The sequence below is a fragment of the Bos indicus genome, chromosome 2 (assembly GCF_029378745.1).
Source record: "Bos indicus isolate NIAB-ARS_2022 breed Sahiwal x Tharparkar chromosome 2, NIAB-ARS_B.indTharparkar_mat_pri_1.0, whole genome shotgun sequence".
Lineage (NCBI taxonomy): Eukaryota > Metazoa > Chordata > Mammalia > Artiodactyla > Bovidae > Bos > Bos indicus.
Genome location: NC_091761.1, coordinates 4,699,345 through 4,987,702, shown reverse-complemented (window position 1 = coordinate 4,987,702; position 288,358 = coordinate 4,699,345). Strand labels below are relative to the sequence as shown.

Genomic DNA, 288,358 nt, shown 5'->3' with positions numbered 1-288,358 from the left:
TGCCATCCAGCCATCTCATCCTCTGTTGTCCCCTTCTCCTCTTGCCCCCAATCCCTCCCAGCATCAGAGTCTTTTCCAATGAGTCAACTCTTCCCATCAGGTGGCCAAAGTACTGGAGTTTCAGCTTTAGCATCATTCCTTCCAAAGAAATCCCAGGGCTGATCTCCTTCAGAATGGACTGGTTGGATTTCCTTGCAGTCCAAGGGACTCTCAAGAGTCTTCTTCAACACCACAGTTCAAAAGCATCAGTTCTTCGGCGCTCAGCCTTCTTCACAGTCCAACTCTCACATCCATACATGACCACAGGAAAAACCATAGCCTTGACTAGACGAACCTTTGTTGGCAAAGTACTGTCTCTGCTTTTGAATGTGCTATCTAGGTTGGTCATAACTTTCCTTCCAAGGAGTAAGCGTCTTTTAATTTCATGGCTGCAGTCACCATCTGCAGTGATTTTGGAGCCCAGAAAAATAAAGTCTGACACTGTTCCCACTGTTTCCCCATCTATTTCCCATGAAGTGATGGGACCAGATGCCATGATCTTCGTTTTCTGAATGTTGAGCTTTAAGCCAACTTTTTCACTCTCCTCTTTCACTTTCATCAAGAGGCTTTTGAGTTCCTCTTCACTTTCTGCCATAAGGGTGGTGTCATCTGCATATCTGAGGTTATTGATATTTCTCCCGGCAATCTTGATTCCAGCTTATGTTTCTTCCAGTCCAGCGTTTCTCATGATGTACTCTGCATAGAAGTTAAATAAACAGGGTGACCATATACAGCCTTGACGTGCTCCTTTTCCTATTTGGAACCAGTCTGTTGTTCCATGTCCAGTTCTAACTGTTGCTTCCTGACGTGCATACAGATTTCTCAAGAGGCAGATCAGGTGGTCTGGTATTCCCATCTCTTTCAGAATTTTCCACAGTTTATTGTGATCCACACAGTCAAAGGCTTTGGCATAGTCAATAAAGCAGAAATAGATGTTTTTCTGGAACTCTCTTGCTTTTTCGATGATCCAGCGGATGTTGGCAATTTGATCTCTGGTTCCTCTGCCTTTTCCAAAACCAGCTTGAACATCAGGAAGTTCATGGTTCACATACTGGTGAAGCCTGGCTTGGAGAATTTTGAGCATTACTTTACTAGCGTGTGAGATGAGTGCAATTGTGCGGTAGTTTGAGCATTCTTTGGCATTGTCTTTCTTTGGGATTGGAATGAAAACTGACCTTTTCCAGTCCGGTGGCCACTGCTGAGTTTTCCAAATTTGCTGGCATATTGAGTGCAGCACTTTCACAGGATAGTGGTTAGCTCTTCTCTAAATTTTTGGTAGAACTCAACTGTGAAGCCATCTGGCCCTCAGCTTTTGTTTATTGGAAGATTTTTTATTACAGTTTCGATTTTTGTGCTTTGATGGGTTTGTTAAGATTTTCTATTTTTCCTGGTTCAGTTTTGGAAGGTTATACTGTTCTAAGAATTTGCCCGTTTCTTCCAAGTTGTCCATTTTATTGTCATATCGTTGCTGATCATAGTCTCTTATGAACCTTTGTATTTCTGTGTTGTCTGTTGTGATTTCTCCATTTTCATTTCTAACTTTGTTGATTTGATTTTTCTCCCTTTTTTTCTTGATGAGTCTGGCTAATGGTTTGTCTATTCATTTATCTTCTCAAAGAACCGTAAAAGCTGGTTTTTTAAAAAATAATTTGACAGACTGTTAAGTAGACTGCCCAAGAAGAGAGAGGACACAAATAAATAAAATTAGAAATTAAAGAAAAGATGTTACAACTGCTACTATAAAAATACAAAGGGACATAACACACTACTGTGAACAGTTATTCAATAAGAAATAGGACAACTCATAGAAGTCAATTAATTCCTAGAAACATATAAACTACTAAGACTGACTGATGAAGAAATATTAATAGAAAATATGAACAGGCTAATTACTAGTAAGGAGATTGAATCGTAATCAACACTCACCCAACAAAGAAAAGTCCAAGACTAGATGACTTTTAAGTTATCTCTATCAAACACTCAAAGACAAGTGAATAACAATCCGTCTGAAATTCATCTGAAAGACTGAAGAGAACACTTCCAAACTCATTGCATGAGGTCAGCATTATCCTAATACCAAAACCAGTCAATGACACCACAGGAGAAGACAATTACAGACAAATACCCTTGATGAACACAGATCCAAAACCTTCAACAAAATATTAGCAAACTGAATTCAGTAATACATTAAAAGGAGCATACACCATTATCAAGTGGGATTTAATACTAGGTTGTAAGAATGGTTTAACATCTACAAACCAATGTTTTAACAAAATGAAGGATAAATGATTATCTTAATAGATGCAGAGAAAGCATTTGACAAAATTTGATATCTAGTTATTATAAAAACTCTCAACAAAGTGGATATAGGAGAAGTGTGCTTCAACATAATAAAGGTCACATGTAACAAGTCTGCAGCTAATGTCATACTTGGGTGAAAATATGAAAGCTTTTTGTTCAGACTTGGAGCAACACAAGGATGCCCACTCTCATCACTTCTATTCAACATAGTATTGGAAGTCCTAGTCAGAGCAATTAGACAAGAGAAAGAAACAAAGTGTATCTAAATTGGAAAGGAAAAATTAAAACCATTACTATTTGCAGATGACATGATATTGTACATAGAAAACTTTAAAGACGTTACCAAATAAAATTTTTAGAACTAATCAACAAATTCAATAAAGTTGCAGACTAGAAAATTAACATAGTTGCCTGTTGCAATTATATACACTATGTTAAACTATCAGAAAGAGAAATTAAGAAAACCATCCTATTCACAGTATATCAAAAGAGTATTTCTTAGGAATAAATTTAACCCAGAAGGCTTCCCTGGTGGCTCAGACAGTAAAGAATCTGCCTGCAATGCAGGAGACCTGGGTTTGATCCCTGGGTTGGGAAGATCCCCTGGAGGAGGGCATGGCAACCCACTCCAGTATTCCTGCCTGGAGAATCCCCATTGACAGAGGTTCCTGACAGGCTACTGTCCATGGGGTCTCAAAGAGTCAGACACAACTGAGCGACTAAGCACAGCACAGGAGGCGAAAGACCTATACACTGAAAACTATAAGACATTGATGAAAGAAATTAAAGAAGACACAAGTAAATGAAAAGATACTCTGAGCTAGCTCATGGATTAGAAGAATTAATATTGTTAAAATGTTCATACTACTCAAAGCAATCTACAGATTCCTATCACAGTGAAACTCCTATCAAAATTCCAATAGGAATTTCACAGAAATCTTTCACAGATGTTTTTCACAGAAATAGAAAAGAAAAACCTCCTAAAATTCATATGGAACAACAAAAGAACCCCCCAAAATCAAAGCAATCTTGAGAAAGAAAAACAAAGCTGGAGGCATCATACTTCCTAATTTTTAACTATACAGTTTTGGCATGAAAACAGACACAGAGATCAATGAAAGCAGAAAAGTTCAATTTTCCAGTGGAAGCTGGCCATGCAGAGAGCCCCATGCTGGGGCTGCTGGGGTGAGGGGTTGGGGCACTGCCTCCTGAGGAGCCCTCTTCCCAGACTCACTTGGAAGGACAGATGGGAAACTGCTAACTAAACTGAGCCAAGAGGACCAGAATGACCTGGGAGGAGGTGGTGAGTGGTGGCAGGAACTGGTAGGCAAAGGTCCAGGAACAGGCAGGCCAAGTCTCAGAGGAGGCCAAGGGAGGCTGGGCAGTGAGATGGGCTCCAGGGCTGTCCTGGAATAGACTATAGGTCAGGGTGACAATGGCCGGTCTGAACACCTTCACTACAGCTGACTGTGTGATGGAAATCTCACAGAAACCAGAGGGGCGAATTGCTGACTCTCCCCATTTTGATGAGGTGGAAAGAGGCTTGAGGGGGATGCCTAAGTTGTCCCTACTGGGGGAGTCCAGCTGGGGATGTGCCTGGCTCCAAAGTCCCCGCTCCCTCCAAGTGACATGGAGCCAGGTCGCAGGTGAAAGAGGAGTCATTTATGGTTGGGCAGTGGCAGGACCTGGGCTCTGTCAATATTTGGGATGGTTCAATCATTAACCAACTCAGCCTTCTTTTTTGGCAGGCTCTCCTCAGGCAGGTGCTGGGCCAGACCTAGCCCACCCTTGGGGACTGGAGCCCCGAGTCCCATCCTGCCTGCCTGCCTGCTGGGGGCTCCATGGGGCATCAACAGGATTGGACATGGAGGAGCAGGCAGGTGGCAGCACCCTCTGATCAGGAAATTTCTCCCATGATAGGTGGTTCCCCACCTTGTCCCCACCCACAGGGCTACAGTCTTGATATAGGGGCTAAATAAACATGTGATTAGGGTGCTAAATCAGTTGGGGAAATGAGTTTGAAAAGACCCTATCAAGTGAAAAAAAAAGGCTTTGAAAGTAGTTGTCATAGGAGTCAGAATTTTGACGGATTTTACTACACTTATTTTGTGGTTTAGTATTATTTTATTTTAAATTACAAATGTGGGGAAAGAAAGCACAGCAGGATCTTTCTAGTGCTGTGCTCACCTTGACCTGTGCTAAGGGCCAAGGACTATTCTGTGTGTGTGTTCAGTCATGTCCAACTTTGCAACCCTATGGACTGTAGCCCGCCAGCCTCCTCTGTTCCTGGGATTGCCCAGGCAAGAATACTGGGGGGTTACCATCTCCTTCTCCAGGGACCCAGGGATCAAAACCGCGTCTCTTACATCTCCTGCACTGGCAGGTGGATTCTTTACCACTAGCGCCACCTGGGAAGCTCAAGGACTATTCTAGGCCCTTCATATGCACTGTTTGATTTAACCCCTATTAGCCATTCTAAAAGATATATGCACTCCCATTTTACCCATCTTAGGAAACTGAGGCTCAGAGAAGTGAAATTACTTTCGAAATGCACAGTGAGTATGGAGAGAATGAGGATATGCCCCCAAGTTTTCTGACTTCAAGCGAGGACCTTTCAGGACCTGTCAGTCCTGGAGAGACCTCAGCAGAGTAAGGAACTGGGAAAGGGTGCAGAGGGCAGGTGGAACTCTACATACAAAGGCTAGAGATAAATGGGACCAGCCCTGGGAGGGCAGGGTCCTGATGGCTGACACATCCCTGCTGTGTGGTCTCCATAGATGGAGTTCTGATTCTATCACAAAGTGAGGTGTGGGAGACAGGGACAACAGACCTCCTGAGATAAGGCACGTGAGCTGGAACTAGATAGTAGTAACTGGGTTGTAACAAGCCTAACGGCTCCTGTGTTGTTTGGGGGCCAGTCACTTCACCCCATTGGGCCACTGCAGTCATCAGTTGTCCCTCACTTGAAAGGCAAGAAAACACAGATCACACTGCAAGTTGGTGGTAGAGCTCAGCCTGAAATCCAGGACCCCTGGTTTGTAGCCCGTGTTCTTTCCCCTGCACCTGCTCAGTTTGTTATTGTTTAGTCATTAAGCCATGTCCAACTCTTTGCAACCCCAAAGACTGCAGCATGCTAGGCTTCCTTGTTCTTCACCATATCCTGGAATTTGCTCAGACTCACGTTCATCGAGTCGGTGATGCCATCCAACCATCTCATCCTCTGTCGTCCCCTTCTCCTCCTGCCCTCAATCCTTCCCAGCATCAGGGTCTTTTCCAGTGAGTTGGCTCTTCGCATCAGGTGACCAAAGTATTGGAGCTTCAGCGTCAGCATCAGTCCTTCCAATGAATAATCAGGGTTGATTTCCTTTAGAATTGACTGGTTGGATCTCCTTGCAGTCCAAGGGACTCTCAAGAGTCTTCTTCAGCACCACAACTTGAAAGCATCGTTCAGCACTCAGTCTTCTTTATGGTCCAACTCTCACATTCATACATGACTACTGGAAAAACCATAGCTTTGCTATATGGACCTTTGTCGGCAAAGTGATGCCTCTGCTTTTTAATATGCTGTCTAGGTTTGTCATAGTGTTTTTTCCAAGGAGCAAACGTCTTTTAATTTCATGGCTGCAGTCACTGTCTTCAGTGATTTTGAGCCCAAGAAAATGAAATCTGCCACTGTTTCCACTTTTTCCCCATCTATTTGCCATGAAGTGATGGGACCGGATGCCATGATCTTAGTTTTCTGAATGCTGAGTTTTAAGTCAACTTTTTCACTCTCCTCTCACCCTCATCAAGAGGCTCTTTAGTTCCTCTTCACTTTCTGTCAATAGAAGTGGTACCATCTGCATATCTGAGGTTGTTGATATTTCTCCAGGCAATCTTGATTCCAGCATGTGATTCACCCAGTCCAGTGTTTCTCATGATGTACTCTGCATGTAAGTTAAATAAATAAGCAGGGTGACAATATACAGCCTTGATGTACTCCTTTCCCAATTTTGAACCGATCTGTTGTTCTATGTCTGGTTCGAACTGTTGTCTCTTGACCTGCATACAGGTTTCTCAGGAGACACGTGAGGAGGTCTGGTATTCTAATCTCTTTAAGAACTTTCCAATTTGTTGTGATCCACACAAAGGTTTTAGTGTAGTCAATGAGGCAGAAGTAGATGTTTTTCTGGAATTCCCTTGCTTTTTCTATGATCCAACAGATGTTCGCAATTTGATCTCTGTTCCTCTGCCTTTTCTAAATCCAGCTCAGTTTGTACTATGAATGTAAGGGCCAGAGTGAGGGCACTGAGGTCCCATAGGATCTTTCCTCAAGCAGAAGCATGTTACACATGCTGTCACACATGCTAAAAAAAAAGCCCAAAATTATACATGCACATGATTAAACAACCAACTAGTACAATAGACTTAGTATGAGCAGTCATTATCTGCCATCCCATTCCTCATCTACTCCCTTTTCCCCCTCTGTGCTGATTTGAGTACATTTTATTATTCTTTCTTCATGCTCATTAATTCTGTCTTCTCCTGTGTCCATTGTGAAAGCTATCCAATGAGCTATTAATGTCAGATATCAACGTTTTCCATTCTAGAACATCTGTATAATTTTCTTTGCATATTACATCTCTCTGAAAAAATTTTCATTAATTCTTTTCTATCTTAGGTTGTTATAATCACGTTAAAACATTGTCATCTATTCCAACATCTGGATCATTGATAAGTCTATATATATTGGCTTTTTCCCTCTTGATCATTGGTTACAATTTCCTGTTTCTTTGCCTGTCTCATAATTTTTAAAATTATGCTGAAAACTGTTTGTAAAGGAACCAGCAACTGAAGAATTTGTTTTTTCCTATCAAAAAATCTTTTCCCTTTCTAGTTCAATCAATAACTAAGCTGAAGATGCAAACTATTATTATAGGATGGGTAAACAGCAAGGTCCTACTTGTTGTATTGCCCAGGGAACTATATTCAATATCCTGTGATAAACCATAATGGAAAAGAATATGAAAAAGAATGTATCTATCTAACTGGATCACTTTGCTAAAAAGCAAAAATGAACACATTGTAAATCAATATACTTCAATAAAATAAAGAAAAGGAGGAGGAGGAACTAAGCTGTGATGAAGCTGGATGGCAGCTTTAGTTAAAATCAGAGCCCACCAGATTGCAAGTACTTCCTAGGGAGACATTCTCAGCTTTGGACTGACAGCCTGACAGGTCTGTCTTGTCCACCCCAAAGATGCAGGAGGTTATTTTTCCCTTTGGCAATTTTAAACTTCTCTTCAGTCTTCTCCCCACTGCTACGCCCACCAATGCTCCTTCCAAATTTAGCAAGTATCTTAAGGAGACTGGAAGGTTAAGAGTCAGGCCCTTTTTCTGGTTAGAAGTTTGTCTCCTAGATACCTAAGAGTAAGGGAAACTATGCTCCACCATTTAGAACCCCACTAGTCTCTTTAATCTTTAAAAAGCAGAGACAGGGGAGGCGGCGGCCTGGCCTGGCCTGGCCTGGCCTGTCAGGGAGCGGGCGGCGGCGGCTCCAGCACCATGTCCCTGCAGTACGGGGCGGAGGAGACGCCCCTCGCCGGCAGTTACGGCGCGCGGCGGATTCGTTCCCAAAGGATTTCGGCTACGGCGTGGAGGAGGAGGAAGAGGAGGCGGCAGCCGCGGGCGGCGGGGTTGGGGCGGGGGCCGGAGGAGGCTGTGGCCCGGGGGGCGCTGACAGCTCCAAGCCGAGGATTCTGCTCATGGGCCTCCGGCGCAGCGGCAAGTCCTCCATCCAGAAGGTGGTGTTTCATAAAATGTCACCCAATGAGATTCTCTTTTTGGAAAGTACCAACAAGATTTACAAAGATGACATTTCTAATAGCTCCTTTGTGAATTTCCAAATATGGGATTTTCCTGGGCAAATGGACTTTTTTGACCCAACTTTTGACTACGAGATGATCTTCAGGGGAACAGGAGCGTTGATATATGTCATTGATGCACAGGATGACTACATGGAGGCTTTAACAAGACTTCACATTACTGTTTCTAAAGCCTACAAAGTTAACCCAGACATGAATTTTGAGGTTTTTATTCACAAAGTTGATGGTCTGTCTGATGATCACAAAATAGAAACACAGAGGGACATTCATCAAAGGGCCAATGATGACCTTGCAGATGCTGGGCTAGAAAAACTCCACCTTAGCTTTTATTTGACTAGTATCTATGACCATTCAATATTTGAAGCCTTTAGTAAGGTGGTGCAGAAACTTATCCCACAGCTACCGACCTTGGAAAACCTATTAAATATCTTTATATCAAATTCAGGCATTGAAAAAGCTTTTCTCTTCGATGTTGTCAGCAAAATCTACATTGCAACAGACAGTTCTCCTGTGGATATGCAGTCATATGAACTTTGCTGTGACATGATTGATGTTGTAATTGATGTGTCTTGTATATATGGGCTAAAGGAAGATGGAAGTGGAAGTGCTTATGACAAAGAGTCCATGGCCATCATCAAGCTGAATAACACAACTGTCCTGTATTTAAAGGAGGTGACTAAATTTTTGGCACTGGTTTGCATCCTTAGGGAAGAAAGTTTTGAAAGAAGAGGTTTAATAGACTATAATTTCCATTGTTTCCGAAAAGCTATTCATGAGGTTTTTGAGGTGGGTGTGACTTCTCACAGGAGCTGTAGTCACCAGACCAGTGCCCCCAGCCTGAAAGCGTTGACACACAACGGCACGCCACGAAATGCCATCTAGCCTGGACACCAGCAATCGGGGCTCTGTGCCAGCTTATTCTTCACTCCAGGGTCAGGTGCCATGTGCTACAGGACATAGGAGTTGCCACTTGTGGGAACCTGGTGCCTGTCCCACTAGAGACAAGGGGTAGTTTCTCATTTGGATGCAAACACCTTCAGCCAGTGGTGTGCAACTGAAGCTACTATTTCTTTAAAAAAAAAAAAAAAGGCAAAAAAGAATTCCAGAGACCACAGAAGTGTGTGTCTTTCTCCTCTTGGGGGCCCTACTTTAAGTAGTTGGGACATCTTGGACCTGGAGATAACAGCCCTTAACCCGTCCTTACCAGGGGATGTCTCCATCAAATACCAGTTGAAAATAATAGAAAGAACTGAATTTTTATATGCTTCACTTAGATTTTCATTTGAGTAGTTTCTAAAAATCCTGCCTCGCTTAAGTTCTAACACCGCCTCTCAGATTTCAGTTTTGGACCTTGCACACCTCAGACCTTCTAAACGCATTTGCTTGCTAACTCGGAAGACACATGGTCTGACTGCAGCAAGAAAGGACATTCCTGTATTTGTTTCTGAAGAAATGAGAAAATTTTATGCTGCATTAAGTCGAGAGCAAGTCTCCAGCAGTGGCTGCTGCGTTCGTTCCCTCAGAAGTGTTGAGGAACAAACTTTGAGACAGAAGAAGATTTTTGCACCTGTGTTTTGGATACCAGATACCTGGGTTCCTTCCCTCACATTTGAGAAATGATTCTGATCACTGTTTTTTTTAAAAAAAGGGGGGGAATTAAAAAAGTTGTTTTCCCCACAATCTCTTCCTCCTCTTAGGAGAAAAACTCATCATGTCATTGAAATATTTAGCTCATTTTTCTTTAAACTTGATACCAGTCTCCACATACCTTTTTTCTCAGCTGGTGAGAGTCTTTTAAGAAGTGCTGTGTTGTTGACTCTGAATGACCCGGAGGCACTGGTGGACTGCCCTGGGGCTTGAAGAGCGTACGGCACCACAACGTGTCGGTGAGCATGCTTCGTCTCCAGTGTCCCGACACCAGGTGTCAACTGTGGTACTTTCTTCACCTAGGATATTGATTTATAATTGGTTGTTGTTTGTTGAAAGTTGATACCCTTTCCATTGACTTAAACTTATACGTTACTTTTACTCCACACACCCAGTTGTCATATATTCCAAAGCCACTGGACCACTTGAGTGCATAAGTGCCACTGTCCCATGAAGTGTGTGTATTCAGGTCTGTAAATCCAACTGTGTGACTTGAGTGCTTCCTGCAGGTGATTCTGACTGTTGAGTATTTACATGGACCATGGTGATATCCAAAAGAAAAATGCCTTTATATTTATAGGTTATTTCATTGAACTATATAAAATGGGTATTAATAAATGTATTTACTCCAAAAAAAACAAAAAACAAAAAAAAAGCAGAGACACTATTTTGCCAACAAAGATCCATATAGTCAAAGCTATGGTTTTTCCGGTAGTCATGTATGGATGTGAAAGTTGGACTATAAAGAAAGTTGAACGCCAAAGAATCAATGCTTTTGAACTATGTTGTTAGAGAAGACTCTTGACAGTCCCTTGGATTGCAAGGAGATCAAACCTATCAATCCTAAAGGAAATCAGTCCTGAATATTCATTGGAAGGACTGATGCTGAAGCTCCAATACTTTGGCCACCTGATCAAAGAACTGACTCATTGGAAAAGACCCTGATGCTGGGACAGATTGAAGGTGGGAGGAGAAGGGGACAACAGAGGATGAGATGGTTGGAAGGCATCACTGACTCGACGGACATAAGTTTGAGCAGGCTCTGGGAGTTGGTGATGGACAGGGAAGCTTGGCATCTGCAGTCCATGGGGTCACAAAGAGTCAGACACGACTGAGCAATAGAACTGAACTGATCTAGTTTCTTTAATCAGCAAATTCATTGGGGTGGGAGTTGGGGTAGGGGCAGAATGGCTGCTACACTTAAAATTTTAATAGACTTCTTAAGGAACAGTTTTAGTTTTGCAGAAAAATTGAATGGAAGGTACAGAGTTCCCACGAATCCCCCCCACCCCCTCACCACCACCAGTTTCCCCTATTATTAACAACTTGCTTTGGTGTGATATGTTCGTTATAACTAATGAGTCAGTATTGACAAATTATTATTAATTAACCCAGGTCTCCCACATTGCAGGCAGATTCTTTACCATCTGAGCCACCAGGGAAGCCCATTATTAACTGAAGTCTATAATTCACATTAGGGCTCAATCTTTGTGTTTTACTTTGTATGGGTTCTGACAAATGTATAATGAAATGTATCCATTACAATATCATACAAAATATTTTCACTGTTTTAAAAATCCCATGTTTCACATACTCATCTTTCTCTTCCTTCCTCCAAGCTCCTAGCAACCACTGGTCTTTTTACTATCTCCATAGTTTTGCCTTTCCCCCCAGAATGTCATACAGTATGGAGCCTTTTGTGATTGTCTTCTTTCACTAGACAATATGCATTTAAGTTTCCTTCATGTCTTTTCATGTCTTGAGAGCTCATTTCTTTTTCTTGCTGAATAATATTTCATTGTCTGCATGTTCCATGGTTTATCTATTTCTGTATTGAATGACCTCTTGATTGCTTGTAGGTTTTGGCAATTATGAATAAAGCTGCTGTAAACATCTGTGTGCAGGTTTTTGTATGAATGTAAGTTTTCAAATTATGGTAACATACATTAACATTTGGAAAAATACCAAAGAACATGACTGCTGGATTGTATGGTATGATTATGTTTAGTTTTTTTCCTTTTTTAAATTTTACAATATTGTATTGGTTTTGCCAAATATTGAAATGAATCCGCCACAGGTACACATGTGTTCCCCATCCTGAACCCTCCTCCCTCCTCCCTCCCCATACCATCCCTCTGGGTCGTCCCAGTGCACCAGCCCCAAGCATCCAGTATCGTGCATCGAACCTGGACTGGCGACTTGTTTCATACATGGTATTATACACGTTTCAATGTCATTCTCCCAAATCTTCCCACCCTCTCCCTCTCCCACAGAGTCCATAAGACTGTTCTATACATCAGTGTCTCTTTTGCTGTCTCGTATACAGGGTTATTGTTACCATCTTTCTAAATTCCATATATATGCATTAGTATACTGTATTGATGTTTTTCTTTCTGGTTTACTTCACTCTGTATAATAGGCTCCAGTTTCATCCACCTCATTAGAACTGATTCAAATGTATGTTTAGTTTGTAAGAAACTGCCAAGCTGTCTTCCCAAAGCAGCTGTACTAGTTTTCATTCACAATAAGCATGATATTTTTTCTTGGTCTGAAGTCTGTTTTGTCTGAATTTCATATAACTATTCCAACTTTCTTTTGACTAGTGTTAGCATGGTATATTTTTCTCCATTCCTTTACTTTTAATCTATCTGTATCTTAATGTTTTATGTAGACTCCTGTTTTCTATTCATTGTCCCTGTTATTTTCTTCCAACATTTTCTTCCTTCTCTGGTCTTAACTGAGCATATTATATTGTATTCTTCTTCTTCTCCCCACTTAGCATATCAACTATACTTTTGAAAAAAATTAGAATTTTTGTTTCCCTTGAGTTTGCAATATACATTTACATTCAATCTAAGTTTTCTTTCAAGTTAACACTATACCAGTTCATGGATAGTGCAAGTAAATATCTTATAATACAGTGTTCCCGATTGCTCTCTCCATCTTTTATAACATTGCAGTCATTCACTTCACTTATCCATAATCTATAATCACTATTACTATTTGGAACAAAATGTTAGATCAATTAAAAATAAGAAAACTCAAATATTTTAATTTACCTTTATTTCTTCTCTTCCTTTCTTTTTGCAGATCTAAGTTTTTAAAATATTTATATTTATTTATTTATTTGGCTGTGCCAGGTCTTAGTTGCAGCATTGAACTCAGTTGAACTCTTAGTTATGGCATCTGGGTTCTAGTTCCCTGACCAGGGATCGAACCTGGCCTCCTGCATTAGGAGCATGGAGTCTTAGCCACTGGACCTCCAGGGAAATCCCAGATATGAGTTTTTGACCTGTATACATTTGCTTCTCTTTGAAAAATTTGTTTTTCACATTTCCTGCAAGGCAGATCTCCTGGCAACAGTTTCCCACAATTTTATTAATTACTTTTGGCTGTGCTGGGTCTTCATTGCTGCGGCTTCTCTTGTTGTGGAGCACAGGCTTCAGCAGTTGTAGCACATGGGCTCAGTAGTTGCTGCTCCCAGGCTTTAGAGCACAGGCTCAATATTGTGGTGCACCTGGTTAGTTGCTCCACAGCATATGGGATTTTCCCAACCAGGGATCGAAGCTGTGTCTCCTGCATTGGCAGGCAGATTCTTTACCACTGAGCCTCCAGGGAAGCCCTCTCTCTTTTTTTCCTGAGAAAGTCTTTTTTTCCCCTTCACTTTTCAATGATAATTTTCTGGATACAGAATTCTAGGTTGGTGGTTTTTCTAGGTTAATTCTTTCAATACTTTAAATATTTTACATCACTCTCTTCTTGCCCACATGGTATCTGAAGAGAATTTTGATGTAATTTTTTATCCTGGTTCCTCTATTGGTAATGTGTTTTCCCCCTTTGGATTTTCAACTTTTCTCTTTGCCTTTGATTTCTGTAGTTTGAATATACTATACATTGACGTAAGTTTTTTTAGTTTTTTTTTAAAGTATTTATCATACTTGGTGTTTTCTAGGCTTCCTATATCTGTGATTTGTTGTCTGAAATTAATTCTGAAAATTCTCAGTCATTGTTACTTCCAATATTTCTTCTTTCTTCTTCTGGTATTCCAATTACACATGCTACACCTTTTGAAACTGCTTCATCATTCTCGGATATTCTGTTCCATTACTTTTTCTCCTTGCTTTTCAGTTTTGGAAATTTCTACTAACATATCTTTAAGCTCTGGATTCTTTCCTGGGCTAGTACAGTTTATTGATAAGTTCAAAAGCATTCTTCGCTTCTGTCACAGATTTTTTGATTCCAAGCATTTCCACTTGATTCTTTCTTAGTTTCTACTTTTCTGCTTATATTGCATATCTGTTCTTGCATGTTGTACCCTTTTTTCCATTGGAATCCTTAGCATATGAATCAAATTAAAAAATTTTTTTTCAACCTAGTAATTTCAACCTCTCTCATATCCAAGTTTTATTCTGATGCTTGCTCTGTCTCTTCAAAATGTGTTTCTTGTCTTTGAGTATGATTTGTAATTTTTTGTTGAAGGTCAGTGTAAGGTACTGGGTAAAAATGAATTGAAGTAAATAGGCTTTTATGTGAGGCTTTATGTTTATCTAGCTATGGGTTAGGCTGTATGGCGCAGTGGTAAAAAATCTGCCTGCTAATGCAGGAGAAGCAAAAGACTCATGTTTGATCCCTGGGTGGGGAAGAGCGCCTGGAGAAGGAAATGGCAACCCACTTCAGTATTCTTGCCTGGGAAATCCCATGGACAGAGGAGCCTGGCGGGCTACAGTCCATGGGGTCACAAAGAGTCAGACACAACTGAGCACACACACACACACACAGACGTAGATGTCAGAGGATAAAATTCCCTCTGGAGTCTTGGCTTTGGCTCCCCTGTTGCCTTTGGGTTTCCTTAGAGCCTTCTTACATTACCTCTGAGACCCACTTCTTTTAGTTGTATCCCCCATCATTAAACAGGATTTCTATTGACGTGGTTGTACAGTGTGGAAAGAGGGGAATGTTCTATAGTACTGTGATTAAGTGTCATCCTCTTAATGAGCTTGTGATCCTGGATTGTGATCTTCACAAGTGCTTTTCAGTTGCTTTTTTCTCTGTTAGGAGAGACAAAGGCCAGAGGGCGGTGGTTTGGGTATTTTTCTTCACCCAGATAGTAGCTTAGAGGAGGCTGTAGTTAGGTATTTCCCCTCCCCCAAGTCAGTCGAGCTCTGGTAAACCACTTTCTCTGGAGGGCACGCCTTCTTAAGACAAACAGAGTGCTCTCAGCATACTTCAAAATGGCCATTTTCATTGCTTCTCGTCTTTTCGACCAGTATCAAGTGCAAAATGGTCATTTTCCCTCTGCCTGCCAGAAGCACGAGGGGATTTTTTTTTTCTCTGAGGACTTGGTAAGGTTTCTGGAGATAAACCTCAGAAAACTGGTGGGGTAGCGTTGAAGGGGCAGGTGGGTGGTAATTCTCAAACTGTTTTTACTTAGCCTCTAGCAAATCAATTACAGTTTAGCTTTTCCTGCCCTGGTGTTAATTCCTTAGAGATACTGCTCCTATACATTATGATTCTCTGTATCTGCCTGTCACTTTAATTTTGTGGGCAGAGGTTGTGATCTCGAAACTCTGCTGGATCTGAGAATAGTTGTTGATTTTCAGTTTGTTCACATTTTTTTTCTTGAGGTCAGCAACGATGACTTTCAAACTCCTTACGTGCCAAGTTGAAAACTAATGATGTTTTTTGAAGATTGAAAGTTGTTTTGAAAAAGTCCAATTTATTAATTTTTTTCCTTTACAGTGTGTGTTTTTTTGTGTGTGTGTTATGTTTAAGAATCTCTGCCAAACTCAAGGTCACTAAAATTTTCTCCAAGAAATTTTGTAGTTTTAGCGATTATCTATGGGCTTCCCTGGTGGCTCAGATAATAAAGAATCCTGCCTGCATTGCCAGGGGATCCTGGCTCGACCCCTGGTTGGGAAGATCTCCTGAAGAAGTTCTGCACTCCATTTTGGGTTATTTTTTGTAAGTGGTAGTGAGGTAAAGCAAGAGATTTAATTTTTTGCATATCCAATTGTTGAAAATATTTCTTGCAAAGATTTATTTCTTGTAAAGATTACTCTTCTTCATTGAATTGCCTTGCCAAAAATCCTATGTGTGAATCTATTTTGCTCCATTGATCTAATTGTCCCTCTTTATGCCAATACCACAGTTTTGATTACTATGGCTTTACAATAAGCCTTTAAATGATGTAATTACTGTAAAGCAAAATTAATTAAACATTATTTTTCAAAGTATTTTGGCTTTTCATTTCCATATAGGTTTTAGAATTGGCTTGTCATATTTTATGAAAAAGCCTGCTAGTATTTTTATTGGTATTGCAATAAATTTATAGATCAATTTTGGAGAGAACTGATATCTAATTTCTCCATAATACATTTATTAAATTTCTATAATATCAACAGGCACTGTGCTAAGCGTTTTACACTTATTCTTTTTTAAACTGCAGTATAATTGCTTTACAATGTTGTGTTAATTTCTGCTGTACAATGAAGTTAATAAGCTATATATATGTATACATATATCCTCTCCCTCTTAGACCTCCCTCCCACCCTCATATCCCACCTATCTAGGTCATCACAGAACACCGAGTGAGCTCCCTGTACTATACAGCAGGCTCCCACTAGTCATCTATTTTATATGTGGTAGTGTTTATATGTCAATCCTAATCTCCAATTCATCCCACCCTCCCCTCCCACCCGTGTCCACATGTCCCTTCTCTATGTCTGCATCTCTATTCTTGCCTTGCAAACAGGTTCATTTGTACCATTTTTCTAGATACCACTGCTGCTGATGTTGCTAAGTTGCTTCAGTTGTGCCCAACTCTGTGCGACCCCATAGACAGCAGCCCAACAGGCTCCCCCGTCCCTAGGATTTTCCAGGCAAAAGTACTGGAGTGGGGTGCCATCGCCTTCTCCGTCTAAATACCACATATATATGTTAATATACAATATATGTTTTTCTCTTTATGACTTACTTCACTCTATATAACACATTCTAGGTCCATCTGCTGCTGCTGCTGCTGCTGCTGAGTCACTTCAGTCGTGTCCAACTCTGTGCGACTCCATAGACGGCAGCCCACCAGGATGCCCTGTCCCTGGGATTCTCCAGGCAAGAACACTGGAGTGGGTTGCCATTTCCTTCTCCAATGCATGAAAGTGAAAAGTGAAAATGGAGTCGCTCAGTCATGTCCGGCCCTCAGCGACCACATGGACTGCAGCCTTCCAGGCTCCTCCATCCATGGGATTTTCCAGGCAAGAGTACTGGAGTGGGGTGCCATTGCCTTCTCCGCTAGGTCCATCTACATCTCTACAAATGATGCAATTTCATTCCTCTATATGGCTGAGTAATATTCAATTACACACATATATATGTGTGCATATATGTATACATATATATACGTATCTATCACATTTTCTTTATCTATTCATCTGTTGACGGACATTTAGGTTGTTTTCATGTCCTGGCTATTGTAAATAGTGCTGCGATGAGAATTACGGTATCTGCGTCTTTTTAAATTGGAGGATAATTGCTTTACAATGTTGTGTTGGTTTCTGTTGTATAACAGCATAAATCAGTCGTGTGTGTGCATGTGTGCTAAGTCACTTCAGTTGTGTGCAACTCTGTGGGACCCTACGGACTGCAGCCTGCCAGGCTTCTCTGTCCTTGGGATTCTCCAGGCAAGAATATTGGAGTGGGCTGCCATACCCTCCTCCAGGGGATCTTCCTGACCTAGGGATCAAACCTGCATTTCTTATGTCTCCTACATTGGCAGGTGGATTCTTCACCACTAGCACCACCTGGGAAGCCCATGAATCAGCCATGAGTATACATATATCCCCTCCCTTTTGAGCCCCCCTTCCAAGCCTACCCCCACCCCACCCTTCTAGGTCATCACAGGCTGGTCTCCTTGTTATACAGGAACTGCCCACTAGCTAGCTATTTTACATATGGTTATGTATGTATTTCAATGATACTCTCTTAATTGTGTCACCCTCTTCTTCCCCTGCTATGTCTACAAGTCCGTTCTGTGTCTCTATTCCTGCCCTGAAAATAGATTCATCAGTACCATTTTTCTAAAACCCATATATGAGTTAATATATGATATTTGTTTTTCTCTTTCTGACTTGCTTCACTCTGTATAATAGGCTCTAGGTTCACCTACCTCAGTTCAACTAACTCAAATTCATACCTTTTTACAGTTGAGCAATATTCCATTGTGTATATGCACCACAACTCCTTTATCCATTCATCTGTTGATGGACATCTAGGTTGCTCTCATGTCCTGGCTACTGTAAATAGTGCTGCAGTGAGTATTGTGGTACATGTGTCTTTTTGTAATTTATTTATTTTCGGCAGTGCTGGGTCTTTGTTAATTTGTGCAGGTTTTCTCTAGTTGAGGCAAATGGGGGCTGCTGTGTTGTGGTTCATGGGCTTCTCACTGTGGTGGCTTTTCTTGTTGTGGAACACAGATTCTAGGCATGCAGGCTTCAGTAGTTGCAGCACGTGAGCTCAGCAGTTGTCACCTGTGGGTTCTGGTGCATGGGCTCAGTTGTTCCACAGCATGTGGAATCGTCCCCGACCAGTGACTGAGCCCATGTGCCCTGCATTGGCAGGTGAATTCTTATCCACTATGCCACCAGGGAAGTCCCATGGGATACATGAGTCCTTTTTGTATTATGGTTTTCTCAGGGTATATGCCCAGTAATGGGATTTCCATGTCAAAGGTAATTTTATTCCTTGTTTTTAATGGAGTCTCCATACTGTTCTCCATGGTGGTTGTATCATTTACATTCCCACTAACAGTGCAAGAGGGTTCCCTTTTCTCCACATCTTCTCCAGTCTTTACTGTTTGTAGATTTTTAAAATATTTATTTATTCTTGATTGGTTTGTAGATTTTTTGATGATGGCCATTTTGATCTGTGTGATGTAATACCTCATTGTAGTTTTGATTTGTATTTCTCTAATAATGAGTGATATTGAACATCTTTTCATGTCTTTGTTGGCCATCTGTGTGTCTTCTTTGGAGAAACGTCTGTTAGCTCCTCCACCCATTTTTTGATTTGGTTGTTTTTCTGATATTGAGCTTCATGAGCTGCTCATATATTTTAGAGATAATCCTTTGTCACTTGCTTCATTTGCAATTCTTTTCTCCCATTCTGAGAGTTGTTTTCTCATCTTGCTTATAGTTTCCTTTGCTGTGCAAACTTTTCAAGTTTAATTAGGTCCCATTTGTTTGTTTTTATTTCCATTACTCTAGGAGGTAGGTCAAAGAGGATCTAACTATGATTTACATCAAGAGTGTTCTGCCTATGTTTTGTTGTAAGAGTTTTATAGTTTCTGGCCTTAAATTTAGGTATTTAATCTATTTTATGTTTGTGTATGATGTTAGGAAGTGTTCTATTTTTATTCTTTTACATGAGCTGGCCAGTTTTTCTAGCACCACTTATTGAAGAGGCTGTCTTTTCTCTACTCTCTTCTCTGTCAAAGATAAAGTGCCCATAGACGTGTAGGTTTTTCTCTGGGCTTTCTATCTTGTCCCATGGAACTATATTTCTGTTTTAGTGCCAGTACCATGCTGTCTTGGTGACTACAGCTTTGTACTGTAGTCTGAGGTCAGAACTGTAGATTCCTCCAGCTCCATTTTTCTTTCTCAAGATTGCTTTGGCTATTTGGGATCTTTCTGATTCCATACAAATTGTAAAATTTTTTGTTCTAGTTCTGTGGAAAATACCATTGGTAATTTGATAGGGATTTCATTGATACTGTAGATTACTTTGGGTAGTATAGTAATTCTCACAATACTGATTCTTACAATCCAAGAACATGATATATTCTTTCCGTTTACATCCTCTTTGATTTCTTTCATCAGTGTCTTAGTTTTCTGCATATAGGTCTTTTGTCTCCTTAGATACATTTATTCCTAGGTATTTTATTCTTTTTCTTGCAATAGTGAGTGGGATTGACTTTTAAACTTCTTTCTGATTTTTCATTGTTAGTGTTTAGGATTGCAAGGGATTTCCGTGTATTAATTTTCTATACTGCAACTTCACTAAATTCATTGATTAGGTCTAGTAATTTTTCTGATGGTATCTTAAGGTAGTATCATGTTCGCAAACAAAGAGTTTTTCTTCTTCTTTTCCAATCTGAATTTTTATTTCTTTTTCTTCTCTGATTGCCATGGCTAGGACTTCCAAAGCTAGGTTGAATTACAGTTTCAAGAGTGATCATCCTTGTCTTGTTCCTGATCTTAGAGGAAATGCTTTCAGTTTTTCACCATGAGAATAATGTTTACTATGGGTTTGTCACATATGGCCTTTATTATGTTGAAGTAGTTTCCTTCTACACCCGTTTTCTAGTTTACCATAAATGTGTGCTGAATTTTGTTGAAAGCTTTTTCTGTATGTTGAGACTATAATATAGTTTTATCTTTCAATTTGTTAATATGGTGTTACACATTATTGTGTATATTGAAGAATCTTTGCATCCATGGGATAAACCCCTCTTGATCATGGCATACAATTCTTTTAATGTGTTGTTGGATTCTATTTGCTAGTATTTTGTTGAAAATTTTTGCATTTATATTCATCAGTGATATTGGCCTGTAATTGCCTTTTTTTTCCCCCTGGTCTTTGGCCTCATAGAATGAGTTTGGGAGTGTTCCTCCCTTTGCAATTTTTTGGAAGAGTTTGAGAAGGATCAGTTCAGTTCAGTTCAGTCGCTCAGTCGTGTCTGACTCTTTGCCACCCCATGAATTGCAGCACGCCAGGCCTCCCTGTCCATCACCAACTCCCAGAGTTCACTCAGACTCATGTCCATTTGTTGTAAGGCTGATTTGGTGGTGCTGAATTCTCTTAGGTTTGCTTGTCTGTAAAGCTTTTCTTGATCCAATCTGAATGAGATCCTTGCTGGGTAAAGTAACCTTGGTTGTAGGTTTTCCCCTTTTATCACTTTAAATATATCCTGCCACTCCCTTCTGGTCTGGAGATTTTCTGCTGAAAAAGCAGCTGACAGTCTTATGGAGATTCCTTTTTATGTTATTTTTTTGCTTTTCTCTTGTTGCTTTTAATATTTTTTCTTTGTATTTAGCTTTTGTTAGTTTGATTAAATGTGTCTTGGTGTGTTTCTCCTAGGGTTTATCCTGGTTGGGACTCTAACAAACCTACCAAATACACAGAGATAAAAATGCAAATTAGACAAAATGAGACAACAGAGGAATATATTCCAAATGAAGGCACAGGATAAAATACAAGAACTAAGCGAAGTGGAGATAGGGAACTTACCTGGGAAAGGAAAGCAACATCCAGGTCCAGGAAGCAGAGTCCCAAACCAGATCAACCCAAAGAAGACTACACAGAAACACATTGCCATTAAAATGGGAAAAGTTAAAGACAAAGAGAGAATAGTAAAAGCAGCAAGGGAAAAAGCAGTTAAATTACAAGGGAGCTCCCAAAGGCTGTCAGCAGAAACCCTGCAGGCCAGAAGGAAGTGGCATGATATGGTTAAAGTGATGAAGGGAAAAAATACAACTAATACTGGCAAGGCTTTTATTCAGATCTGGTGGAGACATCAAAAGCTTTACAGACAAGCAAAAGCTAAGACAGTTCATCACCACCAGACCAACTTTACAAAAAGTGTTAAAGGTACTTCTCTAAGTGAAAAAGAAAAGGCTTGTCTTTCATGATTTCACAATTCATGAAAATTATGAAAAGAAAAAGCTCATTGGTAAATGCAAATATATGTAAATGGAGCAAATTAACCTAATTGTATTGCTGATCCTGCTCACAGTGCCAACTGTCTCACTGTTCACACTGCGCACACTGTTCATTAAACCCAGGGTAGGCAAGGTGTGAACTAAGAGGCTGGAAGAAGACATAAAGAGCCATAGGAACTACAAACACGTTTATTCTCTCCTGGCTGGCACAGAAGGCATACCGGGATTCTGTCCTCTCGTGGGTGACCCCGTGGACACAGCTGTAATGTAGGAGTAAATGACACCACTTTCCAGGTGGAGCTCCTGTCCCTACAGCACAAAGCAGCTTATGACCAGGCGAGCACCTCATAGCATGCGTGTGCAGTGTTGTAAGTCATCTCAGCTGCTACACAGTCATTATTTACAAAACATGGGGCGACAGAGCCTGAACATGCCATCTTGGCATTTGCTCTCTCCCTCAACACACGTAGAGCTAAAAGGTTAAAGACAAAAGGAGTAAAAGCATCTATATCCATAAGTAGGGAATCACAAACAAAACATGATGCAAAAACAGTAAACATGGTAAGGAGTAAAAATGCAGGGTTGTTAAAAATGCATGTGAACTTAAAAGATCAGCAACTTAAAACAACCACATACGGTGTAGAGATTGCTATATAGAAACCTCACAGTAATCATAAAGCAAAAATTTGTAATAGACAAAGATACAGGAAGAAAGGAATTTGAACATAATACTAAAGATAGACATCAAATCACAAAGGAAGAGAACAAAAGAACAAAAAAGAAAAAAAAAAAAAAGCCCAAACCTCAAAACAATTTACAGAATGCTACATGTACATCAGTGCAGTTCAGTTCAGTTGCTCAGTCGTGTCCGACTCTTTGCAACCCCATGAATCGCAGCATGTCTGGCCTCCCTGTCCATCACCAACTCCTGGAGTTCACTCAGACTCACGTCCATCGAGTCAGTGATGCCATCCAGCCATCTCATCCTCTGTCGTCCCCTTCTCCTCTTGCCCCCAATCCCTCCCAGCATCAGAGTCTTTTCCAATGAGTCAACTCTTCACATGAGGTGGCCAAAGTACTAGAGTTTCAGCTTCAGCATCATTCCCTCCAAAGAAATCCCAGGGCTGATCTCCTTCAGAATGGACTGGTTGGATCTCCTTGCAGTCCAAGGGACTCTCAAGAGTCTTCTCCAACACCACAGTTCAAAAGCATCAATTCTTTGGCGCTCAGCCTTCTTCACAGTCCAACTCTCACATCCATACATGACCACAGGAAAAACCATAGCCTTGATTAGACGAACCTTTGTTGGCAAAGTAATGTCTCTGCTTTTTAATATGCTGTCTAGGTTGGTCATAACTTTCCTTCCAAGGAGTAAGCATCTTTTAATTTCATGGCTGCAGTCACCATCTGCAGTGATTTTGGATCCCCCCCAAAAATAAAGTCTGACACTGTTTCCACTGTTTCCCCATCTATTTCCCATGAAGTGATGGGATCAGATACCATGATCTTCGTTTTCTGAATGTTGAGCTCTAAGCCAACTTTTTCACTCTCCTCTTTCATCAAGAGGCTTTTGAGTTCCTTTTCACTTTCTGCCATAAGGGTGGTGTCATCTGCATATCTGAGGTTATTGACATTTCTCTTGGCAATCTTGATTCCAACCTGTGCTTCTCCAGCCCACCGTTTCTCATGATGTGCTCTGCATATAAGTTAAATAAGCAGGGTGACAATATACAGCCTTGATGTACTCTTTTTCCTATTTGGAACCAGTCTGTTGTTCCATGTCCAGTTCTAACTGTTGCTTCCTGAACTGCATACAAATTTCTCAAGAGGCAGATCAGGTGGTCTGGTATTCCCATCTCTTTAGAATTTTCCACAGTTTATTGTGATCCACACAGTCAAAGGCTTTGGCATAGTCAATAAAGCAGAAATAGATGTTTTTCTGGAACTCTTTTGCTTTTTCCATGATCCAGTGGATGTTGGCAATTTGATCTCTGGTTCCTCTGCCTTTTCTAAAACCAGCTTGAACATCAGGAAGTTCATGGTTCACATATTGCTGAAGCCTGGCTTGGAGAATGTTGAGCATTACTTTACTAGCATGTGAGATGAGTGCAATTGTGAGGTAGTTTGAGCATTCTTTGGTATTGCCTTTCTTTGGGATTGGAATGAAAACTGACCTTTTCCAGTCCTGTGGCCACTGCTGCGTTTTCCAAATTTGCTGGCATATTGAGTACAGCACTTTCACAGGATCATGTTTCAGGATTTGAAATAGCTCCACTGGAATTCCATCACCTCCACTAGCTTTGTTCATAGTGATGCTTTCTAAGGCCCACTTGAAAGGCCCATTCACACTCCAGGATGTCTGGCTCTAGGTCAGTGATCACACCATCGTGATTATCTGGGTCGTGAAGATCTTTTTTGTACAGTTCTTCTGTGTATTCTTGCCATCTCTTCTTAATATCTTCTGCTTCATACCTACCAATAATTACTTTAAATGTAAATAGACTAAATGGACCAATAAAAAGATACAGAGTAGCTGGATGAATAAAAAAACCCAAAAGGTATATGTATATTGTCTAGAAGAGATAATATTTGTGTCTTTAAAGCTAAAGACACAAACTGACTGAAAGCAGGGGGATGGAAAAAGGTATTCCTTGTAAATAGAAACAAAAAGAAAGCTGGGATTGCAATACCTGTATCAGACAAAATAGACTTTACGACAAAAACTGTATCTAGAGAAAAGGTAGAACATTACATAATACTCTAGGGGTCAATCCAAGAAGATATAACAATTGCAAATATACATGCACCCAAAATAGAAGCATCTGAATACACAGAGCAAATATTAACACACATAAAGGGAGAAACTGACAGTAACACAATAATAGAAGGGAACTTTAAAACCCCACTTACTCAATGGGCAGATCATCTACATAGAAAATCAATTAAGGGAACACTGGCCTTAAATAACAGATTATCCCAGATAGATTCACACGTTACATATACACACACTCCATTCCATCCAAATGCAGCAGAATACATTCCGGTACACACAGAACATTCTCCAGGACAGATCACATGCCAGGTCACAAAACAATTCTCAGTAAATTTAAGAAAACTGAAACCATACAAAGCATCACTTTCAACCACAGTGCTATGGGACTAGCAATCAACTTCAAGAATAAAACTGGAAAAATCACATTCACATAGGATAAACAATCTGCTACTAAACAACTGATGAAGCACAACAGAAATCAAAGAGGGAATCAAAAAACACCTGGGAACAAATGAAAAGAAATAAAATTGCCCAAAATTTATGGGATGCAATGAAAGTGGTTCTAAGGGGGAAGTTTATAGCAGTATAAGTCCTGACCTCAAGAAACAAGAAAAATTTCAAATAAACAACTTTACACCTAAAGAAACTAGAAAAAGAAAACAAACAAAGCCCAATATTACCAGAAAGAAAGAAATGATGAAGATCAGAGCAGAAAAGAATGAAAAAGAGATTAAAAAAATACTAGAAAAGATATATGAAACTAAGAGTGGTTCTTTGAAAAATTTGCAGGAGACATAGGTTTGATTCCTGGGTCAGGAAGATCCCCTGGAGGAGGGCATGGCAATCAACTCCAGTATTCTTGCCTGGAGAATCCCATGGACAGAGGAGCCAGGTGAGCTATAGTCCATAGGGTCACAAAAAGTTGGGACACGACTGAAGTGACTTAGCACACACACATGCAGTATCTATTTAAGATACAGTCTCCAAAAGGTGGGCACAGCAGGAATACACCTCAACAAAATAAAGGCCATATGATGAGGTCACAGCTTAACAGCATACACAACAATGATTAGCTGAAATAATTTCCTCTAAGATCAGGAACAAGACAAGGATGCCTGGTCTTGGCACTTTTATTCAATTTAGTATTGGCAGCTGTAGCCACAACAATTAGATAAGAAAAAGAAATAAAAATCCAAATTGGAAAGGAAGAAGCAAAATTGTCACTGTTTTCAGATGACATGATACTTACATAGAAAACCCTCAAGACACCACCAAAAATTACTAAAGCTCATAAGTGAATTCAGTTGTAGGATACAAAGTTAATATAGAAAAATCTGTTCAAATTCTATACACTAACAACAAACTGTCAGAAAGAGAAATTAAGAAAACAATTCCATTTACAACCACATGAAAAAGAATAAAATATCTAGGAATAAATTTAACCAAAAAAACAAACAAAAAAAATCCCAATGTGATTAAAAAACAGGCAGAAGACCTGAATAGACACTTATGCAAACAAAACACCATGCTGGCCAACAGGCACACAAAAAGATCCTCAATGTCACTAATCATCAGGTACATGCAAATCAAAACCACAATGAGATATCACCACCTCACACCTGTCAGAAAAGCTATTATCAAAAACACAACAAATAACAAGTGTTGGTAAGGATACAGAGAAAAGGGAACCTTCACACACTTCATACACAAAGTAGACTTTTAAGTCAAAATCTGTCATGAGAGACAAAGAAGGACATTATATAATGATAAAAGGTTAATTTACCATGAAGATAAAACATTTATAAACATATATGTACCAAACATCAGAGCTCCTAATATGTGAAGCAATAATTTCTTATTGGCAAAATTAAAGGGAGATATAGATTTATAAAGATAGAAGAAAACTTCAAAACCCTCTTTCCATAATGGATAGAACAGCAAGACAGAAGATCAATAAGGAAATGGAGGCCTTGAATAACACTAGAGCCCAGTTAGACCTAGCAGACATATACAGAAGTGTGTTACTGGACAGTAGGTCTCAGGTGCATATGGAATATTCTCTCGGGCAGATGATATGTAAGACTGCCACAAATAAGTCCTAATAAATTTTAAAGACTGAAACCATACAAAGCATCTATTCTAATCATAATCGATAAAACTAAAGAAATCAATAGCAAGAAGAAAACTGGAAGCTCCACAAGTATGTGGAATTTACACAGTGCATCTTTAAACAACCAATGGGTCAAAGAAATCACATGCAAAGTTAGAAAATACCTTTGAGATAAATGAAAATGAAAACACAACATATGAAAACTTACAAGATGCAGCAAAAGTAATGCTAAGAGATAAATTTATAGTTATAAATTCCTAATTAAAAAACATTAAGTCAGTAACCTAACTTTACACCTTAAAAAACTAGAAAAAGAATAACAAACTAAACGCAGAGCAAAAGCAGTAATGAAGATTAGAGCCGAGATAAAATTTAGAATAGAAAAAAAAAGAAAAAAACAGTAAAACAAAAGAGTTGGTTCATTGAAAAGATCAACAAAATGAACTTTAGCTAGACTGACTAAAAAGACTCTAAATAACTAAAATCAGATATCAAAGAAGGGATATTACTATCAACTTTACAGAAATAAAAAGAATTATGAGGGAGTACTATGAACTGTATATCAAAACAGGATAACCTAGATAAAAATGGACAAATTCCTAGAAACACAATGGGCCAAAATAAAAACATGAAAAAAGAGAAATATGAATAGACCTGTAATTAGTAAAGAGACTGAAATGGTAATTAAAAGAAACCACCCAACAAAGAAAAGCTCATGACAAGATGGCTTCACTGGTGAATTCTATCAAACATGAAAACAATTAACATGAATCCCCTTCAAATGATTCCAAAATCAACTGAAGAGGAGGGAACACTTCCAAACTCCAAATTCTGAGGCCAGCATTATCTTGATGCCAAAAACAGAGAAAGATTGTACAGGACAAGAAAAACTACAGACCAATATCCTTGAAATATACAGATTCAAAAATTCTCAACAAAGGCGGGGGGAATGGGTGAAGGGCATCAAAAGGTACAAATTTCCAGGATAATTCAATCATAGGGATGTAATGTACAGCAAGCACACCAACTGTAGTTAATAATACTGTATTGCATATTTTAAAGTCGCTAAGGGAGTAAATTTTATAAGTTCTCATCACAAGAAAAAAATCTGAACTATGTATGGTGATGGATATTAACTAGACTTATTGCAGTGGCTTTTCAATATAAAGACTGAATCATGTTGTACATGTGAAACTAGTAGAATGCTGCATGTCAATTATATCTCAATGAAAACAAACAAACAAAAAAAAACACTGCTTCAGACTGTGATATAAAACCTATTTGAAAATAACCTTTAATTGCAGTAATTCACCCCTCCGTATCCCACCCCCCCCCACCATTGTCACAATTCAGCTTAAGGAAGTATACCAATTCTTTAAAAGTGTCAGATGTTTAAAAGAACTGTTACAAGAAAAATTAAATGGGGATATTGAACAAGATAGGTGGAAACATCCTCTACACAGGAGAATCATATAACAAAGTAAATAAAGCTAATAAGCCTACATTAATCATACGTAACCCAGTGAAGGCCCTCTTCAGAATGACTTTTTGAATATTGGTATGACAAAGATGATTATGTATCAGGTGACTGTGAGGTTGTTTAAGTTAAAAATCTCTAACTGATGCTATTAGTATCATTAGAGTGATAATTATTATTATCATTAGAGTGAAATTATCATTTCTAATAATTTCCAAGGTTATAAACTTCTTGAAATTGGGTTCATACTTTCCACACTTTAAGATTCCCTATATTATTAAGTATCATGGTCTAAACATAAATGTTTGTTAAGTCGAATTTCTGCATAAGTTGATAGCCTTTTATTTTCTCTAGGAAAATAAAATTTATTAAGCTAAAAAGACAGTGTCTTTGAATTATTTTCAAAAACGTATTATGACTAAGAAAAAAAGCTCTTAGCAATAAAAAAGTGATATAGATACTAAACAATTATCTCAACTTTCACTTTAGTTAAGAGAGAACTTTATATATGGATAAACTGTATATATTACCATATTTTCAAAAATAACCTGTGTCAAATTGAATGTTAAAACATTCAATTACAGACTGCCCTTAAAATTCTGAATTGTCTCCATTACAGGTATTTGGCTAATTAACCCATTATTCTACAAGAGGCGGGTAACAGTCACCATACTATGATAATTCTCTTGCCACATATAATACCATTGTGTATTACACCAATTTAAGCAGTTGAATTAGGCCACACTGCCAGCATAGCCAGAAAAATAAAGTTAACTTTAAAGTTAAAACACCAGTTGCTTTTTGTTAGGTAAGAACTTTCAATGAGCAGTAAGAGCAAGACCATCGTCTAGGAATCATATGACTACAGCATACAATATAAACAACAGTGTACGATCATTGGGTATCACAGGTGTTCAATGCTTTCAACAGTTAAAACAAGAGAGTATTTGATTAATATAGAGGTAAACACAAATTTTAATCACCTTGTGACTAATGTTAATGACAGCAACAAAATCATGGTGTTTTCCCTAGTAAATGTTTTTAAAAAAAATCCTCAACAAAATCTTAGCCAACAAAATTCAATAGTACATAAAAGAATTATGTACTTTATGGTTCAAAACACAAATATCAATTAGTGTGATACATCACATTAATGGAACAAAAGGTAAAAACCACATGACCATCTTAATTGATGCAGAAAAAGTGTTTGACAAAATTCAACATCTTTTCATGATAAAAAAACATTCAACAAACTGAACAGAAGGAAACTGTAACAAGGTAATAAAGGCCATACATGACAAGCCCACAGATAACATCATACTCTGTGGTGAAAAACTGAAAGCTCTTCCTCTAAGATCAGGAAAAATTAAGGATGCCCATTTAAAAAATATTTATTGGATTGACTGAGTGGCTGCTTCCGGTCTTAGCGGCAGCATGCAGGATCTTTCGTTGCAGCACACAGGCTACTTGTGGTGCGCAGGCTTCCTTGCTCTGTGGCATGTGAGGTCTTAGCTCCCTGACCATCGGTTAAACCCACATCCCCTGCATTGCAGGCGGATTCTCAACCACTGGACCACCAGGGAAGTCCCAGGATGCCTGTTTTTGAGACTTCTAATCAAAGAGTACCAGAAGTCGTAGCCAGAGCAATTACCTAAGTAAAAAAAAGTTAACCAAATTGGAAATAAAATCTATTGGTAGACAGAATCTTATATGTAGATGTGCCAAAAGATTCTATATCCCATACCCACACACGTTAGAATTAACAAATTCAGCAAAGTTGAATGATATAAAATTAATATGTAAAAATCTGTTGTATTTCTATATGTTAACAATGAAAAATCCTAAAAGGGAATTAAGAAAACAATTCCCTTTACAACTGCATCAAAAAGAATACAATACTTAGGACCAAAGTTAACCAAGGAGGTGAAAGAAAGACTTGTGCACTGGAAACTACACAAAGTTGATGAAAGACGTCACCGAGGACAACACACAGAAAGACGTTGTGTGTCCATAAACTGGAAGACTCTGCAGACGTCAATACTACCCAAAGTGATCTACCAAACCAATTCAATCCCTATCAAAATCCCAATGATGTTTATTACAGAAAAATATAGTTCATTCTAAGATTCAAACAAAATTTCAAATGACCCCCAAATAGCCAAAACAGTCTCAAAAAATAATTAAGTATAAGGACCCACACTTTCTGATTTAAAATTTTAATACAAAGCTACAGTAGTCAAAGCAGTATACTGGCACAAAGACAGGCGTACTGACAAGAGTCCAGAAAAAGACACAATAGACATACATGGTCAAACAATTGTTGACAAGGCTGCCAAGATCATTCAGTGGGAAAGGACAGTATTTCCAACAAACGTGTTTTAAAAACTAGATATTCACACGTCAAAAAAAAAGGTATATGCTTACCTTAAATCAAATGCAAGTTAACTCAAAATGGATCAAAGACCTAAATATAAGAGATAAAACGCTTATAAAAAAATGTTAAGAAAAGCTTCATGACAGGATCCGACAATTATTTCTTGGACACCACAGAAGAACAGGCAATTAAAGAGGAAACAAATAAACTGAACTACATCAAAATTAAAACCAATTATGTGTCAGAGGGTACAACAGTGAAAATGCAACCCGAGAAATGGGGAAAAAAATTACAAATCTAATAAACTTATCCAGAATACATAAAGAACTCTGGCAACTCAACAAGGAAAAACTTACTTTTAAAATGGGCAAAGGATCTGAACAGACCTTTCTTCAAAGAAGATATCCAAAGCCCCCGAAAGAATACAAATGTTCAGTATCACTAATTATTAGGGAAATACAAATCAAAACTACAGTATAATACAATCTCACATCTATTAGGATGGCTACTATCAAAAAGATAGAAAATAAGTGTTGGTGAGGACGTGGACAAACTGGTCCTGTTGGTGAGAATGTAAAATGGTATAGCCATTATGGAAAACAGCATGGCAGTGCTTCACAGAATTACCATATGATCCACCATTTCCACTTCTGGGATATACTTGAAAAAATTGACAGTAGGGTCTCAAAAGAAGTATCTGTATACCCATGTTCATGGCAGTATTAGTCACAACGGCCAAAAGGTGGAAGTAACCCAAGTGTCTGTCAACAAAATGGATTGACGAAAGGTGGTATCTACAGACAACAGATTATTATTCAGCCTTAAAATGAATGGTACAACATGGATGAACCTTGAGAACAGCATGCTAAGTGATAAGTCAAAAAAGCTAATGCATGACTCCACTTACGTGAGATACCTAGAGCAGCCAAAATGGGAGACAAAGCACAAGGGTGCTTGCCAGGCTAAGGGGAGAGGAGAAAGGAGTTACTGTCCAAAGGGGAGTTTCAGCTTTGCAGGCTGAGGTTTGTGGAGATGGAAAGTAGTGACTGCTGCACAGCAAAGTGAACGCTGTATTGCCACTAACTGCATACTTAAAAACTGTCCTTTTTGATGGCAAATTTTATGGGTATTTTACACATTCACACACAATTTCCCAAAGTTAATCAACAATTAAAACTTGTTAACTGAAAAAATTAAATGTGATTCTGCATCACTGCATCCATGTGGTCAAAGTTGCCAGTACCAACACTGGGACAAACTAAAGGTCCTTGTTTTAGGAAGAAATATGCTTAAGTATTTGGGGATCAAGAGGCAAGCGTAAGCAAGTTACACTTCTGTGACAAAGCAAACGTGGCACAACGTTCACACTCGCTGTACATATGTGAAATGTATATGGGGTTTATTTTACCATTCTTGCAACATTACTGTAAATTGGAACTATTTCCAATTTGAAAAACAAGGCTATTCTTGGCCAGTTTTGAGACTAAAATAAACCATGCAGCAATGGCCATTTATACAGAAAATAGTACTTTGACATTTAAAATTTCTCAGGTATGATTATCACATTAACACTTGGCACCATCACGAATTTTAACCCTATATAGGTGAGAAGTTTTAGGTGACTGGGACTTACTACTTTAAATGCTAGAATGGTGCATGAATAGCTTTCAAGTCTTTTTTTTTTTTTTTTTTAAATAACTTATTTTTATTTCTTCTTCAGTTTATAGTTAGGTATACAATGATTTTTAAAAACTGGATGAAGTCATGGTGTGAAGTGCTACTTTACTTTTCTTGTTTAGAATTTTTAATGATCAAGGTCATCAACATCTGCTTCAGTAGATGGCTGTGCTGGTTCTCCAAGTGTTTCTGAGAATATGATACAAAAATGACGCTGCAGATAACAGCTGTTCTTCCATCTCCACCTAGTGGTTAGTTATTACCTCTATCTTTACCTACCTGCTTTTTACAACGATCACATTTGTACTTTTAAATTTATTGAAAGTAAGGGTAAAGAGATCCTCAGAGATTCCAAGTGCACAAACTTCATATTTTGGTTGTTCAAAGACTTTTACCAACAATCTCATGTATTTCTGAATATCAACAGTCAGATAACACTTCCCCAATTTGTAACATAAGATTTCTATAATTAAAATCAATGACTTATTCTTGGATTTAATCTTGCTTAATGAGATTTCTCACAAATAAGTCTGCAGAGACTATAAAAATGACTTTAAAGTATCACAAAAATAGAACTATACAGCTGTAAGTTATACTATTCTCTGTCTCAATTGCCTGGCTGCTCATCAGCAATTATAGCGATTTTCAACTATGCCCATGTTTCCTCTTAGATAGTACTTCTTAATCTTTTTTCAAATTGTAGGACCCTCCTCCCCCAAGGAGAAAACGAATTTGAAGGTGAAGGTGAAGTTGCTCAGTCGTGTCCGACTCTTTGCGACCCCATGGACTGTAGCCCACCAGGCTCCTCCGTCCATGGGATTTTCCAGGCTAGAGAACTGGAGTGGGGTGCCATTTCCTTCTCCAGAGATCTTCCCGACCCAGGGATGGAACCCCAGGTCTCCCGCATTGTAGGCAGACGCTTTTACCATCTGAGCCACCAGGGAAGCCCTTATAATTAATTATAAAGGATTCAAATGAGGATCAACGAAATGAAGACACATGGAAGATGAGGTACGGTCTGGGAGGAAACGCAGAGCTTCTGCACTCTTTGTGGAATCAAGGCACATAGCCATAGCAGCACATCAGTGTGTTCACGGAGGAACACAGGAAGCTCCACTGACCCTCAGTGTCCCGAGTTTTTAACTGAGGCTTCATTATTTGGGCACGACTGATTACAACATGGGGCATTACAACTAGGTCAGGTCAATCTCCAGGGTCCCCACCCACCCACCACGGGACCTGCCCCAAATTCCAACCCTCTGTGTGGTAGGTCCTTTCTGGTGACCAGCCCCCAATCCTAGTTATCCAGGGGTCTACCAGGACTCGCCTCATTAGCAACATAAAGACATTCCTAGTACCCAGGAAATCCCAAGGGCCTTAAGAAGTACACAGTGAGGAACCAAGGATGGAGGCCAGACAAACCATACCAGAGTTGGAAGGCTGAACTTTTAAGGGTCAAACCACTGTAACAGCTACAGTTTTTCTTCACTCACCAAGAACCAATTTTCACCCTGGTAGCGAATGCACCCTTGAAGACAATGAAGACACAGCCCCCCAAAACCAGAATGGAATTTTATTGTGTAAAGTTTATAGAAGTATGACTAGTATTCTTCTGTACAAAGTGCACAACAAATGGTTTTAAATATAACTGAGAGAACTGCGAATCCTATGACATTTGATACAAGCTGAATCATTTACAGGTACACTAAAAAAGTTTTTAAAATATCATCTTTCTCCAAAGAGTCCATCGCGCATTTCTGAAGAGTAGCGACGGGGAACCTCCCAGGCAGTCACAAGGGCATCTTATTGCCCTCGATGCTGATTTTTACTGCGTGTGCAGATCTGCTTTTTTTCCTGATGTCTGTGAACTTTCTCATCTGTTTATCCAGTCGACTGATACCCTTCTTGGAGGTCCCCTGAAACTAAGAGTGGGGTAGAAATTAAAGAGCAAATTACTGAAACACATATATTTAGTTTTGTCTTTCACCTTCTTTTATCTGAAAGTCAGCAGACTGAAGAGCTCCCAGCTCTGGAATAACCAAAATAAGCTTTGGTGACCTCAGGAACAACAGAGCAAGTATACACAGCAGTGTCAGAAATGTATATTAAGCTCTCTCAGAGAAGAATAATTTTGTTGTTATCTGCGCCGTATTTTAAAATTTTGCCTCAAGTCCACAGAAATTTGCTAGGAGAGAGAAACGGGGGAGGACTGAAACTACATTCCCCCTGATTCATCAGATTACATTTTGACTGTATGCTTTTTCCTTTCAAAGACCAAATATGGAGGTGACCACTTGACATACACAAGTTCAAACAGTGCTGGCATAAAAAATTATCTTCTAAGGCAAGGAAAGTCATCGAGAAAAAACCCTAAGCGTAACGAATGAGATCAGAACTGCTAAGTGCTTGCTGGAGCTCTAGTTTCAGATTAGAAATAGTCAGGATTCTATAAACCTGTGCAAATGATGCCCCTTGTCTGAAAGACTTCCAGGACTGCTGGGAGAAGTGATCAGGTAATAATAACAAATACAAGCACACAATCATGGCTCAAAATAAACATCAGCTACTACTACTATTACTACTACTTTGCAATCAGTTTGACACAAAAAGAAAAGTAAGTTAAGTCTCTTGATCCAAGAGGCTTACTACTTCTTGCATTCTCTTTCTACTTGCCCTTTTATGGTTAAAGATTTGTTGTTAGGTAATTTCTTCTATATTTTGAAAAGATTGTTATGTCTTGAAAAAGCGTGGTCTCCAAGAAGTTCACACCTTTAAGAAATGCTGAAAAGGTCTGCCATTTATGTTGGATCAGGGCAAACTCTTCTTGTTTGGTACAGTAATGCCAGCAATCCCAATCTTCATGAATGTTGAGTAGTTAAAAAGAGATGAGTTTTTTCAGTTCTTTTCCCCAGATATTTACTACTGAATCGCCTGTGAAGCTTAATTCAAAGAATGCTAAAATAAGGTAGAGACTGGAGATACTTTAGGGCTGGTACTAGTGTGGTGAAGTTCTTTTGAGTTGGGGAACCCCTCCTAGGCTTAGCTCACCTTTAGATTCAGCTTCTACCTCAGATATAAGCAAGGGTCTCTAATAAAATCATTCTTGAATAAGAGCTACATTGATATCCATCCTAGATTTTCTATGTACATCCCAATTACAAATATTATATTAACATCAATTTTAGTATTTGGCACTAGTCCTGTGAGGGGGTGTAAAAATTCATTATCAGATGAGAAAGCACTATCACCCTACGCAATACCCCAGATTTCTGGAGTCCCTTCCTTTCAGACAGTGTGCCCCGATTTTAGGATGTGCAGAGTCAGTGCACACTGGAAGCCTTGCCTGCTCAAATCTCTGCCGACTGCCCAGCTCCCAGCAGCTCTCCACATCAGCCTGCACTTCTTGTCCACTCCCAGCCCCTTCTGTAACAATTTGAGCCCTCTAATCTCAGCAACTGGGACACGCCCAGGCTGCGCTGATCTACCCCTTGTTATAGATCATAAGTCCCGTAGCTGGCAAATGCCTGGTTACCCCAAGTCTGAAAACACACAAAACTGAACACCTAGCATGTCACATTGAATAACTTCTCTCTTGATTTCTTAACCCTACACCACCTAGGACAGTAAAACTGTATACTACACTTTATCAGTGAACAATCAAAAGCAGCCTAAAAGATTAGCAAGATGGGTTTGCTTTAAAAAATACGGTCAATCATATTATAATACAATATTTAGTCACTGAAGAATGTTCACTCAAATGAATTTTTACCATGTTAAGTAAAACACAAACCTAACAAGGTATAAAAGAATATGATCACAATTTTGCTTAAAAGTTCAAACACTACTACCACAACAAAAGAAACCCCAAACCAGTAATAATATGTTTATGCACACATATATAAAGGATTAAAGAAATAACCCAGAATGTTAATATAAGGTGTGGTGGGATTACAAGTGACACTAAGTTTATTTGTGCGTTTTGTATTTAAAGATTTATATAAAAACATGCACTGCTTTGTCATTTTAATGTTATTTTAAAAGCATTACATGGAATAAATTAGCATATAAACATACAATGTAGTGCAAGTTACTGAATTATTTAGAAGTGAAAAATCAGAAACCATAGAAGAATGAACAAATTATTAATATGTTTTTACATGATAGACTTATGCAGCCATTACAAATGATGAATATATAAGGTGGTTTAATGAGAGAAAGTGATCAAGATTATATAAATATAATTTTAATTATATTAAAATATCAATAGGAAACAAGGCAAAATTTTTGTCACATTGCTTTTGAGTGGTGAGTGATTTTTCTTTTTATAATCTCAAAATTTTCTACAATTATAAGCAGGAAAAACTAAGTTTAAAACATTACTGAAAATACATTTAATACATCAAAATTGTTAACAGTGGTGCTTTACATGGAGGAAGAATAGAACTTTGGGGAATGGGGTTTATTCTACAGTATATTTACTCATGTAATTTCAAAAATAAGAATTACACTTAAAATAAAAAGAGTTTCATGTGAAAGCCATTAATTCAGTTCAGTTTTCTCTTAGGAAGCGTGTTTTCCAGTAACACTCATAGTGTCTGTACAGTGTGAGAGCCTGAGGGGACATGTGAGGAGTCTTAATAGGGAGACAGTGCAGGACAGTTCACTGCAGTGTAACACAGGATGTGCTGGTTTGTAGTTTAGTTGCTCAGTTGTGTCTGACTCTTTGCGACCCCATGGACTGTAGCCTGCCAGGCTCCTCTGTCCATGGGATTCTCCAGGCAAGAACACTGGAGTGGGTTGCCATTTCCTTCTCCAGGGGATCTTCCCAAAGCAGGAATCGAACCTGGGCTGCTTGCATTGCAGGCAGACACTTTACCAACTTAGCTACGAGGCCAGCTCCCAAAACATGCCTTATTATTATTTTTTGGACAGAGCTCTATAAGCCAGACAGGCCAATAACAGTCCATTTGGATTTGGGAATGTTGGACAAAGGAGAACTCTGAACTTCCCTCTCGTCATGCTGGTCATGTCTCAGTCTAGCAGGAGGCTGGGCCACCTGTTCCCCCCTCCCCAACACCTACAGGGAGGGTGGGATCCAGACTATCAACACCAGCAGACAGGCACATGCCCTTCCAAAAGAGACTGGCCATTACCACTTTTTACTACATTTTTCTCTGCCCTATTGTAGATCCTGATTTTCTGAAATAAGTGTACTGGGGAAGAAAATATATTATGAAAGAGAAGAATAAAAGAAAGGAAGAGACAGTGAGAATAGTAAAGGTAAAGAAAAACAGGGGTGGTGGGGAGGGGAAGGAGGGATATCAAGGGAAACAGAAATAGAAGAGAAAAGGGAAGGAGGGGACTTCCTTGGTGGTCTTATGGTTAGGACTTCAGGTTTTCACTGCCCGGGTTCAATTCCTGGTCAGAGAACTGAGATCCCACAAGCCACAAGGTGTGACCAAAAAGAGGGGTAGTGGGGAGAAAAAAGTGAAGGAAGTAGAGATGAAGGAGTTCTTAGCACTGAACCAGTGCTCTTCTACCCTTTATTTATTCTCAATAAAGTAAGACTGTGTGCTTGGACTTCCAAATGTATATTAATTAAATTTATCTCCTAAATATTCAGTGTTAGGATTTATGCAATGAGCCCTCAAAGGCAGGTTACTGAGCCACTGATAACACAAAGCTACGTCCCTTCCACCAAGATGTTACTAACCAGCTTATATGCCTGTAAGGCAGACCAACCACTATGATTCTGGGCCCTGACAAAAACCTTTTTAATAAAAAGGGTACCAGGCAGAAAGACCAAAATATCTATCAGTGAGGTAATTATATACTGGGGTACTGATAAAGGAAGGGAACCTCATATCAATTTCTAAATATTCAAGATGACCAGAATGTCACTAGGTGCCTGTCACAGTCATTATTTCAGAACTAAAAGTGGTTCTGGCCTTTTCTGGTTAGGAAAGCACACACACACGCTTGTTTCCCCTCTAGCTGCTCAAGCCCATGCACAGAGCATGCTTCCTTGGGGATACCTCCCAGATAAGGCTCGGGCAGGGCCAGGCCTACAGGGGCATCCTGTTGCCTTCAATGCTGAACTTGACAGCACGGTGCACTTTGCTGAGTCGTTTCTGTTCTGCAAATCTCCTCTTATGCTTTTCCAATCGGCTTAGGCCCTTTTTAAGAATACCAGGCTAGAAAGAGTAGTTTGAATGGAGAATAAAAAAAGATTACTGAGCAGCAATGAGGATCAGCGAGTAGTATTTACAGTGATGGAGACACAGTGTCTACCCTAAACACCTCATAACAACTGACTTAAAACAGCTCAACAGTAGGGTGCAAAAGGTGAGTTCTGTTCCTCAGGGTTCTAAAAAAAATAAAACACCAAAACACTCTAGCCTTCAAGCTTCAGTTGAAATAAAAGGAGTTAATATGAAGAAACTTCCCAACTGATAATGTTTCTTTAAGTCAGAAGTAATGCTCACCAGTAATAATGGTCAGAAATATAACCAAACCAGTAATAATAATAACCAGATAAACTGGCTAGATAAAGAGAAAAATAGCTCTCTTCAAATCAGATAAACCCTAAGAGCTGCTTAAGGGTTCTCAAACATGAAGTACAAGACAGACAGTAATCTGCGTTTCAGATCCACCTTGTTGTCCCTGGACTGATTACTTACCCTGGATGATTCCATTTCCACATTCCACTTGGGCCTGACAACATAGTCCTTGTTCGAGGGCATGGGGACCCTTGCCCGGGCGCAGAATCCAGGATCTCCAGGTCTAAGAGCCCTGAGAACGGGAAGAAGAGCACGCTGCTTATGTAGCCAGCCTTAGCCGGGCCCATGCACTCATCCGCACATCTGTGTCAGATCTCCTCTGCCCTCCCGATGTCACCCACCCATGCCCCGCTGTCTTAGACGGCTGCATCATCACTCATGCTGCTCTATTAACTGCTCAACTTTCCCCACAAAGCCAGCTTCCTCTGCAGGATTCCTTATCCCCTCTTCTCAGCTTCAGATATAATCGTGTCTCTCTCCTTTCTAAGGCTGGTTCCTCCATGAGGACTCTGAATCTCAATTTCTCTGGTCTAATGGAGTCACTTGTGTTCACTTGTGACATGGAAAGTCAGGCAGTCAAATGACCTCCCAAACTGAGTATGACCATAAAGTGGTTTACATGGTTGTGCATATGCAACTCATACAGTAATCTTTTGGTCTGTTTCCTGTTTTGTAAAAAAAAAACTTGAGATACAGATTCACATGCAGTTTTAAGAATTAATACAGAGAGATCCAGTGTCTCTCTCAAAAAACAACATGCAAACCACTACAGCACACTATGGCAAGCAGGATATTGATGTTGCTGTAACTCATCAATTTTTATTTACATTTTCCCGTTTGGCTTGCACTCATGAATCTCTGTGCATGTGTTTCTACATAAGAAACCACCACACTATTTTCCAGAGTGGCTGTACCATTTTACCTGCAGCAGTGGATGAGTGATCTAGTTTTTCTGCATCCTTGCCAGCATTTAATGGTGTCACATACAGTAACTTTCACATACAAATTTAAGAACTACCATGCTCAAGTAAGACTGCCATCCTTCAAAAGTAAAGTCTATTCAGTGTCTGGGAATTCGAATCACTCAACTTTTAGGTAACTATCTCCACTGGTAAAATGGAGATTGGATATGTGTGTATGTTGGGGTGGGGGGTGGAAGAGAAGGCTAAAAGATTCTAAACTCGCTTCTATTCCCTTGTATGGTTTGCTCTGTTCTTAAATATCAAGCTTCTATAACTTTCATATATGTGAATAGATCAACGGACTAGAAAATTTCCCACAACTCTTATTTCCCCCTGAAGCCACTATCAGCAAACCTATCCACAAGTAAATGACATGTGCTCCCTCCAACTGATTTCCTGTTTGCCTTTTGTGATGTGGGTGCTGCATAATTGCCAGCATTCACTGCAAAGCCCCTCTGAAGTCTACTCTCCACCATAGCCCCCTCCAGGGCAGCCTTGTCCTTCTCTAGGTTCTCGTCCAATGTGTAGGATCACAGCTCCTCACTGGCCTTCGGTGGCTACACCCCTTTTCAAAGCATTCAGTTTATTTTTTGATGCATTTAGTGGGTTTTTTTGTTTTGTTGTACTGTGCAGCTTGCGAGATCCTAGTTCCCCAACCAGGGACTGAACCTGGGCCACTGCGGTGAAAGCACCGAGTCCTAACCACTGGACCACCAGGGAATTCCCCGTTGAGATTATTTTTCACTCTGTTAATCTCATGGTTCAACAGTCTTTGCTAGGGAGATAACTATCAGTGTCTCAGCTCAAACTCCAGCACCAGACCCAGGATATTTACAGGACTCTCTCATTCACCTTCTATTTAATATGTTCAAGAAAAAACTCACCTATGACTTCACATCAACTTCTCTCCACTCTAGTGAAGGGTAACACCATCATCTCAGTTAGTTAAGTTTAAAATTCTGGTTGGTATCTTCAACTCTAGCCAGCTCTTCGCCCACCAAGTCACCAACTCCTGGCAGTTTTGCACCTGTGAATTCTCAACTTTCTGCTTCTCCATTACAGTTTCAGTTGACCTGTATCACCACCTTCAGTTCTTCTGCCCTGCAACCCATCCCACAGCATGCCACCAGCAGTGCATTCCAAATCAAATTTAATTTCACATCCATGCTCAAAAACTTTCTAGGAAACCAGAGAAGTAAACATCCCTCATCTTGATTTAAAGCACTTCAGAGTTTGGTCAATATTTGCATTTCCAACCTTATCTTCCACCACTTCAGGCACCACAGTTACTGCCCGATCACTTCGGCCTACTCAGTTCAGTTCAGTTGCTCAGTCATATCTGACTCTTTGTGACCCCATGGACTGCAGCACACCAGGCTTCCCTGTTCATCACCAACTCCTGGAGCTTACTCAAACTCATGCCCATCAAGTTGGTGACACCATCCAACCATCTCATCCTCTGTCGTCCCCTTCTCTTCCCACCCTCGATCTCTCCCAGCATCAGGGTCTTTTCAAATGAGTCAGCTCTTCGCATCAGGTGGCCAAAGGATTGGAATTTCAGCTTCAACATCAGTCCTTCCAATGAATATTCAGGACTGATTTCCTTTAGGATTGACTGGTTGGATCTCCCTGCAATCCAAAGGACTCTAAAGACTCTTCTCCAACACCACAGTTCAAAAGCATCAATTCTTTGGTGTTCAGCTTTCTTTATAGTCCAACTCTCACATCTATTCATGACTACTGGAAAAACTATGGATTTGACTAGATGGATCTTTGTGGGCAAAGTAATGTCTCTGTTTTTTAATATGCTGTCTAGGTTGGTCATAGCTTTTCTTCCAAGGAGGAAGTGTCTTTTAATTTCATGGTTGCAGTCACCATCTGCAATGATTTTGGAGCCCAAGAAAATAGAGTCTCTCCCTGTTTCCATGGTGTCCCCATCTGTTTGCCCTGAAGTGATGGGACCAGATGCCATGATCTTCATTTTCTGAATGTTGAGCTTTAAACCAACTTTTTCACTCTCCTCTTTCACTTTCATCAAGAGGCTCTTTAGTTCTTTGCTTTCTGCCATAAGGGTGGTGTCATCTGCATATCTGAGGTTAATGATACTTCTCCCAGTGATCTGGATTCCAGCTTGTGCTTCATCCAGCCCAGCATTTCACATGATGTACTCTGCATATAAGTTAAATGAGCAGGGTGACAATATATAGCCCTGAGGTACTTCTTTCCCTATTTGGAACCAGTCTGTTGTTCCATGTCCAATTCTAACTGTTGTTTCCTGACCTGCATACAGGTTTCTCAGAAGGCAGATCAGGTGGTCTGGTATTCCCATCTCTTGAAGAATTTTCCACAGTTTGGTGTAATCCACACAATCAAAGGCTTTGGCATAGTCAATGAAGCAGAAGTAGATGTTTTTCTGGGACTCTCTTGCTTTTTCGATGATCCAACGGATGTTGGCAATTTGATCTTTGGTTCCTCTGTCTTTTCTAAATCCAGCTTGAACATCTGGAAGTTCATAGTTCATGTACTGTTGAAGCCTGGCTTGGAAAATTTTGAGCATCACTTTGCTAGTATGTGAGATGAGTGCAATTGTGCAGTAGTATGAACACTCTTTAGCATTGTCTTTCTTTGGGACTGGAATGAAAACTGACCTTTTCCAGTCCTGTGGCCACTGCTGAGTTTTCCAAACTTGCTGGCGTATTGAGTGTAGCACTTGCACAGCACCATCTTTTAGGATTTGAAATAGCTCAACTGGAAGTCCATCACCTCCACTAGCTTTGTTCGTAGCGATGCTTCCTAAGGCCCACTTGACTTCACATTCCAGGATGTCTGGCTCTAGATGAGTGATCACACCACTGTGGTTATCTGGGTCATGAAGATCTTTTTTGTATAGTTCTTCTGTGTATTCTTGCCACTTCTTCTTAATATCTTCTGCTTCTGTTAGGTCCATACCATTTCTGACTTTTATTGTGCCCATCTTTGTATGAAATGTTCCCTTGATATCTCTAATTTTCTCTAGTCTTTCCCATTCTATTATTTTCCTCTATTTCACTCAGGAAAAGTTTCTTATCTCTCCTTGCTATTCTTTGGAACTCTGCATTCAAATGGGTGTATCTTTCCTTTTTTCCTTTGCCTTTAGCTTCTCTTCTTTGATCAGCTATTTGTAAGGCCTCCTCAGACAACCATTTTGCCTTTATTTTTCTTGGGATGGTCTTGATCACTGCGTCCTGTACAATGTCACGAACCTCCGTCCATAGTTCTGCAGGCACTCTATCAGATCTAATCCCTTGAATCTATCTGTCACTTCCACTGTATCATCATAAGGGATTTGATTTAGGTCACACCTGAATGATCTAGTGGTTTTCCCTACTTTCTTCAATTTAAGTCTGAATTTGGCAATAAGGATTTCATGATCTGAGCCACAGTCAGTCCCATCTTGTTTCTGCTGACTGTACAGAGCTTCTCCATCTTTGGCTGCAAAGAATACAATCAATCTGATTTCGGCTACTAGCAATCCTAAAATAGGCCTTGAGTGTTTATCCTACATCTTTGCTTAAGCTCTCCCCTTTGCCTCTGATCCCTCTAAAGACTTTGAGAGAATGGACTACTTTTAATATGATTCTGTATTTCTGGAGCCTAACACAGGTGAGTGAAACCTGATGTGCAAATGATGAGTGAAATAAATAGCACTTTTATAAGATGAGGAATTATTTTCTCTGATCCAATATAAAAGACCTAATTATGATCTGAGTTTGATATTTCACTTTGCTCTTTTCCCCTTAATTGTAAAGTTCTATTATATATTATATAGCAAGTGGCAACAAAATCTTTACTTGAACTATTTTTCAATTTTCTTGTAGCCTCCAGAGCACCAATACAGTGTGGATATTCAATAAATGCTACACTAGAAATCATCCCCCACTACTCTGAACCATCATTTCATTCGCTATTTTTCTTAAGGCAGCAAGAAGAACATTCACAATATCGTGTAAGAAGAAAATCAATACAAAAAAATCTTACTTTTCCTCCCCTGTCAGCACCTTTTCCAGATCTCTTCGGGGTGTCTGACCACCAGTGCTGGGAGAAAAGCAATTGATGAGATATTAGGAATGTTAGAACTTTACAATTAAGGGGAAAAGAGCAAAGTGAAATATCAAACTCAGATCATAATTAGGTCTTTTATATTGGATCAGAGAAAATAATTCCTCATCTTATAAAAGTGCTATTTATTTCACTCATCATTTGCACATCAGGTTTCACTCACCTGTAATGATCCTGCTAGATGCAACTGTATCCAGTTTATGGATACAAATTTAACCAGTAATATCCCCCCTACCCCCACCCCCCCGCCCCGCCACTAAGAATCTGGAAATGGGACTAAGAAAGTCGTTCCTGTAAGTGGTTGCAACAACAGAAGCAACCTCCAAAACGGCAGAAGAGGCCAGATGCAACCAGGAAATTCTGGGAGGGGAGCAGGTAACAAGCTTCACTAGACACTGCTGCTGCTAAGTCGCTTCAGTCGTGTCCGACTCTGTGTGACCCCATAGACGGCAGCCCACCAGGCTCCCCCGTCCCTGAGATTCTCCAGGCAAGAACACTGGAGTGGGTTGCCATTTCCTTCTCCAATGCATGAAAGTGAAAATGAAAGTGAAGTCGCTCAGTCGTGTCCGACTCTTAGCAACCCCATGGACTGCAGCCTACCAGGCTCCTCCATCCATGGGATTTTCCAGGCAAGAGTACTGGAGTGGGGTGCCATTGCCTTCTCCAACTAATTCACTAGTTTAGTATGCAATAAAATAACAGAGGCTTTGAATAAGACTAGACTAGTGTCTAGTCACTAGACACTACCCACATTTAAACTTAAACGGTATTATGAACTACAAGAGACAGCAAGCGGAAAGACAAACTCCTATCATCTTATGGGTTTCTTAATCATCTTTATTTAAAAAAAAACACAACAACAACAAAAACCCTGAGTTATCAGAGCAATAGTATTTACTTCACTTACTCATACCTGTTCCCTCATACCTGTTCATTCTTCGCCTTTGGGGCATCTGTTCTAGGTCTCTCTGCTCCCTTTCTTCTCTTGTCATTCCTTTGTAGTTTGAGGTAAGACCAAATATAGGCCGAGACCATTCATCTACAACAAAGGGAAATTAACTATTTAGTCAACAGAGTGGCATTCTTGAAATAATCACACCCTATGGGAATGTCATATCAGAATATTCTCTCCTTAAAGACACCATTATTTCAGAACCATTTATAGGATAAATGTCTATTTAAGTCTTCTGCCCATTTTCTGATTTTTTTTTTTTTTTTTAATACTGAGTAGTATGAACTGTTTGTATATTCTGGATATTAAGCCTTGTTGATCACATTGTTTACAAATACTGAAAACAGAAAATCTTGAAATTCTCTATGCTCTTATTCTAACCAAAAACAAGCTCCTTTATTACTTAGTTGTCAAATTGGTTTAAATCTTTAAAAATTACCTTTTGATAGTGCAGACGTTGGGCCTGTATTCATCAAGTCTAAGAAAGCTGTTAACAAAAGTGCACACACAAAAATGTTCTACATGCACACTGTTTAGCCAGCAAAAGGCCAGAGGTGCCATTTGATGTTTTTGTTCTTACTGCTGCATTATATGGACATCCCTGGTGGCTCAGACAGTAAAAAATCTGCCTGCAATGCAGGAGACCTGGGTTCCATCCCTGCGTCAGGAAGATCCCATGGAGGAGGGAATGGCTATCCACTCCATATGCTAGCAGTCCCCAATCTTTCTGGCACCAGGGGATCAGTTTTGTGGAAGACAATTTTTCCATGGACATGTATGTGAGTGTGATGGCTTTGGGACGATTTAAAGTGCATTACATTTATTATGCCACTGCTGATCTGACAGGAGGTAGAGCTCAGGTGGTAATGCAAGTGATAGGGAGCAGCTGTCAATACAAATGAAGTTTTGTTTGGTCGCCAGCTGCTCACCTCCTGCTGTCTGATCTGGTTCCCCTGGTACAATAAAGGACCTTTACAGACAGAACACAGGTGTCATCAAACTAAGAAGGAAGCAAGGAGTCTTGGGGGTCTATATCTCTTTAAAAACTGACATGCCTTCCCCATCTCTGGATTCAGAATTACTTGTAGTACATCATGGGTATCAGTAGGAACAGCCTGCTTCCCTCTGCCTAGGGCAAAAAGAAGGTTGAAAACCACTGCATCAAAGCATCAAAAGCTCATTATTTAATAGGCAGTAAACTGCAGGTTAGTAAGATGTAATACTCCTCTAGTTTATTTAAAAAATTAAATTTCTTCTAAAAGTTTTTGATAATCTTAAAATAGCAATAGGCAAGTAACTACTGTATTCAGATATAAAGTCAAAGTGAAAGTGAAGTCTCTCAGTCCTGTCCGACTCTTTGTGACCCCATGGACTGTAGCCCACCAGGCTCCTCCGTCCATGGAATTTTTCAGGCAAGAGTACTGGAGTGGGTTGCCATTTCCTTCTCCAATTCAGATATAAAAGTAGTTACCATTTCAATCTAGCCTTAAAGTTTAAAAATCTTTCCAACACAAAGCACAGGAAGAATTAAGGAGGGGGATGAAGACACACATGGTGTTCAATATAGCAACTGATTAGATGAATTTCAGTTAAGACTTCTCAGGATTTCTCTGGTATCATTAAGTAATAACACACAAAAGGCTTTGGAGATCATTATAAAAGTAACAACAATAGCAGCAGCAGCTAACATTTCTTGAGGATTTACTGTATTCTAGGCACCATGCTTTATATATATCTTGTTTAATCTTTACGACAACCTAAGTTAAACACACAGTTCTCTGTTTTACAGAGGAGGAAACCTGATTTAGAGTTTAAATCACTAGCCCAAGGATATGCAGTAAGGCAGGTGGTAAACGGGAACTCTAGGGCCTATATTCTAATCTCCCTCTCTCTACATGTTCTTGATCCATAATTAGAAAACACATCATTTTATTTGTTATACACTGGGATAGCATCCTTAAATATACTGAGAAGCATTTTAAGCCTAAGGACAAAAAGCTTGGTATCTATAAGAAGGTATCAAAAATTTTTCTACTTCGTTTCATAGACTCATTTTAAAAGAATACTGGTAGAAATATAGTTAGTTTATATATATATATATATATATAAAAACATATATACATATATACATATACGTATATACAAATATATATACATATATGTATATACAAATATATATACACATATATATACATGTCTCTCTATAAACATAAACACAAGAAACAAAAAGCAAAATGTACATACTGATTAATTTCCCTGCCATGTCCTTGTTGGACCTTGATTCCTTGGGGTGTTTATAGAGATACATCACTGCTCGTCCAATCCCACTATGCTTCAGGGTCTCCTGGCTCACACTAGGTAGCTGGGGAACATAAACACATACACACACATTAATCATTAAGAAGCTGGGAGTCCTGCCAATCTACTCTAGCGGGCCTGCAACACCTGGTTCATTCACAACAGAACAAACGACAAAAAAGTTCTATTTTCAGTATCTATAGTCATTGAACACAAAGATACTCTGTGAGGAGTTCAGAGTTCAGTACTACCACTGAGTTGAAGTAAAACTTAACAGTGTGAGAAAGTGTAAACTAAGCACCCTCGGAGGTTGCCAGTTTAACAAATCAAGGGCCCTCTCAGGTCTCTGAACCAAACAGACCTACATCTGAACCCACAGCCACTTGCTAGTTTTGTGACCTTGGACAAGTCATTTAACTTCTCTGAGTCTTAATTTCCTCATCTGTAAAATGGAGATAATACACCTATGCTGCAGGTTTGCTGTGAGGAATAAATGAACCTATACATTTAAAAAACACCTAGCACATAGCAGGTTCCTCGGGATTCCTTCAGAAGTTAAGCAGCTTGCCCAAGGTGTAAGAGCCACATAAGGTGGCCCAGACCAAGATTTAAAGGCACATCTGAGGCTGAAGTCGGTGCTCTTTCTACATCAAGTGCCTCCCTATAAACACACCCACCACCATACTACTCTTCTCAGATAAACCAGAGCTACTGCAAGATCTTTCTTCTTCAATACCATAGTCACAAGAAGTTTTAAAAGGCCTTCCTTTTAAGTTCATTTTACTTGGTATGCTCCTAATAAACATACCTAATACAACTCTTCTGACAGGCTATGGCAGACAGAATACAAAAATACACAGTAAAATGCAGAGGTTATGATAATACAAGCCATGTCAAATAATTAATGCAAACAAGTCAGATTATCTGCCTCTCACCTCTTGCAGAATCCTCAGCAGTTCTTCTCGAATCTTCAGTGCTGGTAAACTCCTATCTGGTAGAGGAGAGAGCCATTCTTTGATGGCGGACATCACACCACTGTCAATAAATGTTTCTTTAAGGTCCTGCCTAAAACAATAACAATAAAGGAAAAGAAGGTCAAGTCAATGAACGCTGGTTCTACTGTAGCTTCCTTTGATTTTCTTATATATTTAGTGATGTTTCAAAAAACTGCTTAAAAAAAATTACGCATTTATTTACTGAGCCCCTATTCATAGATTTCAACAGCTCTATGAAATTTAGTTCCTGTTTTCAAGAAACAGACATGATACGCAAAGAAAGATGGTTTGTTAACAGTAACCTGCTCCCCCCCGCCCCTGAAAACACATCAACTTACACGAGGGTAGGCTAATGCTGGTATGAGTGGTGCAGACATAATGAGCTTCAACTATCACATCTAAAAAACTTATGTTGAACCTAGGAGAACAGTGATCCTTAAACTGTTTCAAGTAATAGAGAACCCAGAATTATGCTATTCTTTGCAGGCAGGAATACCACCACTCTCCCAGCAGAAAAAAATCAAAACGAAATACTGATTATTATTAAAATTCCATTTTATGTACCAGATCAATTATGTTAACAGGGAATATGATATTATATATATGAAGTCTGGCACAGATAATTTTCTCTGTTGGCATAGAGGTAGCAATTTTCTAGTATAAAGTCCTAGACCATGTGTTTGGCTCATTGGTGTACTAATTCAAAGATAAAATTCATGATATAACAGGTCGCAGGAGTCTTGTTCAATACATCCTCCAAGCAGTCTTCCAGGATTTGCTCTGCTCTCAATCATACTGGGAAAACAGACCCAATTTATAGTGTATAAAGAACAAAATTAGTAGTTTCCAAATTTTCTTTCATTACCATCAGCTTGCTATCTGTTCTGTTTTTATCAGGCATAAAAGTTTAAGAAAAATCTCTGAGAAAGTAATAATTTAGGAAATTCTATTCATTACTATTTTTCTGTAAATTGATAGAAGTTGATCATTCTTTAACATCTCTAGAACACCAGTACATAGCTTGAATATCATTCCATTAAAAGGAAAGCACTTTTTTAAGAAAACAGAACACTTACTTCTTAAGGTGCATGACCACAGTAGGTAATAATGTTAATTTTTTCAGTGCTGGTTTTTTTTGATTATTCAACTGTCTGTCTTCCTATAGGAAGAAAAAGATTTTTCTAAAAAAAAAAGTAAAAAGAAAGCAATGGCTTTTTGTTTTTAACTTTTTAAAATAATTTATTTTTAATTGGAGGAAAACTACTTCACAACACTGTGTTGGTTTCTGCCATATATGAACATCAATCAGCCATAGATATACATATGTCCCCTCCCTCCTCCCACCCTATCCTGTCTCTCCAGGTTGTCATAGAACACTGGATTTGAGCTCCCTGAGTAATACAGCAGATTTCCACTGGCTATCTAATTTTGCACATGGTAATGTATATGTTTTAATGCTAGTCTCTCAATTTGTCCCACCCTCTCCTTCCCTCCATGCCCACGAGCCTGCTCTCTGTCTCAGCTGCTGCCCTGCAGATAGATTCATCAGTACCATCTTTCTAGATTTCATATATATGTGTTAATATACCATATTCATCAGAGAACAATTGCTAATAGCAAATTATTAACACTATAATTCTAAGCTTTAAATATAACAAAGTGGCAACTTCTCTGAGACACTAGAGGTTCTCCTACAAGAAAGAACTACATACAGTATAGGCATTTAGTAGTGCCAAAACCCACAAAATTGTTAGAATAATTAGTTTTAACATCTACAAATTGAGAGTAACAATTTTAATTTAAAATACTGGCACAAATGTCAGGTTTTCAGAGTTCATTCAATGTACAAATTATACATGGAAAAATTTAGTTTATCATCAAGAATAATATTCTACCTATGCAGTTTGTAACAAAAAGAATATGTTATTAAAAACTTTTAGTCTTTGATATTTGGGTATTTTTTTTCCTACTTTTTTTTTTTGGTTGCACTGCAAGGCTCACAGGAATCATTAAGTTTCCGAAACAGGGATTGAAACCCAGGCCCTTGGCAACAAAATCTTGGTGTCCTATCCACTGGACCACCAAGGAATTTCCTCTGCTTTTTTAACTGTAGAAAATTTAAATTCTACAAACACAGAAAACAAAATGACACACTCCTGACACACACATTTCAATGATTAAACACACATGGCCAATCTTGCTTACTGATCTCTCTAGCTGCTTTCCCCTTCACCCTTGAAGGGGAACAAATCTGGAACAAATCCTATACACATAGCAAAATACCTCAGCAAGTGCCTCTAAAAGAGCAGGACTTGTTTTTAATCATTGTATTTGGCCAATTTTTACAATTTGAGCACAATTTTAAAATGTAATCTTTTAATCACAGGCAAAAGCATGACGCATGAGTTTAAAACCTATTAGACATAAGTTTATAATTTTTTTGTATGTGAAGAAACGTCACTTTGTGGTAAACTAGCCAAACCTGAGAGCAAAATCATTCCTCCATAAAAACAGCAAACCAGGGACTTCCCTGGCAGTCCAGATGTTAACATGCCATACTTTCAATGCAGAGGGTACAGGTTTGAACCTTGGTTGAGGAATTACATACTGTGTAGCCAAATAAATAAAATAGCAAAATATTATGAAAAAGGCAAACCAATTCAGCTAAAAAGGCTCATTTTACTAAATAATCAAGTCTTCATTTTTTTCCCCTAAAACATACTACTAAAAATTTCCATGTTTAACATTTGGAACATTAAACGCTTATCATAAAAAAAAAAATTAAGTATCTTTAATGTAAATTAAGCAAGAATTAAGTTTTTTTTTTAAAGGCAGGAATTCCCTGGTGCTCAAGTGGCTTGGACTTGGTGCTTTCACTGCCAAGGACATGAGTCCAATCCCTGGTTGGGGAACTCAGATCCTGCAAGCCACAAGGTGTGGCCAAAAAACAAAATAGGCTATATAACCAATTATGTGAGAGAAAGAAGGATGAAGCCGGAAGTGACCCACCTCAGCAGCTTCATTCATCTTGACAATCATGGCACTCACAACATCGTCAGCATCACTAATAAAAGTGCCACCATCGCGGTTGCGTCTGCGCTTGCCACTCATGCTCTTTTTCCGTTGTAACATCATCTCAAAGTCTGACAGAAAGTCCATGCTAAGCAGTAACACAAAAGCAAGTAGAATATAAATTCTCTTTTAAATACACATCTTCTTTTAAGAGTTAAGAACCACCATTTTAAAAATTCTAACTCAATGAAGTACTACTTTTTTTTTTTAAAGTACAAGTACTTTTAAAATTGTTTTTAACAGAACACAATACTGCTGCTGCTGCTGCTGCTGCTAAGTCGCTTCAGTCGTGTCTGACTCTGTGACCCCACAGATGGGGGCCCACCAGGCTCCCCCGTCCCTGGGATTCTCCAGGCAAGAACACTGGAGTGGGTTGCCATTTCCTTCTCCAATGCATGAAAGTGAAAAGTGAAAGTGAAGTCGCTCAGTCATGTCTGACCCCATGGACTGCAGCCCACCAGGCTCCTCTGTCCATGGGATTTTCCAGGCAAGAGTACTGGAGTGGGGTGCCACTGCCTTCTCCGACAAATCTGCTAAGAGCCTCAAAAAGCCATCTTAAGTGTTCACCTGAATCTTTACACTTAACAAGGAAGCTAATATGCTCTCTGCCAAGTAAGATGATACGGTTTATATAATTTAATTTCCAAAGGTATTGGAAACTCTCAGCTTAAATCTTGCATGTCACTAGGAATTAAGAAGGAAACTATTATTTACAGTATCATCTTTATAACCCTAACAGTAACTAATAAATCTTTCTATGTTTGGCACCTTTCAAGACACCAGATTTTTCTGCACAGATTCCTATCATCTCAACAAAAGTATGTGAAATACAATCAAGCAGTATTCTGTACCTAAAACTTTCCCCTCCGGGACTCCTAAATCAACTTTCTCTTTCTCAACAAACTTTTACTGGGCTACTTTTCAGACTGAAAAGTAAGCTGAGATATGAATTAAAAAAGCCTGACAACCAAATAGCTCCACAAAGATAGCTAAGCACAGGGCAAATGAAAGAAAAATAGCAAGTACAAATAATTTTAAGATAGCAACTGTATATAGAGAAGTAGACAGGAGAACAAAAATGGAAGATTCTTTCCTACACTTAATCAGGAACCAAAATAAGAAAAACAAAGTTTGTTAGTCTTCATCTCATTTTAAAAGTTCTCTTTAACAAAGTCCTTAAAACAAACTTACTGTTTTCCTCTCTTTATGTTATCATCAGAATCTGAATCTTCTGCTTCTTTTACCTGTGTTTCACTTTTTTCTTCTTCCAAATCTTCTTGGTTAAAACCCTAAATGCAGGGTAAGTTAGTCAGTTATCACAACCTCATTACAGACTCTTCCGTGTAACTGCCTGCTCTTGGATACCAAAAGATATATAGCAAAAAAGCTCCTTCCCCTCCAGCCATTAGCATTACTGGTTTTCTTGTTTCCTTCCAGAAACACTTATGCTTACAGAAGCACTTCTACTTACTACATTCTTTTATTATACACACTGAGTGTGGTATACTGTTGTGCACATTTCACATCTAACAAAAGAATCTGGAGTCAAACTGATATTGGTATAAACTACCTTTGTTTTTAAGGCTTTGATTTCATCAAACAATTGCAGCCATAATTTAAATATTTCCCTATTGACATTTAGATATGTGTAGTTGAAATCTTGAGAAATATCTGCAAATTGTCTGCAAATTGGTTATACCATTAACTCTCCTTCCAGCAAAGCACAAGTGAACCTGTTTCCTCACCTTCTCATGACTACAGCAGGTTATCAAGCATTGACATTAGCAATCTCTGCACTGAGAAAAACAAAAGACATCTCTGTAGTTTTCTCTGCATCCACTTATTATGAGTAAGGCTGGGCATTTTTCAGGTTTCAAAGCTATCTGTTATTATTTCTCTGTGAACTCTCAATATCCAGTGGCCATTTTCCCACTGGATCTTTGTCTTACTGGTATAGAAAATCTCTTTAAAAATGAGAGAAATCAGCCCTTGTTATGTGACAGGAACAGCACAATCCTCACACCTGTACAGTTTTGCAAACACAGTTTGATTTTGTTTATGGTAATGTTTTCCAGGCACAATTTTTTAACTTAAATGGCCAGTCTTCTCTTCATAGCTTGTAACTTTCACATTATACTTAGAAAAGCCTTCCCAATGCCTTCCCTAGTATGCTGTTTTTCTCACTGGACTGAACCTATCAGCTGATGTCCATTCTCCACACTAGAAAAATATATCTTGTCCTTGTAAATGTGGCTTAATGTTGAGTATAAGCCCCATGAGGGCAATGTTCAACAATCTCTGGCATTCATTGAGTGAATTCTTTTCTATTTTCTTTGGATTTGCTATTTTTCTACCACCTTGACCTATACTCTAAATTCATCTACTTTCATTCTCTCTTGCTTTAGTAATGAAAGTACTGACGTCTTTTTCAACATAAGAACTGTTTAACAAGTTTTAATTTTCTCTGGATGGCAAGGCTGTTTTATTTGCCAATTTTGTTTCAGACTTTTAATTACATTGCATTCAGAAAATGCTGTCTATAGTTTCTATGTTTGGCAAAAGTTTAAATTTTATTTGGAAATGCAAAGAACCAAGAAAAGTCAAGGCAACCTTTGAGAAAAACAAACTTAAAGGACATAAAAAACCAAATATCCAGAGTTATGCATTAACAGTACAAGGATAGACCAATGGAACAGAAAAGATAATTCAGAAAAAGACTAGAAGATACACACTTGATTTATGACAAAGATGTCACTACAGAGTAGTGAAAAGAATAATCTGGGTCAACTAGGGGGTGGGGGGCAGAAATCTTAGACTATCTCATACATATTGAACTTGTTTGTTTTTTATTCACTGAGTCGCGTCTGACTCTTGCAACTCCATGAACTGCAGCCCACAAGGCTCCTCTGCCCATGGGATTTTTCCAGGCAAAAACACTGGAGTGGGTTGCCAGTTCCTTCTTCAGGGGATCTTCCCAAACCAGGGATCTAACTTGTGTCTCCTGCATTGGCAGGCAGATTCTTTACCACTGAGCCACCAGGAAAGCCCACACACTGCACATAAAAACTCATTCTAGACAGACTATATAAGTTAAATGAAAAGATAAGCAAGATTCTAAAGAATTACTCACAAGAATGTTTTTATAACCCTGGGAATAGGTAAAATTTTCCGACAATTCAAAAAACCTTCAACATAAAGCAAAAGATTGGTAAAGCAGATTTACAATAAAAAACTTTTGCTCATTAAAGACTCCATTAAGAAAGTGAAAAGGCAAGCCACTGAATAGAAGATATTTTTATCTTTTATAATCTCCAAAGGGTTTCTATGTCTGGATTATATAAAAAGAGAAACTTCTCGGACTTCCCTGGTGGTATAGCAGATAGGAATCCGCCTGCCAATGCAGGGCACGTGGGTTCAGTCCCTGGTCTGGGAAGATTCCACATGCCACAGAGCAACTGAGCCCATGCGCCATAACTACTGAGCCTGAATGCTGCAATTACTGAAACCTATGTGCCTAGAGCCTGTGCTCCCCAACAAGAGAACCCAAGGCAGTGAGAAGCCCACAAACCACAACTGGAGTAGCCCCTGCTCTCTGCACCAGAGAAAGCCCTCACACAATAACGAAGGTCCAGTTCAAACAAAAATTTTAAATTAAAAAAAAAAAAAAAAGAGACTCTTTCCTATCTTTGGTGGTATTTTTTGGTCTGATGGTTCTATTGTTTATATTTCACTTACAGAATTGTGCATTCTCTTTGCAGTTCTGTCAATTTTTGCTTTGCATATGTTATATGTATTTAAAGCCATGTTACTAAGTACATGGCTAGGTACAATTTAAAACCTTTTTCCAATATAAAGTGACCCTCTTTATCTCAAACAATGGGTTTTGCCTTAAAGTCTAACTCTTTGATATTCATATAGCTACATCAGCTTTCTTGTGGTTAGTGTTCAGAGAGAGTATCCTTTTCCATTCTTTTATTTTCAATGTTTCTTTATCTTCTGTTTTGGATAAATTTTGAAATGAGTATAAATATACTCATTTTAAAAATCTAGTCTTTTTAAATTTGTTCTTTAACTGGAGCACTCAATACATTTCAGTGTGATATTATCAAAGTTTGTTATCTGCTATCTTACCGTGTACTACTTTCTAACTGTCCCCCTGTTCTGTATTTCCTTTATTTTTCTCTTTTTTGCCTTCTTTTGGATTGACTAGCTTTTACTATTTCATTTTTCCTTTCTATTAGGTTGGAAGTTACACACTCCAATAGTATTTTTAGAGATTACAATGTGTATCCTGACTTACCAAAGACTACTAATGTATTTTTACATACCTTTGCAAAGACCTGTGAACATTTCAATTTCACGTAAATGCCCAATTTGCTACTGCCATCATGTTTTAATTTTAAACATATTTTAAACCATACCAAACGTGACTCTGGCTTGCATGACCACTACCCATTTAGACTGAGCCACATGCTTTTGTTTCTCTTTTTTCCTTCCTGCATCCCTGACTTTCTGCCTGAGATATTCTTTCTGCTTTTACAATTTCTTTCAGTTGGCATTTTGATAAGATGAAATAAGAAGGGAATCTTCATTTTTGTAGAATACAAAAAACTCTTAAGTTTTAGTTACTGGATTCTCTTACTTCTGCTGACAAGTCAGCTATTAAAATAACTTGCTCTCTGAGGGCTTCCCTGGTGGCTCAGACAGTAAAGAATCTGCTTGAAATGCAGAAAGCCTGGGTTCAATCCCTGGGTTGGGAAGATCCCCTGGACCCGAAGGGCATGGCAACCCACTCCTCTCTGAATGTGCTTGTTTATTACCCTTTGGCTGCTTTCAAGTCTTTCCTGCAATTTTATTGTGATGTATTTAGGGGCAGATTGGTTTGTATTTATCCTACCTGTAATCTGTAGAATTTCTAGACTCTACGATTTATGAATTGTTTCTTTAAATACTGCTTCTGATATACGTATATTTTTCCTTTCTCCTTCGAGGATTCCAATTCACCCTGTTAAACCTTCTCATTATGTTTTTTACATTTTCTACACTAATATCTCAGTATTTCATTCTACATAGTTCCTTCTAACTTACCTTCCAATTCACTCATTTTCTTGTCAAATATGTCTAATCTGTTGTTAAACTCATCCACCAAGTTTTAAATTTCAGTTACTGTATTTTCACAGTTTCAGAGTTTATAAAAAAAATAATTAATGTATTTAACCACCCTGGTTGTGGTGGTTTAACCATCACTGGTATTTAACCATCCCAGTGTGGTTCACAGGATCCGTGCTGCATCACGCGGGATCTCTCCTTTCAGCCAATGACTCTCCAGTAGCGGCGTACGGCCTCCAGAGTGCGCAGGCTTGGGAGTTGCAGCACACAGGCTTTAGCTGCTCTGCGGCACGTGGGATCCCAGTTCCCTGGAAAAGGATCAAACCCTCCTCCCCTGCACTGAAAGGTGAACACTTAACCAGTGGACCACCAGGAAAGTCCCCAGAATCTCAACTTGGTTCTGTTCCAAATATTTAAACACACACACACACACAACTATTTGCTCTAAGAAACTTTTTAATCTTTTATCTTGCTGAACACAGATACTATCTAAAATTTCTATATCTAGAGCCCTTAGGTCTATTTCTACCATCTGTTGTTACTACTGTTTTCTTTTAAATTGTGAAGTGCATATTATGTATTTGAAAAACTACAGAAATAATTTGAGGTCTATGATTATGTTAACTTTGTCCTGAAAGGTTGTTTTTTTTTTTTAACGTTTTGGCACATGGGATCTTAGTTCCCTGATCAGGGATAAAATCCAAGCTTTTTGTGGTGGAAGCACAATCTTAATCAATAGACTGCCAGGGAAGTCCCTGTCCTGAAAGGATTTCTGTTTGAATATATCAGGTTCCTGAGAGCCAGCCAACAGGCTAATCACGGTAATCAAACTTCTGAGACTGAGACTGAGCAAACCATGTTGCTAGATGACTCAAAGGTAGCCTAAAATCTGAGCAAAGGCTATTTTAACTTCCAGTTCACCCTTAATCTTAGGAGTCTCAATTCAGAGCATTGGGTTTTCAGGGTCACCTAACCTCAACAGGCCCTGACCTCAAAGTTTTGTCTCTTGAGCCTTGAGGCAACTGAAAATAAACTTATCCTCTCAGCCTGACTAGATGAATAGCCCAGAGAAAGCAATTCTAAATGCTAAGCTTACCTCTTTAGGTTCCTACCTTCTGCTGGGTTTTATCTCATTTTTATGATGATGAGCAACTTTTTGAAACATTTTGTCTAGCTTTTGTAGATGTCCTTAGCAGAAGGACAAATTACATTGCCTGCCATTGCTATAATCAGAAGCTCCATAACTATTGTGAGTCTCTAGCATTATAAAGTGCCTTTTCATTGTACTTTAATGTGTTCCTTCCTGTCCTTAATACAATTTGCCTGTTATATTCCTTTTATGCCTTTGTAGACCATTTCATTTCACTTTCTGAATACCTTTTTTCTAGATTATTCTGCTGGATACATCATAGTTGTTTATTTTTACTTACTGAAATCTCTTAATAGAGAACCACTGCCATAAAAACAAACAAAAAAAACATAAAGAGGAAATATTTCCATCTTATACTTACTGTAAATTCTTCCTCCTCCTCATCACCAGATTCTCCAAATATGTCTGCAATAAGATTTCTAGAAAAAAAATATAAACAATTTTCATTTGTTTTCTTCTCATTTGCATAGGAATCATGAAACCTTTTTCTACTAGGGTATAATTTACATATAGTAAGACATGTAGGTCTCATGTGTCTACTTTAATGGGTTTTGACAAAAGCACACATTTATGTAACCATTACCTTAATAGAACAATTGCATCTCCCAGAAAGTTCCTTTGTGACCCTTTCTAGTGAGCCCAATATATAAATGTCCCAGAGGGAGCCACCTTTCTACCTACCATCAGATTAGTTTTGCCTGTTCTGCACTTCATATAAGTGGAATTAGATAACATGTCCCCTGTACTTCACTTGTAAGAGAGTGTTTTTGAGATTCATCCATGCTGTACTACACAGCAGTAGCTGAAGAATTAAAATCCTTCATCTCCCACAGCCATGTAATTAGGCAGGGTATACTGTATTACGCTTCAACACAGAATTTTAATGTAAGTTTAAATAACTTGAAAGACAAACTCCTCTCTACCACCTTATATGAACCCTGGGAAGTTCGGGTTACACGGTCACTTACTCTTCTTCATTCCCTGACTCACTATCACTCCCAAACAGATCCTTCTCTTCATTTTTCTTATCAGACAGTTCTTTCCCCGCTTCCTCGTCACTGTCAGATGCTATCGTCTTCTCTCTTTTGCCTGATTTGTCCGATATAACATCACTGTCAGAGTCATCTGCATCAGAGACAACACGACTCTTCTTTGCTGCTGCTGAAAAAGAAAACCATCATTAATCTTATTCACCATGGTCACTGTGTTAGAACGTACAACAGATGCTCTAAAATGGCAGTATGTGGCAAAAATGAAAGGTCTTATAACACAGTTTAGAATAAAAAAAACTTAAAGATTCACTCAAGAGTCATCTTACAATTAAGAAGATGTTAGGAAAAAGAGGCCAAAAGATGAAGTTTTTCACCAAAATAAAGTGGGCATCAATAGCTACCTTTCCTTTGGGGGAACGAAGAAAATAAGACTAGAATCTCTTTCATGCTGCCTAGTATTAGCAGAACTCTTAAGGCTTGGATATTCTTTTGTGGAATCCCCATTTCTCAATTATCCATCACTGCTCAATCCGGAATTTCAAACTGCACATATGTTGCTCTTTTCCCTTCTCCTTTAATAACTGTCAGGTATTGGGGAATGTCTCTTCCAAAGAAGATATTTCATCAAAAAGTAATCAAGTAGTAAAGATTGGAATACTCTGTGGAGACACTGAGTCTCTAAATAAGAGTACTTCACAAACTTCCCGGCATTCAATGATGTTTAACAAATGAAGACAGGTACCCGTGGGAGCTCAGTCACTGTATGGATGGGATGCAGTGCATTAGCTGTCAAAGAGACCCACCGCTAACTCTGGATACAGCTGAGTTTTCATGTAATCATATTTCCTTGAACATTACCCTTTCTAGTAAAAAACAAACAAAAAATTTTCATGTAAATCTTTCATATTGCCATTATCATGCAATCTATCTTATCAGCCTGAAGCAGTCAGAACTTAACAAATACTGCTCAAAGAATTCAAAGGAAATTTAATATTAAGACTTGCCAATGAGGGAATTTCCTGGTGTCCAGTGGTTAAGACGCTGCACTTTCATTGCCAAGGGCCTGAGTTCAATCCCTAGTTGGGGAACTAAGATCGCATAAGCCAGAACTATGCTTCATATTATAAGTTTAGACAATAAGTAAAACTACTGATAAACAGCCCAAAATAATTCCTTACATGCTTTCTCTTCATCATCACTATCAGAAAGCACAGCAGCTTTTCGCTTTGCTACCTTCTCCTCCTCCCCTTCTTTTTCTTCATCCTCATCACTGTCAATTTTGGCCCTTTTAGGTTCTTCCTCCTCGCTGTCAGAACTGTTGAACCGCTTTCTGTCTACATGGGCATCTGCAGGAAGGGAGTCATTCTGCACTTCCGTATCCTCTCCCTTATTCTCCCCATCACTGTCCTCCTCAGACTCTGGTTTCTGTTTGTGTCTGGAGGCATCCTCAGTTTCTGAATCACTGGCAGGTCCCTTCTGAGGCTCCTCACTCTCAGAGTCACTGACTCGGGGTTTGGGAAGCTCCTCATTTTCAGAATCACTGGCCTGGTTCCTTGGGGGGTCCTCACTTTCCGAATCACTTATTCGGGGTTTGGGAAGCTCCTCATTTTCCGAGTCACTGGCCTGGTGCCGTGGGGGATCCTCACTTTCTGAGTCACTGATACGGGGTTTGGGAAGCTCTTCATTTTCCGAGTCGCTGGCTTGTTGTCTTGGCGGGTCCTCACTTTCTGAGTCACTGATTCGGGGTTTGGGAAGCTCCTCATTTTCAGAGTCACTGGCCTGAGTCCTCTGAGGCTCCTCACTTTCTGAGTCACTGATCCGAGGCTTGGGAAGCTCCTCACTTTCAGAATCACTAATTCGAGGTTTAGGGAGCTCTTCATTTTCAGAGTCACTGGCTTGGTTCCTCGGAGGTTCCTCACTCTCTGAGTCACTGGCTTGAGGTTTTGGAGCACCTTCTGTTTCCGAGTCACTGGCAGGACTTTTGGGGAGCTCTTCAACTTCTGAATCACTGGCAGGAGGCTTCCTAACATCTTCATTTTCTGAGTCACTTGCATGTCCATTAAGCAGTTCCTCATTTTCAGAGTCACTCGCAGGTAATTTCCTGGTCTCCTCACTTTCAGAGTCACTCCCATGGTGATTGACGTCTTCATTTTCAGAATCACTGGCAGGAGGCTCTGCGTGCTCTTCAGATTCAGAGTCACTGTCCTTTTGTCTCTGGAGTTCCTCACTTTCAGAGTCACTGGCATTAAGATTGGAGGGGTCATCATTGTCAGAGTCTGTCACCTGATGTCTTTTGTTGAGGCTATCTTCTCGATCACTAGGTTCATTCTGAAAAATTAAGGGAGAAAAAATTAGAAAAGTAAAAAAAAAGTTTGGTAGTAAAAATGTTAAACTTTTCAGCTATTTTTTTTTTTAAAAAAAACTGAGGTTTAGAGCAGTCTTGGTCATACATCCAAGTAACCCTGGCACACAAAAAAAAAAAGTTTTAGGGAAAACACTGACTAACCTAACAATACTAACATATAACATCACATGAAGTAATCTGAAAACTCTAGGGTACAAAGGTGATACAAGTATATTATAGCTGTGCTTTTGTAAATGCAGAGAAAAACATGTAAAATTAAACATGTCAAAATACTAACAACTAAAATGTGGGGAATTTTTTCCCTTCTAGTATCTGAACTCTCCGTAATACGGTAATTAATATTCTGGCTTAAAAAGTAAAGTACTTCTGTGTTTGAGTTTCCCTCCTTAAAAATATGTTGAGCCGGTATTTTTCTTTATAATATATGACGAACATTACCTGGACTTACTTTAGCACAAACCAATTCTCAAGCAGCAAAGAAACAAAGTATAAGCCCACCATATCATGGGATGAAATAATTAAGTAGTAAGACAATTCAGTGACAAGATGAAAGGCTTATAAAATAAGCTTATAATATAAAAAATTGAGGGCTTTTTCCCCTCTGTATTTCACTGCCATCTTGACAGCAAAGTTTCAAAGACATAGTAACTGCTATAAATATATTCATTCAAATATAACATATTCAAGAAATTTTTTAAAATCATAAATTTTTCAAATTTCCCAAAGGTATTTTTCTTTTATTATCATGGGTCACTCACAGCATAGCACTGTACTCCTTGTCAGTCATACACCCTGTTACCCCAATAAAACTGGCATTTATCTATTAAATTAGGACAGGAGAAATTACAGAATTTTTTCATACTGTACAAGATATAGTACTCCATATATGGATAGAAGCTTACTTTTGGCTGTATTTCATAATTTAATTTTTTATGTTTTAAAAGAATATAGATGAAAAAATTAACTATCTAGAGTGTGACGCCTAAACAGGCAGGCATTTTTTGGCCTGTTGTCGTCACTGAGAAGGCACACTCTGTGCTTCAGAGCGCAGAAGGGTGTCTGGTATACACAAAATCATAGGAAGAATTCATTGAATGAATAATAAGAATTAAATGTTAATAATTTAAAGTGAGGAATAATTAACTCAACAAGTATCTGCTTCAAGTCTACCATGTACAAGGTGCTAAGAATCAAGGCTGAACATGTCTCAGTGCCTGACCTTAAGGAAGTTTTATCTAGTGAGCTGGCCACATATACAGTAACAATAGTATAATATACACTATTACAAAGGTGATATTCTGAAAGCCAGGAAGTGATTTATACGAAACTAAGCCATAAAAGGTGTGCAGACAACAGGTATTTAATTATTGGTGATGACAAAGTTAAGAAGTTAACTACATTATTGAGGGTGGAAGGCAAAAGATACAGGTACCAGCAGAGGTAACTAAAGCAGGAGGCAAAAGGGAAAATTGTTAACTGCCTTTTGGAATGCTTTCAATAACATACTCATGACATGTTCTTATGACTCAATTTATTTCAGCTGCAAACAACACAAATCATTTCAGGCTAACTCCAGAACAATCTTTCCAGAATCACAGCGGGATGAATGGTTAAAGGCTCTAGAAGGGTAGGAACCAGGGCAGTTCAGAGAGCTCAGAAAGGGAACTCAAGGACCTTTCACTAGAGACTTAGCTCTCACCACTGATAAATTTTGGTGCCTTGGACCTCAATTTTAAGTGCCCAGAAGAGATGATCTAACAGGTCATGGCAATAGAGGATGTCCAACAGGTTATAGCCAAAGCAGAGGCGCAGCGCTGGGAGAAAGGAAGAAGACAGAAAGACTCCCAAAGATAGAAGAGAGGCCATGAACTGAGCAGTCATTCCAAAACGCATCTATTACACTTTACCTTGGACTTCCCGACCAAGGACACGACATGTGATAACGACTGTGAAACTTGTGAATTCTCATCAATTTTTGAGGAGATTTGTAAGAATCTGAGTATCTACCCATCAGGTGTGGCACAATGGAGGGAAAGTGGGAAGTCACCATGGTAAGAAAGTACTGATGGATAGAATCAAGGTAGACAATGTACTTCGGCGAATACATTGTAAGACTTAGGAAAAGAGTACATTAGAAATTATATGGTAAAACTTAGAAGTTATCAAAATGATATTAAAAAAAACTTTAGACTGGTTTCAGCAATTAAGTTGTAAACTTAAAAAAATATTTTAAAAAATGCTTTTTAAAAGTCATATTTGATATCAACAAATAAACAGTGGGATTCCCAGGTGGCCCAGTGGTAAAGAATCCGCCTGCCAATGCAGGAGATAGAGAGATGTAGCTTCAATCCCTGGGTCTGGAAGATCCCCTGGAATAGGAAATGGCAACCTACTACAGTATTCTTGCCTGGAGAATCCCACTGACAGAGAAGCCTGACGGGCTACAGTCCATAGAGTCGCAAAGAGTCGATACAACTGAGCAACTCAGTGCAAACACGTGCCATTTAAACACTATTTCTTAATATAAAAGGATCCCCAATTTTAACTCTCAGAGAAACTGAGCTCTCTAACAGTCCTTAGAGGCTTTAGACATGTCTATAACGCCTCATATCCCGCTCTTAAAATCATTTACACTATAGTGGTTACCCATAGTGAATGAATTGGTTGATGAATTGGTTGTTCGTCTCAGCAAATGGTAACAGATTCCTTACGACCAGTGCCACAATATGAAGAGATAATTAACACCCTAAATTAAAAATAATTAATCAAAATGATATAAAGCAAGTATCAGTTTGTAAATTTCAAAGAAGTATAAGAATGTCAAATAGAATTCCTTGTAAAGAACCAAAAAACTGAGGACAACTGTTTCCTCCTTATTAATTAAAAGAATTAAACTCAAAAGAGTTGAACTTGCAGACCAACCCTTCATCATAAATTGGTAAAACATTCAACACCAAGTCACATAGTAAATTCCATGAGGAAGTATTTACAGGAACATTTTCCAAAACATATTTCACTGGATCTTAGTTCAAGAAGATAAATTTTAAATCCTCATTGTGGAGCTTTGACAATACATATCACTGTAAGAGCATAAGGAAGGATCTGAGAAATCCAGTTTTTATTACACAATGCTGTTAATCCAGTGTAGCTCCTGAAGGGCTGCAAGGCTTTTGACTTTGTGAAACTCCAGCTTTACAGCAATCATACACATAATAAAAAAAAGATATATACCTGAGTGTCTTTTGTCAAAAGCTGGTTGATCTTAGAATCAGTCAAAAACAAAAACACTTCTGCTGGGTACTAGAAAAAGAAAATGTCTACACAAAGTTTAGGAGTTTATAATGATGGGACTTCCCTGGTGACTCAGTGGTAAAGAATCTGCCTGCCAATGCAGGAGACACAGGTTTGATCCCTGGTCTGGGAGGATTCCACATGCCTCAGAGCAACTAAGCCCATGTACAACTACTGAGTCTCTGCTCTAAAGCCTGGGAGCCACAATTACTGAAGCCCGCGCCCCCTAGAGCCCATGCTCCACAAGAGCAGTCAGTGCAGTAAGAAGCCCGCACACCAGAAAGTAGCCCCTGCTGGCCGCCACTAGATAAAAGTCCACGTAGCAATGAAGACCCAGCACAGCCAAAAACAAATAAGTAACTAAAAATAAAAAGTTTATAATGATGAAGCAAACTCCCGTCTACCTCTCCAGACTCGCTTCTGCCCTTTCACCAGCATCAACTCTATGCACTGCACCAGCAGTTCCCAAACTCTTGCATTAAGAATCACCTGGGAAGCTTTGGTGAAAACACAGATTTTGTGCTTCTCCTCTCCAGGTATTTAGATAGTAAATCTGGGGAAGGGGGTCAAAGAATCTGCATTTTGACATCTAATCCAAGTGACTCTAACTGCACATTAAAATTTTACTGCAGACACATGGAACTACAGATTCACTACATTACTCCATGTTTTCACCTCAGCTTGTCCTTTTCATATCTCAACATGAGGCAAAAATACCCCCTTCCTGAAGCCTCTTTCATCCTTCTCTCTAGGTAGAATGGATTCTGAGCAATATGAGTTCACAATGTGGACTTAAGAGTCTATAAGATCTAGGCCATCTAGGTTCATGGCTCATCTTCTTCTGTAAAATTTAGGGAAATTACCTTAACTTCCCAAAGTCCTCAATCTGACAGTCAGAAATAGTATTTATAACTTAGAGGTCGGTATATTGAGAGGACCAAATGCATGTGCCTGTGAGCACTCACTGTATGTTGCTAATCATCTACAACCAATTATTAATTATAAGACATTCACCCTTGAAGACAGAGCTCAGATGCATCATCTCTGCAGGCTGAGCTGGTCAGTCACTCCTCCTTTCATGTCACCAGAGCGTCTTGTGCATCTACCTCACTAAAAGGTGATGTTTTTACATTTATCTTCATAATATGAATGAACAAATGACCTTAAGATAAGAGACCATTTAAGAAAAGTAACCCAAAACCTATCTTTTACCTTCAGTATACAAATAAAACAAACCCCACAAGATAATGCTTAACAAAAAAGAACCAAAGCAAAATGTTTTTCTCATAAATTTGGTAGACTCAAAGACAAAGGCTGAAACCTAACACAAAGAAAGGACATAAATGGAATTGAAAGAAGTGCTATCAAATAGGGTAAACAAGGAGAGCAATGTCTGAAAAGAATCTTCTACGGGCTTCAGTGTACTCCTCATAGGAACGCTTTCCTTATATTAGCACAACCTTTCTGTGCAAAGACCCAAATGATTGCAGACTGCTATCTCTTCTCAATTCAAAGTAAAGCTGGGGCTAATGGGGCTGTCACCAACTTCAACCAAAGATGGATACTTGTGCCCATTAGCCTCTGCCTACAGTCAGCAAAAAAGGAGAAGCCAGGCACTATTTCCAAACAACCTCTTTCTCAATAGCCCCATACACTATTTTTTCCTGTGAGACCCTCAAGAGGGGACCATTACTTTTCTATGTAGATAAAACCTATAAAGTGGATTCTTTTTTTTTTTTTTTTTTTAAAGTGGATTCTAAAATGCACATTACTTTCCATATATTTTCTGTGGAACAAAAAACAGCTGATCACAATCCACAACTAATTTCATGCTGCTCAAGAGAATATTCAAATAAAACAACAAAAATTAGAACTGGCAACTAGTTATAACTAGGTTGCATTCATGCTCAAATTGCTTTATTTAAAAAATTGTGTTTCCAAAGAAGTTAAACTGTCACTGTTTGCAGATGACATGAAGATTCTAAAGATGTTACCAGAAAACTACGAGAACTCATCAGTGAATGTGGTAAATTTGCAGGTTACAAAATTAATACTCAGAAAATCTGTTGCCTTTCTATACACAAGAACGAAAGATCAGAAAGAGAAACGTCAAACAGTGATTCTATTTACCACTGCATCAAAAAGAATACAACACCTAGGAGTAAACCTACTTTCCAGCCATAATACTCCTGAAACACAAGTGCTTCTCAGTTCTAGGCCTTTAAACCTGTGGTTCTCTCCAGCTAGAATTATCACCACCACCTCTAACTGGCTTCTCTATCTGGTAATGTCAGTCACTCCTCAGAGTCTACTTAGCCCACCCTCCCATCCTCCTACAGTCCTTTGTATGTGCCCTTTATGTAATTTTTAAATATAGTTATTTGATGCATGCTAATAAAAATAGGTAACTATATAAAATGATGGGACAGTTATTCTAGTTATTTTCCTATGATTTCAAATATTAATGTGCAAACACAGAAAAGTATATTAAAATCACCTTCAACAACACAACCCAAAGATCACCATTATTTACATTTTTTACGAGAAATTTCCTCTCAATCTCTTCTCTGTGTGAATTTACTTTAAAACAGTAAATAAGGATCTAGAATCACAATTTAATGGCTGGTATCTTTCAAGTAACACACTGAATTCTCCCATTTCACAAAATATTTTTTTGGAAACAACTGTAATGGCTGCATTGCCATTCTTAGAAATGTTCTCTTTATATTTTAATTACTAATTTTCATTTTGTTGGACACGTACTGCTTCCTTTCTTATTTTTCTTTGCCTCATTTGTCCATTTCAGTGTTCTCAACCTGAGGGTGGTTCTGAGTCCTCCCCTAAGGGGGCGTTTGTGAATGCAAAGGCCCTTTGGTTAGCAATGACTGGAGAGGGTATGTTACTACCATTTTATTTAATGCTTTGGAACCAAGATACTAAATGTCCTGCAATATAAAGGACTGCCTCTAAATGCCAACAGCTGGCTTACTCAGAATCATCTGTTTAGCTGGGCGGCTCTCCGTGGAGGGGAGGCCACATCCACACACAGCAGGAGAACCAATGAGATGAAAGAGCCAAAGGTCCCAGCAGAGACTGTGTTACCAGAGTAACAAGTAAAGCAGCCTGGCTTCTTCTGGAATGTGAACTGGGAAACACAGCTTCAACCAACTAGTAAAGAGAGATAAAAATGAGGCTAAGTGAAAACTTCTGGTATGCTCTGCTGACACACTAACAGTGTGTCCATCTAACAGTGAAATCTGTTACAAGTATTTAAAAACAACCATTCAGGGACTTCCCTGGGGGTCCAGTGGTTAAGACTTAGCACTTCCACTGCAGTAGGTGAGGGTTTGATCCCTGGGGAGGGAACTAATATCCTGTATGCCATGGGGTGTGGCCAAAAAAAGAAAACTTGAGAGGAAATAAAAAGACACACCTTTAAGTATAAATTAAAAAAAAATTATTACAACCATTCAAAGCCTCTGGAAATGGTACTAAAGACAAAGAGCAAATAAAGAAGCATCTATCCAAGAAGGTCTACAAAAATTTGGTAAGAAAGGCAAAAATAGCTGGTATTTGAACCAATACTACTCCTTACTTCCACCCTCAGAGATGAACAAGAAAATGATTCTACTCCAGGCTGCTGCAGTCAAAACCAGGGTACTCTCTTCCTCTAGCTCCCGAGGGTGGGGTTTCTTCCCAGGAAAAGCATGATGTCAGTGTTTCTCATTCTGCCTCCAGCTACCTGTTGCTGTAGGTAAGTTCCCAGCAAGTGCAGCTGAAACTGGTGGCTCCCAATCATAGTAAGAAGGCTCTACTGGGGGCAGAGCACACTGAGAGTGCTGGAGGCCTTATCGCCTTTGCCCGAATTTGTGCACAGTGGTTCCATGCCAAGAGAGGCAAGCCAGGAGCACTTCAGGTTGCTATCCAATCCCCACCCCACACTGCGAGCTCAGCTTCTGGAACTGGGATGTCACTCAGAGAGAAATGTGCCATCACCCTTTCCCGCCCCAAACTCCAGATCCCTGGCTCAGAGATTTTGCTTGGGGAAAAAGCAGGCAGTAGGACTTCTCTGGTGGTCCAGGGGTTAAGAATCAGCCCACCAATGCTGGGGACACAGGTTTGATTCCTGGTCTGGGAAGATTCCACATGCTGTGGGGCAACTAAGCCCGTACACAACTACTGAGCCTGTGTGCCTAGAGCCCGTGCTCTGCAACGAGATGAAAGCCACCACAACGAGAAGTCCATCCACTGCAACTAGAGAAAGCCTGCACGCAGAGACGAAGACCCAGCACAGCCAAATATATACATAAATAATAAAAAGCAGGCAGTAAACCAGATAGCTTCTAATTTTTCCCAAAAGAAACCAACTTCATCTGTAACCAAGCTTGGGGAAGTTCAGGCTAAGGCACTTTCACAGGAAGTTGTGGTGAAATGCACTTAGGAGGAGATTCAAAATATAGATAAACTGTAGGCCAGCTAGTTTGCAGGAGATAAGCAGGTAATAATATAGCTGGAAGGAGCCAGACTAACTTGTTGAGCAATTTATGCCATAGGGCAATGCTGAAAAAAACAGAGCTATTTGTGGAGTTTTAACAGCTGATGACGGTCACAGAAAGAGGAAAAAAAGAGCCCTATTAATACTATTATCATCTCAGGTGACAGTCAGCATGTCCCAAATTGCACATCTGAGGATGCAACATTAGAGATTTAAAGCTGTGGGTGAGGAAACAGAATTCACTAAAATAATCCAGCCAGTCATTAAACAATTCAAAACATCCAGTTTCCAACAATAAATGAAAAGGTATGCCAAGAAACTGGAAAGTTGACCCATAACCAGGAAAAAAGCAGACAACAGAAACTGCCTGTGATAGCAACCAGATACCAGATTTATCAAAAAAGACTTTAAAGCAGCCATTTATAAACATGCTTAAAAAAATAAAGGTATGATGACAATATCATATCAAATACACAATATATACAGAAACAGAAATTTGATCACATAAAATAACAACACAGTAAGATTAACAACTGACTCCTCAACGGAGACAGTGGAGGCCAGAAAGCAGTGGGATAACATATTCAAAGAGCTCAAAGAAAAACTGAATAAAGGAAATGGCAACGCACTCCAGTATTCTCGCCTGGAGAATCCCATGGACGGAGGAGCCTGGTAGGCTACAGTCCACGGAGTTGCAAACAGTCAGACACGACTGAGCAACTTCACTTTCTCTCTTTCTTTCTTCAAAAAGTTAACAAAAAAAAGAAAACTTTTCCAGATGACCAAAAGAGGAAAGAATTTGTCTAGCACACCTACCATACAAGAACTGCTAAATGAAGTTCTTCAGGCTGAAAGCAAGTGACCTCAGTGAATCTACATGAAAAAAACAATAACCACCAGTAAAGGTAACTGTGTGATTATAAAATCTGTATTTTTTCCTTTCTTGATGTAATTGATTAAAACAACAGTGCACAAATACGTATATATTGTATTGCTGAACCTGCAATATATAAGAATATAATGTGCATTTCCCAATGACAACCAAATGGCAACCCACTCCAGTATCCTTGCCTGGAAATCTCATGGACACAGGAGCCTGGTGGGCTGCAGTCCATGGGGTCGCAAAGAGTCGGGCACGATTGAGCGACTAAGATTTAACGCTTCCCAATGACAGTATAAAGAAGGTGGATGGGAATAAAGTTGTATTACATTAAGGAATAACTTTAGCATGTACTTGAAGTTATCAGCCTAAAAGAGACTGGTAAAAGATAATTTTACATATGCCTCATGGTAAGCCACAAAGCAAAAAGGTGTAAGTAATCTTAGCATACTGCTACAGAAAATCATCAAATCACAAAGGAAGAGAGCAGGAGAAAGAAAAAAGGAATGGCAAAACAGTAAGAAAACAATGAACAAAATTGCAATGATAAGCCCCGAACTATCAATATTTACTTTAAAGGTAAATCGACTCAATTCTCCAACCAAAAGACAGAGTGGCTGAATGGCTGGGGAAAAAACAAACTGAGCTATGTGCTGTCTCACTTCAGCTTTTAGAACACATGCAGGCTGAGGAAAAAAGGGATGGAAAAGATATTCCAGGCAAATGGAAACCAAATGAAAGCAAAGGTAGCTATGGTATTAGCTATATTTATAATAAGAGAAAATAGACTTTTAGCAAAAACTATAAGATACAAAGGAAATCATTATATAATGACAAAAGAGTTACTCCAACGAGAGAATTTAACATTTGTAAATATTTACGCACCCAAATCAGAGCACCTCAATATTAACAGACCTGAAAGAAAAAATAAGATACCAATGCAATAATTGTAGGGGACTTCAACCTCTCACTTTCAACAATGGACAGAACAGACAGAAAATCAATAAGGAAGTACTGGGCTTAAACCATGTTAGACCAAATGGACTGAAGAGACATTTACAGAATGTTTCACTCAGCAGAAGCAAAGTACACATTTTTCTCAAGTGTACATAAAACAAACTTCAGTATAGATCGATGTTAGGCCACAAAATAAGTCCTAATAAATTCAAGAAGACTGAAATCATACCAAACGTCTTTTCCAACCACAATGGTATGAAAATAGAAATCAATTATGAGAAGAAAACAGAAAATTTCACAAATATGTGGAGATCAAACATCATGTTACTGAATGACCAATGAGTCAAAGTAGAACTCAAAAAATATCTTTGAGACAAATGAAAATGGAAATACAATATGCCAAAACTTATGGAAAACAGTACAGTAGTTCTAAGAAGGAAGGTTACAATAGATGCCTACATTAAGAAAAAAGAAACATCTTAAACAACAACTTTATACCTCAAGGAACTGGAAAAAAAGAATAAACTAAGCCCAAAGTTATTAGAAGAAGTAATAAAGATTAGAGCAAAAATAAATGAAAGAGACTAAAAAGACAACAGAAAGATCAATAAAATTAAGAATTGTTTTTTAAAAAGATAAACAAATAGGCAAACTTTTAGCCAGACTTACCAAGGGGGGAAAAAAAGAGGATGGAAAGAAGTTAAACTATAAAGGAAAGAAAAGGTGTCAACATTACAATTGACACCACACAAATACAAAGGATCATAAAAACTAAAAAGCTGTATGCCAAGAAACCGGACAATCTATAAGAAACAAATTCCTAAAACATTCAAACTAAGACCAAATCAAGAAGAAACAGAAAATCTGAACAGATGGATCACCATGAAGAGACTGAGTCAGTACTGAAACACTTCCCAGCATTAGGAAGCTCAGGACCAGACGGCTCCACTGGCGAATTCTACCAAACGTTTAGAGGAACTAATACCAGTCCTTCTCAAATGGTGCCAACCAAAGAGGAGGGAACATTTCCAAAATCATCTTATGAAACCGGCATTACCCTGATACCAAAACCAGACAAGGACACAAGAAAAGAACATTACAGACCGATAGCCCTGATGAACATAGATGTAAAAATTCTCAAAAAATTATTAGCAAACTAAATTCAGCAAGACATACACTATGATCAAATGGGATTTATTCCATGGATGCAAGGATGGCTCAATATCCACAAATTAATGTGACACACCATATTAACAAAATGAAAGCTAAAAATCACATGATCGTCTCAATGGCTGCAAAAAAAAAAAAAAGCAGACGAAATTTTACATCAATTAATGACAAAAACTCTCAACCAACTGGGTAAAGAGAGAATGTATCTCAACATAATAAAGACCATGGGACAAGCCCACAGCCAATATCACTTTGCACTCAATGGTGCAAAGCTGTAAGCATTTCCTCTAAGATCAGGAAAAGACACAAATGCCATCCCTCAACATTTTTACACAACACTGCATTGGAAGTCAGTAAAAAAGAAATAAAAGGCATCCAAAACAGAAAGAAGCAACAGTGTCATTATTTGCAGATGACGTAATATATAAAGAAAACCCTAACGACTCACCAGAAAACTGCTAGAACTAATCAGTGAATTTGGTAAAGTTGCAGGGTATAAATCAACAAACAAAAAATCTGTTGCATTTCTTTACACTAAAAATGAACTATAAAACAGAAAAAATTAAGAAAGCAATCCCATTTATAACTGCATCAAGAAGAATGAAAAATCTAGGAATAAATTCAACCAACAAGGAGAGTACACTGAAAACTAGGACACTGATGAAAGAAACCAAAGACACAAATAAAAAGAAAGCTAATCCATGCTCATGGACTGGAAAAATTGATATTGTTAAAATGACCATATTATTCAAAGCAAGCTACAGGTTCAATGCAATCCCTTTCAAAACTGCAATGGCATTTTTAACACAACTAGGAAAAAATAATCCTAAAATAAACCACAAAAGAACCTGAATAGCCAAAACCGTGAGAAAGAACAAAGCTGGAGATATCATATGCCCTGATCTCAAACTATATTATAATGCTACAGTAGTCAAAACAGTATGGTACTGGCATAAAAAACAGACACACAGATCGACACAACAGAATAGAGAGCCCAGAAACTAACAGAAGCACCTGTGGTCAAGTGATCTACAACAAAGGGGTCAAGAATATACAATGGGAAAGAACAGTCTCTTCAATGAATGGTGTTGAGAAAACTGAACAGCTACATGCAAAGACTCCAACTAGATTACTTTCACACCATATATAGTAATATACTAAAAATGGATTAAAAACTTAAAGAAAACATATGTAGTGCACTCCTGATGCCAGTCTTAGCAAAATTTTTTTGGACACATCTCTTCAGGGAAGGGAAACAAAAACTAAAATAAACAAATGGAACTATATCAAACTAAAAAGCTTTTGCACAGCAAAAGAAACTATCAACAAAACAAAAAAGTTGCCTACTTAATGGGATAAAATTATTTGCAAAAAACATACCTGTTAAGGGGTTAATATCCAACATACACAAAGAATTCACACAACACAACATTAAGAAAACAAATAACCCAAAAACAAAATGTGCAGAGGATCTAAATAGCTATTTGTCCAAAGAAGACATACAGATGGCCAACAGACACATGAAAAGATCACGCATCATCAGGGAAATGCACATCAAAACCACAGTATCAGTAGTACCACCTCACACCTGTCAGAACGGCTCTTATCAAAAAGACAAGAAATAAAAAGTGTTGGCAAAGATGTGGAGGAAAGGGAACACCTCTGCACTGTTGGTAGGAATGTCAACTGATGCAGCAACTGTGAAAATAACAGCGGAAACAATTTAAATGCCCATTAACTGACAAATGGATAAACAAATGTGATTTATCCAAAGAATGGAATACTACTGATCACAAAATGGAAAGAAATACTAACACATGCTACAACTTGGATAAATATGAAAGCATTAAGTGAAAAGAAGCCGGTCATAAAAGACCATATGTTATATAATCCTATTCATATGAAATGTCCAAAATAAGGAGGGGCTCAAGGGCGGGAGCACAAGCTGGAATCAAGATTGCTGGGGGAAATACCCATAACCTCAGATATGCAGATGACACCACCCTTATGGCAGAAAGTGAAGAACTAAAGAGCCTTTTGATGAAAGTGAGAGAGTGAAAAAGTTGGTTTAAAGCTCAACATTCAGAAAACTAAGATCATGACATCCGGTTCCATCACTTCATGGCAAATAGGTGGAGAAAGTGGAAACAGTGGCAGACTTTATTTTCTTGGGCTCCAAAATCACTGCAGACGGTGACTGCAGCCATGAAATTAAAAGACGCTTACTCCTTGGAAGGAAAGTTATGACCAACCTAGATAGCATATTAAAAAGCAGAGACATTAATTTGCCAACAAAGGTCCCTCCAGTCAAGGCTATGGTTTTTCCAGTAGGCATGTATGGATGTGAGAGTTGGACAGTGAAGAAAGCTGGGCACCGAAGAATTGATGCTTTTGAACTGTGGTGTTGGAGAAGACTCTTGAGAGTCCCTTGGACTGCAAGGAGATCCAACCAGTCCATCCTAAAGGAAATCAGTCCTGAACGTTCATTGGAAGGAATGATGTTGAAGGTGAAACTCAAATACTCTGGCCACCTGATACAAAGAACTGACTCACTGGAAAAGACTCTGATGCTAGGAAAGATTGAGGCAGGAGGAGAAGGGGACGACAGAGGATGAAATGGCTGGATGGCATCACCGACTCAACGGACATGGGTTTGGGTGAACTCCAGGAGTCGGTGATGGACAGGGAGGCCTGGCATGCTGTGATTCATGGGGTCTCGAAGAGTCAGACACGAATGAGCGACTGAACTGAATGACTAACTGGGGGGTGGGAGTGGTAAAGAGGTAACAGCTAAAGGGTTTCCTTCTGATGTGATTAAAATATTCTAAAAAGGACTATGTTGATGGTTGTACTGCTGTGAATATACTAAAGATCACTAAATTGCACACTTTAAATGGGTGAATTGTATGGTATATAAGTTTATCTTAATAAAGCTGTGTAAAAAAAAAGGTGTTATTTTTAAAGGTCAAATTTGACATATAAAAAAAATCCATGAACATAGTATCAAAATTTAAACACTGGGATATGTATTACTTATTTTTTCTTTGCTTCAGGCTCCAATATGGACCACTAAAGCACTGTTACTAATCTTGACTTTAAGATTTTGCTATTTTTTTCATCATATTGATTGTATTAACTTTAAGTTTTAAAATATTATCTTGATCTTCTTCAACACTTTCCTTAGAGATCTAAAGAAATACATGCAGAGTGAGTATTACAGGTAAAATGAACTAAAAAACAAACAAAACCTGGCCTGTAGAACTCCAAAATCCAAATGGGAAAAACATTATTTGGAAAATCAAGTTGTGAGTACCATCTTGCACCAGGCAAAATGATGCCCCACAAAAGATGACCACAGAACTTGTAAATATGCAAAAGTAATGTATAGATATAAATAAGGATAGGGAGATTATCCTGGATTACCTGAGTAGGCCCAATATAGTAATAATTATAGGGATCCTTGCACCCCACTCCAGTACTCTTGCCTAGAAGATCCCATGGGCGGAGGAGCCTGGTGGGCTGCAGTCCCTGGGGTCACAAAGAGTTGGACACGACTGAGCAACTTCACTTTCACTTTTCACTTTCATGCATTGGAGAAGGCAATGGCACCCCACTCCAGTACTCTTGCCTGGAAAATCCCATGGATGGAGGAGCCTGGTAGGCTGCAGTCCATGGGGTCGCTAAGAGTTGGACACAACTGAATGACTTCACTTTCACTTTCACTTTATGCAGGGGAGGGAGGAAAGTCAGAGAAACTGACATATGAGGAACTAAGCAAAGGTCTGAGAGATCTGAAGATGCTACAGCTCTAGCTTTAAAGATGGAAGAAGCCACATGCCAACCAGTGCAAGTGTCCTGTAGAGCTGAAGAAGGCAAGGAAGCAGGTTCTCCCTTAGAGAAAGAACACAGCCCCAGTGACACCCTATTTTAACCCAGTGAGATCCTCTTTGGACTTCCGACCTCTGGAATTTTAAGAAACAAATCTCTGGGGTTATTTTTAGCTACTAAATTTGTATCTGGTTGTTATGGCAGCAATAGGAAACTAATACACATCTTTCAAATTATGGGGCTATAATCTGCACTGCTCCATATAATGTACTGTACTTTTTCAAGGGTACAACTGCTACTCAAAACTACTAGTAATTAGAATAACCTTTCTGGAGGGGAAAATCTATGAAAAGCACAAAAGTATGTTCATGGCAGACTTCACTGACAATAGCTAGACAGTCTAAATATTAACAATTAGGAAACTGCTGAATAAGTAATAGTTCATCCATGTTATGAAATATTAAGCAGCCATTAAAAATTACACTTAGCGAGAATCTTTAATAACATGGGGCAGTATTTAAAATCTTAAGTGAAGAGATAAAACTGTTATACAGACATATATATATATATTTCAAGTAACTTAAAACATATACATACATTCTATATAAGAATAAAAATGCAGGAGAAATATATTTTTTATATAATAATATAAAAAGTTAATATTTCTGTGACAGGAGTATGCTGAATTTCTTTTTTAAACTTTCATATAATCTCTAAATTTACAACATGCACATTTATTTATTTAGAACCCATCTCATTAAAAAAATAAAAGTAGTTGAAAAAAAGAAAGTCAACACTACATTTATAACACACTTATAACTGAAGCATGAAGCCATGAGTCAATCTCCTGATGCGGTTTTCCAAAATGGGAAATTAAGACGTCACACACTAAATATACTAAAACAATGTTTACATTATCAAGTAATTTCTACCTATCATTTAGAATTTAGTCTAAATGCTTAATAGTATACAAAAAACCAAAATGACACCAAAATAACTAAAAGATAAGCCCTCTTCCCACTTCTGATCTCGTCTGCCCCATATTCATTCTACTGTAGCCACAATGGCTCCCACCTTAGATCTTTGTTGGGAATGTTCATTCACTACATAGCCATGTAGCTATTCCTTCACCTCCTTTCACATCTTGATTCAAATGTCACTTTCTTAATAAGGCCTACATGCACCTCCCTATTCAACATTCAAGTCTGCCCTCCATCTTGGCACCCTCCATTCCATTCTTTCTTCTTTCTTCACAGCAGCTACCATCTTCTAACAAACTATACAATTTTCTTTTTTTTAAAGTATACTGTTTAATGTCTTTCTTCTGCTACTGGAAAACAAGTCTAAAAGGAGGAGTTTCGTGGCAGTGGAACCTCATTAAGTCATTGATATGTCAAAAGAGCCTGACACATAGCAGCTGCTCAATAAATATTTGTTGGATATATGGCTAAACTAGAGACATATCAAAGGACAAAGTCAATAATACAATCTCTAACAACTGCATCTATTATTGCATGTAATAACCTAAAATTGGGCAATTTTCTGTGCAAAATATATGGCATATTGGCCATCTTTATCATTCCTACACTTCAGTTTGTTTTACTGCAAACTTACAGCTGAATTTTTTTAAAAGCCTCAATTTTATTTTGTTAACATTGTGTAGTACAGGACTGTATAACCAGGCAAGCAAATTAAAATGACACAAAGGTAGCAGGTGATAATCCCCATAACTTTCTGTTTCAACTGGTATTTCTTCAGACTTCAAATCCTCACCATCGGATTAGGACATCATTCTGGGAATGAGGAAGTCCAGTCAAATATCAAATACCTGACCTGTTTTCTGAATCAATAAGCACAGTTGAGACTGCCTACTATCCAAAATGAGACTCAATCAGTCCTTACTCCCTATGATTTCATACGTAACCAGACTATCCCTATTTATTTTTAAAGCAGTTCTCTATTATTTTTGAAGGGTTTGCAGCCTAGACCCCGTGACAGGGTCTCTACATCTCCTAAATAAAACAAGTCTCACAGAATAAGCAAGGGAAAAGCCTCCCCAAAGATGTTGTTTAGCCAATACCTCTGAATGACGTTCTACACTTCCAGTGTCTGATCCAGAGTGCTGCTCATTTACATCATCCTCAACGTCTGACCCTGAATCCCGTTCATCCTGCACTGGGGTAGCGCCACCATCATCTGCTTAAAAATAAAACAAAAACCCACTTAAGGAGTAAGATGGATGACATCCTCAACTGAAATGAACACAATGAATCAAGAATAATGTAAGAGCAAAGGTTACCACTGATGAAGCATAACTAATACTACTAATTTGGGAACAAGTACAATACATACATAAATACTCACAGTCATACCCTGTACTGTTGGCACATTTGGCAGTGAAAATATATCATTAAAGGAATGTGAAGCTTAAGAAATGCCACTAAGAACCAAGTCAACAAATTCTAAATAACAGTGTGTACTTTCAACTTTGTTAAAATAACAAAGTCTATTTTCTCCACAGCACTTACTTACCACCTACTAAAGGACTACATGAGTTTCCAAGTTAATTTTGTTCAACGTGATTCTTTCCTCACTTGAATAAAAGTGCCAAAAGAGCAGAGATTCTAGTTCAGTGATGAATCCCTGGAGTGGAGAACACTACCTGGTATAGTATTTGTTTATGAATGAAGAGCATACAGAATTCCATTCCAGAAACAGTGTAAACTCCTTGAAGTAAAAGCATATACTACTATACTATTATAAAACAAAGCTACCTATTTTTAACCAATACTTTAAAAATACAAAGTAAAATTGTACTGAGAGGAATTCAGAGCTGTTGGAGGATACAGGAAGCCTTGGTTAAAAGTTTAATAAAAATAAAATTTAAAATATGAACCAGCCAACTACAGGAAGAGTTTAAGAATGAAATCACTATCCTACTAATGAACTATTCTACTCAGCTAAGGAGTACTGAATATACATATATTTAACCTTTTTCTTATATAGTCATAATTTAAAAAATTTGAAGTGTAATGAAAAGTTATGCTTCAACGGTCAGAATCGGGGTGGGGAGGGGCAGAAGAGGTTAAAACTCTGTCCTAGCATAATAGGAAATAATTACAGAATGCCTAAAAATGATGCAACAAGATAGCATAAGTTAGGAATACAGGGATAAACATCAAAAACGGCTAAAAAAAAAGTCAGGGAACTGCTAACTTTTCATGTCTTTCAGCATGTTAAATTTAAAAACACAAACAAACTGACAACTATTTTGAAAACATCAGGAAAACGTTTAAAGCCAAACAGCAGAATATGTTTGGAAACGTGTTTGCAGTCACTACTGTTCGTCGTCTTATACTAGAATCGATGTGAACGCAAAACAGAAAAGAAGGTAGTTCATGCTTAGAAATTTATTTAAGCACTTCTGACAGAGAATACTCACTGGAACTAGAACACAATAGGAAAGCAAAAGTAATGTTTTTATTCCCCATGAGGTTCTGCCTTATTCGTCTTTGGTTCCCAAGTGCCCAGCACTGTGTTAACAAAGTGGGGTCCCGTGTTTATAAACAGGAAAAGAAAGAACTTGAGGGAGGAGAAAGGGGAAAGATCTCAAGGTGAAGGAAAGGCACAAAAAACACTAGTAAGCCCCAGAGGTACACATCTTATTCTAAAATACGTATACAACTCAACTCCGATGTTATCTTTAATGGGAGAAACTAGTTTGCAGGCATAGTCAAACCAGTTTCAACTCCAAGTGAAAAGTCTAGGTAAGATCCTGCACCCCCACCGAACAGCTAGCTCCCCGGGATTCTCGAAAATCACTCTCAACTCCTCAAAGACATGCCCTATCAGGAGAGGCCATTCCTAGTACTTTGCACACAGTAAGCATTTGATATACGGAAGTGGCTCCCATTTCAGCAACATCCTTCGCCAATCTGGAAGACGGCTTTCCGTCCAGAATTCCCTCTCCAAGGTTCTAACTTCTGGGTCCGCAGACGGGCTGCCAGCTCTTCCCGCTACGCCTCAGTCAACATCAGACCCAGTCCCGGGAGAGAACGTCTCTAGGGCCTCCTTCTCTTCCCCGCGGGAGTGCGTGGCCAAGCCCGGTCGAGTAACCGCACCGCCCCCCAGCCCTGTCCCCTACGTCCCTGCCTCACCTGACTGGTCGCCGCTGTAATACTCCGAGTCCATGGCAGGCGGCTCTCGGCGGGGAGTGTCTGGGCCCCGCGCCGCCCCCGTCACTTCCTTGCCGGCGCTTGCCTGCGCCTCAGAGGCTCCAGAAGGTACTCAAACAAACCTCAGAGGCTCCCGCCCAACTGGAGGTTTGGGAGACTGCGGAGAGTAAGGTAGCAACGGCGGCAGACGCCCACACTTGGACCTACAAACGCCGGCAGAAAAGGCCGTACCCTGCTCGCGACCAAGGCGCGCGGGTCGGTAATCTACTTCCCAGAAGCACCTCTGGACCAAAATGGCGTCTGCCCACGACCCTCAAAAGAATGCAGTGCGCAGGCGCTAGCTCATGTCATCTGGCCAATGAGAAGACACAACGCTAATGACGCACGGCATGGCCGGAAAGGAGACTAGTGGGAAAATTGAGCGGGAGCCGCGACTGCAATTACAATCTTCTCCTTGGAGGAACCTGGTCTGTTCCCCATGGAGATGATAGTGTTACTTTATGGGTTCTCCGCCCGCGCTTTGTTTGAATACTTTCTGGACTATTGTTCCGAAAAATGAAGACTCGCTAAAATTAAATTTTCCATCATACGGAAATTAACTATCGTCCCCATCATGCAGCGAGGCTCTTGATTCCCGCCCTTAGTACGGGAAGTGGCGCATTTCCCTCTGGGACTTGTAGTTCGAAGCCTAGCGAGCTATGATGTGTTACTAAGTGGCCTGATCAAAAGAGCCTCTTTTCAAGGCATTTTTCTTCCTTTCTTTTTAAAAATTACGACTTAATTTCCATCTTAAGAAACCATTTGGTTTACACTGGGAAGTACAGGTTTTTGCTTCCAGAAGGGTTCCCGGATGAAATCTTGCTAAAGTGACATTGTTAAACTTGAGCACTACATGCTTGTGAGAATCAACAATGGTTGAGAAACTACCTGACTTGTCAGAAAGCTGACTGTAAAGAACCGTCCTTCTTCCTATCTCTCAAGTAAAAGTTATTCTCCACTCTTTTATGAAACCTGTAAGACTTTACCGTCTGCTGCTGCTGCTGCTAATTCGCTTCAGTAGTGTCCGACTCTGTGCAAAGAGTCGGACACGACTGAGAAACTGAACTGAACTGAAGTGAACTGAACTGTAAGACTTAGAGATGACCCCCTAGTTTACCCATGACAAGGCAGAAGACCTTTCCCCTTTCTTCTGAACCTGCTCAGATCTTGCAACTTTCTGTTTGTGTCTTTGCCCCTCTAAAACTAACTAGTGCTGTGCTGTGCTTAGTTGTGCACGTGTCTGACTCTTTGAGACTCCTTGGACTGTAGCCCGCCAGGCTCCTCTGTCCATGGGAATTCTCCAGACAAGAATACTGGAATGGGTTGCCATGCCCTCCTCTAGGGGATCTTCCCAGCCCAGGCACGGAACCCAGTTCTGCTAGTGGATTCTTTACCATCTGAGCCACCAGGGAAACCCAAGAATACTGAAATGGATAGCCTGTCCCTTCTCCAAGGGAACTTCGTGACCCAGGAATTGAACAGAGGTCTCCTGCATTGCATGCAGATACTTTTCCAGCTGAGCTACCAGGGAAGCCCCAAAATAACTAGATGCAGGAATAAGCATTTTTCTGTTCTCATTACCAGTTGAAACTTCTGATTGCAGATCAATCACAACTATAAGTCATCACACATTCCTTTCTAGGAAAGTCTGAGACAACCCCATCTCCCCTGAACTAGATACTCTGATCTTCATATCTGGTGTATTCTCCCTATTGCAATACCCTGAATAAAGTCTATTTTCTTGCTTATTTTTGTCTTAAACAGAGAGGACAATATTACTGTCTTTAGATTGGAGGAAGTATAGGAAATATTCTGCAGGAGGTGTTCAGTTCAGTTCAGTTCAGTCGCTCAGTCGTGTCTGATTGTTTGCGATCCCATGAATCGCAGCACACCAGGCCTCCCTGTCCATCACCAACTCCCAGAGTTCACTCAGACTCACGTCCATCGAGTCAGTGATGCCATCCAGCCATCTTATCCTCTGTCGTCCCCTTCTCCTCCTGCCCCAATCCCGCCCAGCATCAGAGTCTTTTCCAATGAGTCAACTCTTCGCATGAGGTGGCCAAAGTACTGGAGTTTCAGCTTTAGCATCATTCCCTCCAAAGAAATCCCAGGGCTGATCTCCTTCAGAATGGACTGGTTGGATCTCCTTGCAGTCCAAGGGACTCTCAAGAGTCTTCTCCAACTCCACAGTCCAAAAGCATCAATTCTTTGGCACTCAGCCTTCTTCACAGTCCAACTCTCACATCCATACATGACCACAGGAAAAACCATAGCCTTGACTAGACGAACCTTTGTTGGCAAAGTAATGTCTCTGCTTTTGAACATGCTATCTAGGTTGGTCATAACTTTTCTTCCAAGGAGTAAACATCTTTTAATTTCATGGCTGCAGTCACCATCTGCAGTGATATTGGAGCCCCAAAAAATAAAGTCTGACACTGTTTCCACTGTTTCCCCATCTATTTCCCATGAAGTGATGGGATCAGATGCCATGATCTTCGTTTTCTGAATGTTGAGCTTTAAGCCAACTTTTTCACTCTCCACTTTCACTTTCATCAAGAGGCTTTTTAGTTCCTCTTCCCTTTCTGCCATAAGAGTGGTGTCATCTGCATATCTGAGGTTACTGATATTTCTCCCGGCAATCTTGATTTCAGCTTGTGTTTCTTCCAGCCCAGCATTTCTCATGATATACTCTGCATATAAGTTAAATAAGCAGGGTGACAATATACAGCCTTGACGTACTCCTTTTCCTATTTGGAACCAGTCTGTTGTTCCATGTCCAGTTCTAGCTGCTGCTTCCTGACCTGCATACAGATGTCTTAAGAGGCAGGTCAGGTGGTCTGGTATTCCCATCTCTTGAAGAATTTTCCACAGTTTATTGTGATCCACACAATCAAAGGCTTTTCACAGTCAATAAAGCAGAAATAGATGTTTTTCTGAAAGACTTGCAGAAATAGGGCATTTCGTTCGTTAGTTGGTAAAGCATACATCTTGGACTGGATTTCAAGGCATATCTCGCCTGCTGTAAGGACCCATGTGGTGCCCTGAAAAGTCCACATTCTACCTTGGAGTTCAGATTTATGAATTTTATGATGTTAGCTATGCTGTGAATTCTCAGAATGTCATTAGTGAAGCCACATCCCAGCTTTGATAATCCTGGAACCATTGTTAGGCAGTCAGAATACTCTGGCAGAACCCAGTTCTAGGCTCCAGAAAAGGACATGGAAAGGAAGAGAGAGGGATGGTTTCTCTAGAAATTACCATTTTCTTGCAAGAGAGTTCATAGGCAGTCTTTCCCCTGTACATACAGTGGAAAACAACTTTGAAATCCCAGTCTACCCCTTCAGCTGTAGGAATGACATCTTATTAAGCTATTGTGAGAATCATAAGAGCAAGGAATTAACAGTGCCTAGAACTAAAGGTAGAAAATTTTAAAATTCATTCCCTTCCATTTAGTAGAAAAGGGCTCAGGATTCACCTCTCTTCCAAAGAGATCAACCTCTCTTCTAAGAGGTTGTACCTGTGTAATAAGGTGAGTGAATAGGGCAGAAATCCAGAAGAGAACACACTGAAAATCCTGTCAATAAAGATCTTGTAGTTTCACCAAACATACATAACCAACAGCTATGAAAGTAATTGGCCTAAGCAATGCAATTACAAAAAGATAATGACTGAATTTTAACATAAAAATTCTAACTGTCCTGATGGTTTAGAGAATGGAGAAATAGAAGCAGACCAAATACACCATAATGTGCAGAGAGCCAGAGGGGTCTAAGGAAGTGTCAGATCTATGTTTTGTACTCAAGAAGCCATTAACTTAGTGAGATAGGACAGGCTTTTTGAAATAAGTGTATGTCTTAGTTAAAGCATTGTGGTTGCAAATGCAAACACAGCTCCGGGAGAGTTTTCCAGAGCCCCTTTCCACCAGGTGGCTGTCTTTCAGAGCCTCCAAAGGATAGATCTTGGAGCAGAACAGATACACTTTCTGAGTCTTGGCTGCCTTGCATTTTGAAGACCACCATCTCTCTCCACTCCTTGTTCTAGTCCCAGCACAGCTGGTGGTAGAGAGGCCACTCAGAAGGGAGGCTGTTTTTTCCCCCTAAGGATACTAAAGACAGAGAAGAGACATGGGAGAAATGAGCTTGTGGCAGTCCTGAACACTGTTTCCCTTGACTGATAACCATGCAAGAATTATCCTCCCAGTCTTTTGAGACACTGCAACTTGCTGAATATTTCTGGGAGTGAAAAGTCATACGATATCAAGAGCAGCCTGGCACTGGCAGAACTTCAGACTCGGGGGTCAGAAATCTGGGTTCTGTGTCAAGCTCTGAGTTTATTGTGTTAGATGAGGCAGTTGAATCAGAAGATTTCAAGACCCTTGTTGTTGTTATTCAGTTGCTAAGTCATGTCTGACTCTTTGCAACCCCATGGACTGTAGCATGCCAGCTTTCCCTGTCCTTCACTATCTCCCGGAGTTTGCTCCAACTCATCTCCATTAAGTTGGTGATGCTATCCAACCATCTCATTTTCTGTTGCCCCCTTTTCCTCCTGCCCTCAGTCTTTCCCAGCATCAGGGTCCTTTCCAATGAGTCCGCTCTTCCCATCAGGTGGCCAAAGTATTGGAGATTCAACAGCAGTCCTTCCAATGAATATTCAGGGTTGATTTCCTTTAAGGTTGACTGGTTTGAGCTCCTTGCTGTCCAAGAGACTCTCAAGAGTCTTCTCCAGTGCCACAATTTGAAAGCATCAACTCTTTGACACTCAGCCCTCTTTATGGTCCAACTCTCACATCTACATTTAACTACTGGAAAAACTATAGCTTTGACTATACAGACATTTGCTGGCAAAGTGCTTTTTAGTACACTGTCTAGGTTTGTCATAGCTCTCCTTCCAAGGAGCAAGTGTCTTTTAATTTCATGGCTGCAGTCACTGTCCACAGTGATTTTGGAGCCCAAGAAAATAAGATCTGTCACTGTTTTCACTTTTCCCCCTTTTATTTGCCATGAAGTGATGGGACTGGATGCCATGATCTTAGTTTTTTGAGTATTGAGTTTTTAAGCCAGCTTTTTCATTCTCCTCTTTTACCCTCATCAAGAGGCTCTAGCTTCTCTTCACTTTCTGCCATTAGAGTGGTATCATCTGCATATCTGAGGTTGTTGATATTTCTCCTGGCAATCTTGATTCCAGCTGTGATTCATCCAACTTGGTATTTTAACGGCATATTCTGCACAGAAGTTAAATGAACCAGGTGACAATATACAGCCTTGACGTACTCCATTTTGAACCAGTCCATTGCTCTATGTTCGGTTCTAACTATTGCTTCTTGACCTGCATACAGATTTCTCAGGAAACAGATAAGGTGGTTCAGTATGTCCATCTCTTTAAGAATTTTCCACAGTTTGTTGTGATCCACACAGTCAAAGGCTTAAGCATAGTCAGTAAGGAGATCTTTTTTTGAATTTCCTTACTTTCTCTATTATCCAACGAATGTAGGCAATTTGATCACTGATTCTTCCACCTTTTCTAAATCCAGCTTCTACATCTGGAAATTCTTAGTTCACATTCTGCTAAAGCCTAGCTGAAAGGATTTTAAATGACATTACTTTGCTAGGACGTGGAATGAGCACAATTGTGCGGTAGTTTGAGCATTCTTTGGCACTGCCTTTCTTTGAGATTGGAATGAAAACTAACCTTTTCCAGTCCTGTGGCCCCTGCTGAGTTTTCCAAATTTGCTGACATACTGTATTTTAACAGCATCATCTTTTAGGATTTGAAATAGCTCAGCTGGAATTCCATCACCTCCACTAGCTTTGTTCGTAGTAATGCTTCCTAAGGCTCACCTGACTTCACACTCCAGAATGTCTGGCTCTAGGTGAGTGACCACTATTCTCTGTGAGAGAAGCTGTCTCCAAGTCTGACCTGCCTTCTTGTGCTTGAGCCGCTAGGGGTCCCTGCAGGTGAAGAAACAAAAGAAACAAGTGCGTTCTAAGCCTGCTTTCCAGCTCTGTGCAGCGTTCGCACATCCCAGACTCACCACTCACTAAGACACATGCGAGATTTGTCCTTGCCACATCGTTCAGAATACTGAAAAGTTGGACCCACTTGAAAGCCCATGAGTAGAGGATAATGAATCATTAAACATCAATACCATGGCACACCACACCGCCACTAATACTAGCTAATCAAATCTTTAGCCCTCACATGGAAGGATGGCCAGAATATATGAAATTAACAAAATAGTCATAGAACACTATAAATGGCAAAACTGTGTGTGAACAACCAAAACCCCACCTAAGAATTCCCTAACAAAAATAGAGGGAAAAAACTTTCAGACAAAGATTGAAAAGCCAAAAGCCATAAAAGTCTGAAAATTTTGACTACACACAAAAAATTAAACACAATAGTAAAACAATTGTAAAAACATATGCATGGCAGAAACAACACACCATTAACAAAACCAAAAGATAAATGACTAGGAATTTAAAAAATGTGTATTCAACTATCATAGAGCCTTCTCTATGTGGTTAAGAGAAATGATTAAAACTTCACCTTCTAGGTAAAGTTCCATCCCTGGTCATGCGGCTAAGATCCCACATGCCTCCTGGCCAAAAAACCAAAACATGAAATAAAAGCAACATTGTAACAAATTAAATAAGGACTTTTAAAATGGTCCACATGACCCTGGAGAAGACAATGGCAACCCACTCCAATATTCTTACCTGGGAAATCCCATGGACAGAGAGGAGCCTGGTGGGCTATGTTTTAAATATGAATTTATTTTCCATTTTGTTACCTGGAACTTTTAAACCAGAGGGTGGACTTTGTGTCATTTGATAAAAGGGAATTTCCTGGCTCAGGTCTTCAGTACTGTTCTGCTCTATTACTAACAGAACAGTATGGTACAATTCACTCAGTTATAAACATCAACAGATCTATTACTAAGGATGATGTTTAACATTTCCACTTGTGCTGAGCAAGGACTGGGGAAAAGTCAAGCCTCAGGCTGTTGAATTTAAATGTCTTGTGATAAATAAGGCCCTACAGTGTAGCACCGGGAACTATATTCAGGATCTTGTGATAAATCATAATGGAAAAAAATATTAAAAAAAGAATGTCTATATGTATATAACTGAGTCACTTTGCTCTACAGCAGAGATTGGTACAACATTGTAAATCAGCTATACTTCAATAAAAAAATAAAATTAAGGGGAAAATGGTCCACATTAAAAAAAAATCTTAAAAAAATTTATAGAACGAAAGGTTAATCTCCTTAATGAATACAGAGACCCTAGAAATCAATAACTCAATAGAAAAAGACCAATAAACCAGTAGAAAAATGGACAAAAGATATGACAATTCACAAAAGAGAAAATATTAAGGGCTCTAAAATTCATAAAAGATATCTTAAAACAAGATCAAAGCAAATTAAAATTATATTGAGATATTATTTTTCACTTCTCAGATTGCAAAAATCTGAGAGCATTCCACTGGTGAGGCCATGGAGGAAGAGGCCCTCTCCCAGGGTACTAATGGGAGTATATTACAGAAGCCTTTACTTTCTTACTACTTGCCAGAAAGTAAGCTGGCAATATTTATAAAAATTACAAATGCATATACTCTTTAGCTTAGTAATTGAACTTCAGAAAATGTATCCTACAAATACACTTGACCATGAACTCCTTATTGACAAATTCAGACTTAAATTGAAGAAAGTAGGGAAAACCACTAGACCATTCAGGTATGACCTAAATCAAATCCCTTATGATTATACAGTGGAAGTGAGAAATAGATTTAAGGGCCTAGATGTGATAAATAGAGTGCCTGATGAACTATGGAATGAGGTTCGTGACATTGTACAGGAGACAGGGATCAAGACCATTCCCATAGAAAAGAAATGCAAAAAAGCAAAATGACTGTCTGGGGAGGCCTTACAAATAGCTGTGAAAAGAAGAGAAGTGAAAAGCAAAGGAGAAAAGGAAAGATATAAACATCTGAATGCAGAGTTCCAAAGAATAGCAAGAAGAGATAAGAAAGCCTTCTTCAGCGATCAATGAAAAGAAATAGAGGAAAACAACAGAATGGGAAAGACTAGGGATCTCTTCAAGAAAATCAGAGATAACAAAGGAACATTTCATGCAAAGATGAGCTCGATAAAGGACAGAAATGGTATGGACCTAACAGAAGCAGAAGATATTAAGAAGAGATGGCAAGAATACACAGAAGAACTGTACAAAGAAGATCTTCACAACCCAGATAATCACGATGGTGTGATCACTCACCTAGAGCCAGACATCCTGGAATGTGAAGTCAAGTGGGCCTTAGAAAGCATCACTAGGAACAAAGCTAGTGGAGGTGATGGAATTCCAGTTGAGCTATTCCAAATCCTGAAAGATGATGCTGTGAAAGTGCTGCACTCAATATGCCAGCAAATTTGGAAAACTCAGCAGTGGCCACAGGACTGGAAAAAGTCAGTTTTCATTCCAATCTCAAAAAAAGGCAATGCCAAAGAATGCTCAAACTACCACACAATTGCACTCATCTCACACGCTAGTAAAGTAACGCTCAAAATTCTCCAAGCCAGGCTTCAGCAATATGTGAATCGTGAACTTCCTGATGTTCAAGCTGGTTTTAGAAAAGGCAGAGGAACCTGAGATCAAATTGCCAACATCTGTTGGATCATAGAAAAAGCAAGAGAGTTCCAGAAAAACATCTATTTCTGCTTTATTGACTATGCCAAAGCCTTTGACTGTGTGGATCACAATAAACTGTGGAAAATTCTTCAAGAGATGGGAATACCAGACCACCTGACCTGCCTCTTGAGAAATCTGTATGCAGTTCAGGAAGCAACAGTTAGAACTGGACATGGAACAACAGACTGGTTCCAAATAGGAAAAGGAGTACGTCAAGGCTGTATATTGTCACCCTGTTTATTTAATTTATATGTAGAGTACATCATGAGAAACGCTGGACTGGAAGAAACACACGCTGGAATCAAGATTGCCGGGAGAAATATCAGTAACCTCAGATATGCAGATGACACCACCCTTATGGCAGAAAGTGCAGAGGAACTAAAATGGCTCTTGATGAAAGTGAAAGTGGAGAGTGAAAAAGTTGGCTTAAAGCTCAACATTCAGAAAACGAAGATCATGGCATCCGGTCCCATCACTTCATGGGAAATTGATGGGGAAACAGTGAAAACAGTGTCAGACTTTATTTTTCTGGGCTCCAAAATCACTACAGATGGTGACTGCAGCCATGAAATTAAAAGATGCTTGCTCCTTGGAAGGAAAGTTATGACCAACCTAGATAGCATATTGAAAAGCAGAGACATTACTTTGCCAACAAAGGTTCGTCTACTCAAGGCTATGGTTTTTCCTGTGGTCATGTATGGATGTGAGAGTTGGACTGTGAAGAAGGCTGAGTGCCAAAGAATTGATGCTTTTGGACTGTGGTGTTGGAGAAGACTCTTGAGAGTCCCTTGGACTGCAAGGAGATCCAACCAGTCCATTCTGAAGGAGATCAGCCCTGGGATTTCTTTGGAAGGAATGATGCTAAAGCTGAAACTCCAGTACTTTGGCCACCTCATGCGAAGAGTTGACTCATTGGAAAAGACTCTGATGCTGGGAGGGATTCGGGGCAGGAGGAGAAGGGGACGACAGAGGATGAGATGGCTGGATGGCATCACTGACTCGATGGACGTGAGTCTGGGTGAACTCTGGGAGTTGGTGAGGGACAGGGAGGCCTGGCGTCCTGCGATTCATGGGGTCGCAAAGAGTCGGACACTACTGAGCGACTGATCTGATCTGATGTACAAATGATGTATCTACAAAATTAACTATTGCAGCACTAATTGAAAAATGCTGGAAATAACCTAAATATCTAATCAGGAATGATCACAATATTATGATACATCTGTACAATGGAATGTTATATAGCTATAGTGAAAAGCAAAGAAACTCTATTATGTATTGATACATAAAAAGATTTCTAAACTGTGAAAAAAAGCAAAGCACAGAACAGAATATGCTATTGCTTGTGAAAAGGGGAAGAGTACATATATTTGTTGTTGCTTTTAACTATGTTTTTTTAATCTGAGATTGTATAAGAAACAAAACATTGGTTTTTTGTTGGGGAAAGGGAGGACAAGGGAAAATGGTGCAAATAAGCTTCTAAGGTTGTTAATAGCATGAAACACTTACTCTTGTTCCACATGATAACTTCTACTCAGCTCTGATTTTGTCATATTATACCTGTGAAATGGATAAGCAGAAGCCTCAATGGAGTCAGTAGGCCAGAAAGGGGAGCTCTAATGCTCTACCGCTTCACATCAGTTACAGACCCAACAGAGAGAGAAGTAACTTAACATCTCCAACAGGAAGAAGATTACTGCTCTACTACCCAGCAGGAGCTAGGAAGAATTTTTCCTGGGCTGGCAATCATCAGCCAATGAGAAGCCATCACAACTTAGCCAGTGAAAAGCTGCTACACTTCAAATTAGAAGTTTCATTCAGTGGACTCTGTTTAACAGCCTCTCCCAATACCCCTTCCTCTATAAAGAAAATGGTCCTCTCTTTGGTTCTCTGGATATACCTGCAGTTCACCATAGATTGCTTGTCGTGAACTGCAATTCTTTGCTGTTCCTGAATAAACCTATTTTGCTGGTAAAATAACTGATTGTTTTAGGTCAGCATATCAAATTAACTTCACACCCCACTAATGGGCTGACTATTCATAACCTGAAAACCAGAAGTACCAGTCTCCAGTTGATCATGATGTGGAAGCTAACCAGACCAATTTGCTATGCTTGGGGATCAGGCAGAGGTATCTTCACGGATTCTGGTCTTGCTTTGTATAGAAACCATCTTTGTATAGATGTGTGCCCTGTCCTGAGCACAGCCTCTTCAACATGCAGTTATGTATGTGGCTGAATAATTATCCAAGTTACAAAAGGAAGGACGTCCCTGATGGTCCAATGGTTAAGACTGTGCTCTCCCAGTGTAGAAGCCGTGGGTTGGAGTTCTGGTCGGGAAATTCCACATGCCATGCCATCAAAATAAATAAATAAAGACTTAATCAACTTAAAAGAATTTTTTTTTTAAGTTACAAAATGACTCTTTATTTTGTTTTGTTTTTGTTGGCTTTGGTTTTGGTTTGTGATGAGCACTGCCTCCTCGGAAGTGTGGGAGCTGAGACCGTCAGTATGTCATAAAGGGGGTCAGCTGTGAAATCATGGTTGGACCAACTGAACTTCACAGTCTTTTTTAAAATTTTTGTAATATTGGTAAAATATATATAACATAATAAAATTTGCCATTTTAAGTGTATAATTCATTATATGTATAATGTTACCTAGCGGTCACTACTATTTCAAAAAATTTTCATCATCCCAAACAGAAACTCTGCACCCATTAAGCAGTAACTCCTCATTTTGCCTTACTCACAGCCCCTGATAACTTCTAATCTGTTTTCTCAATGAATTTGCCTATTCTTTATATTGCATACAATGTCTGCCCTTTTGTAACTGGTTTATTTCATTTAGCGTATTTTCAGGGTTCACCCATGTTGTAGAACGTGTCCGAACTTCATTTTTAACAGTTAAATAATATTCAACTGTACATATATGTGGATATCCATATTTATCCATATATACAAAGCACAGATATACTTTGTTTATCCATTCTTCTGTTGATGAATACTTGCATATTTCCCACCTTTTGGCTACGGTGAATAATACTTCTATGCAGACCAAAATTGCCATACAAAATCAGCACACAAAGATTAGTTTTTTTCTATACACTAGTAATGAACAATCTGAAAAGAAATTAAGAAAGCAATTCTATTTATCAGAGCATCAAAAAGAATTAAATACTTAGGAATAAAGTTAGCCAAAGAAGTGAAAGACTTGTGCACTGAAAATACAAAACATTTCTAAAAACAAAGAATATACAAATAAAAAGATATCTCATGTACATGGATTGGAAGACTTATAGTGGTAATACTACCCCAAAATGATCTTCAGATTCAATGCAATCCCTATCATAACCCCAACAGTATTTTTTTTTCAGAAATGGAAAAACCAGTCCTAAAATTCATATGCAATCACAAGGAAATCTTGAAGAGTCAAAACAACTTTGAATAAGAACAAAGTTGGGAGACTTTCACTTTCTGATTTCAAATTTTACTAAAAACCTTCATAAATCAAAGCAGTGTGGTATTGGCATAAGGACAGACATATAGACCAGTCGAATGGAAATGAGAATCCAGAAATAAATCCTCACATCTGCAGTCAACTGATTTTGACTAGGATGCCAAGACCATTCAGTGGAGAAAGAACAGTCCCTTCAACAAATGGTGACAGAAAACTGGACATCAACATACCAAAAAAACTAGACCCTTATCTTAACACCGTATACAAGAATTAATTCAAAATGGATCACAGATCTGGATGTAACAGCTAAAGCTATAAAACTTTTAGAAGTAAACATACAAGCAAATCTACGTGACCTTAGATTTAGTGATAGTTTCTTAAATATGACACCAAAGGCATAGGTAACAACAGTAATAAAGTGAACTTCATAAAATGAAAAACATCTGTAAAGGAGCACTACCAAGAGAGTGAAAAGATAATCCATGGAAGAGAACATTTTTGCAAATCATGTAGCTGATAATTGCTTAATATTTAGGACATATGAAGAACTCCTACAGTTCAGTAACAAGAGGACAAACAGCCCAATTTAAAAACAGGCAAAGGACTTGAATAGACATTACTCCAAAGATATACAAGTAGCCGATAAGCACATGAAAAGATGCTCAGCATCACTGGTCATTAGAAAAATGCAAATCAAAACCACAGTGGGACACCATGTCACACCAACTAAGATGGCTGTAATCAAAATAACGGAAACTAACACGTGTTGGTGAGGATACAGTGAAATTGAAATCTTGGTACAGTTGCTGGTGGGACTTGTGCACCCACTGTGGAAAATCCTGGCCATTCCTCAAAAAGTTAAACATAGGATTACCATGCTGCTGCTGCTGCTAAGTCGCTTCAGTCGTGTCCGACTCTGTGTGACCCCATAGACAGCAGCCCACCTGCCTCCCCCATCCCTGGGATTCTCCAGGCAAGAACACAGGAATGGGTTGCCATTTCCTTCTCCAATGCATGAAAGTGAAAAGTCAAAGTGAAGTCATTCCGTCGTGTCTGACTCTTAGCGACCCCATGGACTGCAGCCCACCAGGCTCCTCTATACATGGGATTTTCCAGGCAAGAGTACTGGAGTGGGGTGCCATTGCCTTCTCCTAGGATTACCATATGACCCAACAAATCTACTCCTAGGTATGGATACCAAAGAACTGAAAGCAGAAACTCAAATGGACTCTTTGTCTTTTAATACATTTTAGGTTTTGGAATAATTTTAGATTTACAGAAAATTTGCAAAGAAGTTTAATTTCCATATATCCCTCATCCAGTTTTCCCTAATATTAACAACCTACATTACCATTTGTCATCACTTTTCTCAAAAGCCAGAAACCAACACTGATACATATTCTTAACCAAACTCTAGTGAGAAATTTCATGGACAGAGGAGCCTGGCAGGCTACAGTCCACGGGGTTGCAAAAGAGTTGGACATGACTTAGCGACTAAACAACAACACAAGAAGACCTTATTTAGATTTCAACAGTTTTTCTGCTAGTGTCCTCCCTTTGTCCTAGGACCCCAACCAGGATATAGTATTGTATGTTTGTCTTAGTCTCCAGTGGTCTATGACAGCTTCTCAAACTTCTCTTGTTTTTCATGATCTTGACAGTTTTGAGGCATCCTGGAAAAATGTTTTGTCGAATGTCCTTCAGTTTGGTTTGTCTGATGTTTTTCTCATGATTAGACTGGGATTGTGGGTTTGGGGGAAGAATACCACAGAGATGAAATACTGTTCTCATCACAGCCTGTGAATATGATGTATCTCAGGAAATGATAAACTTGATCACTTGGTATATTAGTCTGATAGTGATGCTGCACAAATACCACAGATTGGGCAGTTTAAACAACAGGGATTTATTCTATCAGTTTTGGAAGTGGGAAGTTCAAGATCAATGTGCCAGCAGTGCTGGTCTCTCCTAAGGATTCTCTCCCTGGCTTGTAGGCAGCTGCCTTTCCCCTGTCACTGCCTTGTCCCTCCTCATCTCTATGTCTCAGTCTGCTAAGGACATCAGTCAGATGGGACCAAGTAAGGCTCTACCCTAATGATCTTGTTTAACCTTAATTACTAGTATTCTTGTCTGGAAAATTCCATAGACAGAGGAACCTGGCAGTTACAGTCCACGGGGCTGAAAAAGGTTGGACACAACTGAGTGTGCGTGCACACACACACAACCTTAATTATTACTTCTTTAAAGGTCCTATCTCAAATGCAGTTCCATAATGGGCTACCTCGAGACCCTAGACTTCCATTTGGCTCTAATAGTCAGGGTTTAACAGGAGATACAAAGCTGGAAAGTTAACCATATTTAAAAAAGATTTAGGAGAAGTTGCTAAAACTTATAATCTCTGCTTTCGGGACTATGCAGGAAAAAAGGTTAGTTGTTTTTTTCCAAAACTAGTTTAAAGCAGCAGTGAGTTTTCCTGAATTATTTGACACCTTTTCCAGGGCTCTCGGTGGTAAATACAGACAGCATAAGAGCAAATCCTGCCCTGCCCACACAGCTGGCTTCCGGCTGGCCTGCAGTGGTGAGGGGATGACAGTTCCTCTGCACCTGGCCAGCTTCAGATATAAGAACAAGTGAGATCAGTACCAATGTTCCCTGTCCAACCAGGGTGCAATTTAACTGGACATACAAGCTAACAGTCCTTTAACAATTATGGTTAAGATGGTATAATTATTGGACACTCATTCAGTACTCAGGTTTCTAGGTGTGAATCCTAGCTCTGTCCCCTTCTAACTTATGATGACCTTGGACAGACTGCTTAACCTCTCTGTGCTTAAACATCATCTATAAGCTGGGGATAATAGTAATATTCATCTCATAGTGTTGTTATGAAATGAAATGTGTTTATATATAAATAATGATTCCTGGGACATAATATATATATTAATTATTATTAGGAATTGTTATTGTTAGGAATTGTGAAGATACAAAAAACTGTACCATATGATTCTTGCCTTGAGAAACTTACCATCCATCAGGAAGTCCTACTCTGAAAAAAAATACATGCTAACAGATGAGTTATGTGATGTGTGTAATGAGTGCCTTAGAAATTAAAAGGGGGGCAAGACTAGAGTGGCAGTCAGGGCCAAGTTCCTGGGAGGAGTGCTTGTGCTGGTGTTTGGAAGACAAAGGCAGATTTGGATGGCAGAAGGATCATGTTTTAAAGATGGTAGATTAACTGTTACAACAACAACAAATTTAAGTGACTTGAAATAAAAAAATTATTTCTTGTCCTTGTAAATGGGTACTGGGGTCAGTGGTGGAACTCTGCATCCCAGAGTCATTCAGAAACCCAAGGTTTTTCCATATTGTGGCTCCACCACCCCCTAGGGCCTCAGAATCCACTCTTGGAAGCTCCGCATGCCACCAACAGAGAGGAGAAGAGAGACTGTGCAGGCTAGTGCAGGTTTAAATGGGGCAGGCAGGGAAGTGAAGCATATTACTTACCCTCATTCCATGGTTGATCCTAATCATGAGTGAGGCTGAAAAGAGTATTCCAGCTGTGGAACCAGGAGGAAAAGAAACTAACCTTGGTGTACACAAAGCATTCCAGTCAGTGGTAAGAAATCTATCCTAATGCTTCTTCTTCTTCTTTTCTTTAGAAATAAAGCTTTTAACAAAGGACCTTTCACCCTTAACCTTTTCCAAGACCTGGACAAAGTATGATCATCATTATCACAATCACCATCATCAGCATCATTTAGCTGGTTTATTGAGTTGCCACGTAATCAGGTTTTGCTGTTCCTTCCACTACTTCAACTCCCCAGGGCAATCATATTAGTCATTGAGATGCTATTGACTCTGGTCATGGGGCACAGGTCCCCCTGTTTATGACCAGTAACTGGACTTTAAGTGCCAGGGCCCAAGACCGAGATTTATTCACTGGACTGCCACGGTTTTCCAGAGAGTGACATATTTTGTGCCCTTGTGGTCAGGTTACTCAAGACGACTGTTTTCTTATTCTCTGTACATCCCCTGCTGGACCAGGGCCTCCTTCACCTATATCCTACTCACAGGACTGACCTTCCTACATATTTGCCACAGTCCCTGGCTAGTGATCGCTCTTATCAAAGAGGCAATGAGGGGCGTGTCCCTCTGCTGGTTTCCCTGGTAACTAATAAGTCAAACTGATGTCAATTTCACCGTATAACTGGCTGTCATGTCCTGCCTGCTGTTAGCCACATCCAGTGGGGGTGTCACTCAAGGACCTCGCTCTGACTCTGTCATCCATTAAACCATTGATATCACTGTCGCTGACTCCGAGCTCTTTCTTTGGTCTTAAAGCCGGGCAAGTGTGGGCCTTAGAGCAGGTTATAACACAATTGTGCCCCTCCTGTTGCCTAACTCTAACCCCAACCTTTGGACAAACCTCTGGGTGGGTCCTTCAGATGGGTTATGATAAAGCCCAATCAGAATGAGTCATTTCTCCTGGATAGGGGTAGTGGACGCCCCCCACCCACCCCCAACCCATCAGGACTTGGGTTCCAGGCTTTGCCCAGTCTAGTGATGGTACTGATCCAGGGAGGAGGCCGCACTAAGACTTCTCTGTCGATACAGGCATTTTCTTGGTGTGTCAGAACAAAGATCCTCTAGGGAGCACCAGCCCCTTCCCTCTATCTCCCGTATCTTCTGAGCTGGATCTTTTTGCCACTCAAGGAGGCCAATTTTGGCATCACTTCTTCCAAGAAGCCGTTCCATCTAGCCCTTGCTGGCCTCCTCTTTGTTCCAGCCTTAATTGTACTCGAACCTATGAGCCATGTATTGGTTCTCAATGGGAGCTGATTTTCCCCTCTAGGAGACATTTGGAAATACTTGGAAGCAATTAATTGCACCACTTGGGGAGTGCACATAGTGAGTAGAGGCCAGGGATGCTGCTAAAAAAATACTACAGTGCCCAGGACAGCTCCTCCCAACACACCCATAAGGAATAGTATAGTTCGAAGTGTCAATAATGCCAAAGTCAAGAAAGTCTGACCCACAAGATAGAATGTCTTCCATACTACGCACAACTGTTTCCAGGGAAGCATTTAGGCCTGGTTTCTTCCCGGATAATTTTGTCCTAGGACGTTGGTGATCACAGAAATTAAAGGAGAAATTCTCTTTGGATCCTATGCTGCTGCTGCTACTGCTGCTAAGTCGCTCAGTCGTGTCCAACTCTTTGCGACCCTATGGACTGCAGCCCACCAGGCTCCTCCGTCCATGGGATTTTCCAGGCAAGAGTACTGGAGTGGGGTGCCATTGCCTTCTCCGGGATCCTATGCTAGGATGAGCAAATTGGAGAAGCACCTTCCCCGAAAATCTCTAAAAATGGATGTCTTATTCAAACTTGAGGGAGTCCAGGTTTGTTTGAAGATTGGTGTGGTGTAATATAGTGCGGTAAGCCCTGGCCCTGGAGTCAGGCAGACCTCCATTCAAATCTTGCCTCCACCACTTTTAGCCACGTGACTTAAGCAAGTTTTTTAACTTCTTTGGTTTTAATTTCCTTACTGTGAAAAGAGTTAGATAAGCACCTCTAATTTGTAGGGTTTTGATGAAAGTTGAATGAGTGGCATATGCAATGAACCCATTACATAGAAGTTCAGTTCAGTTCAGTTCAGTTGCTCAGTCGTGTCCGACTCTTTTCGACCCCATGAATCGCAGCACGCCAGGCCTCCCTGTCCATCACCAACTCCCGGAGTTCACCCAGACTCACGTCCATTGAGTCAGTGATGCCATCCAGCCATCTCATCCTCTGTCGTCCCCTTCTCCTCCTGCCCCCAATCCCGCCCAGCATCAGAGTCTTTTCCAATGAGTCAACTCTTCACATGAGGTGGCCAAAGTACTGGAGTTTCAGATTTAGCATCATTCTTTCCAAAGAACACCCAGGACTGATCTGCTTTAGAATGGACTGGTTGGATCTCCTTGCAGTCCAAGGGACTCTCAAGAGTCTTCTCCAACACCACAGAAAGCAGTTATTAAATGCTCATTTTCTTTGAGATGGAGAATTGTAAAACTCTGTAAACAGTAACTCAGTCCTGGAGGCCTGTGCTTACAGCTGTGCCATTTTATAGTGTTAATGGGTAACTCTGGCTTCGGTAGGCTGGATGGGAAGGTCAGGGCCACTAGGAGACAAGCTGCTTCCGGTTTCTCTATGATGGGTTTGGCAGAGCTGAAATTAAATACTCTCTGTACATGGAACTCTCATATCTGCTCAGAGTTACATGACAGATGGAGGGTAGGGGAATTTGGGGGAGAATGGATACATGTATACATATGGCTGAATCTCTTCACTGTTCACCTAAAACTATTACAACATTGTCAATCGGCTGTGCCCCAATACAAAATAAAGAGTTTATTTAAAAAAAAAAAAGCAATGCTCACTGCGCTCTCTTTTAGCTGCTATGCAGATACTACAGTGGGCTTGACCTTTGGATAGAATGGAATGGAACATAGGTTGTCTCATGGAGGCCTTTTGGTTCAAGTCAGAAACATATTTTTAAAGGTTAGCGGACTCTGCATCTTGAGGAGAATTGTGGAAGTAACATTAGCCTGTGGGACAGTCAAGTCTGGCCACATGTGTGACAGATAAGAGTTCTTAGGCTGCGGCAGGCTGAGTTCCCAGACTCTTTCCTTGATTCCCAGAACTTGGGGTACCCTCAGCAACAGAAAACCCGAGGCTCTCAGAGGACTGCCCCTCAGGAGTTCCCTTTGAGCTCTACCAACTGATGTGGCAGTCAGGCCAGGTCCTTCAGGTTTCCTGGACACTGTCTGCTGGGAGGGACAACTTGATGTGCTGCTTGAGAAAGGTTAGTGACAAAGCATTCAGGCCCCTTGTTTCAGTAAGTTCCCAGTAAGTTCCCTTCTGGAATTTCCCTGTAATGACATATTGCAAACAGAGCTGTGAGCACAGGTCTGTACACTGCAGTGTTGTGGGTGGTAGCGATGGATTGACTGCCACCCCGTGTCCGTCCAAGGATGATGGTTACATAAATGATGGACCACTTGTAGCATGGACCATGCTGCCTTTTTTAAAAATTAATTTTTATTGGAGTATAGTTAATTTACAATGTTGTAATTGTTTCTTCTATACGGCAAAGTGGGGCTTCCCAGGTGGCTCAGCGGTAAAGAATCCACCTGCCAATGCAGAAGATGTGAGTTTGATCCCTGGGTGGGGAAGTTCCCCTGGAGACAAAAATGGCCACCTACTCTGGTATTTTTCCCTGGGAAATCCCATGGACAGAGGAGCCTGGCATGCTACAGACCATAGGGTCAAAAAGAGTTGAACATGACTGAAGCAACTTAGCACCCATGGAATGTGTCAGTTCCAATCTTCCAACTTAACCCCCCCTCTCTTCGCCTGGGGGCTCAGGCAGTAAACAATCTGCCTGAAATGCCGGAGACCTGGGTTGGGAAGATCCTTTGGAGAAGGGAATGACAACCCACTCCAGTATTCTTGCCTGGAGAATCCCATGGACAGAGGAGCCTGGCGGGCTACAGTCTGTGGGGTCACAAAGAGTGACTATTGAGCGACTAACACTTTGACTTTCATTTGTCCCTTAATAACTGTATGTTTGCTTTCCACATCTGTGACTCTACTTCTGTTTTGTAAATAAGTTCATTTGTACCATTTTTTTAGATTCCACATATAAGAAGTATCATACGATATTTGTCTTTGACCATGCTGACTTGAAGACTCATGGTTAATATCTGCTATAGTGTAAGAAAATATTTATGATTTAATGTCAAACTAGTAAAAAAAAAAAAAAAAAAGCAGGAGACAAGTCTGTAAGTATCCAAAATGTGTTTCTATCAAATTTTAAGACAGGCTCTGGAATAAAAAAGTCTTATGAATCATTTTGTTCTACACAAATATTCTGTTCCACTATTTTTTTTTGGAAGAGGACAGTGGAATGAGAGCCACAAAGGACCCAGTCTGGTCTCAGGAGTCCCAAAGTAGGGGGCTTATCATTTCCAGGAGCTGCCAGAATTAGCAGCACCCATTCTGTGGGAGTGAAATGTTTCCTTTCTAAACCAGAACAGCCAACTGCCATGTGAAACCCTCCCAAAGCAAGTGTTGACCCAGAAACTGGATGAGGTTTTAGGGGCCAGGAAGCTATTTGGAGCCGGACAGAACCTGAGCACAGCACTTTTGGGGAGTGGGTGGGAAGTTGACTGGATGCCTCAGAGCACATGCCTCCTCCTAATGGCCCTTTCTAAGTCACCTCCCAATTCACGTTCCTACCTCTGGCATCACCAACTCAATGGACATGAGTTTGAACAAGCTCTAGAAGATGCTGGAGAACAGGGAAGCCTGGCAGGCCTCAGCCTATGGGGCTGCAAAGAGTCAGACACGACTGAGAGACTGAACCTTTGTCCTGGGCTGCTTGATTGCAAGAACAGAAATGCCTTCAAGCTGTCTCAACAATGGAGTGTGTAGCAGCAGGAAGCTGGGCTTCTGCAGAGCCCACAGCAGGACCCACAGAAAGCTCAGACAGCAGTGGCCACTGTCTCTCTCCAGGGCCACATGATTGCTCCCCCATGGCTCTTCAACTTTATCTTTTTCCCTTCCACCAGCATTTGGTTCCCATCTCTCAAAGAGGCTCAAGGTCAGGGTTGTCACCCTGCTGTGGCCTCAGTCCTATTTAGAAGATGATAGGGACTTCCTCAGAGAAGGCAATGGCACCCCACTCTGGTACTCTTGCCTGGAAAATTCCATGGATGGAGGAGCTTGGTGGGCGGCAGTCCATGGGGTCGCTAAGAGTCGGACACGACTGAGCGACTTCACTTTCACTTTTCACTTTCATGCATTGGAGAAGGAAATGGCAACCCACTCCAGTGTTCTTGCCTGGAGAATCCCAGGGACGGGGGAGCCTGGTGGGCTGCCGTCTATGGGGTCACAGAGTTGGACACGACTGAAGTGACTTAGCAGCAGCAGCAGCAGCAGCAGCAGGGACTTGCTTGGTGGTCCAGTTGCTAAGACTCTGCGCTCCCAATGCAGGGGTTCCGGATTCCATCCCTGGTCAGGGAACTAGATCCCACATGCCACAACTGAGAGTTAGCATGCCACAGTGAAAAATCCCACATGCCGTAACTAAGGATCCCACATGCCACAATTAAGATTGAGTGCAGCCAAATAAACCAATAAATATGACAGCTAGTTCCCACACCTCTGCCTGCCAAGTCCTGGGAAAGAGAGGGAACCCGATGAGCTCCTGCTGGGTCACTGAGTAGTACCCCTGAGGCCTCTCCTTGCCCAGGGATAGTGTTGCAGTCAGCAGGCATCTCCTGTGGACTCATTTTTAATCCACCTTCAAAGACCTCACCATCGCTTCCAGGGACTGCCTGTCCCCTCCAACCTGGCCTCTCCCAGGGTGCACTGCTGCATGCTCTTTACTTCTGAAAGATCTGTATTTGCCTCATCGGAAAAATCCCCCTTTATTCAAGTCCCAGCCCAAGTCAGCCCCCTCTGCTCCCAGAGACTGTATTGGGAATCTAGGTGCCCCAGTGGCCTTCAGCTCTGGTGCAAGGCTCCTTGGCCTCTCCTGTGGGTGCTCTCAACTAGGACAGGGGGTTTGGGAGTAGAACTCCTGCATAGGCAGTCTTGGAGTTCCCGTGATCCCTGGAAAGATGCTCAGCTCCCTGGATGGATGGGCACCAGGGGATTTGGCTGGTTGTAAGTGCCCACTCCAGTACTGTTGCCTGGAAAATCCCATGGATGGAGGAGCCTGGTAGGCTGCAGTCCATGGGGTCGCTAGGAGTCAGACACGACTGAACGACTTCACTTTCACTTTTCACTTTCATGCGTTGGAGAAGGAAATGGCAACCCACTCCAGTGTTCTTGCCTGGAGAATCCCATGGACGGAGAAGCCTGGTAGGCTGCAGTCCTTGGGGTCGCACAGAGTCGGACAAAACTGAAGCGACTTAGCAGTAGCAGCAGCAACAGGTGCACAGAATCAAGCTCTCACGGCCCACGGAGACTCTCTGACGAAGAGGCCAGGGTTAAAGATTGGACCGCTCTGAGGCTCTGCTAGCTGGGGCCGCAGGAGCCCTGTGGGAGTGGGTGTGCCTGGAGCTCAAGGACAAAGTCCTGTCATAAATTACGTGGGCCCAGAGGACTCGGCCATTTCCTCTTGGGGCCCTTCCTCCTCTTCCTACTCTTTCGTGCGCTCCAACACACCCAGAGTCCTGGCACTGTCTTCTGCCCAGCTCATTTCAGAGAACCTGGGTGGAGGGGAAGGCAAGCAACAAGACCCCTACCCTGACAAGGTAAGGGCACTTCTGGGGCCTTCTCTGTGGGCTGGTTGCCCCGAACCTGTGTTCTGCCAGCTGGGAGGGTGGAAGGAGGGTCTTCGGGCAGGGGTGGGTTGGGAGTCACAGCCTTGGGAAAGCACTGCAGGGAACAAGGTGATGAGGAGGGAGCGTGAGAGCCCTTTCAGGAGCCTGGAACTCCAGCCCAGAGAGCCATCCCAGCAGCCGCAGGGCTGGTGGGGCCCAAGCAGGAGGAGGGGGTGTGCTGGGCCTCTGCTCCAGGAAGGCAGGTGCAAGAGTAGAGGGGGTGGCAGTGTGGGGTTGCCTTCCCCCAGAAGGGGGGCCTCCGGGTGGCCTCAGGAGGTGTGAAGCCTCGGCCCCGAGGCCCGGGTACTGGGCAATGTCAGCCGTGTCATATGTGCCGTTTCCCCGCACTTGGGGTGTTATTGCCTCTGTTTCATGGACGAGGACACTGAGGTCCATGAAAGATGAAGTGCCCACAGGAAGAAGCAAAGGGGGGACATGATGCCCTGGTCTGGGCTGACCTGAGTTACCACCTACCTTCTTGGACAGTTGTGGACAAGTGTGTTCATCATCTCTGAACAGCTTGGGCCCCAGAGTGAGGCAGGACCCTGCCTGCCAGGCCTCAAAGCCTCCCCTGGGTGGGGTGCTGGGCTGTGGCGGGACGGCGTTCTGAGAGGAGGAACACTCCCCGGCTCTCCCTCGAGCTGTCAGGGTGCTGGGCACCGTCCTCACTTCTCACAGGAGGGAATCTGACACAGACACAGGCTGGAGTGGGGCCCATCCTGAACCTCCTAACCCCACAGCCAGGCCTTCCCCTCAGTCTCCACTCTCTAACTCTGGACTTAAACGTTGTCCCAACCTGAACTCCATTCAGGGTTTTATTTTGAAGAAAACCAAAACTCTGTGTGCAGCTATCGGCCTGGAGCACAAGCCCCCAAGGAACTTTTGTTTAGAGCCACTCAGTTCAGTGGCACCCCCGTCTCTCTGAACCCACTGGGAGCTGAACGCTGGCCCCACTGCCTTCTCCCAGGGGAGCTGTCCGTGTGGGTCTTGGGCCCTGCTGCACCCCCACTTCAAAACGGCTTACAGTGGGGGTGGGAGTTACAGCTCGATGTAAGGGTGACACAGCGGGGTTGAACATTTCCCAATTTCCCAGCTACATTCTTATAACTGAGTGCTTTTCATGTCATATGAAGGCCCTGGCTTCTGCATTCTCAGTCCCTGTGACAAGCCCTCCAGGGAAGAACAGCAGGAATTACAGGACATTTTTCACAATACAGGAAATTTTTCATAGGACATTGGGATGAAGGAGGGTAAAATCCTTCACCCAAAGCCACTGGAGATGAGCTCCGTGAGGGCACAGGTTGGAACTGCTCACAGTTTCTCAGGCCCCTGCACCCACCCACGGCCTGGAGGAGAAGAGGCCCTGGACAGAGAGCTGTATTGGGGAGTGGAGTCATGAGTGGCAGAAATAGAGGTTGGGACAAAGTCATGTTTTCTAGTCGATTTTCATGTTACACTCTCTTGTCTTCCCCCTCAATTAATCAAGCAGCGTGTATCTCTTTTCTGCACTGTTGGGTGAGTGAGGTGAGGCTGTGCCAAAGAAAAGTCACCCACCTTGGGGCACAGACCTCAGGCATCAGGAAGTCAGAGGTGGAGATGTCTGGGGCCGAGGACGGGTGGGGAAGGGGAGGGATTGAAGCAGGCTGCAAAGGCAAGGATGGCTTGATGACGATGCTGGAGGGCTAGGATGCCCAGGCTAAGAAAACAACATCCTAAAGATGCAGAGGAAAGAAAGTACAAGTCCAGCCTGGGCACTGCTGGCTCCTGGCAGGACCCTAGTGCAGGTGTAAGGAGGCTGCAGGAAATGCTCTTTCCGTGCTGAGAATGGCACTCTTTTCTGTACTAATACAGTAGCCACTGGCCACACAGGGCTACAGAGCCCTGAAAGTGCAGCCAGCAGGCCTGAAGAATTTTTAATTTTAACTAAGACTAATTTAAATTTCCATGGCCATATGTGGCTGTGTGCTGTGCTGTGCTCAAAGTGTCTGACTCTTTGCAACCCCATGCACTGTGTCCGCCAGGCTTCTCTGTCCATGCAATTCTCCAGGCAAGAAGACTGGAGTGGGTTGCCATTTCCTATGCTAGGGGATCTTCTCAACCTAGGGATAGAACCCGTGTCTCTTGCATCTCCTGCACTGGCAGACAGGTTCTTTACCACTGCACCACATGTGGCTGGTGGCTACCATATTGGGCCTCACAGGTCTAGAGAGCAGAGCATGTCAGACTTGGCAGAGAGGTGAAGTATAATAAACAAACAGAGCCCAACAGGCGTGGGTTCAAATCCTGACTCAGCCACTTACCAAGGGTGGTACCTGAAGCCTCAGTTTCTTCAACTGTCAGATGGAACCACATCACTTACCTTGCAGCATTACTGTACAGATTAAACTAATGAACTACTATTTCAAAACTCTAAGTAAGTATATTATGCACCCCTACTCTGTTTTGGGGGCCAGGGATGGAGTGTTGAGGGGGTACAGAGAGGTGCCATGGCACAGTGGGGTACTGGCATGTACATGTGGATGTATCTGTCAACTTCTCTCTCATCCATCTCCTGCCTTATTCTAAAGGTAAACAAGAGCCTTTTGAGATAGCTTACAGAGATACCTGTAAGGCAGAGGAATCAAAATTGAAATGAGAAACTAAGATGAAGGAAAATTAAGGTAAACGTGATGCAGCTGGAAAAAGTTTCATACAAAGTTCCCATCTATTTGCTAGACAAAGCTACCAAATGTATTCTGGGCTTTCTGGCAGATGATCAAAAATAAAATACAAGCAGTGACAAGAATAATAACATCCTCAAGTTAAGAACAAGACCATTTCTGAGAAGAAGCACTGATGGGATACCAGGAAGGGGATATCAAATAAGGACATGCTATTGACAAAAAAAAAGTAAATTCAGGAGGGCTTCTCAAGAGCCATCCCTGCTAAGATCTCTCCAGGCAGGCTGACAGCACCTTGCCAAAGTGAATCTCAAGAAAAGAAATGTTCTCTGGACAGGTATAAACGATGGGTTTCAATTCAGGGTGGTGAATGCCCTTCCTGAGGGCTGGCCAGGGTCTTCCGGGACCAGAGAGCGACAGATAATAGGTAGGGTGGCTGAGAACAGCATCAGGGAGGCTGCAAGGGGGCTCTTTTTTTTTAAAAAAAAAATATTATTTTTATTTTAACACCAAAAATATTTTGTATTTGGGTATAGTTGATTAACAATAGTGTGATAGTTTCAGGCGAACAGTGAAGGGACTCAGTCATACATATACGTGTATCCGTTCACCCCCAAACCTCCCTACCATCCAGACTGGCACATAACTGGCACATGGAGCAGAGTTCCTTGTGCTATACAATAGGTTTTTGTTGGTTATCCATTTTAAATATAGCAGTATGTACATGACCTTCTGAAAGCCCTTAACTATCTGCAAGGGGACTCTTAAGCCAGATCTGGAATAGTGGGCTGGAGATGAGGCTGGAGAGGCAGGGACTTCACCTATACCTGCAGGGAACCAGAAAGCACCTGAACCCAGGTGTGAGAAGGGATGGGATAAACGTGGTTTAATTCACTTACTCATGACTTTGCAGAGGACTGGCAGGCTTGTCAAGTTCCCCACAAGTGCGTTGGCCCTCAAGAGTGGGAGCAGAGCCCTGCTGGGAAGAGAGATTCCCCTGGGAGCGACTCTTCACCAGAGTCAGCCTGCCATCTCTGACTTCCTGGGAGGGAACAGGACCCAGGCTCTGGGGGAGCCAGTTCTTGCATGGTCTCACACTTCAGGGGCTTTGGCCGTGGGGGTGGCCAGCCCCTGTGCCCACTAGAGGAAGATGGGAAGGAGGACTGAAACTTTGTATCCTCACCCTGGGCCACCTGAGCAGAAGAGAAAGGACCCAGGAGTATCGTGTCTCCAGGTCGGGGCACCTCCGTACACCTCCTGGGTGGCCAGTCACAGGTATTCCTGGCATCCTGCCATCAGCTCCTCCATGCCCCTCTGTCACTGAGCTTGGTGGCTGATCTTTGCAGGGAGTCATCACTGTGGGAAAGGGGTGGAGCTGATTTCAGGCCCGTGGACAATCCTGTGAACAGTGAAATAAATAATGGAAAGCGATCTCTGGATATGGAAAAGCCCATCTCTCTCTGCTCCCTATCCCGATTCCCCTTCCAGGAAAAACCACTGTCAACGGCTTACCGTAATTACCTTTAAAAAGGATGTATCTCCCCCAAATATATCTTATATTTTAAAACAAAAATGGCAGTCTTGTGCTTATGCTCAGCCGTGTCTGACTCTTTGCTACCCCATGGCCTGTAGCCCACCAGTCCCCTCTGTCCATGGGATCCTCCAGGCAAGAATACTGGAGTGGGGTGCCATTTCCTCCTCCAGGGGATCTTCCCAACCTGGGGGCTGAACCCAAGCTGCCTGCATCTCTGGCATTGCCAGATGGACTCTACTACTGAGCTACCTGGGAAGTCCACGGCAAAAATGGCATAATTGTATAAAATATAGCTTGTTTCTATTACATAGTCATATATCAATATGTATGTAGATGGAACCATATGAAACTGCCAATATTTGACTTTCCTGACGTCTTGACTGGGTGGTCCAGCACAGATTCCTTATCGCCTGCTGGATGGTTCTGACTTCCAGAGCAGTGGCCCTTTCTGCCTTCACCAGCCCATGCAGGCTCTGTTTTCCTTGGAGTGATGGATTCCAGGCTAGGGACCTTAGGCTCAGGGTTGGGGGGGAGGAGTGGAGAATAGGCAGTTAGCTGGTGGCATAGCATACCTTCCAAGGTTCTCATTCTGTGACCCAATCCTTTCTGCCCCAAAATGCTCACATCCCTGCCTTGGGAAATGCTTTTTAGTCTTCCAGGAGAGGGCTCCTTCTGGACTGGCAGCTCATAGACCAGAGTCTCCATTTGGGTTTTGCCTTTTAGACCCTGATCTCCTGAAATATGCCGCCCACACCACCTAGCACACAGCCCTTTGTCCTTTTTGGTCCCTGCAGCACTTTGATTTTCTCCCCAGATCTACCTTCCCACACACCTTTTAGCGTTGCTTACCACTCCCGCTACACACAATCCACTTCAATGATGCCCCAGAAATGCATGTGAGTCCTGTGGCTTTAGACTTCCAAAAGCTCTGAGGAGGTCTTTGGGAACCAGCAGCTTGTCCTTCTACCCTCAAGTTATAGTCAATGCCATTCTGATTCTTAAGATTAGGCAAACTCTGGGTCCAGTGCAGGACACTGATCCCCACATTCTCATACTGACCAGCCTCAGAGCTGGACAAGGGGGCCTGAGCTAAGAAGAAACATCTCACTTCAAAAGGGCAGGGACTTGCAAATACTCCTGGGCTTCACCTCATAGGCAACCCCTTACCTGCCTTCCTGGGATGGGTACCAGGCTGCTTCCATCCTCCTGGTAGCTATTCATCCACCCACCCACTCATCTATCCATCCATGCACCCACCCACTCACACATCTATCCATACATCCATTCACCCATCCATCCATCTCTTCATCCATCCATCCACTCACCCACACATTTATCCATACATTTACCCATCCATCCATCCATCATTCAGCAAACATTTTGTGAATTCTTTATGGAATGAGTAAGGCAAGGTTTTGCTCCTAAGTATCTCACAAATGTGGGAGAAACACATACAATGACACAAAAAGCAGAAGTAAGTGATGATACAGAAAGAGCTGCTGCATGTGAGATGTGTGTGCCTGTGTGTGAGTACATGTCTGCATGTATATGTGTTCCTAACTCATTTCCGATCAAGTACAGAGACACAGTACTTGACTCAGTCTCTCCCATCAGGAAGCTTCCATAAGCCTCTTACCCTTCTCCATCAGAGGGCAGATAGACTGAAAACCACAATCACAGGAAACTAACCAATCTGATCACATGGACCACAACCTTGTCTAACTCAGTGAAACTATGAACCATGCCATGTAGGGTCACCCAAGTTGGACGGGTCATGGTGGAGAGGTCTGACAAAATGTGGTCCACTGGAGAAGGGAATGGCAAACCACTTCAGTGTTCTTGTCTTGAGAACTCCATGAACAGTATGAAAAGGCAAAAAGATAGGACACTGAAAGATGAACTCCCCAGGTTGGTAGGTGCCCAATATACTACTGGAGATGAATGGAGAAATAACTCCAGAAAGAATGAAAAGACAGAGCCAAAGCAAAACAACACCCAGCTGTGGATGTGACTGGAGATAGAAGTAAAGTCCGACGCTGCAAAGAGCAATAGGAACCTGGAATGTTAGGTCCGTGAATCAAGGCAAATTGGATGTGGTCAAACAGGAGATGGCAAGAGTGAACATCGACATTTTAGGAATCAGTGAACTAAAATGGACTGGAATCGGTGAATTTAACTCAGATGACCATTATATCTACTACTGTGGGCAAGAATCCCTTAGAATAAACGGAATAGCCATCATAGTCAACAAAAGAGTCTGAAATGCAGTACTTGGATGCAATCTCAAAAATTACAGAATGATCTCTGTTCATTTCCAAGGCAAACCATTCAGTATCACAGTAATTCAAGTCTATGCCCTGACCAGTAATACTGAAGAAGCTGAAGTTGAACAGTTCTATGAGTACCTACAAGACCTTCTAGAACTAACACCCCCAAAAGCTGTCCTTTTCATTATAGGGGACTGGAATGCAAAAGTAGGGAGTCAAGAAATACCTGGCGTAACAGGCAAATTTGGCCTTGGAATACAGAATGAATCAGGGCAAAGGCTAACAGAATTTTGCCAAGAGAACGCACTAGTCATAGCAAACACCCTCTTCCAACAACACAAGAGAAGACTCTACACATGGACATCACCAGATGGTCAATACCAAAATCAGACTGATTATATTCTTTGCAGCCAAAGATGTAGAAGTTCTATACAGTCAGAAAAAATAAGACCAGGAGCTGACTGTGGCTCAGATCATGAACTCCTTATTGCCAAATTCAGACTCAAATTGAAGAAAGTAGGGAAAACCACCAGACCATTCAGGTATGACCTAAATCAAATCCCTTATGATTATACAGTGAAAGTGACAAATAGATTCAAGGGATAAAATCTGATGGACAGAGTGCCTGAAGAACTATGGACAGAAGTTTGTGACATTTTACAAGAGGCAGGGATCAAGCCCATTCCCAAGGAAAAGAAATGCAGAAAGGCAAAATTCCCTTCTCCAAAATGCAGAAAGGCCTTACAAATAGCTACGAATAGAAGAGAAGCAAAAGGCAGAGGAGAAAAGGAAAGATATACTCATTTGAATGCAGAGTTCCAAACAATAGCAAGGAGAGATAAGAAAGCCTTCCTCAGCAATCAATGCAAAGAAATAGAAGAAAACAATAGAATGGGAAAGACCAGGGATCTATTCAAGAAAATTAGAGATACCAAGGGAACATTTCATGCAAAGATGGGCACAATAAAGAGCAGAAATGGTAGGGACCTAACAGAAGCAGAAGATATTAAAGAAGAGGTGGCAAGAATACACAGAAGAGCTGTACAAAAAAGATCTTCATGACCCAGATAATAGTGATGATTTGATTACTAACCTAGAGCCAGACCCTGATGCTGGGTAAGATTGAAGGCAGGAGGAGAAGGGGATGACAGAGAATGAGGTGGTTTGATGGCATCACCAACTCAATGGACGTGAGTTTAAGGAAGCTCTGGGAGATTGTGAAGGACAGGGAAGCCTGGCATGCTGCAGTCCATGGGGTTGCAAAGAGTCGGACATTACTGAGTGATTGAACAACAACAACCATTATTGTATCGTTGTCAATTTCTCTTTTTATGTCTGTTAATATTTGCTTTACATTTCTAAGTGCTTCTGTATTGGGTACATGCATGTTAATGGATGTAATATCCTCTCCTTATATTTATCCCTTTACCGTTATATAATGATCTTCTTTGTCATTTGTTACAGACATTTTTTTAAAGTCTCCTTCTTCTTAGATGAGTATTGCTAGTCCCACTGTCTTTTATTTACATTTACACAAATGTCTTTTCCCCTACCCTCACTTTCAGTCTCTGTATGTGTTTATCTCTGAAGTGATCCTCTTGCAGATATCATATAGATGAGTCTGGTTTATAACCCAATCACCCACCATATGCCTTTTGATTGGAGCATTGCCATTTTATTGTTTATTTTCCAGTTGATTTTGTAGTCTTTCCCTAATCTTCTTCCTTTTTTTCCCCTTTAGTTTCTTCCTTTGTAGTTTGACGATGTTATTTAGTAGTATGCTTCTGTTCTTTCTTTCTTGCCTCTGAGTATCTATGATAGGCTTTTGATTTGTGGTTACCATAGGGTTCATGCATGTTGACCTATAACTGTATCTGTTTTAAACAGGTAGCCCTTTGATTTCAAACACATTCTAAAAGATCTACTCTTTTTTTTTTTAAACGATTACCACAGGTTTAATTAACATCAATCACTCACATAGTTACAAAAGATTTTTCTTGTGATAAGAACGTTTAAGATCTACTCTCTAAGAGGTTTTCAAATATACAATATAGGGTTGTTGACTGTAGTTACCATGCTGTACAGAGTTATTTATCTTATAACTGGAAGTTTTTACATTTTGACTGCTGCTGCTAAGTCACTTCAGTCGTGTCCGACTCTGTGAGACCCCATAGACGGCAGCCCATCAGGCCTCCCCGTCCCTGGGATTCTCCAGGCAAGAACACTGGAGTGGGTTGCATTGCCTTCTCCAATGCATGAAAGTGAAAAGTGAAAGTGAAGTGGCTCAGTTGTATCCAACTCTTAGCGACCCCATGGACTGCAGCCTACCAGCCTCCTCTGTCCATGGGATTTTCCAGGCAAGAGTACCATTGCCTTCTCCAACATTTTGACTGCCTTACGGTAAAAGATCTATGCTTAAAAATTCCCCCCCCCAACCCATTTTGTGTTTTTGGTGTCATATTTCACATCTTCATGTTTATACCTTCACTGATTATTGTAGTTATACTTAGTTTTATCCTTTTTTTGTCTTTTAATCTTCATAATAACTTATTTAAATGGTTGATACTCAACCTCTACTATATATCTGTCTTTACTAGTGGGATTTTTTCCTTTCTTATAGGTACTTACTTTTTCTTATAACTTTTTCCGTTTCTTTGAAAAGACTCTTTAACATTTCTTTTCGGGTTAGTTTAGTATTGATGAACTTGTTTTAGTTTTTTCTTATCTGAAAGGTTCTTTACCTCTCCTTCAATTTTAAATCATAAATTATAATCTTGGTGGATACAGTATCTTGATTTCATGGTTTTTTCCCCTTTCAACATTTTAAATATATCATGTCATTTCTTTTTGGCCTGTAAAGCTTCTGCAGAAAAATCAGTTGATAGTTTTATGGGGTTTCCCTTGTACATAACTCTTTGTTTTTTCTCCTGTGTCTCTAGAATTCTCTCTTTTTCTTTAACTTTTGCCATTTCAGTTATGCTAAATCTTGGTGTGGGTTTGTTCTGTTTATCTTGTTTGGGACTCTATGCTTCCTGTACCTGGATATCTGTTTACTGCTTCAGGCTTGGGAAGTTTTCAGTCATAATTTTATTAAATGCTTTTTTTTTTTTTTTTAACTTTCTTCTCTATCTTGTCTTCTGGGACCCCTATGATGTTGATATTGGTATGCTTGATGTTATCCCAAAGATCGCTTACTCTGTTTCAATTTTTTCAATTCGTTTTTCTTTTCACTGTTTTTATGGGTGATTTTCATCATTCTACCTTCCACATCACTTACGCATTTTCTATATCTAGTCTGTTGTTCATTCCTTCCTGTGTGCTCTTCATTTGAGTTATTGTATTCTTCAGCTCTGACTGGTTCCTTTTTATATTTCCTAGTTCTTTGTTAAAATTCTCCCTGTGTTCATCTATTCTTTTCCCTAATTCACTTAGGAGTCTTATTACCAATGCTTTGAGTTCTTTATCTAGTAAATTATTTATTTCTCTTTCATTAGTTGTATTTTTTTAGGGGTTTCCTTTTGCCCTTGCAATAAAGACAAATTCCTCTCTCTTCTCATTTTAATTATCTTTCTCTGTCTCTATGAATTTAGGTGAAATTGTTACACATGGTGGTCTTGAAGTGGTGTTCTTATGGGAGAGTGTCCCTGCACACTTTGCCTACGCCCAGTGGCTTTGCTGTGAGATTTGGATTTGATATGAGCACAAGTGGCATTTTTCCTCAGGGTGTGCTGGCAGCTATCACCGTGGTGCTAGGCGGGACTGGAGAAAGATCAGATAGGGCTAGAGCCAGGTGCGAAGTGGGTCTTCCCCTTTGCTCAGTGGCTAATACTGCCTTATTGAGGGTGAGGTTAGGTAACGAGTTGCTGGAACAGAAGCCCCGTGTGGCAGGTGTGATCTGGCTGAGTCCCCTTTCAGCGTGTGTGTTTTCCCTTTCCCAGCACCAGCACCTTCAGCCCCAGAAGGGAACAGCCCTGGAGCAAGAGCAGGTGTGGGCATTCAACAAAGGTTGGGCAGAGAGTATGGTGATACGGCCGCAGTCAGAGCCCTGGACCGGCTCTCACGTAACACCTGTGCAATCACCAGTGAGGACGGCCCCCTCCCTGCTAGGAAGCTGCTTAGCATTGGAGCTGCCAGAGTCTCACGGCCAAGCCTTTGCCCTGGTTATGGCAGCCCTTCCTCCTGTGTGGAGCTGTGACAGGAGGGGAGCAGGGCTGGAGCATTCACTCTGCTCAGGCCAGGGCGTGCTCTGGAGTGGTGCTGGGAAACACGTCAGCTGACTGCGTGATCTCAGTCTGCCCTCTCCCGTCCGCTTTGGGAGCAGGCAAATGTTAATGTGCTCTTCACAAGCAGAGTCCACTCTTCCCACAGCCCTCCTGTTAGTCCCGCTGAGCCGCCAGCAAGCCAAGGGGGCTCATCTTCCCTGTGTCATACCCAGGGCTGGGGAACCCAATGAGTGGCTCAAACTGCTTCCTTTCCAGGGAGGGTCTCTGCCTATGCAACCTCTCTTCCTCTGAGTCCCCTCCTAGGGGCACAGATTCCAACCTGATCACTTCTCTTATCTTCCTACCCAATTCTGTGTATATCTTTTTTAGAGTCTTGGTCATACAGGAGTCTTCCTGTTAGTCTCCAGTTAGTTTTCTGTGAGAATTTTTCCACACATAGAAGTATTTTTGGTGTGTTCGTGGGGGGAGGTGAGTTTACTCTGCCATCTTGGTTTGGATGCTCATCTTTTTTAATATAGTCTTTCAGCAGTATAAGTTTCCTTCTAAGCAAGTTCTCACTGCATTCCACAACTTTTAATAAGTTGTATCTTCATTTTCATTTAATTGAAAACACTTTAAGAATTTTTCTTGAGACTTTGACTTGTATTATTTATGTTTCTTAATCTCAAAATATTGGGGGATTTTCCAGCTATTTTGATTTATAGTTTATTTTCTTTGTGGTCTAAGAGCAGACATTGTATGGGTTTTATTTTAAAATTTTGCTCAGGAGTGTTTATGACCCAGAAGGTGTTCTATCTTGGTGAATGGTCCATGTGAACTTGAGAAGAAGGTATATTCTGTTTTCATTAGATGAAGTATTCTATAAATGTCAATTAGATCCAGTTGACTAACAATCGTATTCATTTCAACTATGTCCTTGCTGATTTTATGCCTGCCAAATACATTAATAACTGATAAAAGCATGTTGAAGTCTCCAACTATGATATTGGATTTACCTTTTTCTCCTTGTAGGTTTACCAGTTTTTTGCCACATGTATTATGATTCCCTGTTAGGCACATACATGTTAAGTAATGTTATATCTTCTTTGGGAGTTGGCCACTTTATTATTAGGTTGTTCCTGTTTATATTCCTCATAATTGTCCTTGCCCTGAAGTCCACACTGTCTTAATTAAGTATAGCTACTCCAACTTTCTTTTGATTAGTTTTAACATGGTATATTTTTCTCTATTTATCTTCAGTCTATCTGGGTCTTTATATTTATAGTGAGTTTCTTGTAGACAACATATGGTTGGAAGCCTCACGCTTTTAAAAGATGAAATCTTTGGATCTTAGCGATCATTCGGATATGAGGATTAAAGGATGACTCAAATGTTTTCTTCAACAATTGATAGTTTCGTTCACTGAGATGAAAAATGAAGAGGCAGGAGCAGATAGAAGACAGAGGAGATGTGTATTCATGTTGAGTGTGCTGTGCCCATGGCCTATCTGCTGGAGATGTCCAGGGGTTCGAGTCTTGGTGGATCTAAAGTTCAGGACAGAGATGAGAGTTAGAGATGTGGAATACAGTCGAGAGCTTTGATCCTGTCAGTGGCCCTGGGAAAGGATGGGCATGCACAAGGGGAGTGGGCAGACTGAGAGAGAACAGAATAAGGACCACTAGGTTGATAGAATTCTTTGATTTCAATGACAGAGTCCAGATGGCTTCACTCAAGCAACAAACTGCAAAGACAACATTTTGTCTTTGTCTCATTCCCTCTTGGCCTGCCAACTTTATTCTCTCCTATCAGCTATTTTTGGGACACTAGAACCATAGCCCCTGGCAGTTCTGGAATCATATTTCAAAACTTTGCGACTAGAGAGGAACATCAATCCCCAGTTCCAATTCAGAACATTCAAGGGAAAGCCTGTGATTGGCCCTTCCTTGCATCACACCCCGTCTCTCAGAAGCATTTTGGGCAAAGGGAGGAGAATTTCCCTGAAAGAAAATAGAGGAAAGCATATCAGGCAGACTGAAAGCATCAGCATCTCCTTCAGACATCAAGAGATCAAAGTGAGGGGAAAGAGCCCTGGGAGGAGATTGAGGGCAACCCCAGAATACAAGGAAAGACAGGGAAGTGCAGTCCTGCAGAAGTCACAGGGGCGAGCTCAGGGGACAGGGCATGGCTGAGAGAGTCCTGGCACTAACGTGGGCAGTGGTGTCCCTGGAGGGATCAGTGCAGTGTTGGTGGGTATGCACATGCAACCCAAGGCTTGGGAAGGTGTGAAGGGCGAGAGGGTGGAGACAGGGCAACTGTTTCAGGCAGTTCAGCTGTGGAGTAGGAACAAGAGGAAGGCAGTATCTGGAGGGGTCAGGAGGCCAAGAAAATTCATTTTAAGATAATCAAAACTTCAGCTTGAAAATGTTACTGACAAGGGGGTATTGGAGTTATTTTCTGGTGGAATTATCATGTCACTAAAGCAGGCTTTTTGATACATTAAAAAATTTTAAAGCAAAACAGAAGTTTAGATTTTAATCATATTTATAGGATTCCCAAGTTTTGCTTTACAGAATTGCTTGTTTGCTTCAGCTGTCTCCTTCCCATCTCTACTCTTGGAGGAGAGGGGAACAGGTCTGGAGTCCAAACACTTGTAATTTTGTATTCTGGTATCTATTCTCTGAGTACAAAATATTCCCTTCCTTGGTTAAGATTCCCGAGTTTTTTTCTTTTATAATAAAAACAAACTCCACCTTAGTCCCTAAAAAAAAAAGATAGACAAAATTTGCATTTTTATGTAAGAAGGAGGTCAGAAGAGAAATAACGAATGAAGATGTGAGAGAGAGGGGTGATTGTATTAGTTGTCTACTGCTGCATAACAAATTACTCCAAAATTTTGCAGCTTAAAATGACAAATATTTATTTTCCCACCAATTTCTGAAATCCAAGAGTGGCTTAGATGGGTGGTTCTGAGCCAGCATGTAAGCCAGCATATTTGCAGCATGTAAGATCTTTTTTTTTTTTGAGTTGCCACATGTGGGATCTAGCTCCCTGACCGGGGACAAACCCAGGCCCACTGCACTGACAGCTCAGAGCCTTAGCTGTCGGGCCTCCAGGGCAGCCCCTCATGAGATTTGTATTCATTTTCTAGGGTCGCCATAACAAAATGCCACCGACTAGGCAGCTCAAGCAACAGACATTTCTGTCCTCACAATTTTGGAACTAGAAGTCCCAGACCAAAGATGCTGGCAGGGTTGGTTTTTCCTGATGCCCCTCTCCTTGGTTGCAGACAGTTACCCTCTTCATACTCTGTCCTCATATGATCATCCCTTTGCACACACAGCTCTGGTATCTCTTTTTCTTCTTACAAAGATACCAGTCAGATTGGATTACGCCCCCCCTAACAACTTCAGTTTAATTTCACCACCTCTTTAAAGGCCTTATCTTCAAATACAGTCCCACTGTGAGATGCTGGGGTTAAGACTTCAACTTATGAACTTGAGAGGGGGAGTGAACACAATTCAATACTCAACAAGGTTACAGTCAGGACACTGGCTGGAGCTCTGGTCATCTGAAGCCTTGATCAGGGCTGAAAGATCTGCTTCCAAGATCACTGGCTGTTAACTAGAGACCTCCGTGGGGCTGCTTGAGTGTCCTCATGACATGGCAGCAAGTTTCACCAGGCCGAGCAATCTTAGAGAGAACAAGGAGGAAGCCCCAAGTCTTGGAAGCTATACTCTATCACTCCCATCTTATTCTATTTGTTAAAAGGCAGTCCCTACGTCCACACCCATGGTAGGGAGAACGAATGAATCCATCTTTGGAAGGGGGCGGAGTCAAAGAATATGTGGGCATATTTTCATCACCACAATAATCGATAAAGCAAAAGCCCTGATGGAGGAGGCCAGAGAGGGCAGGGCTGGAAGGGTTAGCGTGGAGCTGTCAGCGGCCCCTCCCCAGGGCATCCCTTACGTGCCCACAGGTATAGGAGAAGGCAGGGATTGAACAGAGCTGGAAGCTGAGGGTGACTTCTTTCTTTTTTCAGTGATGCAGATCAAGTTCTGCAGGGTGATTAGTGGGAAGGAGCCTTGAAATTGGAGGGATTTTTTTTTTTTTTTTTTTTTCAGAAAGAGCTGACTAGAGCCCACTCAAGGATCCCCAAGCATTTCTAGAGTCTTAGGGGAGGTACAGGTCATGAAATTTCCCTGGCCCCTGTTGTCAAGATGGTGTGACCCATTCTTGGAATGCTCAGCTCAGTGCTCGGACTTTGCAAGGTGAGAGCAGGACTCAACAACATTCACAGGACAGGAGTGAAGGTGGACAGAGGGGTCCACAGAGTGTGCAGCTCATTGTACTGCTTGTATTCCATTTATGGGTACTTACAAAACTACTCTGTTCCAAAACAGATTTAAGTTCCGTTTCCAGGCTGGTTGAGATAGAAATGAAGCTAGGATAGTTGACAGACTGGGGAGAAAAGCAAAAGCTGAGGAGTTGTGATGAAATGAGGGAACAGTTGCCATGGGCAGAGGGCCCAGTGCTGGTCTGGGGTGTGGCAAGAGAGTGGCAGTTGGAGGATGTGGCCTCTGCACTGCAAGCATGGAGTCCTAACCAGGAGACTGCCAGGGAACCCCTCAGAGGATGTGGCTTTTGGAGTGGAGAAGTTCTGGGACACGGGAAGACCAGGGGAAGTTGTGGGAAGTGGAGGCAGTGGAGTCTGGGAGTCCAGGACACACGGCTGGCTCAACCCCCAGGGATGGCAGGACTGGTGGGGAACGCCTGTGGGGCAGATCCTGGAGGCTGGAGAGGGAAGATGTCCACGGAGGCCAGTGCCATGGGTGAGGGCACTGAAGAACACAGGTAGGCCTCAAATTCCTAGCTGGGGGGAGAAGTGAGGAGCCTGGGCCAGGCCACAGTGGGTAGTCAGAGGTAGAAAATGCCCCCTGCCTCTTCCCCACTTGCCACCTCACTGGGGTATGTGAGGTTACCCCAAAGATGGACCAGCCTCTCTTTGAAAGAGCTGTAGCCTCTTTCAAGGAATCTCAGTCTGATTATCGCCTTTTACTTTTTAGGTGCTCAGCAAAGGCTGGGAGGTATAGATTGCCATAAACATATTAATGCCCATGCACTAAGTAAAAATGGAATGAGAAAATTCTTTATTCAGCAGAACAGAGAGGCAAAGACTCTCTGTCACATTTGCCCGCTGCCTACAACGAGACACTTCTTTCACCTCCCCACAGTCCACTCAACCCAAACATGCTGACCGCGCATCCTCTGTACTTTTCCCTCTGCCTTTGCTAAAGTTACAGCATCCCTAGAGAATGCCCCTTTCTTTCCACTGTGAATTCTTGCTCATCTGACAAAGCCAACGTCAGAGGACACCCTCTCCAAGGGCTTCCTTCTCTGTTTCACTGAACAGATATTTCCTAAGTTCCTCCCAGGGGCAGGTCTGCGTTACAAGCAGGGAGTATGTGACCAGCAAAAAAGCCAGCCTCTGTGTCAGGATGCTCGATGCAGAGAGGGCGGGGCTGGTGGTGGGCGGGGCTCCCCCTGAGATCAGGGCCCCGCCTTCCCTCCCTGACTAGGGGGCAGCTACTCAGGCCTGCCTGATGCTCCCAGGGTACCGGAAGTAGCCAGGCGCTGAGACAGGTTTGAAAGGACGCAGGTCCAGACTGAATTTCCAGCTGTGCTACTGATAATGGGTCACCTTTCCTTTGTTGAGTCCCATGAATGAAATGGGGGTATCAGTGTTTTGTGGGTGCATGAGGTTTAGATCAAGTATGTTGCATCTCAAGTTCTGCTGGCTGGTTCCCTCAGCACTCCGTGTGGCGTGTGGTAATGCCTGATGTTCACAGATGTCTGACCAGACACAGTCTGCGTTTCTGGGTGGCAGAGATGCTGTTCTGAGGCTGTTCAGAACCACCCCACTCCCTATGTTGAGCCGAGTGCTGAGTGCAAAATAGGCGTTCAGTAAAGATGAGATAGGGCTTCCCTTGTGGCTCAGCTGGTAAAGAATCCGCCTGCAATGCAGGAGACCTAGGTTGGATCCCTGGGTTGGGAAGATCCCCTGGAGAAGGGAAAGGCTACCCGCTGCAGTATTCTGGCCTGGAGAATTCCATGGACTGTATAGTCCATGGGGTCGCAAAGAGTCGGGCACGACTGAGTGACTTTCACTTCACTTCAAAGATGAGATAGGACTGAAGAAACTGAGAGAGTCTCCTCCAACACTTGCCATGGGGCTATGACACACCCATCCATTCTTTCAAGAGTCCTTTCTTGGCCCCATGCCAGGCACCCAGAGCTACACTGATAAGCACTCTGGCCCCTACCTGCCAGGGCTCCAACTCATAGTCACAAAGACTGACATTCTGCTTTCTCTCTGCACACAGGCTGTCGGGAGCTGCTGCCTCAGGATGTCAGGGTTGAGACTGGTAAGAACTGCATCTCTTCCATCAAAGGGTTGTTCATGGGAGTTGCCAAATGCTGACTCAAACCACTCCCAAGGAAAGAAGAAGTAAGGCAATGTGACCTTGGAAGGAAAATACCAGACACAGGGAGTTTGAGGGAAAAGTCAAAGTCACTCAGTCGTGTCTGACTCTTTGCCACCCCAAGGACTATATAGTCCATGGAAGTCTCCAGGCCAGAATACTGGAGTGGGTAGCTGTTTCCTTCTCCAGGGGATCTTCCTAACTCAGGGATTGAACCCAGGTCTCCCACATTACAGGCAGATTCTTTACCAGCTGAACCACCAGATTGTATTACCTAAAGAAAATGAGTTTGGCCAAACTTGGCCTTGGCAGGATGGCCACATGCACAGAGTAATCCTTCACTTGTACTCAGGGCTTAAAATGTCTTGACAAAACACATACTATATTTAAAATAGGTGTTCCACGAGGATGTACTCTGTAGCACAGTAAGATAAGATACTAAATATCTTGTAATAACCTATCATGGAAGAGAATGTAAAAAAAGAATTGTTGTTCAGTCACCAGTTGGTCTGATTCTTTGTGACCCTATGGACTGCAGCATGCCAGGCTTCCCTGCCCCTCACCAACTCCTAGAGTTTGCCCAAGTTCATATTCATTGAATCGGTGATGCCATCCAACCATCTCATCTTCTGTCATCCCCTCTCCTCCTGCCTTCAGTCTTTCCCAGAATCAGGGTCTTTTCCAATGAGTCAGTTCTTCTCATCAGGTGGCCAAAGTATTGGCATTTCAGTTTTAGCATCAGTCCTTCCAATGTATATTCAGGACTGATTTCCTTTATGATGGACTAGTTGGATCTCCTTGCAGTCCAAGGGACTCTCAAGAGTCTTCTCCAGCACCACAGTTTGAAAGCATCAGTTCTTTGGCACTCTATCTTCTTTATGGTCCAGTTCTCACATCCGTACATGAATATACATATACATATACATATATATATATATATAACTACATGAATATATATATAACTACATGAATATATATATAACTGAATCACTTTGCTACACACCTGAAATTAGTACACCATTGTAAATCAAATGTATTTCAGTAAATTTTTAAAAATAAAATGAAAAATAAAAGAATCTAGAAAAAAATATCTTGACAACAGTATTTTTTATTTGTCAACTTCTCCACTTACCTAAATAAAGGCAGCCCAGGGCTACTTCTAGGCCTATCTTTTCTCCTGTGGGAAGAAAAGCCTGGTGGGTAGGCGCATGGGACAAGCCACAGTGAGCATTTCAGCCAATGGCTGGAATAGCCAGCCCACCTCGGAAGACTGAGGATCAGGTCTCTCGGAAGTGGATTCTTTGTGTCTTTGAGATTCCTCGTAGTGATTTCTGTCTCAGGCTAGGGCAGGAGTTCTGCATCACGGGCAGAAGTCAGTTGTCAGGTATTTCTTATCACAAAGAGCAGTGAAGACCTAGACCCCTCTGCTTTCTGTGACTCATTCTCTATTTCTTTTCTAAAAATGTTATTTATTTATTTGGCTGTGCTGGGTCTTAGTTGAAGCCCACAAGATCTTTGTTGCATCATGTGGGATCTTTACTTGCGTCATGCAAACTCTTAGTTGCAGTGTTTGAGATCTAGTTCCCTGATCAGAGATGGAACCTGGTCCCCCTGCTTTGGGAGTGTGGAGTCTTAACTACTGGACCACCAGGGAAGTCCCTCGTGCTCTATTTCTTCTTTTTTTTTAAATCATTTATTTATTTATTACTTATTTTTGGCTGCGCTGGGTCTCCGTGGCTTTGTGCAGGCTTTTTTTCCCCTCTAGTTGTGGTGAGCAGAGGCTATTCTAGTTAGGGAGTTTGGGATTGGCATGTATACTCTGATGTATTTAAAGTGGATAACCAGCAAGGACCTGGTGTATAGTACAGGAAATTCTGCTCAATATTATGTAACAATCTAAATGGGAAAAGAATTTGAAAAAGAATAAATACATGTATAGGTATAACTGAATCACTCTGTGATACACCTGAAGCTAACACAACATTGTTAATCAGCTATACTCCAATATAAAAGAAAATGTTTTTATAAAAAAAAAGAAAATGTTCCTCTCAGTTGAGACCTGAAGTGTACTCTAAGTGCTAGACTGTAATTATCTTGTTCCCTATCTGCTTTGTTTTCTCTGTACTTATCACAACATAACCACGCCTCACCCTACCCCCACCCAGCTCTCTCCCAGGTATGTCAACATTCTTGTAAAATGATTCATCTGGGAGTTCAGTCAATGTCATCCTCAGGAGGAGCTTTCTCCCAGAGCTGCCAATGCCATATCTAAACTCGCATCTCATACTTCTGAGGCACACGCCTCAGGATCATGGGGTCTCCTTCACAACCACCCTGGACATTTCTTTCACCTCTCCTTTACCTGAGTCCCTTTTCTTGGATCCAAGGTTTTTCTCTTTCTTGGTTTACTCCCTTGGTTTGATCAAGTACGACCTGTAATAGCTTCCTGAGATAGGCTGCATATGAAGTAAACATTTTTAACAACTTGCACGTCTAAAACTATGTTTATTCACATTTGAATATTAGCTGGACTTAGGATTCCATACTAGACATAATTTTCCCTGAAAATTGTGAAAACATGTACTCCTTCTGATTTCCAGCATTGCTATGGAGAAGTTGGAAACCCTTCTAATTCTTGAGCCTTTGTATGAAACTTAATTTTTCTCTCTGAAAGTTTTTGTGATCTCTTCGCTATCCCAAATATTTTGAAACTTCATCATTGTGTATGTTGGTGTGGATTTACATTCATTCTTGGTACTGTTGACTTAAATTTGTCCCCTAATTATTTTTTCTAAAAGACTTATGAGAAAATATTCATCTAAAAATGTTTATTATCTTTATACAGAAATGACAAATGGGCTGGGTAAAAAAATTATTGGATTCTTTTTTCTATTTTTGTAATTGTGGTAAAAAAAATATCACATTCACATGTTATTTCCATGTTATAAATAGCCTTGAAAACGTGAAATAAATCCATAGCATTCCATTGAAAAAAAAAAAAATTAAAAAAAAAATATCACATTCAATTTTCCATCTGAACCATTTTTAAGTATACAGTTCAATATTGTTATATATATTCACAGTGCTGTGTGACAGATGTGAGATCATTTTCATCTTGTGCCCTTGAAACTCTTCACTAATTAAACATGACTCTCCATCTGTTTTCCTCTAGCCCCTGCAACTGCCTTTCTACTCTCTGTTTGTGTGATTTTAACTGCTTTAGACACTTTCTCTGAATGGAATCATACAGTTTTGTCCTTCTGTGACTGGCTTCTCTTGCTTGGTATAATGTCTTTGAGGTCCACCCACATTGTAGCATATGACAGAATTTCCTCCTTTTTTAAGGCTGCATGCAATCTCAAAGTGAAGAGCTGACTCATTGAAAAAGACCCTGATGCTGGGAAAGATTGAGGGCAGGAGGAGAAGGGGATGACAGACGATGAGATGGTTGGGTGGCATCACTGACTCAGTGGACATGGGTTTGGGTAGACTCTGGCAGTTGGTGATGGACAGGGAGGCCTGGCGTGCTGTGGTTCATGGGGTCGCAAAGAGTCGGACACGACTGAACAACTGAACTGAACTGAACTAATATTCCATAGTGTACTATTTGCTGTGCTGTATCATTTCATATAAGGTATTTGGGCATCTATGGATTTGGTATCTGCAGGGGCTTCTGCAATCAATCCCCTGATGATTCTGAACGATGACTGTGTATTTTACATTTTTATTTATTCATCTGCCGAGGGACATTTGGGTTGCTTTTACCTCTTGGCTATTATGAATAATGCTGCAGTTAACATAGAAATGCAAATATGTCTTTGAGATCCTGCTTTGATTTCTTTGGAAATTTACCCAGAAGTGGAATTGCTGGATCATAATTTTATTTTTAGTGTACTGAGGCGCCTTCACGCTGTTTTCCCCAGTGGTGTCACAATTTTACATTTCCACCAACACTATACAAGGGCTCCAGTTTCTCTGCATCCTCACAAGCATTTGTTATTTTCTGTTCTTTTTATAACGGCCATTCTGATAGCTGTATTGCTCTTTTCCTGAGGTCTTTGTATGAGTTGTTCAGCCCTCATATGATTTGAATTTGTCCTGAATTATCTCCTTATAAGGGCATTTGTCTTTTTATCTGCCTACCCCTCAAAAAATTAACTCTAGGATCAGTATCTGTCCTAGAGTTGATTTTTCTTTGTCATCATTTCAAAGAAAGGATGGTGTGTCTTCAACCCATAGATCCAAACCTTCATTAATTTCTGGAAAGTTGTCTTGAATTATATCTTTAAGTGATTTTTCTGTTTTTTTCCCCCTGTTTTCCTTCTTTGTGCACTTAAGTTATTTGTATTTTTGCCTGCCTTCCATATCTATGCTCTTCTGCCTCATCCTGATTGTTTGCATTTCTTTGTCACTTTGCTCCCTTTTCTTCTCCTGTCACCCGTGACCTTTACCCTGATTTTAGCAGTGCTTATCTCCCTGTTGTTGCTTCCAGTTTGCTTTCACCTCTGGCCCATGCTTACTTGTTTTCCTCCATTTCTCTTTTGAGCTCTGCGAATTCATGTCTCATCCTTTTCAGCTGTCTCGGTGTCTAATATCTGAGCTCAGTAAATTTCTGGAAATAGTGGTGAGATACTTGGGTATGACTTTGCACTGTTCTGTGGCATTTGGTTTTCCCCTGGTGAGTGTTACTCATGCTCCTTTCCTCATTTTACATTTCACTATCTTTGTGTGTAGACCTGTGCTTTTTCCTTTGGGATTACTCCTCTTTGAGTAGGGTGAGCTTTCTTGAATCAGAAAGAGGTTCACGTGGGTTAATGCCATGTTGCAGGCCAGGAAGAAACCTAGTGAGATTTTAGTCTTTGCTTTCCCCGCCGTCCATGGGGTCACACAGAGTCGGACACGACTGAAGTGACTTAGCAGCAGCAGCAGACACTGGGTTTGGGTACTATAGGGCTAGTCAAAGGGCAGAGACTCTCTTTTTGCACCTCACGGGGGACACTTTCCTGCAAAAACCAGGCCAACAGGGCTTCCCCTGCCATCACCCATCAACATCTTGACAAGAACAAGAAAGGACTGGGGAGGGGTGGGTAGCAGAGAGGGAAGAAGGAAAAACAAGAGGAGGAGAAGGGGAAGCAGGGAGGGCAAGGGAGAGAGAGCACATCCCAGTCACTTGGCATCTCTTGGTTGAAGGGACAGCCCCCAGGGAGGTAAATCTTGAGCAGGAAGTGGAAGGTGGAACATGGATCTGACCTCTCTGCCCTCTAGGGTGACCACGTGTGGCTGAACCCCACCCCTTCTGACAAGACCAGGGTGGCCATTGGGGGCATCATCAAAGAAACCAAGCCTGGCAAAATTTTGGTTGAAGATGATGAGGGCAAGGTGAGTATGGCTATACATTCCTCAGAGGCTCAGCCGTCTCAGCTCCTGTCCAGAACCCTGAGCCCCCTCCCTTCTCTGGTGCTGCTCCCAACACCAGGGATTCTAGAGCCCAAGTCTGGGAACCACGTGGCAGGATAGACCACAGGGGAGTCCTGTCACGGCGGGCATTGTGTGTCTGTCTAGGGAACTGTTTCTATAGGGAAGAAGCAGGGAGCAGGTTGGAAGACGGAAAATTAGGACAATTAGGGGAGCAGGAAAGAGTGAAGTGGGAAAAGGGTGGGGGCAGAGAAGGGGAAGGGCCAGAAACTTGTTTTCAAAGTAATGCAAGGCGAGCAGGAAGGACAGGAGAAGCGAGGGAGAGAAAGGTGCATGAGAAAGATGCCTGGATGGGGGCCCCCCAGCACATGAGGAGGAGAAGGAGACCCATCTCACATGAGCAAAGCAGCCCAGATGAGAGAGTAGGAAGCTCAGGGTGACCTGTTGGGGAATCAGCTTGGTCACCTGGCAAGCTGGGGAGGAGCAGGGGAGGGGCAGAGGGGAAGGACTTGCAGACTGGGGCCTCCAGCTGGTCACTGAGGTCCTCCCTGGGCAGCCCTCTTTGCTGAGGATCTGCAAAGTGAAGCATGTAGAGACTTGGCCTCCGAGGAGAAAATTCTAGAGTGTGACCTGTGAACCCTATAGTATGTAAGTCAGTCAAATATTAACAATAATGTCTCCTATTTGCAAAATGACATAACATCATTTATATTAAAAACACTTTCTTGCACACTTTTATCCCAGCCATCTGTGAGACCCCAGCTGCAAGCTGCCCCGATCCCAATTGTAGCCATATCTAACTCCCGGCTCTACACTCCTCTGACCCTGGTCTGAACTTCACCCCTAGTCCCAGTACACACTGACCCCTGGCCCTAGACACGTGCTGACTCCAGCCTTTGCTTGACTTGATCCTTTGACCTTCACCGCAGACCAGCCCTGGCCAGGTGCGGGCCACCAGGTCAGCCAGTCCATTGAGGACATGGAGGAGAGTTTGGCCCTGGCAGAGGTCACCTCTCAGGAGAGCCTGTGCCCTTTGTTGCAGGAACACTGGATCCAAGCAGAGGACCTTGGCACTCTCAGCTCCATGCACCCCAATTCAGCTCAGGGCGTGGATGACATGATCCGCCTGGGGGACCTGAATGAGGCAGGCATGGTGCACAACCTCCTGATCCGCTACCAGCAGCACAAGATCTACGTGAGTCTCCCTTGGCCATGTGTGCCCCCACGGCATGCTTGGGCCACACATGCTGCGCCGGCTGGGGAAGCAAACCGTGCCCCAGGCACGCCTGGCTTAGTCCCTGAGCCCCACACCCTTACGGTGTGAGGATGCTCATCAATCCCTGCTCCCCAATCCGAAATAAGCAGGGGCATAAAGGCTTCAAGGTTGCAGAAAGCTGACCTGCATGTGCCAGCACAGTGCACAGGATGCAGTATACAGATTAAGTGCTGCCTCTCTCCTGCATCCGTGGCTGAGGAAGAGGCCTGCTCTGATGGCCGAGGGGATCAGAGGCTGTGGCAGAGTAGTTTTCTGCCTGGTTTCTTTCCGGTTACGTGGCAGAGCCAGGGTCACCAAGCAGAAGAGCCCTGCCCTTCTATGAAGTGATGACCAGGAGGGCCGTGTAGGTAGATGCGGGTGCTTCTCCCAAGGCCTTGTGATGGATGCGAAGCTAGCATCCCTGCTCCAATGCAGACTTACCAGGTGAGGTGGTATTCCAAAACTGACACCAGCCTTGCCATGAGTGGGTGTGACCCAGGGGTGTCACCACCTGCCTGGGCCTCTCACAGGGAGAGGCGGCTCACTGACCTCTGACCAGCCCTGATCATGGGATGCTCAGAGCAGGGGCCTCTGAATAGAGGGCAGGGTGGGAGAGGAGGAGAGAGGCCTTGGAGGGCAGGGACCAGGCACTCAGAGTTCATACTGGCTGAGTGTGCCTCGGCTCCTGGGACTAATAACAGCAATAAATTAAGTTGAATTGCAGCTTATCCTTTACCGAAGAGCTTACGCTTGCATTCTTTTATCTGGTTGTCATAGTCCTGAGTCCTCTCCTTCCCTAAAATGAAAACGAAGGCACTGTACACGACTATTGAGATGACTGTCCCCATCCCAATCCAGAGGGGCTGGCAGGCCCAGTGGAGGCTCCACGTGGGCAAGTGACCCTGAACTAAGGTCCAGGAGGACTCTGAGGGCTCCGATGGTGGCCTAGCCTCACTGAGGCCCCTGTGGGAGGCAGGTGAAGACTTGCTTCATACATTCAGTCTAGTTTCATTGAGCCTCTTCTAAATCCCAGACAGAGCACTAAACATTAACCACAGTGTTAATGTTAGTGCTAAACATAAACCACCTCATTTAATGTTCCTGTGAAGGCATCCTCACCCAGGAGCTCTTGTTCTTGGTGAGCATCCTTTCCAGGGGAAGGATCTGAGCTGCCAGGAGTGTCATCTCTCAGCCCAGAATCAGTCCCCGCCTCCCTGCCAGAGTCAGCCATGCCTGGTGCCCTTGCAGCTGCTGCTAAGTCGCTTCAGTCGTGTCCGACTCTGTGCGACCCCATAGACGGCAGCCCACCAGGCTCCCCCGTCCCTGGGATTCTCCAGGCAAGAACATGGGAGTGGGTTGCCATTTCCTTCTCCAATGCATGAAAGTGAAAAGTGAAAGTGAAGTCGCTCAGTCGTGTCCGACTCTTAGGGACCCCATGGACTGCCGCCCACCAGGCTCCTCTGCCCATGGGATTTTCCAGGCAAGAGTACTGGAGTGGGGTGCCATTGTGACATCCAAAGTCAGCACCGATCCTCAGATTAGGGGCCACTAACCACCTCCTCCCTTCCCCAGACATACACAGGCTCCATCCTGGTGGCGGTGAACCCGTTCCAGGTGCTGCCCCTCTACACCGTGGAGCAGGTCCAGCTGTACTACAGGCACCATGTGGGTGAGCTGCCGCCGCATATCTTTGCCATTGCCAACAGCTGCTACTTCAACATGAAGAAGAACAAGAGGGACCAGTGTTGCATTATCAGGTGAGGTTCTGGGTGGGCCACCCACCATTTCTGAGCATCTCGTAAAGAAGGGAGCATCTCCTCTCCCAAAACCTCTCCAGACCAGCGTGCGACTTAGAGACCCCCAATCAATGAGCTCCCCCTGCGTCTGGCGCCTGCGGCTCCTCCACCCTGAAAGGTCCCTCCGAGGTGTCCTTCCTTCAGAACCTACTCTTCTCCTATCATCAGGGCCTGAATAGCCCCAGCCTTCTGTGAATGTTTCCTGAGACAAGAAAGGAAGAATGGGGATGGGTTGGTTTAGAAATGGGACCCAGGATAGGCACTTGGGGTGCAAGGATCAAACAGGTGAGATCCCTGAAAAACAACCTCAGGAGGACTTCCCTGGTTGTCCAGTGGTTAAGACCCCCTGCTTCTAATGCAGGGGGCTCGGATCCAACTGCTGATTGGGGAAGTAGGATCTCATATGCTGCTACCAAAAATAAAAAACAAAAATGGAACAACTTTAGGCAGATCTCAGAGAGGATGGCTCTCAGGCTGCTGGACCCAGAAGGGATGTGTCCCTCTCCAGTCCAGACACTGATCCTGACTCAGAGAGAGACTCACTGCCTGGCCTGGCTTCTCTGCCTCCTGCCCTCCCAGCACTCATGGAAGGGAGGCTGAGCAGGAAAGGAAGGGGGAGAGGGAATTTGGCTTCAGGGCCCCTTGCTTGGGGCTCTAGTAAAGTCATCTCTTCATTCATTCATTTATTCATTCAAGATTCTGCTGTGCTCCAATTGTGTGTCCTTCTCTGTCCTAAGATGGCTAGACAGCAGCCAAGGAAAGGGACTAAAATCCCTGCCTCATGGAGCTTACATTCTAGAAGGGGAGACAGGCAATAAATAGACAAATTGTTTTGGCAGATAATAAGAACTTTGAAGAAAAACACTGCAGGGAAAGAGGAAAGAAAGCGATGGGGTCACTGCCCTAGGTGGAAGGGCAGATTGGGTTGGCCTCTCCGAGGAGGGGCCATTGGAGCAGAGATTAGAACGAGGTCCTACAGTGTAGGTTATCCTGTTTCATGTTCTCAGCAACTCTCTCAAGTAGGTACTCCTATTCCTGGTTTACTGTTGGGGAGACCTCCCACCAGAGAGGTGGATATTCTTTCCTAGTGACACACAGCTGTCAAGCAGGAGCAGCAAACCCAGAGCTCTGGAAGAGAAGACAGAGAGGTGGCCTGGCCAGGAAGCGTCATCCCCCGGACAGCAGTGCCTGCAGAAGAGCCCAGGGCACCTGGGACATGGGCGAAGAGTCCCCCGCCCTCAGAGCCACCTCCCCACTCAGGGGCATCATGTGAAGTGTCACTGCTTATGTCACACACACCTTCAGAGAAGACGGACATTTGGATCAAAACTTTTTAAAAACTTAATACTTTCAGATGAAAGCTTGTTTGTCTGGAGTTTGTTTCAGTGTGGTACAAGAGGGATGTCCCTGGCAGTCCTGGGGTTTAGAATTTGTGCTCTCAGTGCAGGGGCTGCAGGTGTAATTTCTGCTCGAGGAACTAGCATCCTGCACAATGTGGGGGGAAAAACTGTACAGAATGGGATCAAAATTGGTCAGGAGTTGCAGCTGGGAATGGGACGCTAGGAGTTCATTAAGAAGACTGTAAGGTGCAGGAGCCCCTTGGGGGGGCATTTCACAATCTGCATTGTGAAAATGCAGATTTGGCTGAGTAGAGCAAGGGAGCCTTGAAGTTTGCATTTCCAACTAGGCAGCAGGCGGTGCTGGCATATAGGCCATACCTTTATTAGCAGCATACTGCAGCATTCTGCCTTCATTTGTAATGTTTGACGATTTCTATAATTTAAAAAAGTTCATAAAAGCAACATTTCTCCCTTTATAATAATAATAGTGTTAATTACTGCAACCCTGAGTATATGCTATGTGCCAGACATAAGTATAGTTTTCAATTTAAACACTCTAAGCAATTTTTATCTTTATACTGATTAATTATTTTATTGTTAAGGTTTAAAGCATGTAGTTTTATTTTGGTTTCCTCTTTAATTCATTATATTTTAGAAGAGCGCCTGTAATTTCTAAATATAAAAATACTTCCACCTTTTAACTCAATTTCTAATTTAATCATAGTATGATTAATATGTTCTATATGTTATTGACTCCGAAATACATTGACTTCTTTTACAGCCCTATTACTTGGTGAAATGTGTGACTATTTTATGTGAGTTTCAAGACATTTATATGTTCTCTGTTAGTTCAAGAGTCTATAAATAATTATTAGTTTAAGTTTATTAGTGCTTTTTATATGCTTTAGATTTCTGATTAAAAATGTTTTAAAACCTCCTTTTAGTTTCCAAAGTTGGCTTTGTGTATTCGGAGGCTGTGTTATTAGGTGCATACAAATTTGTGATATTGATATTCTGGGAATGGTTTCTTTTATTATGTAATGCCCTATTTTTTCTATGAATGCTTTTTTTCCTTGTTATATTTTGTAGTAGTATTTTGGCTATTTTTGGATTATTTGTTTTTTCCCCAAACTCTGTGTGAGCACAGTGTGTGTTTTGGCTATTTTTTCTGATTACTATTTTATGGCATATATTAATGCTTTTTTTCTTCCAGTTTTATTGAGATATAATTGACATACAGTTAATTATAAGTTAAGTTTTGGCATACAGTTAATTATAAGTTAAGTTTAAGGTGTATAGCATAATTAATTGACATACATCATGGAATGATTATCACAAGAAGTTTAGTGAGCATCCATCATCTCTTATAGATACAAAATTGAAGAAACAGAAAAAAATGTTTTGCCTTGTGATAAAAATTCAGGATTTACTCTCTTAACAACTTTCATATGTGACGTACAGCAGTGCTAATTACATTTATCATGTTGTGCTTTGCATGAGTATTTTGTGTTGTAGAGTATTTTGTGCTGTAGAGTATTTTGTGTTGTAGAGTATTTTGTGTTGTATGTTTTCCCTTTCACTACTTTATATTGTGCGACTCCCTTCTGGCCTGCAGACTCTCTGCTGAAAAGTCAGCTGATAGCCTTTTGGGAGTTCCCTTGTATGTCACTTACTGTTTTTCTCTTACTGCTTTTAGTATTTTCTCTTTGTCTTTAATTTTTGCCGCTTTAACCACAATTTGTCTTGGTTGGGTCCTCATTGGTTGATCTTGATTGGGACTCTGCTTCTGTACTTGGATGTCTGTTTCCTTTCCCAGGTTGGGGAAAGTTTTAGCTATTATGCCTTCGAATATGTCCTATGCCCCCTTTCTCTCCCTCTTCTCCTTCTGGGACCCCTATAAAGTGAACGTTAGTATTCTTGATATTGTTCCAGAAGTCTCTTAACCTGTCCTCGTTTCTTTTCATTCTTTTTTTCTGTTGCACATCAGTGAATTTCACTGCAGTTTCAGCTTGCTCATGCATTTCTATGTATCATCTGATCTACTGCTGTTTCCTTCTCTTGTATTTTTCAATTTGGTTATTGTATTCCTCAGATCTGTTTGGTTCTTCTTTATATGCTCTAACTCTCTGTTAAACTTCTTACTGTGTTCATGCATTTTTTCTGAGTTCTTTGAGCATCTTTACAATCATAACCTTGAGCTCGGTCTCAGGCAGATTATTTGTCCCCACTTTACTTGGCTCCTCTGGAATTTTTTCTTGTTCTTCTGTTTGGAACACATTCCTCTGCTGCCTCCTTTTGCCTAATTTGATGTTTTTATTTCTATGTATCTGTTAGGTTGGTTACAATTCCTGACTTTGGAGAAGAGGCCTTTTATAGGAGACAGCACACTACCCTCTGATCACCAGAGCTCTATGCTCTGGCGGTACCCTCTATGTGAGCAGCTTGGGTCATCCACTGTGGTGGGCTGCCTGCCGAAGGTGGTCTAATAGGTGTGACTGGCCCCTGGTCCAGTTTGTTGCCAGGCCCCGCCTCATATGAAGGCTACTGACAGCTGGTGAGGCCTTGTCACAAGGCTGCAGGCTACAGGACCCTGAGGGGTCTTGGGACTAGTGGTGAGCAGGGCAGGGTTCTGGAATGGGTGGTGGCAGGCCCGGGAATCCCAGACCCAGTGTTGGCCCACAGATGGGCGGGGCCGGCTCCTGACATGGCTCGCTGCAGGGTCTGGCATGTCCCAAATCTAGCTTTGGCCTGTTGACAAGTAGGGCTGTGCCTTGGGGTGTCCTGGCGCAAGTGCTGGCTCACAGTGGGCAGATCTGGGCTTCCAAGCTGTCTCAGCGCTGGTGTCAACCTGCTGGTAGGCAGGGTCCAGGGGTTTTCAAGGTTGGTGTTGGCCTGATTGTGGGTGGGGACTGGAGTCCAGAGGCTTCTGAGGGTAGTGCCAGCTCACTGGTGGGTGAGGCTGTATTCTGGGTCCTCTAGTGGACCGAGCCAGGTCCTGTCCAGCGGTGTGCTCTGGGGGCCTTAAGGCAGCAGGCCTGCTATGTGTGGAGCTGTGCCTGGCCCTGCTCATTGCTTGGCATGTGGTGTCCTAGTACTGGTACCAACAGGCTGGTGGCCAGGGCTGAATCCAGGCTGAATAAGCTAGAGGGGGGATTCCACCCTGGCACTCGCGAGCACCGGGGGCCGTGTGCTCAACAAGCTCCACAAAAAGGCTGCCCCAGTGTCTGTGTCCCAGGGCGAGCTGCAGTTGCCTCCTGTCTCCAGGAGACTCACTAGGATCAGCTGGCAGGTCTGACCTAGGCTCCTTTCAAATCCCTGCTTCTGCCCTGGGTCCTGGGGCACGTGAGATTTTATGTGCACTATTTACAAGTGGACACTCCATTTCCCACAGCCCTCTGGTTGTCCTGAAAGTAGGCCCCACTGCCCTCAAAGCTTCCTCACTCCTTGGGGAGAACCTGTGTGGTTGTTCTTCTCGCATCTGTGGGTCACCTACCGGGGGTATGTGTCTCGACTTTACTGCATCTCTGCCCCTCCTCCGACTGTCTCCTTGTGGGTCCTTCTTTTTTGCTGTTGTTTTTATTTGTTTGTTGATATATTTTAGCTGTGAATTAAATATATTTTATATAAACATAATGCCATTTAACATTTAGTCCTGAGACAATGAAGTAAACGTCTTTTGTTTGCTTTTTTTCGTTGTTGTTGTTTTTGGTTTTTTAACTTTCTTGGAGTATAGTTGACTTACAAAATTGTGTTAGTTTCAGGTATACAGCAAAGTAATTCATATATATATCTCTCCATTCTTTTTCAGATTCTTTTCTCATATAGGTTATCATAGAATACTGAGTAGAGTTCCCTGTGCTATGGTTCTTTCTTTACGTATTATTTACACATTTCTTTTCTGTTAGTCTTCCAGTTTTTGTCATCAATAATTTCTCTGTAAATAGCTGTAACTTTGATGTGCCCATGGGAGGAGGTGGGCTCTGGGTCTTTATACATCACCATCTTGGCTAGTCCATGGCCATAAGTAATTTTTAAAACTGTTTTTCATATTTCGCTATTATTAAATTAATATATATTCACCATGAAAATTTCCAAAATTTTCAGAAAAATAAATATTCTCAGAAAACAAATTGCTAGACATTTCTGGAAGAGAAGTCTTCCTCCACTCTCTTGGATCAGTTCAGTTCAGTTCAGTTGCTCAGTCGTGTCCGACTCTTTGTGACCCCATGAACCGTAGCATGCCAGGCCTCTCTGTCCATCATCAACTCCTGGAGCCCACCCAAACCCATGTCCATCGAGTCGGTGATGCCTTCCAACCATCTCATCCTCTGTCATCCCCTTCTCCTCCTGCCCTCAGTCTTTCCCAGCATCAGGGTCTTTTCAAATGAGTCAGCTCTTCACATTACATGGCCAAAGTATTGGAGTTGCAGCTTCAACATCAGACCTTCCAATGAACACCCAGGACTGATCTCCTTCAGAATGGACTGGTTGGAACTCCTTGCAGTCCAAGGGACTCTCAAGAGTCTTCTCCAACACCACAGTTCAAAAGCATCAATTCTTCGGTGCTCAGCCTTCTTTAGAGTCCAACTCTCACATCCATACATGACCACTGGAAAAATCATAGCTTGACAAGACGGACCTTTGTTGGCAAAGTAATGTCTCTGCTTTTGAATATGCTGTGTAGGTTGGTCATAACTTTCCTTCCAAGGAACAAGTGTCTTTTAATTTCATGGCTGCAATCTCCATCTGCAGCTCTCTTGGATAAATTTTACTTAACAGTGCCTACATTTATCACTTCACTTAACTAGTAAGCATTGCTCATGTTGCTGCTCTGTGCAGACCTGGATTAAGTGGCTGCACTATATTCTCTGACTAGATGGACCATAATTTCCCACATTTATGTTACTTCCAATGTTCCACAATTGCAATGACAAAAAATAATGCTTTATAGAGCAGGAAGTATTTGTGGAGAAAGCTTTTTCTGATTTTAAGATTCTTTCTTTAGACTAAGTGAAAGTGAAAGTGAAGTCCCTCGGTTGTGTCTGACTCTTAGCGACCCCATGGACTGCAGGACTCCTCCGTCCATGGGATTTTCCAGGCAAGAGTCCTGGAGAGGGTTGCCATTGCCTTCTCCACCTGTAATTTCTCTTTTGTGAGGGGCCATTGCTCTGTCCAAATAGGCTCGTCATTCTTCCAAGTTATTTTAATAATTGTATTGTTTGTTAAATGAGCAGTAGCCCCCAGGAAAAATGTGGAATGTATATCTGAGCTTGCCATATCTTATATCTTTTTATTAAAAGCGTATATCTTACTTTTCCTTAGCAACTATGAAGTGTCTTTTATATTAGCATTTTATAGATTGGTGAATATATTTATTATGTCATGCTGCTGCTGCTAAGTTGCTTCAGTCGTATCCAACTCTGTGTGACCCCATAGACGGCATGAGTTAATGAGCACTATTTAAATTCAAACTCACGTGAACTAAAAAAAAAAAAAATTCAGTATTAAATATAATGTTTATTTAAATATAAATATAATTGTTTGCTAATCTAATTAAGATGTCTTAAGTCATCAACATTATATAATACTTTTATTATACCTAGGTTTAAGGTAAACTAAATTTGTCAACAAAAAGGTAACTCTTTAGACTAAAGGCGACATCATTCTGAAGGGGCTTGCAACTATGCCAGATTACTTTCCCGAAGGACTGACGCCATTTCCCTTTTGTCCAGCATGACCTTGCTGCTCATGGAGACAAGGTTACATCGGGGCGTGGCATCGCCCAGTCTCATTCATTCATCTAGGTGACTAAACATTGAGCCGTGACCCTGGGATGAAGCAGATATGAGCAGGACTGTGCAGTTGAGCAGAGAAGGAAAGATGAACACACCAATAACTAGCACAAAGTTAGCAGGGGATGTCAGGGCGGACGCAGTGCGATTTCTGCACAGGGAGAGAGCATCTTTGTTCAGAAAGGGGACCTGTGGTGGGTTTGCAGGAGAGTCAAGAGATGTTGAAAAATAGTTGTTTCATTGACTGACGTACCTGTACGCCTCTTTGCAGTGGCGAGTCTGGGGCAGGGAAAACAGAGACCACCAAGCTCATCCTGCAGTTCCTGGCCACCATCAGCGGCCAGCATTCGTGGATTGAGCAGCAGGTCCTGGAAGCCAACCCCATCCTGGAAGGTAAGCAGTCACCCACCAGACCAGCCTCCTTCCCAGGCTCTGCAGGCTGGTACCTTCCTGCCAGGTGGTGCTCGTGGGGAAGAAGGAGAGGGTGAGCCATAAACTTTCAGCAACTTCTCAGGATTCGCCAGGACATGAAAGACAAGGATGGGGTGGATGGTAGTGTGGCTGCCAGGAAGCACAGAAAAGAAAGACTGACAACCTTATTAGCTTTCACAGGTGTGTTTTCCACACACGGGATCTTAAGCATTCCTTTAAAAAAGAATCCAAGATAAAATCAATTTGGGAGATTCTGGGAATGGATTATTGATACACAGAAGGATCCCAAATGTATTATGCTAATAAAAGTAGCCAGACCCTCTATTTTTTTTCATTTACCCATACAAGTGAGGATGTGTGCACAAAAAGATCTTTCTTTATGCAGTCGCATCATCAAACAGCTCTATGGAATGCACTTCAGATCATACTGCAACCCAAATGCCATCTGGTCTAACCTCCTATCCACGCCCTGGCTTGTACCAGCCCTTGTCACTCTCCTTGCAAGCCGGCCCTCTCTAGCCCAGTCTCTACCCTGCAGCCTAAGCAATCTTTCTCAAATGCACCCAAACTCCCTCCGGAGGCTTCCTGCTTCCCTCATTGCCCCTGGGGCTAATTCTGAACTTCTTAGCTTCACGTTGAAGGTTCTTTGCTACTTGGCCCCACCTGGGAATGGTTCCATCCATCGTCCTCTGCTTTTCTCCTGTATCCTGTGGTCCAGCCGAATTTCCCTTCCTGAAGCACACTTCATGCTTTCTGACCTCCTAACCTTTAGCTGCCCTTTGACTTCCTCTTAGCAAACCCTTGGCCGCCACCACTGTCTGGTGTGAGCCTACCCATCCTTCAATTCTGGGCTTAGCTACCTCCTCTGAGAAACCTTCCCAGAAGATCTCACTAAAAGTAAAATTTCTATTCTCTGCTCCCATCGTGGGCATCATCCTCTGGCCCTTAGCCTTTGGAAACGCCAAGACAATCCGAAACGACAACTCAAGCCGCTTCGGGAAGTACATTGACATCTACTTCAACGCCAGTGGGGTGATCGAGGGGGCGCGCATCGAGCAGTTTCTCCTGGAGAAATCCCGGGTCTGCCGGCAGGTAAGGCCTCTGCCCACTACCCTGGTCCTGGGGAACCTCCCCTTGCCCCAGGATAGGAGTCCGGGGATTGGGGAGGCTTCCAAGAGAGTTCCTTTCCATCACTCTCATACCTCTCTCCCTCCTCCTGGGACTCCCACAGGCCTTGTCTCACTGCCATTGAACCCTGGCCTGAGATGGGCCAGGGACCCCTAGAATTGGGTAATGATGGTTCTTCCCCAATATTCAAGGAAATGATAGGATTTTCTGTTTTGAAATTTCCTTCTATACAATTGCCTTCATTATTTGGTGCTTACTACTCCTCACCTCTATTAGAATTAATTCTGAGGCCAGGTAAGTCCTCATCTGGGGGTGGGTGTGTCTTCAGATGTATAGGGGGCCCTGTCAGAAGGACCTAGATGACACCGTCCAAAAGACCGCTGGCCAGGAAATGAGGTGGCGTATGGTCTGTGTCGTCACATGGGCCTCGTACTCACATGGGCCCACATTTGGTTTAATGCTCTGTTGTCACCATCTTGAAATTCTTAATAACTTTTTAGAGAGACTCTCCATGTTTTCATTTTGCACTGTGCCCCACAGATCAAGTAGACAGTCCTGGCTGACAAAGACCCCAAAGTATGACAGCTACATCAGCAGAGTTAACACAGCCTTGTTGGGGGTAGGATACTCCTCTCATGTAATGGTATAACCCCTAAAGCGTGTGTATGCATGCTCATGAGGTTTCAGAATGGGGCCATGCCACTGAAGGGGCTGGAGATGTGTATGAGGACAGTCAGACACCTGGACACTGTGGCAAGCTGAAGAAGGAAGCTCACCTTTAGTGACCCCTGCCTGATGCCAGGGGTTTCCCCTGTGTTATCTCATTAGACCTTCACAACAACCACGGAGACAGGTCTCTTTGTCCCCATTGCATAGATGAGGAAACCGAGTCCAGGGTAACTTATCTAGGTCCCAGAACTAGTAGAAGGTAGAATCTCTCTGACCAAAGTTTGCCCTTTCCAGAAGCTTATAGTTCTTCACATAGTGGTTGGTGAATTCATGGAACTTGGTCCTCATAGAGGCATCCCAGAATGAACAGGAGACTTCTAAAGCAGATCAGAGACAAGTCCTGTCCATGATAAGATTAAAAATTTTGTGGGGATGGGGGGTGGTGGAGGGACTCCCCTTGCAGTCCAAAGGTTGGGACTTCATCTTCCAATACAGGGCATGCAGGTTTGATTCCTGGTCAGAGTGCTTAGATTTCACATGCCTCGGGGCCAGAAAACGTATAACAGAAGCAATATTGTAACAAATTCAATACTTTTAAAACGGTCCACATCAAAAAAATTTTTTTGGTGTGTAAGTGGGATCGCAGAGGTGGACACGCCAATGGAGCAGGCATGCACGCACTCTCAGTAAACGTTCTAGTGATGTGTAGAAAGGACGTCCAATGGTTCTGAGGAAGAAGAGGAGGTCGTCTGAGGAGTGGGAAGGCGGGGGGAAGAGAAACTCCCCCTTTAACACTCTATACTTGGAACTGCCTGAATTTCACAATGGAGATGTGCTCATAAATAATGTTTAAAAATGCAAAAGACCCAGCTAGGTAAACCTGTGGAAGTCAGGTCCCTGGGGGTCACGAGGTGATAGGAAAGCTTTGTTGTTTTTATTGTTGCTCAGTTGCTAAGTCGACCCCACGAGGCTCCTCTGTCCATGGGATTTCCCTGGCAAGAATACTGAGTGGGTTGCCATTTCCTTCTCTGGGGGATCTTCCTGGAGGATCAAATCTGTGTCTCCCACATCTCTTGCATTAGCAGATAGATTCTTTGCCACTGAGCCACCAGGAAAGGCTTTCCCTAGACTGTAGAGTTGGGAATTCTGAGTCAGAGAGCCTGGATCTGAATCCTGACACCTTGCTTTGCCTGTGACTCTGGACTGTGGGGGCAGTCAGGCTGCAGGGAAGTGCCAGGGAGTGACTTTCTGCACGGAGCTGTCAGGATGAACTGGCCTTGGGTGAGGACAGCAACTGGGCGTGCTCATCCCTTGGGTCAATGCCAGAGCCCTACTGGCTGGGGAGCAAGAAACTGGGACGGGGCTGGAGCCAGGAGACAGTCCTGAGGACCCAGAGCCTCAGGGAAGCTGCTGACAAGTTCCTGAACTCCCTCCCTGCCAGGCCCCGGAGGAGCGGAACTACCACATCTTCTACTGCATGCTCATGGGGATGAGCGCCGAGGAGAAGAAGCTGCTGTGCCTGGGGACGCCCTCGGAGTACCACTACCTCACCATGGTGAGGCGCCTGCCCCCTCCCCGACCCTCCTCCCCTTCCCACCTCTCCCTGCCCTGCCTCTTACAATGAGGAAGAAGTAAGAAGGGCCAGTTCTTGCTCAGCGTTGGTTTACAGCCTCATAAAAGCCCAGACTCCGGGTAGGCCCCTGGGCGGGGACTGGGGGCTCCCTTTCCCCTTCTCCACCCCTCCCTTCTGTGTTTGACATCCACTTTACAACCACCAGAGGATTACTCTTGACCATCAGAGCCCTACCCTTGTCCATGTGCTTCCTTGTTTTCTGCAGAGCCTACAGTCCTGCCCCACAAGCCTCACCTTCCTTTGGTTCCTAATGGACAGAAGGCTCCTGGCCACCCTGTAGCCCCTGCCTCATTTCATCCCAGTCACCGTCCTCCTGGGTGCCCCTAGAAGTTGAACTCCAGGAGAGCAGAGGCCTTGCTCAGTTGTGTCCCCATGCCTGGAACATTGCCACACAAGCAGTCTCACAAGTTGGGCTTGCATTGTTGACAAGAAAATGAATGAGATCCACCTCTTGACGTTCTCTCCTGCCTCACCCCTGTCTCCCCTGTCTCTGCCTGAGGACTTTATCATCTCTTGCCTAGACCATGGTGCTACTTTCCTACTGGGTGCCCCCTCTCCCCAGACTTCAGCCCCAATCTATCATCCACCCCCCAGATCTCCCATACAGGGCGCCTGGCAGACCATATTCCTGGTCACAGCTCTTTGGAAGTTCCTTGTGGCTCCTTGGCAAGGTTTCCAAGTCCCTCCAGATCCCACCATCTGCCAATCTCTCCTCCTCCACATGACTCCAGCCTCTTTGCAACCTTCCTGCCTCCCATCTCACAGCCTAACTCAAGCTGTTATCTGCCAAAACCCTCTCTCCCTGTGCTACTATAAAGCTCAACCTGTGGAACCAGCTCAGGTGCCTCCTCCAGGAAGCCTTTCCCCAGTTCCCAGGAGGGCTGGCCAAGCCCCCTTTTGTCTCAGCGTCTGTAAAAGCCTATGACATAATGTTTCTGCCTCCTCTCCTGGATGCAACAGCATGCAGAACAGGGCCCGCTCTCTCCATTAATGAATTCCCAGTAAGTACCCCAGGGTCTGACACACAGTGAGCCTTAGAAGGTGTTTGTTAAAGGAATTAACCCAAGGTATTCCCCCGAGAGACTGAGGCAGGCATTACCATGGATGGTTGACAAGCAGAGGCTCAGAGAAACTGAGTGACTTAGCTATGGCCACACAGCTATCAAGCTACTATAGAATTCTGGGTCTATATCACCATAATTCTGCCTTTGGAAATACCTTTGTGTATTTTATGAGTGTGGTCCTCCAGGTGGTCCCATGGGACCCACCCAGAGCCAGTGAAGTATCACTTACCAGGGGCCTTTGACTGAGTCCCTGATACATCCCTGCCTTGCTGGCCCTACAGTGGAGAAGGCCCCCCAAAGCTGATGTGTTCAATCTTTCAGGGGAACTGTACTTCCTGTGAGGGGCGCAATGATGCCAAGGACTATGCCCACGTCCGCTCGGCCATGAAGATACTCATGTTCTCTGACTCGGAGAACTGGGACCTCAGCAAGCTGCTGGCCACTATTCTCCACCTGGGGAATGTGGAGTTCATGGGTAATGCTGCTTCCACCCAAAGTACACCCCCTGGGGAGGAAAAATGGGGATGAGAGGAGGAAGAAATCCCTGTGGGTTCTCATCCAAAGGGCCCATCAAAGTCACAACGTGCTGGAAAAGTGCATTAGGAATTTTAGCTGTAATTTTGGGGGTCTTGTGGAGTTAGGGGGAAGATGACAAAGCTTAGGGCCCTCCAAAGGTGAGGGTATTGATCAATCATCCCTAACTTTTGGCTGGAAACCCAAAGAGTAAACAACTTGGAGTAAGCAAAGCCATGCATGAACTTGCAAGCTGCAAAGTATAAAAAAGTGACATTACAGATTTTAAAGTGAACCACATCAAAATTCTAAAGTTAAAAATGTTAAAACCAAAATGAACTCTATGGATGAGTTTAACCACCAGTTTTATAATGTGAAAAAGGAGAAAAGGTCAGAAAAAAACTGTGTGTACAGCGCAGAAAGACAAAAAAGATGGAAAATATAAAAGAGAAAATAGGAGACCTAGAAGATACAATGAGAAGATAAAGTATACATTTAATTAGAGTTCTAAAGGGAAAGAGAAACTGTGTGTGCAGCATGGAAAGGCAAGAAAGATGGAAAATGGGAACTTGCTTAGTGGCCCAGTGGCTAAGACTCCATGTTACCAATCCAGAGTTTCCAGGTTCGATCCTGGGTCAGAGAACTAGGTCTCACATGGCAACTAGGAGTTCACACGCCACAACTAAAGGACCCAACACAGCCAAATAATAAATAAGTAAATATTTTTTTAAAGATGGAAAATATAAAACACAGAGTAGGAGACCTCAAAGATAGAGTGAGAAGATGTAGAATACATTTAATTAGAGTTCTAAAGGATAAGAGAGGGTTGGGACTTCAACAGCACCTGAAGAGATTATGGCTGGCTCTAGAGCTAATGAAAGACACCAACTCACACAGCAGTGGGGAAAAGACAGACCTTTCAATAAACTGTTCCAGAGCAATTGGGTATTCATGTAGAAAACATGAACCACTATCTCAGATCATATAAGGAGATCTACTCCAGCAAGCTGCAGCTGGGTGACCATGTAATCTATCCACCAAACCGGGCACCTCTGCTGGTAAAAAGGGGTGCTGACAAGCAGGGCGCGTCAGGACGTGGGATACTACCAAATGTGATGTTGAGGAGACGAAACCAGGCAAAAGAACGCAGAGAGCTCACACACAAAATTTAAACACAGATAAAATTAAATGCTACAGGGCTTCGCTGGTGGCTCAGTGGTAAAGAATCTGCCTGCCAAAGCAGGAGACTCAGGTTCGGTCCCTGATCTGGGAAGATCCCACATGCTGCGGGGCAACTAAAATACAGCTTTAGAGCCTGTGCCCTAAAGCCCAGGAACCGCAGCAAGAGAAGCCCACACGCTGCAACTAGACAGTGGCCTCCACTCTCTGCAACGAGAAAAAGCCGGTGCAGCAACCAAGACCCGGCATGGCAAAAAATAGATAAATAAACATTTTTTTTTTTAATGAAATGCTACAAAGGAATGCAGGTAGTTAGATGACACATAAGTAAACGGGTAAAATTAAATGCAGCTTAGTGGTTAAATCAGTGAGGGACAGGGAGGCCTGGGATGCTGTAGTCCGTGGGGTCACAAAGAGTCAGACTCGACTGAGAGACTGAACAACAACAGGGATTAACATATAGGCAGTAAAAAGATAAGGAAAAACCAGGGAAGTGGTTTCTGTGGTAGTCAGGAGAATACTGCCTTCGGTGGAGGAACTGGTCTGAGCAGGAAAGGTCGTGGGAGGCCCCGGCTGTTCGTGAAGCTCTGGGTTTGGCTTTAGTGGTTGATTCACAATATTGACATAATAATTATCCTTTATAACATACCTTTGGGTTTTATGCATTTCTTATCCATACGCGTTAGTTTACAATTTGTAAGTCTAAAGAAGGAAAAAAAATGACAGAAACAGCTTTCTTCCGTCCCTGCAGCTCAGCGGCCCTAAAGGGAGGGACTCAAAGGGGAGGGATTGAACCAGGAGGTGGGTCAGGAGACTTGCAGCAGAGCTGGGCCCTGCTTCCTCCTTTGCTGAATGCCTGAACACACCTGGGTTTCTAAGGACAGCAGAGTGGATGGAAGGAGACCAATGGGTCTTCCTCTCCCTTGATAGACTCCACCCGCCCCACTGGCACCAGACTTCTCCCTCTGATAGCTTCCCACTCCCCTTTGAGTCAGGATCTCAATCTGGGCAGCGGGGGACATACCCTGTGAACAGTGGTTAGAAGCAAAGTGTTGATTGTCCCCAGAGAGGCCATGGTTCTCAGAGGGGGCCTGGGAGAGGCAGTGCCTGGCACCCAGGGATGGCTGTCTCTGAGCCATGCATCTGGAACAGCCTCCCCGGGGCCTCTGTCCCATCCCTTCAGGCCACTTTGCCTCTCAGGGTCAATTGCTTCTCTCTGCAGCTGCAGTCTTTGAGAACCTGGACTCCTCTGATGTGATGGAGACCCCTGCCTTTCCTACTGTGATGAAGTTACTGGAGGTAACTCTGCTCTTCTGTCCGCCAGCCTCCTTCTTTTGTGAGCAGCCCCAGGGCCTGGGCTGGCAGCCCTTGCCAGTCTCCAGTTCCTGCCTCCCAGGCTCTCGCTCACCCTTTCACCTCCAACTCCCCTGTGGAGCACTGCAGGCCCTAGGCATGGGAATCAGGCCTGTGGAGCTAATCATTAACAAAGTCCTGGAAATGATCAGTTTGGCTTGAACATGTGTTTCTTGCCCTTTCCCTGACCTTCTTGCTCTTCCAGGGCCTTTGCTCAACTTTTTACCTCACCCATTCCCCAGGTTGTCCCCACTCAACCAATCTGATGCCTATACAGCAAGACATCCTCGCCCCATATCCTGGTCCCCAGGGCTTCTCCATGAGTTGTGCTCTTCTGGGCTGACGGAATGTACTCAGACCATTCCCCCTGAGTGTTATTTCTGCTGCTGTTAGTTTTTGGCTTTGCCACACCTGCTGGCCCTGTAGGCATTTAGGCTGTGACCGCTGATACTTGTACTTTCTGTATAACTTGCAATGCAGGAAACTCAGGTTCAATCCCTGGGTCAGGAAGATCCCCTGGAGATGAAAATGGCAACATACTCCAGTATTCTCGCCTAGAGAATTCCATGGGCACAAGAGCCTGGTGGGTTATAGTCCATGGGGTTGCAAAGAGCTAGATGACTGAGCGACTGACACTTTCACTTTCACACAGCATGTGGGATCTTAGTTCTCCAATGAGGGATAGAACCTGTGTCCCTTGCATTGCAAGCACGGAGTCTTAACCGCTGGACCACCAGGGAAGATTCCCCTGCACATTATTAAAGAGATCAGATAGAGCCTTGACTTGGAGGACAAGTGATGGGACTTTGTAATCACACCCCACTAACAGGTTCAGTGGGAAATTAATAGAATCAAAGGGGGGGGGAAAGGCAATCACATTAGGTAGGCACATTTTGCTGCTAATGTTTTTCATGTGGTCGCAGGGTTCTTAGAAACCTTGGGGGTTTGCCAGCCAAGTCTTCTCTGCATGTGGGAGGCACTTCATCCAGACTCCTCTTGTTAACTTGGGCCTCCAGATTCCAGGCAGGAGTGCCTTCGGTTGAGGTGTATTCAGATGTCAGTGGCCAGGCCTCAGAGTCCTCCATGGCCACTGTTTTCCAGGGTCCACCGGATGGTGGGCCCAGTACCAGGAGACCAGCACAAGACTGGTCAACCAAGCAGCCAGCATGCTCAGGGCCCACCCAACTGGCGCATCCTTCCCTGACACTGATATCCCCATGCTCAGACTGACGCTGGACCAGTCCTGCCAGCATCCTGACTCTGGTCCTAGTCACAGGCATCTCCCATCCTCAGGCTTTGGGCACGGGATGTTTGGTTATGAGAGAGCATGTTGGCACCAGGCCCTGCTCTATCAGCTGTGATGCCAGCCCCTACCTACCTTCCAGGTGAAGGACCAGGCCCTCCGAGACTGTCTTATCAAGCACTCCATCATCATCCGCGGGGAGTTTGTCACCAGGCCCCTGAACATCACTCAGGCTGCAGACCGGAGGGACGCCTTTGTCAAGGTGCAGAGCTGTGGGAGAAGGGGCCTACGTGTCTAGGTATTGAGTGTAGCTCCTTGCCTGGTGAGTGGACAGCAGGAAAGGGCAGAGAGCTGGGCAAGTCCTGACTCTGCCAGTCCCCTGGCTGGTGACCGTGGGCTGCCCAGGCTCTCCAGGGTGGTTTCTTGCCGTAAAGTAGGGGTAATCTCCCTCAGTTGGTCCAGTGTGCCTGCGGCCTTTCCAGGTAAACTTGGAGAAAGCAGCCACCTTCCTCTCGTGCATCAAAGCCTGTGGGTTCTACCCATGTCTCTACAGGGCATCTATGGGCATCTCTTCCTGTGGATTGTCAAGAAGATCAATGCTGCAATCTTCACCCCACCTGCCCAGGACCCCAAAAATGTGCAAAGGACAATCGGCCTCCTGGACATATTTGGTTTTGAAAACTTCCAGAAAAATAGGTATGGAGGTCCCCGCACCTGTTTTCAGAAAAATGAGAGATAAGCTTAGGTCCTCCCTGAGCCAACTGGAACTCAGCCATTCCTCCCCAGACTGGCTGGGAGCAGGGCCTCGCCTCCGCTCACAGACGCCAGGGTGAGTCCCTCAGCAAGACTGTGTCCTTCCTCAGTGAGGCAGTCTACGCTCATCCCCTGGCATCCACAAGATGTCTAGAAAAGGCCATATAGCTAAGAGCATCATGAGAGTCAGGCTGACACTCCAGCACTCATTGCCCATCTCGAGCTATCCACTCTTCCTTCTCACAAACTAGAGTGAATTATCACGTGTGGTTAAGGCGAAAGTGGAAATCAGTGACACTAATGTGACTGCATCCTTGGGTGGGCTATCATACTAGGTGATGGGGAAGGCAGGGGATTTGTGGCCCATCCCCAATTTTTCAGTCTGACAAGGGTAAGGTGAGGCAGGACACTTCTGACCCAGTGTCCCAGCCTGGAGGCTGAAGAGCTAGAGAAATGAAGCAGGTCAGAAAAGTAATTCCCAGCAAAGACTGTGATGAAGACTGGGGTGGAAGTAGACAGAGGCAGCAAGGGGAGCCAGGCCGTGGAGCTGGACGAGGGCAGGTGATGCTCTGCGGAAGTATCATCAAAGGGCCAGAAGAGGACACAAGGACGGGGGACAAGCAAGCAGGAAGTGCAACCTAGCTTCCCAACGTGAGCCTGGCTCGTTTAAAGCATCGGTGAGACAGAGCCTAGGCCTAGTTCCATTACCAAATGGAATTCAGGTCTGCTCACCCAAAGTACCCCAAAGCCAGTGTACTGACACCAGGGTGTGGTGAAGCAAAGCACAACACTTATTGCAGGGCCGAGAAGGAGAGCAGGCAGCTCATCCAAATTTGAGGCAGCTCAAAATCCAAATTCCTTGATGGCTTTCAAGTAAAGTTTTTTAAAGGCAGTTTTAGGAGTGAGAGTCACAGGGTACACAATCAGCTTGTGGACTTTCTTCTCATTGGTTGGTGGTGAGGTAATGGGGTGATGTTTAGGGAATCTTAATCATCAACATCTGGTTCCAACCAGTCTGGGGTCTACATGCTTGTGACCAGCATGTAGTCACCATACTCCACCTGGGCAGGGGTCTTAGTTTCTGCAAAACAACTCTAAGAGATCCCTTGAGGAAGAACTAGGACTCTGTTTTATCACTGCACTATTGCTTCTTGACTGCATTTCTTCACTTCCCTAATTGGTCTTGAGTCTGCTCTTAGGACTCAGAGATGTCATAGGAGACTAAAGCCTTTTGCTACAAATAAGAAATGGGGGACAAGGAGGGAGTTTTGTATTCAGGAGGGCCCCACAGGGTTCTGCTTGGTTTCAGTCCCAAGTGGAGGTCTCCGGGCACTGTCAGAGGTGCCAAAGGGCTGTCCTGACCTTGGCATGCCCCTGCCCAAGGCCCTGTCTCCAGCTGAAGGCTGAGAAGGCCCCTTGGTCAAGATGCAAGCCATTCTGAGTGCATGTACATTGGGATTGCAGGCTCCTAGGACCAGCTCACCATGGGCAGGTGGAATGGGGCAGGGCTGGCAGAACTCAGCCCAACATGACGGAAGCTCTAAGGAGCAGAAAAATAAAAAATGATTCTGATCATTGGTTTCTGGCCCTGAGAGGGGCAGCTAAGCAGACCAAGCATATCTTTGGCCACTGTGGAGCTGGATGAGTAGTTTATTTTGGGGGATCTGGCCATTTATTAAGGGACGCCCTCCCCTCCACCCCCTGTGAAGAAGCCACAAGCTGGGTTTGTGGCAGGGCTGCAGTCTGGGGGCCACCTGAAGGAGCAGGGCCATGTCACTCAGCACCCAGTCACTTACCCGAACTGCCTTCTGCAAGGGTGCACCGAGTACTCTTGTCAACTGAAACAAAGTGCATGACCTAAAAGTTGAGACTTGTGTTTTATTCAGCAGACATTCCTAGAACTTCAGGCCCAGGAGACAGCATCTCAAATAATTCTGAGAAAAATGCTCCGAGGAGGCGAGGGTAGAGCCAGGATATATAGGAGTTTTTTGCAACAAAGGGCAGGTAGAACATCAAAAGATTATTGTTAATAAAAGAAAACTAGATATCCCAAGTTAAGGTATTTGGCACTTTTCTGTGTATGGAAAGATGCAAGAGTCTGGGTTCACTGAAATCGTTCCTTTGATATGTATCTCAGATATCTGGGGCCAGCATTCTGTGTTTTCACATCCTGAGTTTCTTCAAGCTCTACTGTTGTGAGTGGCTGCAATCTAATGGGACATCCCCAATGGCTCAGCAGTAAAGAATCCACCTGCATGCAGGAGACGTGGGTTCGATTCCTGGGTCAGGAAGATCCCCTAGGGGAGGAAATGGCAACTCACTCCAGTATCCTTGCCTGGAAAATCCCATGGACAGAGGAGCCTGACAGGCTACAGGCCAAAGGATCTCAAAGAGTTGGGCGTGACTGAGTGACTGAGCACACAGGCAGTCTGATGACTGCTAGGTGGCCAGTATTCCTGGTCTCCATCCTGAGTTCCCTCAGGGCTCATTGTCCGGGGTGGCTGCAATCGCTGATGGCTACAGCATCACTCCACGATGTCCAGGCAGTGTGTTAACTCTCTTGGGTTAACAGACCTGAACAACCAGCCTGAGGAACCATAAGGTTTTGCATAAATGGGCAACCCATCCTGAGGAAGAAATGCCTAAGTGAGACCCAAAGGATGAACCAAAAGAGCAGGTCAGAGAAAGGAGGGTCTCACATGTGTGAAGACTTAGAATTAGAGAAGGGCAGGGCGCCCTGTTGGAGAAGGAGGTGGCAACTCACTCCAGTATTCTTGCCTGGAGAATTCCATGAACAAGAGGAGCCTAGCAGGCTATAGTCCATGGGGTCACAAAGAGTCAGACATGGCTGAGCAACTATCACTCACAGAGTCCCCTGCGTCCATTCCCTGGCTGTGTTGGGCAGGCTTTCCACTGTGTCACTGTCTGTCTGGATCATGAAAATAATGGGAGCTCAGGTCCACAAGGATTCAAGGCAGGGGGAGAGCAGGTCCCTGCTCTGCACGTCCGAAACCTCTGTCTGGTGGCCACAGAGAATGGTTGGAGGGGTGAGGCTGGAGGCAGAGAGAGCCATGAGGCGGTTGTTATTGCACTCCAGGTGAGAAAGAGGGTGACCTGGATTAAGGGAGCAGCAGTGGGAGTGAAAAGAAGTAAACAGGTTAGGCGCTGTGTTGGAGAGAGCGCAGCCGGACTTTGGCAACGGGTTGGAGTTGGGAACGAGGGAGAGGTGTCAGGTATGACGGCCTGGTTTCTGACCTGAGCCGGGGTGATGAGTGGAGGGGCCACTTCAGGAGGTGAAATGGAGCCCAGGAGGAAGAACGAGTGGGAGGACTCGGGGAGGGGAAAGGGGTATGTCTGACTGATGCAAAGGAGCCCAGCCATCAATGACGGGTCTCCAGAAGCTTGTCTTAATACCCAAGCCACTTGCCCATGGGGCAGGGTGGCTACTGGACCCTTGGCCCCCAGAGATTGTCTCCATGTCAGGACAGCCTAGTTTGGCAGAGGATCCTGCTGGGGACCTTATGGAGTCAAAGTCAGGGCTTGATGCTAAGTGCAGCCTCCACATTTCTCTGAATCTGTTTGCTGTGGGATGGAGGAGGGGATGGAGGCAGAGGCAGGGGAAGAGGGAGGCTATCTCTCGGCCTGTATGGTGTTTGGGGGTGTGTTCTGTGGGTACACATGTGTGGGGCTGTGTGCCAGGGGTTGGCTACAGTGGCAGCCAGGCCAACCTTGCCCCCCTGGGGCGGTGCTGCGCCTGCAGCTTCGAGCAGCTCTGCATCAACCTGGCCAACGAGCACCTGCAGCAGCTGTTTGTGCAGCACGTGTTCACCGTGGAGCAGGAGGAGTACCGCGCGGAGAGCATCGCCTGGGACTACATTCACTACACCGACAACCGGCCTACCCTGGACCTGCTGGCCCTCAAGCCCATGAGCGTCATCTCCCTCCTGGATGAGGAGAGCCGCTTCCCACAGGTGCCCTGGGCCCACCCACCTCGGGGGAGACCCCTTGCCTGGGAAACTCCACTGCCCGGAAACCGCGGGGGCTGGCAGAGGAGCCCCCGCCTTCCAGCCTCCCTCTCCCTCAAGGCTCGCCTCCTGGAGGAAGGCACCTGAGTCCGCCCTCACTTCTGCTCCTCAGCATAGATTATTTAGATTCAGGAACACACCCCCAGAGAGGGCTAGTTGAGCCTTGTGGGCCAAGGGCTGCATGGAGTGCAAGACGAGGCAACACTTTCCTTCTTGCTTTGGGGGACTCTGCATGTCTCTGGGGAGATGGACTCTCAGGGAGTCAGTAAGAGCTCTGATCCAGAGAAAGGAGATGCTCTGCTCCCGGGGAAGGCTACAGCCAGCGAGCTGGCAGCCTCTCGTCCTGCCTCGGCCCTCACTCAGGGAACAAACCCCTGCCCCTGACACATCCTCTTGCTGTCTGTAGAAAGGCCCTCAGTCATTCTGAACCCAGTTGCTTTGCCCTTTGAGGGAGCCCCTGAGACCTGGGGGTGTACCCAGTGGCTGGGCTGTGGGTCCTTGGCCCATAGGGCATCCGTTCTTCCAGGGGACAGATACCACCTTGCTGCAAAAACTGAAGAGTGTCCACGCTAACAACAAAGGCTTCCTGCAGCCCAAGAACATCCACGATGCCCAATTTGGCATTGCCCACTTTGCTGGCGAGGTGCACTACCATGTAGAAGGTAGGTGAAGCTCCTCTCCACAGTCCCTTCCTTCCAAATCTGGAGCACCCCAGGGAGGCCATGGAAAGAAGGCTAGGTCATTTTGCAGAGCCAGCAATGGGACAGAGGGAATGGAATGGACCAGGCATGTATGTTTGTGTTTTGTTTTGTTGGTAATAGTTCTACTGAGAGATAATTCACATCCATAGAATTCACTCATTTGAAGTCTACAACTCAATGGTTTTTTAGTATATTCATAGACTTACGTAGCTGTTGCCACAATTTTAGAACATTTACATCACCCCTCAAAAGAAATCCCCACTAGGGACTTCCCTGGCAGTCCAAAGGTTAAGACTCCATTCTTGCGTTCAGAAAAACAAAAGGAACTCCCATTAGCAGTCTTTCTTCATTGCTTCCTAATTCTCCCCAACCCCAGCAACTGCTAACTTCGGTCTCTGTGGATTTGCCTGTTCTGGACATTTCACATAAACAGAATCGTGCATCGTGCGGCCTTTGTGACTGGCTTCTTTCACTTGGCATGGCGTTTTCAAGGTTCATTCACACTGTAGCGTGTTTCTGTACTGGTTCTTCACACTGCATACAACGGTCTGCAGCACAGATATGCCACTTTCTGTTTATCCCTTCATCAACTGATGGATGTTTTTGGCCATTATGAGTAACGCTGCTATTAACACTCATGTACAAGTTTTTATGTGGACATACGTTTTCACTTCCTGGGGACACATACCTAAGAGAGGAATTGCTGGGTCATGTGGTATTTCTATTTAACTTTTGGGATAAGCACCAAACTGTTTTTCAAAGTGGCCGCACCATTTTACATTCCCATTAGCAATGTATGCAGTTTCCAATTCCTACAGCTCCTTACCAACATATGTTAATTGTTTTTTTTTTTTATTGTAATTACCTCATCAGATATAGAATTTGCAAATATTTTCTCCTCTTCTTTGGGATATCTTTTCACTCTCTTGGTAGTGAAAGTGTATATGTGGAGATAAGGTCAGGCATGTTTTTAAAGATTTTATTTATCTATTGGCAGTGCTGGGTCTTCATTGCTGCACGTGGGCTTTCTCTGGCTGTGGCAAGCAAGGGGTCCTCTCTAGTTGCATGTGGTGTGAGGGCTTCTCAGTGTGGGGGCTTCTCTTGTTGCGGAGCACAGGCTCTAGGGAGCAAGGGCTTCAGTAGCTGCGGCACTAGGGCTCAGTAGCTGTGGCCTGTGGGCCCTAGAGCTCACAGGCCCCGGTAGTTGTGGTGCTTGGGTTTAACTGCCCCATAGCGTTTGGGATCTCCCTGGACTCTGGATATAACCCATGTCTCCTGCATTGACAGGTGGATTCTTAACCACTTGATCACCAGGGAAGTCCCAAGCCTAGTTTTGATTAGAGAAATAAGGGGCTGAGGTGGTCAAGCTGCTGGTGTGCTTAGAAAAATGGGAGAGGTGGCCAGTGGGTGCTGTGATCAGGAAAATGAGGCGGGAAGCCAGAGGGTGACTCTGTGTGGCTTGTAAGGAGAACTGAGGAGCTACTGTGGTCTAACTGGAAACTTGGAGTCAGGGATGCTCCAAGTACACTTTTCAGGTGGAGGGACAAGGCAGCAGGAGGGGCTGCTGTTTTCACATGGAGGAAGGGAGGTGTTCTGAGACCAGGGTATTATTTCTGTTGGAGAAATGAGGAGGTAAGGGGGGGCTCCTTTATAACTCCCACCAGATCCTGGCTTTGGGGCTTTTCCGAAAGGGGGAGCCCAGAGCTAGTGGGACTTCAGAATTCCAGAACACAGAGACACTGAGCACATCAACCTCCGTGGGCTACTCAAGGCCAAGTTTTAGTTTTTGAAGTGAACTGCAACTTCCATGTATGCTAAGAGTAAGGTCGCTTCTTTCTAGGCTTTCGGAGCACAGAATTCCATTAATGCTCCTGGAAACTGAGCCTGCTGGGTGTTTTTCAGTGCTCTGCTATCTTCATGACCTAAGCCCATTACTCTGTCTTTTGGCGGGGATGGGGTGGGGGGAGGTTTGGGCCCAGGTGTGCCTCAATCATCCCCCCAAAAGCACCTGGGGCTGGGAGGCTCTGTCTAAGCCTGGAAGGGCACAGGGTAACATCACGTGCCTGCTCGCCCCGTCTGCAGAAGGCTGTCTTCCAGCATAGGGCTGAGAGAGGGGCTTATGTGCCAGCCTCCTCGTCAGGTGGCCCTGGAGCCTGGGAAAGCAAGCTTGTTGTCACCACACTCAGCTTGGTGAGGGCGGCTCGGTTTGAGCTCTTGGTCCAGTCTTCCCCTCTCATAGCACCTGCTGGCAGAGAGGGAATCAAGCTTCCTCTTCCACCATTGACATGGCCTTCCCAGACCCCACACGAGGCTGTGCAGGCATGCACAGAGCACCCCACTAAAAAGGGGTGACTTAAAGGGAGAAGACAAGTTGGAGTCAGGCGCTTGTGGGGTGCAGCCTTCAGCAGGCCCCCAGTCATCGTCTGGCCTGGTTTTGAGAAGCAACCGTCCTCTGGCGCCTTCTTCTTGCCGTTCCATGCCCTGCCTCAGACAGGTCCACTCTCTCCCACGGCGGGAGGGAAGATGGGCTGTCCACTCATCCCCAGACGCACGCTGTGTCCCCTGGCCAACACTCCCATAGCAACGTTCCACAAATAGATACAGGGATGCATTTTCTCATGGTCCCAGAGGCCAGGAGTCCAAGACAAACGTCAGCAGGACTGGAGCCTTCTGAAGTCTCTCCCTGGCGTCTCTCTTGTTCCCATGCGTGTCTGTGTCCTAATCTCCTCTTCTTGTAGCACACCACTCTGACTGGGTTAAGGCCCACCCTAACAGCCTTATTTTACCTCCCTGACCTCTTCAAAGGCCCTCTCTCCACACACATTCTGAGGTACTATGGATTAGAGCTTCAGCATATGGATTTGGGGGGCAAACAGCTCAGCCCATACACAGCCCCCTTCCTAATTTCTAGAGTCTCACTCCTTAAGCTGGAGGGCCCTCCGACTCTAGCATGTTGCTAGAGAAGGGCCCTGGGGCACCCAGGCCCTCAGGGTCTCCTTAGTGAGCGGCAGACATGCTTCATTCCCAAACCTACTGGGTCCAGGCCCACGCATGTGCCTGCACATGTGCATTCACACAAGTGCTCGCGTGTATGTGCACACACTGCCTGTGGGCACACGTTCAGTTCCAAGACCAATGCAGTTTATACTTATAATGAGGAAAGAAATACATTTTAGGACCTCATAATCAGCAAGTCACCTACCCCTGCCCCCTATCCTTGAAGCCAGGAAGCCAAGTCATGTTTAATTTCTTTCCTTTCCCCATTTTGGGCTTCCAGGAAGAGCAAAGCAGCGATTTCTCCCCCTTGCTGGTTCCACAGGGACATGTGAAGCAGCTGCTCCTTTTCAGACAGGCTGCTGGGGAAGGGTGGGCCTCCCAGCAGGAGTGTCCAGATTGCAAGCTCCCTGGACGCAACCAGGTTGCCAGATTTTTGGAAGTTACGGGGCTGGGCAGCCTTCTTCGCTTTCTCCTTTTCCTTCTCTTCTGTTTTGCTCCCTTATGTAGACAAGCGGTTGGCTCAATCAGATTTGCCCAGGGTTCCCCAGAAATTCAGAGCCCTGACGAGAATCCACAGGCTCCACCCTCGGGAGGTCCAAACCGCACAATGATTGCACAGTCCGTCTGCTGTGCTGCTAGTGGGCTCCTACGTGGACGCGGGAGTGACAGCGGGGGCTGGGAGGGCCAGGATGTTGAGGGGAAGGGGCTCGCTCCCACCCGTAGTCCACCCGGGGAGCTGCGGCTGACAGAACAGAGGGGAAGGCCTCAGGCTTCCCTGAGCTGAATGACAGGGCCCAGGTGAAGGGCCACACGGCGCAGGTGGGAGCCACGTGTGGGTCAGTAGGGCCTCCCGGAATAGATGATGCTCGAGCTGTCCTTGAAGCACAAGCCAGCATTATCCTGGAGGGCTTAGAAGGGAAGAACGCCCCAGAGATCTCTTGGGGGCCATAGGCCATCAGGAGAGGGGAGACCCGTGGGGTGGGGCACAGGTACTAGGGGAGAGGAGACCCCCGGGGTGGGGTGCAAGCTTGGATGGGGGAGTTTGGGGTGGGGATGGTGGGTTGTGGGGGCTGCAGGGTGTGGATGTGACATGACTTGGTGCTGAGCGGAGGCACTGGATGCCAAGACGTGGGGAGGTGGAGGTGGGCATGGTGGCCTTCTGCCTGCGCCTCACCCTCCCCTCCCCGGTCTGAGCTGGCGGGGGCTGGGGGCTCTGCTTCCCCACAGGCTTCCTGGAGAAGAATCGGGATGTGCTGAACAGGGACATCCTCGCCCTGGTCCACTCCTCCCAAAACAAGTTCCTGCGGGAGATATTTGGGCTGGAGTCGGAGGAAAGCAGGCGGGGCCCTGGAAGCATCGTCCGGGTGAAGTCAAGCAGCCAGCAATTCAAGGTGGGCTCTGGTGGCCCTGCTCTGCCCAGGGCCTGGGGGGCAGACAGGCATGGAGAAGCCCCGCTGCCTGGAGTCTGGGGTGCAGAGGTGACTGCAAAGGGGCTGAGGTACTGTGGGGGTAGTGCCCAGGGGCGGGAGCATGGGGCTCTGCCTGCTTCCAGTGAGCAGTGGTCTCTGTAGGGCTCACTGAGTTTGTTTGTGTTATTTCTTTCTATATTGGTCTCTGTGTATGTTTTATGGGGGGGGGTGTGGTGTATGTGGTATATGTGTGTGCTTTGTGTGGTGTCTAGTATGTGTGTGTGTGTGTGGTATGTAGAGTGTGTGTGTGTGTGGTATGTGGGGTACATGTGTGTTTTGTGGGTGTGTGTGTGTGGTAGGTGGGGCGTATGTGTGTGTGGTATGTGGGGTACTTGTGTGTTTTGTGGGTGTGTGTGTGGTAGGTGGGATACATGTGTGTTCTGTGGGTGCGTGTGTGTGTGGTAGGTGGAGGGTGTGTGTGTGTGTGGTATGTGGGGTACATGTGTGTTTTGTGGGTGTGTGTGTGGTAGGTGGGGTACTTGTGTATTCTGTGTGTGTGTGGTGTGTGTGTGGTATGTGGGCTGTGTGTGTGTGGTGTGTGTGTGGTATGTGGGGTACTTGTGTATTCTGTGGGTGTGTGTGTGGTAGGTGGGGTGTGTGTGTGTGGTGTGGTGTGTGTGTGATATGTGGAGTACTTGTGTGTTTTGTGGGTGTGTGGGTGTGGGTAGGTGGGGTGTGTGTGTGTGTGTGTGGTGTGGTGGCAACAGCGCTGGGCCTGCTGACCAGAGAGGAGGGGGCAGAGAGCCCCTGGTGCACCTCAGAGCAGCCTAGGACATCCTGGCAGGGTGGGGGTCTCCCTTCACCCCTTAACAGTGACTGTTCCAGAAGAGCCCTGTCGGTCATCTGATGAGGAGCTCCCCAACCCCTGGGCTGGGAGACGGGGTCGGCACACTGGCACAGGAACTGTGGGTGCAGGCATAGGAACCTCCTGCCCCCTACTCCATGCTGTAGTCCACACTGAGGCACCCCACCCCCACCCCCACAGGAGCTCCTAACACTTTAGTGCCCAGGGCCCACAGCATGACCACATGCAGAGCCAGCCCAGAGAGGCACCAAGGAGCTATGAGGCTTGCAGGAACTACCCAGGTCTGGAACCAGCTGAAGCTGAGCCAGATCCTCTGCCCTCGTGGAGCCAGGCTGGACTCCACAGCTGAGGCCGGAGCACAGCCTGATCCTGGCCCTGTAGGGCCTCCAAGGCATGTCCACAGGTTTCAGGGAGCCGGAACAGGAGGAAAATGCATTATTTTAAACCCAGGAGAATGCTGCCCATTGTTATACCTGCCAGGGATTGCATCCTATTCTCAGAGGCGTTAAACCATGAATTTGAGTCTCCAAACTGATGCAATTTGTCAGTACATATGTTTGCCAAGCGCATTTGACCTTGGAAAAAGTTTGATCAAGGAGCATCACCAAGATCAGTATGGCACAAAAGCACACACTACTCTTGGCCCAAGGCTTTCCCAGTGGCTTAGCGATAAAGAATCCACCTGCAATGCAGGAGATGCAGGAGACTAGGGTTCGGTCCCTAGGTTGGGAAGATTCCCTGGAGGAGGGCATGGCCACCCACTCCAGTATTCTTGCCTGAGAAATCCCATGGACAGAGGAGCCCGGTGGGCTACAGTCCATGGGTTCACAGAATCGGACGTGACTGAAGTGACTGAGCACCCACTTACGCACTCTTGGCCTGGGTTTTTTGTTTTCTCTTGCATCCATCATTTTAATACATTAAAAAAAATACTGTATACATTTACAGTAATGCTTACAATGTACAGTACATAACATTCAAAAAGAGCATACAAAATCTATACAAAAACTGAAAAATGTAGAATGGCAAGGTAAAAATTGACATTGTCTCCTCACCCTGGTGCATCTCACTCTGGGGTCCCCACTCCTAGACAGGAGGCTTGCCCAGCTCTACTTGCCTCTGGGTTCCCAGTGTCTCCTGGGTGCCTGCACACAGTAGGCACTTGGGGAACCTATGCTAAACGAATGGATGAGCTACTGGATGAATGTAGCCCTGCCCACCTGTGGGACCTCAGCAGAAGCCCTCGCTGTGCCCTGAGTCAGCTGTGCCCTGGACCGAGCTCCACTTGTGCCCTGTGCTCTGTCTAGTCTGCAGACTCCAGCAAGCGGCCCTCCACCTTGGCTGGCCAGTTCAAGCAGTCTCTGGACCAGCTGATGAAAATCCTCACCAATTGCCAGCCCTACTTCATCCGTTGCATCAAACCTAATGACTACAAGAAGCCGCTGGTAATGAGGGGAGTCTGGGGACCTGCACAGGACGAGGGGAGGTATCTAAGGGAATGAATCTGATGGCATCTGGAGTCATGTCTCTCCTTTCACCAGTGCCTGGGCAGCTTTGAAGCTATCTGCCCCCATTTTACAGATGGGGACACTGAGGCAAGGTGGCCAGTCTAGACCATTTGAAGGTTGGTGACCTTCAAGGCTTTGGATCTCCCAGACCTCAACTGTTTCCACACTGCCATTTGCTTGCCATTGGCCAAGTGTGTTGCTTCTCTGAGCCTCAGTTTTCTCTTCCATAAATTCTGGATCTGCCAGCCTGCGGGGAGCAGCAAGGGTTGCACATGACTTTGTGTGTGTGTGTGTGTGTGTGTGTGTGTGTGTGTATGTATGTGTGCGTGCACCATATCTGCATAATTAAGCCACATTCCATAAGGGCAGCAACCAGTACTGTGATTTTAGAGGCTGACACCAACTACTGGTCACCGAGACCTGAGGCCATTAAACCCTTGGAAAGTGACTGTATCTACTTATGTGCTGGGTGGGAGCCTGCTGCCTACCCAGTCCCTGGGATTCCAGCTTGGGAATCCCACCCAGAGACCACAAATTTAAAGGCTTCCAGACATGGGAAGATGCCATCTGAAAGGAGATAAAATGATTTTTTTTTAAATGTCTTATAAAAGAAAAAAATAATATTACATTAAATAAAGTTTCTTTTTTGAAAGTATAAAATTACATGAGTTTCAGGCTGGCCCAGGAAATCCAAAATGCATCTTCCTTAAATCACAGTGCACAGATGTTAGATAGTAACAGTGCTCCCAAAGGCCCTCTGCCACAGAGGCTTGTGGGTCATGCTCAGGTCTTGTGGGTGCCCCTGGCTGAAACACCCCTGGGAGACGCAGCTCCTGTGCAGGTATAGGGGAACCCAGGCTGAGGGGCCAGGCAGGCTTAAGGTTGAAACTCTGGCTCTGCCACTTAAGAATATGTCTCTGAGGCTCAGGCACCTCATCTTTAAATTGGAGCTAAGTGCCCCATCCAGGTAGAGCTGTTGTAAAGATTAAACAAGAAATACCAGGTGCACCAGAAATACTGGACAAATGGAAGAAATCTAGTTTCCCAAAACTGCTGGGTGGTCCTTGACCCCATTAGCAGTTGCCTCGGTGGCCCTCCATGTTTCCAAGTGGGTGACTGCCTGCTGGTAGGCTTGCCAGATTGGAGGGCATGCACCTAGTCCCCAGACACTCCTGCTTCCAGGTGGAGGGGGCCCCTCTAGGGTGCCAGCCATGGCTGAGACCCCATACCCTTGTGCAAAGCATTGTGACCAAACTCCTCTCCAAATAGCTATCTCTGGAGGATGCAGAGACTAAATCCATTACAATATTTTCTGAGTCTAAGTAGGGAATGTACTTCTTCTTTCCACTAGAGTGGGAGGCATAATGGTGCCCCTGCCGGAAGGACCCCAGGGGCAGTGGTCACCCCAACATTGGCAAGGTCAGGAGGAAACCGTGTTCTTTGGGATCACTGTTTGGGGGCATTTAACAATATTTTAAATGTGACATATGCAAAAAAATTTTCTATTCCTCATACTCTGCATATCCTGAAAATGAGGGAAATTTTGCTCTTCTTATGGATGTCCCAGTTTGTATGTGATGGACTTTTATCTCCTTGGAAACACTTCCAGGACTTTCAGCTTCTTCAACCAAATATATCTCTTCAGAATAGAATTTTTATGAAACCAAGTGTTTGTTTCGTTCTCCTGCATTTGGGGACAGCGGCAGAAGTGGTGGCTCAGAGCTGGTGGCGAGTGGTTGGGAAGGGGGCGGCCCGTGCTATCAGCCCCTCGCCTCTGCACCCGCAGCTCTTCGACCGGGAGCTGTGCATCCAGCAGCTGCGCTACTCGGGGATGATGGAGACCGTGCACATCCGCAAATCCGGCTTCCCCATCCGCTACTCGTTCGAGGAGTTCTCACAGAGGTTCCGCGTCCTGCTGCCCAGTGCCGTGCGCACGGAGGTGTGTGTCCCCGCAGCCTGGCCGCAGGCCGCAAGACGCTGCGTGCGCATCCTGAAAACCGGGGCGCCCCTGGGCGCCCCCAACCTCCCAGTTCCAAGAGGGCTCAGGGCCCCTTCTTGATGCCCAGGGGCCGAAGCTTTGAAATGACCCCTGTTCCTGCTTCCTTTCTCTGGAGGAGGCTAGCGGCTGAATATGTTGCTTCTAGGAGCAACCAAAGTTTAAAGCAAATATTCCCTTTTAGGGCAGAATGTCACAGAGGTGATGTGTGGTCGTCCTATCCTTCCCCCAAACACTCAGCCATCCTGAAGTTTGGACTGCCCGTGTCCAAGGGCCACACTGAGACCCCACACCCTTGGAAGCATTGTGGTCTAGTAATCCTCTGGACCCCATCTTGATCCAGGGTGCTGGGGGCTTGTGCCCTGGCCCAGCAGCCCCTGACGGTGACCCCTGTGGGAGCAGAAAGACCCCGATCCCTAAGAAGACCCTGAGGAGGGACCTCAGCCTCCTGCGTGACTCCACTGAGCCACTCGTTTCCTCCTGGCAGCTCCGGAACAAGTTTCGCCAAATGACCCTGCGCATCGCCGAAAGGTGGCTGGGGACAGATAAAGAATGGAAGATGGGAAAGACCAAGATCTTTCTGAAGGTGAGAACCTGAAGCCTGTGTGGCTGGTCTGGTGCCCGTGGGTGCCTGCTGCATGCCTAGCCCCTGCCCTCAAGGAGCCTGGTCGTAGAAAGCCATGCTAGGGGAAAGGGAGGCAGGGAGTCACCGAAAGGGCCCAGCCCAGCCCAGCCTGCGAAAGCCCAGGGGGCTTCTTAGGAGAGGACGTTTAGGACAAGACCTAAGGAGACAGAGGGGCTGCCTCCAAGCTACTGGGCAAGAGCAAACAGGACCTGAGGGAGGTCTTCCACTGTCCCCCAGCCCCGGAGCAGTCTTTGCTGCCGGAGCCGGAGCCGAAGCGAAGTCTGCAGTCAGTCCTGGGGAAGCCCCGCCCCTGCCTCCCTGGGGAGGCGGAGCTTCAGGGAAGGTGGCAGTGCGGACCCTGCCCTTTGACAGCTCATCCTTGGCAGGGTCGGGCAAGCAGCACCACTTCCCACCTCCCACCTCCCTCTCCATCAACTTACAGGCAGGCCCAGGGTCACAGCTGAGGCAGCCTCCAGCCCCTGAGGCTGGCCTTCGGGCCCTGCAAGATTTTGAGTTGGGTCTAAAGGAGAGAGTGTCAGTGTTTCCTAGCCCCACACACCTTGGGTAGGTCAGCAGGGTGCAGAAGAGGAACAAGAGAAGATCAGGGCCAGAATCAGGGCTCTGCCAGCCCACCCGGCACCACACCCCATCCCCACTGCCCCTTCCTGAGGCTTCCACTCTCTCCTCTTACCCCATGGAGCCTGCCCACCAATCCTTGTCTGTCCTCCCAGCCCCAGCTCTCCAGTGGGCCTATTGTCGACCCATCACTAGTTAGGCTAGAGCTGGGACTGTGGGGCTTAAAAAGGAAAGAAGCAGAGGGGCTTCAGACTCCACTGGGGCAGCTGACTCCACAGAGGGAAGAGGTCTGGGGAATCCCAGGGTGCTACCCAGTAAGGTGTGGTTTAAAGCAGGGGTCCCCAACCTCTGGAATCTAATGCTTGATAATCTGAGGTGGAGCTGATATAATCATAATAATAGAAATAAAGTGCACAATAAATGTAATGCACTTGAATCATCCCCAAACCACCCCCACCCCTCAGTCCATGAAAAACCCAATCCATGGAAAAATTGTCTTTTCCATGAAACCAGGATCCAGGGGGAGCATCAAGGTGGGCCTGGGAATGTCACCACTCAGGGATGAATACAGTCCATCACCTCACACTGAATTCTCTGCAAAAGCTGGGGAAACATGCTAATATTGAAACAAGCATGCGTCTATATTATAGCTGAATGCGTGTTTCACATGATTTTTAGGAAATAAAGCACAGCTTCGGGGACAGTTTTTTCCCCCTTCTTGGGTTCTTCAGAGCAGAAATGAAATTTTCCAGATTGAATTAACAAGAAGAAAGAGCTAAAATGGGAAGTTCTTGGATTGAGGGCTGGGCTGCGGCTCTGGGCTCAGAGCCACATCAGTGGCAACTTAAGAGCAGATCTTTCAACCTCATGTCTTTCAACCCCTGCCTGCTTCTCCCGGGAAGAGTCTGAGAGTTCCTGACTTCTGGAGACAGAGCCCTGGCTGCAGGTCGGGGCTTGAGGGTGAGGCAGGGCAATTATGCGATGAGAACTCTTCTGTTCCAGGAAAACCAGGACACCCTGCTGGAGGTACAGAGGAGCCAGGCCCTGGACGAGGCTGCCATCAGAATCCAGAGAGTCCTGCGGGGCTACACACACAGGTGCAGGCCCTGCCCCAAGCCCCTCCCCACCCACACATCCACACGCCCTGTCCCCTGGGCAGGCCTGTACCCCTTAAACCAGGGTCACATGTTCCCACTGGTCTCTCTCTGGGGGTGACTGAGGCAGAAGAGCTTTTGCGACCTGCTGACCAGGGACACTGCCGTCTGTGTTGGCAGAGAATTTCTAATACACAATTTGAATGTTTAGGGGTGAAGGGCAGAATCTACCAGTGTGGTCTCGACTGTGTTTTGATTCTCCTTCAATTATCTTAGAAAACATATGGATTTGGGTTTATGAGGTGGTTGGTTTTGGAGGGAAGAAAAGAACCATCTTTGACTCAGTTCCCTGGTCAGTAAATAGGTAACGTGTGAATTTCAGCCCAGGTTCAGCCAATCAGCCATATTACTGCCTCCCTGACCCTCACCATGTCCAGTGAAAGTGAAAGTTGCTCAGTCATGTCCCACTCTTTGCGACCCCATGGACTATACAGTCCATGCAATTCTCCAGGCCAGAATACTGGAGTGGGTAGCTGTTCCGTTCTCCAAGGGACCTTCCCAACCTAGGGATCAAACCCAGGTCTCCCACATTGCAGGCGGATTCTTTACCAGCTGAGCCATCAGGGAAGCCCAAGAATACTGGAGTGGGTAGCCTATCCCTTCTCCAGGGGACCCTCACCATGTTCAGAGGACTCTGCAGATACCACGATGCTGTTCCCTGCTGTTCCACTGGCCTGTTACCAACCACAGGAAAGCCTGGAAACCCAGACAGGACAAAATAGGAGGAAGTGGCTGAGTCACAGGAACAGAGGCTGTGGGCACCTGTAAGAAGTGTCAGGAGGCAGAGCAGTGTGGCTTGGAAGGCCATACAGGTGCAGGAGTCCCCAGTGGTCTCCAGTGACATTGTGGGGGATGGACTCATTGCTGCCCATTGAGGATGACTTCCTGCTTAGCCTTTTCTGACACAATACAGGTGAGGGTGGGAATCTAGGCTTCCCACTGGGCATTTTCTGGTGTAACTGGGGGTGAGAACCACAGTTGTTTAAATGGTGTTTCACTGGAGCAGACTGGTTATTATCTAAAAGTTTTGTGTCTTGCTAAACTGTCCTTTTTCTGGTCTTTTTACTGGAGAGAGAAGGCTTTTCTTGGCTTTTTTTGGTCTGTTCCCATTGTTATATCTGGATTTTCTACTTCTTTAGCTCCTAGTCTGGGGTTCATGAGACAAAAAGAAGCTCAGAGAAGTTACCACTGTCTGAGATCCTTAGCTTGTCTTCCTTCTCATCCTCCATCTTTCAGGGTCTTCTTCATATTTGTTTTATGTATAATGTCTAAGGGTTTTTAGTCATAGTTAGCAGGAGAGGTAAGGAAAAGTATATTTACTCCATCTACCCAGAACTGATCACTATTGATAATTGCAGTGTTATTGCTGTTCTGGCCAATGCAATTAGACAAGAACTTTTTTCAAAAGGTATAAATAGAAATCAGGGTTTCTCAGCTTCAATACTATTGATATTTATTTTCTTTATCTACTTATTTTTGGCCGTGCTGGATCTTCACTGCTACACACACACTTTCTCTAGTTGTGGTGAGCAGGGGCTGCTCTCTGGTCGCGGTCTACGGGCTTCTCACTGGGGGCTGCTCTGTGGTTGCAGTCTACGGGCTTTTCACTGCACTGGCTTCTCTTGTTGTGGAACATAGGCTCTAGGGTGGGTGAGCATGGTTTGCCGGCTCCAGAACACAGCCTCAGTAGTTGTGGCACATGGGCATAGTTGCCCCTCAGCATGTGGAATCTTCCCAGACCAGGGATTGGATTGATGTCCCCTGCATTGCAAGATGGATTCTTAACCACTGGAACCCCAGGGAAGTCCCACTATTGACATTTTGCTTGGATAACTTTTCATTATAGAGGGCTATCCTGGGCATTGTGGGATGTTTAGCAGCATCTAAACTCTACTTACTAAGATGCCAGTAGCATTCTCCTCCCCAACCCCTCAGTCATGGCAACCAAAAATGTGTCTGGACATTGCTGAATGTGCCTGGGGAGCAGAATCACCCCCAACTGAGGACCACTGGTACATTCGAAAAGAGACAAAATTTTCTTTAGACTATTCGGTTGTTTACTTTGGCCTTATATTAGAATCATCATGTACGTGTGTGTGTACATGCATTAAAACTATTATATGTGCATGCATATATTCTTTGCCCATCAACAAAGATTCTGACTTAATTGGACTGGGTGGCACCCAGACATCAATAAATATTGAAGCTCTCCAGAAGATTTTTTTCTTGTTTTTTTTTTTTTTTTTGTCTCCCAGTTTTATTAAGGTATAATTAACATACAATACCATATAAGTTTAAGGTGTACCACATAATAGGGAGGCCTGGAGTGCTGCAGTCCATGGGGTCGCAAAGAGTCAGACATGACTAAGCAAATGAACAACAACAACGTAATGATTTGATTTATATCATGAAACGATTACCACAGTGAGACTGTTGTTTAGTCACTAAGTCACGTCCAACTCTTTTACAACCCCATGGACTGCAGCCTGCCAGGTTCCTCTGTCTATGGTATTTCCCAGGCAAGAATCCTGGAGTGGGTTGCCATTTTCTTCGCCAGGGGATCTTTCCAACCCAGAGACTGAACCCACATCTCCTGCATTGGCAGGCAGATTCTTTTTTTTTTTTTTTAATATAAATTTATTTTAATTGGAGGTTAATTACTTTACAATATTGTATTGGTTTTGCCATACATCAACATGAATCCGCCACAGGTATACACGTGTTCCCCATCCTGAACCCCCCTCCCTCCTCCCTCCCTGTACCATCCCTCTGGGTCGTCCCAGTGCACCAGCCCCAAGCATCCAGTGCCATGCATCGAACCTGGACTGGTGATTCGTTTCATATATGATATTGTACATGTTTCAATGCCGTTCCCCCAAATCATCCCACTCTCTCCCTCTCCCACAGAGTCCAAAAGACTGTTCTATACATCTGTGTCTCTTTTGCTGTCTCACATACAGGGTTATCGTTATCATCTTTCTAAATTCCATATATATACATTAGTATACTGCATTGGTGTTTTTCTTTCTGGCTTAGTTCACTCTGTATAATCAGCTCCAGTTTCATCCACCTCATTAGAACTGATTCAAATGTATTCTTTTTAATGGCTGAGTAATACTCCATTGTGTGTATGTACCACAGCTTTCTTATCCATTCATCTGCTGATGGACATCTAGGTTGCTTCCATGTCCTGGCTATTATAAACTGTGCTGTGATGAACATTGGGGTACACGTGTCTCTTTCAATTCTGGTTTCCTTGGTGTGTATGCCCAGCAGTGGGATTGCTGGATCATAAGGCAGTTCTATTTCCAGTTTTTTAAGGAATCTCCACCCTGTTCTCCATAGTGGCTGTACTAGTTTGCATTCCCACCAACAGTGTAAGAGGATTCCCTTTTCTCCACACCCTCTCCAGCATTCATTGCTTGTAGACTTTTGGATCGCAGCCATTCTGACTGGCGTGAAATGGTACCTCATTGTGGTTTTGATTTGCATTTCTCTGATAATGAATGATGTTGAGCATCTTTTCATGTGTTTGTTAGCCATCTGTATGTCTTCTTTGGAGAAATGTCTATTTAGTTCTTTGGCCCATTTTTTGATTGGGTTGTTTATTTTTCTGAAATTGAGCTATAGGAGTTGCTTGTATATTTTTGAGATTAGTTGTTTGTCAGTTGCTTCATTTGCTATTATTTTCTCCCATTCTGAAGCCTGCCTTTTCACCTTGCTAATAGTTTCCTTTGTTGTGCAGAAGCTTTTAAGTTTAATTAGGTCCCATTTGTTTATTTTTGCTTTTATTTCCAATATTCTGGGAGGTGGGTCATAGAGGATCCTGCTGTGCTGTATGTTGGAGAGTGTTTTGCCTATGTTCTCCTCTAGGAGTTTTATAGTTTCTGGTCTTACATTTAGATCTTTAATCCATTTTGAGTTTATTTTTGTGTATGGTGTTAGAAAGTTGTTCTAGTTTCGTTCTTTTACAACTGGTTGACCAGTTTTCCCAGCACCACTTGTTAAAGAGATTGTCTTTAATCCATTGTATATTCTTGCCTCCTTTGTCAAAGATAAGGTGTCCATAGGTGCGTGGATTTATCTCTGGGCTTTCTATTTTGTTCCATTGATCTATATTTCTGTCTTTGTGCCAGTACCATACTGTCTTGATGACTGTAGCTTTGTAGTAGAGCCTGAAGTCAGGCAGGTTGATTCCTCCAGTTCCATTCTTCTTTCTCAAGATTGCTTTGGCTATTTGAGGTTTTTTGTATTTCCATACAAATTGTGAAATTATTTGTTCTGGCTCTGTGAAAAACACCATTGGTAGCTTGATAGGGATTGCATTGAATCTATAAATTGCTTTGGGTAGTATACTCATTTTCACTATATTGATTCTTCCGATCCATGAACATGGTATATTTCTCCATCTACTAGTGTCCTCTTTGATTTCTTTCACCAGTGTTTTATAGTTTTCTATATATAGGTCTTTAGTTTCTTTAGGTAGATATATTCCTAAATATTTTATTCTTTTTGTTGCAATGGTGAATGGAATTGTTTCCTTAATTTCTCTATTTTCTCATTATTAGTGTATAGGAATGCAAGGGATTTCTGTGTGTTGATTTTATATCCTGCAACTTTACTATATTCATTGATTAGCTCTAGTAATTTCCTGGTGGAGTCTTTAGGGTTTTCTATGTAGAGGATCACGTCATCTGCAAACAGTGAGAGTTTTACTTCTTCTTTTCCTACTTGGATTCCTTTTATTTCTTTTTCTGCTCTGACTGCTGTGGCCAAAACTTCCAAAACTATGTTGAATAGTAGTGGTGACAGTGAGCACCTTTGTCTTGTTCCTGACTTTAGGGGAAGTGCTTTCAGTTTTTCACCATTCAGGATAATGTTTGCTGTGGGTTTGTCATATATAGCTTTTATTATGTTGAGGTATGTTCCTTCTATTCCTGCTTTCTGGAGAGTTTTTTTTTTTTTTTATCATAAATGGATGTTGAATTTTGTCAAAGGCTTTCTCTGCATCTATTGAGATAATCATATGGCTTTTATATTTCAATTTGTTAATGTGGTGTATTACATTGATTGATTTGTGGATATTGACGAATTCTTGCATCCCTGGGATAAAGCCCACTTGGTCATGGTGTATGATCTTTTTAATGTGTTGTTGGATTCTGATTGCTAAAATTTTGTTAAGGATTTTTACATCTATGTTCATCAGTGATATTGGCCTGTAGTTTTCTTTCTTTCTTTCTTTTTTTGGCATCTTTTTCAGGTTTTGTTATTAGGGTGATGGTGGCCTCATAGAATGAGTTTGGAAGTTTACCTTCCTCTGCAATTTTCTGGAAGAGTTTGAGTAGGATAGGTGTTAGCTCTTCTCTAAATTTTTGGTAGAATTCAGCTGTGAAGCTGTCTGGACCTGGGCTTTTGTTTGCTGGAAGATTTCTGATTACAGTTTCAATTTCCGTGCTTGTGATGGGTCTATTAAGATTTTCTATTTCTTCCTGGTTCAGTTTTGGAAAGTTGTACTTTTCTAAGAATTTGTCCATTTCTTCCACGTTGTCCATTGTATTGGCATATAATTTCTGATAGTAGTCTCTTATGATCCTTTGTATTTCTGTGTTGTCTGTTGTGATCTCTCCATTTTCATTCCTAATTTTATTGATTTGATTTTTCTCCCTTTGTTTCTTGATGAGTCTGGCTAATGGTTTGCCAATTTTATTTATCCTTTCAAAGAACCAACTTTTGGCTTTGTTGATTTTTTCTATGGTCTCCTTTGTTTCTTTTGCATTTATTTCTGCCCTAATTTTTAAGATGTCTTTCCTTCTACTAACCCTGGGGTTCTTCATTTCTTCCTTTTCTAGTTGCTTTAGGTGTAGAATTAGGTTATTTATTTGACTTTTTTCTTGTTTCTTGAGGTATGCCTGTATTGCTATGAGCTTTCCCCTTAGCACTGCTTTTACAGTGTCCCACAGGTTTTGGGTTGTTGTGTTTTCATTTTCATTCATTTCTATGCATACTTTGATTTCTTTTTTGATTTCTTCTGTGATTTGTTGGTTATTCAGCAGCGTGTTGTTCAGCCTCCATATGTTGGAATTTTTAATAGTTTTTCTCCTGTAATTGAGATCTAATCTTACTGCATTGTGGTCAGAAAAGATGCTTGGAATGATTTCAATTTTTTTGAATTTACCAAGGCTAGATTTATGGCCCAGGATGTGATCTATCCTGGAGAAGGTTCTGTGTGCACTTGAGAAAAAGGTGAAATTCATTGTTTTGTGGTGAAATGTCCTATAGATATCAATTAGGTCTAACTGGTCTATTGTATTGTTTAAAGTTTGTGTTTCCTTGTTAATTTTCTGTTTAGTTGATCTATCCATAGGTGTGAGTGGGGTAGTAAAGTCTCCCACTATTATTGTGTTATTGTTAATTTCCCCTTTCATACTTGTTAGCATTTGTCTTACATATTGCAGTGCTCCTATATTGGGTGCATATATATTTATAATTGTTATATCTTCTTCTTGGATTGATCCTTTGATCATTATGTAGTGTCCTTCTTTGTCTCTTTCACAGCCTTTGTTTTAAAGTCTATTTTATCTGATATGAGTCTTGCTACTCCTGCTTTCTTTTGGTCTCTATTTGCATGGAAAATCTTTTTCCAGCCCTTCACTTTCAGTCTGTATGTGTCCCCTGTTTTGAGGTGGGTCTCTTGTAGACAACGTATATAGGGGTCTTGTTTTTTTATCCATTCAGCCAGTCTTTGTCTTTTGGTTGGGGCATTCAACCCATTTACATTTAAGGTCGTTATTGATAAGTATGATCCCATTGCCATTTACTTTATTGTTTTGGGTTCAAGTTTATACACCCTTTTTGTGTTTCCTGTCTAGAGAATATCCTTTAGCATTTGTTGGAGAGCTGGTTTGGTGGTGCTGAATTCTCTCAGCTTTTGCTTGTCTGTAAAGCTTTTTATTTCTCCTTCATATTTGAATGAGATCCTTGCTGGGTACAATAATCTGGGCTGTAGATTATTTTCTTTCATCACTTTAAGTATGTCTTGCCATTCCCTCCTGGCTTGAAGAGTTTCTATTGAAAGATCAGCTGTTATCCTTATGGGAATCCCCTTGTGTGTTATTTGTTGCTTTTCCCTTGCTGCTTTTAATATTTATTCTTTGTGTTTGGTCTTTGTTAATTTGATTAATATGTGTCTTGGGGTGTTTCGCCTTGGGTTTATCCTGTTTGGGACTGTCTGGGATTCTTGGACTTGGGTGATTATTTCCTTCCCCATTTTAGGGAAGTTTTCAACTATTATCTCCTCATGTATTTTCTCATGGTCTTTCTTTTTGTCTTCTTCTTCTGGGACTCCTATGATTCGAATGTTGGGGCGTTTAACACTGTCCTGGAGGTCTCTGAGATTGTCCACATTTCTTTTAATTCATTTTTCTTTTTTCCTCTCTGATTCATTTATTTCTACCATTCTATCTTCTAATTCACTAATCCTATCTTCTGCCTCTGTTATTCTACTATTTGTTGCCTCCAGAGTGTTTTGGCACCCCACTCCAGCACTCTTGCCTGGAAAATCCCATGGACGGAGGAGCCTGGTGGGCCGCAGTCCATGGGGTTGCTAAGAGTCGGACAAGACTCAGCGACTTCACTTTCACTTTTCACTTTCATGCATTGGAGAAGGAAATGGCAACCCACTCCAGTGTTCTTGCCTAGAGAATCCTAGGGACGGGGGAGCCTGGTGGGCTGCCGTCTATGGGGTCACACAGAGTTGGACAAGACTGAAGCGACTTAGCAGCAGCAGCAGCAGAGTGTTTTTGATCTCATTTATTGCATTATTCATTATATATTGACTCTTTTTTATGTCTTCTAGGTCCTTGTTAAACCTTTCTTGCATCTTCTCAATCCTTGTCTCCAGGCTATTTATCTGTGATTCCATTTTGATTTCAAGATTTTGGATCATTTTCACTATCATTATTTGGAATTCTTTATCAGGTAGATTCCCTATCTCTTCCTCTTTTGTTTGGTTTGGTGGGCATTTATCCTGTTCCTTTACCTGCTGGGTATTCCTCTGTCTCTTCATCTTGTTTATATTGCTCTGTTTGGGGTGGCCTTTCTGTATTCTGGCAGTTTGTGGAGTTCTCTTTATTGTGGAGTTTCCTCACTGTGGGTGGGGTTGTACAGGTGGTTTGTCAAGGTTTCTTGGTTAGGGAAGCTTGTGTCCGTGTTCTGGTGGGTGGAGCTGGATTTCTTCTCTCTGGGGTGCAATGAAGTGTCCAGTAATGAGTTATGAGATGTCAGTGGTTTTGGAGTAACTTTGGGCAGCCTGTATATTGGAGCTCAGGGCTGTGTTCCTGTGTTGCTGGAGAATTTGCATGGTATGTCTTGCTCTGGAACTTGTTGGCCCTTGTGTGGTGCTTGGTTTCAGTGTAGGTATGGAGGCATTTGATGAGCTCCTGTCAGTTAATATTCCCTGGAGTCAGGAGTTCTCTGGTGTTCTCAGGGTTTGGACTTAAGCCTCCTGCTTCTGATTTTCAGTCTTGTTTTTACAGTAGTCCCAAGACTTCTCCTTCTATACAGAACCATTGATAAAATATCTAGGTTAAAGATGAAAAGTTTCTCCACAGTGAGGGACACCCAGAGAGGTTCACAGAGTTACATGGAGAAGAGAAGAGGGAGGAGGGAGTTAGAGGTGACCCAAATGAGATGAGGTGGAATCAAAAGAGGAGGGAGCAAGCTAGCCAGTAATCACTTCCTTATGTGCACTCCACAACTGGACTGCTCAGAGATGTTCACGGAGTTATACAGAGAAGAGAAGAGGGAGGAAGGAGAAAGAGGTGGCCAGGAGGATAAAAGGGGGGAATGAAAAGAAGAGAGACAGATCCAGCCAGTTATCAGTTCCCTAAGTGTTCTCTACCGTCTGGAACACACAGAAATTCACAGAGTTGGGTAGAGAAGAGAAGGGGGAGGGAGGAGACAGAGGCGACCTGGTGGAGAAAAAGGAGAGTCCAAAGGGGGAGAGAGCAGTCAAGCCAATAATCTCGGTCCCAAGTGAAAATTGGTACTGAAGATTGGGTTCTTAAAGGTACAAAATTGATAATAAATACCAAAAAGCAAAGATTAAAAATCTAGAGTAAAGTTTGGAATTTCAAAAATACAATATTAAAGAAAAGAAGAAAAAAAAAGAGAAAAAAAAGTCACAAAAATTATAAAAAATATATATATATGAAGTTTGCTTTTAAAAAATAGGGTCTTTTTTTTTTTTGCAAAGTAATAGTAGGTTATAAAAGTGAAAATTAAAAGAGTAATAGAGGACTTAAAATTTTTTAAAAATTAAAAAAAAAAAAAAGAATGATCATAAAAATAGTAAAAATATGTCTAGGACTTTCTCTGCTGCTGTTGGGCAGTGTGGGATCAGTTCATTTTTGGATAGTTCCGTGGTCCGGCTTATATTTCTCAAGATCTATAGGCCCTTCCTATGTAGTTGGTACCAACTACAGGGTTTTAATCTATTGCACCTGTCACTTCCAAGGCGGTTCCCTCTGTTATAGCTTCTTCTGTTTCCTGGTCTCTTCAGTGTCTGATTTCTGCCCTGACACATAGTGGGTGGTGGTGGACACTTTTTTAGGCTCACTTGTTCAGTCGTGCTGTGGGGAGGGAGGGACGCTGCAAACAAATTACACTGGCGTGTGCTCGCAGTGTCTCAGCCACACTGGGCCTGCCCCTGCTCTCGGCGCGTGTGCCTTCCCTGCCCACACTGCTCAGGCTCTAGGTTGCTCCACCGGGAACCATCTGAGGCCAGCCCTGGGCTGCATGCACCTCCCGGGTCTAAGCCGCTCAGGTTCAGGCACGCAGGTAGTCCTCAGAGGCGCAGACTCAGTTGGGCCTGAGTTTTGTGCCCTTCCCAGGTCCAAGCAGCTCAGGTGATGAGGTGTTTGGCGAGCGTGGTCACTGAGACTTATCGCCTCCCCCGTCCCTGCCTCTCGGTTTTCTGGATGTACAACCGGCGCACCTTCACAGGCGGATGTTGACTGTCCAGAACCCCAAGAAGTATTGGCTAGCAAAGAAGCCTGCTTGCAGTTTGGTAGATAATGTCTCTCTGGGGCTGCGATTGCCCCCTTCCGGCTCTGGCTGCCTGTCACTGGAGGGGGATGGTTTGCAGCTGGCTAGTTCTGTTCAGTCCTTTGTTCCATGAGCGGTCCTGGTGGTGTCTTAGGGCTTTTCGCATGGCAGCTATCCCACAGTCGGGTTTGCTAGCCCAAGTCAGTTTGCTCAAATTGCCCTCGGGGCATTCAGGCCAGATTCCTACTCTAAGCAACGCAGCCCGGGCCTCCCTGCCCAGCCCCCACTTGCTAGTGGCGGGACTAGTGGCATCTGCGCTGCTTCTCCACTGGGGGAGTTACTGTTGGGCTCATAATCTGTGGGTTTTAATTATTTATTTATTTTTCCTCCCTGTTATGTTACCTCTGTGCTTCCAAGGCTCGCCACAGACTCGGCAGTGAGAATGTTTCCTGGTGTTTGGGAACCTCTCTTTTTAAGACTCCCTTCCCAGGACAGAGCTCCGTCCCTACCTCTTTTGTCTCTTTTTTTGTCTTTTATATTTTTTCCTACCTCCTTTCAAAGACAATGGGCTGCTTTTCTGGGTGCCTGATGTCCTCTGCCAGCATTCAGAAGTTGCTTTGTGGAATTCACTCAGCGTTTAAATGTTCTTTTGATGAATTTGTGGGGGAGAAAGTGGTCTCCCCATCCTATTCCTCCACCATCTTAGGACCGCCTCCTAGCAGGCAGGTTCTTAACCACTGGGCCACCAGAGTTATTATTATATCCAGCTTCTCATATAGATACAAAAACAAAAGAAAATTTGTTTTCCTTTTGATGAGAATCCTTCTTAGGGTTTGCTCTAACAACTCTCATATGTGCCTTGGAGCCGTGTTCACTCGGGTCGCCACGTGCATTTCATCCCTCAGATCAGATCAGATCAGTCACTCAGTCGTGTCTGACTCTTTGCGACCCCATGAATCGCAGCACGCCAGGCCTCCCTGTCCATCACCAACTCCCAGAGTTCACTCAGACTCGCATCCGTCGAGTCAGTGATGCCATCCAGCCATCTCATCCTCTGTCGTCCCCTTCTCCTCCTGCCCCCAATCCCTCCCAGCATCAGAGTCTTTTCCAATGAGTCAACTCTTCGCATGAGGTGGCCAAAGTACCACTTTGTTTCAGCTTTAGCATCATTCCTTCCAAAGAAATCCCAGGGCTGATCTCCTTCAGAATGGACTGGTTGGATCTCTTTGCAGTCCAAGGGGCTTTCAAGAGTCTTTTCCAACACCACAGTTCAAAAGCATCAATTCTTGGGTGCTCAGCCTTCTTCACAGTCCAACTCTCACATCCATACATGACCACAGGAAAAACCATAGCCTTGACTAGATGAACCTTTGTTGGCAAAGTAATGTCTTTGCTTTTGAATATGCTATCTAGGTTGGTCATAACTTTCCTTCCAAGGAGTAAGCGTCTTTTAATTTTCTGGCTGCAGTTACCATCTGTAGTGATTTTGGAGCCCAGAAAAATAAAGTCTGACACTGTTTTCACTGTTTCCCCATCTATTTCCCATAAGTGGTGGGACCGGATGCCATGATCTTCGTTTTCTGAATGTTGAGCTTTAAGCCAACTTTTTCACTCTCCACTTTCACTTTCATCAAGAGGCTTTTGAGTTCCTCTTCACTTTCTGCCATAAGGGTAATGTCATCTGCATATCTGAGGTTATTGATATTTCTCCCGGCAATCTTGATTCCAGCTTGTGTTTCTTCCAGTCCAGCGTTTCTCATGATGTACTCTGCATATAAGTTAAATAAACAGGGTAACAATATACAGCCTTGACGAACTCCTTTTCCTATTTGGAACCAGTCTGTTGTTCCATGTCCAGTTCTAACTGTTGCTTCCTGACGTGCATACAGATTTCTCAAGAGGCAGATCAGGTGGTCTGGTATTCCCATCTCTTTCAGAATTTTCCACAGTTTATTGTGATCCACACAGTCAAAGGCTTTGGCATAGTCAATAAAGCAGAAATAGATGTTTTTCTGGAACTCTCTTGCTTTTTCCATGATCCAGCGGATGTTGGCAATTTGATCTCTGGTTCCTCTGCCTTTTCTAAAACCAGCTTGAACATCTGGAAGTTCACGGTTCACATATTGCTGAAGCCTGGCTTGGAGAATTTTGAGCATTACTTTACTAGTGTGTGAGATGAGTGCAATTGTGCGGTAGTTTGAGCATTCTTTGGCATTGTCTTTCTTTGGGATTGGAATGAAAACTGACCTTTTCCAGTCCTGTGGCCACTGCTGCGTTTTCCAAATTTGCTGGCATATTGAGTGCAGCACTTTCACAGCATCATCTTTCAGGATTTGGAATAGCTCAACTGGAATTCTATCACCTCCACTAGCTTTGTTCGTAGTGATGCTTTCTAAGGCCCACTTGACTTCACATTCCAGGATGTCTGGCTCTAGGTCAGTGATCACACCATTGTGATTATCTGGGTTGTGAAGATCTTTTTTGTACAGTTCTTCTGTGTATTCTTGCCATCTCTTCTTAATATCTTCTGCTTCTGTTAGGTCCATACCATTTCTGTCCTTTAACTGGAAGTTTGCACATTTTGATGACCTTCATCTAAATCCCCCTCCCCTATTCCCTGAGGGTGACTTTTAATATGATCGAAATCTACTGTTCTAAACCTAAGAAAATACCCTGAAAAATTATTAGAAGTGATAAGAAAACTCAGTTAAGTGTGGGAAGAGAGATACAACCATATGCACCTCTGACTCTCCAAAGGCCAGGTTTCAGATCATCCCTCCATTTTCAGCCCACTTCCCTCTCTGTTGGAGGAAGGCATGGCAACCCACTCCAGTATTCTTGCCTGGAGAAAACCATGGACAGAGGAACCTGGCAGGCTCCAGTCCATTGGGTGGCACAGAGTCGGACGCGACTGAAGTGACTTAGCACTAGCACTTCCTCCTTGTGGAGGGAGCAGTTAGATGGCACTTGCCAGGCTGCCAGCACCTGGGTGCTGCCCTCTGGTTTGACCTGTCCCCAGAAAGGAGCTCTGGTACTAAGATTTCTGACCTGATTTCAGTAGACTCCTGGGCTAGTGGCCAGAGGAGGGGGCAAGGAATAAAAAGTTGGAAACCAGTTTTATACCTTCACAGATCTTTGGGGGTAATGAGGAAATCATTCCTCCTCATTCTAAAAACTGGACTGTCCTCGGGAATTCCCTGGCAGTCCAGGGGTTAGAGCGCCACACTGCCACTGCAGGGGGCACAGGTTTGATCCCTAGTCAGGGAACTAAGATCCCACATGTTGCATAGCATGGCAAAAATAAATAAATAAAAGATATAAGATAAATTTAATAAATAACAGAAACTAGACTGTCCTCATTCACAAATTTATTTGTTGGCAGTAGATTTTTTGTTCCTAACCTTTCAGCCTATAAAGTCTTCTGGAAAAGAAATACCACGTGTATTCATTTTTACCCGAATTTTGTTTTCTCTCTTCCCTTCAAAATCAGTTTCCCTCCCCGCCCCACCCCCAGCCCCGGAGGCTTTTAAAATACCTGTGGTTGTTACCACTGACTTGCATTTCCCCTTCTAGGAAGGAGTTCCTGAGGCAGAGGCGGGCAGCTGTGACCCTCCAGGCCTGGTGGAGAGGCCACTACAGCCAGCAGAACTTCAAGCTGGTAAGAGAACTCATGTGGGAGGTGGAACCTGCAGGGGCAGGGGACACCTGTCCAGTTAGAAACCAATATCGACCTTTGTTTGTGAGTGTGAGACATTTATTTATGAATGTGAGCGCTGGGGCAAGGAGCATCACCAGTCACAAACCTCAGCACCCCACACTCTTCTTAGCAGTGTCAGGTCACGTGTTTGTGGGTTTCAAGTGTTCTCCTGCAGGATCTGAGGCATCTCCAGAGCTAGAATGAGATGTCCTGCTCTGAAATGAGACGGTGGCTGGTTTTTTCCCCCTACTTTGCAGGCAGCAATAGAAGTTAACGGATTGATTATTCTCTGTTTCAAGCACTTCTTCCAAATTTTTTCCTTGACCACAGGCACTGGTAATGAGTGTCTGCTAAGCAAACAAACCAGGGGCACCTTTAACATGCCCTGCTGAGCCTCCTTGACTGCTTGCCTTGGTCATGGCCATGACTATGGCTGGAACACGCAGATGGAAAGGCTACATGGGGCCTGTTGCTCTATGTGCATCATTTTATTTATTATTAAACCGACACTGCATGTCATGGATCTGAGACATAAAGAAATTAAGTCATTTTCCCAAGAGCACGCAGTCAGTAAGCAGCAGAGCTGGAGCTGAGATGCAGGTCTGTGTGACTTGACGGTTGTAAAATGAAGCATGACCCCACACAGACAGCATGCACCAGGGTTGGTCTTTGAAAAGCCAATAGAAGTCAGCCCAGAGGCTCAGAGACCTCTGGCCCAGAGTGTGTTTGCAGCATAGAAGTGCGTGCTCATGGTTTATTATTTCCTCTTTATTTTCAAGCTCCCTGTGAGGGAGTTGCTTGATGGAGCAGGCCAAAGGCCTCCACCAGGTCACAGCCCCACACGAGCTGACTGTACTTGGCTGCAGGTGTGAAAAGCAGGACCTCTGCAATCCTGCCACCCACGTGACTTCCAGCCCAGTTCTCTGTCACTAGCCATCAGAAGGGAGAAGGCAATGGCACCCCTCTCCAGTACTCTTGCCTGGAAAATCCCATGGATGGAGGAGCCTGGTAGGCTGCAGTCCATGGGGTCGCTAGGAGTCGGACACGACTGAGAGACTTCACTTTCATGCATTGGAGAAGGAAATGGCAACCCTCTCCAGTGTTCTTGCCTGGAGAATCCAGGGACGGGGGAGCCTGGTGGGCTGCTGTGTATGGGGTCGCACAGAGTCGGACATGACTGAAGTGACTTAGTAGCAGCAGCAGCCATCAGAAGACCACTCTATCATTTATGCCATGTAAAAGTACTTCTTTAGCACCAATTTCATGCCAGGCTCTAACTGCTTTACAAGTATAAGTCACTTAATCTGCTTGTGCTCACAGGTGTGCAAAATTTTAGCACCAGCACTTTGCCAAAAAGCATGTAACTGTAAAGCTAATTTGCGAGAACACCTTGCCTCTCGCTCTCTGTCCCCTCAGGAAGCCTTTCTCTGCTCTGTGCCCTGCCATTCCCAGGCCCCTCTGAGAGTGTACGCCCTTCTTGCCTCCGCAGATCCTCCTGGGTTTTGAGCGTCTGCAGGCCATTGCCCGGAGCCATCTGCTGGCAAAGCAGTACCACGCCCTGCGGCAGAGGATGGTCAGGCTGCAGGCCCTCTGCAGGGGCTACCTGGTGCGCCAGCAAGTCCAGGCCAAGAGGAGGGCTGTGGTGGTCATCCAGGCGCATGCCAGGGGCATGGCTGCTCGACGGAACTTCCGGCAGCAGAAAGCCAATGTAGGTGGTCACTGCCCTCTCGGGCAGGTGGGGATGGCTGGGTGCAGATGAAGGAGGGCAGGCAGAAGGAGTGGGCAGCAACATAAGACCATCATCAGACACTCCTGACCCCTCTGGGTCCAAAGTTACTACTGTAATAGGCCCCCACCATCAGGCACACCCAGCTCATACCCTGGGTGCTGAGGATGCAGCATGGGAGATGGATTATCTCAGTCTTATACCTGGAATCTGGAACTCAAGTTCTTTGGTCCCCTTCCTTTAGTTTTGGGGATGATTTCTCAGCAGCACTGATCAGTCCACAGGAAGGCTCAGGAAACCAGAGTCAGCTGAGCTATGGGAGGCCACAGCTCCATGGAGGAGGGTGGAGGTGCCTGGTTCCTGAGCGGGTCTGATAGCTTAGGGCAGAGAAATACCAAGAGTAGCCTTCAAGAGAGTGTGGGCAGGAGAGATGGGAGGGCAGGGGGCAAACAAATGTCACTGAGATGTGTATCCCTGCATTGTGACATTTCACCCCTGGGTGGTCCCATTCCCTCCATCCAGAGAGGACCCAAGACTCAACCTCACTCCTCAGAACTCACTCATTGGCAATGGTGATAAAGAAGGGGGCTAGGGTGAAATTCTCTCCTGCTCCATAGATAATACAGGTCCCCTGAGCACAGTACTGGTACAGTGGCCAGAGCGAGAAAGAGTGCAGAGCCTCAGACATGTCAGCAGATGCTCCTACACCTATATGGCCTTGGACAAGCAACAGACCGGGCGGGCCAGGGCCCTCTCCCTGCTTTTAGTGAAGGGACCACGTGGGCCTGAGTGGGTTTTGCAACTAGGTTCTGGGAATCTGTGGGGTTTGGTGTGGTCCCATGTGGGGACAAGCAAGCATGTCCCTTCTTTACATCTTCTCTGAAACAGGAAGCCCAGGCTGGTTGATCTCCAGTCCCTCTAGCTATTGAAACCTAGGATTTTAATAGGAAACGTATTGATTTTGACAAATACGGCAGCAGAAGGTTTATTCAGCTTTGTGAGGGGCTTGCCCCAGCTGGGCTGGTGGCAACTGTGGCCCCATGGGTTATCTGTGCAGGTGCCCCTCGTCATCCCAGCTGAAGAGCAGAAGAGCCCAAGCGCTGTACCCAAAAGGAAGCGTAAGTCCATCTACGACACCATCACCGACACGGAGATGGTGGAGCAGGTGTTTGGCTTCCTGCCTTCCCTGACTGGTGGGCAGGATAGCCCGGCCACACCGGACATTGAGGTAAGTTGGGCCCTGCCAGCCCAGCATGGGATCTTGTGGGGTGCCTGCCCAGTCCCAGGCTTCAGCCAACCTCTAGGCTTTACTGAAAAGCCACGACTTGGCTCGAGGAGTGAGTTCTGTGGTTGTGGGTGAAGATGCAGAGAAAAGAGGAGCGAGGGTCTCTGTGGTCAGCCCCTTTCAAGTTAAGGAGGTGTCTTAGCTACAAGGCTTCCTAGAGCCTTTACTATGCAAATGTTCTTGGGCTTTCAACTGGGCAGTGTTTCCCACCTGTATTTGGCCGCTGTCACAGAGCATCTCATTGGCTGCTGCTCTGCAGAATGAGACCTGCGGGACTAGGGGTGGGGAGCAGAGCAGGAGGATTGGGCAGAGAGGGCAGCTCCAGGGCCGTCCTGTTGACTCTCACTGCATCCCTCAGGAGCTCATCATGCCTGCTCCTCCAAGCTCCACCCACCCACAAACCGTCTGTGCTGTGGGAGCAGCTGAGCATACTTCCCCTGGAGGGGCACCTAAGGGAGGCAGGCAGGAGGCAGCAGGGAGTGGGGGTGTCTGGGGAGCCAAGGTCTACAGGCAGAGGAGGCAGCAAGGAGTGGGGGTGTCTGGGGAGCTGAGGTCTACAGGCGGAGGGCTCTGAGGGCAAGCCGCCAGGTACCTGGGGCTCTCATATCAAGGCCCACCCAGCACCTGGCAGCCCACTAGGGACGCACTGAGGGTGTGGGCAGGGGGCGATCCCTAACACAAGGGGGAGTGGGTCATTCTGCACCCTGTCACAAACCAGGCAGGCCCTTCTTGGGGCTCCCTGGCCCCAGGATGTGCACACTGGCAGATCACATCTCAGACGAGAGTGGACCCTTGTCTCTGTCCCAGGATCTGAAGGAGATGACCCAGAAGCTGCCTGAGGTTGACCTAGACACGGTCCCCATGATGGAGGAGCCTGAGGATGACCTGGCTGAGTACACCTTTCCCAAGTTCGCTGTGACCTACTTCCAGAAATCAGCCAGCCACACACACATCCGGCGGCCCCTCCGATACCCTCTGCTCTACCACGAGGATGACACTGACTGCTCGGTGCCTGGTCCCGTGCTTTCTAGTGGCTCAGGCCTCCCGCTGACTCTGCGGGAGCAACAAAGGGGCAGGATGCTGTGGGCTCTGTGCTGCATGGAGCTGGGTTCCAAGCAGGGGCTCTGTCTCCGTTTTCCCAGGCTGCCCTGGCTATATGGAGCATCATCCTGCGGTTCATGGGCGACCTTCCGGAGCCAGTGCTCTTCACCAGGAACACCCTGCGTGGCGGCTCAGTGATGCGGCAGATCCACGATGCCCTGGGCAAGGAGGGCAGCACCCAGCCTCCACAACACAGCAGATCAGCACAGGTGCGCCATGAGGGCGGTGCCAAGGGGAGATGCCCTCCCGGTGTCCCCAGGCCCAGGGCCTGGAGAAGCTGGACCAGAAAGGGGAGGCACAGTGTGGAGTGAGCATCGGCCGCAGGACCTAGGGACCCCTAGGGTTTTCAGTCTTGAACTGCATTCGGGAACTCATGAGTCAGGCATTATACCCAGGACTTTGTGAATTATACAGTCATTATTGGAGAAGGTCCTTCAGATGCTGAACACTGAGTTTGACTTAGTCAAACTTGGTGCTTAGTCACTCAGCTGTGTCTGACCCTTTGAGACACCACGGACTGTAGCCTGTCAGGTTCGTCTGTCCATGGGATTCTCCAGGTAAGAATACTGGAGTGGATAATCATTCCCTTCCCCAGGGGATCTTTCCGACTCAGGGATCGAACCCAGGTCTCCTGCATTGCAGGCAGATTCTTTACTGTCTGAGCACCCAGGGAAGCCCTTCAGGACTCAAATGCATAGACCAGTAATAATAACAACAAATGTTACCGACTGTCAACATGCTGTATGCCGGCTGCTTCTCTTCAGTTAATTTCCAGAGGAGCCATCCCTACAAAGTAGGATTATTAAATTTATTGTAGCTAACGAAACTGAGAAGTTAAGTAACTTGCCCCCAAATCACAGTGAATACATATTACACAGCTGGGCTTTGAATCCACTCCACTGAATTCAAAGACCCAGTTCTTTGAATTTTTCTTTGACTTTTCTTTGAATCTTTCTACACTGCCCTCTGATGAAAGGCTGTTATATCCATTTTTGGTCAGAAGCCCTTCCTAAGGCCTCAGTTTCATGATGTCATCCTAGTGGAATTAACCAAGAATAGTTCAAAGGAATGACACACCAGTGACAGCACTTGGGCCCACCAGCAACGGGAGCCCCACAACGGCCTGTAATTCTGACACCAGTTCCAATGTATATGGGTTTTTTCCACCAAAACTTCTCAGCACCAGCTGGGTGTCCTAAAATTCAACTCGGTTTGGATACTGTCTGCCTGGAGATAGTGTCCGATTCCATAGACGAAGGGCCCGGTCCTTCTAGATTACCCCTACTTTAATGCAAGTTCAGATTGGTCTTTATTTGCTGACTACCTGGCTTGAATCAGACATTCTCACACCTCCTCCTTGGGTTTGATTAATTTGCAAGAGCAGCTCAGAGAATTCAGAGTAACATTGTACTCACTAGCCTACTGGTTTATTATAAAGGATACAAGTCACTACAGCCTGATGAAGGAGGCAAGGTATGAAATGCACAGGGCAAGATATGAAAAAGATTAAGAAACTTGCATGCCCTCTCCAGGTACCACTCCCCAAATCTCCACGTGTTCACCAGCCTGGAAACTCTCTGACCCCTGTCCTTTTGGGTCTTTACAGAGGCCTCACTTCATTGATATGATCAAATAAATCACTGGCCATTGAGCCAGCTGAGCTCAGTTTCACGCCCTTCCCCCCTCCCCTTGACCACTAGCCACCAGCCCCCATCCTTCAGTTCAGTATCTCAGTCGTGTCTGACTCTTTCCAACCGCATGGACTGCAGCACACCCAGGACTCCCTGTCTATCACCAACTCCCAGAGCCTGTTCAAACTCATGTCCATCAAGTCGGTGATGCCATCCAACCATCTCATCCTCTGTCGTCCCCTTCTCCTCCCGCCTTCTATCTTCTCCAGCATCAGGGTCTTTTCAAATGAGTCAGTTCTTCACATCAGATGGCCAAAGTGTTGGAGTTTCAGCTTCAGCATCAGTCCTTCCAATGAGCACCCAGGAGTGATCTCCTTTAGGATGGACTAGTTGGATCTCCTTGCAGTCCAAGGGACTCTCAAGAGTCTTCTCCAACACCACAGTTCAAAAGCATCAATTCTACAGCGCTCAGCTTTCTTCACCATCTAACTCTCACATCCATACATGACTACTGGAAAAACCAAAGCTTTGCCCCCATTCTTAGGTGCTTTCTAAAAGTCACCTCATTAACATAAAAAGACATCTTTATCACAGATGATTCCAAGGGTTTTAGGAGCTCTGTGCCAGCAATGGGGACAAAGACCAAGTATCTATTTCTTATTATAAACTGAAATATCACAGGCCCCCAAGCATCAGGTGCTCAGATAGCAGAGCAACTGCACAGACATCTAAGCGGGTCTGCAGCCTGGGGTCACATGGTCAAATCTGGTCCAGAGGTTACACGGAAGTTGCCCAAGCTCAAGCCCTGACTCCCTGACCTCTAGAGACGTGGACTCTGCCTAGTGTAATGTCATCCGTTGCTGTGCAACAAATGAACCCCTAAATGTGATGGCATGAGACAGCCCACATTCATTATCTCAGACAGTTTTTGAGGATCAGGAGTGGCTTAGTTCGTTAGTTCGGGCTCCAGGTCTCTAACAAAGTTGCAGCCAAACTGTCATTTAAAGCTTGACCAGGGCCACAAGATCTGCCTCCGAATGGCTCCCTCACATAGCTGCTGGTGGGAGACCTCAGCTCTGGCCACCCTGGCCTCTCCACCAGGCTGCCTGAGTGTTCTCACAATTTGCTTCCTCCATGACGAGTGACTTAAGAGAGAAAGCAGGAAGGAGGCTTCATTGCCTGCATGCCATCGTGAGTGAGAATGTCAGGAAGCAAGGGTCCCTGGGGGTCACCTTGGAGGCTGGCCACCACTCAGGGAGGGGACATTGAGAGGTTGTTGAGCTGCCGGCACCTCTGGAAGGTAAGCACAGAGTCAGATCCCCAGTGCTCCTTCTCGCACGCTTATTAAGTGTGTGTGCCCCCAAGGAGGGGGAGGGGGCTTAGTGAGCCCTGCCCACCCTCGTTCACCAGCTAATATATTTTCAGTTTGGTCCCTGTGTGGCAAACCAGGTGGCACTAGTGGCAAAGAATCTGCCTGCCAGTGCAGGAGATGTAAGAGGCACAGGTTCGACCCCTGGGTCGAGAAGATCCCCTAGAGGAGGAAATGACAGCCCCTTCAGTATTCTTGCCTGGAAAATTCCATGAACAGACAGGCTTGGCAAGCTATATAGTCCATGGGACGGCGAAGAGTTGGACACAGCTGAGCACACAGAATGCACACATAGAAGCCCGTGCTCAGCTCCAGACCTGGCTCATCCCAGCCCAAGCCCAGTCCCACACTGAGCTCATTTTGGCAGCAACTTCTCATGACACCATCAGGACAGGCTGTGACCCCTGCTTACAGAGACCATCGGATCCTGATGGCTGGGAGTGGGCCCGGGCCCCAAAGTCTAGTCTTCTGAGTCTCTAGCAAAACTCTGACCTCGCAGTGAGCAGAATGTATTCCGGTTCATCTACCACATCGTCACAGAGAATGACTGTAGCCTGTGGCTGTCCTGGGCGCCTGGGTTCAGACCCAGCCCACTCGGCTGGTGAGAGGTCCAGACTTTGGAATCGGAGCAGCCCTGAACCCTCCTGGAGGACCGGTGTCTGGCCGAGCGGCTTTTGTCCAGTTTCTCACGTTCTCTCGCCTGTTTCCTCGCCCAGCAGTGAGAATGGCGGTGCACACCTGTCAGCGTTGCACGGCTTGGTGGAGATGAGGGAGTGCACGCTGCTTTATGAGTCAGGCTGGGAAAAGGCTCGGGAGCTAGAGATGAGCCCCACCCAGGCAGGTCTTGGGTTAGATTTGGAGGTGCTGCCCAGGCTTCACCTTCCCTCAGGAGCTGTCTCCCTCCACAGAGGCCCAGCCGCAGGGACAGAGGGACCAAGGACATCTCCTCCATGAAGCTGAAGCGGTCCTCCTGGGTTACAGGCCAGGTAAGCCCAGGGCCGGGGGGCCCAGGCTTGCTCCCAGCTCTGCTGCCCACTGGCCGGCCGGCTGCAGCGTTCCAGGCTTTCACCCAGTTTCCTTCTTTGCAAATGGAAGTGATCTTGGTTGTCCTGACTGCCACCTTTGGGTTTCAAGGTGGCCAACCAGCTGAATATTGGAGAAGAGGCATTTGAAGAGGACAGCCCCCTCTCAGACCGACCCATGTCCAACCTGGAGAAGGTGCAGTTCATTGTGGGCTACGCCATCTTGCGTCCCGACCTCAGGTCAGTCCCCACCCCCATCACGCCCCCTGAGAACACAGCCCCTCACTAGCTCTCAGCCCAGGGCCCCATCCCTAACCTGCTCCCCACCCTGGAGCCTGCAGGCTGGCTCTCAGGACAGCAGATGGTACAACCACCAGGGGTTCTCTAATGCTCTGCATTAAAACCCCTGGGTAAAACCCAGTTTTAGGAAGACAAACTTATCATGGGCTGTTGATTCATCTTATAACCAGCTTTACTGCAAGACCCTGTAAATGGGCAAGTTCCTCATTTATTCTATATATGTTTTGCTTTATATATAATTTGCTTTACAGAAATTGTGTTTTTATACAAATTTTAAGAACTATATATACTGCTTACAAGGACAGACTACTGTATTTCAGGAGTTCACATATTTTAAGTTATTATTAATATTTTTAACCAAACTCAAGGAATTTGAGTCATAATTTTTTCAAATTTTTTTTCTACTTCACTCTCTCTCTTTTCCTTTGAACTCTAATTAAATCTGTAGAAGACTTCTATATTGTCTGTCACATCCCTAAGGGTCTGTTCATCTGTGCTTTCTTTTTTCCCCTTCCGTTCTTTAGGTTAGATATTTTCTATTAATCTGTCTTCATATTAACTGATTTTTGTTTTGTCTTCTCCAGTACGCTGTTATACCCATCCAATTATTTTTTAAAATTTCAAATATTATATTTTTCAATTCTAGAGTTTGCACTTGACTCTTTTTTTAAAAAATAGTTTCTGTTTTGCCAAGATTTCCTGTTTGTTCATTCACTATGAGCATAATGTCCTTTATATCCTTGATCATAGTCATGGTAATTTTAAAACCTTTCCTGATAAATCAATATTTGGTTCATCTTGGGGTCAGTTTCCATTGACTGCCTTTTCTCTTGAGAATAGTCATGTTTTCCTGTCTCCTCATATGTCTGATACTTGACTATTATTTTCTCAGTAGCCTAATACTTTGGGGTTGTTATCTTAGACCTTTGGGGATGATATGTTTGAAGACTCTGGAATCTGTTACATTCCTTCAAAGACTTTTCATTTGGGGAGGCAATTAGTTTGGTTGGATTCAAACTCTGTCTCCCTGTGGTAAGCAGCAGCTGGAATCCCTGTGCAGTTATTTTAGCCTTTGCTGCACTGCCTGGAGTCTGCCTCAGACATGCGTAGATGAGGGGTGAGTCAGAGATTTAGGGAGAGTTTATATACAAAGTATAGGGCTCCTCCCCTCCCCCAGAGCCAGCCCCCAGCCTGGCCTCCCAGCGCTCTGTGTCTTTCAGGGACGAAATTTACTGCCAGATCTGCAAGCAGCTCTCAGAGAACTACAAAACAAGCAGCCTGGCCCGGGGCTGGATCCTGCTCGGCCTGTGCCTGGGCTGCTTCCCGCCTTCCGAGAGGTTCCTGAAGGTGAGGAGGGGCAGGGGCAGGACTGAGGGCTGGGGCAGCATGGGTGGGCCCAGGGCCCTGCAGCAGATGGAGAAACCCCAGCCCATGGCCTGGTTCTCCTGCTCGTGCAGGCCAGGATGGGCAGCAGTGCCTGGCCTTTTTTGGGCCTCAGTTTCACGTCTATAAAAGAGGATGCTCCTCCGGCCCCTAATCAGGATCTGCAGGGCCATCTCACCTGGGCTCCATCACCAAAAGACAGTGAGGTGGTGGATGAAATGGGCATTGAAAAGACAAAAGTGTTTGAGGAATGGGTACCAATGAGAGGCTGGATGCAGCATCTCTCTCTAGGCCTAAGAACTAACAAGAGAGGTGTTTCCAAGTGTTGGAGGCCCCAGGCTTCGCTACTCTAATACACCTTTTGGTTCTGAATATAAAAGTAATATGTAGGGGGGACTTCCCTGGTGATCCAGTAGTTAGGAGTCTGCTCTTCCACTGCAGAGAGCACAGGTTCAATCTCTGGTTGGGGAACTAAGATCCCATATGCCCTGCAGCCAAGAGGGAGAAAAAAGTAATGTGTAGGAAATGTAAAAAGTCTAAATAGAAGATAAAAGTCATCCTCACACCCAGAGGCAACTTGCCTTATGGTTTCTGACCTTTTGTGATGTGAGAGAATCATACTTGTGATCACACAGAAAACAATCTCACTATCTCTCATGCCTCCAGGGACAGCAGGAAGTCTGATCACCCTGGCCATGTGCCCTGGGGCAGACTTGACAGCAGTAAATCCTTCCAGGCTGCATCTTCTCAAAGAATCTCTCTGAGAGACAAAAAGCTTTTCAACACCTTGTTTCAACATCTCATGGAACATATTTTGAACATCGGCTCTCCTGCAGCTTTCACTTACAAGCGTCTTCTCACGTCATAAACTGTCCCCAAATGGCAGTGCTAATGCCATTTGCTAGTGTTCCTAATGCATATTTCACTTTTTGATGGACACTTAGGATCTATCTTCCAATTGCCCATCACCATAAACACCACTATGATTAAAAACTATACATCTACCTTTACCAAATTATTTTTACCTTTACCAAATTAGGTCAAAGAGTGAACACATTTTAAAATTATGTACTATTTAAAACATATTGACAAATGGGTCCTCAGAAATGCTGTGCAACTGATACTCCTCATAGTGTGACAGCCCCATGTTAATGCACCTTTGCCACGGCTATTATCATTTTTTAGCTTTTTTCCAGTTTTATTGAGATATTATTGACATATAACATTGTTCAAATGTAGGGTATACAGTGTTGTGATTTTATATAGGTGTGTATTGTAAAATGATTGCCAAGTAATACATCATCCATAATTACAATTAGTATCATAGTTCCTAGAATCTGGACAGTGAATAGAAAGTGGCCTCCATTCTAAGTATCTTCGTGCCGTTCCCTTCCTCATCCACCAGTATCTGCTGAACTTCATTGGTCAAGGACCAGTCGGCTACGGGCCCTTCTGTGCTGAGCGCCTGAGACGCACCTGTGCCAATGGCGTGCGCACAGAGCCCCCCTCCTGGCTGGAGCTGCAGGTAGGGGCTGGAGGGGATGGGAGGCAGCCAGTGTGGGGTGGTGGCAGCCCCCGTGACTCCTCCAGCTCAGCTCATGGGGCTGCCAACAGGAAGTATGTGCTCTGGGCCTCTCCCCGCTCTTCTGGGCCAGTGGTCCCTGGGAGCCCCAGCTGGGGCTCAGCCTCCCCAGACCCAGTCCAGGCTTCAAAAGTGCCACCTCCCCCACATCTAAATTGATATTCCTTGGTGGCTCAAATGGTAAAGAATCTGCTGCAATGTAGGAGACCCGGGTTCAATCCCTGGGTCGGGAAGATCCCCTGGAGAAGGGAATGGTTACCCACTCCAGTATACTTGCCTGGAGAATTTTATGGACAGAGGAGCCTGGCGGGCTACATGGGGTTGCAAAGAGTCAGACATGACTGAGTAACTAACACTTTCTCTTTCATTTAGGGCCCTTCTAGCTGAAGGGGAAAATCAGTCTTAGTTCCTTAGCTGCAGGGTGTGAGTGGCTGCTAACTGCCTAAAGCTTACCCCTCCCAAAGACACTTGCATTTTATATGGTCATGCAAGGTTGTCTACCTAGGTGGCATTCTGGAACCTGTGAGTTCTTGCAGGATCCTCAGGAACGGTACTTCAGACACAGGTAGGGTCTGGCCCCCACTCTACCCGTGGCTCCTGGAAGGTATGCTCTATGCCTTGTGGTGCCCTATACCAGGACACAGAGAGCACCTCCCACCACACCCCGTCCTGTTCTCACTCTGCCACCAACATCCACGGGACTTCCCTCCTCCACCTCATCTACCTGCTCTGCCCAGAAGCCTTGGAGTTGAAAGTGAACTTGCTGCAGCTTTGTGGCCTGTGCTCAAGCCCTGCTGTACACAGAGAGTAACAGTGGCTTCCTCTGACCCAAAACGTTCCAGAGTCCAAGACTCAGACATCTCCAAGAGCTTTTTGATTTTCTGTGATCCTGAGTCACCCAATCTCACTGAAGCTCAGGGAACTCATGTTAAAATGGGGCCTTCCAGTACAGGCTGCACCCTACGGACACGATGCTTAAACAGCTCTTACCCTGGCAGGTTCTTCAGTTCAGCAGCGATGTCTGCTGGCCAGGACTGTGTAAACGCTTTGCCGAGCTGGGCGGGGCTTCAGAAGGCCCCGCCCCCCAGAACCCATGGGAATGCGCCCGCGGGGGCAGTGGGTTGGAAAGAGGGGCTGGTGGGCCAGCCTCCCATCACAGAGTTCCAGGAGCTCCAGCGCAGGCAGCTGAGCCGAGGGGCCTCCTGGGCAGAGGACCTGAGTCTTCGTCCGTCCCCAGGCTGTCAAGTCCAAGAAGCACATCCCAATCCATATCAGCTTGGCGACTGGAGAGAGCCTGACGGTCATGGTGGACTCTGCCTCAACGTCTCGGGAAGTCTGCCTGCACATCGCCCGCAAGCAGGGCCTCAGCGACCACCTGGGCTTTTCTCTGCAGGTCGCCGTGTACGACAAGGTACTGGCCAGGGGTCCCGTCCACCGCCCGCCTCCTTCACACACGCAGGGCAGCACCAGCCCTTGTATCATGCCAGCCTAGGCACCACTCACCTTCCCAGCTGCCAAACACAGATGCGAGCACAAACTCCCGCTTACAGACGTGCCTCCTAACCAGGCAGCCTGCCCCCTGGCCAAACACTCGCACACTCAGCCTAGTATCTCACACACACACACCTGGAAGGTCCCCTGCTGTGCCTACATCCTGCGCCAAGCCCCTCACCCTGAGGAGCTCAGAATCCCATGCATCCATGTGGAGGTCACACCAGCACTGCCCCATCCTGACCCCACATCGTCGCCCCACCCAGATGCCCTGATTCCCACGCTCAGAACCAGGTATACACAGGCCAATGAATCAAGGCATTCGAACCCAGTCACGTGGGCATGAGCCTCCTGTGAGAGGGGCCGGCCGGGGGAGAGTGTAGGCGTGTTTAGGGGTGAATGACAGGCCACGCCCAATGGGGAGGAGTCTGAAGGGTTCCTGTCCTCTTGATGTCCACACCTCCACATGGGTATGGCAAAGGCAGGTGTCCCTGGGGGGCTGACACGCAGCAGTCGCTCACCCCTGCCGCTCTGATTCTGGTCTCAGTTCTGGTCCCTGGGCAGTGGGCGTGACCACGTGATGGATGCCTTGGCCCAGTGTGAGCAACTGGCCCGGGAGAGGGGCGAGAGTGAGCGCCAGGCGCCCTGGCGCATCTACTTCCGGAAGGAGTTCTTCACCCCATGGCACGACTCCCAGGAGGACCCGGTCAGCACCCATCTCATTTACCGCCAAGTCCTCCATGGAGTCTGGCTTGGCGAGTACCCCTTCGAGAAGGTGAGGGGACCACAGCGCTCAGGGCCCCAAAGACCCCCCTCTCAGACAGCCTGGGGAAGGGCCCTGCTCGAGGGCAGGGACTTTGGGACAGAACAAGGGCAGCTGGGCTGGGCACCAGGCATGTCCCTGGGGAGGCCGTGTGGGTCATGGAGGGCAGGAGGCTGAGGGAGAGGAGTGGGCCCAGGATGTATCTGTGAGTACAGGTCCCTGCAGCCCTCTGGGAGAAGCTGTCCCTGCCCAGTAGCCTCCATCCCCTTCTTTAGCCACAGGTTCACTCAAGCTTCTGGGGTTTGAGCCACCTGCCGCCAGCAGCAAAACCTGTCCCCCCAATCAGCCGCAGGCCCACCTAGCCTTACCACAGTAGCTGCTCATGGGGCAGCAGGGCCTGGGGGTCAGGAACACGGCCTTGGAGTCCCAGCATTTGAATTCAGGTCCCACCTGTGCCTCTTCCTGGCGGTGTGGCCTTGGAACATTAGGTCACCTCTCTGAGCCCCTGGCTGTCTCCTGGAAGGTGCAGTCACCAGAGCTTTCTGTGTGGTTGTGAGACTCAGGGTAGGGGAGCTCATGCACCTGACCTCCTTGGGCAATGCTGTGCCTGTTCAGCGGGTGCAGACCTCCCTGGGCCTGAATCCAGAGGATGAGCTGGGGACTGGAGGCAACTGTGGCAGTCCTGGAGGCCTGCCTGGAGCAGGGCAGTGGGCAGGGAGAGGTGGGGGCAAAGGGGGTGTGGGGACAGAGGGTAGGCAAATAGATGGCTGGGCAAGGTTTGTCTCCTTGGAAAGAACAGGGCAGCTTGTCCCTGTAGGGCACCTGGAGCAGGGAACCTTCTGTGTGCTGGGCGTGCTAGTGACTTACACAGGCTCCTGCCCACATGAATCCTAGCAGAGGCTCTGCAGGAATGGCTAGGGAGATCACCTTTGCCCAGTGAGGACTGGGGGAGACAGGGTAAAGGCCTTGTCCACAAGTGAAGGACAGAGAAACCTGATGTCCTGCGGTCCATGGGGTCACAAAGAGTCGGACATGACTCAGTGACTGAACAACAGCACTCACCTCACTCAGCAGTGTTGGGGCTCCAGGCCCCAGAGCTCAATCCCACACACTCACTGGCTCACGAGGGCTGAACAAGGAACATGCAGGACACCCGCCTTGTCTTCAGGCTGGGCTGCTGGGACACTCCGGCCTGCCAACAGGAGCGCAGCCCGTGTTGGGCCCAGTCAGGGCACACAGGGGCTCTGCCATGTTGGGGGAGGGGCAGGTCCTGCCTAGCAGAGGCAACTGCTCACCTCAGTTGTGGAGGGTGAGCGCTCAGCAGGGGCAAGGCTTCCTGGGGGGAGAGTGGGCTCTCACATGCCCACCCCACCCTGGCTCCCGTGTGTGTGCCTGGGCCGTGCAGGAGGAAGAGCTGGTGGAGCTGCTGGCCCAGCACTGCTATGTGCAGCTCGGTGCCTCGGCCGGGAGCCAGGCCATCCGGGAGCTGCTGCCCAGCTGTGTCCCCTCCAAGCTGTACAGGACCAAGACCCCAGAGAAGTGGGCCAGCCTGGTCACCACCACCTATGCCAAGGTCAGCCTCCCCAGAGCCTGTGTACTCTGGCTATGAAGCTCTTTTTGGGGGTGGTGGGCCCCTTGGTATTTAGAGGGGCTGGAGATCCCATTATGAGTCCCTACTCACTGAGGGGATGGAGACTAACCTCCCGGTCAGCATAGCCCTATGTCTCCAGGTTTAAACAATCTTGTTCAGGTTCACCCCCCTCACAAGATGGTATCTTGGCTGGTCTGGGCAGCTCAGTCCTCCACTGGTCTCTACTACAGGCTCAATGTGGGCCTTGGCTTTTGGGTGCAAGAAGGCATCCCCAGCTGCTGACCATGAGCACACCCTCACCTTGGCCTCAGTTCCACCCTGGGCCTTATTGGTGTCCCCTTGCTGGGCCCTGAATGCCCGATGCTGGCCTGGACGGCGGGAGGGCTGTCCCTCCTCTACCCCTGCTTGGTCAGCCCACAGCAAGTGAAGGTGGTTCCTGAAGGCTCACAGCCTCCTCCCCAAGAAGACAGCCCTCTGACTTGGTCCCCCTGCTTCTCTTCCCCTCCCCACAGGGCTGTCCCAAACCACCCCTCTGTCAGAGCCTCCTTCCTCATAGGGTGCTTTGCTCTGCAGTGTGTCCTGAGGGTGCAAAGGGATCTCTAAGGGCTGGTGGGCTCCGTGCTGCAGCTGGTGCTGCAGAAGAGCTGTGCATGGGGTGAGGAGGGGTGGAAGGGGGAGGATAAAGCCCTTTGGTTAATGCTTGTGTGTGTGTTAGTCACGCAGTTTTGTCTGACTCTTTAACACCCTATGGACTGTAGCTTGCCAGACTCCTCTGTCCATGGAATTCTCCAGGCAATTATACTGAAGTGGGTAGCCATTTTCTTCTCTAAGGGATCTTCCCAACCCAGGGATCAAAGCCGGGTCTCCCACTTTGCAGGCAGATTCTCTACCATCTGAGCCACCAGGGAAGCCTTCCTGGCTTCAATTACCCTGTGGCACCGGGAGCCAAGAAACAGCAGGACAAGCAGTGGGCAGTTCAAAGGCAGTGCAGTGCTGGTTTGTCAGGGGTTGACAGCCTGGCTGCAGGAGATGAGTCCCAGGTGCATGGCTCAGATAGCAGGCGTTGCCCTTGTTCAGAGCGGGGCAGGGAGGGTGACCAATGCAGTCTGCATTCCAGCCACAGGAAAGGAGGTGCTCAGTGTGGGTTTGCAGACAAGGGTCCTGTGCACGTCTGCAGTGGGGGAATGCAGCTTGCTTTGTCCCGCTCTTCAGGAATCACAGTGCACAGCCCTGAGGAAAGGCTCCGAGGAGTCCTGCAAGAGAGAAACCCAATTGTTTTGCCTAATATTCCTCACACAAGCTTCACCACAGAAGCTTTGTTCCCCAAGGCGGTCGCTATCATTTCTTGGGGACAATCCTTGAACAGGAATTTGGGGAAGCAAACCTTGTGGATTATTTTTGTTGTTTCCCAGCCTGAGTGGATGCGTTTACAGGGGAGAGGCCATGGACTTTTTAGGGCTAGTACGAGGGCTAGCAGAGGAGACAAGAGATGCACATGAACCCGAATGAACTTGAGTAAGAAGTGGCATCATCATTTGGGGAAAGGGGAGATAGGGTGAGAATAAAGAATTAGGAAATTTATGCCACTGTTTTTTCCAAAGGGAACATAAGTTTCACTGATTTTTTTTCAGTAAACACTAAAATGTGGACATTAACAAATAAATCAGAAAACAAGACAAACACAAAGAAAAAAGGGAAACCACCAATAGTATCACAACAAAGAGCTCATCCCTCTTAACACTGTGGTACATATCCTTCTAGACTGCTGTACTCACATGTACACAATTGACATGTGCATATGATTGGAATGCAAGAAGCACACTTAAAAAATTAATTTATTTTAATTGGAGGATAATTATTTTACAATATTGTGGTGGTTTTTGCCATACATTGACATGAATCAGCCATGGGTGTACATGTGTCCCCCATCCTGAACCCCCCTCCACCTCCCTGCCCATCCCATCCCTCTGGGTCATCCCAGTGCACTGGCTTTGAGTGCCCTGTTTCATGCATTGAACTTGGACTGGTGATCTATTTCACATATAATAATATACATGATTCAATGCTATTCTCTTAAATCATCCCACCCTTGCTTTCTCCCACAGAGTCCAAAAGTCTGTTCTTTATGTCTGTGTCTCTTTTTGCTGTCTCACATATAGGGTCATCGTTACCATCTTTCTAAATTCCATATATATGCATTAAAATACTGTATTGGTGTTTTTCTTTCTGACTTACTTTGCTCTGTATAATAGGTTCCAGTTTCATCCACCTCATTAGAACTGATTCAAGTATGTTCTTTTTAATAACTGAGTAATATTCCATTGTGTATATGTACCACAGCTTTCTTATCCATTCCTCTACTGATGGACATCTAGGTTGCTTCCATGTCCTGGCTATTGTAAACAGTGCTGCGATGAACACTGGGGTACACGTGTCTCTTTCAATTCTGGTTTCCTCGGTGTGTATGCCCAGCAGTAGGATTGCTGGGTCATATGACAGTTCTATTTCCAGTTTTTTGGGGAATCTCCACACTGTTCTCCATAGTGGCTATACTAGTTTGCATTCCCACCAACAGTGTTAGAGAGTGCCTTTTTCTCCGCACCCTCTCCAGCATTTGTTCGTAGACTTTCTGATAGCAGCCATTCTGACCGGCGTGAGATGGTACCTTACTGAGGTTTTGATTTGCATTTCTCTGATAATGAGTGATGTTGAGCATCTTTTCATGTGTTTGTTAGCCATCTGTATGTCTTCTTTGGAGAAATGTCTATTTAGTTCTTTGGCCCATTTTTTGACTGGGTCGTTTATTTTTCTGATGTTGAGCTTCATGAGCTGCTTGTATATTTTTGAGATTAATTATTGGTCAGTTGCTTCATTTGCTATTATTTTCTCCTATTCTGAAGCCTGTCTTTTCACCTTGCTTATAGTTTTTTCCATTGTGCAAAAGCTTTTGAGTTTAATTAAGTCCCACTTGTTTATTTTTGCTTTTATTTCCATTACTCTGGGAGGTGGGTCATAGAGGATCTTGCTGTGATTTATGTCAGAGAGTGTTCTGCCTATGTTTTTCTCTAGGAGTTTTATAGTTCCTGGTCTTAAATTTAGATCTTTAATCCATTTTGAGTTTATTTTGTGTATGGTGTTAGAAAGTGTTCTAGTTTCATTCCTTTACAGGTGGTTGACCAGTTTTCCCAGCATCACTTGTTAAAGAGATTGTCTTTTCTCTGTTGTGTATTCTTGCCTCTTTTGTCAAAGATAAGATGTCCATAGGGGCGTGGATTCATCTCTAGGCTTTCTATTTTGTTCTATTGATCTATATTTCTCTCTTTGTGCCAGTACCATACTGTCTTGATGACTGTAGCTTTGTAGTATAGTCTGAAGTCAGGCAGGTTGATTCCTCCAGTTCCATTCTTCTTTCTCAAGACTGCTTTGGCTTTTGAGGTTTTTTGTGTTTCCATACAAATTCTGAAACTATTTGTTCTAGTTCTGTGAAAAATACTGTTGGTAGCTTGATAGGGATTGCATTGAATATGTAGATCGCTTTGGGTAGTATACTCATTTTCACTATATTGATTCTTCCAACCCATGAATATAGTATAGTTCTCCATCTATTTGTGACCTCTTTGATTTCTTTCATCAGTGTTTTATAGTTTTCTATATATAGATCTTTTGTTTCTTTAGGTAAATTTATTCCTAAGTATTTTATTATTTTCATTGCAATGGTGAATGGGATTGTTTCCTTAATTTCTCTTTCTGTTTTCTCATTGTTAGGAAACACACCTTTTTAAAAAATAAAAATTGGATCATCATTAGACAGCTTTAAACCTACTTCTTCACTTCGCTTAATAGTTTGGGCCCTTATTTCTGTGTCACTAAATACCAGTCTGTTTTTAAGGGCTGAATAGTATTGTATTCATGAGCTACAATTCATTCACTGGTGAACTTTAAGGTCATGTCCCATTTTCACTGTTAAACCGATGAAGTGAATCTCGTTGTACACCTTTTATATGCTTGATGGTTATTTCATCAAGATTGATTTCTTGAAAAGGGATTTCAGAGTGTACAAATGTTGGGTTTCCCAGGTGGTGCCAGTGGTAAAGAACCAGCCTGCCAATGCAGAAGACATAAGAGACGTGGATTCAGTCCCTAGGTTTGGAAGATCCCCTGGAGAAGGGCATGGCAACCCACTCCAGTATTCTTGCCTGGAGAATTCCATAGACAGAGGAGCCTGGCAGGCTACAGTCCATAGGGTTGCAAAGAGTCAGACATGACTAACGTGAATGAGCACGCATGAATGTTCTAAAATCCTTGATATGTGTTGCAAAGCACCAAATCTCAGGATGTGTCCGTTTACATCCCCTGATTCAGTATATGAATGTTACCCAACCACCTTTTAAAGAGGGAACAAGAGAAACAACATTTTATCCAACAAATCATAACAGGAAGGCTCAACTGGATGTTACAGCCGGCGATTTTCCAGCTGGATGTTACAGATCTGTGGAGATGGGAAGAGGAAAGGGTGAAGGTCAGATAGAGCCAAGGGTGAGGGAGGGAGGAAGGTGAGACAGGACTGGGGAGGGGGGTTGAGGTGAAGGTCCCTGAAAGATGCCTCCCAAAGTGTAGAAGAGAGGCAGAGTGGAGCACCAACACACAGACACAGACACCAATGCGGGCCTTGAGCACGGAGCAACACGCAGCCCCAGGAGGCCGGTGTTGCTGAGAGCCCGTCTGAGCCCGCAGATGGGGGCCCACAGATAGCTGCACGTGCCCCTCATTGTCTTCCAGGCTCAGGCAGCGAGCAGCAGCCTGGCCCTCCGGCCCTTGGGAGCTCTGATTCTAAAGCAGGGATCAGAACCACCAGTGATGGGCCCTCCCCAGCCCACCAGAGTCCCTCACCTGACTCTCACGGACACTGGCCTGGCTTTAGGCAGAGACTTCACAGAATGATCCAGCAAATGAGCTCCCTGGGCACCGGGTGAGGAGTTAGCTGAGGGATAAGTGATGGAGGTGACTCATCATCGCAACCTCCGTGCAGGCACCCTATACCCAGAAGCGGGCCAGGCCACTGACTGTGCAGGAGCAGGTGGTGGACACTGCCTGCCTGAAGTGGCCGCTGCTCTTCTCTCGGCTCTTTGAAGTCACCACACTCTCAGGTAATGGTGTCTGATGTGTAAGAGGGTGCCAGTGGGCCCCCACCCTGGACCAGCCCTGGCTTCATACCCCTCTCTCCTTCTGCCAGGCCCCCAACTGCCCAAGACTCAGCTGATCTTGGCTGTTAACTGGAAGGGGCTGTACTTCCTGGACCAGAAAGAGAAGGTGCTCCTAGAACTCTCTTTCATTGAGGTCATGAGTCTGATCACCAACAGGTGGGTGCTCCGAGGGAAGCCCCAAACCTGCTCCTTCCCACAACCTCAGTCCTTGGGGCTCCAGGAGAGACCAGGAGAGGGATGGGGCACACTGTTACTGGGGGCCCGACTGACTCACACTGCATCATATGTGTGGCATAATGGCCATTGGCTCAGGCCCTGCCCTCTACTGTCCTGGGGTCAGCAATGTGTCCACACACCACCGATTGCCCTCTCAAACTTCCTCTAGAGCCCAGCTCCCCTGGAAAGAGGCACATAAGCTTGCAGCCTTTGGAGTGTCCATTCACTTATAGGTTCCTTCTCTTCTCACTGGTGGGTACTGTTCACATGGAGGTGCCAGCAGTCTGGGAGAGGGAGCAAGGGACAGGCCTGTGTGTGCAGAGCATGGAGCAGAGTGAGGACCACCTTGCATGCCAGGCGTGCCCCAGACACCCTGCCCCCGGCTCTCATCTACTGAGAAGGCCTCCACGCCCTTCTGGAAGGCCTGCCTGTGCCCTGCCAGAGCCCCTCCTTGGTTAAAACACACCCTAGTGTGGCATGACCATTAAGGTCATTCCTAGTGTGTGCAGGGCACATGCTGGTACCACTTACTGAGGCAGACTGTGCTAGGTGCTCTCTTCTATTCCAATAAGTCCCCCCATCACTCCATACTCTGCAGATGAATAAACAGGCATGAAGAGGGTAGGTGCTTAGTTGCTCAGTCACGTTCTACTCTGCGATCCCATGGACTGTAGCCCGCCAGGCTCCTGTGTCCATAGGATTTCCCAGACGAGAATACTGGAGTGGGTGGCCATGCCCTCCTCCGGGGGATCTTCCCACCCCAGCAATCAAACCAGGGTCTCCTGCATTGCTGGCGGATTCTTTACCAGCTGAGCTACCAGGGAAGCCCACAGAGGCTGGGTAGCTCACCCAAACTCACCCAGGCTGGAGCTCCATCTCAGCACCAACTTTCTTTGCAGTGGCCCCATGGTGGCCCTGCACGCTGGCCACCACCTTGCCTGCCCAGAGCTGACTCCACAGACAGGCTTGGCACCACCACTGCCTTTGAAGCCCATAGAACAGGACCCTAAGCTCTGGCTCATCTGCCCACGCACACAGAGAGTCCGGGGCTAGGGCAGATCCATGCTCAGCCCCAGGCCCTGTATGGCTCCACACACACTGGAGTTTCCTCATCTGTAAGAGGGCTTCATGGTGTGATGGTTGGCACTCTGGACTCTGTAACTTGGGCAGGTCACCCCTCAGGCTGTTGAGGGGCTGACCCAGGGGGAGGGTGGGGCAGGCCTCTGGTCACATTGCCCTCTTTCCCCGTCAGGGAGGCCCGGGGTGGGCAGAGGCTGATGCTGTCCACGCTGCACGAAGAGGAGTATGAGTTCCGGTCCCCCAGCAGTGTGGCCGTCGCCGAGCTGGTGGCCATGTTTCTGGAGGGCTTGAAGGAGAGGTCCGTGTTCGCCATGGCCCTGCAGGACAGGAAGGCCACAGGTACCCAGCCAGGTGGGGAGGGGGCTGGTGAGGGGCCACTCATGTGGCTGGTTGGAGGGCGGCTTGCTTGTGCCAGGCCCTGGTGGTCACGAAGCAGGCGGAGGGGAGGGACTCGAGCAGAGAGAGGGAGAGGCCACAAAGCACTCAGGGTCACCCATGGGCAAGGCCCTCCCTCCTGCAAGATAAGGGAGTTCAGGAGGGCTCTCAGCCCCTCCAAAGTGAAGGGCACTGAGGGATGCCCTTCTTCTGGAAGCAGGGGGAGAGCCAGCCAGGTCACCAGCCCATGCAGTGCACACCATCCCCACAGCCACCGTTATCCAGTGTTGCAGACAAGGATTGGCGGCTCAGAGGAGGAACGCAGCTTGTCCAGGGCCGCTTAGCTTGCGGGTGGGGATGGGAGCGGGGTGAGGCCTGGTGGTCTCGTTGATGGCCACAGCTTCCCTCAGCACAGCTGGAAATCAGGCTTCAGAAAGTAGGGGAGCAGGGGAGGGCTGTGCATAGGGTCTTAATTGCGCTGGAAACATCAGCAGAAGCTTTGTCCCCACGGCCCATCTCATCCTCACAGCCGCCCTAGGAGGGAAGGGTGATATTCTCCATCTTATAGCTGAGGAAACAAGCTCAGACGGGTCACTTAGCTCCTGGGCAGGTGTGGTGACAGCCTGCCAGTCCTCTGTCCCCTTGGTCCATCTGCCTCACGGCTCCCTGGCCACTTCCTGGTCAGGCCTCTGAGCAGGTCTCCCCAGCTTCTGCCTGCCCAGCTGTGCCTGTCCAGGCCCCCCGAGTGCCTGAGCTCAGGGAATCCCACCCCCAGTCACTCTCGGGGTGGCCTTGGGCCCCCTGCTCTGTGTCCCTGTTTCCTCACCTGTCAGAGGGGACCACCCACAGGATGCCAGCAGGGCCTCTGGCCTCCACTGAACCCTGGGGAAACTGTCTTCTCTGTCTCTTGTGTGTGTCCATGTGACTGTAGAGGATTCCACCCTCCTGCCCTTCAAGAAGGGGGACTTGCTGATCTTGACAAAGAAGCAGGGGCTGCTGGCCTCTGAGAACTGGACCCTGGCCCAGAATGACCGGACCGAGAAGACGGGACTGGTGCCTACCTCCTGCCTCTACACCATCCCGACAGTCACCAAGCCCTCAGCACAGCTGCTGGTAACTCACGTGCTCGCCTGCCCTCAGCCTGGCACCCCTGGGCACCTGTGGAAGAGGCTGAGAGGCCAGGCCTGGGGTCCTAGCTCAGGTGCCTGGGCCCACCCCCCAGAAAGCCTGGGTGTCATGTCAGCCCTGCCAGCCCTGCCGCCCCTCTGGGAGAGGCAGGAAGTGCTTGTGCAGTGAGTGGCTGGGGTGTCACCTGGCACTCAGCAGGTGCTCAATCAGTGCGCATCCCTCCCACCAGGGAGCATCCTGGGGGTAAACCCATCTTGCCTCAATGTCGTTTAAAAACCCTGACCCAAGGGGGCTCAAGTCTCCCTACCCCTGACAACCACTCCACCCTAACCCCCAAGACCAGCGCCCCCAGCCCCCGCCCAGGGAGACAGGACAGATAGGCCTCCCAAATGCATGTATGAGTGCCAACTGCATGCCCTGTACCACAATACAGTATCAAACACCGTAGAATCTCCACCTTCAAGGAGACTTGGATGAATGACGACTTGATGGCAAGTGTGCAAAGTGCCACCAAGAAGCAGCACTTGTTACAGGAGCAGATTCTAGGAGGGGGCTCACCTTGTCCAGGAGGACTTCCCTGAGGGACAGACACTTCAGTGACAAGGCCCGAAGGAGGTGGGGGGCCAGGCCAGCAGGGCCAGGGTGAGGGATACCCCTGAAGAGAAGTGCCCCAGGAGAGGAGAGCCTGGTGGGCCTGAGCGCCCCCTGAAGAAAAAGGAAACAGGTTCAGAAACATCGCGTCACTGGTCCTGGGTTCTAGAGCAGGTGACACAGGATGGGTAGGTCCAGGCCTGTCCAGCCCTGTGGCCCGGCCCCTCCCAAGTCTCTGAGGACACCTGGCCAGGAGGAGCCCATGGGTGGGGCCTTCTGGACACCATACCTGTGCACCCCCACCCCCAGAGCTTGCTGGCCATGTCACCAGAGAAGCGGAAGCTGGCGGCCCAGGAGGGAAGGCCCACAGAGGCTCCCCCCGAGGAGCAGCCCGAGGAGAACCTGCACACCCTGGAGGAATTCTCCTATGAATTTTTTAGGTGCCCACCCTGCTCCATCCCAGGCCCCACCCCAACCAGCCCTTCTGTGCTCCCTGGGGACTCAGGTCCATGAAAGCAGAAGCAGTGCCCACGTGGGCTCCCTGGGCCAGGAGGGGGCCCTCTGACCCTGACATGACCCACCTGTCTCTTAGCGGAGTGCTGTGGGTGCGGAGGGCATCCCCGTGGGGGCCCACCCTGGAAGCCTGGGCTCTCTCTGCACTGTGTGTGCATGGCCCACAGGAGCAAGGAGCAGCACACACCCTGACCTGGCCCCCACCCCCACAGGGTCCCCGAGAAGGAGACTGTCAGCAGCACACACCCTGACCTGGCCCCACCCCCACAGGGTCCCCGAGAAGGAGACTGTCAGCAGCACACACCCTGACCTGGCCCCCACCCCCACAGGGTCCCAGAGAAGGAGAGTGTCAGCAGAGCCATGCTGCCCCTGACCCGGACCCGCGGGCAGCTGTGGGCCCACTCGGCCGAGCCCCTGCGACAGCCACTGCTCCGGCGCGTCCACGCCAACGCTGAGCTGCGGGATGCTGCCTGTCAGATCTTCATCGATATCCTTTCCCGGCCGGCCTGCCCCAACCCCACGCCAAGCCTGTGGGCACGGGCCCCACGGCCAGCCCACCCGAGGGCCAGGCCTCTCAGGGCAGGGGGCTGCTCCGGAGGCAGTGAAGTGCCCCGGCAGGGGCGCGGGATCAGCTCCGGGCCAGACTCAGGATCAGTGGTGAGAGGCGCTGCTCCTTGACGGCTGCACCCATCCTCAGGTACATGGGTGACTACCCCTCTCGGCAGGCCTGGACCTCCCTGGAGCTCACCGACCAGATCTTCTCATCAGCCCTCCAGGAGGCCGTCCTGCAGGATGAGGTTTATTGCCAGATCCTGAAGCAGCTGACGCACAACACCAAGAGGTCTGTGGGCAGCAAGGAGGGATGGAAGGCAGTGGGCACAGGGTTGCTGTGCCCGGGGCCCCCTTGGTCCTTCCCCCAGCCCCCACCTCGTAAAGGCAGCCTTCGTTGTAACATTGTGGCGGGGGGGGTGTTGGGACTTCTTGCCCTGAGCCATGCCTCTCCGACCCTGTCTCCTTTGTCCCCTGGCCTCTCTAAACCTCAGTGCTCTCCTTCACAAAATGGGCATGATAGCACTCCCTCCCTTCCTGTGAGCAGGAAGGCTTTGGTGGCATTGGCAGCAGGGCAGTGGCCTCCTTGCCCAGGGCCTCAGGCAGGCCTCTGCTCACATGATAATCCTACAAAGAGCCCCATCTCCCTGCAGTGCTGGCGGGCCGGGCCTCCAGGAGGGGCCCCTCCTGGGCTGACCTGTGCTGCCGCCCACAGGTACAGCGAGGAGCGGGGCTGGCAGCTGCTATGGCTCTGCACCGGCCTCTTCCCACCCGGCAAGGCGCTGCTGCCGCACGCCCAGAAGTTCATAGACACGCGGAGAAGGAAGGTGCTGGCCCCTGACTGCAGCCGCCGCATCCAGAGGGTCCTGAGGTGAGCCTACCAACTCCTAGGTGCCCCTGGAACGTTGGTCTGGGAGTGCCGGGCGAGGGGGGGGCCTCCAGTCTCCCAGGATCATGTTCCAGTGGGGACACCCGCCAGAGGAGCCAGACTCAGCTTCCTGTCTGAAGTGGTGTCAGTCTGGGGAGATAGGACCCGGTCCTAGCCACCAGGGAGGAAGACACAAGAGAGGCCCAGGAGGGCTGCGGGGAGGCTGGAGGGGTTGGCAGAGTTCCTGGCCACGAGTGGCCACCTGGGTCATGAAGAGGCCCGTACCCGATGCCCAGCTATGTGAAGATGGGAACACGACCCGCCCTGCCCACTGGTGGCCTGCCCAGCCTGGTCCTCTCCCCACGTGTCCTCAAACCTCGGGGCTCCTGGGAGATGAGGCCAGGCTGGCCTCTGCCGCCTCCTATGGGCCATGTGCCCAGCGCCTCCACAGGGCAGCTCCCCGCCCTGACCTGGGCACCACTGTGCATGTCTCTGGGGTTAGCTTCTGCTGTGTGCATGGCACATAGCTGAGCTCAGAGGCTGGTGCTGGGGCCCGGCCTGGGTGGGGGTGGTGGGTGGCCTATGCAGCACGCACTTGGCTCCAGGACAGGGCCCCGGAAGCAGCCGCCGCACCAGGTGGAGGTGGAGGCCGCTGAGCAGAACGTCTCCCGCATCTGCCACAAGGTCTACTTGCCCAACGACACAAGTGAGGTGAGCCTCCCCGCCCCGCCCCCCACACCACCAGGGGCTCACAGCCAGAGCAAGGCACCTCCCCACTGGGGTCACTCTAGGAGGGCTGGGAGACGCCTACAGACACAGCTGTGTGAGTTCGAATGGACTGCCTCCCCTTGTGCGCTCCTAGCCCCTCTCCTGTGAAAATACTGCTCTGCTTTGCTGGCCCCCACCAGCATGAACTGAGTGCTGGGTGCCCTCAGGAGCTCCGCGCCATGCAGGGGACTACTGGCCCTGGGCAGGTTGTAGTATGGCGGGGAGTTGGGATGTCCCAAAGGCGTGGGGGGCCTTCCAGGCCAGGCACAGGAGTGAGGAGGCCAGGAGGCTGGGCAACGAGGCTGAGTTCCAGGGCCTAGAGGCCCCTTGGGGCTTCCACCCAGCCCTGGGGCCACAGTGAGCAGGGAGCCCATGAGGTGCCTATGGATGGAGCCCAGTTGGCTGTTGGGGACAGCGGAAGAGCCAGGTGCGAGTTGGGAGTGCATGCGTGCGTGCTAAGTCACTCAGTTGTGTCTGACCCTGTGCGACCCCATGGACTGTAGCCCATCAGGCTCCTCTGTCCAAAGGATTCTCCAGGCAAGAGTGCTGGAGTGGGTTGCCATCCATTCCTCCAGTGGGAGACCTTGGCTAAATGGCAGCAGTGGAGGGAGGGGAAGTGGGGGTGATGACCTCACGGCCCTCCCCAAGTGGACTGTGGCCTAGAGATGGCAGAGCCCATGATGGGAAGTTCCCAGTCTGGCTGCAGGCTCTCAGAGCAAGTTGAAACAGCCAGGCCTCTTGGGTACCCCGAGACAGTGAGCCCTGTGACAGAATAGTGCACACATCTGGCCAGGTTTCTAGAGGGGTAGTCTCACCCTTCTCAGGACAGGGCACGCCCAGCCTTAGCCAGCAGGGTTCAGAGGGTTATCCAGAGCTGAGCCGGGCTGCCTCTCTGCCCAGATGCTGGAGGTGGGTGCCAACACGCGGGTGCGGGACGCCTGTGACAGCATCGCCGCCCGGCTGCAGCTTGCCTCCTGGGAGGGCTGCAGCCTTTTCATCAAGATCGCAGACAAGGTGTGTGGCCCGCACGCCAGGGGGCGGGAGGGAAGGCGGTTAAGGCGGGTGGGGGTCTCCCACCAGCACTGGGCCAGCCCCGCCGAGGTTCACAGGCACACAGGCGAGAGGGGTCACAGAGCCCCAGGGTGACACCTGGCCTCCTGCACACCTGCCTGCCTGTACCCTCCTCTCCACCTGCCCCAGGTCATCAGCCAGAAGGAGGGAGACTTCTTCTTTGACTCCTTGCGGCATGTGTCCGACTGGGTAAAGAAGAACAAGCCCCAGAAGGAAGGTGAGCAGAAGGCTCTGAGAGCCAGGCTGGGGCCACAAAGGAGGGTGTTGCTGGGATATGAGGTGAAGCAGAGCTTGTCTGCCTCCTGGACCAGGGTCAGACAGCTCCCCGGGACCCTCCCGCATGGCCTATGCCCATTTATTCATTCATTCTCCTCAGGTCCCCTGGCTCATGGGTGTGGCCAGGCCTGGGGCCAGGCAGTGAGGCCCTGCCCTGAGAACTCTACCAGCTCGGGCAGGGGCTGGGCTTGGGGCAGGCCTGGAACACATGGCCGGACTTTGGGGTGATGAAGGGTGCACAGGGGCAGAAGGGAGTCTGACCCCGCAGGGAGATCCAGGAGCGCCCACTCATCCTGAAGGCTGAGGAAGGGCTGGGGGCCAGGGAGAGAGGTATGGGGGCTTTCCAAAGGGGAGGTCATGGCAGCAGACACAGCAGCGACATGGGAGGGCCAAGTGGCGGGGTGCAGGAGTGGGGATAAAGCCTCAGAGCCTGGCTGGCCAGGGACAGGCTCTGTGCTCACTGCTGCCCCTGCCCAGGGGCCCCTGTGACAATCCCCTATCAGGTATATTTCATGCGGAAACTGTGGCTCAACGTGGCCCCTGGGAAAGATGTGAAGGCAGACACCATCCTTCATTACCACCAGGTACCGGGCTGCCCCTCCTGGGGGTGTTGGGGCCACTCTTCTCAGTCACACCTGCCCTCAGAGTGGGGCATGGCCTCTTTGCCCAGGGCCACCCACCTCCTGCCCAGGGCCTCGTGGTCGGTCAGGGTTCTGGAGCCAGGAGCAGATGGAGAGCACTGCCTGGGGCAGCGGCACCTGCAGACAGTGGCTGTACCCTCACCTGCAACATGCCTACCGGCGAGGGGAGGACCCAGAGGGTCCCGAGCCTGCCAAGTGCTAGGCCTTGCCCCGAAGGGGTAGAGCAGGCCCGGCTCTCCAGCGAGGCGCTCAGCCATCTTCCCTCTGCTGGAAACCTAACCCTGAGGACCTTATCTCTCTGCAGGCTCCGTTTCCTACATTCTACTGGGCTACCACCTGAGCGCAAAGCTGGGGGTGGCAGGAGCCTAAAATCCAGCTTTTCCTTCACCCAGGAGCTGCCCAAGTACCTGCGTGGGTTCCACAAGTGTTCCAGGGAGGATGCCATCCACCTGGCCGGCCTAATCTACAAGGCCAGGTTTGGTGATGACCGGCCCCAGCTAGCCAGCATCCCCAAGATCCTGCGGGAACTCGTGCCTGAGAACCTCACGCGCCTAATGTCCCCAGAGGAATGGAAGAAGGTCCTTGTTGGGGGCTGGGGAGGGGGCCCTTGGCTGCTGCCCCTGTAGGGGTCCTGCCCACGTGTGGCTGTGGGAGGGTGGACTGGGTCTGCCACCCCCGGCCTCGGGCAGCGGCTTTTGCTCTGGCTGGGGCCGCAGAGCCTCGGGTGGTGGGCCAGCCAAGCTGTGGTCTCCACTGAGACCTCACTGGTCCTGGATTCCCCTAGAACATCCTCCTGGCCTGCAACAAGCACAAGGACAAGACGGTGGAGGAGGCCAAGGTGGCCTTCCTGAAGTGGATCTGCCGGTGGCCCACCTTTGGGTCTGCCTTCTTTGAGGTGAAGGTAGGTGGCACCCCAGACCCGCTGTCCTGGCCAAGCAGGCCCCACACAGCTCTGGCCCCGGCAGCCTGAGCTTCTCCTGCAGACAGGCCACAGGCAGGGCCACAGCCAGGTCTGGGAGGGCACGTATGCGTGGCTGCGTCTCAGGGAGGGGCTGTGATCCCCGTGACACCCTCCCTCCACAGCAAACCTCGGAGCCCTCCCACCCGGACATCATCCTCATTGCCATCAACCGGCACGGGGTCCTGCTCATCCACCCCAAGACCAAGGTAGCAGAGGGCCCTGGCAGGACCGGGGGGGCCCCCGTGCAGGGGGGCTGGGTGCCCGTCCTCCTACACGTCGGCCCTGGGCTCTAGAGGATCCGGGGCAGCAATGCAGCCCCGGGGCCCCTCAGACCTCCTGGGCTTGGGCTGGCTCTGACCCACCCGCCTGCTGTGGCCACAGGACCTGCTCACCACCTACCCCTTCACCAAGATCGCCAGCTGGAGCAGCGGCAGCACCTACTTCCACATGGTGCTGGCGGGGCTGGGCCGGGGCAGCCGCCTGCTGTGTGAGACCTCTCTGGTGAGCTCCAGGCCTGGGGGGCCTTCCAAGTGCCCCAGGTCCCTTTTCCTAGCCCAGACACAAAGCGCCCAGAGGCTCTGGACACTAGGTTTCCCTCAGCCTGACCCCTGATGCCACCGGGTGAATTGCTCATGGGAGGGCCCGGCTCCCACGCCTGGCAGGGACAGGCCAGGCTGGGCTGGTGGAGGACTCGACGGAGGTGCAGTGCGAGGAGGGCTGGGCATGTCACTCGGGGGCATCAAGGCCTGGCAGGGGCCTTTGTGGTCCCAGGAGGGATGAGTACTCAGGGCCCAGACACAGTCCTGCTTCTCTCTTTACCACGTCTGCCTGGGGTGTCACTGAGGCAGCTGGGCCCCCTAAGCCCTGGTCCACGCCCTGCCTAACTATAACCCACCTTTCCTTAACGCAGGGCTACAAGATGGATGACCTGCTGACCTCATATGTGCAGCAGCTGATAAGCGCCGTGAACCGGCAGCGGGCCCCCCGCGGCTCAGTCCCAAGCCACCCGTAGCAGCAGGGTCCTCTGGCCCACTCAGCCGCCCTCCCCAGTCAGGGGTCATTGTGGGGCTTACCCAGGGCCCTCCTCTGGGCCTGAGGCCTGCCCTCTCCCCAGAACACCCCCTCCCACCCTTTGGCACCCCAGTGGGTCCCTCCCCTGGGTGCTGACTATGAGGGGCAAAGGCAGGAGCCCAGGGCAGCACTGGGAGTGGTAGGCCTCCCAGCTGATGGGTGGATGATGGAGAGGACCCCCGTAGAAGTGTTCAATAAACGTTCATGGAGCACTGGGGTGTGTGTGTCGATGAGAGAAGAGGGTTGCGGGTTAGATGGGCAGGAGATCCAGGAGGTGCTGGCCAGGAAAAGTTCCTTCTGCAAAAAGCAAAAAGCACTATGATCCCCCCAGGGACAAGGGAGGACAGCTTCATCCTCAGAGAATGACTTCCTTCATGTCTCACCCTTCTTTCCACTTCCTTCCCTTCCTGCTTCTCAGACTCCCTATGGGCCTTTGGCACACCTCTCCCCCGTCCCCAGCAGGACTCTGAGCACGGGAGGCTGCCGGGGGTTCTGCTGGAGGAGCTGTGGGCCCCTCTGCCCACACACAGGGCAGACCTGCATGCAGGGCTGTGGAGCCTGGGCTCGCCCTGGACCGCCCCAGCCGGCCTGTCCCCCAACTCCACCCACGGGGCCAGCCCTCAAGGACTGAGGGTCTCTGCTGAGCTTGTCTCCAGGCCCCGTTGCAGCCTGGCCCTGGGATGCCTGTCCAGTCTGGTCTTTGTCTTTCTCTCACTGAGGTAGCACGTCCACCCTGATGCCACAAACCACACAGGCCCTGCGGTGGTGTAAAGAAGCCTTCATTCATTGTGCGAGTGTAACATCCTTCCTGGAGGGCAGGAACGAACCACCCACTGGGGCCCACTGCCTCCTGGCTCCAGACTGCACCCAGGGAGTCAGCATGTGCCCCAGAGGCGGGGTGCGCCAGGCCCCTCCAGCTGCTGTGTGGGGTGAAGTGCAGGATGTGTCGGCCTGGTCTGGGTCCTGGGATCCTCCTTGACTGAGTGAGCACGTGGTGGGGATAGGACAGTTTACCGGAGGGCCCTCACCCACATGGCCTAGGGCCCAGGGCGGCTGCCCGGCTGGGGGCTCCATCTGTGCCACGAGGGGCGGAGGCTGGCCACGCTGCCAGGAGGCCTCCTGCAGGGATGGGACAGGACAGGCCAGGGCAGGGCAGGCTGAGTCAGGTGGCACCGGCCCCTATCTGTTCCTGGCCCTGGAGGACCTTGGGCCGAAACTGCGGATGTGGGCCTGTCACAGGTTCACTACACCCAGGCCCCTGCCCCATGGCCTCGTGGGAGGAGGGAGAGAAGGGATGCTCGAAGGTGGCGGGGAGGAGGAGGGATGCTGAGCACAGAGACAGGAGCGAGATGCCGCAGGTTCAGGGAGCCCAAGTGCAGAGTGAAGCCTCAGGCAGCAGAGGAGCACCCAGCAGGAAGCAGCCAGGTGGGCGGGCCTCTCAGGCAGGGTGGAGGCCCGAGGACTTGGGCTGAGCCCTGCGGGCTGCCAGCTCCGATAGCTTCTTGAGCCGCTTCTTCAGCTCCAGCGGGAACTTTTCGTAGCACCTCTTACACACGGGCTTCATGTCGAACTCCACAAACTTGTTCCTGGGGAGGACGGGCAGCGGTCAGGAGGGGTGGGGGTCTCCTCTGGGCCCGGAGCACGCCGCCTCCCACACAGCAGCCTGTCCCCCGCCCTGGGCGTGACTTTGTGGCCAGAGGTCACGGTAGACCTCTGGAGGTAGGAGATGGGCCTCCAGGCCTCCCTTTCTGCCCAGACTTTTCTTGAATGCTGACACTCCAGAACCTTCCCTGCTGTCCTGGGAAACCAGGCTCCAGCTCCAGCTGTCCTGCCCCTTTCATTCTCCGAGGAGGTCTGCTTCCTTTGGCTCTGAGCGTGCTGCTCCGGGCTCTTCCTCCCCCAAAGTTCAGTGTGACTCTTCTTCCCACTGGGCCCTGAGGGTCCCTGGACCTCCCTGCTCGGGGTGGGAGCTGCCCCTGTGCCCACTGCATCCCCAGGGGCCGATGTCAGTGGGCGTTCAGGGTAAGGCCCAATGAAGGGGAGAAACCACGGAAAGCCAACTCCAACAGGAGACCCCAGCAGGCTCCAGGAGCGGGAAGGGGAGGAGAGGGGTGCTGTGTGGGTCTCCACTGTGTGGCTCCTCTCCCGCCCGGGGGCAGGGGGAGTGGGGGGGGGCGGGGGACGAGAGTGGGGGCGGGGCGCTGGAGTCGGGGTGGGGCGGGGGCGGGGCGCGGGAGTGGGGTGGGGCGGGGGCGGGGCGCGGGAGTGGGGGTGGGGCGGGGCGAGGCTGCTGTGGCGGGTGGGCACGCCACTTACTTCAGGGTGAGCCGGCTGTTGCAGGTGGAACAGGAGAAGCAGTGCACGCACCAGGCCTTGTTGAGGGCTGACACCACTGTGGGGGCAGATGCAGGCTCAGTGACCCCACAGGTCAGCCACAGGGCCCCCTGTGAGCAGGGAGGGGCAGCTGGGCACACAGCTGCAAGACCCACAAGCCCAGAGAGTGCGGGGGACAGGGGCTGGGGCAGGAAGTCGGCACAGGGACGGGGCGGGGGGTGGGGTGGGCCTCACCATCGCCCTCGATCACGTGGCTGCAGGTGTAGCAGACATCGCCAAAGAGCTGTGGACAGAGCAGGGGCTTAAACAGGCTGCTGGCATTCATGCCCCCGGCCCTGGGCCAGGGGTGTGGCCCCACCCCGCCCCAAAGGGCAGCTCCTGTCATCTGCCAGGGCCTCCCGGCCCTCCTAGGCCTCCCGGGCCTGAGGGCTGGTCAGAATCACCGCCCCCCCAGGAAACACAGGTGGAGGTGCTGCCCCCTGTAAGGCCCCTCCGCCGCCCTGGTGTCCTGAGGGGCGTGGTCTGGGCGGTTTTTCTGGGCCTGGTAGGAGGGAGGGGGCCTGCCGCAGGTCACCCCGAGAGCCCAGGACTCCACATGCCATCTCACTCAGTCCCCACGACAGGCCTGGCCACAGGGCACATTTCCCAAACGGAGACACTGAGGTCACAGGGGCTGCCCAGGTCCCGAGACACTCAGCACACAGGCCTGTGGCACAGCCCCCACTCAGCACCCACCATGGGGGCTCCCAGGGGAGGAGGCTGCCCCATACCCTCTCCGGCCAGCCCGCCCTGACTGGCTTCCCGCAGCACCGCATCCCACTGCCCTGCCTCAAGCCGCACCTGGTTGTAGTGGGTCTCACAGTAGGCCAGGCCCTTCTTCTCATAATGCCGGTGCCCCAGGAACGGCTTCTCACACTTGGCGCAGACGAAGTGCTGGGGAGGGGAGCGAGGGGCAGGGATGGCAGAGTCGGAGCAGGAGCCACCTCCCCAGGAGACGGCAGTGACCCCAGGAGGCAGCCCAGAGGCTGATGGGGTGGACCCACAGGAGGGCCGTGGGGCCGACACCTCCGTGAGCTGACCCTGCTCAGCAGACCTCACTCCTCGCTGCTAGGCACCCGCAGCCCAAGGGGTCAGGTGCTGGTGAGGTGCCTGGAGCACAGAGGGCTGCACTCCCGCAGACTCCTCTGTCTCTACAAGCCCAGAGTCACCGGACACGTCTTCCTACTCAGGGAGGCTTTTGGGTGTGATGACTCACCTTCCCATGGGGGGCTGGGGGCCAGGGGCCACATCAGGACCCTCACAGAGGGGCCACCCAAGGCAGAGCCTGTGGGACACAGAGCTGGCCTAGCCACGGGCTTGCATACCTCTCTTCCAGATAGTGACTGTGAGTGCCAGAGCCCCCAGTGGAGCCCCCAGTGTGACCCAGTGGGACACACCTGACCATCTTGCCCGCAGGTGGGCTGAGCTCCCGTTTGCACAGTACACACAGACACTTCCATCAACCACAATCCCACAGGGCGCCCCGGACCTGTGTCCCCAAGGCGTTCTCATGACTTTGGAATCTTCTAGAAGACCAGGAAAGGGAGGACGGGTGGGGGTGTCTCAGGACTTTGGAATCCTCTAGAAGGCCAGGAGGGAAAGGAAGATTGGGGGGTGGTGTGCCTGCTTGGCCATGCTTTGTGTGCCCAGGTCTCTGGGCCCCAGGGACTGACCTGTCCCCGTCCAGGGGCCAGGAAGGGCAGCACCCAAGAGGAAGGTCAGTTCTGGGAGCCGGCCGCACGGCCCAGGGCTGGGAGGGAGTGTGAGCGTGAGCCGGGGCCCCCACCTGCTGTCCACACCGGCCTCACTCACCTCCACATGCCACTGCTTGCCCAGTGCGTTGACCACCCGGCCCTCAATGGGCCGGCGGCAGGCCCCGCAGATGGGGACCCCCATCTTGTCATGGCAGGGCAGGCAGTAGAGCTCACCCTTCAGCTCCCGGGCCTCTGCGGTCAGCTCCTTCCTGGAAGACAATGCAGAGCCCCCGGTAAGGGCGCTGCCCAGCTCCCACCCCTGCAGACCCAAGGAAGCAGCTTCCGGACAGCCCCCAACTCCAGCTCTGTCGCTGCAGAGCCCCTCAGGCAGGCGGTGCTTTCATCTCTGCTCTCTTTGGAGACTTCCTGTGCCCCAGACACGCCCCGGGGCATGGGATTCCCGTTCAGCTTTCGCAGAAGGAGGCCTGTGTTTGGCACAGATCTGTTCTTGGCCCCTCCGCCCCTAGATCAGACTGGGCATCTGGGACAGACCCGAGGAGGGGCTCTGCAGCCTCTCCTTCCTCTCTCGTCCCTCGTGCAACTCTGAGTCTCCAGTCCTCCCTGAACGGAGCCCCAAAGAGAGGAGTCTCCTGCACGGTTGCCCCCGGGCCCCCATTCTACCTTCCCCTGCACCCCACTCTCCCGTCGCTCCTCTGCCCACCTGGTCCTCCTCTCCAGCCCCATAATTGCCCTGGGTGGCTGTCCCACCTCCAAGCAGCTCTCCCCCTACCCGCAGTGGGTGCAGCTGAAGTGGTCAGGGTGGTAGGCGTCATTCTTGAACATGAGGGGCTGCTCGTCGATGACCAGGTGGCAGCGCTGACAGATGTACTTGCCCAGGCCCTTGGCCTTCTCGCGGTTGTGACAGGGTCGGCACAGGTGTCTGTGGGGAGTGAGGCAGGTGTGAGGAATACAGCCGCCCCTCCGCAGCACCCTCTCCCAGACAGCTGGGCCACCTCCCTGGAGAAGACATCCCTGAACACCCCAGACAAAGGTCTAGTCAAGGCTGTGGTTTTTCCAGTAGTTGTGTATGGACGTGAGAGTTGGACCATAAAGAAGGCTGAGCACTGTAGAATTGATGCTTTCAAACTGTGGTATTGGAGAAGACTCTTCAGAGTCCCTTGGACTGCAAGGAGATCAAACCAGTCAACCCTAAAGAAAATCAGTACATTGGAAGGGCTGATGCTGAAGCTGAAGCTCCAATACTTTGGCCACCTGATGCAAAAAGCTGACTCATTAGAAAAGACCCTGATGCTGGGAAAGATTGAAGGCAGGAGGAGAAGGGGACGACATAGGATGAGGTGGTTAGATGGCATCACCGACTCAATGGACATGAGTTTGAGCAGGCTCTGGGAGTTGGTGCAGGACAGGGAAGGCTGGCATGCTACAGTCCATGGGGTCACAAAGAGTCGGACACGACTGAGCGACTGAACAACAACACCCTCACCCCCACAGCCCGAACAAATGCCGGGAAGCCTTGGGGGTTCAGCCCAGTGGCCCAGAAAAGTCAGCCAACAATCCTGCTGCTGGGAAGGCCACAGGTGAGCCCTCTAACAGGAGCCCTGGCACAGGACAGAGCAGAAGGAGACACGGCAGCAAGCTGGAGCTGACGTCTTTGGACAGCAAGGCAAACGTGGTGTTTTTCTTCTTTATGCTTTTCCTGAACCTAGGACATCACGTGGATAAGAGCAGCTCAAAAATTCGCTTTATTTTTCAAATATCTTTGAACACATACGAGTAACTGTGCAGTGTGTTACTATCCCACTGTGCCCAGTCAAGGAGCCAAGGAGTGCCAGGCCCGTCGGGCACTCAGGACCTGCTTCCTCAGGGGTCCTCCCAACAAAGAGGAACCCAGACGTCTACAGGCTCGCTCTGTCTCCAAAGACAAGCACGGTTGTGCCAGATGGAGGCCCCCAGACCTAGGAACTGTCATTACAGAGTCTTTTTTGTAAAGACCTCCGAGTAATTTCTGATGGTACTTTCTCCTCTGGGCGACAGCTGTGGTCTCTACTGAGAGAAATCAACATGGTTTCTGTCTCCTTGGGCCTCACAGGCGGCACGGATTTAGATTCAGGGTCCCTGGGCAAAGATGCATTCATACAAAGGCTGCAGTGCCCTGCTCCCGTCCCCCACCTGCCACCTGATCTGCCGGTGCTCTCAGCATCTGGGCCTTCCTGCCTCCCTTTTCCAGGCCCCCAACCCTCCCACCAGCCTCCTGCCCACCTGATACCAGCGTTGGCCTCTTTCAGAGGCAGGTCAGGTAAAGAATCCACCTGCCAATGCAGGAGATGTAGAGGACTCGGGTTCGATCCCTGGGTTGGGGTGATCCCCTGGAGGAAGAAATGGCAACCCATTCCAGTATTCTTGCCTGGGAAACCCCATGGACACAGGAGCCTGGCAGGCTACAGAACATGGGATCGCCAAGAGTCTGATACAACTGAGCATCTGAGCACGCACAGGGAGTCTCCTTAAAAGATTAACTCTCAGATTCAGAGTCCTCTTAGCAGCAGGACAACATTCAACCCATATAGAAAGATTTTTGCCTCAAAGTTTACAGAAATGAGCGCAACTCCCCAAAATTTGGTTGCAACACCCTGTGCCCTTAAACTCTGTCATCAATCATCCAACAAAAGACATGTGCACTCAGGGAAGCCGGCCAGATTCCCGTGTTTCAAGCCACCATGAGCCAGTTCTCCTAGACAGCTACCTTGGGCCACAGTGGGGAGGGAGCCTCACACCCCACCAGCTCCGGAGCAAGACAGAACTGAGGAACCCCGCTCTCTCAGAGGAACCTCAGATGTGAAATATGTTTTCAACGGACCTGATCCCAGCACCAGATCTAAGGACAACCAGTAGAGTTTTTCCAAGGTAGAATGAAGATGGAACCTAGGAATTCTACCATTGAGGTGCAACAGAAGAAGAGAACAAAACAACACACACACACGTGCAGCCTAAGTTTTAGAGCGACACATGCTTGAGTCCAAATCCTGGCTCACTGGTTTGTGGTTGGCCAGTCAGGTCACCTCTCTGAGCCTCAGTTTCCTCGTCTGTAAAATGGGCAGTAATCCCAAGTGCACAGGACTGCATGAAAGAAGACATTTCAGAGAGTACTTGTGGGAGGTTCCTCCCAGTGATAGCATGTACATCTTTAAACATCTTAACTAAAAAGTTGTAAAGTCTTTTGAAACAAGTAATAGTGGTCTGGTGACCTGTGCTACTGGGTGTATCGTTTTGGGAAAGACAGAGAGAACCAACTTTGCTGGAGTAGCCATTGGTGACATGCAAACAGCCACCCCCCAGACTCCCAGGAGGAGCCTTGGGGGAGCAGCACGGGGCAGGCAGCAGTGGCTCTGTTCCCAGGCCTCCTGTCCAGAGGAGGAGCCTGCACAGACGTGGGCCAGGCCTCCGGGTCCCCACAGGCACAGACAGCGCCCCATTATGAGGCAGCCTGCAGCTGGGCCCTGCTGGAGATAAAGGCCATGATTTATTCCGCACACCCAAAGGGGGCCTCATTATACAGGGCGGACACAAGGACCCTACAGCAAGTGTCCTGAAAGAATCCCCTCTCATTTGACCAAACAAGACTCCTCGGCCTCCCACCCTTCCCCATTCACAAGACCCCCCTCCTCTGCCGATGGCCAGTGCAGGCTTGGGTGCCCAGGCCCGTTGTCATGGCAACCAGCCCCTCCCAGGCCCCCTCCCCTTGATAGGAAATTACCCTGTTCTGAAACGTCCTGTTGTCTGTCGGTCCCAGCCAAGCCCCCCACCCAGCCGGCGCCCACTCCACGGCTTCGCAGACAGTCACACGCAGACAGTCACACACTCGGCCTCTGTGATGCTCGGCGGCCCAGCTGGGGGGCGGGGGGTGCTGGGACACACTGGAATATTCACAGCCCAGCGGCAGCAGAGGCAGCCAGAGGAGTGGCCCACCACACAGGGGACCCCTCAGGAATGAAGCAGCCTTTCAGGGCCCGAGGGGGTGCAGCCTCCCCGCCTCTCCTTAAATAGCCAGCCGGCCTCTACCACGGCCGCACGGAGCCACCACCCACCCACAGGCCGCAGCCCACCTGCTGCCCCAGACCTGCTGTGAGAGGTAAGGGCAGGGCTGGGGAGCGGGACACGGGGGTGCGGGGCAAGAGCGGGCCCAGCAGAGCAGGGCCATCTCTGCCATCTCGCTTCAACCTATTTACCAAGGCCTCCCTGGTTTGAATTAGAGCAGCCCATGGGCGGTGCTCCTGTCTCACTGTGGGGGCTTTTAAAAGAAGAGTGGGTGCCCAGTCTGTGGCCCCATGGCTGCAGCGATGCCCCTACACTCTTCTCCTCTAGCCAGGGCACCTGGAGGGGCCCAACGAGGAGGCAGGAGGGACAGGTGCCGGCAACACCAAGAGACCTCCTGCCACCTCAGCCTCCTCCCACTACACACCCGCCCATGTTCCCTCACAGAGGCCGAGCCCTGCACCTGCTCCGTGGTCGGGGGCCCCACGCCCCCCAGCCGCCCTGCCCCGAGCAGAGTGAGACGTCGAGAGACAGTGAGAGCAGGCATTTCTAGGGACACGTGGAGAGGAGCAGGAGCCCCCGCAGACCTACTCCAAAACCAGCACCAAAACTCGTAACACAGGGGCGGGGTGGAGAAAACGCAACAGACCTCACACAAGCCTGAAAGCATTCTGAAATCAAGTCTGCACCCAAAGAGAGCACGGGGCATGCGGCCTAGTGGTGGGACTCAGAAGGCCCTGGGCAAGAGCAGAAAGCCAGGTGCCAGGCAGCCCACGGGTGCCACCTGCGCACACGCAGGGCCCCACGCTCAGGCCACTGCTCTACTGTCACCATCTGGAAAGCCTTGCTTCTTGAACAAAGGGTGGTGCAGACTGTGTCGCTGTGCCTGGGGCCAGGCCCGCGGGGGAGGCACTGAGCCTGGGAGGCAGCTCCACACCAGCCCTGGCAGCAGGGACCCATCAGCCCCTGGAGGAAAAGCAGGCAGAGGTGTTGGCTGTCCCTGCTGGGTCTTCTGGATCTGGCTTCCTACCCCTGGGCTGTTGCCCTAGCCAAACGACCCTGGGCAAGTTAGCTGATGCTGAGCCTCTATTTGTAAAATGAGCCTCCTCATCTGTAAAATGAGGCAGTGGACATCTGCCCCTGAGGACTGGTGGGCAGTGCCCAGGCAGGCCTGCCTCGCGACAGGCAGAGAAGATGGTCAGTACCTGTGAGCAGACCTCACGGAGGGGCTGGGTGATGACTGTACCACCAGGGGGGTGGGCAGAGTCTGGGCCTCAGAGCAGCCCAGAGTGGAGGGTACCCAGCTCAGCCCCTCCCCATCCCCATCAAGACCCCTCCCTCACTTGGCCTCCAGGCCTCCCCCACTTCCCCCACTGCCTCAGGTCGCACACACTTGGGAGCAACAAGAAATAATCTCTGTATTAGAAATTTAGGGAACCTGAACCACTCTGGGTCCAGGAGAGATTTGGGCAAGGGGACATCCCTGGATCTCTCCAATAATCAAAACGTGATGTGATCAGGCAAGCGTCTCCGCTGGCTTGAGAATGACTGGCCAGATGCTCACCACCCCTGACTTCCTCCTGCTCAGCCACCTGTGGGGCAGCGGGGGTGCCAGGGGTGCCCAGGGACCCCAGTGGTGGTTGATGAGGCATGAAGCGGAGGGTCAAGCTGCTGCCTGGCCCGACAGCTCCTCACCACCCACACTGCCCTCCTGCCCTCCTAGCTGCCAGAGTCTGAACCACTGGCCCTGCTCCGTCTACTTCGGGAACCCACACCTGGGGGTGGCACCCAGCCTCATACTCAGGGACTGCCAGCGCTAACGTCCCCGTGCTCCCGGAGCACTTGCCAGCCCCCGCCAGGACTATTATCTTGGTCATTAAAAGGAGAGGACCCGAGGACAGGAGGAGTTTACAGAGAACTTGCTCCAGGTCCCCTGTGGCTCGTGTGTGCAACTGCTGCTCCCACTCCATCCCCGCTGCTCCTGTGAGCCCCTCTCCTGCCCCCTCTGTGGCCCACAGGCAGGGAGTGTGGCTGCTGAGAGGCAGGGTTCAGGGGAGCCCCTGAAGTTGCACTGTAGGCAGAGGTGCCCTGAGAAGAAACGGGCAGCTGCCCCCCCAAGCCAACGTGGGGCTGCGGGCTGCGTGCCGTCTGGCCTTCTCCTGCCCACACCTGTCCAAGGCCTGGGGGAGGCAGGGCGTTTGGACCTTTCCTCTCCTTTGTGAATCTCCTGAGTCGACCAAAATCAACATGGGAAATCTGTCACTCTGTCTGTTGGGGAGGGACCACCGGTGACCCACTCAGAACTGGGGTCACCAGACAGAAACGGTTTGTTTCCAAGGTCAGGAGGGCTCCGAGCCACGCCCCTTGGTTTATGCTGAGGGTAAACCAGGTGGGCAAGGCTGGGCAGAGACAGGCCGCCTCCCTGGGTCCTGGCCTCTCTGGGGCTGCAGATCTTGGCCAGAAAACCACGGCCAGTCTCTCCACCTCTGGGACATATGGCTCTTCCTCTCCTGGAAAAGAATCTGCCTCCTGATAGTTAAAGCGACCCCATGGACTGTAGCTTATGAGCTTCCTCCATCCATGGAATTTTCCAGAAAAGAATACTGGAATGGGTTGCTATTTCCTTCTCCAGGGGATCTTCCCCACCCAGGGATCGAACCCGGGTCTCCCGCATTGCAAGCAGATACTTCTACTGTCTGAGCCACCAGGGAAGCTCTAGTTAAACTACTCCAGGTAGTAAAACACCCAATGCAGGCCTGGACCCACAGGCACAAGTCTAAGACACTTGTCTTTCTAAGACACAAGTCTCCGCCCACTAATATGCCCAAAGCAGGGCTGGTGGCTGAGTTCAAAAAGCTCACGACCTTGGCTGCTGGCCTGGACAGCCTTCGGGTGCTGTAGACGGAGCAGGACACTGCATTGCTCGTGAGGCCCTCCCGTGGCTGGTGCTGGGAGCATGGGGGACCTAGTGGACAGGCGGGTCAGGGAGGCTGAGCAGGGCTCACCTGATGCTGAGGAGGCGTTGGCCAAGCCCCCCGCACTGGGCTCTCAGGCCTAAGTGCCCCACCCACGAGAAGCAGGGCTCAGGGGACTCATGCACCCCACCGGTTAGACAGCACACAGGGGAGAGGGACAGAAGATGAGGGCCCCTCCCTCAGCCCTCACACCCCCCAGGGCCTCAGACAGACAGACAGGCCACCATGCTCTCTCTCCCTGCGGTGCTGACTCTATCCCCTAGGTCTGAGAGGTGGCTTTCAGGAACACCAGGGCTCTGCCCAGAGCTCTCCATGCTCTACAGGGACACGGCCGCACAGTGCGGAGCTGACCCCAGCATTAGTTTGGCACCCAGGCCCTGGTTTTGGTTTTGCTTTCTGCAGCCTTCCAAAGCAGGGGGTGCAGGTTCGATCCCTGGTCAGGGAGCTAAGACATGCCTTGAGGTTAAAAAAAAAAATCAAAACATAAAACAGAAAGGGTTTCATCCCTGGGTGGGGAAGAACTCTTGGAGAAGGGCATGGTAACCCACTCCAATATTGCCCGGAGAATTCCATGGACAGAGGCTACAGTCCATGGGATCGCAAAGAGTCCGACACAACTGTGACACTTGCCCACCCCCAGCTGGACACAGGAGGTGCTCTGTAGCCCCTGAGGCAATGCTGAGCATGGAACAGCCTATTAAGGGGTTAGGGGTCAGCAGGTACTAAAGGCTTCCAAGAGCTCATGTCTACAGAGGGTGATGCCTCGCTTGTCCCAGGCTCTCTGAAGCTGGGGTGTCTGCTTGTTCCCTCCAGGCTCAGTGCCTCTGCCTCTGGCTGAAGCATGAATGGCCTCGAGGTGGCCTCCCCAGGGCTACTGGCCAACTCCTCCCTGGCCCCTATGGAGCAATGCGGCCAAGAGACGCCCCTGGAGAACGTCCTCTTCGCCTCTTTCTACCTCTTGGATTTCATCCTCGCTTTTGTGGGCAACGCCCTGGCCCTGTGGCTCTTCATCCGGGATCACAAGTCCGGCACCCCGGCCAACGTGTTCCTGATGCACCTGGCCGTGGCCGACCTGTCCTGCGTGCTGGTCCTCCCCACCCGCCTGGTCTACCACTTCTCAGGGAGTCACTGGCCGTTCGGGGAGATCCCATGCCGGCTCACGGGTTTCCTCTTCTACCTCAACATGTATGCCAGCATTTACTTCCTCACCTGCATCAGCGCCGACCGCTTCCTGGCCATAGTGCACCCCGTCAAGTCCCTCAAGCTCCGCAGGCCGCTCCACGCCCACCTGGCCTGCGCCTTCCTCTGGGTGGTGGTGGCCGTGGCCATGGCCCCGCTGCTGGTGAGCCCGCAGACCGTGCGGACCAACAACACGGTGGTCTGCCTGCAGCTGTACAGGGAAAAGGCCTCCCAGCATGCCCTGGCGTCCCTGGCTGTGGCCTTCACCTTCCCGTTCGTCACCACCGTCACCTGCTACCTGCTGATCATCCGCAGCCTGCGGCAGGGCCCACGCGTGGAGCGGCGCCTCAAAAACAAGGCGGTGCGCATGATCGCGGCGGTGCTGGCCATCTTCCTGATCTGCTTCGTGCCGTATCACGTCCACCGCTCCGTCTACGTGCTGCGCTACCGCGGCCACCGCACCTCGTGCGCCGCCCAGCGCGCGCTGGCGCTCGGCAACCGCATCACCTCCTGCCTCACCAGCCTCAACGGCGCGCTCGACCCCGTCATGTACTTCTTCGTGGCCGAGAAGTTCCGAGATGCCCTGTGCAGCCTGTTGTGTGGCAAGCGGCTCCCAGGGCCGCCGCCCAGTGCCGACGGGAGGACCAACGAGAGCTCGCTGAGCGCCAGGTCGGAGCTGTGAGCCTGGGCCCCGTCCCCTCCCCAACCCCACAAGGACCACCCCGCAGACTCACCGAGGAGGAGCCCACCTCCTCTGAGAAAAGAAACCGAAACCTCGGCCGGTCACCATCACCTGCTCCAGGTCCGAACTCATCACCCAGCGCCGAGTTCTGTCTTGGCTGTCAGCAGATCCCTGGCGAGGCAGCACCAAAGCGCCCAGACGGCCGCTCCTCTGCGGGGACTGGGCTGACCCTGCTCATTCACAGCCACGAGACACTCAGTGACTTGGACCCCACCCCGCCTCCCCCGGTGAGGGGCAAGGAGGCCAGAGGAACATTTCTGAACAATGAGCGTCTTTCTTTCCCAAGTGCCCTCTGCGAGGCTCTGGGCCTCCTCACAGTAGAAACACATGGCTGCGAAGCTTGGCAGAGAGAACTCAGGAGACAGGGGAACGGCCTGCCAGAAGAGGGGGCACGGGTGGGGACGGCGCTCGGTGGAGGGTCAGGAGAAGGTGTCTAGAGATTTCCTCTCAAGTGCAAGGTGCTTTGAGTTCCCTTTGTGCCCCCTTTCCCAAAGGCCCCTGTGTTTAGGGGACACAGGCAGTACACGAGAGCCGAACACTCTAAGCACGTTTCAGGGTGATCTGCAGGTGACGTCCAGCAACACAGGGCCTGTGGGTCCCTCCTGCCACACACAGACCTGCATGTGCCGACAATCCCCAGTGCTTCTCAGCAGCTGCCCTGTCCCTCCTGAGTCCTGGGCGAGCACAGACTATGGGGCGCCATCACGGGAAGCCCAGCTTCGTCACTGCCGGCTGTGGGGGGCACGCAGACTGGCCCACGAATCTATCTCCCCCTAACCCAGACCCAGCAGGGGCAGGGTCCCACTCCTCCCCAAGAGGTCTTCGCCTGGCTGGCCAAGCTGTGAGGTGTTTTGCTTAGAGGGTGGCCTGTATGCCCCTCACGGTTTCTTTTATGTACTTGGTTATATTGATCATAAGGGCTTCCCTGGTGGCTCAGTTGGTTAAGAATCTGCTTGCAATGCAGGAGACTGCCTGCAATGTAGGAGACCTGCATTTGATTCCTGGGTCAGGAAGATCCTCTGGAGAAGGAAATGGCAACCCGCTCCAGGATTCTTGCCTGAGAAGTCCCACGGACAGAGGATCCTGGCAGGCTACAGTCCAGGTCACAAAGAGTTGGATACGACTGAAGCAACTTAGCATGCGTGCATACTGATCAGAAACATAACTGTACTTTAATAACTGAAAGTTATTCTGTTTGGTTAATGCAACTCCCTCCCCAGAACTTCTCTCCCTTCCGACCCAAGAACGGCAAAGTGGCGGCACAGGCAGCAGTGTGCACTGTGGTTCTGGTGGCGCCACAGCCGGCCCGCCCCGCACAGACGCTGACGTTCTGCCTTGTGGGCTTCAGGGTGCCCCACCTGCCTGTCACCACAGCAATACTTTACTTTCCTGAACAAGTCCAGCCTCTTCTGGATTTTTCCAGCAAACACTAGAGCAGGAGTCCCAGCGTGAGCTGCAGCTTAGGCCCACGCTCGGGGACCCTGCTGCACTGTCTGCCCCTCAAGGCCACTCATATCAGCACTCAACACTCAGGCTCCTAGTGAGCACCCTGCAGACACCAGGATGAACAACACATGTCTCTGGAGGAGCAGGCAGACGGACAAGGTCACTACAGCAGCGTTAGGAAGTGGGGCTCCAACAGGGCCGGAGATGGTGCCCAGCGCCCAGATAAGGGAGGAAGCGAGGGGCAGACAGACAACTGAGGTGTTGCTAGCAAGGCAGGTGTGTGCTTCTGTGAGGCCTGACTGCCAGCAGAGGAGAAACTCAAAGTTGGCTTGTTGGGTTCTATGGCATTTGGGATGCCTGCCAGACACTGTGGAGATGGCATGTGGGCAATGGGGTATTCCGAGGGAGAGGTCTAGGGTAGAGGCCTACATCTGGATTACCCAGCACAGATATGCCATTTGGGCCAAATGCAAAGCCCCAAAGGAGCCCGCCATAGAGAGACGGGTGGAAAAAGGGGAACCGGGACAGCACAGCCATGCGGTAGGAGACCCCATGGGTTCCTGGGCACCCGGAGAGAAGTGGGAAGGGCAGTGCAGGCTGCGGGAGCCCTGAGCAGCTTGGGCGGGGGGAGGAGGTGGAGGAACCGGCTGGGCACTGGGAAGGGCTGCAGGGAGTCGCTGTGCAGTGAAGGCTGACAGGGTGCCTTGAACCAGGGGCCACCTCGCCTGAGCCATTAGAAAGGGACCAGAGAGGTCCAGAGCTGTGAGCCCCGCTGGAGGAGCGGGAAGTGAGCAGGCCTTTGGGTGCAGGGACACGGCCTCCGCTGCGACAAGGGAGGGAAACACAGGTGCAGGGCAGGGGAGGGCAGGGCAGGGCAGGGGGAAGGGAGGTCCTGGCTGCGGGGGTGGGGTGCAGGGACAGTGAGGGGAGGGGAGGAAGAGGAGAAAGAGCAGGTCTTTGTGGAAGGTGACAGTTTAGCCTGCTAAGGGAACCCGGGCCTGAAGTTTGGAGCACCGCTGGGCCCCAACTGAGTGCTTTTCTCCCAGCAGCCCCCGTGGGGTCTGAGGACGGGGGACGGCTGCAGCCTGGGTGGCCAGGCAGGCAGGAGCTTAACTCACAACTCCTCATTCTCACACTGCACCAACAGCTCCGGCTTCGGCTGCCTGCCTGCTGGCTGTCTACTGTCAGCCTGCTCCAGGAAGCAGCCCTGAGCCTGGGGCAGCCCCGATTCCTGACCCCTCACTCTCCAGCCTCCGTCGTCACCCGTAAACCAGAGAGAGTTCTCCTGCCCGCCTCACAGGGACGGCGGGGGTGGCAGCCCCACTGGCAGCCCGAGGCGCCTGGACCAGGCCTGGGCCTATGGTGAGGCCCGTCTCACCTGCCTGCGTTCTTCACAAAGCCCAGGTCAGCCAGCTCCACGTCGCACAGCTCACAGCGGAAGCATCCAGGGTGCCAGTTGTTGTTCATGGCCTTGATGACACGGCCAATGATGAATTCGCCTGGAGGAGAGATGTCCCTGCTGGCCTTGTGCCCTCCCCCTCCAGAGTTCCTGCACTGGAGCCCGCCTGGCTCTGCCTGGCCCCAGGGCGCCGCTCCCAGAGCTTGGGAAGGTGATGAGCCCAGGGGCCCGAAGGCCAGTGCTCAGACAGGGCCCCCTACTCTCGCATCCCCACTTCCCAGGCATCGTGGAAGCCTTACCGCAGGACCCGCAGCACGGAGCAAACAGCATCTGGAAGTCGTGCTCGCAGTACTTCCGACCTTCAAACTGCAAATGGGGCCAGCAGAGAAAGGACAAGGAAGGCACTGTCATTTTCTGAGCTGCACCGGTCGGTGGGGTGAGGACCTGCCCTCGGGGAGGCTGGATGAGCACCCCACTTTGTATACCTGCTACCACCACAGGAAGCAAGGGTGGGGACTTCCTGAAGGAGGTGATAAGGAGTGGAAAGACAGAAGGGGAGGAGGGTACTAAGAAGAGGGATTTCCACACAGGGAGCAGTCAGTGCAAGGCCTGAGGGCAGGACGGGATTGGCCTGTTTGACTTGGGGACAGTGCAAAGTGAGGGACCTCGAGGAAGCTGGCAACTCGGCAAGGCTGGCCCCTCAGAGGGCCTCCGCTGTTTGCTGAAGATCTTGGCCTTGCTGGTTCCAGGGGCAGGCTGCGGGCTGGGGGTGGATGTTTATGCTGGGAAGCCCAGGGATCAAGGCTGAATTCTGTGTGTCCCTTGGCCCTGTTTCGTGTGTGAGAGGTACACTCCCCCAGGGCCCACAAAAGATGTAGGGAAGGGACCCAGAAGAAGAGGCACAGGAATGGGGTGCACCAGAGCACCCCGAGCCCTGCACGCTGTCCCCATCTGTCTGGGCAAGGCAACACCTGCCTCTGCCTTTCCGCCCTTGACAATTTTATTTGGGTGTCCCCTGTTCCCTGAGAGTGTCTTGTTAAGCTGCACCTGGCTAGAGCCCTACCCAGCAGGGGCAGCGGGAATCTAAATCATCATAGGCACATCCACAGAGCCCGGTACCACTCCACCCCTTTACCCCACCTCCACCACTGGCCAGCAATTCTCAGGAGGCACCATGGGGAACGGCAGCTCCTGTTCAGTCAGGCAGATCACACACTGTCGGCCAGTCCCCTCAGCTTCAAAATCTAGCCAGCCTCTGAGCATTGCCGTGGTGTGCCTATAAACGCTTAACAGGCAGCCCTGAGGCAGCCTGGCAGCATTTGCCAATTTCTGTGGTGTAAATAGTCCCACCGTGGTCAGTTTGAAGCTACCAAAATGACGCTGACATGGAATTGAGAAGAGATGTCAGTAGCCACCACGGTACTGCGTTTCCAGCACCTAAACACAATAACAGGTAGTGAAATGTAATAAAACAGTTAGGAAGTGATGAGTTTTGAGTATCTGCTATTTTTGTCTTTAATAAAATTTTATCTCATTGTATGTATACATCATTTAACTTTTAATAATGACTGTATTTAGCAACCAGCCTGCAGGATTGCTGAAAATTTAACCATCTGCTCTTGGGACCGAGGGCAGCTCAGCCTAGGTCCCTTGCCTTCCATCTGGATTACCAAAGAAATAACTGGCTTCTGGCCTCACCTGCTCTCCCAGCTTCTGTCCCCACTCCTGCACAGTGTCTCCTCTGCATAGCAACCAGGGAGGCCCTTTTCTACTGACAGACAGACAGGATGGGTCCTGCCCTTCCCAGGATGAAGCCTAAGGCCCCATGAAGGCCCACAGGGTTAAACGATTCTGCCTGTCCTCCCTCATCTTCTACCGTGCCCTCTCATTTCCTCTGCTTCCATCACGTCAGCCTCCTACTGCTCCAAAACCCACACGCCCCAACCTCAGGGCCTTTGCACTTGCTGTGCCCTCTGCTGAGAGCTCTTCCTGTAGGTGCACACACGCTCCCTCACCTCCTTCAGGCCTGCTCAAACATTACCTCCCTGCTCAGGCCCCCACCCCCAGGATTCCTCATAACCTGAGCACTTAGCAGCATCAGGTGTATGTTGGTTGTGTTTACTGTCGGACCCCAGGGCCTCCCAGATGACAGGATGAACGGTGACTCCTTCAGCACCACGCACACCAGGAGAGCACCATTCACAGAGGTGAGGGCTGGGCCCCCGCGGGGTGGCCAGCAAGGTTCTGGGCTGGCAGGAGCACCACCGGCTCACGGCCCGGCACGTCTGCCAGTCTGTCACTGGAGGGCCGTGGCCAGGCGAGGCCTGCAGGCTGCCAGAGGGCAGACCCTGAGCTGGGTCAGGGGCTTGGGCTCCGGGAAGCAGAGGCAAGGGTTAGGGAGCACGCTCACCTCGTAAAAGAGCCCCTCGGGGAAGGGCCGGAAGCACTGTGCGCACACGAAGCAGTGCTCGTGGTACAGTTCCCCGTTGCTGTTGACGATCCGCTCAGCAGGGGCGAAGCGTGCCTGGCAGCGCTGGCACACGGCGTTGGCCAAGGCGTTGGACATGTTGCTGGGCAGGAAAAAGGAAGAGGTCAGGACCTGCGGGCCACATTCAAGGGACACGCTTTCCAGGGCAGAGGACAGCACCATCCCCACCCCAGGCTGGCCTTGGCGCCCTGGAGACTCAGTCACGCAGTCGGTCCACGCTGCCCTGCACCGGCTGGGGTCACCCCGGGTGGCTGTCTACACCCCATCCCTGTAGCCACCGTGTGCCAAGGATACACCAGGTGCCAGTGTGTACCAGGATGCAGTGGCCTTCCCCGATGACAACCCTGCGAGCCCTGCATAGCGTGTCCAGCTCACAGACGGACGAGCGGACACCTGGAGAGAGTGACCCCCCCCGGGCCACAGTGGGCAGAGGCAAAGCCCCTCACCCTGGAGCCCCGTCTCTCCCTATACCCTGCAGCCCCCAGTGCCCTTCATGGAGGGTCAGGTGCAGGTCAGGCCACCGCTGGGCTCATGCCAGCCAGAGCAGTCAGGGCTCCAGTCCGGGCCCTCACTCGTGGTGCAGCCAGGGCTGGCCCTCGTGCTCCAAGCCCAGGCTCCCAGCCAGAGAAGGACCCTAATCATGGCCATGAGCGTGTGTTCTGGCCTTTTGATGGCGGACATACAAGCTCTCTATGGGGTGCGTGGCCCACTGTAAGCTTGCAGAGGACAGGGTTGTGGTTGTCATTGTCACTGACCTGGCCCCCAAGCTACTCAGTCGTGGAGCTGGGCCATCTCTCAGGGCATCAGGGACACCCGGGCACCCTCCTGCGCCTCCTGTCTCCTACTCAGGGAACCAGAGTGTCTCGGGTACAAAGCATCATCCAGGCACAGGGGAGCAGCCTGGGATTCACATACTTATTTCATCCCTGAGGTCACCCTGCTTTTCTAAGGCTCAGAGAGATTGAGTAACTTGAGCAAACTCACAGAGCAGATGACAAAGTCCAAATGTGAACTCAGGTTGGACCGAGTTCAATGACTCTTTCCCCTGCACCACGAGTTAGATTCATCCCTGCCCCACCCCCCTCCAAACACAAAACCACCCTACCACGGAGAAGGTGAGACTATGAATATTTGGGAATGGGAGCAGGATGGGAAGCGGGCAACTGCTGTCCCCGGGGCAAGTGATGGCTGTCCTTATGTGAGGTGTGAAAGCCAAACTGAACTCCAGGGGAAATCGCTACAGAGACACACGCTGGCTCCAGCCTAGGGCCCCATCTCAGAGAGGAGGACAAACCTTGCGGTCAGCCACAAGAGCCTCTACAAATTCCCAGCACCCTAATGCCCGCGACCTTGACTACAAGGCGGCAAACAGACTTTGTCTCTTGTCAGCTCCAGTGGATTGTGGTGGCTGCCTGGAAGGGTGGGCGCAGAAGGGAGGTCAGGCTCAGCGATGAGAGACGCAACCAATCGGCGTGTCATGTAGACTCGTGCAGTGGCGCTCGGCCCATCTTTGGAGGACGTCTTTCCAGCCTGTTCTGCCTCCCGCCATGCTGAACCCCAGCCTTCTCTCAGGGCTACAGCGCCATGAGAAGTCTCAAGTGACACTGCTCGTGCTGGAGTCCCCTGGCAGGATGAGCCCGGGAGGCAGGCTAGGGCTCTGCCTCTCAGGTGGGGGCTGTGGACAGTGGATCTAGCAGAAGGTGCTGCCACAGACACAGAAGGGGAGCTGGGCTGGGGCACCCAGGTAGGACTTCCTCTCTGCTCTGCCAGAGGAGCCCTCATGGCAGGCAAAGGGCCAGAATGCTCTTCAGCAAGCCCTGTCAGGCAAGCAGACCTCCGCCTGCCCTCAGGCATCCCTGGGGGACCAAAGCCACCTCCCATGTCCACATTAAGGCCAAAGGGGTGAGGAAGCAGGACAGACGCAGGAGGGGTTGGGCAGAGCCCAAGTAGACAGGGAGGCTCTGCACGCAGCGGCCACCACCTTCCTTTCCGGCTCACTGCTGGTCACCATGTAGAGGAACAGACAGGACAGGGACTGATCACCCAGGCCCTCAGGAGCTGGGCTGGACTCTCAACACAGGCACAGTTTCCTGTCCCAAGGTCACCGTGAACCTGGAGGCCTTGTCCTCCCAAAACACACACCCAAGGTAGCTGGGAGGAAGTTCCAATGCCTGGCCATGAACAAGACCTTGGCGGGTCTTGGAGAAATCAGAAATCAACAGGAAATCCTGTGACTCTGGGCCTGGAATTCCCCACCCAAAGAACCCAGAAAATGCAGCCAAAACACGTATTCAAGTCCAGCCCCAGGCTTTCAGATTGTTCCAGACGTCTGGACCCTGACCGAGTGAGCGTGCAGCAGGCCCATTGTCAGTTTGCCCCTACAGAGCCCCAGCCTTACCCCAGGGCAGACAGCATCTCCACGTGATGGCCACAGCAGCTGGCCCCTAAGAGAGCGGCTGGCTCTGCACTCTGCCTGGGTCCAGCTCCCTGGCTGGGGCCCTAGGAGGCTCAGATCAACAATTTTGCCATCTGTCCCCTACACGCCTCTCAGGTAGGTGGGGCATGGGGGAGACCACCTACCTCCCGCCCCGCTGGTGGCCCCAACCCAAGTCTTGGTCAGTAGCACCCCCAATGGCACTTCCATGTCTGCATCCCCATGGTCCTTGCTTGGGAACACAGTACTCCAACCCACTGACCAAAGACGGGGGATGGACAGACAAGCCCATGTGCCCGATAACTGGATCACAGCCCCATAAGAGACGATGCCAGCTGCAGGAGGCAGCCGCTCCAGGCTCAACTTCTTGTGTTTAAGGCCTGACAGCTCTAGCCACCAGTTGTGCCCCTGGAGAAAGGTACCAGCTCCCTGGGGCCTCGTTTCCTCATCCGCAAGGAGGTGGCCAGAGGAGCAGGAACTGCCACTCAGAACTGAAGTAAAGAACTTGCTGCCTACAGCAGACAGCACGCGGAGCACAGGGCCAGACAGGCCAAGCGCTGGATAAAAGAGCTGTTGTTTCCAGCAGCCCAGGGACCTCCCGCCCAGCCCAGCAGTGCTCCCTGCAAGACGGCAAAGGGGGGAGGCAGGGATTCCATGTCCTCCTTCACATTCTGCCCGAGAACAGGGAGCGCAGTCTGCCCAGTTAACATCAGGGAGACACCACCGCCCCACCAGCACCTAGAAGCCAAACCCCATTGCTGGGGGTGGGGGGCGGGGGGCGGGCGTGGAGACTCACCCACAGATGTGCACACTGCCTGAGACGAGCTGGGGCAGCCAGTGGGGCCAGAGGTAGGTGGTCACCCCACCCTGTCCCCCTCTCCAACCCTCCCCAGCATCCCCAAATACTCTGTCTTGATACCCAACATAAAAGAATTTGATGCAAGACATCTGGAGCTCTAGCCTGGGGTGTGGTGGGTGGGGTCCTTTCTGAGCCAGGTCCTCATGAGGGGAGGTTGCTGGTTTCAGATAGGGAAACTGACCTACCAAGAGGGTCAGAAACCTGCTGAGGTCACACGGGATTGGATCTGTGCTCTCTTGTCCCCTCAGCTCCTGGTGGCATCACGCAGGCACGACCATGCAAAACTGTTTTTCCTACAACCTCAGACCAACCTCCATTGCAGCCTCCCACCCACCCAACCCTGGAAAGCCAGCTAAAGGGCCTGGGCACAGGCAGGGCCAGCCATAGGGGACTTTCCACACTCAAGGGTGAGTCAGTGTTGGTGAGGCCAGGTCACAAGCCAGAAGCTCAAGGCAATAGGAAGTTGAGTTTAGCCTATGAACATGCATGCGTGCGTGCGTGTGGGGGACATTCCTGATGCCTGATCCTCACTATCAGCCCTGTCCTCCTTGCATCTAGACCAAGTTCTTGTGCTGCATTCATACCGTGAAACCAGCCTCCACACGGGCCTCTGGCCCATCAGTGCCCTGTCACCCACTCCTTGCCCCATGGCTCCCTCCACTCACATCTAGGGTCATCCGGAGACCAACCGGTGAGGGTTCCTGTTCACTCAGGGAAGTCACTTGGCCTCCCAAGCCCCGAGTCCCCCACCGGAGCAGTGGGCTTATCCAGTTCCTGCCCTGGTGTGGCCCCTGCTGAGGAACCTGCAACACTGGTGCGGATACAAGTCCAGCTGCAACAGGTATCCCACGGGTGCCTCTCTGCAGCCTCTGCTCTCCACTCCCCACATGACAGCCTCTTGCTTGCTGCGTTCATACTCCCAGACATCTTTGCGGGCTCACTCCCCTCCCAGGCACCCACCACGGTGCTCTGTGGTCACCGCTGAGCATCAGCCTCTAAACCTCCTCTTCTCCCCAGGTCCTCCAGGCACCTCACCTCTATGACTGCTGCTCTGTCTCATCCCTGAATCCCTACCCCTTCCTCCCAACCTTCATGTCCTCCCCCACACTCTGCCCCCACACCCCCAGGGTTCCCACCTGCTACTTTGATGCAAAAGACAACAAACCCACAGCTCCCACTGCTCTCTTGCCCCAATTTCTAGCAGATCTTTCCATCCAGATGGCCCCTGAGATGCTGCAAATGCAAGGAGTCCAGGATCCCCTCCCCCAGCCCCCACTCGGAGGGCTCCACTATCTATGTGCCCTTCAGACTCTCTCCACGCCAGATTAACTCATCCTCAGAGACACCTTGAGGTCCATTCTGAGCCCCAGAGGCTCCTCCTCCCAGTCCCAAAGGAAGCATTCATCATTGGTCTACCCCAGCAGTTCTCCCCAGGATAGAGCAGTTCAGGCTTTTGAGTCAGTCCAGCCTGGCTTCAATTCACCGCTTAGCCCCCTTTATAGATGAGTGATGTCCGGCAGGTTCCTTGACCGCTCAGTTCCATCCGCTAGAAAGCGGCCAAAAAGTTCCGAGGAGCCTGAAAGCGGTAGTGGCGGTTACTTCGACAACTTATCTGAGCGCCCCATGCTCAGCGCCCTGCCCAAGAGTGCTGATCCCAGATCAGTAACCCCGGCTGGATGAAGCCGCGCCTTGCCTCCACTCTGGCCGCCAAGCCAGGCGCTGCCCCCACGCCCCGGGCTGCGGGCAGCCGGGCGGCCGCCGCCGTCGGAAGGGCCAGGCAGGGTGTCCGAGGAAAGGCCCGCGGCCGCTGCTTTCCGGCCATTGTCCCCCGCGCCCCTGCCCTGCCCCCCGGGCCACCTACCCTGGCGCCGCGGGCGGCGGGCTCTGCCGGTGCTGGCGCCGCCGGTACAGCCCCGACGCGGCGAGCGCGCCCAGCCGGGTGGCCATGGCACGGGCCTCCCTCCCTCCTGCCGCCCGCTCCGCCGGGTCGAGGGACCCCAGGCTCGGAGGGCGGGTGCTGCCACGGGCAGCCACCAACGACCGGACACCGGGGCCCGGACGCCCGGCTTGCAGGAGGGGGCTCCCTCGGCACCCACCCGTCTGCACCGGAGCTCACGTTACGCACTGCGATCTCCAAAGGGCAGCGGAGTCAACTCCAAATAGAAAGGATATTGTTCCCGCCGCGGGGGCAGCGCAGTGAAAGCTGAGGCTAGCAGGATTGGGTCCCGGCTGGGGAGGAGACGCGCTGGGAAGATCCCAACGAGCACAGAGGTGAGTCCACAGTGGCAGGGCAGGCTGCCTAGAGATCCCGGGCTGCCAGGAGCCTCCGAGGAAATCCTAAGCCCCCTGAACACCCTGAGGATGGTATGTCCTCCTTTGAGGAGGGCAGTATGGACCTGAGCCAGATTACGAATCCTGCAGTCAAGAAGCTGATGAGGGATTCACACACGTGCCCACTTTCTGCCTTGGTCTCTTCCCTGAGAAAGTGCAGCCACCTAGGAGACCCAGGGAGACCCAGGAGACCCAGCTTCCCTGGTAGCTCAGCTGGCAAGGAATCTGCCTGCAACGCAGAAGACCCCAGTTCAATTCCTGGATCAGAAAGATGCCCTGGAGAAGGGATGGGCTACTTACTCCAGTGTTCTTGGGCTTCCCTGGTGGATCAGACAGTAAAGAATCTGCCTGCCATGCGGCAGACCTGGATTGGATCCCTGGGTTGGGAAGATCCCCTGGAGGAGGGCATGGCAACCCACTCCAGTATTCTTGCCTGGGAAATCCCTGGGACAGAGGAGCCTGGTGGGCTACAATCCATGGTCGCAGAGTTGGTCATGACTGTACTAAGTACAGCACAGGAGACCCAGACCAGGGCAGCCCAGTCCCTGGACCTGGCCAACAAATAACCATCCACTCCAAAAGAAGTTCACACGGTCAAAACCTGGAGGGCATGCAGTCCCCCAGCTCTTCATGGAGAGCAGAAGCAGCAGGTTCTGATGGAAGACCCCCATGGTTTCCATGCATTTTTATATAAAGGTATTTATTGGTGGGGCTACTGTGATCTATGTGCAAACACCCATGACCAGCATCTGAACTGTGGCCACTGATGGCCAAGGAAGAACCACGATCAGCATTTAATAAGGATCCACAGCACTCACAGAAATCTATCACATTGATTCCATTTCCCTGAAAAACCTCTCTAGTGAGGTCAGAAAGCATGAGCAGTATCTTCCCCTGCCTTCCATCATTCCAGACAGCAAGGTCTTCTGACACTGGGAAAGGAGGAAACTTTAGAGGGGATCAATCAGCACTCAGATGCTGGGCCTACACATCAAAGAACGAACATCGCCCAATAAATTCAAACTCGAGGAAGTAAGTGCTCCTTAACCGCTCTGGGAGTCAACCCCCAAACATAGCCAGGTGACTACAAGCACCGTGTGCAGTACAGTTTGTCAATACACCTTGATTCCAAAGGTATCAAGTACTGATCAATTCAATAAATATTTTCTTAAAGGTGGCACCAGGGGCTAAAAGGGCATAGAGAAGCTGAGCCTGGAGCCGACAACTAGAAGGATCACCTCCTGCCTTCTGATTTAGAGCTGAATGCTTAAGAAAGCTAGGGTATAGAGTTTTCCTAGGGCAGCTTCAAGTTGATGGCCCAGGGCCTAGGCCCCTCTTACCAGCCTCCATTCAACCTGACCCATATGGAAATTCTGATCTCTAGAACCCAGAGCTCTCAGCCAGAGTCAGAGTCACGTTTAATGAGGGAACGCGTCCACAATGGTGGATAGACCTGGGAGGGAGGCTATAGCCACAACTGTTTTGCACATCACCATTTTAAATGAAGTTCAAGTCCAAGATTACCAAACACTGATTGATTCAACAAATATTTACTGTAAAAGGGGCACCACAGGCTAGAAATTGAGAGAAAGTTAGTGACTGATTGAGTCCAAATCCCAAATCTCTGCATAGCCTTGTTTTCCCATTCTGCAGCCTCTCTTGCAGGGTGAGGCTGCCAGTCATGCAGGCCTCCCTGTCTAGCATTCTGGCTCCAGAGAACACAGTTGCAAAAACACAGCAAAAATGATGTCAGCAAAAATGGCAGAATAAGGACCTCTGAAAGTCTGTCCTTCCGTAAAAGCAATGAAGGATTTCCTTGGTAGCTTAGCAATAAAGAATCCGCTGGCCAATGCAGGGGACATGGGTTCAATCCCTGGATCAAGATGATACCCTGGGGAAGGAAATGGCAACCCACTCCAGTATCCTTGTCTGGGAAATCCCGTGGACAGAGGAGCCTGGCAGGCTACAGTCCATGGGGTCGCAAAGTGTCAGACACAACTTAGGGACTAAACAACAACCACAAAAGCAGTGAAAAAACTAGCACAAACTGTCAAGAGTCCCCTTTGTCAGAACTCTATAAATTAACCAAAGACTTGCAGTAAGCAGACAGCAAGAAAAACAGCTGAGAGGACATATGCATGATCAAAAGGTACATGAAAATATGCTCAATATATTATAATCATAATCGTTAAGAAAATGCAAGTCAAAACCTCAATGAGATATCGCCTCTCACCTGTCAGAAAGGCTATTACCAAGAAGACAAGAAATAACAAGTATTGGTGAGGATGTGGGGAAAAGGAACCTTTGCATACTGTTCAAAGGAATGTAAATTGATGCAGCCACCATGGAAACAGTATAGAGTTTCCTCAAAAAAATTTAAAAATAGAACTACAATATGATCCAGCAATTCCACTTCTGGGTATTTATCTGAAGGAAACAAAAACACTCATTAGAAAAGATATACACACCCCTAAGTTCATTGCAGCATTATTTACAAAAGCCAAGGTATAGAAAGAACCTAAAGTGTTTATTGATGGATGAATGGATAAAGAAGATGTGGTATACAAATGAAATGGAATACTATTTGGCCATAAAAAAGAACAAAAGGGACTTGCCTGGTGGAAGTGGTTAAGAATCCACCTGCCAACACAGGGAGCACGGGTTTGATCCCTGGTCCAGGAGGATTGCGCATTCTGTAGAGTAACTAAGCCTGTGTGCCACAACTACTGAGGCAGTGCTCTGCAGCTTGCAAGCCACACCCGCTGAGCCCTTGAGCTGCAGCCACTGAGTCCGTGTGCTGCAACCACTGAGGCCCCTGTGCCTAGAACCCATGCTCTGCAACAAGAAGCCACCACAATAAGAAGCCTGCACACCGCAATGAAGAGTGCCCCTCTCTCCCCAAAACTAGAGAAAGCCCTCGAGCAGCGGTGAAGACTCAGTGCAGCAAAAAAAAAAAAAGAATGAAATCTTGCCATATGCTACAATGTGGATGAAACTTGAGGGCATATGCTAAGTGAAATAAGTCAGAGAAAGAAAAATACTGCATGATCACACTTATGTGTGGAATTTTATTTATTCTTACATGTGGAATTTTAGAAACAAAAGCCCAGGTCAGATACAGAGAATAGTTTGATGGCTACCAGAGGTGGGGGATGGGAAGTGGCCAAAATGGGTGAAGGGAATCAACAGTACAAAATTCCATTTATCAGATAAATAAGTCATGGGGATGTAATGTATAGCAGGGTGACTATAGTTAATAATACTGTATTTCATATTTGAAAGTTGCTAAGAGAATAAATCTTAAAAGTTCTCATCACAAGGAAAAAAATTTTTATAATTATGGTGTCAGGTGTTAACTAGACTTACTGTGTGATCATTTCACAATATATACAAACATCAAATCATTATATTGCACATTTTCTAAAATTAATATTATATCTCAATAAAAATACATAAGCTAAAAAATAACTGGGAGAAAAAATAAAAAAATAATAACTGGGAGGGAATAAAAGCAAAAAAAAAAAAAAAGCTGAATCTTCATAAGAACACTTTTATGGTATTTTAATTTATCTTAGTACCTTAATCCCCAATTCCTAACTCCATAGCTGCCTAGAAAAGTAACTGCCGACATTCCCAGTAATGGGGGAGAAGAGGGCTGAAATTCTTTCAAGGCTTCATTCCCAAAGAATGACCTGGTCTTCCCTTGAAGATCACACTTGAAGGCTTTTCTTCATGTGACCTCAGTCATATCAACCCAGGGCTGAAAGCCTCTCCTAGGGAGAGTTTTTCAAATATATTACTATCAAAACTACCTATGATGTCATTGTCACAGACAATGGATAACAGTTGGGCAAACAGATGACTAACTTAAACAAGCTTAAAAGGAAAAACCAAGGAATTAGATGTGCTTAGGAGCTCTGAAAAGAACTGACATATCTCTGGGAAACTAGAAGGCCATGCACATGCCCAGGGCTGTGTGTATGCTCAGGAAAGACCTTAGAAGGTCCTAAGCTTTCACTTCTGACAGATCCTTTTAGCTCCATACAGCAGGAAATGAGGACTAGGGCAGAGTTGTAAAATGCCAGGTTGAATGTTGAAAACGTGCCCAAAAATACATTCAGAGCCTTCTGTAAAAGCTGGGAGACACTGATTTTGTCAACTACAAATTTTGGCATTTGCCATCGGCACTTGCCATCTACTTCTACAAGGGTTAAATCAGGTGCTGCTGTATCTGCTAACTTTTAATACTCTCTGAAAGGAGATCAGGATGGAGAGCAGAAGTGAGGCACTCTGTGCTCTGAGAAAAACTGGTAGAACAGGTATTATAGTTACATATCTTCTCATATCGAGAAAAGCACTAAAATCCTTCATGGTGACGGCAGTTCCTCATGACTAGCAGAAACCCTTTGCCCTCCCCCCCAAAAAAAGTGCTTAATTGCACGTGTTATCCTGTCACCAAAATCCTAAGTATACTGACCTTCCCCCCTACCCCACTGAGAGCAGCGTCTCAGAGCTATCTGAAATGCTGTCTCCCGGGGTATAGCCCACACTTTGACCCAGATAAAACTTAACTCACAACTCGCACATTGTGCATTTTTTTAAGTCAACAGTTTCAGGCATTCAAAAATATCTCTATCCAAGGACTTCCATAGTAGTCCAGTGGCTGAGACTCCAAGCTTCCTATGCAGGGATGCAGGGGACTCAGGTTCAACCCCTGGTCAGGGAACTAAGATCCCACAGGCCATGCAGCATGGTTGAAGAAAAAAAAAAAGAAAATCTCTGTCCAGTCATTAGCTGGCCACTAAACTAATCAGGCAGAGACTGCAGTGGCCACAAATGACAGAGATACAGACTTTACAGAGTAAGTTCAGGAAAGTTACTAAACAAACAAATCATAAGCAGCACCAACAGAACCAGGGGATTAGGGAGAATCTGGTTTCCAAAGCTGCCACAGCACATTATTTTATTTGAGAAGTTCCGTTCTCAGCAAAAGTTAAAATACATGCAAAAAAACAACAACAAAAAATGACCTAGACACAGGGGGAAAAAAGAAAAGCAATGAGTAGAAAGGAAGCCCTGAGGAAGCCCAGATGTTAGACTTACTAGACAGACTTCAAATCAGCTAATTTAAATATGTTCAAAGAACTAAAGGAAGCCAGGTCTAAAAACCTAAAGAAAAGCATGAAAATGATGCATTATCAAATGTAGAATATCAATTGATAGAAATGATAAAATGGAACCAAATAGAAATCCTAGAGTTAAAAGGAAATACCAAAGAGATTTCTTCAGGATGAAATGAAAGGACGCTGGACAACAATTCGAATCTACATGAAGAAACTAAGAGCAGTAACGCTAACCATAAGATAAATATAAAAGACAATACAAATGTATTTTTTGCTTGTAAACCTTTTTTCCCATTTGGCTTAAATATGACTGCATAATGACATAATTTAACACAAAAGAAGGCAATGGTGTAGGAAGTGAGAAACAAAAAAAGACATGATATATAGAAAAAAATAGCAAAGTGGCAGATGTAAACCCCAGTTATCAGTAATTACATTAACTAAATGGATTAAACCAGTCAATCCTAAAGGAAATCAGTCCTGAATATTCACTGGAAGGACTGATGCTGAAGCTGAAGCTCCAATAGTACTTTGGCCACCTGATGCAAAGAACTGACACATCGAAAAAGACCCTGATACTGGGAAAGACTGAAGGCAGGAGGAGAAGGGGACGACAGAGGATGGGGTGGTTGGATGGCATCACTGACTCGATGGACATGAGTTTGAGCAAGCTCCGGGAGTTTGTGATGGACAGGGAAGCCTGGCGTGCTGCAGTCCATGGGGTCACGAAGAGTGAGACATGACTGAGCGACTGAACTGAATTGAAATGTATTAAACTTTCCAATCAGAAAGTTTTTTAACTTTCTTTAAATGAATATTTTAAAGGTGATCCAATTATATGCTTTCTCCAAGAGACTCACTTTACATTCAAAACCACAAAAAGATGGAAAGTAAGAGAATGTCAAAGATATACTATACAAACTGCAACCAAAAGAAGACAGGAATGGCTATGTGTGCATGCTAAGTTGCTTCAGTAGTGTCTGACTCTTTGTGACCCCATGGACTGTAGCCCATCAGGCTCCTCTGTCCATGGGATCAAATAGCATCAAAAGGAAAAAATACTTAGAAATAAATTTAACCAAAGAAGTGTAAGCCTTAGGTGGCACAGTGGTAAAGAATCTGCCTGCCAATGCAGGAGGCGCATGATACGTGGGTTCACTCTCTGGGTCATGAAGATTCCCTGGAGTAGGAAAAAGCAACACACTCTGGTATTCTGGCCTGGAAGATTCCATGGACAGAGGATGCTAGCCCATGAGGTTGCAAAGAGTCAGACATGACTGAGCCTGCACACATGTTATATATACTGATAACTACACAACATTGTTGAAAGAAATTAAAGAATACCTAAAGAAACAGAAAGACATCCCCTGTTCATGGATTATAAAACCTAACATCGTTAAGACAGCAATATTTCCCCCTCCCACACATGACCTATGGATTCAACACAATCCCTATCAAAATTCCAACTGCCTTTTTAATAGAAATGGACAAGGTAATCCTAAAATCCACATGGAAATAAACACAAGGAACTCAGAATAGTTATTGAAAACAACTTGAAGAACAAAACCAGAGGACTCACGTTTTCCAATTTCCTAACTTACTACTGAGTTACAGTAATCAAAACAGTAAGGTACTGGCATAAGGACAGACAGATACATCAACTGAATGGATTGAGAATTCAGAAATAATCCCACACATCCATGGTTGACTGATTCTTAAAATTTATTTATTTATTTTAATTGGAGGCTAATTACTTTACAATATTGTAGTGGTTTTTGCCATACATTGACATGAATCAGCCATGGGTGTACATGTGTTCCCCCATCCTGCAACCCCCTCCCATCTCCCTGCCCATCCCATCCCCCAGGGTTGTCCCAGTGCACCGGCTTTGAGTGCCTGGTTTCATGCATCAAACTTGGACTGGTGATCTATTTCACATATGGTAATGTGCATGTGTCAATGCAATCTTCTCAAATCCTACCCTCGCCTTCTCCCACAGAGTCCAAAAGTCTGTTCTTTATGTCTGTGTCTCTTTTGCTGTCTCACAAATAGAGTCATCGTTATCTTTCTAAATTCCATATATATGTGTTAATATACTGTATTGGTGTTTTCCTTTCTGACTTACTTTGCTCTGTATAATAGGCTCCAGTTTCATCCACCTCATTATAACTGATTCAAATGTGTTATTTTTAATAGCTGGGTAATATTCATTGTGTATATGTACCACAGCTTTCTTATCCATTCATCTGCTGATGGACATCTAGGTTGCTTCCGTGTCCTGGCTATTGTAAACAGTGCTGTGATGAACATTGGGGTACAGGTATCTCTTTCAATTCTGGTTTCCTCAGTGTATATGCCCAGGTGTGGGATTGCTGGGTCATATGACAATTCTATTTCCAGTTTTTTAAGGAATCTCCACAGTGTTCTTCATAGTGGCTGTACTAGTTTGCATTCCCACCAACAGTGTAAGAGGGTTCCCTTTTCTACACACCCTCTCCAGCATTTATTGTTTGTAGACTTTTTGATAGCAGCCATTCTGACCAGCGTGAGATGATACCTTATTGTGGTTTTGATTTGCATTTCTCTGATAATGAGTGATGTTGAGCATCTTTTCATGTGTTTGTTAGCCATCTGTATGTCTTCTTTGGAGAAACGTCTGCTTAGTTCTTTGGCCCACTTTTTTTATCGGGTCGTTTATTTTTCCGGTATTGAACTGCATGAGCTGCTTGTATATTTTTGAGATTAATTCTTGGTCAGTTGCTTCGTTTGCTATTGTTGCCTCCCATTCTTAAAGCTGCCTTTTCACCTTGCTTAGAGTTTCCTCCGTTGTGCAAAAGCTTTTAAGTTTAATTAGGTCCCATTTGTTTATTTTTGCTTTTATTTCCATTACTCTGGAAAGTGGGTCATAGAGAATCCTGCGGTGATTTATGTCACAGAGTGTTTTGCCTATGTTTTCCTCTACGAGTTTTATAGTTTCTGGCCTTACATTTAGATCTTTAATCCATTTTGAGTTTATTTTTGTGTATGGTGTTAGAAAGTGTTCTAGTTTCATTCTTTTACAGGTGGTTGACCAGTTTTCCCAGCATCACTTGTTAAAGAGATTGTCTTTTCTCCATTGTATATTCTTGCCTCCTTTGTCAAAGATAAGGTGTCCATAGGTGTGTGGATTTATCTCTGGGCTTTCTATTTTGTTCCATTGATCTATATTTCTGTCTTTGTGTCAGTACCATACTATCTAGATGACTGTAGCTTTGTAGTATAGTCTGAAGTCAGGCAGGTTGATTCCTCCAGTTCCATTCTTCTTTCTCAATTGCTTTGGCTATTCGAGGTTTTTTGGTATTTCCATACAAATTGTGAAATTATTTGTTCTAGTTCTGTGAAAAATACCATTGGTAACTTGATAGGGGTTGCATTGAATCTATAGACTGCTTTGGGTAGTATACTCATTTTCACTATATTGATTCTTCCAATCCATGAACGTGGTATATTTCTCCATCTATTTGTGTCATCTTTGAATTCTTTCATCAGTGTTTTATAGTTTTCTATATATAGGTCTTTTGTTTCTTTAGGTAGATTTATTCCTATTTTATTATTTTCATTGCAATGGTGAATGGAATTGTTTCCTTAATTTCTCTTTCTGTTTTCTCATTGTTAGTGTGGAAGAATTCAAGGGATTTCTGTGTGTTAATTTTATATCCTGCAACTTTACTATATTCATCAATTAGCTCTAGTGATCAGTGGTGGTGTCTTTAGGGTTTTCTATGTAGAGGATCATGTCATCTGCAAACAGTGAGAGTTTTACTTTTTCTTTTCCAATCTGGATTCCTTTTGTTTTTTTTTTCTTCTCTGATTGCTGTGGGTAAAATTTCCAAAAATATGTTGAATAGTAGTGGTGAGAGAACCCTTGTTTTGTGTCTGACTTTAGGGGAAATGCTTTCAAGTTTTCACCATTGAGGATAATGTTTGCTCTGGGTTTATCATATATGGCTTTTATTATGGGTCAACTGACTTTTGACAAGCCTGCCAAGACAATTCAATGATAAAAGAATAGTCTTGTCAACAAATGATGCTAGAACCACTGAATAGTCACATGCAAAAGGATGATTTTACATGTTTCAATGCCATTCTCCCAAATCTTCCCACCCTCTCCCTCTCCCACAGAGTCCATAAGACTGTTCTATACATCATGTATGAAACGAGATGCCAGTCCAGGTTTGATGCACAATACTGGATGCTTGGGGCTAGTGCACTGGGACGACCCAGAGGGAGGGTATGGGGAGGGAGGAGGGAGGAGGGTTCAGGATGGGGAACACATGTATACCTGTGGCGGATTCATTTTGATATTTGGCAAAACTAATACAATTATGTAAAGTTTAAAAATAAAATAAAATTAAAAATTAAAAAAAAAAAAGGATGATTTTAAACCTCCACTTCAGGTCATATATAAAAACTGACTCATATATAGAAACTGACTCAGGTACTGAAAATTGAAATATTAAAGAGTTAACACGAAAAACTCCAGGGGAAAAAAAAAAAACATATGTGTAAATATTTATAAATTAGGTATGTTTCCTAGATATGACACCAAAAAACTCAAGCCATCAAAAATAAATAAATAGGGACTTTCTGGTTAATCATCTGCCTTGCAACATGGGGGTGCAGTCCCATCCCTGGTAGGGGAAGTAAGACCCCACAAGCTGCAGAGAAAGTAAGCCCATGTGCCACAACTGGAGAGCTCACACACAGCAACAAAAGACCCTGCAGCTGCAGCTCAGACTCTAGGCACAAAGAAATAAGTAGAACTTCACCAAAGTTTAGAACTTCTGTGTATTTAAGGACACTACCAGGAAAGTGAAGACAACCTACAGCAGAAAATATTTGCAAATTATATATCTGATAAATATCTAGTATCCAGAATAATGAACTCTTACAATCCAGCAATAAAAAGAACACAATCTTAAAACAGGCACAGAATTTGAGTAGACATTTCTCCAGATAAGATCAACAAGCAGCCAATAAGCTCCTGAAAAAGTGTCCAAGATCACAGGTCACTAGGGAAATAAAAGTCAAAACCATAATGTGGTGTCACTTTACACCTACAAAAACAGATAACGGTAAGTGGAGAAAACGGAACCCTCAGACATTCTTGATGTGAATGTAAAATTGATGCAGTTACTTGGAATACAGCTTGGCAATTCCTCAGTTTAACATAAAGTTATTATAGGACCCCCAAATTCCACTCCTAGGTATATTCTCCAGATAGTAGACAATATATGTAGGAATATTCACAGCAGCACTTATTCATAAGAGCCAAAAGTGGAAACGAAATTTCCACCACAGATGAATATACAGATAAAATGTGGTTTATCCATATAAGGGCATATTATTTGGTCAAAAAAGGAACAAAGTACTGATTCATACAACAATATAAATGCACCTTGAAAACATTATGCCAAATGAAAGAAGCTAGGCAGAAAAAAAAAAAAAGAGGCCACATAATGTATGGCTCCATTTATATGAAATGTCCAGAACAGGCAAACCTGTAGAGACAGAAAGCAGACTAGTGATTGCCAGGGGCTGGGGGAAGAAGGGATTAGCTGCAAATGGGTTTCTTTTGGGGGTGATGAAAATATTCAGAATTGGTGGTGATGGTTGCATAACCTGGTAAATATACTATAAACCACTGACCTGCACACTCTGATAGTGAATTTCATGGCATGGGATTCATATCTCAAATGTTAAAGCAGCACACACATAGTGAAGAATGCAACTATGCTGCTTACTAAGAGACAAGAGCCCCAGAAGCAGCACGAAGCTGGGAGGCGGGGTTGCTATCTCTTTCTGGGCGGTGAGTGCCATCCCCAGGGCAGCCAGCGATACCACCACAGCCTCTCTGCCAGAGCCAGTTTCACTGGGGGACTGAAGACAACTCGCCCAGATCCTCTGGCATGGCTGAGATGAATGATAATTTCATCAGGACATTCTGAGTGATTGTATTTTCTTACGGTGCATGTATGTTTGGTTTTATATACACGCATATGAGACATCTCATCTTAGTGAGATACAGTCATCTCACGTGAGCGTCTCATTAAGATCATCTTATCAGGTCATCTCGAATAAACAGTCATCATCCAAAATCTAGAAGATCTGAATAAACAGAACAAGAAGGACTGTTCAGGTGCCTCCCTCTGCTCCCCTCCCTTCCTCCCCCACCCCCCGGCAGAAATGAAGCCCTAAGGATGGTTTAAGTGTGACCCTACGTAGTAGATGGAAGCAGAGAGCGGACGTGTGGCTGGAGAGGTAGGTCAACCGCTGTGCAGGGAGAGCCCAGGCCCTCCTCAAGCAATAGGCCAGCTCACAAGTGCCGAGTCCTCAGTTTTCAGGAATTCTGGGAACTGGTTCACATCACCTTGGTAGCTTGAAGTGAGCCCAACACCTCTTGAAGTAAGAGGTGTTACAGCATGGAACTGCGCACACCCTATAGATCAGGCCCCATGGCACTCCCCTGGCCAGCCAGAGAGGGGAGTCTCCACCAGAAGAAGAAAAGGGAGGAGGTGAGGGCCATGGGTGGGGCCCAGTCTGGGGCTCAGGGCCCAGCTGCACATCCCCTGTCACCTGCTTCACACTTTGCTTAAACCCTTGAGTCCATCACAGCCCCATGTGCTGTCCCAGGGCCTCTGGCTGCCACCCTAGCTGCTCCTTGGCAAGCTCCTCTGCTGAGGGAGTCACTGGGCATATTCCTGAGGAGGGTGGGGAGCATCTGGGAGCACTGAGGGGGTGTGGTGGACAGGGTGAGGGGGCTGGTAGGTGTGAGGACAGGGATCCAGCAGCCCCACTCTGCACTGGGCCAAGGATGGGGCCTGGCTGTGAGCTGGCGGCCTCTGTGGGTGTCGGTCATGTGGTGGGTGGGCCTCCCCTCCAACAGGCCAAGCCACTGAGTCACAGCTGTGTGCATGGTGCCCCAGGCTCCCTCTGGAGGACAGCCGCTGACAGGTCAGCTCCCTGGGCAGGGGAGGTAACCCGCCCAAGGTTGGAAAACGTTGATGTCAAAGGTCCCTTCAGCTGGGACAAAGACACGGTGTTTTTAAGTCCAGAGTTCTCGGGGCTGCAGCCAGGGCTGAGCCTCTTCCCACAGCATGGAGGCTCCCTAAATAACCACGCCCATGTCCCAGGCCTCATTCACTCTTCTGGCCTAGCTCAGCCCTCTCCTGGGCTACAGGCCCTCATGTCCAGTTTCAGGGTTTCCCCTGAGACTTACCACCGCTCTCCAAATGCTTCATGGCCCAAACTAGCTCTGTGTCCACTCCCACACCTGCCACCACAAACTGGGCACCTGCCCTGGGTCCAGACTCCACCTCCCAGGTCTCCTGAATCGCTCTCCTCTTCTCTTGCCCCATGGCTGCCAAGGAGAGGCTTCATCACTGCTTGCCACCTGGCTGGTCTCCTTCCCTGTCTCTTCCTCAGCAGCCCCTTTCCTAACAGTACTCAGAGGAGTAGTTCCAAAGTGCCCAGCCATGCATGGCACTCCAGGTCACTTCAGCGGCTCCCCCACTGACCTCCCTCTTGTCTCACCTGCTTGGAGGGCTGGGGCTTTACACTGTTGCCAGGGAGAGCCCAGAAGGTGCAGGAGGTGTACAAGGAGAGGGTAATTTCCAAAAATCAGTCTGGTCTGGGCAGCAAGGGATAATGTGGGGAAAACCAGCATCCAGCTGTGAGAACTGCCCTGGCATCTCATGGGGGTAGTGGATGTGTAGAGGGCACAGTGGCATGAAACAGAATGAAAAGGAAACTCCACAGCTTCTGGGACAGGAAAAACCTCACCCACCCCAAAGGCTGGGTCGGACGTCCATTCCTCTGCCAGGCTGGCCCCTATGCCTGCATGTGGAAGGGAGATCAGCCGCTCCTGGCATGGATGCCACATGTGGTAGGCCAACTTCAAAGGAGGATGGGAGCATGGGCTCACAGACCACTCCCAGCTTGTGAAAAAGAAAAGAGCAGAAGAATACACAAGAAAAGAAGAAAACCACCAAAATGTTACTGAGGGCTTTTCTGAAGAGTGGAACCACAGGCTATTTTCTTTCTTTCTTTATGTTAACGTTTCTGTTACCTCTTTGTTTCTGGGTTTTTCCTAGTGAGGGAGTGAAAGTATTAGTTGCTCAGTTGTGTCCAACTCTTTGCAACCTCAGTGGATTGTAGCTTGCCAGGCTCCTCTGTCCAGGGAATTCTTCAGGCAGGAGTGCTGGAGTGGGTAGCCATTCCCTTCTCCAGGGGATCTTCCTGACCCAGGGATAGAACCCAGATCTCCCACATTGCAGGCAGATTCTTTACTAACTCCCTAACTCTCTAAGATAAGCAGTTTTACTTTTAACCCAACTCAGAGTTCTCCAAGGCTCACTCCAGTCCCTGTGTCATTTGATGACTAGCATCTTTTGGGCTCAGGGTGCCCACTGGAGCCGGGCAGCAGCTGGAGCAGGTTGGCCCCTGTTCCCACCCTGGCCTGCATTCCCAGCTTCTCCTGCGGCGCTATCCTCTGGCCAACCTGATACCCCCCTCTCCCCGGAAGACCCCCGGGGTTCAGGGGGGAAAGAGTTCCTGCTGAGGGAACAGAGGTGCATCTGGTTTCTGCCTCTCCCCACCCCAGAGCATCAGAGCTGAAGCTACTATAGACGCTGACATCCTGCAGCTCGGCCTTACACGATCTCCGCTCTGCCTGGAAAACCACCTGTCACGCATCCCAGCCCCACACCAACACCCATCTGTCGCTGCTCCTAATTCTGTCCCTGTTCTCTCCCCCTTTTCTTCCTCGGGAGCTTAGAGGGTGGGGAGTGAGGTAGCCGGCAGGGGTGCCCTGCGAGGGACAGGAAGGCAAGAGCACACTAGGAGGGGTGAGCACTGGGAGCGGGTTTTGTCGGCAGACCTGGGCTGCGGTGGGAGGTCTGGGAAGTGGGCAGTAAACTGCATGTGAAGCACAGGACTCCCCAGTAACAGGATCTGTGCTGGCTCCTGGGACTGCCCTAGGACTCCAGGCCATAGCCTTCATAGCGATCTGTGTGACCCTGAAGGCTGGGTGACTGTCCTGCACATCGCCTAGGTTTTGGGGCCACCACTCTGCCCTCTGTGGCTGCTCCCCATTTCTGAGTACTGCCTCTCCAAGCTCCTTTCCCCAGCAAAGCCACGGGGTCCCCTCTAGCCTCCAGCCCCAAGTCAAGGGGTCATAAAGAAGAGCATCCTCCTCCCAGGGCTTGGCTGGAAGGGGGCCTGTGGGCCTCAGAGACCAGCCCCTCCCACCCCTGAGTCATGCACTTGTACCCAGCCAGGTTCCAGAAAGGGTTGTGGGGGCCAGCACTGGCCAGACACTGGTGGCCATGTGACTGGCCTGGTGAGTCACTTGGCCTATGGGGCGTCAGTCATCTCATCTGTGAAATGGCCACAAGGGATATAAAAGTGGAAACCGGGCCAGGCCTGGGGGAGTTTCTGGGGTTCAACCCATCCCTGTGCAGCCTGTGTTGGGGGCAGGTCTGGCTAGGTCCCCAGACCGACCGTTTACCATTTTTACCACCCCATCTTACAGAGCAGGAAACAGAAGGCTCCAGAGGTGACCTGTCACCAGGGTCACCCAGCGAGGGGACAGGGAAGCCGGCGGGAGCCGACCGCCTGGATTTTGACGCCGTGCCTTTCAGTTGATAGTGACCTTGAGCAAGTCCCTGGCCCCTCGGAGCGCTAGTTCTCGGGAGCAGAGGGCGGGTGTGGTAATGGCTCCGTCGTCCGGGACAGCACAGACCGTTCACCTGCCGCTGCCCTGGGCCGGCCAGAGGGCTGGACACGCGGGAGCGGGGCAGGCGCCCCTGACTTGACCAGCGCTGCCACCCGGGGAGGGGCCTGGTGAGGCCGGGGTGCCCGCAGGGGTCTGGGCTGGCCGGGGTCCTGCCCCGCAGCCCCGCCCAGCCTGGCGCCCCAGGCGCCCCCGCCCGGGCCCACGGCGCCCACCGCCCAGGGGCGCGGGGAGGGGCAGTTACCTTCCCGTCATGGTGGCTGCGCACGCCGAACCCGGGCCGCCTCGGGACCCCTGAGCCGCCGCCGCCGCCGCTCGCGGAGCGCCCGCCGGCAGGTCCGCGCCCGGAGCGAGGAGACGCCCAAAAAAGGCCGGAGCCGCTCCGCCCGCCCGGCCCCGCCCCGCCCAGCCGGGCGAGCCGGAGGTGGGGGCTCGCTCTGAAGGGCAGGGTGGGGTGGGCCCGCCGCGCCCAGGAGGTGGGGGTGCGGGAGGCGGGGGGGGGGCGGTGGGCACAGCGCGCCGGAGGGCAAGGAGGGGGCGCGCGCCACCCTCGCAGCCTCGCCTCTGGGGACACCCGAACACGGCCTGCGGAGCGCGCGGGTCACGTCCTCCCCGCCGGCTTCGCTCGCCACCTCCCGGATTCCGGGCATAGCTTTCCTTTAAAAGGGAGTGAAGTTATAATAAACACGAACGAGCCCCCTTGCCCCGCTGGGGCGCCCCGCCCGGAGCTTCCCCCGCCCCGGCTGTCCCAGGCTGCCCTGGAACGCGAACACGTGCGGGGGAAGGAGCAACGGGGACAGATGCTGAAGCCACCTCCTCGCTGGCCCCCAACCCCGAGGCCCCGCTGCGGCCCCGGGCAGGAGAAGGGGCCACCTTCACGCTTTAATTCTGCAGACAGACGTATCTGGACACCGACTCCCTCCCCGGGCACTGGGGACTCCCAGTCCACGGAGTCCCGCTTCCAGGAAAGTCAAGGTCGAGGGGCGCCCCCTTTGAGTCAGGAGCCTGATTCTGCATACTTACAGGCCAGTGCCCTCCCCCGGAGATACCCAAGTCATCCGAGTCTGTGAGCCGCCCCCTAACCTAGCAGAAGTTACTCTATAAAGATGAACCAAACGCCAGAAGTTGAGGAGGAGAACCAAGGAAAGCTAGAGGGGAGTCATTAAACTGACCTGGAGAAATATAAAAATTTAGGGAACATATTCTGAATAAAAATGTTAAATAAACAAAACCTTTACTCCACCTAAAGGCAGAAATTTCTAGCGAGGCAGTGGAGTGTAGCTCATAATTCAAGGCAGCCCAAATACCAAGGCTGGAATAAAACTGAGCAGCCTGGTCTGTTAAACCAACTGAACATTGCCTTACTTCTTGGAAACAGACAAAAACTATCTAGAAATGGCCATGCGAAGTAGCAACTCACAAATAAACAGTGGAATTCAGAGCGATGAATTGATAGTAACGTGCAGCATTATACCTGCAGAGCAAGCTTGGGAAAGGCACCTGTTCCTAAGTAGCTGATATCTTGAAACTATTGTGGTTTGCAGTTCTTTTTGCAAATGTGTCTTGGCTGATTCTGATTAACTGCAATTTGATGATTAAGTGGAAAGTATGGATGCTTTCTTGGGTCATCCGCCTGTTGATATAGAAATACTTTTCATAATTGCCAACACAGAGATGCAAATATGTTGGAGGTTGTGCACCAGCAATGGACTGGATGCTTAATCAAATATTGGGGTTTTGTGGGAACCAAAGGGGATGAAAAGTAGAGAGCAGAACACCAAAGGGACCTGCTCCCTACCTGGGGATCCCATGCCTGCCCTCCAGCCTTCTAGCCCCCTTTTGTATGGTCACTGAGCAGGGGGGGATCTACCTGTGGCCAAACCAGAGCTCTCTGCTGCTCACCTGTCACGCAGAGTGCCTCTTCCCTGGGCCTGGGCAAACTCAGCAAGAGCTGGGTGGCGACTGTGCCATCATTCAGAGGTGGAGCCTCAAGGAGCTGTCTGCCAGTCTCCTACAGAGCTGCTACAGGTCAGATTTGCAGGAAAGAGTTGGCAGTTGCTTGGCAGTGGTTATTCAGATGTTCAATCACTCATCACCCCTTCATTCAAGACCATATTTATGGTCAAACCATATTTATGGTTTATGAGCACTGGGGGGTCAGCTGTGAACAAGAGGACCTGGGCCAGGTTCACACTGAGTTTAGCTGGCATGTGGGACAAACTGCAAACAAATAAATACGATTTCAGTCAGGAACAGTACTGCAAAGAAGAGGCAGTGTACAGGGCCGCTTTAGAGTGGAGAGGCAAGTGGTGATGACGACTGAATGAGGAAAAAAGTTAGCAAGTGCAGGGACCCTGAGGTCAGAAAGAAGGTGATAGGAGAACACGAGGGCAGGGCATGGAAATAAGGGAGAGGGCAGGGCCAGGGCACAGGCGCGGAGTCTGAGCGCCGGACACAACACTCTTTGACACCAACGTGAGTGAATCTCCAGACATTACTCGGAAAGAAGCCTTAAGCAAAAGAGGCCTGCTCCGTTATTTGAAGCTCCCTGAGGTAGCCACCATCCTGAATTTTTTCCACAGCTGACTAGTTTTTCTGCTCTAGTCAGTCGTTCACTGGAGTCTGACTCTGCAACCCCGTGGACTCAGGCTGCCAAGCTTCTCTGTTGATGGAATTCTCCAGGAAAGAATACTAGAGTTGGTTGCCATTTCCTTCTCCAGGGATCTTCTCCATCCAGGAATTGAACCCACCTCACCAGGGAAGCCCGAGTATCTGAGCATTCGTGGTAAAATTCTTTGAGCTTTGCTGAATGCTTGACTGGGGTGTTTGTGGCGGGCGTGGATGTGATTTCTTTTAGAGTCCAGATGACTGACAGGTTTTCTTTCTCTCCTGCTCGTTGGCCATGTGGCAGGACAGCTGGGGCAGGTCAGATGAGGGGTATGTAACACTGAAGAGCCTTTTGGGCATCCCAGGGAAGGTAGTAGGGGAGTGGGTGCCCTGAACCTGGAACTCAGCAAGGTCCCATCTCTGCAAAGATGTGGACGGTTTTGTGCAGATAGGGTTTCAACCCTGGGGCTCATGTCACTGAAGGTGTCTGTGCTGAGTCAGAAGCCCTCTAAGGATGAGAGGTCAGGGGTCCCAGTGAGGGAGGGAAGCCAGGGTGTGGAGGTGGGGTGAGGTGTCACAGAAGCCCAGAGAGCACGACCACTCTCTGCTCCCTGTGCAAGCTGCTTCAGGTGCAGGTCAGGGAGGGACCTGGGTTTGGTGTCAGGAGGAGACCCATGGGAGTGAGGGGACAAGCTGGAAGGATAAGGCATGCTTGTGTTCGAAGTCACTTCAGTCATGTCTGTCTGACTTTTTGCAACCCTATGGACCGTAGCCCTTCAGGGTCCTCTGTCTACGGGAGTATTCTGCAGGCAAGAATACTGGAGAGGGTTGCCATGCCCTCCTCCAGGAGATCTTCCTGACCCAGGGATTGAACCTGTATCTCTTACGTCTCCTGCATTGGCAGGCAGGTTCTTTACCACTAGCGCCACCTGGGTAAGGCAGAGCCCTGCAGTGCCCTCTCCCACGGTCCTGTGGTCCTGCAGACAGCGCTCCCTGGGGTGGGGAACACAGCACCCGATGGGGGCAATGGAGATGGCAGAGAACTTTATAACTGCTTGGAGAAATCCTGCTCTAAAGAGAGCAGAGAAGTGGGCAGTTGTCATGTGAGGGAGGGAGGAGGAAAGGGTGCAGTTTGGAGGCTGGGGTTTGACAGGGAGAGAGCTGCTGACACTCAGAAGTGAGGATTGAATCACCCACTGCATGTGATGATTCAGAGCAGGACAGATGAGGCTCTGAGATGTCAGAGGTCAAGGCTGGGCCACAAAGCAAGCAGTGGACGACGTGACAGCTGTCCTAGAAGAGACTGGGAGGTGCAAGGTCCCTCTAGGTGCAGGCCCCATGCCCTCTGGGTCTCAGGTTCTCTGTGAGCAACCCCTTCCCAGGGGATTTCCTTGGCTGCCCCACACCACTCTCTCACTCCCCACTCCAGCACGCTGCCACAGCTGAGCTAACTCAGTTCCCTGGAGGTCCCACGGCAGGAGGAGAGGGAGGCGGTCATGGGGTCCAAAGGAGGGGTTGGGCCTCCCTGGACCTGCATGGCTATGGCAGCAGCAGTGAGAACTGGGGCCTCCAGTTGCCTTGAGCAAACGGCCTTTTCCCCAGAGCCACGTGGGGCTGTGGTGTGGGTGGAGGAGGAGGAGGTCTCAGGTCCCTCTCAGGAGCAAAGTGCCTTCCCAGCAGGCAGGACCAGTATCATGCCTAGTTAATAATGGCCAATGTGATGTGAGTGCCCCAGGGGCTCCCCCTCCCTGTAACTGGTCTGGGCACTTCCCTCTCAGGGTGTTGGGGATGGTCCAACACTGAGCCTCGTAGAGTAGGGATACATAACTCAAATCAGCCAGCTGCTTCGAGCCTGAAGTTTGTTCCGAAGAGGCCTGTGAGAATCCCTGGGGAAGGGCGGGGAAGCACCTGGCCTGTTCCAGCGGGAGCCTCTCCCCAGGCAGAGAAACAAACAGTGAGCGGCACACCCGCCTCCGTGCACCCACACACACCAGGACAGCTGTCATTTTAACAAACATGTTTTTCTATTTTAAATATTTCTTTTTGGCTGTGCCACGCGGCAAGCCGGGTCTTAGTTTCCCCGCCAGAGATCAAACCCACACCTTCTGAAGTGGAAGTATGGAGTTCTGACTGTAGGGAATCCCTAAGTTTTTCTATTTTAAAATGTGAGCATGCCCTCAGAACACAGCGTCTGACCGGCACAAAATGTACTTACTTCTTGGACCATGCAGAACTCAGTGAAAGAAGCTGGTGGTATCATAACCCACTAATTCTTTTAACACTTGTAGAAAAACAAAGTTGTTATTTAGTCGCTAAGTCATGTCCAACTCTTCTGTGACCCCCCATAGACCAGGCTCCTCTGTCCATGGAATTTTCCAGGCAAGAATACTGGAATAGGTTGCCATTTCCTTCTCCAGGGGATCTTCCCCACCCAGGGGATCTTTCCGACCCAGGGCTCAAACCCACATCTCTTACGTCTCCTGGAGTGGCAGAGCAGATTCTTTACCACTGAGACCCAGAGATGTTTTTCAATGTAAAGAGAACACAGGACCCTTATTCAGATCTTGTTTACTCAGGGGTGGAGCTGAGCCCAGGAGCTTTACCGCTCATGGCTCTGCTTCCTTTCCAAAGACTGCCTGCCTTGAACTTTGAAGAGAGAAATGTATTTCACTCTTACCTTAGCTCTGGGACAGACTTCACTCAACTCCCAGGTTTGGACCAAGAGTGGTCGAGTTTGGACCCAGAATGCCTCTAGCTGGCATGCAGCAATGCCACATTTTTGCACCTCAAAGCGTCCTGGCCTCAGTTACCCAACAAGAAACCACCTGTGCACAGTGACCACAGAGTTCTTCATCAGCCTCCCCTGCTTCCAAAAGCACCTTTCTTCCGCACGATAAGGTTCACATTGCTTCCCCTTTCTCATGAGGACAGCCAACCATTAACCCTTCCATTGGAGCATCTCCAGCCTGTGTCTACAACAGAGATCAGCTGCTCCCCACCCTCACCCCCAACCTGTCCAGACTTGCAGGAGGCCCAGCATCCAGCCAGGATGAGCTAGGCATTCCCACTGCAGCTGGTCCTTTATCCCAACAGTAGCATGACCACTTAGAAGCCGTAAAGAGAATGTCAGAGAGAACCAGGCTGGGCCCCATGCACATCTCGAGAGCAACAAGCACCACTCAGTGGGCACTATGAAATGTCTCTACCTCAGAGGGCTGAGTTGCCCCTCGGCCTCCTCCTGCTGCTCCCTGCCCCGAGTGGAGTGCTGCTAGTCACTTCTTTGGGGAAGAGCAGCTGCTCGGCCCTCTTGGCACAGCCACATGGAGAAGCCTGGGCAGCGGCTGGGAGTGTCCGGCCACCACCAGGTACCCAGGCATTTTGGCCCATCTCTCCCTGGACAGGAGGCTGGGCTAGAGCTGGAGGCGGAGCCAGAGGCACTTTGTGGGGCCAGAGAGGATGGAGGAAGCCAAGGAAGGAAGGGCCGGCCTCCCTGGGGAGGTGCCTGCTGGGCGGGCCATTGAAGGCCAGGAGCCAGGAGCTAGGGTTGCAGGACAAAGGGAGCAACAGCTGCCCTCTGAAATCAGAGGAGCCAGCAAAGGTACAGCAGCCAGAGTGGCCTCCACGTGCAGCCACTAAACCAAGCGTTCGCTAAATGGGGTTAATGAGCCCCTGGGAAGCCTGACGCTTAGAGCAGGCACACACCCTAAAGCTGCCCCCTACGAGGACATGAGAGAATCTGCAATCACTAGGAGTAAGCTAAGAAAAGTTACTAAGACACCTCCCTGTCAGTTATTGTTGTCCCCAAAGAAGGGAATTCTTAGGATTATTTCTACCACATCAAATTAATTATAATTTTCTGCTATAAAAATTTCATGTATCGGGAACCGCCCAGAGGCAGTAAGAAGAAAACTTACCTTGAGCTGCATCATCCAAGATGAGAATGACGCTTTGCTTCCAGTCTTATTTGGGTAGTTATTTTGTGATCCCCTTGCAGTTATTTTGTGACCCTTTTGCAGTTATTTTGTGATTCTTTTGTGTTCCCAGTTCCACATTCTGTGTCTTCATGGCAGATGTCCACACTGTTTGGCCCTGAGCCGGACTGCCCCGCTGTCCAGCGCTGAGCATTAGTCACACTGTGCTGTGCAAAAATGCTGCCCCGGGATCTCCCTGGACTCGTCTGCTTGCGAGGGGTGGGCCGGCATTCATGTGCGCTGTGTTCACAACTTTTATGAGGATAACTGGTTTTCATTTTTCAGTCAAATGTAACACACCTCAAGGTTGGAACTGTTTAACATGTACACAAAACAGCACCCAGCAGAGGGCTGCCTAGACACAGAGCAGGCGCTCGGCTGTTCTCCAGAGCTAGTGACGTTCCGCCCTATTGCCGTGTTGTTTAGAATGACTTGTCTTTATGCTGTGAATGTGCTATACACCAGAACGTAAACTCTCCAAAGACAGACTCCTGCCTCGCTCACTGCTCTGTCCCTTGAACCAAGGGCAGGGTTCTACTCAGAGAAGCTGCTCAGTAACTATCTGTTAGATTAACACTATTTTGAATATTCTTGGTAAGTTTTGAACATATATGATAAGCTGCCTAATTGTGAACTGCGTATCACACTCCTGTTGCTGGAAGCATCTCAGATACCATTTTACTCAAGACATAAATTCCTGAACTGAATTTGTATAAATAAAAAAAGTGTACTTACACCTAAGTGAATCTGTAATTTGAAGAAGTCTTGATGGAAAGTATTTTTTTAAAACTGGAATCTGTTTGAAAATGCAGTTGACGCTCAAATTCATCTTACATATGCTGGATTTTCATAGCAGTTCACTGGTCTGAGATTTGCCCCAGGAGAAGCAGGTCTGGGGACACTCCCGCCCACTGGATAAGGCACAGTAATTTTGACCAGCACTAATGTTGCTTCACTGACCGACCAGCTACAGAGAGGGGCAAGGCCTCTGGCCAGTGCCATGCAGAGAAGCCATAATTCCACCTGCACATCTATCAGTTAGGTTTGAGTCCATTAATGTGGGGTAGCATGAGGGCAAAGCAGAAGTCAACTGTACATCTTTTTCCCTAGGGCCACCCAAAGGATGTCCATATGAAGACACTTGGAACCCAAGGATTCTGCTGGGCAAGAAGGATGCAGACACCTGGGGGGGAAAGGGCTGGGCCTGCATCTAATGGTTACTCTGAAGCTTAGAAATGTTGCAACAAGTGGACAAATCCATGCTCTTAAGAGCAGTGGGGCATAGTGACTTGAAGAGTATAAACCACGGAATCAGGCTACATGGGTTCAATATTGTCTGGCATTAAGGTGTTCATTGGAGGGAATGCTGCTAAAGCTGAAGCTCCAGTACTTTGGCCACCTCATGCAAAGAGTTGACTCATTGGAAAAGACCCTGATGCTGGGAGGGATTGGGGGCAGGAGGAGAAGGGGACTACAGAGGATGAGATGGCTGGATGGCATCACTGACTCGATGGACGTGAGTCTGAGTGAACTCTGGGAGTTGGTGATGGACAGGGAGGCCTGGCGTGCTGCCATTCATGGGGTCGCAAAGAGTTGGACACGACTGAGCGACTGAACTGAACTGAACTAGCCACATGATGGACAACTGCTTCCCTTCCCTGGGCCTCAGTCTCCTCATCTATAAACAGGGTTAGTAACAATAATCCTAATAGAGATGTCATGGGGATTAAATAAACCCATATGTGTAAGTGATTCTCCAAAGTATTGAGGATACCAAAGATACTTAGGTAGCCTGGATATGCCAAGGTATAGCAAGGATGCTTTTATTTATGTGGGTCATATCCATCAATATTTACCATATTAAAAATGAAAATGAAAATTTGTGATTAGTTATAAATTCATTTAAAATCAATAAGAACATTATTACATATTAACACAATATATGTTTATAAAAATTATGTTTTCCAAGACAAAGAACAATTACTAAGACTTCTACGCTCAACCAAGATATAGTAGCAGAAACCAGACAAAATATGTAGAACAAGAGACAAAATATATGAAACAACTGTTTTCTAGAAACTGAACACCAGGTAGCAAAGGATGGTGATCCATAAGAGACAGTAGAACAGATCAGTGGACAGCGGTTGCCCCAGCTTATTACCTGGAGAGTGCTCCCAAACCCACGCCAGGAGAAGAGGAACCCAAGCAGACCTGAGAGGATTCCCATAGAGAAGGCGTGGAGAGCCCAGGGACACCAAGGCAGCTGCACCTCATGGAGCTGGACCCTGGGGAGGAGAAGGCTGCACAGACAGAGAACTCCGAGGTCAGAGGGTCGCCCTCAGGTATCCAACAGAGTGCTGACAAGCATGTGCATGTGAGAAACAACTCCTTGGGGGAGGAAAAAACACCCAAAAGAGTACACAGCAACAGTGCCTGGCACCCACATAGGCCAAGAGCAATGCCTATTGCCAGCAGCCAGATTGAGACAGCCCAGGATGGAGGAGGGTAAACTACCCAAACTGAACATGGCGAGCTATGCTGACAACAATGCAGAGCCCCCTAGGAGCCTGTAACACGATCAGAAAATTGTAAAATACCGATGCTAGTAGACCGTGATAAGTTACGTATACACAGCTTTTTAGAGCAAGGGCTTAAAAATCTATACGAAGAGATACACCAAAAGGCACTATAGATGAAGCAACATGGAATTCTAAAAAAAATTCAAGGTTACATAGAGAGTCAGGATTAAAAGGAATGATACATACACAATTTGGACATATCTCAAGAGCATTTTTCTGAGTGGGAAAAAAAGCCAGTCTTAAAAGATGACATACTGTGTAATTCATATAACAACTTTGAAATTAAAAATTGCAAATAAAAGCTATGACAAACCTAGACAGCATATTAAAAAGCAGAGACATTACTTTGCCAATGAAGGTCACAGACCTATGGTTTTTCCAGTAGTCATGTATGTATGTAAGAGTTAGATCATAAGGAAAGCTGAGCACCAAACAATTGATGCTTTTGAACTGTGGTGTTACAGAAGACTCTTGAGAGTCCATTGGACTGCAAAGAGATCAACTCAGTCAATCCTGAAGGAAATCAACCCTGAATATTCATTGGAAGGACTGATGCTGAAGCTGAAGCTCCAATACTTTGGACACCTAATGCGAAGAGTCAATTCATTGGAAAAGACCCTGATGCTGGGAAAGATTGAAGGCAGGAAGAGAAGGGGACAACAGAGGATGAGATGGTTGGATGGCATCACCAACTCAGTGGACAGGAGTTTGAGCAAGCTTCAGGAGATGGTGAAGGACAGGGAAGCCTGGCTCACTGCAGTCCATGGGGTCTCAAAGAGTTGGACAGGACTGAGCAACTGAACAATAACAACAAGCATTAGGAATGGTTGGAGAGGGGGTACGTAGAAAGACTAGAGGTCTCTTCAAGAAAATTGGAGATACCAAGGGAACATTTCATGCAAAGATGGGCTCAATAAAGGACAGAAATGGTATGGACCTAACAGAAGCAGAAGATACTAAGAAGAGGTAGCAAGAATACACAGAACAGCTGTATAAAAAAGATCTTCAGGACCCAGATAATCATGATGGTGTGATCACTCACACTCACCTGGAACCAGACATCCTGGAATGTGAAGTCAAGTGGGCCTTAGAAAGCATCACTACCAACAAAGCTAGTGGAGGTGATGGAATTCCAGTTGAGCTATTCCAAATCCTGAAATATGATGCTGTGAAAGTGCTGCACTCAATTTGTCAGCAAATGTGGAAAACTTAGCAGTGGCCACAGGACTGGAAAAGGTCAGTTTTCATTCCAATCCCAAAGAAAGGCAATGCTAAAGAATGCTCAAACTACAGCACAATTGCACGCATCTCACACGCTAGTAAACTAATGCTCAAAATTCTCCAAGCCAGGCTTTAGCAATATGTGAAGCGTGAACTTCCAGATGTTCAAGTTGGTTTTAGAAAAGGCAGAGGAACCAGAGATCAAATTGCCAACATCCGCTGGATCATGGAAAAAGCAAGAGAGTTCCAGGAAAGCATCCATGTCTGCTTTATTGACTATGCCAAAGCCTTTGACTGTGTGGATCACAATAAACTGTGGAAAATTCTGAAAGAGATGGGACTACCAGACCACCTGACCTGCCTTTTGAGAAACCTGTATGCAGGTCAGGAAGCAACAGTTAGAACTGGACATGGAACAACAGACTGGTTCCAATTAGGAAAAGGAGTTCGTCAAGGCTGTATATTGTCACCCTGCTTATTTAACTTCTATGCAGAGTACATCATGAGAGACACTGGGCTGGAGGAAGCACAAGCTGGAATCAAGATTGTCGGGAGAAATATCAATAACCTCAGATATGCCGATGACACCACCCTTATGGCAGAAAGTGAAGAACTAAAGAGCCTCTTGATGAAAGTGAAAGAGGAGAGTGAAAAACTTGGCTTAAAGCTCAACATTCATAAAGCTAAGATCATGGCATCTGGTCCCATCACTTCATGGCAGATAGATGGGGAAGCAGTGGAAATAGTGGCTGACTTTATTTTTGGGGCTCCAAAATCACTGCAGATGGTGATAGCAGCCATGAAATTAAAAGATGCTTGCTCCTTGGAAGGAAGGTTATGACCAACCTAGACAGCATATTGAATAGCAGAGGCATTACTTTGTCAATAAAGGTCCATCTAGTCAAGGCTGTGGTTTTTCCAGTGGTCATGTATGGATGTGAGAGTTGGACTATAAAGAAAGCTGAGCACCAAAGAATTGACGCTTTTGAACTGTGGTGTTGGAGAAGACTCTTGAGAGTCCCTTGGACTGCAAGGAGATCCAACCAGTCCATCCTAAAGGAGATCAGTCCTGGGTGTTCACTGGAAGCACTGATGTTGAAGCTGAAACTCCAATACTTTGGCCACCTGATGTGAAGAGCTGACTCATTTGAAAAGACCCTGATGCTGGGAAAGATTGAGGACAGGAGGAGAAGGGGACAACAGAGGATGAGATGGCTAGATGGCATCACTGACTCGATGGACGTGAGTCTGAGTGAACTCTGGGAGTTGGTGATGGACAGGGAGGCCTGGCGTGCTGCGGTTCATGGGGTCACAAAGAGTCAGACACGACTGAGCGACTGAGGTGTGACTATAAAGGAGTTTTCTGATCAATTAGCATGAGTTGTGTCTCCATTTATCTAGATTTTATTTAATTTCATTCAACAATGTTTATCGTTTTCAGTGAACAAGTCTTGTGCTTCTTTAGTTTATTCCCAAGTATTTAATTCTTTTGGATGTGATTGCAAATGCAATTGCCTTTTAATTTCCTTTTCAGATATTTCATTGTTAGTGTATAGAAATACAATTAAAATTTGTATACTGATCTTGTATCCTATAAACTTGTGTTTTAACCCTCAAAATTTCATAGGGGATTTCTTAAGTTTTTCCACATATTAGATGTCATCTGCAAATAGTGAAAGTTTTACTTCTTCCCTTCCAATCTTGATGCTTTTTATTTTTCTTGCCTATTTTCTTTGACTGGAACCTCCAGTACACTGCTGAATAGAAAATTTGTTCTTGCTATTAGCCTGAAAGTATACTCTTTCTCCATGAAATATATTAGCTCATATAAGCTAATATAAACCTCCTTTATCATGTTGAGCAATTTCTGTGCCATCTTTAGCTGTTTATGTTATCATGGAGGGGTGGTTGGATTTTGTCAAATGCTTTTATCTATTGAACAGATTATGTCATTTTTGTTTTTATTCTATTAATGTGATGCGTTACATTGATGTTCATATTTTATTCCAAGCTTACATTCCTGGGATAAATTCTACTTAATTATGGTGTGTAATCCACTGTACATGTTCCTGGATTTGGTTTGTTCATAATCAATTGAGAATTTGTTTATATGCTTAGTTGTGTCCAGCTCTTTGTGACCCCATGGACTATATGGCCCATGGAATTCTCTAGACCAGAATACTGGAGCGGGTGGCTTTTCCCTTCTCCAGGGAATCTTCCCAGCCCAGGGATCAAACCCGGGTCTGCTACATTGCAGGTGGATTCTTTACAGAGATACCAGGGAAGCCCTTGTATATTCACGAGATGTTGGCCCATAGTTTTCTTTGTGCTGTCTTTCTCTGGTGTTGGTACCAAGTACCTGATCTTGTAGTAGAAACTGGGAAGTGTTCCTTCCTCTTTTATTTTTGGAAAAGCTTGCAAAGGATTTGATGCTAAGTCTTCTTTAAACATTTGGTAGAATTCCCCTGTAAGACTTCTGGTCCTGGGTTTTCCTTTGTGGGTAGCTTATTTGTTTATTTTTTTTTTTTTTTTTTTGCCATATAACAGCTTTTTTGAGATAAAATTCACATGCCATAAAGTTCATCCACTTAAAATGTACAGTTCAATGATTTATACTATACTATTCAGAGCTGTGCAGCCATCACCACAGCCACTTTTTTAAAATTTATTTATTTTAATTTTTAATTTTGGGCTCCACTGTGTAGCATATGGGATCTTAGTTCCCCAACCAGGAATGGAAATTATGCCCCCTGCTTTGGAAGCATGGAGTTTTAACCACTGGACCAATAAGGAAGTCCCCATGACCAATATTAGAACATTTTATCACCTCAAAAAGAAATCCCAAAGATAGGAGGAAATAACCTGTAAAGACACTTGGGACTATGACATCTGGATGAAGAAAATTCATTGATTAATCACAGATCTCAGCTCCTCCTTATCATTCTCTGATACAAATAGGTATTGTCTAAAATCAACCTGTGCATAATGAGAACCTATTCTATGGCACAGGGAACCCAACCCAGTGCTCTGTGGTGACCTAAATGGGAAGGAAATTTTAAAAAAGGGGATATATGTATACATCTGGAGAAGGCGATGGCGACCCACTCCAGTGCTCTCACCTGAAGAATCCAACGGACGCAGGAGCCTGGTGGGCTGCAGTCCATGGGGTCGCGAAGAGTCGGACACGACTGAAGCGACTTAGCAGCAGCAGCATGTATACATGTGGCTGATTCACTTTGTTGTCCAGCAGAAAATAACACAAAATTGTAAAGCAATTATATTCCATTAAATTAATAATAATAAATAAAATCAGCCTACTCATACTTCTTAGAAAAACAGAAACTGCACACACTTTAGCAGTCACCCCCTTATCTCCTCTACCACTCCCCACCCCCTGGCAAACACTAATCTGACTTCTGTCTCTATGGACTTCCTATTCTCAATACTTCGCACAATTTACGGTCTCTGGGACTGTCTTCTTTCACTGAGCACGATGTTTTTAGTGCTCACCTCTGTTTAGCAGATGTCAGTACTTCATTTCTTTTTGCTCTATCAACTGAATGGATAAACCATCTTTTATTTATCCATTTTTATTTATTTATCTATTCATTATTTAATAAGTTGTTGCCACTTTTTGACTATTGTGAAGAGTGCTGCTATGAACATTCAGGTACAAGTTTTTGTTTGAACATATGTTTTCAGTTCTTTGGGGCATGTATTTAAGAGTGGAATTGCTGGGTCATAGGGCAACTTCATGGATTACATCCTTGTCATGGCAAAGGGCCTTGTGTAACTCAGTGAAGCTATGAGCCACGCAGTGCAGGGCCACCCAAGACGCACAGGTCATAGTGGAGAGTTCTGACAAAATCCAGTCCACTGGAAGAGGGAATGGCAAACCGCTCCAGTATCTTGTCATAAGAATCCCATGAACAGTATGAAAAGGCAAAAAGATATGGCACCAGAAGATGAGCCCCCACGTAAGAAGGTTTCCAATATATTACTGGGGAAGAATGGAGGGCAATTACAAAGGGCTCCAGAAAGAATGAAGCAGAGGGGCCAAAGCGGAAACAATGCTCAGTTGTGGATGTGTCTGATGATGAAGGTAAAATCTGATGCTGTAAAGAACAATACTGCATAAGGTCCTGGAATGTTAGGCCCATGAATCAAGGTAAATGGGACACGGTCAAGCAGGAGATGGCAAGAGTGAACATTGATGCCTTCGGAATCGGTGAGCTAAAATGGACAGTAATGGGAGAATTTAATTCAGGTGATCATTATATCTACTACTGTGGGCAAGAATCCCTTAGAAGAAATGGAGTAGCCCTGATAGTCAACAAAAGTCTGAAATGCAGTACTTGGAGGCAGTCTCAAAAACGATGGAATGATCTTGGTTCATTTCAAAGGCAAACCACTTAACATCACAGTAATCCAAGCCCAGGCCCCAACCACTGATGCTGAAGAACTGAAGTTCACTGGTTCTATGAGACCTATAAAACCTTCTAGAACTAAAACCAAAGAAAGATGGCCTTTTCATCATTGGGGACTGGAATGCAAAGTAGAAGTCAGGAGACACCTGGAGTAACAGGCAAGTTTGGCCTTGGAGTACAGAAGGAAGCAGGGCAAAGGCTAACAGAGTTGTGTCTTAGCAAACACCCTTTTCCAACAACACAAGAGACGACTTTACACCCGACATCACCAAATGGTCAATAATGAAATCAGATTAATTATGTTCTTTGCAGCTGAAGATGGAGAAGCTCTATACAGTCAGCAAGAAGGAAACCTGGCTCAGATCATCAGCTCCTTACTGTAAAACTCAGACTTAAATTGAAGAAAGCAGGGGAAACCACTAGGCCATTCAGATATGACTTAAATCAAATTATACAGGGGAGGTGATAAATAGATTCAAGGGATTAGGCCTGGTAGACAGGGTGCCTGAAGAACTATGGACAGAGGTTCATAACATTGTACAGGAGGCAGTGACCAAAACCATCCTAAAGCAAAAGAAACGCAAGAAGGCATTTGTTGTCTCCTCAGTGGCTGTCTGAGGAGGCCTTTCAAATATCTGAGGAAAGAAGAGAAGCAAAAAGCAAGGGGAAAAGGGAAAGATATACCTGACTGAATGCAGAGTTCCAGAGAACAGCAAGGAGAGATAAGAGAGCCTTCTTAAATGAAAAATCCAAAGAAGTAAAGGAAAACAATAGAACTGAAAAGACTAGAGATGTCCAATAAAACTGGAGAAATCAAGGGAACATTTGATGCAAGAATGGGCATAATAAAGGACAGAAATTATAAGGACCTAATAGAGGCAAAAAGAGATTAAGAAGAGGTGGCAAGAATACACAGAAGAATTATACAAAAAAGGTCTTAATGATCAGGATACCCAAGAGGGTATGGTTATCCACCTAGAGCCAGATATCCTGGAGAGTGAAGTCAACTGGGCTTTAGGAAGCGTTACTACAAACAAAGCTAGTGGAGGTGATGGAATTCCGGATGAGCTATTTAAAATCCTAAAAGATGATGCTATTAAATAAAGCTCTATACTCAATATGTCTGCAAATTTGGAAAACTCAGCAGTGGCCACAAGGACTGGAAAAGGTCCATTTTCATTCCAATCCCAAAGAAAGGGAGTGCCAAAGAATGTTAAAACTACCATACAATTGCTCTCATTTCGCATGCTAGTAAGATCATGCTCAAAATCCTTCAAGCTCGGCTTCAGCAGTACATGAACCATAAACTTCCAGATGTACAAACTGGATATAGAAAAGGCAGAGGAATCAAAGATCAAATTGCCAAAATTCCTTGGATTATGGAGAAAGCAAAGGAGTTCCAGAAAAACATCTACTTCTGCTTCATTGACTACACTAAAGCCTTTGACTGTGTGGATCACAATAAACTGTAGAAAATTCTAAAAGAGATAGGAGTACCAGACTACCTTATCTGTCTCTTGAGAAACCTGTATGCCAGTCAAGAAGCAACAGTTAGAACCAGATATGAAACAACAGACTGGTTCCAAATTGGGAAAGGAGTAAGACTAGGCTGTACATTGTCACCCTACTTATTTAACTTACATGCAGAGTACATCATAGGGAATGTCGGACTGAATGAATCACAAGCTGGAATCAAGATTGCCAGCAGAAATATCAACCACCTCAGATATGCAGATGATACCACTCTAATGGCAGGGGAAGAGGAACTAAAGAGCCACCTGATGTCAGTGAAAGAGCAGAGTGAAAAAGCTGGCTTAAAGCTCAACATTCAGAAAATGAAGATCATGGCATCCAGTCCCACCACTTCATGGGAAATAGATGGGGAAACAGTGGAAACAGTGTCAGACTTTATTTTTCTGGGCTCCAAAATCACTGCAGATGGTGACTGCAGCCATGAAATTAAAAGACACTTGCTCCTTGGAAGGAAAGCTATGACAAACCTAAAAAGTGTATTAAAAAGTAGAGATGCTACTTTGCCAACAAAGGTCCATCTAGTCAAAGCTATGGTTTTTCCAGTGGTCAGATACAGACAGATGTGAGAGTTGGACCATAAAGAAGGATGGGTGCCAAAGAACTGATGCTTTTGAATTGTAGTGTTGGACTCTTGAGAGTCCCTTGGACTGCAAGGAGATCCTAAAGAAAATCCTAAAGAAATCAACCCTGAATATTCATTAGGAGGACTGATGTTGAAGCTGAAGCTTCAATACTTTTGCCACTTGATGCAAAGAGCCAAATCATTGGAAAAGACCCTGATTCTGGGAAAGAGTAAAGGCAAAAGGAGAAGAAGAGGGCAGAGGATGAGGTAGTTAGACAGCATCACCAACTCAATGGACATGAATTCGAGCAAACTCCCAGAGATAGTGGAAGACAAAGGAACATAGTGTGCTGTAGTTCATAGGGTCACAAAGTCAGACAAGACTTAGTGACTGATAACAACAATCTGCGGGAAGTGGCATCTCCTGGGTTTTTTTTTTTTTAATATTTACTTATTTATTTGGTTGCATAGGGTCTTAGTTGTGGCGTGTGAGTTCTTCATTGCAGCATGTGGGTTCAGATGTTGCAGTACCCTGGCTTAGTTGCTCCTTGGCATGTGACATCAGTTTCCTGCCCAGGGATCAAACCCATGTCCCCTGCATTGCAAATCTGCAGCCAGATTCCCAATGACTGGACCACCAAGAAAGTCTCTCATTGTGATTTTAATTTGCATTTTCCTGATGATGAGCATCTTTTCATGAAATTATTGGTCATTCATATACCTTCTTTAGAGAGATATCTACCCAAACACTTCATTCATTCTAAGATTGGACTATTTGTCTAAGTGTTCTTCATATAGTCTAGACACAAGTCCCTTATCATTTTTTCTCTTGTTACTTGTGCACTTTAGGTGTTATAGCCAAGAACCATTGTGCAATCCAAGCTCAAGAAGATTTACACCTATGTTTTCTTCTAAGAAAAGTTTTAAAGTTTGATTCTAAGAAAACTTTAAAGTTTTAGTTCTTACATTTAAGTCCTTTATCCATCTTGAGTTACATTTTATATGTGGTATAACAGGGGTCCAACTACATTCTTCTGCTGTCAGACATCTGGTGGTCCCAGGACCATTTGTTGAAAAAACTCTTTATTTTCCCCATCGAATTATCTTGGCATCTTTGCTGAAAATCACCTGACCACAAAGGTATGAGTTTATTTCTGGGTTCTTAGTTCTGGTCCATTGATGTGTCTTGTCTTTATGCCAGTAACATACTCTTAATTACTGTAGCTTCACAGTAAATTCTGAAATTTGGAAGTGTGAATCTTCCAATGTTGTTCTTCTTTTTCTAGGTTATTTTGATTATTCTGGGCCTCAGATTTCCATATAAATTTTAGAATCAGCTTTGTCAATTTTGGTAAACTAATCAGCTCTTATTTTGACAGGAACTGCATTGAATCTATAGATCAATTTGGGCAATATTGCCATTTTAACAATATTAGGTCTTCTAATCCATGAATGCAGATGTCTTTCCATTTATTTAGATATTATTTCAGTGAAGTTTTGTAGTTTTCCATGTATCTTGCACTTTGGTTAAATTTATTCCAAAGTATTTTTGTGCTATTTTAAATGTAATTGTTGGGTAACAATTTACAGATTGTTTCTTGCTAGTTTATAGAAACACAGTTGATTTTGGATAGGAAGGCCATATTTAGCAAACAAAAAACAGGAGCTAAACCAAATTTGAATTTCAGACAAACAACAAACAATTCTTTTAGTATAAGTATGCCCCAAATATTGCATGGAATATACTTATTCCAAAACACTAATTATTGCTTATCTGACATTCAAATCCAGCATCCAGAGCATTGCATATTTCATCTGGAGGCAACCCTGCATCTGGCAAAATGAACCAGGAGGCTCTGGACAGGGCACTGAGGCCCAGCTGAAGATGGGGAAGTTATGAGAGACTATGAGAGTGGAAAATTAAACCCCCAGTGCCTTCCCCCTCTCTGCTCCCAGAACCCTGGTTGGCGGGTCTGCACCTTATCCACATCATGTCCACTAAAAGATTCCAGGGGAAAAAAAAATGAGAAAACTTGCACAAGGAATCTGCCATCAGAATGGCTTCAGACTTCTCAACAGCACTGGAGACAAGTGGGACATTTTGAGGAAAAAGGATACCCAAACTGAATTTCTGTACAGCAACCAAACTTCACACAGGGTAAAAGCAGAATAAAGACACTGCAGTCACACAGGGCCCCAGGGGCACAGCCTTAGGATGCTCTGGAGGAAGTGAAGTGTCCACCCAAACCAGGGAACCAACCAGGAAAGAGGAAGATGAGTGTCTGAGAAAGGAGACAGGAAGGGCCCTCCCAGGTGAGGAGCAGCCCCAGGAGGGCCCGTCGGGGGCAGGCCTGGAGGGCACCCGTCCAAAGGAGCAAGAGGGAAATCTAAAGAAACAAGCAGAAACACTTAAGAGATGATCTGATTTTATCATACTGTATGGAGAGGTCTGATAGAACCTGTCATAGAACACGGGGATGACTTAGCATTTACAAAGCACTTACAAAATCAAACAAGTGAAAATATATGAACTGTTACTATAAAAGAAGAAAAGAGCTGGGCTTCTCTCTGGTTCTCTCTCTCCAGAAGGTTCTGCCGGTTCCCCCAGCTCTGGGTACCCGGCAAAGAATTAAAAAAAAAAAAAGAAGAAGAAGAAAAGAGTCTTAGGAGAGAGGTGGCATCAGAACACACTGTTATGCTTAGCTGTGAGTAGTATGTATACAGTCCTTATGAGATCCGCACTGAACGGAATAATTACCAAAACTGTTACACAGCTACACTGGGATTGTGATGGGATCGGGGAAGGGATGTGTGGGGAAGTGTAAGAAAGAACCTGATCTGCAATGACAGGAACTCAGAAAGTGTCTAATGTTGTAAATCAAGAGTTATGAGCATGTTATATGGAGATAAACACCAGAAGAAAAAGTTAAACGAGTTGATAATGGTTGCCTTTGAGAGGTCCAGTGTGGAGTGAGGGCATGGGATTGCCTTTCATTTTAAGACGTGGTGTTTTCAAATCTGTACATGTATTACTGCCATAAAAATAAAGTCACTACCTTACACATTAATCAAAAACTAACTCAAGATGGATCATAGACTTAAATGTAAGTGCTAATACTATACAAGTTCTAGAACCAAACATCAGAAAAAATTGGGGGGACCTTGTATTAGACAAAGGTTTCTGAGATGTGATACCAAAAGCACAATCCATTAAAAAAAAAAAAAAACTTGACAAATGCTTTTCAAGACACTGTTGGGACTTACCTGGCAGTACAGCCAGTGATTAAGACTCTGAGCTTCTGACGCAGGAGGTGAGGGTTCAGTTCCTGGTTGGAGAAAATTCCACATACTGTGTAGTGCAGCCTTTAAAAAAGGACACTGTTTAGAGAGTAAAAAGGCAAGCCAAAGACTAGGAGAATATAACTATAATATTACAGATCTGATAAAGGATCTTTAGCTGGAACTTATAAAGAACTCTCAAAACTCAGCAATAAGAAAATTCAAACAACTCCCTTTTCTAAAGATTGTTTTTAAAATAATTTTATTTATTTATTTATTCGTACCAGGTCTTTGTTGCTATGCCGGTTTTTCTCCAGATGCGGCAACTGGGGCTACTCTCTAGGTGCCGGGCACTGGTTTCTCCACGCGGCGGCTTCTCTTGTTGAGCAGCACAGGCTCTGTGGCACAGGGCTTCAGTTGCTGTAGCACATGGGCTCAGTCGTTGCGGCTCCTGGGCTCTGGAGCTCGGGCGGAATAGTTGTGGGCTTAGTTGCTCCTTGGCATGTGGGAGCTTCCAGATCAGGGATCGAACTGCGTTGGCAGGCAGACTCCTTACCACTGAGCCACCAGGGGAGCCCCCCTATTTTTAAACAGGAAAATATTTTTAAAGACATATTGGATGGCACATATGCACATGAAAAGAGTCTCAATATCGTTAGTCATTAGGAAAAGATAATTTAAAACCACAATAAAATACCACACTAGAATGACTAAAAAAAGTGTTTTTTTTTTGGCTGCATTGCAAGGCTTGTGTGATCCTAGTTCCCTATCCAGGAATCGAACTTGGAACCACGACAGTGAAAGCTGTGAGTGCTAACCACTGGACAACCAGGGAATTCTCAAGAGTGACTATATTTTTTATAAGAAATTGACATGACCAACTGCTGATGAGGATGCAGAGCAACATCAGTGGTGGGGTCACGAAAGGAAAACAATTTCGCAGTGAAGCCTATGACCCAGCAATCTCACTCCCAGAAATTTACCCAAGAAAAGCGAAAACTTAGTTTCCTTCAACTTGCACACAAATGTTTAAAGTGGTTTTTCTCATAATTACCCAAAGCCTGAAGCACTCCAAATGTCCTTCACTTGGACAATGAAGCGCTACTCTGCCCTGAAGAGGTTTGAACTATGGAGATTGCTACAACATGGATGAATCTCAAAGGCATTGCCCTGAGTGGAAGGAGCCAGTGACAAAGCCTACACACTACATGATTCCATTTATATGACTTAATAGATAATATAAAACTGTGGGGAACAGAAAACATATCCGTGGCTGACAGGAGCTGAGAGTAGGGGAGGGGCCAGCCACAAAGGGAAGTAGGGATGATGAGACTTCTGTGTCTGGATTGCGGTGGTGGCCACAGGACTGTATAGATTTGTCAAAATTTGCAGAACTGGGGGAGGTCTCGAAACTGGGAGCCACACAGGAAGTCTGTGAAGGCACTGAGGGCCTCTGTCTTGGTCTTGGATGTGATCACCCAAGTCCAGACACATGCACACATCTTTCATGCTGTATATGTTACTTAGGGTAAGCTATACCTGCCTCGGCCTCCTTTGCAGCTATGTGTGACAATGGATTGACTTCTGGCCTGCATACGTGGAAGTTGCCTGTGCAATTTCTAGAGAGGGTCTTTAAAGGAAGGAAGGAGTCTTCCCCTTCCTTCATCCTGCTGGCTGGAATGCAGATACATTCTACATTCTGCTGGCACTTGAGCAGCCATATTGGACGACGAGGAGTCATGTGTGGCAGAGCAATAACATAGAAAGAGCCTGGGTTTCTGAGACCATGAAGCCTGGCAGCAGCCCTGGAATGGCTACTTCCGGACTCCTTGAAAGTGACAGAAATGAAGTGCCTGAGCTGTAATTTAGGGCTTTCTATAACAAGCAGCCAAACCTAATAATAAGTGATACAAACGCCACGGAGGACAAGTGAGCAACAGACAGGAGAGCTGTGAAGTCTATGGAGGGTGGACTGGACAGGGCCATCCAGGAGGAAGGAAGGGCAGTTACTGAGCGATGCATTTGTTCTGGCAGAGGACACTGTGCCCAACAAGGGCAGTGATGATGGGGGACAGGCCAGAAGACATTGAGGGGGGCGGTACTGAATGTGGACATAACCACAACAGAGCAATAAGAGGGGCTCAAATTTCTGAGCCTTTTCCCCTCTTGGTGCCTTGTCTAGTTTCACTGGCTCACAGAAGGCCACGGGCAGAGGCCTCACGCCCCGCACTTCAGAGCAGAGCTCCTGGTCACAGAAGGCCACGGGCAGAGGCCTCACGCCCCGCACTTCAGAGCAGAGCTCCTGGGAAGAAATGGCCCTGTAAACACCTCAGTTCTATGTGCCAAATGCAGAGACGCCAGAGACGCCAGATGGGGGTGGGTTTTTAAATTACTAATTCAGGAGATTGCTTAGCAGGCCAGTGGTTAGGACTCCAAGCTTTCACTGCCATGGCCAGGTTCAATCCCTGGTTGTGGAACTAAGATCCCACAAGTCATGTGTCCCAGCCAAACAAACAAAAACACTTCAAAAATTACTCATTCAGTCTCTTTGTTTGACATGCATCTATCCAGATTTTCGATATTTCCTTGAGTCAGTTTCAGTAATTTGTGTTTCTATGAATTTGTCTGTTTCATCTGGATTATCTAATTTATAGGCATAAAACTGTTCATAATACTCTCTTATAATCCTTTTATTTCTGTAAACTTGATAGTGATTCTTTTCTCTCATTTCAGATTTTAGTTATGTGTGTGTGGTTTTTTTTTTTTTTTTTGTCAGTTTGGGTAGAGGTCTACCAGTTTTGTTGATCTCTTCAAAGAACCGACTTTTATTGAACTGATTTTTCCCCCATTCTGTATTTATTTCCATTCTCCTATTTTGTTTGCTTCCTTCTGCTTGCATTGGGTTTAGTTTGCTCATGTTTCTAATTTCATAAGGTGAGAAGTTAGGTTACTGATTTGAGATCTTTCTTCTTTTTTAATATATAATTTGACAGGTATAAATTTCCCTCTCAGAAAACTAAGATCATGGCATCTGGTCCCATCACTTCTTGGCAAATAGATGGGGAAGCAATGGAAACGGTGAGAGACTTTATTTTTGTGCGCTCCAAAATCCCTGCAGGTGGTGACTGCAGCCATGAAATTACAACACGTTTGCTCCTTGGAAGAAAAGCTATGACCAACCTAGACAGCATATTAAAAAGCAGAGACATTACTTTGCCAACAAAGGTCCGCCTAGTCAAAGCTATGGTTTTTCCAGTAGTCATGTATGGATGTGAGAGTTGGACTGTGAAGAAAGCTAAGCGCCAAAGAGTTGATGCTTTTGAACTGTGGTGTTGGGAGAAAAGACTTGAGAGTCCCTTGGACTGGAAGGAAATCCAACCAGTCCATTCTAAAGGAAATGTCCTGAATATTCATTGGAAGGACTGACACTGAAGCTGAAGCTCCAGTACTTTGGCCACCTGCTGTGAAGAACTGACTCATTTGAAAAGACCCTGATGCTGGGAAAGATTGAAGGCGGGAGGAGAAGGGGATGACGGAGGATGAGATGGTTGGATGGCATCATCGACTCAATGGACATGAGCTTGAGTGAACTCCAGGAGTTGGTGATGGACAGGGAGGCCTGGCGTGCTGCAGTCCATGGGGTCACAAAGAGTCAGACACAACTGAATGACTGAACTGACTGAAATTTCCCTCTGAGGACCACTTTTTCTTCATCCTACAAGTTTTTGCTTATTTCTCTTCATTTTCATTCATCTCAACATATTTTCTAGTTTCCTTTGTGATTTATTCTTTGACCCTTTTGTTTTTTAGGACTATGTTTATTTACTCATATTTGTAAATTTCCCAAATTTCCTTCTCTTATTGAGTTCTCATTTCATTCCATGTGGTTAGAGAACCTATTTTGTATGATATCAGTCACCTTACATGTTTTGAGATGTGTTTTATTGGCCTAGCATATGATCTGTCCTGGAGAATGTTACATGTGCTCATGCAAAGAATGTATGTTTTGCTGCTTTTGGGTTGAGTGGTCTATAGATGTCTCCTTCCCTTCTCCGTTATTATTGTTATACATATTGTTGTTCAGTCACTCCAGTCGTGTCCAACTCTTTGCGACCCCAAGGACTGCAGCACACCAGGCTTTCCTGTCCTTCACCATCCCTGTGAGTTTGCTCAAAATCATGTCCATTGAGTCAGTGATGCCATCCAGCCATCTCATCCTCTGTCCCCTTCTACTCCTGCCATCAATCTTTCCCAGCATCAGAGTCTCTTCCAGTGAGTCAGCTCTTCTCATCAGGTGGCCAAAGTATTGGAGCTTCAGCTTCAGCATCAGTCCTTCCAATGAATATTCAGGGTCGATTTTCTTTAGGATTGACTAGTTTGATCTCCATGCTGTCCAGGGGACTCTCAAGAGTCATCTTCAACACCACAGTTCGAAAACATCAATTCTTCACCACTCAGCCTTCTTTATGGTCCAACTCTCACAGCCATATATGACTACTGGAAAATCCATAGCTTTGACTAAACTGACCTTTGTTGGCAAAGTAATGTCTCTGCTTTTTAATACGCTGTCTAGGTTTGTCATAGCTTTTCTTCCAAGGAGCAAGCCTTTTAATTTCATGGCTGTAGTCACCATCCACAGTGATTTTGGAGCCCAAGAAAATAAAGTCTGACACTGTTTCCATTGCTTCCAATCTATTTGCCATGAAGTGATGGGACCGGATGCCATGATCTTTGTTCATATATATATATATATGGAAACTATATATATTACCTCCATGTATATTATAAACCCAACAATACATTCTTATAGGCCTACTTTACATAATCTTCTATCTTGAAGAACCTGTGAGACAAAAGTGGAACGATTATATATTTATAGAGTTTGTTACACTAAATTTCTTTATCATGTCTGATTCTTCTGGTGGATGTGAGTTATCACTACCTTACCCCAAAACAGCTTTGCTCCCACCCTCCTCCTTTGTACTGTTATTGTCAGATAACATTTTGATAAAATGTTGACACATATTATGTTTCTATAAGTGAAAATCCTAACAATGCAGTTATATGCACACATCCTAGATACTTATTTTTTAAACAAGAGAATAAAGGAGGGGAAATGTGCAATCACACTGTCTTTTGTAATTATGCATCTTCACCAACACTTTTTTTTTTTCATATAGATTTGAATTACTCTCTTGTGTCATGTGCTTTTAGCCTGAAGAACTTATTTTAGCATTGTAAGTCAGGCCTGCTAGCAATGTATCTTCTCAGCTTCCCTTTATTTTGAAATGTCTTTATTTTTGAAAAATAATTTTGCTGAATATAGAATTCTTGGTTGACAGGTTTTTAAAGCACTGCTGGCCTCCAGTGTTTCTGATGGGATGTCAGCTGTTAATCTTATATGTAATGAACTGTTTTCCTCTTACTGCTTTTTAAGATTTTCTCTTTATATTTGACTTTCAGTGCTGTGTGATATATTTCAGTGTGAATCTCTTTATATTTATCCTAGTGGAAGTTCATCATGCTTCTTGGACATATAATTTCTACCAACAAATTTGGGAAAATTTCAGCCAAGACTCCTAATAATTTTATGCCCCCTTTTCTCCATTATGCATATGTTGGTGCACTTAATAGTGTCTCACATTTTCTTTGTGGCTCTGATTATTTTTCTTCCTCTTTCAGATTACATAATCTCTATTGAATTTGTCTTCAAGTTCACTGGTTCTTTCTTCTGCCAACTCAAATTTGTAGAAATCCCCAATGAATTTTTTCATTTTGATTATTGTACCAGAATTTTCCAGAATTTTTTAAAAATAACTTCTCCTGCTTGATATTCTCTATCTTATGAAGCGATGTCATTGAGTGTTTTTGTTTTCTGTCACAAGGTGAGGTTTGCAGGATCTTAGTCCCCCAACCAGGGACTGAATCTGGTCCATGGCAGTGAAAGCACTGAGAACTAACCATTTATTCCCAAGTTTTCTTTTAATTTTTTCTAAGATGTATTTATTTTTGGCTGTGCTGGTTCTTTGTTGCAGTGAGCAACGGTTACTCTTCACTGCAGCGCAAGGGCTTCTTACGGCAGTGACTTCTCTTGTTCCCAAGCATGGGCTTAGTTGTCCCATGGCATGTGGGATCTTCCCAGACTCACATCCCCTGATTGGCAGGCATATTTCTTAACCACTAGACCACCAGGGAAGATCTTTTTAAAATTCTTTGAATGTGATTTCCTTTAGTTCTTTGAGAATGTTTATAATGGCCGCTTCTTGTGTGGGTCGTGCATTATTGTTTTTTGTGTGTCAAATTGATTTTGTTGAAAACTGGATGTTTTAGATATCATGCAACCCTGGACACTATTCTCTTTATCCCTCAGGAACTGATGTTCACTTGGTCATTTATCTGTTCAGTGACTTGCTAAACCAACTCTGTAAGGTCTATTTCCCCTGCAGTGTAAAACTTCTCAAGTCCCTACTCAGATTTTGTTTTGCTTTTATATTTTAATCTGGCTTCCCAGGGGTCACCCCTGAGTCAGCATAAACCACTTATTGGTCAAAGGTGGTACTTAAGCCCCCTTGAACAGTAAATATTTTTACACTTTACCATTGGATGTATGGTTTGGATGCTGCTGTTACAGTTTGAGAATTTTTTTCTTGGCCTACGTTCAGCCAGAGACTGGTAGCTTGGACTGTCCCTCTCTTACCCCCTGAAGAATGTTCAGCTTTGGCCATGCAGTCTTCCAAACTCCTTTATGTTAAATCTTGACTTCCTAGGCACTGCCTCTGCATTCGAGTAGCTTACTGTACAACAACTACCATTGTTTCAGAACTTCTGCTTAAGGCCCTCATGCCAGTGAGGCTTCCACATTTTGCTTAGTTTTTGTGCAGACTAGAAAGTGTTTCCAAGTCTGCTCACATCCTTTTGTGATTGCTCCTAAGTGGTTTCACTCTAAGCCTAATATTTGTATAACAGAATTCCTGACACCCATGATTGACTGTAATCCCAGAAGCATTTTTCTTGGTTGTCTCTTTCCTTGGTTTTCTCTATCATATATCTGGCTGCTCTGCCATTTTGCTTATTGCTATTAATGGAGAGTGAAAAAGTTGGCTTAAAGCTCAACATTCAGAAAACGAAGATCATGGCCTCCGGTCCCACCACTTCATGGGAAATAGATGGGGAAACAGTGGAAACAGTGTCAGACTTTATTTTTCTGGGCTCCAAAATCACTACAGATGGTGACTGCAGCCATGAAATTAAAAGACACTTACTCCTTGGAAGGAAAGTTATGACCAACCTAGATAGCATATTCAAAAGCAGAGACATTACTTTGCCAACAAAGGTTTGTCTAGTCAAGGCTATGGTTTTTCCAGTGGTCATGTATGGATGTGAGAGTTGGACTGTGAAGAAGGCTGAGTGCCGAAGAATTGATGCTTTTGAACTGTGGTGTTGGAGAAGACTCTTGAGAGTCCCTTGGACTGCAAGGAGATCCAACCAGTCCATTCTGAAGGAGATCAGCCCTGGGATTTCTTTGGAAGGAATGATGCTAAAGCTGAAACTCCAGTACTTGGGCCACCTCATGCAAAGAGTTGACTCACTTGAAAAGACTCTGATGCTGGGAGGGATTGGGGGCAGGAGGAAAAGGGGACGACAGAGGATGAGATGGCTGGATGGCATCACTGACTCGATGGACGTGAGTCTGAGTGAACTCCGGGAGTTTGTGACGGACAGGGAGGCCTGGCGTGCTGCGATTCATGGGGTTGCAAAGAGTCAGACACGACTGAGCGACTGATCTGATCTGATTAGTATCATGGAGCTATGAGTCCCCACTTAATTTGTTTTAACCAAAATCGCCCTTGTTTTCAACAGCACTCTTAACATGGGATCTTCCACCCTCTGCTCTGAATAAAATCAGTCCCCTCAGACAAAGCAGGGAGTTCTTATTGCTTACAGACTGACTCTCCCCTGGACAGAATCTCTGCACCATTTCACAGGATCTAGGCTTAGGGACAGCAACCCACTTATCTTAGAATCAACACATCTTCTATAAAAGTGGGTTCCTGGTCTTCTTGGGTTGCCCCTCTTGGTATGGAATCTCTCCCCTATAAGCAATTTTGAGTGTGCACTGGGAGTGGGGAATGAGGTCCCAGGATTCTCAACCTGCTCATCTAGAGTAGATCTTCTGATCCACAGGTAGAGTCTGGGGGCATCCTTCTGCTTCCTGGTTGCACCAAATATGGTGCCTGAAGTAGAGTTTCTATAAGATGGAGTTGGCAGGGGAGGGAGTGTGTTTTAGCTCAGTTGCCAAAGAAATCTTGGTGAGATTTAGGTTTTCTTGAATGAATGTTTCTGTTTGCTGTATGCCCTTAGGACAATTTCCAGAGACTTTTGTTTTTAATAGTTTTTCCAGTTAAATGGTTGTTGGGGAAAGTCTACCTGCCTTCACTCCAACATTCTGGAAATAGATTCACTTCTGTGATTTTTTTATTGACTTTGCATCCAGCAATATTGAATGCATAGGCTTTATTGGTCTCTCAGTATGTACTTCTCTAGTCAAAGCTGCCTGATAACCTAACCTGAGGGTATGCTCTAGTAGTTTTTAGTACCTAATTTTAAAAGCTGGGAGAAATAAGATTTGTCTTTCAAATATTTAAATCGTTCAGTTCCTTTAAGTTCTAATAAATTGTTGGTCTGAAAGTAATAATGCAACTTAACTGGCACTATTGGAAAATGTTCTACTGTGTAAGTGAGTGAAAGTCACTTAGTCATGTCCGACTCTGGAATCCTCCAGGCCAGAATACTGGAGTGGGTAGCCATTCTCTTTTCCAAGGGATCTTCCCAACCCAGGGATCAAACCCAGGTCTCCCACATTGCAGGCAGATTCTTTACCAGCTGAGCCGCCAGGAAAGCCTGATCTGCTGTATAAGATATAACAAATTAAAACTTTAACACTATGGAAGACAAAACGTGCTGGATAATTAAAGAGATGATTCTATTCAGCCTTTTGCACTAGGGAAAAGGGTTCATTAATGAGGAATATCTCAAAGGAGTAGAAGGGGGTCTGGGACTTTACAGAGGCAGATAAACAAGAGAGTCATGAGAAAGGGTTGGGGGTGTGGGGTCCAGTCTGCAAGCATAGGGTGGTCCTTCACAGTTAGCTGTCTCCTAGAACACTAGAGGGTCAGAAATTTCTCAACCATCACTGCTCTCCAGGAGCCCAGATTTCAAATAAAATTCAATATGGCTCTTCCCTCAGATATCAGTTGTTGGACTCAGAGGCAATCATAAACCTCCTGTGTAGGTGAAGAGGGGCCCAAGTGATTGTATCTCAGGCATTTGTTGGTGTCATTTTGTAAATCTAGTTGAACCATCTGTTGGAAGCTGGTGGCAAAGGTCAGTTGTTTTGGGGTCCTAGAGATCAGACATCTTAAAAGAGGGAAGCCTAAATGCAAAAGGGGAATATTAACACAGAAACTGTATTAAAGAGCTGCAAGTTGAACCTGAAAGCATCCAGTACAGTGGATTCCAAGAAATCAGTGGAGGAAAATCTTTCAGCTATGCAGCAGCCCAGCTTATTGAGTTTCTTAAAACCCCCTTACTAGATGTCAATGTTCTTGGTGATGGTGTTGACAACCTTGGTTGCCTCCATGTAGGACATGTGTGACACAAGCCTTTTGCCCACCTGTCCTGGGAAATCCAGCTCATGAAGGGTCTCCCGTAGTGGTGAGTCCTTCCAGATTTGTAACAAGTCATCAGGCTTCAGTGCACAGGATCTCTCCAGAACCTGGGGACATGGTCAGGTGACCCAGAGATCCAACAGAGATCTGGCTGTTCAGGTTTTAGCCTTGGTGATGTTAAGTCAGGTAGAGAGAGGAAAACTGGAAACATTCGTTTGGAAGGTTGTGGCCAGATACTCATGCAAACTGAGAACACTAAAAATGTAGTAAAGTTTGACAATTTGGGAAAAGAAGCAGGATCCAGTTCAGTGTGCAAGTAGGTGCCAAAACTGATTCTTCTACAGTGTTGAGGTCAGTTAAACCTCTACCAGTGAGACAAGGTTTGCACCTCCATCAGTTACCTGCAATTTACAAAGGAGGTGCAAAGTGGCTCAGAGACAATGAACAGGGCTAGAATCTGAATACCTAGAAGAATGCATGGTGAATAGTTTTCTATTGAAACACAATTTTTTTCCATTCAGTCTCCAATCTCAAAGATAGACTAATTTTGCCCATGAAATAAGTCTAGTCTCATTAGATCTGGCCTGGTGTTTTCACAGGTGCAGCAAGACTGGTCACCTACCATAAGCCTTTCCAGGCTTACTGGAAGTTTTCATGCAGAATCTCAGATTGCACTCTTCAGGCCTTCTCTAGCTCTGATGAGCAGAGGTGCATGATGCATGGGCCCTCGCTGAGCTGCTCTCCTCGAGCAGAGGCGCTTGATGCATGGGCCCTCGATGAGCTGCTCTCCTCGAGCAGAGGCGCATGATGCATGGGCCCTCGCTGAGCTGCTCTCCTCGAGCAGAGGCGCATGATGCATGGGCCCTCACTGAGCGGCCTCCTCTTGCTGTGAAGCACAGGCCCAGGCACATGGGCTTCAGCAGATGCGGCGCGTGTGCTTACTAGTCACCTGCAGGCTCTAGAGCATGGGCTCAGTAGCTGTGGTGCATGCGTTTCAGTTGCTCTGCATCATGTGTCATCTTCAAGGACCAGAGATCAAACTTGTGTCCCCTGCATTGGCAGGTGGATTCTCATCCACTGCACCACGAGGATTGCACTTTTAAAAGCCTCTTGAGGCTAGAAAACCAGGCGAAGAATTTGCCACCTCACCTGCAGTACCTATAGATTTAGGTGAATTCCTCTCTTCTCAAGGCTCGCAAGATATCTTAAGTTTTCTGAGCCTTCCAGAAAGTGACCTTCCTTACTCACTTGTAAAGCTAGGGCACCTGTCAGCCAGGAACCAGCCCGGTGTTTCAAAGGTTTTATAAGTATTGGTTCCATAAAGTCAACCTTAGCTTCTTAAAAGTGTCTGGTCATATCTGATTAAATGATCATCATTCTCAAACATGATACTTCAAGCAACACTTTGGTTCTATAACCAATATTTCCAGCTATTTTATATGAGGAAGACAGAATCTTATAATTTATAATAACTTTAATTTATAATATTATATAATTATTTATATTATTATATTATTATAAATCTTATATTTAAGATTATAAATCTTATAATTTATAAATTTATGAATTTATAATAACTCACATTGCTATTAAAATAAGAGAACTCAGTAAGAGTTTCTGAATTCTGGAGGGGTCAGGTAGGAAGAATAAGATTATCATTTTATAAATTACATGTTTCTGCTTATAAAATAATAGTCCACTATACTGTTGTGAGTTATAGATAACTTAGAAGAACAGAGGAAGTAGTTCCTTGTACCTCAGATAATTTTAAAAAGTTAAAGACTGGATGAGAGTTCATTACCAGAACAGTGTAACCGACAAGGAAATCTGACAATTTCTGAAGCATCCAAAACAAGATAATTAAGTGAGCTCAGTTCAGTTCAGTCGCTCAGTCGTGTCCGACTCTTTGCGACCCCATGAATCGCAGCACGCCAGGCCTCCCTGTCATCACAAACTCCTGGAGTTCACTCAGACTCACGTCCATCGAGTCAGTGATGCCATCCAGCCATCTCATCCTCTGTCGTCCCCTTTTCCTCCTGCCCCCAATCCCTCCCAGCATCAGGGTCTTTTCCAGTGAGTCAACTCTTCACATGAGGTGGCCCAAGTACTGGAGTTTCAGCTTTAGCATCATTCCTTCCAAAGAAATCCCAGGGCTGATCTCCTTCAGAATGGACTGGTTGGATCTCCTTGCAGTCCAAGGGACTCTCAAGAGTCTTCTCCAACACCACAGTTCAAAAGCATCAATTCTTGGGCGCTCAGCCTTCTTCACAGTCCAACTCTCACATCCATACATGACCACAGGAAAAACCATAGCCTTGACTAGACGAACCTTTGTTGGCAAAGTAATGTCTCTGCTTTTGAATATGCTATCTAGGTTGGTCATAACTTTCCTTCCAAGGAGTAAGCGTCTTTTAATTTCATGGCTGCAGTCACCATCTGTAGTGATTTTGGAGCCCAGAAAAATAAAGTCTGACACTGTTTCCACTGTTTCCCCATCTATTTCCCATGAAGTGGTGGGACCGGATGTCATGATCTTCGTTTTCTGAATGTTGAGCTTTAAGCCAACTTTTTCACTCTCCTGTTTCACTTTCATCAAGAGGCTTTTGAGTTCCTCTTCACTTTCTGCCATAAGGGTGGTGTCATCTGCATATCTGAGGTTATTGATATTTCTCCTGGCAATCTTGATTCCAGCTTGTGTTTCTTCCAGTCCAGCGTTTCTCATGATGTACTCTGCATAAAAGTTAAATAATCAGGGTGACAATATACAGCCTTGACGAACTCCTTTTCCTATTTGGAACCAGTCTGTTGTTCCATGTCCAGTTCTAACTGTTGCTTCCTGACCTGCATACAAATTTCTCAAGAGGCAGATCAGGTGGTCTGGTATTCCCATCTCTTTCAGAATTTTCCACAGTTTATTGTGATCCACACAGTCAAAGGCTTTGGCATAGTCAATAAAGCAGAAATAGATGTTTTTCTGGAACTCTCTTGCTTTTTCCATGATCCAGCGGATGTTGGCAATTTGATCTCTGGTTCCTTTGCCTTTTCTAAAACCAGCTTGAACATCTGGAAGTTCATGGCTCACATATTGCTGAAGCCTGGCTTGGAGAATTTTGAGCATTACTTTACTAGCGTGTGAGATGAGTGCAATTGTGCGGTAGTTTGAGCATTCTTTGGCATTGCCTTTCTTTGGGATTGGAATGAAAACTGACCTTTTCCAGTCCTGTGGCCACTGCTGAGTTTTCCAAATTTGCTGGCATATTGAGTGCAGCATTTTCACAGCATCATCTTTCAGGATTTGAAATAGCTCCACTGGAATTCCATCACCTCCACTAGCTTTGTTGGTAGTGATGCTTTCTAAGGCCCACTTGACTTCACATTCCAGGATGTCTGGCTCTAGATGAGTGATTACACCATCATGCTTATCTGGGTCGTGAAGATCTTTTTTGTACAGTTCTTCTGTGTATTCTTGCCACCTCTTCTTACTATCTTCTGCTTGTTAGTCCATAACATTTCTGTCCTTTATCGAGCCCATCTTTGCATGAAATGTTCCCTTGGTATCTCTAATTTTCTTGAAGAGATCTCTAGTCTTTCCCATTCTGTTGTTTTCCTCTATTTCTTTGCATTGATCGCTAAAGAAGGCTTTCTTATCTCTTCTTGCTATTCTTTGGAACTCTGCATTCAGATGTTTATATCTTTCCTTTTCTCCTTTGCTTTTCGCTTCTCTTCTTTTCACAGCTATTTGTAAGCCCTCCCCAGACAGCCATTTTGCTTTTTTTGCATTTCTTTTCTATGGGAATGGTCTTGATCCCTGTCTCCTGTACAATGTCATGAACCTCATTCCATAGTTCATCAGGCACTGTATCTATCAGATCTAGGCCCTTAAATCTATTTCTCACTTCCACTGTATAATCATAAGGGATTTGATTTAGGTCATACCTGAATGATCTAGTGGTTTTCCCTACTTTCTTCAATTTTAGTCTGAATTTGGCAATAAGGATTTCATGGTCTGAGCCACAGTCAGCTCCTGGTCTTGTTTTTGCTGACTGTATAGAGCTTCTCCATCTTTGGCTGCACAGAATATAATCAATCTGATTTCGGTGTTGACCATCTGGTGATGTCCATGTATAGAGTCTTCTCTTGTGTTGTTGGAAGAGGGTGTTTGTTATGACCAGTGCATTTTCTTGGCAAAACTATATTAGTCTTTGCCCTGCTTCATTCCATATTCCAAGGCCAAATTTGCCTGTTACTCCAGGTGTTTCTTGACTTCTTACTTTTGCATTCCAGCCCCCTATAATGAAAAGGACATCTTTTTTGGGTGTTAGTTCTAAAAGGTCTTGTAGGTCTTCATAGAATTGTTCAACTTCAGCTTCTTCAGCATTACTGGTTGGGGCCCTCCCCCCCAATTTAGATAAAATAATTATACACATTATTAACCCTATTTCCAAAGAAGAATAAATAAGAACAAATGATTCGTGATTTTCCAGGTATCCTTGGAGAAATTAAAAGACAATTATAGGTGTAAAAGATATCTTGAAGGAATGTCATTTTCAAATATAACATTCTCAGTGAGATCTTGGAATTTTGTAATTTTTATTTCATTATACATTTAGGGTTAAATATTGAGAACATAAAAATCAAAGTTGTCAGATTTGAACACTTATGATAGGAATCAATCATGGGTGCCTGAGAAACAACGTTTGGCCATTCATTTCAAAGTGACAGTAAGACAAAAAAATAAACATAGATGGCAATATGATTGCAAAGAATCTCACTCATGCTCAGTTGCTAAGTCGTGTCTCAACACTTTGTGACCCCATGTACTGTACAGACCGCCAGATTCCTCTGTCCATGGGATTTTCCAGACAAGAATACTGGAGAGGGTTGCCATGCTCCCATCCAGGGGGTCCTTCTGACCCAGGGATATAATCTGCATCTCTTGTGTCTCCTGCCTTGGCAGGTGAATTCTTCACCACTGAGCCACCTGGGAAGACCTGCAAAGAATCTTAACCCATTCTTAAATGAGGAACTTTGGCTTCTAATTAATCAAAGACATGATAAATCAATACAAACTAAAGAAGGCTATTCTGGTAAGATACAGAATTTTTGTTGTTTAGATAAATAATAGAATAAGTGATCCTTAAGTTTTAGGTGAAGGTAATCAACAGTAAACCAAGGAAACAAGCCCATGAAATTGAGCAAAGCTAAAATTTTAACTTTTCAGATTCTGGTATTATAAATCAAGGCAAACAAAATTCATTTCCAAACTTTCTTTCATTGAACTCTGATATTCTGGGACAAACGGGCACTATACTCTAGACTGATCTCAAGGTGTCCTAGGCCATTCAGGCTGCTATAACAAAATACCACAGACTACATCTCTTATAAACAACAGGAATGTATTTCTCACAGTTCTAGAGGCTGGAAATCCAAGATTTAAGTGCCAGTGTGGTGGGATGAGGACCTTTTTCCAGGCGGCAGGCTTCTCCTTATTCATGTACATAAATGAAGGGGGTATCCCTTGAGCCTCATTTTTCAAACAAATATTTATTTATTTGATCCCACTGGGTCTTAATTGCAGCACACAGGATCTTTAGTTGCAGCATGCAGGATCCAGTTCTATGACCAGGCATCTTACCCAGGTCCCCTGCACTGGGAATGCAGAGTCTTAGCCCCTGAACCAAGAGGGAAGTCCCTGGAGTCCATTTTATAAGAGCACTAATCCTTTTCATAAGTTAACCTCCTCCCAAAAGCCCTACCTGCTAACACCATCATCTCTAGAAGACAGGATTTCAACATATGTATTTTAGGGGGTGGATTTTCAGACCACAACACTGGGTGTTCACATGGTCAGAACTAATTTCATAACATCACTAAGATATCATTAATGCACAGTGCATTCACTGCTGCTATTGTCAAATGAATCAATGAGTAAGCATTTCAATGTTTTTTCAATTTCCAAAACATGAAATGTCAGTAGTTACAAGCACAGAGAAAGGTTTTGGGGTCCTCAATAAGCTTGAAGAGTGCAGAAAGGGGATGGAGACTAAAAAAAACCCAAATACTTCTTTAGGATAAAACTACTGTTTTCCTTGAAAAATAGATCTATGTACCCAGATGAGTTTCTCCAACTTGGTCTAAACTACATATTAATGATAACTTTTCCCAAAGCAACTAACTTCAGTTCAGAGATAGCAGGGGGACAACCGTGCACTGTCTGAGGCACACCAGCTGCCGCAGACGAGCAGAGCCCACGAGGACGCACAGCACAGCTCAGCATGAGAGATGAGCGCGTATGAGCACACTCACTACAGACACAAAGACACAGCCCTCTGCAGCAAAGAGAAGCGAGAAGCAAGAGGATGTAAGATCTAGGCAACTCCCTCTCAGTCCAGAGGTTAAGACACAGCTCTTTCTCTGCTGGCGCCGGGGTTCAGTCCCTGCTCCGGGAACTAAGATGCTGCAGGCTGTGAGAGAAGGAAGGATGAAAGGAGTACACAGTTTAAATTATGCTGAGTGACAATGTTTCAGCATTCTCTTACTAAGTGACGATCTAGGTATTTTTGTTTAACTAATACAATATACTCTAAGTCCAAGGATTTAAGTTACCTAAACATCTTGGCAATTATCTTCAAGAAAAATAATTACTGTTGAAATAAAGTTTGTCAGTATAATGATTTCGTTAAATACAAACATGTGTTTTATAATCTTAAACAGTTAACATAAGTAATGCTAGCTTATCTGATCACTAAACTTATATAAATTTAAGAAATATATACCCAAGTAGAATAAAAATGTAAGCACTTAATGGTCAGAGAAGACATAGCTGTTTTTATTAAACCAAAAATATTAAACTAGTCTCATTGCCTAAATAGTGTGCACTTATTCTTAAAACATTTGAGTTAATTTCAGCAAGAATGGATTTCTGTTCTTTGAAAGTATGAGAAGTTCAGTTTCCTTAACTTCTGGGAATTTTAAGAATATTGCATCTATAAGGTGCTTATTTATTTCTAAGTCAATCAAACTAGAGTTCCTTTAATTTAAGCAATTTCATAATATAACTTGGCAATACCACCCAGACAGGAAAACATTACACACAATGAGAATTCACAGCCTTTCTGAATGACAGAGACTGAGAGCTTAGAGCTACCACTCTAACATCTCAGCCCTGGGCACCTGTCATTACAGACTAACTGGAATCACTGCTGCTGCTGCTGCTGCTGCTGCTAAGTCACTTCAGTCATGTCTGACTCTGTGCGACCCCACAGACGGCAGCCCACCAGGCTCCGCCATCCCTGGGATTCTCCAGACAAGAACACTGGAATGCGTTGCCATTTCCTTCTCCAATGCAGGAAAGTGAAAAGTGAAAGTGAAGTCTTTCAGTCATGCCTGACTCTTAGCGACCCCATGGACTGCAGCCTTTCAGGCTCCTCTGTCCATGGGATTTTCCAGGCAAGAGTACTGGAGTGGGGTGCCTTCTTCGACAGGAATCACTAGTCCACACCAAAGAGCTGTTCTCTTCCCAGCGGATATAAAACTTTAACTGATAAGCTCAAAGCAGATGAACAGGAAAGGGTAACAAACAAGACTCCCTGCCACCTTTCCCAACAGAGACAAGATCTCTATATCCCAAATGGCCAGACCATTCAATCAAACGAATCCAGCACCAGGAACCTGGTGAACACTCAAAAAGAATCAGAACCGAATCCTCCCTGTGCTGGGGATGGACCCGAGTCCAGAGCACAGGAGCAGAAGGCAGATGCACACTGGTCCCAGATCTACGGTCAGGAGTGAAGGTGGAGAAAGCAGGGATCTGAGCACAGGCTTGGCTCCTAAACAAGTCATGGCACCAAAACTCTCAAAGACAAGATGCACTGACATCTAAGGAGGTGCTTTTACTTGGGCTGTTGTGCTGGGGTGACTGTTCATTAATGAGGAATGTCTCAAAGAGGAAAGGGTCTGAGGTATTATAGAGGCAAGTGGTGGAGGAGGAGTCATGGGGAAGAGGGGTAGAGGGGCCTGTGTCTCAGATATAAAGACTGGATGTGAGACCTGGGGACTTCTCAACCATCACTGCTTCCAGGAGCACAGGGCCGAGATAACACTCAAACATTTTTAAAGCGGACTTCCCTTTTGGCTCAGTGGTAAAGAATCTGCCTGCCAGGATCCTCTATGACCCACTTCCCAGAATAATGGAAATAAAAGCAAAAACAAACAAATGGGACCTAATTACACTTAAAAGCTTTTGCACAACAAAGCAAACTATAAGCAAGGTGAAAAGACAGCCTTCAGAATGGGAGAAAATAATAGCAAATGAAGCAACTGACAAAGAATTAGTCTCAAAATTATACAAGCAGCTCATGCAGCTCAATTCCAGAAAAATAAGCGAGCCAATCAAAAAATGGGCCAAAGAACTAAACAGACATTTCTCCAAAGAAGACATACAGATGGCTAACAAACACATGAAAAGATGCTCAACATCATTCATTATCAGAGAAATGCAAATCAAAACCACAATGAGGTACCATTTCATGCCCAGTCAGAATGGCTGCTATGTAAAAGTCTACAAGCAATAAATGCTGGAGAGGGTGTGGAGAAAAGGGAACCCTCTTACACTGTTGGTGGGAATGCAAACTAGTACAGCCACTATGGAGAACGGTGTGGAGATTTCTTAAAAAAAAACTGGAAATAGAACTACCATACGACCCAGCAATCCCACTGCTGGGCATATACACAGAGGAAACCAGAATTGAAAGAGACACGTGTACCCCAATGTTCATTGCAGCACTGTTTATAATAGCCAGGACATGGAAGCAACCTAGATGTCCATCAGCAGATGAATGGATAAGAAAGCTGTGGTACATATACACAATGGAGTATTACTCAGCCATTAAAAAGAATACATTTGAATCAGTTCTAATGAGGTGGATGAAACTGGAGTCTATTATACAGAGCGAAGTAAGTCAGAAAGAAAACACCAATACAGTATATTAACGCATATATATGGAATTTAGAAAGATGGTAACGATGACCCTATATGCAAGACAGCAAAAGAGACACAGATGTATAGAATAGACTTTTGGACTCTGTGGGAGAGGGAGAGGGTGGGATGATTTGGGAGAATGGCATTGAAACATGTATATTATCATATGTAAAATAGATCACCAGTCCAGGTTTAATGCATGAGACAGGGTGCTCGGGGCTGGTGCAGTGGGATGACCCTGAGGGATGGGATGGGGTGGGAGGTGGGAGGGGGTTCAGGATGGGAAACACATGTACACCCATGGCTGATTCATGTCAATGTATGGCAAAAACAATACAATACTGTAAAGTAATTAGCCTCCAATTAAAATGAATTTTAAAAAAAGAATCTGCTCGCCAATGCAGGAGACATGGGTTTGATTCCCAATCCAGGAGGATCCCACATGCTTTGGAGCAACTAGGTCAGTATGCCACTATTGAGACTGTGCTCTAGAGCCCACGAGCCACAACTACTGAGTCCACGCACTACAACTGCTGAAGCCTGCACACCCTAGAGTCCATGCTCCACAAGAGGAGAAGCCGCCGCAAGGAGAGGCCCGCACACTGCGACTGGAGCGTGCCCCTGCTCACCACAACTTGACAAAAGCCTGCACAGCAATGAAGACCCAGTATGGCCAAAAACAAATAAAATTATTTTCTAAAACATATTGCAAAATTAGTAAACAATTGGTAGGTGCTTGTTTTTTCTTTCCACTTAAGTTCAAGGGAAACATCGGGATTTCACAGACTTAATGGAAAATAATGAGATACAAAGATTGTGGCTGGTGTACCAGAAGAGACTTAGGAAGAGCGCAGCATGAGTCCTGGGGCAGACAGAGCACAGCATGGGTCCTGGGATAGACAGAGCGCAGCACGGGTCCAGAGACAGAGCGCAGCACGGGTCCTGAGACAGAGCGCAGCACGGGTCCACAGACAGAGCTCAGCACGGGTCCTGAGACAGACAAGAGAACACTTCCTGAGAGAAACTGAGTCAAGTGTCCTAAAGTGACACATTCACACATCAAAGCGCTCACCTTAGAAAATCCTAGAACATACAGCAACGTCCCCTTTCCATGAGCCCCTTTCCTAGGAGATCTTCTGTGGTCCTGCAGACTGCACCCTCCCCAGGCCCTGGCCCAGTCACTGGGGGCTCCGCTGCTCCTGGCTGGGCCACACCTCCTCCGCCTCTGGGCTCCAGGCCTGTCCCAGCCAGGCCACCCCAAGGCACACTTGTCTCATCTTCAGCTCCCTCATCCTGTCAGTGAGGGTGACATTCTTGGTCCCTGGCACCCTATGCTCTCAGGTCCCAGCACAGATCACCCTGCTTCCTCCTCACCCACTGGGTCTGAGGCAGGCGGAGAGCTGTGGCCCCTTCCAGGGGACCAGCTCCCACTTCACCCGGGGGTTCTGAGCGAGAAAGGAGCCAAGGTCTAGTTTGGGGATCAGTAGGTGGGGAGAGAAGTGAGAGGTAAACCAGCACCCTGACCACCGCCCCTCTGAGCCCTGCGCTAGACTGCAGTCACACCAGGCTGCAAGTGACAAGCAGGAGGGCCTGATGAATCTTTGAACAAGAATTTGGCCCACAAGGTCCGCACTGTCACGGTGTGGCCACAGAAGGGCAGCAGTGCCCAGCAGGGCCCAGGCAGTGCCCAGCACTGCCCAGTGCTTGCCCAGGCAAGCAGCACGGAGATGTCTCAGGTTAAGCCAGCTGGACGTACAAAGCCCTGGCCAACAGTGAGACACCCTGTGATGGGCCCTCGTGCTGTATGAGGAGCTCCTGTGTAAGTCCGCCTGACTACCCAGGAAGCTTGAGACAGCCCAGGGAAAGCACCCCGACTCGGGCAGCCTAGTGCTAGAGCAGCAGTGAGTTCTGCAGAGCTGAGCTGAGGAACCACGGTGTCCTCAGATCAGACTGCTCCGCCAGAGGCCCTGGAGATGATCAGCCAACCCAGCCATGACACCCGGACTTTTGTCAATGCCTGACCCCACAGGCACCATGCAACAAAGCCACCGGTGTCCCCGCTCATGTACACACACAAGTGCTGTGTGTGCGCTAAGTCCCTTCAGTCGTGACTCTTTGGGACCCTTTGGACTATAGTCCACCAGGCTCCTCCGTCCATGGGATTCTCCAGATAATACTGCAGTGGGTTGCCATGCCCTCATCCAGGGGGTCTTCCTGATCGAGGTATCAAACCCACATCTCATTACTACTAGCACTATCTGGGAAGCACCCCCCTATCACGATGATACCAAATGCCCATGTTTCTAACATGCTCCAAGCACACCAATATAGGAGCCATTGGCTACATGTGGTTCTCATGAATACGATTATATAATGATGTTATAGAATAAATTATATTTTAAATATTATGTATGATAATATATGTGTAAATTTTAGTATATTATAAATGCAATTCATTACAAATAATGACTTAATTAAAATTTTAAATGAGGTTCTTCTATCTCACCAGCCACCTGTCAGGCTGTTCACAGCTACCTGTGGCTAGTGGCTCCAGAACTGAACATTCACCAAGTATCTCTCCCCATTTTCAAGCCACTGAACTTATTGCTGGACTCTGGCTAGACTCCCTGCCCTATGCACTCCTTGCCCATAAATACAGCCCAAACCTACAACGGACTCCTTTGTAGCTGCTACAGTTTGATTTTTCCCAAATGCAATTCCCCTGCTGTTCCTGAATAAGTTCAATGTCTAGTAATTTGAGCTTGCCTCAGTTTACCCCTTTATTTATATTGACACAAGTGAGATAACAAATTGTAATGTATTTTGAAAAAGCATACTGAAACCAAGCAAGATCTTTCCTGGAATAGACCTCCCCATGTCTCCCAGCTCTTATCTATAGAAAAGCTTCAGCTTTCCAAGTGTTTCCCAAGTTCCAAAGAGCAAATATAATCAGAGAAATGAGAAAATGCAGAAACAAAGGAAAGGAATCGAGCAAGACAAAATAATAAGTTTAACCATTAAAAAAGATTGAGAACCTTTAGTTCTTCCTCAAGGGCTGTAGATAATACCCTGAGCCATATCCTTGAGTTGTTTTGCAAATACTAAGACTCCCACCAGGTGGAAGAAGTTAGCTGCATGCTCACCACCATCAACAAGACCCCAAACCAGTAGGAATCAGAAGGTTGATGACTGTACTGATATAAGGGGGAAAAAAAAAACACCAAAAAACCACAATGTGAGAGCTGTAAGTTTAGAATTGGACTGTGAAGAAGGCTGAGTGCCGAAGAATTGATGCTTTTGAACTGTGGTGTTGGAGAAGACTCTTGAGAGTCCCTTGGACTGCAAGGAGATCCAACCAGTCCATTCTGAAGGAGATCAGCCCTGGGATTTCTTTGGAAGGAATGATACTAAAGCTGAAACTCCAGTACTTTGGCCACCTCATGTGAAGAGTTGACTCATTGGAAAAGACTCTGATGCTGGGAGGGATTGGAGGCAGGAGGAGAAGGGGACGACAGAGGATGAGATGGCTGGATGGCATCACTGACTCGATGGACGTGAGTCTGAGTGAAGTCCGGGAGTTTGTGACGGACAGGGAGGCCTGGCGTGCTGCGATTCATGGTGTCGCAAAGAGTCGGACACGACTGAGCGACTGATCTGATCTGATCTGATCTGAAGGACTACAGCCTGGGAACAGTTTCTCAGAGGTATTGGATCTCAGAACTCTGAGGATCACTTATCTAGATCATCTCTAATTCCTGAGACTGTCGGGCTTGGCCTGTGGGGGGAGAGACATAGAAAAATCTTTCTAAGAGTTCTGGTCTCAAGGCACAGGAAGAGAAAACCAAGTTTTCCTGGTAGGACTTGTTTCCTTAGGGTCAGAATTCTTAATTTTTTTTTCCTTCAAGCTAGCTTTCCCTGCTACTGCTGCTAAGTCGCTTCAGTCGTGTCCGACTCTGTGCGACCCCAGAGACGGCAGCCCACCAGGCTCTGCCATCCCTGGGATTCTCCAGGCAAGAACACTGGAGTGGGTTGCCATTTCCTTCTCCAAAGGTAGTTTTCCCTACCCTTTGGGAATTAAACAGAAGTTGGTTAACCTTCCAATGACATTGCGTACTTAATTGGTGCAACTGAAGGTTCATAATTTTCAGAGATAAGCCTTTTCCTTCCTTTTAAAAATTTATTTATTTATTCATTTACTTTTGGCTGCTCTGGGTTTTTGTTGCTGCATGTGGGCTTTCTTGGGTTGAAAAAACATATTCCAAATGTTATTTACAACTAGTGAGTTTTACATTGTGATATGTGATTCACAACTAACTTTAGAAAATGAAGCTATGAGATCTCTGCTTGTGTTTGTCTATATGTTTGTCTATATGCATTATCTTTGTTTTTACCTCTGTATGGGATTATCAAAATTAATTCACAAGTGAGGTCTATTTAACTGGATTAAAGGAAATTAAGGGCTTATATAAATTCTAAAAAAAAAAAAATAACAGAGGAAATAACTGGCCACAATTAATTTCAGGTTCACATAAACTGGGAAATATCCAGCATTAAATTAATACCTGGAATACAGACATGACTTTACAGTCATCAACATTAAGTATAGTACTTTTATTGAACCTAGATTTAAGTTAAATAGAGTCTTGTAATATCCATAGCAAATTTGTCAGCAAAGAATGTAACTTGATGTGAAGAAATTTTTAAAGAAAGAAAATGTGAGATAAGAGCTTTCAGATACTCTATTAAGAATAATTATACTTTAGAAATGTTTATCTAATAGTCTTTCCAGATTCTGGTAACCTGAAATTCTAGAGATGTGCTAAAATAAGTTAACTGATGGAAGCTTACTGAATAGCTTAATGACCGACAGAAGCTTTCACCATTTCCAAATAAAGGATACTGAAACATTGATTACTGAACATTGGCTTCCTTTTACATAAAAACAAAAAGTGTTTAGGACTATTAATGAGTATGTCTGGTGCCATGTTCTCTATAAGAAAGCAAATGTGTTTAGACATTATCATTGGTACTTATGTTCGCAGAACTATAGAATGCTAATATAAATATCAGTTCATAATTGCTTCCTTCTCAGTTTTCACAAGAAATAGAGGTTTTAAGAGCTGAGGATTCTACCATCAGTTCAGTTCAGTTCAGATCAGTCGCTCAGTCGTGTCCAACTCTTTGCGACACCATGAATTGCGGCACACCAGGCCTCCCTGTCCATCACAAACTCCCGGACTTCACTCAGACTCACGTCCATCGAGTCAGTGATGCCATCCAGCCATCTCATCCTCTGTCGTCCCCTTCTCCTCCTGCCCCCAATCCCTCCCAGCATCAGAGTCTTCTCCAATGAGTCAACTCTTCACGTGGGGTGGCCAAAGTACTGGAGTTTAAGCTTCAGCATCATTCCCTCCAAAGAAATCCCAGGGCTGATCTCCTTCAGAATGGACTGGTTGGATCTCCTTGCAGTCCAAGGGACTCTCAAGAGTCTTCTCCAACACCACAGTTCAAAAGCATCAATTCTTCACCACTCAGCTTTCTTTATAGTCCAACTCTTACATCCATACATGACCACTGGAAAAACCATAGCCTTGACTAGACGGACCTTTGTTGGCAAAGTAATGTCTCTGCTTTTGAATATGCTATCTAGGTTGGTCATAACTTTCCTTCCAAGGAGTAAGCGTCTTTTAATTTCATGGCTGCAATCACCATCTGCAGTGATTTTGGAGCCCAGAAAAATAAAGTCTGACACTGTTTCCACTGTTTCCCCATCTATTTCCCAGGAAGTGATGGGACAGGATGCCATGATCTTCGTTTTCTGAATGTTGAGCTTTAAGCCAACTTTTTCACTCTCCACTTTCACTTTCATCAAGAGGCTTTTGAGTTCCTCTTCACTTTCTGCCATAAGGGTGGTGTCATCTGC

At 45.9% G+C, this 288,358-nt stretch overlaps 4 protein-coding genes, 1 non-coding gene and 1 pseudogene across 22 annotated transcripts; 3 read left to right on the top strand and 3 right to left on the bottom strand.

Annotated features, from left to right (window-relative positions):
- The first annotated feature begins 7,834 nt into the window (after positions 1-7,834).
- Positions 7,835-9,305, top strand: LOC109565286 (ras-related GTP-binding protein C pseudogene; annotated as a pseudogene).
- Positions 9,306-30,122: 20,817 nt separating this feature from the next.
- Positions 30,123-79,623, bottom strand: IWS1 (interacts with SUPT6H, CTD assembly factor 1). 11 transcript variants are annotated; one of them, XM_070801814.1, is made up of 15 exons: positions 79,305-79,623; positions 77,228-77,346; positions 59,340-60,489; positions 58,138-58,327; positions 57,531-57,588; positions 52,102-52,199; positions 50,848-50,998; positions 48,915-48,997; positions 47,779-47,908; positions 46,790-46,907; positions 44,521-44,632; positions 43,513-43,569; positions 38,654-38,765; positions 38,009-38,167; positions 33,759-33,895 (listed from the first exon to the last, which is right to left on the bottom strand). In XM_070801814.1, the coding sequence occupies exons 1-14, from the start codon at positions 79,336-79,338 to the stop codon at positions 38,039-38,041; spliced, it is 2,541 nt and encodes an 846-aa protein (XP_070657915.1). In that variant the 5' UTR covers positions 79,339-79,623; the 3' UTR covers positions 33,759-33,895; positions 38,009-38,038. The 11 variants fall into 11 exon arrangements, 7 of the variants coding, with proteins under 7 accessions (XP_070657906.1, XP_070657893.1, XP_019824653.2 ...); XM_070801810.1 differs by having other exon boundaries at positions 58,138-58,330; positions 79,305-79,622; XM_070801840.1 differs by having other exon boundaries at positions 77,228-77,343; positions 79,305-79,622.
- Positions 40,144-40,215, bottom strand: TRNAE-UUC (transfer RNA glutamic acid (anticodon UUC)). The gene has a single exon. It is a non-coding gene; the product is annotated as a tRNA-Glu (tRNA).
- Positions 79,624-101,635: 22,012 nt separating the features above from the next.
- Positions 101,636-204,952, top strand: MYO7B (myosin VIIB). 3 transcript variants are annotated; one of them, XM_070801752.1, is made up of 48 exons: positions 101,636-101,808; positions 118,924-118,965; positions 124,288-124,401; positions 125,480-125,632; positions 127,265-127,449; positions 134,892-135,013; positions 136,002-136,144; positions 138,291-138,404; positions 139,868-140,021; positions 142,461-142,537; positions 143,977-144,096; positions 144,388-144,530; positions 148,348-148,558; positions 149,139-149,274; positions 153,538-153,701; positions 155,892-156,029; positions 157,879-158,031; positions 158,576-158,674; positions 160,292-160,386; positions 174,061-174,145; positions 175,674-175,892; positions 176,968-177,138; positions 178,003-178,203; positions 178,338-178,505; positions 182,205-182,282; positions 182,431-182,558; positions 183,839-183,965; positions 185,407-185,526; positions 186,821-186,994; positions 187,622-187,849; positions 189,243-189,410; positions 194,458-194,575; positions 194,662-194,788; positions 196,101-196,267; positions 197,235-197,416; positions 198,332-198,462; positions 198,865-199,022; positions 199,223-199,376; positions 199,800-199,955; positions 200,558-200,663; positions 201,621-201,734; positions 201,921-202,008; positions 202,545-202,651; positions 203,101-203,286; positions 203,493-203,609; positions 203,792-203,875; positions 204,051-204,170; positions 204,580-204,952. In XM_070801752.1, the coding sequence occupies exons 2-48, from the start codon at positions 118,948-118,950 to the stop codon at positions 204,679-204,681; spliced, it is 6,423 nt and encodes a 2,140-aa protein (XP_070657853.1). In that variant the 5' UTR covers positions 101,636-101,808; positions 118,924-118,947; the 3' UTR covers positions 204,682-204,952. The 3 variants fall into 3 exon arrangements, with proteins under 3 accessions (XP_070657853.1, XP_070657849.1, XP_070657845.1); XM_070801748.1 differs by lacking the exons at positions 101,636-101,808; positions 118,924-118,965 and adding an exon at positions 123,539-123,700; XM_070801744.1 differs by lacking the exons at positions 101,636-101,808; positions 118,924-118,965 and adding an exon at positions 123,539-123,700 and having other exon boundaries at positions 204,051-204,952.
- Positions 204,953-205,503: 551 nt separating this feature from the next.
- On the bottom strand, positions 205,504-249,566 carry LIMS2 (LIM zinc finger domain containing 2). Of its 6 annotated transcripts, none has more exons than XM_019969028.2 (10): positions 249,422-249,566; positions 223,012-223,171; positions 220,901-220,967; positions 220,581-220,701; positions 209,598-209,747; positions 208,926-209,076; positions 207,915-208,007; positions 207,309-207,357; positions 207,057-207,132; positions 205,504-206,326 (listed from the first exon to the last, which is right to left on the bottom strand). In XM_019969028.2, exons 2-10 carry the CDS (start codon positions 223,165-223,167, stop codon positions 206,179-206,181), a joined length of 1,011 nt encoding a protein of 336 aa, XP_019824587.1. In that variant the 5' UTR covers positions 223,168-223,171; positions 249,422-249,566; the 3' UTR covers positions 205,504-206,178. The 6 variants fall into 6 exon arrangements, with proteins under 6 accessions (XP_019824587.1, XP_019824581.1, XP_019824604.1 ...); XM_019969022.2 differs by lacking the exon at positions 249,422-249,566 and adding an exon at positions 243,853-244,011; XM_019969045.2 differs by lacking the exon at positions 249,422-249,566 and adding an exon at positions 228,508-228,583.
- GPR17 (G protein-coupled receptor 17) lies at positions 212,708-222,140 on the top strand. The gene is made up of 2 exons (XM_019969081.2): positions 212,708-212,957; positions 216,649-222,140. The coding sequence occupies exon 2, from the start codon at positions 216,677-216,679 to the stop codon at positions 217,694-217,696; it is 1,020 nt and encodes a 339-aa protein (XP_019824640.1). The 5' UTR covers positions 212,708-212,957; positions 216,649-216,676; the 3' UTR covers positions 217,697-222,140.
- Positions 249,567-288,358: the final 38,792 nt, after the last annotated feature.

Bases quoted from the DNA above. Each gene is read 5' to 3' on its own strand.
- IWS1 (XM_070801792.1), bottom strand. From the start codon at position 79,338: ATGGACTCGGAGTATTACAGCGGCGACCAGTCAG. The intron at 77,347-79,304 runs GTGAGGCAGGGA...TTTATTTTTAAG, and splicing joins TTACAGCGGCGACCAGTCAG to CAGATGATGGTGGCGCTACC. The intron at 43,570-44,520 runs GTATGAGGGAAC...CTTTTCTCCCAG, and splicing joins CAAAGGCGAAGAATGAACAG to CACTGGTGGTCAGACACCCC.
- MYO7B (XM_070801744.1), top strand. From the start codon at position 123,581: ATGTCTCATCCTTTTCAGCTGTCTCGGTGTCTAATATCTGAGCTCAGT. The intron at 125,633-127,264 runs GTGAGTCTCCCT...TCCCTTCCCCAG, and splicing joins ACCAGCAGCACAAGATCTAC to ACATACACAGGCTCCATCCT. The intron at 140,022-142,460 runs GTAATGCTGCTT...TTCTCTCTGCAG, and splicing joins GGGGAATGTGGAGTTCATGG to CTGCAGTCTTTGAGAACCTG.
- GPR17 (XM_019969081.2), top strand. From the start codon at position 216,677: ATGAATGGCCTCGAGGTGGCCTCCCCAGGGCTACTGGCCAACTCCTCC.
- LIMS2 (XM_019969015.2), bottom strand. From the start codon at position 228,329: ATGGCCACCCGGCTGGGCGCGCTCGCCGCGTCGGGGCTGTACCGGCGG. The intron at 208,008-208,925 runs GTGAGTGAGGCC...TCCCCTCCCCAG, and splicing joins GCAAGCAGTGGCATGTGGAG to CACTTCGTCTGCGCCAAGTG. The intron at 207,133-207,308 runs GTGAGGCCCACC...CTGCCCCCACAG, and splicing joins CCACGTGATCGAGGGCGATG to TGGTGTCAGCCCTCAACAAG.